At 42.0% G+C, this 215,175-nt stretch overlaps 11 protein-coding genes and 3 long non-coding RNA genes across 21 annotated transcripts; 8 read left to right on the top strand and 6 right to left on the bottom strand.

Moving 5' to 3' along the window:
• The first annotated feature begins 5,841 nt into the window (after nucleotides 1-5,841).
• Nucleotides 5,842-7,549, top strand: LOC119117382 (microsomal glutathione S-transferase 1-like). The gene is made up of 3 exons (XM_037243610.1): nucleotides 5,842-6,110; nucleotides 6,177-6,268; nucleotides 6,553-7,549. Exons 1-3 carry the CDS (start codon nucleotides 5,994-5,996, stop codon nucleotides 6,797-6,799), a joined length of 456 nt encoding a protein of 151 aa, XP_037099505.1. The 5' UTR covers nucleotides 5,842-5,993; the 3' UTR covers nucleotides 6,800-7,549.
• Nucleotides 7,550-21,229: 13,680 nt separating this feature from the next.
• On the bottom strand, nucleotides 21,230-50,533 carry lmo3 (LIM domain only 3). Of its 3 annotated transcripts, none has more exons than XM_037243561.1 (4): nucleotides 50,059-50,533; nucleotides 45,778-45,991; nucleotides 28,575-28,700; nucleotides 21,230-22,852 (listed from the first exon to the last, which is right to left on the bottom strand). In XM_037243561.1, the coding sequence occupies exons 2-4, from the start codon at nucleotides 45,981-45,983 to the stop codon at nucleotides 22,747-22,749; spliced, it is 438 nt and encodes a 145-aa protein (XP_037099456.1). In that variant the 5' UTR covers nucleotides 45,984-45,991; nucleotides 50,059-50,533; the 3' UTR covers nucleotides 21,230-22,746. The 3 variants fall into 3 exon arrangements, with proteins under 3 accessions (XP_037099456.1, XP_037099458.1, XP_037099455.1); XM_037243563.1 differs by lacking the exon at nucleotides 50,059-50,533 and adding an exon at nucleotides 49,034-49,283; XM_037243560.1 differs by lacking the exon at nucleotides 50,059-50,533 and adding an exon at nucleotides 48,553-48,956.
• LOC119117352 lies at nucleotides 39,894-43,101 on the top strand. The gene is made up of 2 exons (XR_005096503.1): nucleotides 39,894-40,552; nucleotides 40,695-43,101. It is a non-coding gene; the product is annotated as an uncharacterized LOC119117352 (long non-coding RNA).
• A 1,684-nt stretch (nucleotides 50,534-52,217) lies between the features above and the next one.
• LOC119117333 lies at nucleotides 52,218-98,921 on the bottom strand. The gene is made up of 3 exons (XR_005096496.1): nucleotides 98,800-98,921; nucleotides 52,792-52,882; nucleotides 52,218-52,275 (listed from the first exon to the last, which is right to left on the bottom strand). It is a non-coding gene; the product is annotated as an uncharacterized LOC119117333 (long non-coding RNA).
• A 1,382-nt stretch (nucleotides 98,922-100,303) lies between these two features.
• LOC119117507 lies at nucleotides 100,304-101,107 on the bottom strand. Its single transcript, XR_005096536.1, has 3 exons — nucleotides 101,020-101,107; nucleotides 100,563-100,642; nucleotides 100,304-100,415 (listed from the first exon to the last, which is right to left on the bottom strand). It is a non-coding gene; the product is annotated as an uncharacterized LOC119117507 (long non-coding RNA).
• A 6,680-nt stretch (nucleotides 101,108-107,787) lies between these two features.
• On the top strand, nucleotides 107,788-127,823 carry arhgef39 (Rho guanine nucleotide exchange factor (GEF) 39). The gene is made up of 12 exons (XM_037243717.1): nucleotides 107,788-107,861; nucleotides 108,432-108,603; nucleotides 109,477-109,571; nucleotides 113,462-113,582; nucleotides 114,262-114,380; nucleotides 118,159-118,229; nucleotides 120,382-120,510; nucleotides 122,846-123,075; nucleotides 125,739-125,827; nucleotides 126,789-126,909; nucleotides 127,080-127,172; nucleotides 127,263-127,823. Exons 2-12 carry the CDS (start codon nucleotides 108,454-108,456, stop codon nucleotides 127,332-127,334), a joined length of 1,290 nt encoding a protein of 429 aa, XP_037099612.1. The 5' UTR covers nucleotides 107,788-107,861; nucleotides 108,432-108,453; the 3' UTR covers nucleotides 127,335-127,823.
• A 97-nt stretch (nucleotides 127,824-127,920) lies between these two features.
• rergla (RERG/RAS-like a) lies at nucleotides 127,921-129,515 on the top strand. Its single transcript, XM_037243718.1, has 5 exons — nucleotides 127,921-128,451; nucleotides 128,593-128,649; nucleotides 128,834-128,907; nucleotides 128,968-129,116; nucleotides 129,179-129,515. Exons 1-5 carry the CDS (start codon nucleotides 128,364-128,366, stop codon nucleotides 129,456-129,458), a joined length of 648 nt encoding a protein of 215 aa, XP_037099613.1. The 5' UTR covers nucleotides 127,921-128,363; the 3' UTR covers nucleotides 129,459-129,515.
• A 1,466-nt stretch (nucleotides 129,516-130,981) lies between these two features.
• On the top strand, nucleotides 130,982-136,441 carry il17ra1a (interleukin 17 receptor A1a). Its single transcript, XM_037243793.1, is given in 18 exon segments — nucleotides 130,982-131,274; nucleotides 131,600-131,624; nucleotides 131,705-131,854; nucleotides 131,977-132,098; nucleotides 132,233-132,260; nucleotides 132,263-132,358; nucleotides 132,482-132,529; nucleotides 132,626-132,765; nucleotides 133,111-133,185; nucleotides 133,268-133,337; nucleotides 134,103-134,173; nucleotides 134,175-134,221; nucleotides 134,289-134,406; nucleotides 134,408-134,447; nucleotides 134,450-134,482; nucleotides 134,485-134,651; nucleotides 134,653-134,751; nucleotides 134,753-136,441. Coding segments are annotated over 18 exon segments (2,382 nt in total). The 5' UTR covers nucleotides 130,982-131,115; the 3' UTR covers nucleotides 135,647-136,441.
• A 332-nt stretch (nucleotides 136,442-136,773) lies between these two features.
• tmem121b (transmembrane protein 121B) lies at nucleotides 136,774-140,186 on the bottom strand. The gene is given in 3 exon segments (XM_037243788.1): nucleotides 136,774-139,145; nucleotides 139,148-139,413; nucleotides 139,415-140,186. Coding segments are annotated over 3 exon segments (1,200 nt in total). The 5' UTR covers nucleotides 140,140-140,186; the 3' UTR covers nucleotides 136,774-138,936.
• Nucleotides 140,187-140,719: 533 nt separating this feature from the next.
• mkrn1 (makorin, ring finger protein, 1) lies at nucleotides 140,720-146,989 on the bottom strand. Of its 3 annotated transcripts, none has more exons than XM_037243784.1 (8): nucleotides 146,862-146,989; nucleotides 146,254-146,388; nucleotides 144,137-144,309; nucleotides 143,410-143,633; nucleotides 143,117-143,331; nucleotides 142,718-142,828; nucleotides 142,263-142,407; nucleotides 140,721-141,941 (listed from the first exon to the last, which is right to left on the bottom strand). In XM_037243784.1, exons 1-8 carry the CDS (start codon nucleotides 146,933-146,935, stop codon nucleotides 141,630-141,632), a joined length of 1,389 nt encoding a protein of 462 aa, XP_037099679.1. In that variant the 5' UTR covers nucleotides 146,936-146,989; the 3' UTR covers nucleotides 140,721-141,629. The 3 variants fall into 3 exon arrangements, with proteins under 3 accessions (XP_037099681.1, XP_037099679.1, XP_037099680.1); XM_037243785.1 differs by lacking the exon at nucleotides 146,862-146,989 and adding an exon at nucleotides 146,549-146,829; XM_037243786.1 differs by lacking the exon at nucleotides 142,263-142,407 and having other exon boundaries at nucleotides 140,720-141,941.
• Nucleotides 146,990-148,444: 1,455 nt separating this feature from the next.
• LOC119117538 (toll-like receptor 6) lies at nucleotides 148,445-151,272 on the top strand. Its single transcript, XM_037243875.1, is given in 8 exon segments — nucleotides 148,445-148,449; nucleotides 148,634-149,873; nucleotides 149,875-150,138; nucleotides 150,140-150,188; nucleotides 150,191-150,307; nucleotides 150,310-150,353; nucleotides 150,355-150,439; nucleotides 150,442-151,272. Coding segments are annotated over 8 exon segments (2,448 nt in total). The 3' UTR covers nucleotides 151,086-151,272.
• A 1,632-nt stretch (nucleotides 151,273-152,904) lies between these two features.
• tmem178b (transmembrane protein 178B) lies at nucleotides 152,905-191,211 on the bottom strand. Of its 2 annotated transcripts, XM_037243789.1 has the most exons (5): nucleotides 191,018-191,211; nucleotides 190,242-190,927; nucleotides 173,108-173,221; nucleotides 155,998-156,135; nucleotides 154,792-155,042 (listed from the first exon to the last, which is right to left on the bottom strand). In XM_037243789.1, exons 2-5 carry the CDS (start codon nucleotides 190,621-190,623, stop codon nucleotides 154,792-154,794), a joined length of 885 nt encoding a protein of 294 aa, XP_037099684.1. In that variant the 5' UTR covers nucleotides 190,624-190,927; nucleotides 191,018-191,211. The 2 variants fall into 2 exon arrangements, with proteins under 2 accessions (XP_037099685.1, XP_037099684.1); XM_037243790.1 differs by lacking the exon at nucleotides 191,018-191,211 and having other exon boundaries at nucleotides 152,905-155,042; nucleotides 190,242-190,623.
• Nucleotides 191,212-192,041: 830 nt separating this feature from the next.
• mrps33 (mitochondrial ribosomal protein S33) lies at nucleotides 192,042-193,109 on the top strand. 2 transcript variants are annotated; one of them, XM_037243791.1, is made up of 3 exons: nucleotides 192,042-192,231; nucleotides 192,473-192,689; nucleotides 192,790-193,109. In XM_037243791.1, exons 2-3 carry the CDS (start codon nucleotides 192,475-192,477, stop codon nucleotides 192,893-192,895), a joined length of 321 nt encoding a protein of 106 aa, XP_037099686.1. In that variant the 5' UTR covers nucleotides 192,042-192,231; nucleotides 192,473-192,474; the 3' UTR covers nucleotides 192,896-193,109. The 2 variants fall into 2 exon arrangements, with proteins under 2 accessions (XP_037099686.1, XP_037099687.1); XM_037243792.1 differs by having other exon boundaries at nucleotides 192,047-192,231; nucleotides 192,470-192,689.
• A 287-nt stretch (nucleotides 193,110-193,396) lies between these two features.
• braf (B-Raf proto-oncogene, serine/threonine kinase) lies at nucleotides 193,397-201,108 on the top strand. 2 transcript variants are annotated; one of them, XM_037243585.1, is made up of 20 exons: nucleotides 193,397-193,581; nucleotides 195,335-195,436; nucleotides 195,503-195,781; nucleotides 196,320-196,423; nucleotides 196,498-196,600; nucleotides 196,671-196,819; nucleotides 196,895-197,014; nucleotides 197,080-197,239; nucleotides 197,333-197,372; nucleotides 197,948-198,067; nucleotides 198,631-198,767; nucleotides 198,837-198,954; nucleotides 199,038-199,122; nucleotides 199,185-199,361; nucleotides 199,432-199,478; nucleotides 199,569-199,687; nucleotides 199,752-199,883; nucleotides 199,962-200,096; nucleotides 200,187-200,340; nucleotides 200,423-201,108. In XM_037243585.1, the coding sequence occupies exons 1-20, from the start codon at nucleotides 193,426-193,428 to the stop codon at nucleotides 200,443-200,445; spliced, it is 2,460 nt and encodes an 819-aa protein (XP_037099480.1). In that variant the 5' UTR covers nucleotides 193,397-193,425; the 3' UTR covers nucleotides 200,446-201,108. The 2 variants fall into 2 exon arrangements, with proteins under 2 accessions (XP_037099480.1, XP_037099481.1); XM_037243586.1 differs by lacking the exon at nucleotides 197,948-198,067.
• Nucleotides 201,109-215,175: the final 14,067 nt, after the last annotated feature.

The following is a 215,175-nucleotide window of genomic DNA, read 5'->3' on the forward strand; positions in this document are numbered from 1 at the left end:
AAGCTTTTATCTCCTCTTATCCACGGGAGGCCTTTACCTTTGCCACATAACAGCAACTCAGAAATAATTGAACTATCCCTTTTTTAAATATATATATATATATAAAATAATAAAAAAACCAAGACAAGTTGGAAGAATTTCAAAACGAGATCAAAGTGTGCAGTTTCCTCAACCCAAGGGCGTCAGCTTTCTCTTCTGCGCCACACGATGATCAAATGCGCTATTTTGTAAAGAGGCCTGTCCTGGATTGCTGAGATGTGCCCGCAAAACTTGTCTACGTATTTACAGGCATGTGTGTGAACAGCAAATTAAATGTCAAGTTGAATGACAGAAGTGCCGACATCAGCATTTTTTTTTATGTTACTGTAGATAATCATAGATTTCAGGGTGGCACATGCCAGGACGGTTTTGCTGTAATTTTTTTAATTTGGATATTGTTCAACAATATTAATACAGGACTGAATAGTAATAATAAATATTTGTGTTGTGTGTCAAACAAAAAAAAAAAAACAGTGGACGGTACGTTTTGAAATCTTACCCGATTTCATTAAATCAAATATTCAGATCCATTTTTGGTCACTTCACTAATCTATATGTATGTACACAGACCATGCAAAAAGGCGGAGCTTATACCGTCTACAAAACAGAGTGAAAAAAATGAATAGTTGACACATTTTGGGGGGAAAAAAAGTCCGTTCAGGATAATGTCAGCACTGATCAATCATTCATCGCAACCTTTATTTCAAATTGAGACGAGCCCTACCTGAAGCCAGGTGGGAAATGTACACTCTCCTCACACAACGGGGATTTATGGAGTTAGCCCATTATACACCTAAAAGTTTCTCAGACTTCACTTAGTCTTTTCTTCTTTCCACCAGCATAAATCTCAGGATAAATCTGGGGCTAGAAACTTCACAGAGAATTTTTTTTTTTTTTTCAATTTCATCACCACCCCTGACTGACAAGTATCATTATGGATAAAATTATCTTGGTAATTATCCTGCCCGGAAAGATTTATATCTCTTTGTGAGGGCTGAAAGGAAAGGCATGGGATATTGAGCGGTGGTTGCATGCAACTCTGCAGAGGCGAGAGAGAAAGTGCTTTGTTAAAATAGCGCCATAATGAGGCGCTGCGGCCCCTCCCGCTGTGCGAGATCCTTGCCTGGCTGGATCACCCAGAGTGCTTTGCTTTTTAGTCTGCCAAACTCAGTTGAGGTAACGAGCATGGCAAAAACCCTTCCACAATTAGGTAATTGCTCCGTTTGCTTCGTACGCCGAAGAAAAATGAGGGCAAAAGTCCTTATATGTGTATATGTGAGGACAATGATAAATCATTTCAAAAGTTTCCCCTATTATAGACTGTGCTCAGAATTAACCAGTTTCATTCAATTAAGTGAATAAAGTTTTTTAATAACCAACTGTTCCGACTTATCTCTACATTGACTAAGGTCAGCGTAGTTTTTGAGCTGAAAGTACTTTTAAAAAAGTAAAATTTTTGTCCAATCAGATTGTGAGATTTAGCGACCGTATTTTCCGCACTATAAGGCGTACTGGATTATAAGGCGCAACTTCAATGAATGGCCCATTTTAAAACTTTGTCCATATATAAGGCGCATCGGATTATTATAGAAATAGAGAAAACAATAATATATCAATAACTTAACGTTGCTCAAATGTTAATATCACACAACACACAAAATAAACACGATATAAAGCTTACTTTAATAAATTAGTCCTCATCCACGAATCCATATTGGTCCATTTATAAAGCGCACCGGATTACAAGGCGCACTGAGAAAATTGGAGGTTTTTTAGGTGCGCCCTATAGTGCGGAAAATACGGTAGTTTAGCTAGCTAGCTAGCAAAGACTTGGTTTGGGTATATGTATGAATGCGCCATATGCTCATATATTTTTGGCAAGATATAGAAGTGCTGTCTCCATGAATAAATATCAAAATGTCATTTCGCTGAGTCGATAAATAGCATCATTGTGTTCACTTTGGTCTTTAATCATGTTCGGACCTTGTGGCTTTTACAACCGTTCTCTATGTTACAACAGCCTTTAACAACCAAATGACAAGGTTTTTATATGCTACCAGATGTGCTAACTAGTTTGATCACCCACCTCAACAATGGCTTACTAAAAAGGTGGACGTAATGAGGGTCCGGGGGCGGGGGGGGGACCACTTTCGCAAAAGACAAAGCCTAAAGGCCTGCATCTAATGAGCAGCTGTGTGACTCTCATTAAGAGCGGAATGCAACTGCTGATCCTTAATGAGCTTCTTCATTAAGATACATTCGGAGGGGAAAGTTGTGTAGGTTTAGTACCCCAAGCACTGGGGCAGCCTACCACCAATAGGGATAAACCATTATAAATATACCCAGCGACTGGATGTGTGTTATAGTACTCATCTTCTGAGATTAAGATACTGTCAATCATAAATGATTGGAGCTGAAGCTTGTAAATGGTTGCAAATGCTGCACGGTTATTTGAAAAAGCATGCCAGGATCTATTAAGACCTCTGGCGAATGACATAATCTGGAATAGCATCGATATTTTCTGATATAATGATGCAATGTTAAAATGGTGGAATGCGGCCGTTGAAAAATAGATCGCCTGGATTTTACAAATAAGATTATTTGTAAATTTAAGTGGGCCTAAAACAGAGCCATGTGGTACACCGTTGTCAGCACTACTAAAAAGCAACATCGGATTTACTTCTGGAGATTTATTCTCAATAAATTACTAGAATCTAAAGTCAAACCAATATAAATATCAGTCATAAAAAAAAATTGAAGATTTAATAACTGAGTGGTTGTTTCTAAAAAATTATTTGAGACTTTTTAAATAATATTGCCTAAGCATAGCATAGAAAGACTAAACAGTCCATACGATGCCAGTATTTTCCATGAACCGTATTTTCCGGACTATAAGGCGCACCTAAAAACCTAAAGTTGAAATAAAAAAGATAAAATGGAGAATGGTTTGATTTGGATTAAAAATCTGACATGATGCATTAATGGTGCGCCTTATAGTCCGGTGTGCCTTATAGTCCGGAAATTACGGTACATGAAACAATCTTCATTCCCGAAATGTACAAACTCTAAGAGAGTAACTGGAACACATTCACATTATTTGCTTGGCAACAGCTTGCTGTCCAACCTTGGAGACAAAAAGAAAATCGCTCTATAATTAAGGCCTTTTGAAGAAAGTAGCTTTTTTAAAGAAGACGTTTGATTACAGCTACCTTAAAGGACTGCGGCGCACAGCCTGTCAATAAAGACATATCGATCATGTTAAGTACAGCCGTGCCAATCCGTGGAGGAGCATACTTAAGTAGACGAGCTGTTGAGGAGTTACAAGTGGAACGAGGAGGCTGACTATTGTAATCTCAATTTACAAGATACATACACAACACCTATTTTTATTGATCACATTTGATCCATCTGATCCATCATAAGGTTCCAACAAAAGAAAAAAAAAACCTGACAGTTGCACAAAATCAACCCTATTGTGGCTTTAACCATTACCAAGCTGTCAGTCCATCCATCCAGTTAATATGATTTCTCTATTTTGTGGTTGAGGTAAAATGACAAAATAAAAAACCCTATCATCAGTTCAGTCTTATCAGAGCCTGCTTGGCTGCTAATCTGATTTCTTATTTTCTTGCCGCCCTTGGGCCACCACTGTGTGAATGGGGTCAAATGAAACCCAATTGGACAAGTTAATCACACAATATTTATGGTTTAACCCACAGGTTGCAGGGAAAACGCTTGCACTTATCAATTCGATCAGTCGGGGGTCACCTTCCAAATCCTGATTATATGCCGCCAAATTTATTGCCCGCCCAACACAGTATGCCGTTGCAGAATTCGCCTTTCATTGATTGGCGGCTGCATGTGACAGTCCTGAAAGTAATGTGGACACCAGTTGTGATCAATAAAAAAATGTATGTGCCTAGAACCTAGGAGGCATTCTGTAATGAAATCAATAACTTTGCTTGGCTTGTGGCATTAAGATCATTGGCCGGGCTGTTATTTAGTCATTGTTGTCCGACACCAGCGGCATAACCTGGCGACCATGAGAAATCAATGGGAACACAGCGCAGCTCGCATCCCAATTACTGGCAGGGCTGGCAAGGAATCAATGCAGCTTTTAGCCATTACCACTCCTTGTGGGAAATCACGGGACATTAGTTTTCTCGACGAATCCGCTGCACAAAAGGAAGGACGACCGCTCCATGCGAAAGCGCCCAAATAAATAAGAAATACAAAAAGAAGAATATTTTGCCGCCAAGTCTTCTTTGGGCCCGGTGATGCGTTGATCAGTCATCTCGGAAGAAAGAAGCCACCCCAAAAAAATAATTCGGGGCAGAAAAAGAATTCTTGTATTTTAAGTGGTTTCTCACTTCAAATAAACCGTACTTTTTTTCCCACTATGTGTCATTATTGCTATTTCATTCAAGGTACTAATAAATTACGACAATATCCGCTTTAGTATGATTATCATTATGATCCATAATTTTAGAATATTGTAACAACTAATAAATTCAAAATGAAATTAAAATATATATTTTTTAAATCAATGTAAACACAGGAAACAAAAAAAAACTGTTACCAGTACCAGAAATATTTATGTACAGTAGGTGCCTAGCTAAAATTTAAGCTAGCTTCTATCAACTGATAAAACGAATAAATTAAACAATACTGTTACCAGTACTAGAAATATTTATGTACGCTAGCTGCCTAGCTAAAATTTAAGCTAGCTTCCGTCGACTGATAAAACTAATAAATCAAAAATTAAATTAAAATATATATTTTTAAATCAATGTAAACATAGAAAAACAACAACAAAAACATTACTATTACCAGTATCAGAAATATTTATGTACAGTAGCTGCCTAGCTAAAATTTAAACTAGCTTCCATCGACTATCTGTAAACCGACTACTTCCTTGTTCATGCTTCACCACAATTTTAAAAACAAAACAAAGCATATACGCTACCTTGTGAGCTAGCATGAATGACGAGCGCTCCCAAAAAAAAAATGGCCGACGCAGCAGGCCTTAATCTGTTTTGCGCAAACACAAGCCCCCCTTCTGTTCAAAGCAAAGAGCACGGGGAAAACGTCAGGCGCCAAATAACTAACATTGATGGCTTGCGTGTCACCTGTTATTAGTCTCACGCTTGCACATGTATCAGCATGTCAAAATCATGGAAAACACGCCTTAGGCCATCTTGACAAACTAGCAACATTGTGTTTCTATTTGGCAGCTGACGCTCGCTCGCTAGTGCCGTCCTACAACACTCGACGGTTCCCCTCCCAAACTGGCTCCGACAAAGTGCTTGCCGGGATGTGACTGGCAGGTGTTTTGCACGCCATTTTCAAAGCGTCTCACGCTGGCAAGGCATGGCTCTTTGTTCAAGCACGGTGGCGTTTCAAGCACCTGGCTCCCAAACGCGGCGTCATGACACTAGTTTGATTAAAGCGAAATGACAAGAGTTTGAGACAAAAGTGATTGTGACTAGCGTGTAGCTCGGGTCTAGCCGTAGTCTGGAGAGCGAGGGTTGACGGAAAGAAAGATGAAGGCGGCACTAAACGCAGACGTGGAAATCAACAAGGAGAAAATAACACTTTTGGTTCATGAGAATTCGATTCCCTGACACTTGGTTTGCTAGCTTGCGATCGTGTCAAGCTAATTCATTACCTGACAAACAATAAAATCTTTAGCATGTGTTTGAAAATTAACAGTGAAGCTACCACAACTCTTTCCCGTTCTTACGCAATCAACAAAAGCCGCAGAATCGTTATTCATCTGGCTCGCATTCATTTTTTTTAATGTTAGCTAGCTCCACCCACAGAGGGACTGGGTTAAGGGTTGACTTGTGTTACGTAACACATTCCAGTCTTATCTCTCTCTCTCATCTCATTTACTTTTTCAAGTCGCCTTTTGCAGTCAGTCGTCTTTCTCTAACGGCTGCAAAGTGGCCACCATGTTGGATCTAATGCAAGATGAGGTGTTCAAGGCTTTCAGTACCTACGCGCTTATCGTCATCCTAAAGATGATGCTTATGGCACCTTTGACTACTTTTTACCGCGTTAGAAGAGGGGTAGGTCAAAACGAGTTCAACTCGACTATCAAAGCATAATTTTAACGCTTATGTTGATGTTTTTAGTCTTTTGCTTCTGAGGAAGATGTGGCCCATAAGTCTGCAGAAGAGAGAAAGAAGCTGCTTAGAACCCACCCAGATGTTGAACGTGTTCGTAGGTGAGTCAAATTCTGCTGAGACTGCAATTTTATTTGGCAAATGTATTTAATAATATTGAGTGAGTCTATCATAAAGACGGTTAGATCTGATAAAATAATTGCGCAATCCATATACAACAACTGCTGGTTAGCTAAACGTGTTTAGAATTAGCACAGCATTGATGCTAATTAAGCTAGCAGACCTTTTTGTATATAATTTGGTTGAACATTGTGGTTTTTCAATTCACCACATCTTGTTCCGATAATCTTGTTCCTCATTTCAATGCGTGTTTTTGGTTAACCAGATGTCACCAGAACGACTTGGAGAATGTCGTTCCCTTTGTACTCATCGGCTTTATCTACACCCTGAGCGGACCGCAACTCTCAGCAGCTATACTTCACTTCCGCATCTTTACCGGTTCTCGGATTTTCCACACTATCTCCTACATCGGGGCTTTCCCTCAACCCTGCAGAGGTCTGTCCTTTCTCATGGGCTTGGCCACCACCGTATCCATGGCTTACAATGTCCTCAGTCAGTTTTCCAATCTCTGAAGATAGATTCCAGTTTCCAAATAAGATTCAGACTTCAAAAAAATGGAAAAGTAAACAAATGCATTATCATGTCTGTTCAACTGGTAGAACAGGTATGAAAACGAGTTTTTAATTTTGTGACATTCAAAAATGCTGCTCAGCCTTGAGAGCATTCAAGATTTTTGGTATTGGTTCAACTAGGGTACCAACTTTTCTGCAAAGATTAATCGTGTAACTCAGGTTGATATTTTCAATACGGTCCGACCTCGAGTCTTACGTAATGTTCTTACAAGACTTTGATCAAAAGCAATGAAAGGACATTCCACAATTGGTGGAAGGCTTCCAGATAATCATGTCGATCTGATCTTTGGACAGGTTTTTGTTTTACATGCCTGTGTGAGGAACCAAAAAAATAAAACACCTTGCATTTAATTTTTTCCTCATGGTTTGTATGGTCAGTGTGGAAGGAATATTAAATTCAGTCACCAAAAAAAACGATTATTGAGTTTTGTAATGCACATTTACCACTGTTGATCGGTATTTACCGCTGTGTCTTAAAAGTAAATTACACTTTATAACTGCAGGAGGGGCCTGGGAGCTATCGATTGTACTTTAATGCTACTTATAAAGCAAAAAAGTCAGTCGGGAGAATATTAAAAGCAGTGGAAGAAATGTTACTCAGGTTTGATTTGTTGACTAGCATGTTAGACCTTTTTCTTTTCTTAAGTTGTTTAAAAACAAATTGGTAAAATTAAACATAATTCTGCCAAACTTGGTGTTGGATGGTCACTTTCGAGTACATTACTCATCCTCTGGAGACGATGATGAACCACTGAGACAGACTCCCATTAGGTTGCTAGAACTATTTTTATATATCGTCATTTATCAATTTAAGGTCTCGAAGGAGTTGGTGACTCACACTAGCACCATGTATACTTACATATACATATATATACGCATATACATATATACTCACACATACGCACACAAAAATGATCTGTTGATTTAAAAGTGTTTTTCCTTGCCACTAGAGGGAAGCATTTTAAAAGTCAACCGGGTTGCTTCCTCATTAGGAATCATTTATGGACCAGGTGCAGCTCATAAAAGTGCCTCCGCTCAAGCAATTAACTTCATTAGCTTTGCTGCGAACATTCCTCTGCATACCCCCACAACGCTGCTTTTCTTTCATTTCAAACACCAGTGAGAAAAAAAACAAAAAAAAAAACACCCTGCTGAATGTCACACATTTAACACTCTGCTTAATTAACATGCAGGAACAGGAACACTGTTTTTAGCTACATTCCCAATTGCAATACAACCAAACAACCCCTTCCCAAAAAAAAATAAAAAAGCATACTTGTTATGATACAGTGTGTCAGCCGCTGATATGATGAATGCTTCTCGCCGCACATGAAGGTGACTGGCGTCAATCCAGAACAGTGAAACCCATGGGTGGGCACTGCAAATAGTGGGATGAAATTACCATGAAGGCTGCTTTGGGCTGCTGCTTGTCTGCATTATGTCCTGTTTCTGTATAAGTAGAGTTAAAAAAAAAATATATATATGTGGGAGCTCATTTGTTCGAGACCCTTGGCCCTTCAGGGTCTCATTCCTCAGAGAAGCCAAGCATTTCACTGCTTGGGAGAGGAGCAAGAGGGGTTGGGTAGTAATAACCCCAACACCATTTTTAACTAACGATTGTGGCCACGCCCACTAATGCGGAGTCCTCCTTCAAATTGTGTATGTATGGCGCCCCAAACATGTCAAAACTATACACAAACTACTAATTTGTGCACCCACACAACTTATTAGCTAATTTATGTGCACCATTTTTTTTTTGTGCACAAAAATACTCATTTATGTGCCAAAAAGCTTTTTTTTTTTTATTTATGCAGCACAAACTAACTAACATGGCGCACAACACAATTAATTAATGCATGTTTACCGTTTTTTTCCGTGTATAATGCGCAAAATTTAACTAATTTATTGTCCTAAAATCTGGGGTGCGCATTATACATGGGTACAATTTTTTTTTAAATTTTTTTCAAACAAAATTTTTTTTTTTTTTTTTTTTTTTTTTTTAAGAAAATCATGGTACAACAAAACTGACCGACAATAGTGTGTTTGTACTGTGCTCTGGTCATTTCGTCAAAGAAGGGATAATAGTCCTCTTCTCTTCTTGACTGACAATGAATGTGATAGTTTAATACAATCAGCAAATAACAAAATGCGTATTACAGGTAATATTTTATTTCACAACACTTTGCCTTGTTCCTTTCGTCTCTGCTGTTCACTTCAAACACGCTCCATACGAACGCAATGCTCTCGTATCAGACGCTTGCTCGATCACCTGCTCGTTTGCTGTCACAATGTACCCTACACAAATCCGAAACATTTGTTGCGGCTCCGAGTCACGAGGGGCAAGTTTTGGTTTCCAAGGGTGTTTTTATTCCTCTTCAACGTCTCTCCCATACAGAGCCGCCTTTTTCACATGTCCGCACGTCACTTTCCTCTCTTTTCATCTGATCGCGGTGGTGCCTTTATGGGCAGTCGGAGAAATCAACACCAACAAAAAAATATACATCCAGCCTAGTTAAGACCATACCAAAGACTATAAAAATGGGACCCATTGCCTCCCTGCGTGTGTGACGATCATTGGGACTTAAAAAAAAAAAAAAAAAAAAAAAAAAAAAAAAAAAATTGGGTGCGTATTATACATGGGTACAGGCTTTTTTCCAGCATCAACATGCCATTTTTAGGGTGCGTATTATACATGGGGGCGCATTATACACGGAAAAAAACGGTAATTCTTTACATTTTAATTGAGTCTCATTTTATGATGTAAAATACTAACAAAGCAACACTATTTTTATTACTATTATTTCCTCTCGAGAAAAAAAAAACATGACTTGAGATTGTGGTAAACCTTTGAGGTTATATAACACATATTTATGTGTTGTTTAACATGCGTGTGGGTCAGGAACTAAAAACTTTGTGTACAGCTTGGGAGGAACATTTACACCAAGACATGAATTCAAAATTAATTAGGCAGACTTTTCCCAGGCACACATCCACTTTTTGATACTATGCGTGTCATAAATTCTATATTTCATGCCTGATTAGACGCCGCGTGCATTCCAAGGCGTCACATCACAATGTCTGTTCTCGTTCTTTTGTGTCTGCGTTTCATGAACTGTCATGCGCGGCGCTCAGGATCTTTTTTGTTTAGCTTTTTTAACCCGCGTCGCTGCTTAATTAGATAGAACTTCAAAGTAACGCTCCACACAGAGATGAAGTAGATATTTATATCTTACAGCCGCACCTTAAGGTTCCGGAAATGCAACGAGAAGATAGCATGGGACGAATTATGGGATTGGGAATCAATCGGTTGCCATCGGGTGGGCATTTTGAGGCCACAAAAAGTTTCACAGAAATAGTCTGGTAGTCAATTATTTACTCTAAAGAATGTATTTTGATTCGTCTCTTAGGTTAGCCTTAAATCCTATTAGCTTAATGCTAACACACAATGAGAAACTCCATAGACAGGCTAATGAATAGCATCTGTGGTGGTTCAAGATAGAGTTTGAGGCAGGCATATATTCTTTATCCTCTGCAAAGAGTGGAATAATAATAATAATAATAATGATGATAATAATAATAATGATATAAATAATAATGATAATAATAATAACAAAAGATAAAAAATAAGTATTTCAACAGGGAAGTCTGAAGTTACAAGAGTATTTTTTTTCATTTATTTATAATGTATTTAAAATTGACCAACCCTGACTGGTTTAAGGGAAAGCATTGTACAGCTTGCATTGTGCCAGACAGCAATTTTATTTTATTTCGCTGCAGTTTTTATTCAAACAGACGACCACATAACCGTTTCCTCCTTATGCATCACCTCCTAACTTTACCCTCGACCCTGCCAGTGAATGCATATGAACGAGTTTGAAAAGCCGCCATTCCATCTCCACTTCTAAATTCTATGAATAGAGGCGTCGTATATTTACAGCTGGAGAACAATTGAGCCCACGAACCTGACACGTTGTCTCCGACCTGCATGTCTGCATTTTGCAACTTTTCTACAGTGGCTATACAACGGAACGACTGTCAGCATTTTACTTCTTGTTGACTTTCCGTCATAAAATTGCTGTACATTGAATCCTGTCAATACACAGTTATCAAAAAAATATTGAAACTTTAACATCCATAGAATAGTTTGAAGTGGCTATTTTGTCGTAAATTGAATACTTGTACAAAAATAGTTGGGAACTCTTGAGTTCCTTTTTCTTCATCCACAAAAGGCCTATTTTGTATTAAATATTGTTTACAAGTCCGTCGAAATCCTTGTTAAATAATTTTACCGAGGTCATACTGACAAATGTAACAAACACAACATAAAGGATTGTTTTTTTTTTTCAAGTGGGGGTTGACTCCAAACTCTTTTTTAACTTTTACCAAGAAATAAAAATCAATCAGTTCTAGTCAAAGTTGCAAAAAAAACAACAACACCTAATCCACTTTAATTGTCTAACCTCCCTTAACCTTAAGCGCTTGACCTCATTGCTGTGTATTTCCAAGCGCCACATCCCAGCCTCTCAAAATTGCTCAGCCCAGCATTTGCATTTTAAAAAGTCCCAACTCTCTTAATAAGAAATATCAAAAGGCCGGGGGTAGGTCACACCAACAAATATACATACACGGTTTAATCTCCGCCGACCGTTGCGGCCAGCTGACTCGTCTTCATATGTTTCAATCAGTGGCTGAGCATGGCTGGGGTCAGCAGATTGCTTATGCTGATCCCAGTGATTGGAGTGCAGGTGATTACCATAAGCAATTTAAATTTTATTGATTTAACCTCTTGAGTGCAATAATTGAAAAGCTAGGTCTTCGGTTTCCACTCCGTTACCGCACCCCCCCCACGCAACTCTCTTTCCAAGTATTTTTCCAGTTCACCGTTTGTGCCGTCTTTTCGTCGTCCTTTTAAGTCCGAGGAAGCGGAAGAAAAGCCGATCCGGTCGGCAGCTCGGCTTGCTAACAATGGCGCTGTTCAATTAACAAGGCGGCGTGGGTAATTTACAGTCTCGCCGTGGTGGTGGTGGTAGCAGAGGTCACGCGGAATGTCCGTGTTTTCTCCCTTTCATGAGAATAATTTTCTGATAATTCTTCCCGTGAATAGACTGTCATTACTAATCACCATCGCTAACACAAAAGCCCAATTTCTTACTTAATTACAATTTTTATTTTAGATAACAAGGACAGCCTAATTGTAAATTACCGAGCGGAATTGACAAAAAATGATATTGCCGTTTGTTCATTAAAATATTCCCGAATGTACGCCATATCTTCTTCATTATAGAGAGCCATAATGGAGGACTAGATTCCGTCGTCAGATCAATTAATAAATGTAGAAAACTCCACCTGGGAGAGACACTTGTGCGTTCTCCATTTTTCATCAAGAGCCCGCCATTCCTCATAGGGGAGGGGGGGGATCACAATTTCTTCTTTTAATATTTTAGTGCTCTAACTTAAGCTTCCGAATTCTCTCCAGGTAGGACCACTAGATCATCTTGACATTTCAAAGTACTGAAACCTTTGGAGTAAAGCGATTTTTATTAAAATCTATTAACATAATTTATGCTTGTCAGGTACCCCCCCCCCGCCCTCTTCAGTGAGGCTCATTCGCCATATTTCACCCTCTGGTCCCCGAAGTGGCTCGGACAAATTGACATGATGGTGATGATTACGGCGGGAGAGTGATTGCGCAATATCCGGGAACGTCAGAGTAGCGGTTACTCGGGTCATGCTAACATTAGATCAACCATTTTTTTTAAAACTGTCCTCAAAAAATCAAGTGAAAAGTCAAACTATAAAAAAAAAAAAAAAAAATCCCAATTATATTTTTTAAATACCTGCAAGAAAACCTTGACCTTTTCTTTAATGGTGTCTTGAATTCCATCCAAACAAAGTAATTGAAGCACCACATGCAATTTATGACCGGCTCAAAAATCCAGTAAAATAAGCATCAATAGGCAGCATTATGTAAACTCCAACCATTCCTTTCAGACACACGTTTCGGAGTTAATGAGTTCTGCGGGAGAATAATCAATAACCTGGAGGGTAGCTAATTAACTGCTAATCATCTGGACCCATTTTAGTTGAGGAACAAATGTGGCCATTATAAGTAGCCATGTTAATAATAGATAAATCTGACAGTTATTTTTTTTTTTTTATTAGCGAAATAAAAGCAAGCTTATCAACTGACAGGTCCAAAATTGCTTCGGGGGGGGAGAAGTGTTTACCCTTCAAAAAGATTCCCCGTTCGAAACCAAAATGGTTTTGTCTAATAGTTGTTTGAAGTCACGACAGTATTTTCGAATATATTATTAAGAATGAGGAGACAACATTCCTTCTACCTTGGTATTCCCTCGGCCCACTTTGCATGGCTTATGCTAACGGCTAGCTAAACCGTCAAGCCGAGTGCTGTTGGAAACTGGCCCGGCTTTTATGTATTAACAAAAGCACGAGGCAGTAGAATGGTGATCCGAGTATTAGAACACTTCAAGCATGAAAACTAAGCTGTGCTTTTGCAGAGCTCACCCTGGATTGTGAGCCGAAACCTATTCAGCGTACTTTGAGCTGTGTCAGAAACATTCTCACTTGTACTATACATCCTTTACAAGGTTATTCCGATGAAAATAATATAGATGATATCATCTTTACTGGGAATTGTGGTGTGAAAAGATGAAGCTGCCGGAAAAGATAGTTGGACATGTTTTGTTAATATGAAGGCAGCTTGCGGAATTTATAACCGTCTCCATCTTTGAAGCAGCAGTGCATGAAATCATTTCGATCGCCAAAAGGGATTTTTGTTTGGCTGGAGTAAGCCGTACGTTGGAAGTTATCTGTCCAACGAGTAAATTTGGCAATTTGTGTTTTGGTAGATTTCGGTTTTATAGATTTAATATCCCTTTTCAAGAAAACTCTGAAGACAACTCTGGCTGAAAACTTGACTTATAGGATTTAACTGATGACATAATGACAGTTCGGGGCGCGTCTCATTGCACCGATGACGTAATATATTATGATAGCAGTTTGTGTGTGATCATTTCAAAATGACTCTAGGCTGAATAGGCTCAGACAAATCTGCTCCCCCGGTGGTGAGCGAAGACCGAGTGCAGAATGATGTCAGTGTGTTAGCGGTGTTGCCAACCCTCTGACATATCAGATTGGGGCGGATGAGGGGAGGAATCCGTCAAGGCAACATCCCTCATGCGCCGTGGAGACGTCAATGATGCCGCTCCGAGGGCGGGACTGCGATTGTGCACCTGGGGAAACCGTCGAACCCGCCGGCAAAATTGTGATGCGAGCGGTTGGTGAAGATACAGAAGAAGTCTGTGACGGCGCAAACACATTTATTTGGCCCGGGCGCCGGCTTTCACCCCCGCGGAACTCACAAAATCAATAATTGAATAGAGCAAGGATAATAGCTACTACACGCGCTGTGCACTCTTTGAGCGTGATGATGGAAACATATTTGCGGGTGAAATAAATTGCGGCAGGTGGTCACTTGTTTGCACCCTGAACGATAAATGACGAGTCAGTGATGTCTGCTAGCATTCAAAGAGAGTCAGGAAAGTTCCAAGAGAAGAAGATTCCGTTTCGTCTTTAAAATGGATCCCCCTCCCTGTTGACCCTGTTAAGTTTTAAAAAGAGGAAAATACACAAAGATTTCTCCAGCACTGCAAAGTTCCTCTCTGGCGGGAACTGTCAGATGCTCAAGACTAATGAAAAGTTAACTGGTCAAGTTTGGACATTCTTCATCCTTCAGCACGTTATCAAATCATATTTTAGCTATTTTCATCATTCCCCATCAGAATTATTAAATTATATATTCAGCCCTGCTGTGTATTTTCACTTGGAAGGTATCGGGTGAATATTTGGGTGAATGGGACAGACAAGAAATGAGGGCAATGAGCCCACCTTTGCCTCTACATTATGATAATCTTTTTTTGTGAGTTTGGGTGCACCTGCATGAAATGCTGATGTGGATGCCTCCTCCTTCCCTGCGGTTTTTCTTCTCCATCTCTTCCCTGTGGCACTATATCCAATTCCCTCAGCAGAAATCATTCTTTGGCATCATTACCATTACTAACTTTTATCTACAGCCTCTTGTTTCTTCTCTCCATTGGAGATTAAATCCAAGGAATAGCTTTTTACGCCGACCCTAATAAGACTCGGACTAGTCTCTTTCATTGGGATATTTTAAGGGTTGCAGTGTGGCTGCTGTCTAAAAGGATAAATCGTTGTAGTAACATAAAACCGTTCCCAACAAGAGCTGGCTTTAATTCTTGGTGAAAACTAGCAGATGTTCCAATTCAAACTTTATTATCATTTGTAATTACCGTATTTTCCGGACTATAAGGCGCACCTAAAAACCTAAAATTTTCTCAAAAGTGCGCCTTATAGTCCGGTGCGCCTTATATATGGACCAAATTCCAAAATTTAAACTGGCCCGAAGCATTGTGTCATGAAATCAATCATAAGTGGCCCGCTGAAGACTATGAATCATGAATCAAAAAGACTATGGATCATTATTTTGTGATTATAAAGTAATTTGTTGTGTCTGAAGTTGAAATAAAAAAGATAAACTGGAGAATGATTTGTTTTGGATTAAAAATCCGACATGATGCATTAATGGTGCGCCTTATAGTCCAGTGCGCCTTATAAAAGGACAAAGTTTTAAAATGGCCCATTCATTGAAGGTGCGCCTTATAGTCCGGTGCGCCTTATAGTCCGGAAAATACAGTAATGTAGTCGGATGCCGACTATGCGAGATATGTTTGCTTTAGCAAAACAGAACTTTTTAAGCTAGGACTGGTCGAAGGCCGAAACATCTGGATAGACAACTACCAGCACTCACGCATCAAATATTTGCATTTACTAAAGTCACTGAGCTGGACAATCTGGAGTTATACCCGGGAAAGTCTTCCCGATTGCATTGAACATGGTGTGGTCAGTAACGCCGACTCTTCCCCGCAGTTCTGTGTAACGTATTAATTAAAGTTGAAACTCTCTCCCTGTAGCATCGGGGTGATTGTTAAGCAGTATCTCCCAGTGCAAAAATGTATTATTCATACTGGCTGTTTTGGTTTCTTTGTTGTCCCTGCAGGCAGGTCCCAGGTAAGTCCCGATGCCTCAGTAGTGCTTCATGCGGCTGGGAGGCCCTGGGGTAGAGCCTCTGGCGATGGCTTTAGCCTAGCTGCTCCCCGGAGACCCTCCCCGCTCAACCGCTCCGTTCCGTCTTCAAAGACAAATACAAACACGGCAGTCTTCCCCATCTCCAGCGTCTCGCTCTCTTGTGCTTGCGAGAACTCATACAGTATATTGTTCCCCTCCCGCTCTGCCCACACTTTCAATCCAGAGTGAGTTACACCACGGCAAAATTTCTACGTGGGCGCCTTCTTTTAAATTGTGCTAGTGCGGTCAAGGGTTCAGCGGCGGAGGCGGCCAAAAGAAAGTCTTTTGTGACTTTACAGATGCAGATATCTCGGCAAACAAACACACAAAATGGTGGCGACATGAAACTTGGCGGGGAGCTAATCAGAAATTCTCAAATGTGGTTTCTGGTGTTGCTACTAAACCCCCACCCCCCCTGCCCCTACATGGTTTTGTTATATTCATGACTTTCAGAAGATACTCCACGGTCAGCCTTGGCCTTTAAGGCTATAGTTTGGCAAAGAATTAGCAGTGTCAGGTTCCGGAACGGGATGGTGAACAGTAATTACAGCGAGGCCGCGGCCCCATCAAGACCCCCCCCGTGTTGTCAGTTGGTCAGTGCCGGGATTGGCAGCAGGCGCTCCTGCCTGAGAGTCTCCAGAGTACCCATTAGGATGGAGGCCCGGCGTCCTTATCAAGCCAACCCCTGTGCTCTTCCAGTTCGCAATTACAGCATGGTCTGCACATTTGTGGAGCTCACTGTTGTTGTTAGCGTCACCTTAGTCTACAGCCTCCTTAATAACCGTAAGTCAGTAGCGAGGGCTTGCAGGGGCCGCAGTTGGCAGGGTGAGACGTGCGCGGCGAGTTAATGACGAGAGTTATGGCTGTTGTGTGATGTTACATGGGAGCTGATTGGGAGAGAGACCGTGACCTTGTGTTCTGCAAGCTTGATAATTGTTCCAGGTTCATACGGATCAGCGGATCGTAGAGGAGCGTTATATTCAGAACGTGTTTCGGCGAGGAGGAATTTTTCCCTATTTTTGGTCACGACGTTTATTTGCTGATACTACTAAAGTTGTCAATATGTGAGATTAAAATTAGAGAGGAAAAGTTTGCCCGATTGCATTTTCTGCAAGTTCTTCAGATCCTCCATCTGCCCTGTTTGATTATACTCATCCTCTCGAGAGATAGGTGGAGCAAAGGGAGAAAAAAAATGCCTTTTGAGTTTCCTCCACCATTTTCCCCCGCAACAAAATAAGACGTTTCATTGCATCTAACCAAACGAGCTGGGTGGGAAAATTGCCTTTTCAATAATCTACACTGAAACCTCCACTGCCTTTTTCATCCTGAAAGGTTTTCTGAAGGTTGTTGTTGAAGAATAAGGCGGCTCCGATACCACCCGCAGATAACAATCATCTTTCCAATTTGTTTGAGATTAGGTCATACGGAAACAGCGCTTCATAAACACGCAGGGTCGCCATCAACAGCCTATGAAGGAAGGCAGGGTGAGATCGACATAGCGTTGGTGGAACCGGGAGGAAAACCAACAAAATTACACAGCTCTTCATTACTAACTGGTGGGGAAAAAAATGACTCCCACCCGTTCTTCATTTCCAAAACAGCATGACCCGGCTAGAAGTTTGATTCAGATCACTAAACCCATTTTTCAATATAATTAATATCGGAATGAACAAGTGAGTCTTTGAAATAAGTCACTTACGACAATGGCGCATAACAAAAGTTCAGTAAAACCACACACAAATTTAGAGAGCCAAATGATGGTGTTGACTCTCTGAAGACAAACAAGGAACTGAAAGGAACATGAATTTTATGGATATGTGAAGCCCTTTGAGACTTGTTTGTGATTTAGGGCTATATAAATAAACTTGACTTGACTTAACCCTTTTATAGCCTCAGCATTGTCATCAAGTGTGTGAGATGAACCCAGGTGCTCAAGATCCCTTGATGAGTTGTGTGAAGCAACCTCAAGTTTATAGTTCTTCGAAACCATCAGATTTTGGGGAACTCAGCAGATTCACGCCGATCCCTTCAGAGCATAACTTTTGTTAGGCTATAAATTTCAAAAAAATACGGGTAATTGAAAGGTTTACAATTCCCTTGAGACAGAACCAGATGACCATTCATCACTGTTCATTTGCAGACCGGGTCAGTCAGTGTCTCCAAAAGGCTCCATAAATCTGTCGATGATGATTCAACAAATGATTCACCAATTTAATTAATTGTATTTGTGACCAGTAAACCACATAAGCAATGGAATCTTTTTAAGACTTTAAATCACTTTTACTGGTCAGGTGACTCGTTGCTGTGATTTTCCTTGCACGGTTGACCTCCTAGACGAAGGTCTTAAACGGGCATCTGGTAGAAGTTATCCAACCACTTCAAAAGAACCGAGTTCACAGACCTAAACGCTGCAATGAATCCCGATGGCCATGCGGCAGATCACTTGACGGGGTCAGATTTGCGACGGGACATTAATGCGATCAATGAGGTGCTAATTGCGTGTCTCGCTGACGTTCTTTCCATCCCGATTGTCAATACTCTGCTGGCTAAGGTTGTGACTCCATATTAAAGGTTTTAATTGCCCTAACCTTCACTAATCCCCAATGTTATTGCATGGGTATTTGCATGATTATGAAAGGTTTAAACAAAAGAACAAATGCAAATATCACAGAGGATTATCTTAAAATGAAAGCAGTGGGTTAATGATGAAAGTGCAACCAGCACGTGGACTAAAATGGCCCCTCGAGATACAAATGGCCCAAGATATTAAGAAATTGTGCATATACAGATATACAGTGATCCCTCGCTACTTTGCGTTTCGTTTATCGCGGCTTCACTACATCGCGGATCTTTTTTCCAAATTAAAAAAAAACATTTAAAAGTCAAAATAAAACTTCTAAATTGAGGAAACATGTGTCTAACTTTTAGGATAATGTAGTATTGCTCCAAATGTTCGTTTACATTCCTTTAGAAGTCCGTTTTCGCGTGTTAGCACGATCGCGAATCAGCATCTTTCCGCTAACTCGTTAGCCTGCCCAGTACTTCTTGTCGGTGACCGTACTTCGCGGATTTCACTTATCGCGGGTGGTTTTTGGAACCAATTATCCGCGATAAACGAGGGATTACTATATATTCTTTATCTTCTGCGGGAAAACTTTGGATTGAATGCCATTTTTCTTTATGTATATAGTTCGAGACGGTTTAATAATCTGGCTAGTTTGAGAAATAAATTATTAGCGATAGCATGAAATCAAAACAAGCTTGTGGTGGACATTTCTATTTTTAGTTCAACTCAGAACAAATCATTATAATACTGTTGTACTCTTCCTGGGAACTGACTAATTGTTCAAAGAGTCAAATTCGCTCGGGTCTTACACTCAAATCAGACCCAAAAATACAAAATCCATTATCACCGCAATAAAGAGCTAATGACCCAACAACTGGAATTTATTTGCCAGGGCGGCCATCTCCTTGAGAGGGCCAAAGGATAAGGAGTCATTAAAGCAGCGTTATCTGGTCCAGATAGCATTGGCATGTCTGTAAAGATCATTATTTTTGCCCCTGGAGCCGTTTGGCAACGGAGAGCAGCGCTAACTCCAGGGTCAGCATTAACACAGGGATGAAGACGCTAACGATACACAGCCTGGCAGCTAATACTTTTTCTAAACGCTCTTAATGACTGTCGATTTGGACGTGGGAGAATTTGGGTTTTTCTTTGTGCTCAAGCAACTCACTTTGGCTGTGAGCGACGTGGCGCGGTTCTTTAAACCTTCTTTACTTTTCTCAAGGTTCTATCTTATTTTGAAATCAATCGGTGAAGCGAAAACAACAGGGTATTCAAAATGCACATCTTGTATTTGCGCTAATAGCCGTCACGTTGCGATGTATCACCGCTGTCACAAAAGACAACACGACGCTAATGACGCTAGGCTATCAGCGCTAGGCCACGAGGAGGAAACTAACATCTGACTCCGGAACAGCCGAGGCAAAATAACACATGACACATGTCTGCCATTAGCACGAATCTTCCCTGCGGTTGCCACACTTTCTTTTAATTTCGCTCGGCTGTAATCTCCCATCGACTCGAGTGTTTTCATCTACTAAAGGACTTTCAACAGCTTGAGCCTAATCAAAGACGTTCTTTCTTTTTTCCTCGTGTCTCTGGATAAGGAAATTCAATTAGCTTAATTGGGCTGGATATTATCCTCGGCAATGTGATGGAAGCATCGCTTTCACCAAAACTACACAGGGCACTTTAGAAGCACCTTGCTAATTGGCGCAATAACTTTAATCCAAATGTTTTACCTCAACATTCCAGATGATTCCAAATTGAAATCCAGGTAATTAGTAGAAATAACCCCCCACGCACGAGGAGATCACTCGATTCCATCTTGAAGGCTGCTGACGGCAAAGTAGAAATGAAGCGTTCTGTTTCATGCTTGACAAAACAATGAGACCAAAATAGAAAATATTTTACTTTGTTTTTTACAACCGCAAATAGTTTTCTTCAGTTTGTGATACTTTAAAAAATAGATACTAATGTGACCTATAACCTGGTCAACACAATTGAAAAAAAAAAATATTTTAAAAGGAATACAAAATAATATGGTTGCAAAAGTGTACACACCCTTTTAGAACTGGAGATGTGACTTTGTGATACTTTAAAAAAATAGATACTGTGACCTATAACCTGGTCAACACAATTGAAAAAATAAATGTTTTAAAAGGGAATACAAAATAATATAGTTGCAAAAGTGTACACACCCTTTTAGAACTGGAGATGTTTATAATTAACCAATCACAAGGCCTCAAATTCACTTTGAGATTTCATTAGGGTTCCTTCCATCTGAGCTAGGCTGAAATGGATATTTTTTTTGCCCCAGAAGCATCAGAGACAACAAACTAAGGAAATTATTGCACTTCAAATCAGTCATATATCATAAGCTGCAACATGCTCCGTTGGTTAGGGTAATAGACAGAGAAAACTGACTTTTTTTTTTCTTCCCCGATGGCTGGTTTGCATCTAATGCTGTGCCCTTGAGCTAGATACTTAACCTTAGCAGCTCCAGCAAACACATGGCCTTCGAAATGGCTTTGAAAATGTAAACCTATCTTCAGATATAAATTTCTCCCGTCAACCGCTTGAACTCATGCTCATTTTGCCCCCTACGAAATGACACGGGGAGAAAAAAACAGACACCAAACTCAGTGTAACACAATAAAACTGTATTACATTTGTGCTTAAAATTATTACAATTACAGTATTTACAAGCGTTGTCCTAAAAATAAACATCTCATGCTGGATGACACATTAAAAAGAAAAAATTGTACAATAGGCAAGCAAAAGGAAATATTCTTTTTGTTTTTTTATGTACACCTTCATTTTATAGAGGACATTTTTGAAGTGAAGAAAAAACACGCTGAGCGGACGGTTAACTCGTGGACGAGGAGGTCAAGATGACGAGGCCGCGATTGGCGAGCGGAGTCGCGCATCCGATGGCGTTCGAAAATCAGCGCGTTGAAGCGAAGCCAAATTCCGGACGAGAACTGCTTAAATAAATAATCGTCTGAACGTTAACCAAACGTTTCAAGGTCACCTGTACAACTGCTACAACAACAACCAGCCTCCATGAGCGTATCGCCAGCTTCCTAATAAAAAGTTCAATAAATACATTTCCAATTGAAATAAAAAAACCCTCAAGACAAATCTGGTCCAGTGATTTTCCAAGTATGAGGCTCGGTAGCGCCAAAGCGCTATTCTAGTCCATAATGGCTCGTCTCATTCATCATCATTATTATTATTGGCTGTTAAATTCAAACTATTGTGCAAAAGTCTCGGGCGATTTGTTGATATGGAATATACCTTGCCTTGAAAATGTAGAATCTCGATTTTCGCTTTTTGTTATTATCAAGTTGCTTTGTGCTATTTCGATTCCGGAAAATGGACTGTTCCATTAATGATCATCCATATTTAACTGTTGTCCGGTTCAACCCAGACATCAAATTTCTGCTATTTATCCAATTTTATAAAAACGATAATTACAACAGCAACGCCAAATCCTTATGCACAAAACTGGAAAAAAAAAAATCAATCGTACCGTCAGTAAAAAGAATAAACATTGAAAAATATGACATCAACCTGTTGTTGACTCCACAGACCAAACTGAGATTGCATGAGAAAAATTCCTTCAAAAATGACAAGCGATTTACACACACACCCCACACACACCCACGCAAGTATTAAATTATTTTTTTTTCTGAAGCTTCTCTGTTTACACTTAACAACATCCAATAAAAAGGTGTTTATCCCAAAGATACACTGATTGACAATACCTCTGCGTGTTTTCAATTCAAGTAGTTGGACCGCGCAGTCCTTGTCATAAAAGTTGACACATGTAAAGATCTGTCCAACAACTTGCTTTGGGTTCTTCTGAGGCAGCACTTGTCAGTCACAAACAAAAATTTTTACTTAAGAGTCCGCTTTTGGGGTCGCTGCCTGACCGCTATGTCGCGGTCTCTATGGCTATTCTGTACAGTCAGGTACCTTCGATTCCGGATGTGGCTTCGTTATGTACACGTGGGGGGGAGGGGGCGAGCAGGAGCCGGACAGGAAGCCATAGTGCTATTTGTTGTATGATTGCAAGCTTTCCATCAGTCTTTTTTCCATTTCCTGTGTCTTCCTCCTGTTTTTGGCCTCGCCCCCCGCCCCGCTCTTACGAGGGTCAGCGGACTTGGGGGGCATAGCCTTCCTTCATCAGGCCTTCTTCGTAGTCCGTCTGGCACAGGATCATGTTGTTCTTCAGGAAGAACTTGTCTCCCACGCAAAACCTGCAAGAGTGGAGAAGAGCGGTGAGAAGGCTGAAAAGTATCGAGCGGTAAGCTAGCGGCGCTAGCTTGTCTTTGGGAGCTAGCGATGTGCCAAACCCCTTTAGCTGAAAAATTTGAGCAACTTGGGGAAAACAGGCGTTTCTTTAGTCCCTTACAATCATTCCCGGAAGCGCAATCCTCACAAGGGGGAGTCCGCGGTTATTTTTTTTACATTTCAACACAGCGCCAAGTGGAGATTACGTCGGACGAGAGGCAACTCTCACTGAATTGTCCTGAGGGTCGCTTATCTCCCTTTAGGTTGGACAAGGTCGGCGAACACCGGTGCCAGTGTTTACCAGAGGGTACGCGGGTTGGGGGGGGGGGGGGGGGGGGGTTGACTGTTTCTCTTGTTTGACTTTCAACGGATACTAAGAATACAAAATTCATAGCTGGAAGCTACGCGCTAGCTTCTGTACCTGACGTGTTCGTTGTGCTTATCCAGCGCCGGAGGGCAGATTGAGAGCATGATTTGTTACATCCGTTTGGGACCAATTAACAGATAAACCGTAAAAAGGTGAGACCAATGTGTTTTGGGGGAAGAAGGCAAAAGGCATGCTCCGAGGAAGGGATTATAATTACTTAGGAAAACATTCGCTGAAGCTTTGTGCTCGGAACACATATCACTTGAAATCATCCTTATAGACCATTAGGGGCAGTCAAGAAGGTAAAATTGGGTTTCAGTGGCAATGACGACACATTTTGTATTTTCATTATTAGCCCAAGTAACAGTTTTAGAGACGCAAGGTAGGACCAAACCATTTAGATTTGAGAACAAACAGAATGATCTGCTCCCTCTTACGTGTTCCAGTTAAGAGGTGAGCGGCAGTATTTTGGACCTCCAAAGTACGTACATCAGCTGACTGAATCTTTAAAAGATTGAGGCTAACTATCATAAATGTTAAACCAAACAAACGTTCACCAAACACGATAAAACCAGTAAGAACAAACGATTTATTTCCCGCTGTAGGTCAAATTTCTACATATTGCTACTTGAAAATAACCGCCTCTAAACTCTATTATTTTTCTGCTTACACTGTGTCCACTCTTATAATGACCTCATGTCAACCTGTTTTTTTTTTTTTGCACTCCTTCTCTCCTCCAGTCAAATTGTTTCTCCCCCTTTTCACCTTCCCGTGCTCGTTTCCTCTCCTCCTATTTCACACAGACAAATTGTTTCTGCTCGGTGAAATGTCAACAGCATATGTGACATCTGTGCGGCAATTTTGATGAGGATATTACACCGGAGCCCATCACAGGCGTGTCTAATAAAGGACGTTTTGTCGCCCCTGACTATTTCCAGTTCCTGGAACAAACAATAGCCGACAGTTTTTTTCTTTCTCTCCTGCGGTTCTATTAGGTCAGGTTTGAAAAGTAGCTTGCTGTTTCTGCAACTTAAAATAATGGCCAATTAGTGTTGCAACTATAGGAACTTTAAAAAATAGTGTTATACTAAGCTGAACAAGATTTATGACTAAGATCAAGTTATTTAAAATCTAATAAAAAAATTATAAAATACTTAAAGCATTGTTTGCGAACCATAATGAGAGTCCCTTGACATCATTAATACAATTGTTGTATTCGTATTATGGTCATACAGCTGCTTACTGTGCATGCAGTCATCGTCGTCTGACTCTTTCTTCATCTCTCCCTTTCTTCCTTTTCTTTACCGAGAGGTGAGTGTGACTAATGAGTCTTTAGAGACCTCTTGTTGTAGGGGGGGGGGGGAGAAGGGAAAAAAAAAATGGCTTCCACAGGCGCACACTTAAAAGATGCATTGCGATGCCAGCTATATGCCCCGGAGGCACGTGTTAACTAGAGTAGTCGCTTTCCACTCAAATGAGGAAACGGGAGAAAAAGTGAGCCGCGCCACATGTAGTTAGTGTTGGCAAATACTCGGCCTTATGAATAGGACCGGGGTTCTACGTTGTCATCCGACAACACAAGGACAATTGGGGGGGGATTTGTTTTTGCAGTGGGTTTAGGGTCATTAGTCATCTATACTGTGTAGCGTGGTTCTATCACTTTCGGAAGGTACGGACATAGAGGTAATCGAGCTGGGTATGTTTTCCCCAAGGCCCAATTGTTGGATGCCTCGGAAATATCTTGACTGATAATCCTGCGGTGCGGGGTGTGGGATTTTTTCCCGACCCGATCTTCTGAGAAAGTGGTCAAGGCAGACAATGGTAAGTATAGAAAAGGTTGTTCGGTGTTTATGCTAGCAGATTATTTGTATGATCAACAGGTCTACGGTTCAATCTAAACTGCAGAATCTAAAAACCAGAGCAGACTTGGGAAAAAGTTAACGATCGAAGAAAATTCAGCAAAAAATCGAAACGTAACTGTAAATGAGTTCGGAATGTCCTTCTTTGTATATTTTCACGTGTCGTGATCATTTTCTAGATCAGGATGTGGAAGCCGGAATGCGCCTACCCCGCAGTCTCCCAGTTCTCGACACCAATCATACACAAAGTGACAACTATGTCCCTTATTGCCTATTAGGCCCCTGTCTAACAAGCCTGACTCATGACATACAAGGCACCCGTGGCTGAGCTTTGCCGCACTGAACCCAATTGGCGTCAGTCTCTCCTTCCAAGGCTCAAGTATGGACCCCCCCCGCACCCCGGCCCCTTATCAGCACTGACCTTCGCCTGCACTGTCACCCATCCTGCTCCTCTCTGCTCTAACCTTCCTCCAGCCTCCCCAGACTGTGGCCTCCAGCTCATCAGGGGGAAATTGGGCCAGCACTGGCTAGATGATGAGGCTGGACGACAGCCTCATCGATTAGCTGTCCCCCACGGCTGATCTGCGGCTAACTGCTTGCTGGATGGAGGCTCATATCTCCTTCCCTATTCCCAACACCTCTTTTTCGGAAGCGGTCGCCCGTTCCTTTCGGCTCCGGCTTCCTGGCTGCCGCTCAGGTAGGGAGAATAACAGGCCCTGGCAATTGGGAAGGTCACCACGGTAGATTTATGTTTGCTTTAAAGGAGTGAGGCCGCATTGGGTGCAGACACCAGGAATCGGGGCTGATGTAGGATCCTATATTTTCACTGACGGACCACGGACAAGGGGGGTAGTTACTCCCCTTTGCTTGATAACATTTCAAAGTCATGCTAGGAGTGGGGGAAAAAAAAAAATCTGGCAGATGCACAAGTAAGATAACCACTGAGGCTTTCCCATTTATCACACTCTTCATTGCTTTGCCCTCATGGCAATACATAGATGGCTGTCAATTTGACAGTGATGGTGACAAAGAACAAAGGTCATGGTCACTCGCTCCCGTGCACTAATTGGCCTATCACTTAACCAAGGCCTTTAATAGCAGAGCATGGCAATGACTATTAGAGTCCTACAGTGATGGAATCAGAATAATCACCGGCTTCCGAGTTCTCTCGGGTAGTTTGAATGCACCCACAAAGGAACGGAAGACACGGGTTGATATATGGGAAACTATGGTGGGAGTGGGCTGGACGTTCATTCGTGATTGTAGCAATTCAACCTTCAAACGCCAATTTACGCGGCGGCTGACCTGGAGGAGCGACGGATAATTACACCGCCTGACCCCTGCCGACCCGCCGATCGCCTGCTCTGTTTATCAGATTTCACATTTTCTGACGACGTTCCACAGAGAAATCTCTGGGCCATTTGCGAGATGGATTAGATTGCTTTATTGAAGGGCCTGTCGGGGGAGCGCGTCAATGGGAGGGGAGGCGAGGAGGGGGGCCGGTCTTTCGTGTTTGTTTGAGGCCGGGAAATGAGAGGGGACAGAGATGGTGCCAGTGAACAAGGCGAGCGGCGGGATCGGTATGCTAGACAAAGCGCAGGAGCCCATTTTCAGACATTCCGAAACAAGGCGGATAAACTATTCAGGAAAAGCGAGATCCCGAGAGAGCTAAGAGCAATTTGCTGAAGGTCAATCTATTAATCACACGATAAATGTTGAGCATTTTACCTTACCGAAACGTGTTACTCGCGACAAAGGCATTCGAAGGCAACGCAAACAACAAAGACAGGAACATGGTAAGATTCAATTTGTGAGATGCAGATTTTTGATCAATTGAATTCAGAAACCTTCAAAAAGTAATCCCATGTCAAGGTCTTAATTATTGTGTGGAATAAACAAAAACAAACAAAGGACATGTTCATATAACTTATTTAAAATAAGCAATTCAAACAAATGGAACTCAAATTCTCAAAGTGCTGTTAAAAAGCCATTATCTCTAAGTGATGGAATATTTTTTTGTCCATTATAGTATAGATCTGCTGCTAGTAACAAACTGGAAAACAAAAAGTCAAAGCTGACGAACAGCTTCAATTAAATCTGGTGCCACACCATAAACCGTGGCCAGACTCCGGCAAAAATTGTGATGGGCATCTAAATGGCGCCTCCAAGGCCGCGCTGGACCGTGCGAAACACACAAACGTCAATTTTATTCAACAGTCCATCAGCCGCCTTAATGTAAAAAGAAAGATTTGCCCGCGCTTAAGTGGGTTTTAATGCGCCAGAGCAGAGTTGGCTTGCCTGGGTCTAGCTGATGAAGATTAGCTGACTTCTTCTATTAGGAAAGGCTGTCTGGTGCAGCCGGCTGAAGTGGCAAGACAATAACCAAGTGCTAATTGTGCGTAACCAGGTCTCTTGTCGTTTAGTATGCACGATGTGTCTGGCTAGCGCGGACGGCGGCGACGTCGAGACTAATGTCCTTTGTGTCTGATTGTGCTTGGTGTAACCTTCGCAAATGCAAACTCACTGGCGGTCACCTACCGCAGAAGAGATAGCTTTACCTTTTGTCGCATTGAATTACAATATGTGGGCAAGGTGTACGGGATAAAATGTAATATATACCCCAAGTCCACAGTATTGGGATCAATCGGGTCTTGCTTTACAAATAAAGCAAGCAGTTTTGGCTGACACTATCAAGAAAATTGACACTGCAAATTATTTCTTTAAATATTTCGACTTCTTTGTGGAGCTGAATCAATTAACCAAAATATACTAGTGTTAGCATTAGAGCTAGGCTATTTCTTCTCATCTAGATTCTCCCAAAAAAAACCTAAACCAAACCAAAACAAAAACACACCCATAAAATTTAGGTCTGTTTTCCCTTCATCTGTTTCACCTGTGGTATGCCCCGCCCCCATATGGCTCCACCAATCAGCTTTCTCATACTGGACATGCCAGGTGGATCTCGTTCATCATGAGGATTTTCCAATTAGACAAATTGTTGGTGTCTAGAATAACTAAAAAATATAAATCCGATCTGTAGAACTTTTTAATTGACATTTTACATTCTCGATGAGATACGTCATTGTTGTTTCCTTGAGTTGCAGTTTTCTAAAAATGAAGTCTGCATTGTTGTCTTTGTAAAGTCACAATTGTGGTACAAGCAGTCACCTCTGACCAGGTTCAGGATTTGAGTAGACTTCCCGTAATGAAAACTGATGGAAGAATAAGTACAGAGGGGCCCCACTAGTTTTGTCTAGCCTGAAACTCCGCAGTCGTAGTACAAGATCATCATCTCTATGTCCGTCTGGGGTATCTCTCTGGTCACTTGTTAGAGTGATAAATCTCTGGATGTTCAACTATCAGCGGGGTTAGTACAACTCAATCGTTCTTCCCCTAGCAGCTATTTGGCCGGATGCAGGTAGCGGCGGCGAGACGCCAGTTCAACGCAGTTCAATCACTCACCTCTGATTGCAGAGCTGGCACGCGAAGCAGTCCAGGTGGTAGACGTTCTCTTTGGCTCTCATGACCATCTCAAAGGCTGGAATTAGCTTGCTGCAGGCTGCGCAGTTCCCCGTCACGCCAAACAACCTGCGCCACATCGAACAGCTAATATTAGCGTCTGTAAAACTGCAACTTTGGGAGTCCTGCACTTTCCAGGCAGACCGGGAATTTTTATAGACTGATCAAAATGTTGAAGACAAAAAAAACACCTTTCGCATTTATAGACTACGCTGTATATATTAAAGTTTTATTATATCCATTTTCTATCTCACTTATTTTGTTCAGGGTCGTCATCCGAGCGGGAACTGAATTTTCCATCAAGTCTACGCAGGGTCACGGTAAAAATGTGGACTTTGAGAATCATTTCGGATAGTTTGTCGTTTCAAGTTAGTTCAAGTTTGTAACATCTTCGATCATTAGAACACCACCACACTGATGCTATTCGTTAGCCTATCTATGACGTTTTCCATTGTCTGCTAGCGTTAAGCTAAACACACCTCTAACAAAGTCGTTGTTTTGAAAGCGTGATTTTCTTTGTAAAGTTTGACTGAGAGTTTAACAACCTGACCTGCTGATATTGACGAGTATAGGTATTGGATAAAAAAAGCTCGATTGGTCTTGGCCAAAGCATAAAAAAAAAAAAATGCAGGGCCACAGCTTGGGCCATTGAAATAGATGGGACATGGCTTCCACCACTGCCCAGGGAGGACCCTATTATTTCTCTGCCTGCTCCAGGGACTTTAATAGGAGTATTCATTAGGGATTCAGGGCTGTTACTACACAGCGACCTAGACCGGGGATACAAGGGAGAAAAGAATCTGATAACGAAATCATATAACAAAATAACCTATTAAGCAGACTTCTTGGGGCACTTTTAGCCATCGTTGTTAAAATGATAAAACGGCATGCCACTCTCTGAGTCTGTAAGAGATCGCAATCTGATAAATGATCTCGGGGCTTGGGATATGCAGGGTTGTTTATTAACCTTCAGAAAGTATGTTTCCCAGAGGCACAGGAAGCAGATAGATTGCGCCCTCATGAATACCTCCAGAATTAAGGGCCACTGTCAACACACCTTGAGACAATGAAGGATATTGCTTCCAACGTGGTAAGCTTGGTGAAAACAAAGAAGGTCTCTTCTGTGGATTATTACTGACTTAATTAAAAAAATTATGCCTTCTCCTTTGAGCCCTCTAAATTTAGATATGTCTCTGTTATCTTTCGTTTTTTTTTTTTTTTCCCCTGCGTATCGCCAAAAGGCGCTGGGATGAAATGGATGAAATGATGACTTCTCTCCTTACAAAGAACGGTAATTGATCTAAAAAAAAAAAACAAGAAAGAGCTAGATATGATAGATTTAGTCGGAGATAATGAGCACGTGTGCTGGAGCCTAACAGCAGCACTCTGTATTACGCCGTACGACAGAATCACAGCGAGACGCCGCTTACTCTGCAGGGGTGAACGTCCTTGTCTTCCACTAACCCGAATCATTTTCAGATAGCATGCTCTCAAGGCTCCCCAGATTATAAATGATGGAAGGTATTCGGGTAAAAAAGTGATGTTATAAGCTTTCTGCCTGTCGGATTGAATCAAAACGGTGTTCTGTTTTACCGTTTCATTTTTGCGGGGCGTCTGTCCTGAAATTCGTCTGGCCCGTTTCTGTTTAAAAAGTCTGTCACAGCGCTTTGCTCTCAAAGATTCTCGATAGACGTCCTTGTGCCCTGTTGCTATTCCCCGTTGTGTCTACCGAGGCAATCAATAACAAAAGACTCCTACTTTCCGCCGGGATCCGTCCTCATTGAAGTTAAATCCTTACAAAACACGGAGGAAACTTTTTCTCGGAGGTCAGATTGGTAGAAAACGATTCGAATATTGCTCAGTGATGATTATTACGTAATATGTTTGAAGTGTCTGAAACGCCAACGCATCTGACCGTTCCTCAATTGACGATGCCTCCAGGTCAAGTGGTCCTTTTTACACCAATTATCACTCGGAAAAATAACAACCAACACAGCTCAAAGTGCAAAAAGAGACTGAAGGTTTTATTCTTAAAAAGTAGATTGAATATTGTGTAACATAACCTGAGGCGATTCGTTTTTTGAGACGATTCAAGGATTATAAAAGTGCCTTATATAAGCCGAAAAATACGGTAAATGTATAAAAACAAATCGTTCCAATAAATAAATATATCGCGCTTCAAAAAGTTGGATTCTTTCTCATAATAGATGAAGTCAATTAAATTTCAGCATATAACGTGTTTATTTCTACACACTAAGAATTTTTTAATATTACTGAAAGTTTTAACGTGGCAACAGTTTGACCCTGAAACTTATTATTTCTATTGCCATATTTCCTTTGGGGAAAAACTCAGACAAAAAAGAGGTATGGATTAAAGTTCTAATTTGTTTCCAAGAGGACACCATTTTTTTTTTTTTTTTTTAAGCCATCGTTCTAAGCTTCGACTCTGCTAGCGGAGAAATTAAATCTTTGATAATGTTTTCCAGCCTGGGAGCAGCATTTTTCTTGCGTCTGTGATGGATGTGCTTCTTGAAAGAAAAAAAAATTATTGAAAAGAAAATGAGAAGCCCAAAGACCCCCCAGGTTCCTAAACAGACCTCCTGGCTGCTTCTCATCCACTTGTTTGCTGCATAATTCATTTGGTACCTATGTGCTACATTAACCACCGCGTTAAATGATTCAACGTCGCCTTCCGGCGTGTATTCGCTTGCGGGGACAACACATACATTTGCTTCTCGAATCAAACCATTTTTTTTTTCCCTCCTTCCTTCCAACAATCTGAGGCGATACGAAATCCTGATGACCATCTTTTGGACGGCGATGGCAGCTCCGGTGTGGCACTTCAAAGCGGCGGGACGTGGGGGGGAGGGAAGGCCCGCCGCGCCCTGTGGGGAGGGGAAGATGGATGGAGCGTACCTGCCACTCGTCTTTGGCCGCTCTGCCAGTTTGATGTCACGGACGCTAATGGCTCTCAGGGGAGAGGGCAAATTAAGCGTGGTTTTGCTTGTAATGAATTCAAAGGCTCACACGCAATCAGACGATGACGGCTTAGAGGCCTTTGCGTACCCCGCGACCCGAAGCCTGCCATTCAATACGTTTAGCTCCGTATTATAATTGGTAATAAATAAATACGGACTTTCTCGTGGCCTTCTCTCTTATTCTAACAGCTGCCTGTTATGTCTCCAGGGCTGCGGGATAACAATGTAAAACAGCAGGCTTGACATACACTTAATATCCACGGCTGACAAGACAGCATGTATATTTAAAGGGGTCGGGAAGATACAGCCTGAAAATTAAAATTCATGCCTTGCGCAAATCTGAATTTGAAAGGGTATTGATGCAGTCAGTGCTCAATACCTTGTATTGTCGGTCAGAAGGCGTTCACTGTGTATTAGAGCCCGGTACGGCTCAGTGGTACCTATTTGATGAGTAGAGAGAGACTGGGAAAAAAAAAATAAAAATAGATACCAATTAAATTATTCCACAAGGCTTTAGCCCAGTGGACCCCAAAACCCGATCGGAGTTTGCGAATGCACAAGTGGTGTCATGCCAAATGGATTGTTTCGGCTTTGGCGAACTAAATGTGTCAAACGTAGAACGGGTTCCCTGCTCATTACCGCGGTTTTGTAAATGACGTACCTTCGAACGGAATATATTTATCCATCGGACTTGACACATAACTAGATGGCAAGACCTCCGCCAAGGTGAAAAGATTGAAGATTTTTATGCAAAGGTATCCCGGACAAACATCGGAGAGGTAGCGAAAAGTATCGTAATTTTTTGGACTATAAGCCGCACCGGACTATAAGGCGACCAGCTAAAACCCGGGTTCAGAATTTGCGAAAAAAGTCGCGGCTTATAGTCCGAAAATTACGGTAACTCAAACTAAAAGAATTCAATTTAAAAATAAATATGATTTTGTAATAAAATAAACCCGACCACTTATTATTATGAGGTAGCCATTTAAAATTCCGGCCACACCGTTCTTCCTGATCTCCATCTTTCCCGTTCCTCCCACCACTTGAATTGCCCCAGCCTCGGCCTGCATTCATCAGCTGCCGGATTAGAATTTGTTTCCTCACAAACCATTGATCATCGGCCTATTACTAGGCAAATGACAGTTAATTACCCACTACATTAACCACTGGGACCCGGGGACCGACTCTCCGTGCCATCAGTCAACATGATGAATGTGGCAAGTTCAGTAATGCATGGCCATTCTCTCGTCCGCCTGCCACGCCGAGAACAACCCCGGGATCTCACTTCCAGGCACCCAAGGAAAATCTATGGTAATCTGCATAATTACAGGCTCAGGGTTAATAACAGACAAATGATTTGTTGCATCTCAACATGGGCTTTTTTTTTTTTTTAATGGGATTGCGCTCAGTCCATTTGCTGATGCCGCCTGTCCGTAACAACGAATTTACTCACGTTGGGTTTGTCGAATGAATTCCAATGACACCACGCAACGCTGCCCCGGTTTTATCATAAAACCGCAAAGTAAAGAAAGTTACAACCGGGCGGGTAGGGAGGGGGGAGGGGGAGACGGTTAAAAGTGGCAGATGTAATCAGGCTCTTGCGTTCTTCAATTTAATACCCCCAGCCTGTGTGATTGTCAGTGATTAAACAACGTTTCGGGGGCAAAATTATTTCAATTACCGTGGCCATGACCTGGGAATTGTCCGCGGGATAAGATTTTCTTCCTCGAGTGCCCCGACTTGCCTGGCTGCCAGCCTCTATCAGTTCTCATCTGCACCTGGACTCTGATATCCTAATGATGAATTATGGCCCGCTTTCCGGGAGTATACAACGCAACGTTCTCCCAGTAACTGTCAGCTCAGCGAGACGCCGCAGAGCGCCACCTAATTAGCTCTCGTATAACCTCTGCCGAGAGGTTTAACAACATCTGCTTTTCTACATTAAGCAACTTTCAGAAGATAAGCCGTACGTGCAAGGTCATGTTCTTTGTTACTTTCAGCAAGTATTCAGAACAGTGAATCGGTCTGGTGGAAATAAACGCCAGATTTGGCACGTCCCGTTTCCGAATATCTTCCTTACGTACGTGGGGAGTGCCCAAACGTGAAAGTAACGTACGAGCTACATTGAGCGGGAATATTTAGCTAGCTAATGCCGTCCTAGCATATCTGTTCGTCCAACAACGGAAATATTTGACTGGCTGACACCTTGGCTGTTAGCTATTTTACGCTATGCTAGCAACACATTAAGAAGAGTTTTTGAACTTGAGAGACAAACTAGCTTACCGCTAGCTAGGATGAGGCTGGTAGCAAAATTAGTCTATTTAAAACAAACCACCCTAGCAACGGAAATATTTGACTGGCTAACACCTTGGCTGTTAGCTATTTTACGCTATGCTAGCAACAAATTAAAGAGAGTTTTTCAACTTGAGACAAATTAGCTTACCGCTAGCTAGGATAAGGCTGGTAGCAACATGAATCTATTTAAAACTAACCACCCTTTGTTCTAGAAGTTAAAGTAAAAAATCGAACCATTCGTGTGTTTAAAGCAAAGTTATGTGATTGTTTTACTTTGAGCTGTACTGTTTTGAAAATCCTCTCTCATCAATAGGGAAACAACTCAAGCTCAAATCAAACGGCAAAGCTGTTTTTTTGGCAGAGCCTCCTCCCAGGTCCATTTTGAGGACGACTAAATGAAAGATTCCAACCAGATGTGTCGTTCGATAGGCACTCTCCCCGGCGCCAGCCCACCTGCTATACCACGCCGGGTGCCAGATAGTGGCACACACAAGCCTCGCAATTATCTGCACCAAACATGCACAGTCCCATGAGTCATTGCTCTTCACAGCTAATTTAACTAATCTCCACTGGAGGGGATGATCCAAAAGAATAATGCATCCAAGGGACTGAACAAGTAAGGATTTTAGTCCAATTGGAAATATCAGCGGCGGGGCCCACACAAACACAAAAGGTGACCACAAGAGTTTTGAAGAGAAAAACAGCATCGATTCATAGAGTTCATGTTATTGATTTGAAATTTTTAGCTGTAAAGCCACGATTGGTTGAGTGAGAAATTGCTAGCAACGAAAAGTTCCCTAAGAGCTTTTCTCTCAAATTAATTACGCCTGCACTTCACACGCACCCTAAATTATATTTCCGTTGAGAGCCTGTCATTTTATTCCATCAGACGCCATTTCTTCCATGCTTTTTGGAATCCAAACAAAAGAGCTATTCTTGACTTCCACGAAACTAAATGTAACCCTCTCTCATCGGGGACAATTAAACCAGGGTGAAAACAGACCCTCCAATGTGTGTGTGTGTGTGACCCTCCTTCAGACACAATCACCGGTGCCCGGTTTGACCCCTTCGGCACTTTCAGATTACACGTGAAAAGCTCGGAGTAATTACAGGAAATTCACATTGGCACATTTGTGAGCTCGGTGCATTATTGGCGAGGTAATTGCTTGGCGTGTGAAGTGAGTGGCGATGTAGGGGGCGGGGTTAATGGTAGCCAAGTTGTAAAGCTACAACATTTAAAGAGTACTTTGCCAGAGTTGAACATTTAGAAAGCATCTCATTAAAAGTATGAGTCAGAAATAGGGGATTAGATTTTCATTTATCTTACGATGAATATAAACAGAATGGAATATTATTTGAGTGGATAAACAAGTCTGTTATGGCGCTTAGAAAAAAAAAATCTCCTCGGCCGAATCTCGGTTGATTGACGCCTTGTTGAAATGTGAACGCGCATCAGAATAAATATTCCCGCTGCTCCCTTCAACTGGATTGTCATAGCTGTCCATAGCAATCTCTTAACGTTCATTCAATTTCGTAATCATCCCATCAGCAACTCTCAAGGGGGAGGTATCCAAGTACGGGCTGTAGAAAAGGTCAGCTTGTTTTTACGATGTTCATGCAATTGTCCCTATTCGAGGTTGTTTTTTCTTTTTGAAGTATTGTCGTAAATAAAGCCCCCCCAAAAAAAATCAGACTAAGTAGAACGTTAAAGTCATCGCAATGGACTTGATGACATTGACAGATATGTTTGAGTGACTCTTAATGTCAAAAAATGAAGTGACCCAAATCACCTTTCCAATCGGCTTATTATTTAGTGTTCCGATAAGGCAACAATGTGTGAAAGCCAGGCAAGGTGCGAAACAAAGGCGATATTGCTAATGAATGGACGCGCTGCAATGCCAATTAAATTAATGAGACCATACAAAGCCTCGAAGGTTTGGCCGGAATATGTGAAACCGTTAAAGGCCGGGAGGGGGGGGGGGGGTCTCTCGAGAGGACTGAGGTAGACGGGCTTTTAATTGTTTGCGTTGGGATAAGTGCTTGTCCTTTCAGAGAAGTGAAGGGCAAATTGTGCTTTTGTGTGAATTGCTTGACAATGACTTGCTTGTGCATTTCTTTTGCTGAGCATATGGAAAAGAATTCGAGAAAAAAAAAATGAAGACCTTGAACAACTTATTCTATTTACATGCAGCATAACAGCTAATTCACAATCTGTTAGCTTCGAGCTAATAGAACGTTAGCCGCGTCAATCTTCTGAGCGGTTTTTCGTGGTTCTACCAAAGAGATTCCAGAAAGGGTTCGCAATTGACTTTGGGGCGAGAGATACCAAACACCAGAAGTGTTGACCCGGTAGGATGGTTTCGAAAGATCTCTGGGAATTACAAGTCCTGTCTGTCCCACCCATTGATCAAGTCTTCTCTGGGGGTGGCAGAGAAATCACAGGACCGACATTTGAACACTGCTGTGCATCCTTCTGATTGCCTATTTACCATTTCGCAGATTAAAAGTACCCGAGGAAACTGACATAGGGTGCAATCAATGCAGCGGTAGCCACTCTGGCGTGTTTTTCCTGCCTCTGAATACAATCCTCATACAAACTGTAGGCATGACCCCCCCCCCTAATAAGAACCCCAATAAACTCTGGACACCAATCAGCCTTTGAATTACTTCCACTTGAGTGATTTCCAGCATCATGTTTGCCCGGGCAAACAATTCCCGATTAAAACCGGATCATGTTGACAGTGTTGTATCAACTCGATAAATATTCGGCAACATCTGGGGTATCAGATAGGTCTTCTATCGAGGGTTGAAGGTGCCAATGTTGTCAGGTGACCTAATGAAGTTGTTAATTCCTTTGTTGAGTGACTTGTTTGTCAATGTGGCCTAGCCAAGGGCAAAGCAGTGTGTAGCATTAGCATTCTTGTCTTTCTTTTTGGCATCCTCATGAATAAATCAGACTGTTCAAATTGCCACATTTACATCTCATTTCACACAAGCGGAGCACGGCAACGGGGACCGGGCTCGACTCGGGTAAGCAAAGCGGACTTCCCCATTGTGGAGTGTGTTATCTACGATATTCAGGGTTTTTACAAAGCCTCACGCGACTCCAATCCGGAGAGTGCCGTTATCGTGAAAGAAAAGGGGGAACATCAAAAAAACATCATATTGCATCCTCAAAGACGCCGCGATGAAAACCAAAACTAGTCCGATAAGGCGGGTCTACCCAACAAGTCTACGTACAATAACTCACCGATCGCTCGATCTGGCAAACATACGGCTTGGAAGGTTGTAGCGGGATGACGGTTAGGCATTGGGGGGGATGCACAATAGTGTCTGGCAGTTCCGCTAGGCCGCCCACTAATTGAGAAGTCGCTCAGGGGTTCAGCACAGGTCTCCCAGCCCTGCCTAAACCATTCAAATAACGCCTGTAAGTGGGGCTGACACCGACCAATCAGCAATTTGCTGTTTTCCACAGCTCTGCGTCCGTCTCCTCGCTTTCACCCCCGCTCTGTTTTAACAGCTGCAACGGGCAACCATCGCCGCGCCTCGGTGTCTTTCTCTACCCACACCCCTACTTCATCTCCATAAAGGCCTCATTAACCGGGGGCGGCACACAAGGCCTTACCACATTCACACACTACTGTGTCGACGCACATTACCACACTAATTGCCGGCAAACCCGAAGTGACTGACTCGCGGATCAGGTTCCACCCAGCTCCCACACTTCCATAATGGGGCTTGACTCCTGCTCGCACACTTCCGCTAACAATACGAGACGACGAGTTCATGTGACCTTCCTAATGTGGAACATCACCTCTGACATCGACACGGCTGTCACAATGGACAGGCCAAAAAAAAAAAGGAACATTTCGGTCATTTGGGTATGAAAGCATATCGTCGTTTTTTTGAAATACCCGATTGATCAATTAGCAACCGATATTAGCGCTATTAAAATCCCGATCCGGGATCTACACTTCCGAAAGTCTATACACAAGGGAGACATCGGGTTTTACCGATGGTTCCAAAATGCACGACCGTGAAACAAAACAAAAACCGGTGTATGCCAAAACTTGCAGGGATGGAGGTGGGAGGGAATGCAGCAGCGCCGTGAGAGGTAAACACAAAGCCTGTTATCATCCTCTCACATGCTAGCAAAACAGATGGAGGAGCCAAATATGTGGTGGCGCCGCGTACACGGAAAAAGCTTGATTGCAGGCGTGAGCCCGATTTCCAACAAACGGTACAGTTCAGTTTGCTTTGGACCTCTAAACAGGGTTCCAAAAAAAATTGCAGTTAAACATCATTTTTCCCTCCTTATCAAATGATTTGCTGTGTAACAAAGTCCAAAAAAAAAAAAAAAAAGGGGGAAATGGACCAGACTTAAAACTCTACTTAATCTGTAAAGCCTTACCCAAGAGGAAACGGGATATTAATATATGCATGGAAATGACCTGCGGCACTGCCAGTAAAGAGGGGTCACTAGAGGTCAAATAGCCGCCAAACTGCACTTGAGTTTAATTAAAAAGACAAAGGGGGGCATAATTTTGGAGTGGACAGCGAAGATTACCGTTCAATGAGAAGGCGAGCTGGTTCTTTCAATGCCCCCCCCCCTTTCCCACAAGTCCCTCCGCCATCTTCTCATCCCTTTGATGTGAATATAGACCATTTATTAGGGCCAGAAAGGTTAATCTGGAAGGAGAGAGGATATCACATGGTCGCGGTCGACACGGGCGTAGAAATCGGCGGCGGGTTGCCGCGGCGGAGGAAAGTTCAAATTCACTTATCAGGTAATCAACTTCTCCCGTGTTTAATGAAAAACCTTGAAAGAGCAAAGTGGGACATGGCGAGCTTTGAGTGTTTAAAAACTTGATTTGCTTGAATGAATTTAACACAATGGGAGTCAATATTCATTACGGGGAGGTCTGCTCGGTCAGAGGGGGTTCGTGATTGGGACGGCCGCATGATTTACTATATTACAAAGTAACACAAGATGATGGATGTGTTCAATTGCACAAAGTAACTGACTCAATGAATTTTTCATTACCCTGGTTGATGTGTTTGGGACAGAGAATTAGATAAGCCCGCTGATGAAACAGAGCTGCGGCTGTGTAGCGAGAAACCCTGAGGGTGCCGTTTTTTTTTTTATTTTTTTTTTTAGATATGTTCATTTGGCACACTTCTGTCCAAATTTAAACAACTACTTCTATATGAGCTGACTTTAATCATCATAATTTGGGGAGAAGGAATAACACAAATATAACTGGGGGTTGTATTTAATCAAAAATATATCGCACTGAAGGGAGCACGGCGGTTAGCTTGCGGATGGTCGAGTTGGATCTTGTGTGGGTTTTCTCTTGATGCTTTGTCTTCCTCCCACGTTTATAGAAATTAATGTAGGGTTAATTGAGGACTATATTTTCCATGATGGCCGTCCTCATTTCCAAAATGGCCGCTCCAATGAAAGCGGTCGTCTTCCATGAAACAGATATAACGGACGCTTGGAATAAACTCAATCAAAACAATCCTTAAATAATGATTACTATTTAAATCCGCCAATATAAAAACTTTAACAGTTTTTATAACTGTTTTATCACCGCCCTGGAGTTGCTCTCACTGGCTTAATTGTTTAATCAGAACCTGACTCATGATACCCATGTCTGCCCTGTTAATTTTAAAAATAATATTCATCAGTTTTGATTGATGTTGAGTCGCTGTCATTGCTGCAAAAAAAAAAAAAAGAAGCCCGCCCAACCTAAAGATGCGAACGGAGAAAAAAAAAACCTTGGAGAATTATATAAGTCTACCAAGAATACGTGACGGTGGGAAATCAATAGAGCAACAATAACAACACATAACGGCGCAGGCGGCACAAGCGGACCATTACAGTAAACACCGTGTTCGGCGAGAGTGAGCCGTCTATTCACCGGTGAGTAATCATCTCACTGTCTAATACGCAACAGGAGGATCGGAAGGGAAAATAGTAGCCAACCAACTTTAATCCACAGGCGAGTTGGTGTTTAGAACATGGATTCATTGCTGTCTGACTAAACTGACCATTTAAGTGAATGTAATTACACTCCGCAACAGTAGGGGGAAACCCTGAGCCATACAGGTGAAAAAATGTCGATATTTATCAGCAGTAAAATGCACATTGTCATTCCTTCACTTTGAAATGAAAATATTTGAAAATGTCAGTAACATTTTTTGGGACAAGAGTCCCAAGCTAAGCTTAAAATAGAGCACTGGTGGTTGACCTTAATGTCATTACTCAATGTTCTGACAAATAAGCGGGTCACCATGCCAGTCAGCAAAGTAGCTACCAAATTAACATTTCTCGCAGCTGGTACAACGTGCAGCTGGTCGCGACTGTCACTCGAATAGTAAAACTGAAGGTCATTGTCTCGCAAATCTATACACTGCTACCTCAATACTTCCTATATATTTAAAAATAGTCAAAAATACCCTCAAGATGGCAAATTTTTATATAATTGTACAGTCAAACCAGAATTGGGAAGAAGAGAATGCTACTTCTTGTTCTTAAAAGGTTTAGTTACGGTAGCATCTATGCTAACTGCCATTAGCCATCTACAGTGTTTCACATTTGACGTTAGCATTACGCTAGTGGGCTCTTGTTCGACAAAACTACTGGTTTGATGAAACATTTGGGTGTTTATGTGCAGAATAGGTTTATAGTTAAGGTAGCACTATGCTAACTGCTATTAGCCATCTACAGTGTTTCACATTTTACGTTAGCATTACGCTAGTGGGCTCTTGTTGGACAAAACTACAGGTTTGGTTAAACATTTTAGTGTTTCCGAACAAAATGTTCGATTCTATTTTGTTTTATGTGTTAGTCTAACGCTAAATTTTGTGTTAGCAGTGTGTAGCAGACACCTCTACTTCCTTCCTTACAACATTTGATTATAAGGTAGGTAAGGTAGGCTTCACTTCACTGCATTATTTCGATAAACGACACACGACTTTTTTTTTTTTTCCCTTCGACAATCTTTCAGATCGCTCCTCTCACTTTAACAGCCCACACTGCCAGATTCTCCTCTCAAGATGTGTGGGAGGAATCACGCAGCAGCATCTCGGGTGCCTTCAAATCCCAAACATAAACAGGGGAGTGCTTTTAGGCCTTTTACACTCAGCCGTTAAGACATCAAGCTAATAGCTGTAATTGCCTTTTTACTGCATTCTGTCCTTAATCTTAACATGCAGATATCGGAAAACCTTGAGTGACCTTACAAAATGCCGCAGGAACTCCAATAAAAAGTTATCATATCGCAACAATGGACGTCTATTCCCGATAATATCTTCGCGTATTTGTGTGCCGTGACCTGAAAATTCTTATTTAATCCAACCGGAAACGAATCGGGGCCGTCAGCGAGGAAGCAGCCATTCTCATTCTCCTATTTACAGTTCGGCCATGCTTTCACAACCTTAATTATTTCCAGTGTAATCTCAAAGAGACGAGCTAATTATGCGGCGCCGCTAAAATGGTTATAAACCCTCATGAATTGCGCTAACAAGAGATATCCCATAATGTGTCTGTGATTAACATTGCTCTCATTTTTATGTGTGCCGCTTCCACTGGCTCTGAACACATTTGAATGTTGCCATCATTGCCATCAATTTTTTTTTTGCTACTTGTCAATCTTTACCAAGGTTATTATAGTGTTACTATAATAATGTTATTATAATACAAAAACTAGCCACTAGTTACAATTAATTAGATTAATTAAATTAATTAGCAACAAGCTACTTCCCAAATATAGTTATTATTATTTCCATTTGAAAGTAACGTAACGTCTGTGTAAGAAGTTACTCATTACTTTTAAGTTACTTTTTAAGTTTGTTGTAATTCCTCATATGATGCAAGGGCGGCGCTCAAAGTTAAAGTATAATGAGGTTTATATCGTTAACATGACATTACACTTTTAATGAGGTCTAAGTAATAATATTATTGGAATATAATGAGAAAAATATCTTTTTTAATGTATATTAAATGAAAGCTTCTGGACTAGATGTTCCCCCGTGTTTAGTAACAACGGAGAAGTGCAACGCAAATAGAAAAAGACTTCCGAAAGTTTGCCGAAAGGTTTGTTTAAAAGCACCAGGTGGTGACATCTTCATTTTTCACAGGCCCAAAAGTGAGGCTGCACAGCTTTCCTGGCGCTCCCCTATGCATTATTCTTACTTTAAGCAGCGCGTCTCCTCAGGGGGACGAGAAAGGGGAGGGGGGGGGGGTGTATTGTTTTACAACACACCCAGCTGCGGCCTAGTTGCCTGGCCCGGGGTTCTTTTTCAAGGAGTTGTCTTCGGTGACCCCTCTCTCTGGCAGTTATTAATAATAACACGTGCCGGGGAATAGTTCACCTTGTAGCGCTGAGGCCGCTGCATGTATGTCTAGCCTCATACGTGAGGAGGGGGGGGGGGGTCTCCAGGGGGGGGTGCGGAGAAAGAACAGGACGAAGTAGGGGGAGGTTCTTGAAAGGTAGCCAAGCTGAGATGCACACAAAAGACATCAAATAAAGTTTCCCCCTCCTTGCATGTAATTAGAATCAGGTATCATGGACGGTCTTGCTAAAGCGACGGAGAGTCTGATTAGCCGCATCAAAGACGGCCAAGAGGGCCGAGACTTCTGATGAAGGACGAGCGTGCCGAACGGGAGGGGTGGAATCAAAAAAAAAAAAAGATGAAGGCTAAAGATGCTGAAGTGCCGAGGCTGACAGACTGAGTGCTGCATTCTCCACCTCCGAGTCGCCCATTAAAAGCTCGAGCAGGCGAAGCCTTTTGTGCATGCTGAGTGCTCCATTGTAATAACAAGCAGCCCAGATAGAATTCAATCTGGAGCCTCAATGAAGCCTCCCTGACAAAAAATTCTACCGCTAACGTGTTCAAAGCGCTCGACAAATTGAAGGCTGCCTTTTCTTTCCGAGTGCAAAGAAAATATTTTAGGTTTCCCAGGAAAGGATGTGTCGCGTCAGTTTTTTTTTTTTTTTCGGGGGCGGGAATTTGCGCAGCTTGACATCCTAATTGATTACGCGGAATGCTGGTTTTATCGAAATATGGCGACGGTGTAAGTAATACCGGTGGCATTCATGGGCACAGCGGGCATCGTGACCTTTCGCAGAGCCACATTCGTCAAGACACAGATGGCTACCTTTGTAAGCCCCGGCTCTAAAAAAAAAAAAGGGTAGAAAGAATATACAAATGACGGAAAAAGTTATTTCACGCAACTTATGACACTTAAGTTCTGCTACGTGGCCAATCAAAAATGCCAGATCGTATCACATGACCTTTCACAACAAATACGCATATGAAGCGATACAAAGCTGCCCACCACCAATACAGTGAATAAAAAGCAAAGTGTGGAGAGTCTCTGTTAATTGGGAAATCATCACCAACAGCCTCTGAAATATCTTTCTTTCATTCTTTCTCTCTTTCACATTTTCTTTTGTGGGGAAATAAAAGTAATAGATTATCAACTGGAATAAATTGGTTCACTTAAAAAGTCAATTTTAATGAATTTAAAATTTGAACGTCAAACCACTTCAGAGATCTTTTCTTTTTCAACGTTAGACTACAAAAAATGAGACGCAGATAAATAATTTCATAATTTCCCCCCATAAATCAGAATAATAAAAATAATAAACAGCTGAAAAAATGTGGTTGCACAAGTGTGCACACCCTTATAACCGAGGCTGTGGCTGTACTCAAAATTAACCAATCACATTCAAACGCATGTAAAATGTGAGTCAGCACCAGCCCGCCGTCATATGTCAGGAAAAGCCTACCAGAACATCTGAACTTTATTCGAGACGAATCAGAGGCACTTTAAACACTCCCATTTAACATGCGTTGTGAGAAAGGGTGTGTCGACTTTTCCTATCCAATCCGCGGCGAGATTTCCCGCTTTGATCCCAAAACGCGGCCTTGGACGCTAATTCAAACGCACACTCGGAAAACGACGTTTGTGAGTAATCACACAACGCAGCCGACAGAATATCCCTTTTCTTATTAAAGCGATGACACATGTTCACGAGCGCGAATGTATCTAAATGAGATTTCCGAGGAGAATAGATGGCTTTGAGACAGGCTAAGCTTTTTTTTTTTCTCTTCACTGCCTGTCACTCGGCGGCGATAAAGGTTGACGTGATGTCACAGTCACGCCTGACGCCGACATACAAATGCGTAATAAGCTTGATGTGAGATATAAAAAAGCTATTTTTTTTGAAGGAGAGGCATAAAAATAATATTCCTCGAAACCATGCTCTACATTTGGTTATCACTCAGCTTTCTAAAAACTTGAATAAATCCAGCTGTGTTGACTGGTGTGCGCATTTGCTTGCAATCTTAGTAAAACCACTGTAGAAGAAAATTGGAAGTCGGGGGAGGAAAGAAAAAAAAAATGAATGAATACATAGATAAATAAATAAAGCCGGTGCTGTTTTTAAAATGGATGCTTGGAATTTACAGTTTTCCATTAAGTGATGCCCGACAGTTTTTTTTTTTTTTTTTTTGCATTCCCTTCCCTGGCCTCTGTGGCACTTTGGATGCTCGCGTTAGCTGTTAGCGCCCTGCCTGGTCGAAAATAGCGCATCAGCATAAACAAAGTGGCGCTATTACCCGGAATCACCGACGGAAAAGCCTGCGAAGGGATCGTTTATGGATACGGCGTTCTCCATATTCATAGGGAGCAAAATACAAATCAAGCTCTAGGAGATAATACCTGTAATTTTCTTTACATTTCTCGCCGTGCAGTTGTATTCAATCGCACCGGGGGAACTGCTGGATCCTTAACTATTATTCCCACTGTTTATTTCTTTTCATTTTACGGGGGGGGATTATTACTTCTCTGCTGGTTTTAGACCCCTGTAGGATTCTATTAACCCTTGTTATGTCAGGCTTAATAACATACCAAGCTGCTAAACAGAACAGGAGCACCCCGTGTCAGAATATAAAAAATGGACAGAGTCTGAAATCATGATTTTTTTTTTTTTCTTCTCCTTGCTTCTAACCCCGGGCTGACACAAGCGAGATAAACACAAGTCCAAATAATATACAGAAAGAGCTTTTTTTTTTTTTTTTTTTTTACGAGAGCGGGCGCACCGTTATGGTGGAGGGGGGGGGGTCATGAATCTGTCGCAAGTCCTGATAACGTAAATCATTCAATTTTAAGGCAAGGTTAGGCCGAGTCAATGTAATGTCCTCGGCAAGTGATGGAAAGTGTAAAATAGCAGAGTTTTTTTTGGTAATATCGTCGCCATTGATTGCCCTGGTGATGGAGTCTGACTTTTGTGTGGTTTCGCAGATCAGATGGCGAGCGCTGCCGTTTGCTAGATGTGCCCGCTCGTTAGCTGCCGGTATCGTGATGGCAAGAACTGAATCAATTCAGTCACCTTGAAGATGAAAGAATAACATGTTGGAGCTTGGGAGATGAAACACGTTTTGGAAAACGCCGGAAATTGGCTGATGAGGAAATATGTTATTATTTTCAATATTTGAGAACTTGATGTCGTTAGCTCGCAAGCTAGCTGGTGGCTAGCACCTCTTGTTGCGTAGATATAAAAACATTAAATTAAATGGTTTAGGGTTATGGTTAAGGTAAGGTGATCAAAGTTTTGGGTTAATTTCACCTCCACAAGGGAAGACTTGACAAATTTTACGCAGAAAACTATTAGCTCCGCCTACAACCATTTATACGTAAGTATTTTTTGAGGTGTGACTCATCCGGCAGATCCAAAGCAAATAAAACCATTTCGGAGCAGTGTTAAAAATGTCTTTGTAATCCGGACACATCCAACCTGACCTCTAAAATGCGAGATTTGAATAGAAAAACGCGGAGGTGTTTGTTTAACGTCTCTTACCGTAGGTAATCTCTCCGGCAGAGGATGAGGTTGGCTTTGGTGTAGAGCGTGGAGCCCACCTCGCCCAGCCTGCAGTCGCAGCAGGCGCACTTGAGACAGTCTTCGTGCCAGTACTTATCGAGGGCCTTCAGGAGGTAGCGGTCCTTGATCTTCCGGTTGCAGCCGGCACAGCCTTTTGGCTTCGTGTCCGGCTGGACGGAAAGCATTTGTATACCTGCGACAAAACCAAAGACAGAAAGATTTAGACGAAAAAATCTAAGTTGGGTTCAGGTTTCAGTTTCGTCAAATGTTTTGGCTTGACGGGTTTGGATGACAAAATAAATAATAAAAATAAATAAAATAGATGTTAAAAACAAATCTTCAGTTTCTGTTGTAAAGTGCGCCAGAGAAAACCAACCAATCAGAGACGAGTTAACCTTTCAGTGTCTGATTGGTTGTTTTTTCTTAGGCGCTGTGGTTTCTTAGATGCAGATGGAATTTATCACACTCTTCAATCAAGTCTTAACAAACGACAAAATTATTTTTTTAAAACTTGAAGTGTTTTTCCTTCCTGGTGAAGGCCAAAGCAAAAATTGTCAACGCTGTTGTGAAGATCATCGTACCGGTAACAATAAACAATTCCATCGCTTTGAAAAGACGTGGAAATTGGAATGTGCATCATCTTTCTAAATTTATATATAAAAAAAAAAGCAACGGAATCACATGGACCAAAAAGTAACTTTTTGTTGCTTGTATGCAAGAGAAATTGCTGAGGCAGCGAAAAAGAAATGTTAAAACCATGTTCATCTGGAAGATGGCGTTTATAAATCCTGCTGTGTCAATATTACGATTTTTATTGGTTTAACTTTAAAATTTGTAACATTTTATCTGTGTTTTCCTGTAAAGTGTGTTGACCATATTTAGCAGTGGGAGGGGGCACGAAGGGGAGGGGGGTGGTGGTCTCAACAAACAGCCCACACAGCCACAAAGAACACTTTTTGGACACTTTTTTTTTCCTCTACTGTTTTTAAATGTGCTGACCTCCTCCGTATTTAAAGGGGCGTGGCTACAGACGAGAAGCTTTGCAACCCGTCTGTATTGTTTGGCCTGAGCTGACTGGGGAGAGCCTTTGTTGGTCCATTGGTGGACTTAAAGAAGAGGTGGGGAAGGGTGAGGGGAGGGGGGGGAGGGCATCAGGCTGGAATTAGTATTCTCCCACTATTCCCTGAGGAGAGGCGTACCCCCGCTCCCCTTTGTCCAACATTCACCACACGCACTAGTGCTCAGTTTAGTTTCAAATCATGCAATTCTTTTTTTTGGGGGGGGGGGGGGGGGCAGTGTTTTTTTTTGGCCAAAATCACAAAATGAGAGTTATTCTTTTGATGATGTTTTCAGTTTACAATTTTTGAAGCCATCATACAGTACGGTTAGATTAAAACTAAATCGGCATTTTATTGGTTTTCAAGTTGACTCGAAATATAGAAGTCATGAAAGATATGAAAATTGATTTCATTGAATGCAACAGCTTAACTAATCAAAAGTATTGCTGCACAAATTACTACTTAAAATATTATGCTCATTGTTTTGATCAATTTGAGTTTAAAGTGCATTTAGAGAAGAAGTTAATAACTTTCCAACATGCACCTAAAGTGTACTGGATTAAGTTTGAACAACATTTATAGTCCAACTTCTGCATTTTTTTTCAGTTCCTTGCACGAAGGTGTATTTGCAGTATCCTCAAAGATTAGGCCGGTTGAATGTAATCCTCTTCCAACTTCTAAATTTCTAATCCCCCCTAGCAACACGCAATTACAAAATATTCCATTAAGAGCAAATTGTGTAAAATGTTTTTTTTTTTTTGCCATAATAAGGAAGACCACTTGATCTATTTCTGCTCAAACTTGCGCCCAAGTTCCACTTTGTTTACATTTCCAACATGTGCGTTCTGTCGCTCTAAATAAAGTGACAGGCAACATGTATGAATTTCTCCTACAGCTTTTCCCTTCAGTACCATGCACAAAGTCCGTTTTTCAAACTCTTGTGGGTGGTTCGCTCTCAAACCGGGCTGCGTTGCGCCGGCGAGCTCAGCTCATTTGTTCCAGCGAGTTGCGGCTGTTGATTTGTTAATTGGCTGGATTTAGAGAGCGCGCGGGCTCGCTCGCCCCCTGGTTCCTCTCGGCCGCTCCTGTTCAGCCGCACTGATCCGTCCCGCAGCCTCGTTAACACTACAAAGTCCCCGCTGCTCATTACCAAAGCCAGAGGAAGAAAAAGGGGGAGCCGGTTTCGAACCCACCCCCCTCCTTCCCCTCCCCGACTCCGCAATCAAGGAGAAGGGGAGAAGCATGGCAGGAATTCGGCCACTTGCCTCTTCCGATTGCCGGTGGAAGAGGAGGGTGAGGGGGTGCCTGAACAAAAGCGTCATTTTCCCATAAAGGGGGGGGGGGGAGGGATGGTGGGGGGGGGGGGGATCACAGCTGCTCGGAGCTTTAATGATATCTGTTTTATTTGCTTGCTGGCTCGTATCCTCCGTATAGCGGGGTTGCGCGTCCCCCGCGGTCACATGCATCATCACCGGATGGAGGACGTCGGAGGAGACTCCCACCCCCCCCCCCCCCCCCCCCCCTTTTACCTAAACCTCCCACTATTTGCTGACATTTCACCCGATCACTTTAATTACCGTTGCCATAGCAGCCGAGCGATAACGAATCTCGCGTTAACGCCTCACGGGGAGGTTATTTCGGAGAAAACGGGGAATATTAGCAAATCAGACACCGAAGCCACAAAAAGCCTTCTTACCGAAACTTTTCTCCCTTTTCTGCATTTGTTGAGCCGCTTCAGCAGCATGCAACCCGGTCCAGTCGAGCAGCTGGCTTTGTTGCATACACACACACACAACACACACGCACGCACGCACGCAGATACGAACGGGAGGCAATCCAGCCGATGAGAAGAGAGGGAAAAACACCCCAAAAAAAAAAAAGCGGTTCCGGCCAGTAAAACGCGGGAGTAAAGCAAAGGTCGTCGAGCGCGGTGTTTGCGCGCAGGTTTTTGCCACCAGAGTGTGGAGCTGTGTGTGTAAGAGAGAGAGAGAGGGAGGAGAGAGAGAGAGAGAGAGGTGGAGAGAGAGAGAAAGGCGAGTGACAGCGCGACAAAGGATGCTTCTCCTCCGCGGCGCAGCCACTGATCCTACTGGCCACGGAGCGTCTTGCGTGCGCAAAAAGCGCGACGACGCACGCGTGGCGGTCCGTGCAATTCCCCCCCCGGCAAAGTCACTCACCTTTTCCCAACAAGTTGATTCCACGCAATTTCACTTAATTCCCCCACATGAGCACCAGAGTCGGGTTACAGGTGCTCGCTGGTCCGCGCAATTTTGCAAAGTGCGTGAGGTTGGTGTGGCCATGTGCATCACTTAACAAAAGCCCCCACCTTTTCTCAACTCCACCCCACGTGTGGTTTCAAAGTTAGGAGAAACTAAATGGATGCAGAAAAACGCAATTTTCATACATTTCGGTATTCGATTGAGCACCCTGCCACGTTCTTTAACGCCCCCCCCCGCCCCCTCCCCATTTAAACGCTCGATTAAGCGTCCTGGCAACTTCACTAAGCTTCAAACGTGTCACAAAAATTGCATTCGCTATCATTGAACATGGTGAGATTTACATCCTGTCGACTTTTGATAAGACATCCAGGCAGTTTTCATTGACACATTTTTTCCCATGATTTTATTTAAAGCCTCACTTTGAAACCACTAGAATAACTTAATACATATTCCAAGTCTTGAAAATGGTGCCAGACGCGGAGACAGAATGGCACTCGGATTTTGAGCCTCAAAACGCGGCGATAATGAGATGGGTCATAAAACGCTCTCCGTGCGCCATTATGAGTGATGAGATGCATTAAAGCTGACAGGGGTATTACCTGGCCGTAATTAGGTTTTGTCATGGATTGAATTATTTCAAGGCGGCCTATCTTGGTAATCATGCAATTTGCCGCGGAGCCGCTGCCCTCCCACCCGCCTTTCACTCAACGCGTTCGGCAAATTATTCCCCATCGGAGGATGGATGAAGGTTTTACTCGGGAAATGCGTGACTATTTAAAAAAATTTAAAACTGGGGAGTTTACGTGCATTTTACGCGCCGCTAAAAACGCGAGTTTCAAAATGAACCAGTCGGGAAAAGACTGCGCGCTTTTGGATATTTCTCTCCGCGCGGTCGTGCGCCTTTTACGCACAGAAACCCCCCCGCCCCCCCTAAAAGGCGTGAGTTCAACTCACAAAACCCACACGAGGACTTAATCGCGTACCTTGAAGTGAAAACAGCGGCGTCCGAAATCAAAACGAATCTCGTCACCGTCCAACTTTGTCACTTCCAATCGGCTGCGCGCGTCCTCGAGTTCTCCGTTGAGCGGGGAGAAGAAGAAGAAAAAAAAAAAACTCCTCACTCCGATCTCTTCCACCGTCTGGTTTCTCTCGAAGTGAAGCCGGCGCTCTCCTATTTAAGCTCCTCCGCCAGGTCCCCAGTCAGCAGCACACTCCAGCTCATGCAAGAAGCTGACAAGCACCGTTAGGGAAGGCAGCGCATGTTGCTCTAATGGACCTCATTAAGCTCTACTTACAGATGTTCTCTTAACATAATTGATCTGCAGCGAGTTGAGAGGACGGCAACCCTATTCCCCAGCCCCCAATTATGGCCCGGTAATTAGATCCCCAACCTCCAGTTCTCCACATTCACCCTCCTTACATTCCGAAATATCAAAGTATCTCTTTCTCTCAAAGCGCGCCCCCCCCTAACTCCTCCACCCCAACCGACCCCCCCCCCCCCCCCATCTCACCTCCAATGTCTCCTCCCACCCACCCACAAGACTTTACTATTGACAGTCAGATGTGCTAACCTTTTGTAGTGAAGCCAGACTAACTCCAGCTGACGGTGCTCACTCACCCCCCCCCCCCCCCCTGCCCGGTGGGAGTCAGTGTGAGTGACACAGGAAGTAAAAAAAAAAAAATCTTCCCTTCCCATAAAGGGTTGTAATGATAATATCTGTCAAGGGAGACTTCCATAATGTCTTTTATCTTAAATAATTCCTCTGATGGCAACTTTGAGAGGACTGGGTGCCGCACGAAAGAGTAAAAAAAAAACTAAAAAGTGATCGCGCAGCTTTTTTTGTAATGCCAATCAGTGCCACTCCTACCGCCCGTCTAATTAGCCGCTACGCTAAGACAAGAAATCACAAGGGAGATGCTCATGTCATCCGGTTGCACTTTTGAAAAAAGAAAGAACGAGGGCACTTTCTATTACGTTGATTTGATGTGATGAAGTTTTTGAGTGATAATGGCAAAGGGATTCCTCACATGTTGGGTGAGTGGTTAAAATGACAGCACTGCACTCAAATGTTGAAAAAAAAAACCTAAAATTGTCCACATAGGGATTCAAACCTGGAACTTTGGGTATGTGAAGCGGACACGAAAAACACTCGACTGCCCAATTCAGACATGCCCTTCGAATAATGTCATGTAATTGTTTCTTGATGGTTATCTTTGTCTATAATGGGAATAAACAAACCGCTTGTGCTTCATGAGCGCCCTCTTGTGGTACACGGAAGAATCACTCAATTAATCTAGTGCAATTTGTATTCAACTTCTAAGTTACGATCAAATACTTCTCATCTTCCTTTCCACAATCATTTTCCACACTCGTGAGTCTTTTTAGGTCATTTAGGATCTTAAGGGTCGGATCCTGGTCCTTCGGACCGGCACACACGCGACCCACAATTCCCTCGGGAGATAAGCCAGGGGACTGTCTTCCGCTAACGACCAGAAAAGAGTCCCCTTAAAGACACGCTAAATAATTGCTACGACCTTGAAGTGAGGGTCAAGGGATCCGTAACTTTAATGACAAGCCCCCCCCGCCCCTCCCCTCGCAGGCCAATTTTGTCTTTAGACAGAAGTTTCAGAGAATCCAGAGAATCACCTTCCTTCAGTAATAGGTCAGGAGGGAACTGCGCAAATCCAAAGAGAGACGCCGGCCAAAGAGTACTGACCCTTCTTATTACTCCTCGGAGAGTTAGTGGAAGATTACTTCATTCAAACGTCTCTTCATTTAGTCGGAATGTAAAACAGGAGAACATCAGCCGGCGCTGGCGTTCTAGGCCGTTTCATTCATCCGTTTGACTCGGAACGGCAAATAAAATCCAGAGGCTGGAAGATGATTGAAACGGCACTTAAAATTCATACGTGAGATGTGTTATTTCAATTAAATCCATCGGCTCAAATCGAATGGAATGTCAAGAGATTTTTACGACGTACAAGATTCATCCAGAGTGTGTTAAAAAAAAAATAAGCAAAGAGCTAATAGTAGCCAAAGTTTTTACTTTATATACTGAACAAAAAATAGAAACAATTTTTAAGCTCCGCCCCTTTAAAATACTTGAACACAAACACAACATAATACTTACAGGAATATATTCTTTATCCTCCGCAAAAAACAACTTATATCACTGCGACTGTCTTTTTCATGCTGCCCCCTGGTGGCCGAGGAACACAAACAACATAGGGAGCAGCACAAAGCGCCATCATTTTTTGATTTGAATTTGAACATTTTCATCAATATTTAGGCTTTTCCCAAGAATAAAAAAAAAAGTATGTTTCAAATAATCTCTGAAATTTTCCTTTGAATATTTTTTCTCTCCAGCCTTTAATGATAATAACCTTGAACAGCGCCGTGCTGGTAACTGCTACATAATATCTATCGATTCCATCCGCTACGATTTCCTTGAGTAGCTCTGGCTGAAATGACTTGTGTGTTTCCTAAAACCGAACATCTCAAACAGACTGCCGTATACCTCAGCAGCAATCAATCAACCTTAATCCGAAACCAATTTACTCCGCCTGAAGAGGAAAATATCTTTTAATCTCTTCGCCGACAATCCCTGATTGCAGTCAGTTGACAGTCAAAGTGTGCCGGCTGGAAACGGGACATTTATATTGGATTTGAGCTTTGCCACCGCGACACACACATGAATGAATAGTCAATTTAATACCTATGAGAACTGTTCTCCTCTGGCTGAAGATGGGATATTGCTTCCCGGATCGTCTTTTCCGTAATCATTTGCCGTTCCATCCTGTAAGACACTGTGACAAAAGAGACAAAGGTCATCACGGAAAACAAACTCAAAGCGTCGATGTGAGGACAAAAGGGTGTTTGGCGTCAATACAAAGAAACGAAATATCGGTACAAAAGAATTTGGAGTGCACTTTGACCTCCCGATACGTCCCGCCCCCGAAAAATAGTTTTTTTCCAAGCTTTCAAGCACAAGCAATGGTTGATTAAGAGGAGCCTTGTGGGTGGCTGTTGTTTTACTCCATATTGATCCTCCAAGCACAACTTTCCATCATGCAGAGAAGGCCAGGGCCAAAGACGACAGCTAATTAAGATGGCTAATCACTTCATTTCACAAGGCTGCAGGCTCTGTCACTCTTCTTTCCGAAAGCACCTGTTGTTTGGTATCTGGCATATGATAAAAAAGTAAGATGGATTTAAAAAATATCTATATATATATCAGTAGAGTTGCGGAGAAACTGATTGGTGGACGAAGTAGACATTAAAATTGGCTTTTAATTCTTTTAATTATACAAAGATTTTTTTTTTTAGAAAAACAACCTAGCTGGGTGTATAATTGGATTTTTTTATGTTTTGCAAATATGTTCACGTCATTCATACATATTTTTTTTAAATGATAAGTGAAGTGTAGGAAGTAATGTATGCTAACAGCGTTAGCTCCTGAGAAGATATCAATGCACTAGAAGGATATTCATGAAATAATCTTTTTGCACTTTTCTGATCTACAACTGTGTTTATATAGTAAGAGATTTTTTTTTTTAAGAATACAGAAGTGAAATAAAACAATTGTGATCGCGTCATGTGGCGACACACACAACTGGGAATTAGCCAATCGGGCATCTGCCCTGTATGCCAGATGGCCAATCCAGCCCTGCCTACCAATTAAAGTGACTCTGGATTAACCCCAAATCAAGTTCTATTTCACTTTTGAATTTTTTTTTGTGTTATCTTGCAAAAAAAATAAATAAAGTGACAAACATCCAAATCTAAAATTACGCAAAGCAGCAGTCACGAAGAAATGCATTATAAAATCGATTTAAGAAGTGTCATTGAGCCCCCAAAACATTTTACGGCTTCTCATGTACAGACGTGAAAGGTTTTTGGATGGGAATCCATTGTGTCGTCAAACTGTAAATTAGAGATTTAGATGAACCTCCTTTGGGGTTCGAAGCCCCTCAGGGATGGGGAGGGGAGGTGGGGGGGGGGGGGGGTGTCAACTCAGACATAACGACGCCTGACGTGGTTGATGTGCAAAAAACTCTTTTTACATCTTTTTCGGTGTTCTTTTTGTTTTTTATTTTTTAACGAGTCCGTCCTGTTTTAATTGACTGCTCTGTCAGAGTTTTTTTGTTTTTTTTTTTGGAAGGTGGCGTTAATCCCCATGTGATCATCAACCTTGCAGGGACCCGGACGAAAAACCCGGATCACGTTCCATTACATTGTGTATGTCGTTTGAGATGCCATCTCGGGCGGGTAACAAGCGCCTCGGAATACATTGCGCGAGGGCGAGCTTGTTATAAAGTGAAAATTCCGCAGCGGGCGAGTCACCTCGCTTCTTTTCACAATCACTCCAAGCTGAGGTATTAGATGCTGCTCTTCATGTCAAGTGGACTTATTCCGGTTGTTATGAGAAAAGGAGGATAAACATTACTCAAGAAAAGCCGCCAGTGGATTTTATGCACGGCCGGGCACAAAATTACATCTTTTTTTTTTTTTTTTTTGGGGCAATCTAATCGTATTGATAACCGCTAACGCCATCTGGGGAAAACCTCAGCCATCATTTATTTTGTTCTCTGACCATTCGGTAAAGTGATTTGTGGGCTGGGATAAACACAGCGGAGCTAAGCCCCGAACGGTACTTATGAAAGGAAACGGTTCAAGAATGATTTCCCTTCTGGATTGAGTCGGAATAAGACACTTTTGACTGCATTATTGAGTGTGTGAGCCGTGTGTGTGTTAGGCCGCTATATTGCATCGCTGCTACGCTCGAGAGAAGACAAAAAAAAAAAAGGGGGCGGTGCGCTTCTTAGCACCCAAAAAGAAAAAAAGTGTGGGAAGTTGAGTTAAACCGTGCCAAGTTGTACAACACACAAACTTAGCGAGAGATTAGAGCTGGAGTCACTTCACATCAGGCAGATCCGCCAGGGAGCTAATGGAGACAGGAGAGAAACAGGAAGAACTCTTATCCATCCAAGGGATTGATATGCTGCCGGAAAAAAAAAAAAAAGGGAATCACAAAGGATCAAGCGTGGAGATCCAGGCTTGGCAACACATTGGCGCTGTCATCTTCTGGAGCCATTTTGAGATCCCACCCCCATCCCTTTCACTTCTCTCTCGTCTTAGACTCCTTTAAGCTAGGCTAAGGGCTGTTTTCAAATAGGTTCTTCTGATCAGTTGTGGGGGGAAGGATGAGCGATGGAAATCCGCCAAGGTTCGGAAATCCAAAATAGCGATGAAAGGAGAAAATGCGCTATTTAATGTCCCTTACATGTCAGGTGGCGCTTGTCAACTCACGACAACGCTTTGTCTTGGGATGAGGATTTATTTTGCCGGTACTACCGGTGATGCGGCTAATTAGCGGCCTTAGCGGGTATGCTAGCGTATTTTTCCAATTATAAGGCACACTTAAAATATGGAATTTTCTCAAACATCGACAATAAATATTGACTAATTTGCTGTCGTTGTTTATTTCCGGCAATGCAGCTAATTAGCGGTTAGCGACCATAGCAGGTAGGCTATCATATTTTTGGGATTATAAAGTGCATTTAAAATCTGGAATTTTCTCAGAAATCGACAAAGTTTGACTCATTTGCTGTTGTCGTTTATTTCCCTTAATATCCAATACTGCCAGCGATGCAGCTAATTAGCGGTTAGCGACCATAGGTAGGTATGCTAGCGTATTTTTCGGATTATAAAGCACACTTAAAATATGGAATTTTCTCAAACATCGACAATAAATATTGACTCATTTGCTGTAATTGTTTATATCTCTTAATGTCCGATACTGCTGGCGATGCAGCTAATTAGCAGTTAGCGACCATAGCAGGTATACTAGCGAAGTTTTTGGATAATAAAGAAGCGCATTTAAAATCTGGAATTTTCTCAGAAATCGACAATAAAGTTGGATTCATTTGCTGTAATTCATTTCTCTTAATGTCCAATACTGCCGGCGATGCAGCTAATTAGCGTTTAGCTTTGTGTGCTAGCGTATTTTTCGGATTATAAAACGCATTTAAAATCTGGCAGACGTGCTAACCACTAACTCACCAAGGTAACGCGGAAGAACCAGCCTTATTTCTAAACCAGACAAATGAGCAAAAGATTTTACCGCCTGGATGTGGGCGGAGCTTCTGATTCATTCACCATCCAACAAACTGCTTATTTCTTTTGCCTTCCTGCATGTGTCCTCACCCTAACTGTGACGGCATCGTGGAGAAGGCTATGAGACACCGGGATAATTGGACTCTAATGGATGTGAAAACAGCAGGATGTGTTGAATCTGAGTGATGAGCCCCATGTCATGATGTCTTAAACCGCCCTAGGTCATCCGTAATGATGCTCTTGTGGCAGACGTGATGATTTTGATGCCATTTTTGGAGGTGGCTTTTATAAAACATTTGATTTCAAACACGGGACACCGAAGGGAATCTTTCTGCTGACTCATTTCTCAACCGCTTGGGTTACTAACCCAATCTACCACCTCTGCATATGCACAATATCAACAGATGGCTTCCCCTAGTCTTTTTCCTTTCTTCATTAGACCTCTTCAAAAGAAATGTCCTGATGCCTTTCAGTCACTCTGTAAGGCACGGTGCAAGTAATCTGCGAGGAAACTTCACTGACAAAGTTGCCTCGGAAATAATTGCTTCAAACAAATGAGCTCGTGCAGGTCCATTAGGCAAGTATAGCGCTCATCAAACAGTGTGTGATACCGCCGCTTGCTCTGGGGGTCTTTGTGGAAACAGATGGGGGGGACAATTTAAAAGAAGAACTCCATCCTTTCCTAGGCTGCTATGACTGTCTCAATTTACACCGACAATATGTTGATACTGAACAACAGCTTCAATATCGACTAGAGATGCACCGATCCGATATCTGGATCGGATATCGGCCCCGATATCAACAAAATTGATGGATCGGGTATCGGAAAATGCAGCCGATCTGTGAGCCGATCCTTTCCTTAATCTATTGGGACGCGGGCTACGTCATACGTCAGCAGCACGTGTGCCGCGGCTACGTCATACGTCAGCAGCACGTGTGCCGCATGCCACGATAGTTTTCTAAACAAACGCAAACATGGAGCGAACGAAAGAGTCAGCTGTGTGGAGGTACTTTAAACTGAACACGCCAACTAGCTCGACGGCAGTTTGTAATGTCCGCAAAGCTAATGTTGCCAGGGGTGGTGGTAGTACTGCCAGTTATAGTACTAGTACTAAGCGGAGCTTGTTTTCAGGGAGCACTTCTCATTGCTGCTTAAATGAGCATTTAGAGCATCAACAGGTCATGAGTGATGTGAAACGGCACCTAATGTTTACATGTTTACTATTTATTTTAATATTTGGTTACTGTGTGCTTGATCACCCTTTCTATATTTGCCCAGTGCAGTTTCAGCTGCAACATTTGTATTTTTTTTTTTAAAGAAGTTTGTATCCTAATTTACTTGAATTTAAATGCTGATACACTTTATTGCTGCTGTTGCACAATTTTTGTTACAAATAAATAGTTCATTGCATGAATCTGCTTTATCTTGTTACATTTTGTCTTAGGAATGAACTGTGTAGTCATGCCTGATGCCATTGCCTTTAGTCTTTTCTGTTCCACATGTAGAGGTATGTAGCTTGTTAAGTCAACCATAATATCGGATCGGTATCGGGTATCGACCGATACGCAAAGCCACAGCATCGGTATCGGTATCGAAACTGAAAAAGTCGGATCGGTGCATCTCTAATATCGACTTGATATAGTCAAGAAAAAAACGACTATACTGTTTTATAATATCACCAAATCGTTCAAAATCCACGATTGCTAATCTGAACGATTACAATATTGTGTCCCATCCCAAAGATTATGACCAAATATCCATCTGCAAATCACCCAACAATAGTTGAAATTGATACGCGAGCGGTTAGCCACGTGTGCTAATCATTTTGAGAATTTCCCGGACTTGTTCAGAAGCTGTGCCAGAATCCCTTGCTTCGATTATGCATCCTCTTTTATTCAATCATCGCATAGCTCTTCGGTTGACATTTGGTCAATATTGCAATTTCCCAGTAATAAGGATATGCCGGACAATCTGCGGCAAAGGATTCCAATAGCGGTGCCTTTCACTTACTGCATTTAATTACACTGTTTGGGTTTCGTTATTGTTTTGCGTCGTTATACACTCCACTAAGTTTGAATCATAGTTCATAGCGTATGAATACATTGTGTTGACTTTTTCGAATCACAGTATTGTGCTTCGTGTCAACAAGCTATTAGCATAAATGCTATCTTGCTAATTCTGTGCTGAAAACTTATAATCAGTCCTGTCATTCAAATGAAAAGTACCAGTAAAGAAAAATAAAGTTTCCCGAGACGGGAAAATACATATTTTGTGTCATACAATATTGTTTATTTTGAGTGAATGGCCCAAATATGTTTATGCAGTCATTGGTAGGTCTACCCGTCCATCATTCCAGCGTGCTGATTTAATTCACTATCTCCGTCCATCTATTCGCATATGTTGCTGATTATTTTTTGACTTATTTAATAATTAACCACTCTAGGTCTGTTTCCTTTGGCAGCGTGTCGCCTCATCTATTCCTCTGGAGACCCGACGCTTGTCTCCGCGGATTACTACATTGTGCATATTTAAAAGCAACACCATGAATTAATCAATGCCCTACAACTAGATGTACTTATCAGCAGCCAGAGCTCGTGACAGACAACTGGATCAAACCCAAACAGCCCCTGGTCGGGTTGAATCACACAAGTTTATGGAAATTCTGGCAAGATCTGTCTTTTTTTTTTGGGGCGGGTTGGAAACTAATAATACAACATTTCATATTTGGTATATTAGCAGTCAATCATCAGTTTTTATAATTAGCATAAATCTGGAGTAGCATAGCAGTTCCAGTTTAATAGCTTCAAGGTACTGGTTTGTTTTTGTCCAGTTGACGTCTTTTCCCGCTTCTTCGGTGTTTATTTTGTATTATTTGTAATTTGCCTTGTCGTCAGAGAAGTCAACCCAGCCTCGAGGTAGTAGAGTTAAGCTGACCGGTGCTAATGAGCAAACAGCGTGCGGTAGCATGTGTGTTGGCAGCCCTAAACTTAACCACGGAGTCTCGATCCAGGGAAACTTTCCAGTCTTGCAACAAGCAATGCAGTATCATTAACAGAAAAATCTCAACCCTGCTAACAAACATCATATGGAGTCTATTACGGGAAATTTGTGACTTGGGTTAGCGCTATTCATTTGCCGTGTGAATGCACAAGGCCAACATTTCCTGATTTTGAACGAGTCTCTCGAAATGTCCAATCATTTAAAATACAGAATATATTCCAAAATACAGCTAAGCACGATCCAACCCGTTTTTTTAGAAATACATAAAAATCAGTTTGCCAAGATTGATTGAGATCTACCGTATTGGCCCGAATATAAGACGGTGTTTTTTGCATTGAAATAAGATTTACATTCGGGGTCTAGACATTATACCCATACACAACGCTAGATGGCGCCAGATATCTTTAAAACTAATGCTGAACTTAACTCCCCAGGCCAAAGCGAACCCCTGTCACAAAGAATAAAAATAAAAATAGCGGTAGGACGAAGAAGAAAAATGAAAAATAGCAGTAAGAAAGAAAAGAGAAGAAAATAAGAGAAGGGATTACAGAAAATGAAGAAACAGTAGGTTTATTTACATTTCAAAAACCAGAAGCCATTCATTTACAAATGTGATTGCACTTTAGTTTACATATTTAAATGTTCCGATATTAAGATGTGATAGACAGTTTTTGCATGATTTGAATGAGGCAAAATAACATGCTTTTTCTCTTGAATATATTGTTATAATCATTTGTTTCAGATGTACTGTAATTATTTTCTGTATAAAAATTAATTTGGTGTTCAAAAAGTTTTTTTTAAAACATAAGTCTTGAAAAAAAGGGGGGCGTCTTATAATCAGGGTCGTCTTATATTCGGGCCAATACGGTATTTCTGGAGCTTTGGTTGTCTTTAGTTTCAGGACTTTGCAGACTTCTGATTTCACAAACATTATGTGTGCCGATCTAATAATGAAGGAACCTTAGCTTCCCGCCAGTATTGCCTCCGTGACAATCCCACTGTATCAATTGAGGCAATCACATCTTATTCCAGAGGCCAGGCTAGGACACCCGGACCTTATTTCCAGATAGAGCCTCAGCATTATCATTCATATTAAACAATAACCCATTGGCACTTTACTCTCGAGGGAACAATATCACGGGTCAATCAATAATGCATCCAAAGTTCAATTTGAAATTGATATTTTGCTCGCAGTTAATATAACGTGGCCGCTTCGCTTTGGCCCAGTGAGTATGAGGAAAATTAGCCTACCTAGGCTAAATAATCAACTGCATAGCAGATATTTACCTCCTGAGAGAATTGCTTAATATTGCAGGAAACATTTATTATAAGAGAAGGCTAAGCAAATCCTCGTGAAGATAAGACGACGGCTATCAAGGAACTAAACGATTTTGGACTATCACATGTCAATAATGGGGAAGTGTATGCGTTAGTTAAAGTTCTGCTTTATTAGCCATTTACATAGAAATTGCCTTATTTTCAACCTGCTAAGGGCTTCTTTGATGTACTTGGCTGGAAAAAAAAAAGAAGTGGTATTGATTTTAAAGAGTTTATGTGATAAGCCTGACACACCATTGTGGCTCTTTTGGGCCTTATCAGAAAGTGGCGAGGTGAAACATACGATTTAAGGGACTTGGTTGAAAGATACCGGTTACCAGATTGTAAAATTGTGCTTTAATGTTTATCAATTTAAAAAAAATAAAAATGAAAAAGCAACCACGAAAAGGTCATTTGGGAGTCTCTGAATTTCATTCGAAATAGCTAAAACTTGCGTATAAAAGACACGCACGATAATTAAATTACTAAAACCCAAATATTTTTTTCCGTCTCAAATTTATTTGGACAAAAACAGGGATACATTTTGAATAGCCGTTACCCATAAGAAAACGGGTTGACGCTGAAGAAAAAAATATATAATTATTAGTCCAACAGGCATTTCATTTTGGGGTTAGGGTTAAGCAGTCTCTGAATTTCATTCGAAATAATTAAAATCCGCGTATAAATGACGCTCACGATAATAGCATTACAAAAAACGAAATCTTTTTTTCCGTCTCAAATTTATTTGGACAAAAACAGGGATACATTTTGAATAGCCGTTACCCATAAAAAACAGGTTGACGCTCAAGAAAAAATATATAATTATCAGTCCAACAAGCAGACTTGATTGATTTGCTTTAGACCGACCCCACCGCCCCCAAAAAAAAACTATAGCACTGAAATATTTTCTAAATCAATACCGACAAGCAGCATCCATTCCCCCGTCAGTATTCTTGAGTCATATATATTTGTAGCTATTTTTAACCAGTGTTAAAAAGAATTCAAATCCCCCCCTGGTGGTCAAAAAAAATAAAACTAAAGGGAATTATTATGTGCTCCATCATAAAGTCAGAAGGTAAATGAGCAACGCTGCTGGAGATGCGTTGGCCGTGTAAACGGTCGGACTGTTGACACGCATGAAATACAGCTGCCTCCACAGACCTCCTCAAACGCTTATTGATGAAAACGTAATGGTGGATTTTGCTCTCCCTCTGTGGTTCAGTGTTGGCACACAAAGACCATAGGAATAATTATTATTTCAGGAGAACAAATATTACCCCTTGGGCTCCAATTATTTTCATGCATTGGCTCTTTCAGTGTCTATGGTTTTAAAAAATGTTTTCCAGTCAATTGTGTTTGCGGGAAAACAGCACATGATGCGTAATGGAACAACTGAGATATGGAAATGCAAGGTTGATGGGTTGGATTTTGGCGTTTTGACGTTTTATTTATCTGCTAGCTGGAAAAATGTTACACTTAAAGTCCAAACACCTTGCTGTTTTTACAACTTAGCCCAAAATTGTTGCTCACTGGTATCCTGAAATAGCCAAGAAGTGCTGCAGAGGCGAGCTAGCTTAGCATGAAATTTTTTTGTGTGTGTGCGCAACTCCATTGCAAATAAAGTTATTACCGTAAATTTCGGACTATAAGCCGCGGCTTTTTTCGTAAATTTTGAACCCGGAATCACGGGTTTTAGCTGATGCGGCTTATAGTCCGAAAATTACGGTAACTCGTTTCAAAACTGCAAGCGGAATTCAAGGCTCCACTGACAATATGACGAATTCAATTTTTTTGGTTGAACCGCAAAATCAAGGAACAAACTGATGCTCATAAATATTTGTACACATTTTTTTTTAAAATCAAAAATAATAATTTGGGGGAAATATTTCAGTTCTGTTGCCTGACAACCAAACAGTGTCCAGTTGGCTCTTTTCAACTAGATAATATGTCATGACAGCTGGAGGCAAATCAGTGATGGAAAATATTAGTGCTGCAAAAAAAAAAACTCAAGCCAATTTATTTATTTTTTGCACTGTGCAAAAAACTGCAATCATCAAAGACAGTGTAAAGTTTATTCCAGCTAATTGGCAGCTACATAAAAGGGGATATTTGGAAAACAGAGAGAGAAAAATAAATCACTTTTTTTTTTGGGTTTATATTCCTAATCTGTTTTCTTTAAACGACAAAAACAAAGCATTTGCTCATTAATGATGAAGCCGCTCCCCAGTTGATTGACGATCACTGAGATGTATGACACCGCTCAACTTGTCATCGAGGAGTTATTTGTACTCTGCCGCAATCCATTCTGTGAGGAAAGACCAGATGTCCCGTCTTAATTAGGCCGGCAGTGATGTTTTTAATGACTTCTAGCCCATTACATGCAAAGCGAGACTTTTCAGATCCTCCTCCCCGTCACTCCTGCTGCCCCGGCGCTCTTTGTCTCGCGGCTCCGATTTTTCTTTTGACACATTTTTGAAATCCTCCGAAGACGCCCGGGAGAGATGCGTGTCGGTAAACGCCAAAGAATCCATTGTCGAAGAATGAGAGTCCCGGTTTCCTCCCGTGTTGCTCGTACGGGTTTCGTTTATCCGAATGTAGGCCCGTGTTGTACAATATATTTAATTCATGGTATATAAAGTTGAAAAAGTAGGCCATCAGAGTTGACGCAGGATCTGCTGTGTGTGCTTCTTAAATAATAGTGCAGGAAAGAGAAGCAAAAACGCCCTCTGAGGAAATCTCGCCGGTTCTCTCTCTAAGGTTTCAAATCAGACAACACCTTGTTTTCCGTCTTTCTTCCCTCAACTCGCATCCCTCTGTTGGTTATTCTACCCTTCCACTCCCTGACATGTTTCCCCCCCCCCCCCTTTTTCTTGGCAGCCAACACGCGATGATATTGTCAGGCAACGTCTCTCATTCATTTTAACGGGATCACGGCTCGCCGGGAAAAAAAACGATTCAAAATGAAATAAGCGTCGCGGAAGGTGGCTAAGGATCAAATTTGAACTGGTTCACTCCCAAAAAAAATAAACAAACACGTGTGTGGCACCTTAAGGTAAAGACAGTTTCTGAACAAATGTTATTGCTCGCTATAATGAGGGTATAAAATGTTATTAATATTTTAGAACAAGCCCTATTTTTCATTTCTGAAACCCACTGTGGGGCTTCTTTTCAAAGGGTTTCAGTCAAAACCCAATGGGAGATTCAATTGACTTTAATCTTGCATTCGTTTGAAAATTTGAGCCCATTAGTTAACTTTGCCTTCTCGGCGCAGTTTTCATTGCATTTCAATGAAGCCGCTTTCCTGTGGTGTTAAAACACTAATAGTTGCTTCAAATAGCAAATGAGAGAGAGAGAGAGAGTCAACGGGAGCGCCGGGGTGGAAAGGAAGCGGGAGACGGAAGGAAGCGAGGCCGTGGTTAAGTCGTTAAAGTGGACACTTCATTAGGGACACCTTCACGATGACTAATGGAATTTAATAGCCTACGGCGATTGGTTAGTTTTGTTTGGGTATTAACTCAATTTTAATTTTGAGGTCTATGTCCGTCAATGGCAATCGTGTAAATTTTATGTGACTCAGTGGATCATATCAGAAGGGAGTGTACCTAATATTGTGACCTGTGGATGTATATAATACATCCACATGATAATTAGAAATGGTGGCACACGATATGCACTCAAACTTCCAAGGAGCGTTGACATAACAAGGCTAATTGCCCAAACACATTATGGCGGGAACCCTGAGAGGTCAGAATGGTAATAATAATCAGATAAAGAATAAAAAAAGCAGGGACCTGAATTATTCTCTCTGATGTCAGGTAGACTTGGGAAATGAGAGTCTCTAATTGCCTCTAATAATCTGCTTCTCTGTTCTATTTCTTTCTGGACCCTATCTCACCTGCTCTACTTGGATTAAAGGAGACGTATGAGGGTTGGGGTTTTTTTTCCCGCCACAAAGTTTCCAGGTACCTTGATGATATGTCTGTGACAAGCTTTTGTCAAGTACGGCACTCGAGATTTGGCACATCTCAAATACGGCTAAAATGGCAGCGGCAATGCACTACTTTTGTCTAAAGGAAGCTCTTCAAATAACTTCAACATACCGTATTTTCCGGACTATAAGGCGCACCTAAAAACCTCAAATTTTCTCAAAAGCCGACAGTGCGCCTTATAGTCCAGTGTGCCTTATATATGGACCAAATTCCATGGACCAAAATGTGTTGTGTGATATTAACATTATTGATATATTGTTATTGTTTTCACTATTTTAAGTTATTATATTATGATTGCATTAATGGTGCGCCTTATAGTCTGGTGCGCCTTATATATGGACAAAGTTTTAAAATGAGCCATTCATTGAAGGTGCACCTTATAGTCCGGTGCGCCTTATAGTCCGGAAAATACGGTAGTCCCTCGGCACAAAAATGCTGCAGAGTGGTGCCAAAGCACTACTTGACATCTAAAAGTAGCTCCTCAAGTCACTTCGACACGGTTCCTTGGCTTTCAGAAGATGGCGTCAAAGCATAAATATTGTCTAAATGAAGCTTGTCAACATAAAAAAAAAAAAAAATCCGCAAAGTAAATCGCGTAAAAAAATTGAAAAAACGAGGCTAGCAGTTTGCTTGTCTGGTACTACTCATCCCTCGCTCAGGGTAATCTTTCAGACACATCCGAGAATCAGGCTTTCGCTGACTTTGATCACGAGGGAAAGTAAACGTTTTTTTTTTTTTAACCCCGCTTCGGAAACTGCACGCTTGTAAGCTTTGAAAGCTTTACCGCTTGTAAACATTTCTCCGAAAGGTGTTTTGCATGCTCTTCTAGCTTATCACAATAAGCGTGATGCCTCATGGGGCTCAATGAATTGGAATTCATCCCTTCTATCTCTTGCCGTTTTTACCAAATGCCATTCTGGTTTCCATTACAGGCTAAACAGCTTTTTGCATCCCAATTAATTAAAAAGTAGGTCAAGTGCCGAGCGCCAAAAGGAATGCCAAAAAACCCGCCCACCGTCCTCCCAACTGCTCGCCCGACCTCATCGGGAAAAAGGTGCAGGCAGGGAAGAACCCATCCAGTGATTTTGTCACGCTTCTCAGCCCCAATTTCTATGTAAGAAAGAAAATGATGAGAATGGCTCTTTACACTATGAGCTTCCTTAAAATGTTTCTCTCGCAAGGTTATGTCAAAGCAAAAAAAAAAAAAATGAGTCAACAGATTATTGAAGGGTCCCATGCATTCGCAGAGCTTTAGTGTCCCAACGGGAGCCTCCATAAATGTTTTTTTTCCCTATGTTTAATCAAGCAGTACCCCCCCCCCCCCCCCCCCCCGCATCACCCAAAACTCCCAAGCAAGCATCATCACAAGCCACTGACACAATACTTGACTAATCCTATGGCCAGCTTTGGGATATGGCACCCACACAGTCAAATGAGCAAACAAAGAAGCTTAAATCCTCTATACTGGATTAAGGAGTTATAGGGAGGAATAATGGCAGGCTATAGATACCCAGTCTTTGAGTATTTTGGGGGAACCCCAGGCACCGGGGTCCCATCAAGCCAAGTGTCTCAGACTGTCTGAGCCCAGTCAAGCTGAGCCCATCTGTCATGACGTTGACCTTTTCGTGGCACACGGCTTGCTATTCGTCGTTTTAAGTACCGTCATCATTCCGAGTATTCTCACAGTTAGAAGTGTGACATCGTTAGGTTTTTCTAAGAAGCGAAAGTGGATTTGGATCGCCAACCTATTAGCTTTCGCTATTTCAAGTAGGGCTATTTGTAGTTGCCAGAAGTGGTCACACGAGTACAGACAGATCTTGTATAAAATATAGTTTTGGAATAATAGAAGTAGTAAATTTAGAAAAGTACATCCAGTTTATCTACTAAAGTCAGTTTCGTAAACCAGCGATTCTCAAAAGTGTCACATGAGTGTCACTGGGGGTACATGAGCTCCCTCTAGTGGTACGTATTACCCAATTAAATGTTCCGACTGTTCATAAAGGTACAGTGGTACAATTTTCTCAATTTAATTTTCTTAATTTCTTAATTTTTCCATATATGAGTACAGTGTTAATTAAACTTTACCCAATCTACAAGTTTTAAATAAAACGATAACCGATTATGGATCCGATCAGAAGTCGACTGCCACTATTCACGGGAAACCCGGCAACCATTTTTTTTGCTGTCTTATTTGTGGATCTCAACTCGGCAGATTCTGACCTTACAAACCGCCGTGCCACAAAACCGATTATTTAAACACACCACCATGTAAACAGCCAAAATAACAAAATGCGGACGAAGCAGCAGGTGGGCTTTAATGTTGACGCGGGAGCGCGTATTCATTCCCGCGTAGGTGCAGGTAATATTTCCGTTTGTATATCCCGTCCATCATTTTACGAGTCTTTAAAGGCTCAGTTGCGGAAGGAGGGGTGAAAAAAAAAATGAAGGCAAAGGAACGGGGCAAAGTTGCGGCGCGGGGGGTCTGTATCGAACCCGGGCCATCTACCCACCATCCCCGCTGCATCCAATTTCAGCACCGACGCTTCCTGTTAAACCCCATCAAACAGACACACGGCAGCACAAAGGAAAACCTCATCTCCACGGGAAACTAATCCGCCGGTGTGCGCTGTAAGCCTGTCAGTTTCCCCCCCCCCTCTTTTTTTTTTATTGAAAGAAGTCATCACTCATTTCGCCAAAGATTAAAAGTATAGCTAAATTGAGAAAATCCGCTTAGGAATTCTGAATTTAAATACCGAGTTGGAGGGGCGGCCAGGAGAGATGCCAACCCTTGTTAGACAGGTATGGGAGGTGAGATAAATTGAAAATATACATATTTGTTTCTGTAGTTGGATTTTTCATAACCATCAGGGTGTTTTTTCTTTTTTGGTGATTGGAGAGGAGCTGGAGGCAGGAGGGCTCCACATATGGCAGTCGTGGGAAGCAAAGAGAGCCTCACCTCACAGGCAGGTTCCTGATTGGAGATTTGGGCTGCAGACACACGCATGTGAAATGACTTCCTGTGACTTTAATTGCCTTGCTGTTGGCAACAAGGTGTTTGAGCAGGGGGGGATGCCAGTGGCTTACCAGCTTGGCCTCGCAGGGCAGGGAAAATGTGCAATCTCTATGATCGGCAGCATACTGCGGCGCAGTTCCGTCCAGGTTCAAGACTCCGTTCTGGAGCAGAATCGTTTTTTTTTTTATTATTATAGATTGAAAGACACAAAGTTGTTTTGTTGTCTTGTTTTTCAGAAGAAGAAACCCTGTTGAGAGCCTTCGATGTGTTTTTGGAGTTAGCCCGAGAAAACTTGAGATTTGAATCTGGAACTAGAAGAAATTTACGAAACGTTACCTGAACCATTGATGGTCGGAACCGCAACGGATAAAAACAACCGGGTTATTTGAACCTTCTTCCGTCCCAAAAACATCTGAAGCTTTTCAAGATGAATGCGGTAGATCAGTCACCAATTCAGCTTCTTTGTAAATGTACCTTTTTGTGTTGCTAGCATGATTGCAACATGCAAACGAGCGATCTGTCTTTTCCCCCCCCTTCGCGCTATCCAAACAGACTGACATCATTCTGTCTGAGATATTTCATGTACTATCCACAGAGCCGGGGCCGGCGTCTTAGGCGATAATTATGTCAGCTCCCAGACCAAATGATGTATTATTTATTTTTCAGTAACTGGCTGCTCTCTCTCCCTCTAACGACTGGCTGAGATGTGTGCCCCTGGAGTGGTCATTAATCTGATATCTGGTCAGCCCGGGTGCAGCCCCTATGATCCTGACCCAATCTCAGATCCTAATCCAAGGAGGAAGAGGGCTGCAGGCCAGGATTTGGAGACCCTGGCTATCTTTCGCTATATAATTGATAGGTTTTAGGCGATTATACCCTTCACATGATTATGATCTATAACGATGTATTGATTGGTGAGTTGCGGTATCCAACCGGGCTGCCTTTCACACCACGGATACGTTTCCTTTTTTGGAACCGGCTATTTCGTATCTCGCTACTGTACATAATGGTTTGGAGCTGGAGCCAGTTGAATCCCCAAAGTCGGGGTTGTTGGTTATATTTCAAAAAACCGCCACAACTACAAAAACAACGGCGAATACATTCACGGCCCTTATTTCAGAGAACGATTTGATGTTGTCGGCTCCGAGAATGATTTGCGTCTGATGCCCAGCCTAGCCATCATTTTAAGAGACTGATGTTGACCTTCTAATCTCCTTGGTATTTGGGTGGGTCAATATTATTAAGGCGCGCTATAATGTAGCGCCTTCTCTGAAGTGTCCTCGAGAAGCAGACATGACATTTCTCAGTGAGTATGACGATTTGCGGGGAGGGTAATATTTATGCTAGCTATTCAGGTAAAACCGAGTGTGACATAACTGTCTGAGTGCATGGACAATGCTTTCAAAGGACATATTTGGAAAAAGTAACTCTGTATCCTTTTCATTTGGTTCATTTTTTCATTCCTCTTACTAACATCCTCACTTTCTCAAGACTGCTGCAATTCATAACCGATCCAACACATATTTTTCCCCCCTTCTCCTTGTCACTTGTTCTTCATCTGCCAACGCAGCTGCTCCTTATCTCCCCCAACAATGCTTCCAGTTTAATGGCCCAATCCATCATAACTTGGACTTCAACAACTCCGAGTTGGTATTTCCAATGGCCAATCCGAACGTGTCCCATTGCATCTGCTTGGGGGAAACAAGGGAAGCGGCGGCCAACTGACTCACGAGTCTCTGAGCATGGATCCGTTCCAGAATGCAGAAAACAAATCAAGATGGATCGAGTTTGGAGTTGGAAGTGTCTGTTTTGAGTCCTATATTTTTTGCCGTGGCAGATCATTTTCGTAATGGATTCTCAAATTGAATCTCTGCTATGGTTGCCTTGCCGGTGGATGTTTACTTGTGTCATGTGACGAGAGTCTCCGTTATGCTTACAGCAAAAAATGGAAATCAGTTCTTTACCTAAATGCCCCATAACCATACAGATTATGCTTACCGCTCTCCAAAACTGTTTGATAGAGGCAATAATAACTCCGGCGATTGAGTTGGCTTGGTTGCAATATTTGTACTCTTATGAAAGGCAGAAATACAGATGCTAAGCTAACTGCTAGCTCTGGTAACTACCCTTATCCTTGTGTTGTGGTGACTGAATATAATCGTGACTATTATTAACCTGAAACTCTACAAGAGTACCAGTTGTTTTTAACGTCTATGCTAATTGCTAATGTCCGCTAGCGCATCAAAGGTGTTTCAAATTAGCTTTAAGCTAGAAATGTTCTGATGTTTGTGTCAGTAATTGTGTGTAATTTTGGGGGGGATTAAAGAAATTCTTTTAACGTGTTTGTGTATTTTAACAGCTGTATTTTAACAACGTGGGAGTGTTACACAAGTTCACTATCATTTCCAGAAAGCATCTGTAGCATCACGTTTTAGATTTCTCCTCCCGAAATGCATCGCTCCGAGCATTGCGAGGCAAAAAAGAGAGAGAGTGAGAATGAAAGAAAAAGCAGACAGAAGCTCTTCGAGTTCATGCCAGCATTATGGCACATTTCCATTTTTTCGCCTCCGTCTTAATCTTCATTGAGTGACTGTCATCACCCTCCGGCAGTAATTAGGCATGGGCTCTGGACAACAACAGACGAACGGGTCTAGCTCTCCTTGAGAAGCAAATTACCTTTAGCTTATGGTAAGCAATATTCCGTGCCAGGCAACTTTTACTGCTGATTAGCAATTAGCCCAAACTAGCGGCAGCCGAAGCGCTAATGTTTAATTTGCTCCTCTAATGATATACGGCGTCAGGGTTGCGGGAGGTGGGGGGGGGTTGGATGGAGGTAGTCTCGGAAACGTATGGATTTCTACTTAATTCCTTTTCATTTATGACCTGACAGGCCCCGCAGGTAGGAAAGGGAGGAAATTTCTTAGCGATTAGTAATGGCTGCTCCTCAAAGGGGAGGCAGCAGGCGAATGCTAAGAAGGTACGCACACACGTACAGAATTACTGTCTCATTTCAGGGCCCTTCCCAGCACATTCACTTGCTCAATTATTCACAGTGAAGTTTGAATAATAACGCCGTTTTCTCTGCAAAAACAGAGTGATTACCGTGCGCATCTCCTCCTTCTGTTCGGGGGGGAGCAGTTGTTGCGAATATGAACGTACCTGGAGAGCTATTACAGAGAGCCCTCTGGTAAATGGATTGCAGCACACTGTCATGATGATAATGTTGTTTCACTTACGAAAGCCTGCGGTCGGGGCCGCGCGTACCGGGATGAAATAAATAAAGTGACATTAATGGGCATCTAAGCGTCTTAATGAAGTGATCCGGTAACACGTGGTAATAAAGGTGATTTGTTATCTGGAGAGGCAGTTATTACCCCTGCAAAACATGCAAGCGCAAAGGCGGCGGGTATTGTTTTCATATCCGTTTGTTAGCTGAATTAGCTAAAAACTACTCGAGTGATTTCCATGCTTCGCTATGAACATACAATTTAGTTTTGGTGCACAGTAATTCCTCGTTTATCGCGGATAATTGGTTCCAAAAACCACCCGCGATGAGTGAAATCCGCAAAGTACGGTCACCGACAAGAAGTACTGGGCAGGCTAACGAGTTAGCGGAAAGATGCTAATTCGCGATCGTGCTAACACGCGGAAACGTACTTCTAAAGGAATGTAAACGAACATTTGGAGCAATACTACATTGTCCTAAAGGTTAGACACATGTTTCCTCAATTTAGAAATTTTATTTTGACTTTGAAATGTTTTTTTAATTCGGGAAAAAATCCGCGATGTAGTGAAGCCGTGATAAACGAAACGCGAAGTAGCGAGGGATCACTGTATGTCAGAATTCATTTTTACTGTCTCTACATTGATCAGAGTGAATATCCAAAGTCTACCAACTGGACCCCAGTCAGGTTTTCCCAAAGAGTCAAGGCGTACTGAAGATGATGAGAGTCAACTAAATTAACCAATATCAAAAATTTATTTCTTTGCCCCCCCTACCTAGATGCAATTGGTACAGTTTTACATTCTACCACCATTTTGACTCTAGATCGAGGACATTTGCATTCCTGGTCTTCCACTCGTGGTCCGTTAACACTGTTATGATTTGTCTTTGGCAGAGCGCCCTTATATTGTTTTTGTCTTATTGAATCCATTTTATGAACAAAGGGATTTGTTCTTTTTGCCAAGAATCCTGCAAACCGCAGTCTCTGTGCTCTTCTGCGTGTTTGTCATAACATTTTGGTTTTAACTAACTGCTGCAAATGTTTGTTGTCTTCTAGCTAGGGACAGCAGTTAAAATCATTTCTTGATTTTGAGCGATGTGTTCCGTAAGAGCCTGCTGCTCTTTACCTCCTAATACCTTGTTTACTGCCGAGACTCTGGCCTTGTTTGCAAACGCAAGTAGTCGGTGTCAGAGGAGGCTCCAGCAGCTCCCACGGGTCCACCATAATCTAGGGCGGGTTCCTCTTTAAACTAAAACGTGCTGGGAGGCTGGACTCGACAAATCAGGTGCACTGGACTAATCTCCGGTGGGCTGTGTCTGGAACGGGGGCTTGTTAAAAAGTGCAATGGTCGCTGTGGGAATAGCCCCACTCCCCTCGGGGTTAGGGACTCCTCCTCTCTAATGAAGGTACGGGATGAGGCTCGTTATGTGCTGTTGCCTGTTATTCTGTTGGCTAGCCCTCGACTTTCTCACTCTAGCTCGACTGGCGGTGGTGCAGCAACAATCAGAGCGCCAGTCTGGGCCCTCTGTTGTGTTTCAGTGTTATAGATGTTTCAGAGGGGAGTGATTTAGAGGGGTTGAGACAAATGGAGGGAGTCGGGACTGCTAGTGAACATCCACTGTTTGGACAGCTGCAGTGTTACATAGGGGCGATAACAATAAGACTAGTCTAGCGGGTCATTAGGGCTCTAACGGTGACAATCACTCACCGACCGCCCCTCAGACCTGTTGGAGGATATTTTGGAACAGTGGACCATGGGAAATCAGTCGAGGCTGTACAGATTCTTTGTTTATGCACTTGACAAATTAGGGATGGGCTTGATCAAATTGCTGTTCGCTATTACTTGGCAGGAACCAGCAGAGGGCACAATAAATTCAGTCCCAACTAGTTTGCTGCCTCAGTAGGCCGCTGCGGAAAATGGAATAGAACGAACCGGGGTCCTTGGTTCAACACATGGTTAATTATTCCAAAATCCAAGATGGCGCCATTCTGAGAAAAGATCTGTGTTAACTTTACACTGCTGTGGACCGAGCTGCCTCTCTATCCCCTTTCAAAGTCAAGAGACACAAACTTTCCCCAACCCGTGCATCGAGTTGGCCCAGACTCAGGGGAAAGACAACATGGAGGAAGCCCTCATCTCACACAGGATAAAAAAGACTGACAGGTAACTGGTTCAAAGCTTTCTACATCTTTCCTCTAGTGCAGAATTTCAATGGTATGTTTTTTTTGTTTTTTTTCTCTTCACCGGCAAAAGCCGTTTTTTTTCCCACCCTTATGATTCTGTGTAAGCTCCTCAAAAGATTCCACTGCCCATTTGTGAATTGAGATAAACATAAAAAACATGGCAGTAGCAACCAGAGAATTTTACTGCAACAGTATTTTTGTTCCATCCTTGGAAAACATACATGGAAAATATTTCTCAATAATAAGGACCAACACTGTTCCTGTGATCCTAAACCTCGCTGTCCTGTCCCAATCATGAAAAAGCCAAAAGGCAATTGGCCTTTTACAAACATTTCATGATCCTGAAGTTGTAGGAAGCACAGAATGACCTTGTATGTGTGTTAATGTATCCTGATGCACTCATCAAATCCACTTTGCTGCCCCAACAGGAGCAAGCATCTCCTCACCTCAGGTTCAATCCACCCAGAGCTGCGTTTGACTTCAGGGGTCAAAGCTGTGGGGGCCCCATCTTTGTTATCAGCTGCTCAATACCCACTGGCTACACCAACAGGAGTTCGGGATAGGGGTACGGAGTGATAAGGAAAGGTCAAGTCTGCTGGAGCCATCTGCATGCCGAGTCAACATGTCTGTCAGGCGATACTCATTCAAGTTGATCATGAACTGATATAGATATTTTACTTTTATACTGAGTTTATTTTAGGACTTTGTGCTGAGTGAAATTTTACCCAAAATTCCAGACAATTTCTTTTACAGAAGGCAATTTACTTGATTTGATTTAAGGAATCTAATAAAGCCAACATATGTTCCGTCTCTAACGATAAGCAAATACACAAGAAAAATGAACTAATTAAAATGGCAGGAAGTCTGCCAAAATGTAGTGTAGATATATTTCAACATGAGATGAATACATCAAATCATAAAAATTATACTACATCCAAACTTTTGCATTTAAATTGATCTAGTTTTCATATTTCATCATAACGCTGTTTGTGTAATGATGTAGATGTTTAACGGCCCAAAACAAAATGCTCACTCCCCCGGGTCTATGAATCGACATTAACACAAGATTTACTCCAGTCTGTTCAAGTCCAGCCACACACACACGTTTCTGGTATCAGTGGTATCACTTCATAGGGATTTTCCTGAATCTGTGTTGTCTGAATTTGCCTTTGGGCGTTAGCATAGATGTTACGGTGATTAGAAACCTTAAAAACTGCTACTTACATACCAATAGATCTCAAAACAACCTAGAAATGAACTCCAATGCAACCATACACTAACAAATGTAGCCTAGCTTAATGCTAACATCATGCAAAACGGGTTGACAAAGATTAGCACACATTAGCATTAGCATAGATGTTTATGTTACACAGCCAACACATTTTACCTTAAACCGACAACCCACCTGTTAGCATATTGCTAACATATAACACAAAACGCTATAGACAAGCTAAAGGGAATTAGCATTAGAATTCATAAAATATCTTAGCAAATTCCTAACGGCTAGATGTCACTACTTTTCCACAAGACCCCGCCCCCCACACACAACCCGATGTACCCCAAGCCCTCCCCCCGCACGTGTTATTCCTGATTAACCGTAAACGAGCAAATATTTTCCCAGTGTTCGCCAGGTTAGATCCCCATTTAATTAAACTGGCTCATTATGTTGCTCTCTGATTAGTGGAAGAGAATCAATTATTCAATTCACAAACACAGGGCTGCGAGGAGCTGGAGGTGCACAACGAGCTGCTCATTTAATTCCAAGGACACTAATTAGCTACAAAGCAAGCAGTAACTTTCCCTCAATCCCCCCCCCCCCCCACCCTCTTCCTTCTTTTCCAATTATCACGCAGGCAGGACACTTAAGCGGAGAATCACAGGCCCAAGCCTGTGGGTGGTGCTTTGTAGGAGGGAAGGGCGATGGGATTCGGGCGTGGCAGGTCAATCCGGTTTTATTTACCGGGATTCTCCTCTAGTTAGAGAGGTCAAGACGGAGAAAGCGGGCAGCGGGGAGCATATTGCCGATATGTAGATCACGGAAGCTTTCAGGGAAGCCCGCCCTTTGGGATTTACGGATGTGTCGAGCCGGGGGCCGGCCGCTTTTACTTTTTGTTCTCGGCAATCAAACGGCGGGCAATTATCCGAATTATTGACAGCAGATTTTCTATTTCAACCTGCAAATTAGGCTATCACATCAAGCTTTCTGATGCAAAAGTGACTAATTAACCAACAGAGTGGAGCCTCTGAAGCCTTGATAGAAATAAATAATAAAATAAATAAAAATCTGCAGTCGGCTGCACGTTGTGGAAAACCAGGGGAACTAATTAGTTTAATTATCAAACAGCTAATTAAAATTACACAGTTGCCTAATTAGTTTGGTGCCTCTTGCTGTCTCCTTCTCTGGCGCCTCTTCTTTTTTTTTTTCTTAGTTGCCCTCTCACTCTTTAATTGACAGGTTGAAGTTAAATATAAAATAAGAGGATATAAGGGAGGTGTGCGAGTGAGAGAGCGAGAGAAGTTTGTCTGTACGGCGGCTACAAACAGCTCCCGCTGAATATCTCCTCCCGTGACAGAATCCCTAACAACCGAATAGATGGCTGCCGTTCCCCTTTCAGGGAGCCCGTCCAAATTCTCCTCCCATTAATCTGTCCCGGATTGAAGATGCACAGGGTGGGTTGAAAAATGAGAGGTCAAAGCCAAACAGCAGGGTCCCCCCAGAAAGTCCCAGTTTACAGCTTTAATGCGACTTTCAAATGACACATAAAAAGACGGATTGACTGGAGACGTCGCGAGTCTGGCTGCTGCGGCGCCAGGTGATATGCGGCGTTTTTTTAATGATTGCCAGCCAAGCTCCAAATACTGTATGGATGCCTGATTTGTATTCATTTGCAGAGCTCAATCAGCCAAACAATAACAAGACTCCTCTTTGTAAACATAGGCAGCAGAGTACAGTGGGGTTTATCTGTGCCGTGACCACGCCCGTTTTTTATCACCTTTCTCCATTGGAAAGAATACGTCGTTATTCTGTTTCAGTTTGTTTTTGTGAGCAAAAAAAGCATGAGAATATTTAGTTGACTTACAACTGTCGATGCCATTCGTTAGCCTGTCATGCAAGCGGAAGGCAAATTTAGTAGTTCTGATTACAAACAACCCAAAGGGGTAAACAATGTTAATTTTGTAACATTGTCTTTTTAAATTTTGAGAAATCCCCCAAAACTGCCAACAATGGAGGATATAACACCCCAACCCCCCCAAAAAATGGAAATACCAAAATTAGCAAATGCTAAACCACAAACCTGCCATTCATTTTCAATCTATAATTACCGTATTTTCTGCACTATCAGGCTCACCGGATTATAAGGCGCACCTTCAATGATTGGCCCATTTTAAAACTTTGTCCATATATAAGGCGCACCGGATTATAAAGCGCACCTTCAATGAATGGCCCATTTTAAAACTTTGTCCATATATCAGATATATACATTTGGCCCATGGGCCGGACTTTGGACATGCCTGCTGCAGTGGTCCATATATCAGGCGCACCTGATTATAAGGCGCACTGTCGGCTTTTGAGAAAATTGGAGGTTTCTAGGTGCGCCTTATAGTGCGGAAAATACGGTAAATATTACAGATTTTGCTTATCCAACATCCGCGTTTGTAAGTTTGCTCTGACGGGTGTGCAAAGATAATATAACTAAATCTTCTGTTTTCCTACCAAATATTGTTTTGACGTGTTTTGAGTCCCATCCATGTTTCATGTACAGGGATAGAAGATCAGCTGAGTCCTGGGCTGCTAAAAAATTTACAGCAGCATCTGCTCATAGCTACATGGGAACAATGTCACAGATGGTAAAAAGGCAGTTTTTCTCAAACAAAAACTCTCCTGAACTATAATTCAGTTAACGGGAAACGGAATAAATATGCGGAATACATAAAACATACTGAGACATATTCCTTCATAAAATCTTGAATCAAGTCACTTCAAGTTCATTTATAGAACCAGAGGAGTCTCAAAACTTGAGTCGTATCGAGGAAAGGGATGTTGCACGTCTTTTTGTTTACCTTTTACCGTCATCCAGCAACGTTGAAAAAGCTAACAGCCCAATTTAGAGTTAGTAAAAACTAGAGATATCTCCCTTTCCAGGATAGGCAGTGTGGAAAATAATTGGATGAATTGTGGCACTTGCAAACCAGAAGAACCAGTTTTTGTTTTTGTATAAACGTGCCCGAAATATACGACCGAACGGCACGCCACATATTTCATTAAGTAGTTCGACTTCATGAACACTGATGAAATCTATCTTGAACTGACTTCAGCTGTTCTTCGTCTCGTATGTGGAGGGGAAACTTCCCAAGATCTTAATTGGATCATGCAATATCTGAAAATGGAAGCATTGTGAATGCCAGCCGGTATCGATGCGCAACATCTTCCCGACTCTTTAAACTCAGACGGCCCTAAATAAGTGCCCAGAGAGGTCTGAGGTGTCAGGATTTTTTTTTTATTTTTACATTCAATCCATCAGCAGATTGAGTCTAGCTCAATGTGTTCATCGCCTCCAGCGATAGAAGGTCCTCATCGGCAGCCTCCCAGCATGTAAATGGTCGGCGAGTACTCAAAAGTCAACCCGGAGCCTTTTTCGGCCAGGGGTATTTTTAAACACACTAATCAGGGAGTTTATTATTTCTCGGGTTCACAGAAAACTTTGAACCGCAGCCTCTCTTGATCTAAAAGATTCATGAAAGAGAGGCTACTGAGGGACCGTCTCGAGGCTGCAGAGGTCAGAAGTTGGTGTTATCCCCGCGGCAATCCCAGAAAAACAAATTACGTGTTAAGGGCGGATTGCTTGTACATTTATTGTATATGTTTAATGTAGCATGCTGTAGGTGAAAGTGATTTATAACTGTCGGGGGTCATATTGACATACAACCAGGCGGGGGATATTGGATTGGTTACCTGCTCCATTCGAAAAAAAAAAAAATCTCTGCAGTGTAAAGTAACCATCTATTAATGTCGCATGGCAAAACATGCCCGGCAGTGTAATTGGTCATACTAATAAGTGATATATTGAAATGAAGTCGGTGAAGGATTAAAACGTTTCCAGTGAATGAGGAAAAACCTACTTTAAAATGAATCTCAAAATGATGTAACTTTATTTAGGGCCGTTTTTTCCAGTCGTTGTTGTAGATGCACTTGTAAATCTCTGCACCTTATTAGATTGGGAGTGAATACATGTCTTATAAGGAAAAGGGCCGCCTTTCGTGTATAAAATGCAATCTAGCCGGGGCCAGCTGGTGAGAGAGGCATGTAGATTACAGGGTGAATTGCCTGCAAAGCGCTGTTCGATTTAAATTGTCAATGCGGCGCCTCCATTTGACTCATACGGAGACCATTTTGGCTCAGATAGAGCAAAGACAGATTCCATCAGGTCCTTATCTGTTACAAGTTGCATTGCTTGCAACCCGATTCAATAGGCACCAATAATGGTGTTATTTTTTAAACATTGGGATACCTGGGTTTTCTGCACTGGTCAGCAGCGGGGGTATACAAGTATGAGAATGCATATAAAACATGCCCGCCTTCCTTCACTTCCCGCTGTCTGACACCGTGAATGGTGTATTATTCCGATCATTTTTCTGACTTCCTGGAGGAAAAAGTAATTTTATCTTGTAAAGGGGTGTATTTTTTTTTTTTCCGGCCCCCCTCCTGTCCCGCGAGTGGTGTATATTGTTCTGGGATGAAGAAGTCTTTTGCGCCGCATCGATACATCATCGCAGCCAAGCGCAATCACTGTCTGCCAATTGTCAGTAGAGACCAATTTGGGCCGCACACACTTTGACCGTGACATTTCAGAAAAATTAATCCCAGTGTAAACCCTCAAAGAGAAATAACTGTGGCCTGAAAAATAATTAAAAATAAAGTATCATCAAACAGAGGAACTGGCGGCGGTACAACGAGACAACTTTTTTTTTGTTGTTAAACGAAGGACAAACAAGCTAGGCTACGTTTCTAATAAGTGTAACAGTTCAATTTCATTTGTTGCAGTAAAACCCTGATTAGTTCGTGAAGTTTCAATCTATCCAAATAATCTGCCGACTATCCCTAATAAACCTGAATCATATTTACAATCACAAATCCTTATGAAAGTGGTTCACATCAAGTTTGTTCTACATGATTGCTATATGAAATGATCGATCCTATCCGATACTATCCTATCCTATCCTATCCTGTTCTATCCTATCCTATCCTATCCTATCCTATCCTATCCTATCCTATCCTATCCCATCCCGTCCCATCCTATCCTATCCTATCCCATCCTATTTTATCCTATCCTATCTTATCTTATCCTGTCCTGTCCTGTCCTATCCTGTCCTATCCTATCCTGTTTTACCCTGTCCTGTCCTGTCCTATCCTATCCTATCCTATCCCGTCCCGTCCCGTCCTATCCTATCATATCATATCCTATTTTATCCTGTCCTATCTTATCCTACCCTAACCCATCGTATCCTATCCTGTCCTGTCCTGTCCTATCCTATCCTATCCTGTCCTGTCCTGTCCTGTCCTGTCCTGTCCTGTCCCTATAATCAATCAAATTGAACTTCCAGTGAAGTAAGACTGGGATTTTACTTTTTTTGTTAAATGGCCATAAAAAAACAATGTCTGAACATTATGTTTGGTAAAAAAAAAAAAAAAAAAAAACTGTAGTGAAAGACAGCCAGGAAATTGCAAGCACGCTGCTGGTCTCTCCGAGTGACCATTTAGAAAGCCGTCAATCTCACCAACGAGATCGCCGATTGCCGCGTTAGCTGACGTGATGATGATCTGACGGGTGTGGCGGAGAACGAGGTGGCCTGTAAAACCACCAAGGAAGTGCTTTCAAAAGAACGAAAGGCTTTTACCAGCCCGGCATTTACCAGCATTTGGGTAATAGCCACTTCTCTACCGTGACAGAGATTGAAAGGATGAAGGCTTTTTTGCCCATTAGGGCAGGAGCAACGCTCACAGATACACCATGCCGAGGTTATTAGTGAGCTGGAGCACTCTGAAAACAACACTCAACAACATGACATTTTACTGAAGCACAGGCATACCAGCTACCCGTGCCCATATGTGTCATGTCAACGCTTGAAAGATAGTCAAGAACGGGGATTAGACGAGACGTGGCTTCAATAAAAGGGAGCGCTTCATAAGTAGTTCTGTTTTAAGTTCCCAACTTGAATTATTTCTGCTGTTATCAGGGCGAATGAATACGCGCACCTGTGAGGAGAGTCTTGGCACAATCAAACTCCCTCCATTGCGACTTCCTTTGATTCCTTAAGACGCCTCGCGAGCTTCGTTTCGCAGCGTCGGAGAAAGAAAAACAGCCGCAGACCGCATCTTATTTACATTCCCTTTTTTGCCTAAACCTGATGTGTTTCGGCGAGAGTGCAGGGAAGGGCAAACACAAACAAAATATGAATATGTTTCAATTCCAAGGTTCCGAGGCCTTGGTAAACGCTCTGACAGGTGGGAAGAAACAACGATAATGAGAGCGAAACTCCTTTCCAAGAAAGCCGCATTGTTTTAATTGTTCAGACCCGGAGAACTGTCTGTTTTTCCAGCAGCCAATGCAATAAAAAAAAAAAAATCCTGGCTTTTTCTCGGCAATGTGTTCGGGCAATTATGTACAAACCCTGTAATTATGCATATCTTTTGGAAACATGTTAAGCTGTATGGAAATGAGACAGGGCCGCTTAAAACATGCGGTGTGGGTACACCCCCCCCCAGCACCTTAGCAGTGCATTGTTTGATAGTTCCAGGCAGTTGTAGAACTAACTGGAGTTTGTGTCTGGTTCTCTAACAGAAGACCCAACCTTCAGAAGAAAAAAAAAAAGATTACAGTATTTTCCGCACTATAGGCGCACCGGATTATAAGGCGCATAGAATGAAAACTCATGCTGCTCAAACGTTAATGCAATCACAATATAGTAACACTCAAATAGTGAAAACAATAACAATATATCAATAACTCAACGTTGGTCAAACGTTAATATCACGCAACGCACAAAATAAACACGTAAAGCTTACTTTAATAAATTAGTCCTCATCCACGAATCCATATTGGTCCATGTATAAGGCGCACCGGATTATAAGGCGCACTGTCGGCTTTTGAGAAAATTGGAGGTTTTTAGGTGCGCCTTATAGTGCGGAAATGATGGTAGTCCGGGTAAACAATGTGCCGCTTGCCCATCGGCAGGAATCGAACTCCCTCGTACTTTCGGGCCTGTGTACGAAAACATCCCCATCTCCGTATTGCTATCTCCGTATTCCCCCCCCCCCCCATCCAATCTTCTCTCCCTTTCTCCTTTTGCTCATCTCTGCATGTGTGAGAAGGTCCCACCCTTAATTAAGTCTGCTGGGGTTTCAAGTGTTGAATCTTGTTTAAAGCCCATCTCAGCACATTTAAAAAGGACCGTACGAGCGTGTATGGTAATCAGGACATGCAGAGCGGCTGGCTGAAGAGATCTTGATTTCAGACTTGATTCCATCACTTGTTTTTTTTTTTTAAACCCTCTCTCTACATCCAACAGTCAGAAAATGTCCAAAGCGTTGTACAGTATGTTTGTTTTGTACCGCGTCGAAACTCCAACCGCTCGCAATTACCACCGGTTAATCTTATCACAATAAAAATTCAATTACTTTTATCGAGGTTATTTCATAGGCTCGGTGGAAGCCTCTTTGTCCATTGTGCGCCTTTGCATGCGTCTCTCGCAGCTAATAATTGAGCGCCGGCGTTTTACCCGCACAACGCCGTGTCACGAGCCGCAACAATGTGGTTCGTAACAGCTCTATGAGGAACCAATAATGGGTTCATTTCCACCGTTCACCTCGGGCTGAGCACCTGTTAGCTACCGTCTCGTCATTCCGACATTGAAAACACGGACGTTTTTCCGTATTGATAACAGGTTAGTGGCGAAGCTACGAGCCAGGAGTCTGATGAAGCCTATTAAAACGCTCGCAAAGTGGCGAGATTCAAAAAAATGTTCTGCTTGACTTATCTGCATTTGTTCCCCCGGACCCTCATCGCAGAGGATTCTGGGTAGCGTCACCCCACCCCACTTCCCTGCCCAACACACCAATTACCACCGAATGGATTTTTTAGGGGAGTGAAGCAGAATAATTGTGCAATTATCCGGGTGAAATGGGAAGTCTAATGTGTTAAAGTAGGATTTTAAAGCAACTGTGAGGTGGTGAAATGGGGAAAGATTTGACCTCTATCCGAGCCATATAGCATCGCCGAGAAAAATAAACAGATCCGAACATAAATATGAATAGCTTGAGGGAGATGTACCTCGAGTTTTGGGACAATGAAAAAGATGATCACAATTATGCTTCAAAGAGATTATCTAGAGTGATTATCTTCTGGTGACTGATGATTTTTATTTTTTGGTCAGGGTATGCATGACCATGATGGGTTCCATGTACCTCAAACGGAGTGTGAGGTTTGGGACAATGAAAAAGATGATCACAATTATTCTTCAAAGAGATTATCTCGAGTGATTATCTTCTGGTGACTGATGATTTTTATTTATTGGTCAGGGTATGCATGACCATGATGGGTTCCGTAACAATAAAGGTTTCTCCGGCCTGCCAAGAGTGACCCTACCAGGAATGGTAACGATTACCGGATCATTGGAAGGTCCCTCGCCACGACAAGGCCAGACCCAGAAGACACAGACTGATTCTCGTAAAAGCTCGAATAGGCTTTCTGAGTTTTTCATACACCAGGGCGTCTAGACCGTGAGATGTTTTATTATTATTTGTGATCTGTGGGCCTGTGAAGCCTCTTGAGACATTTCCCCGATTAAAAGTTATATAAATAAATGTGACTTGTCACTTGCTACAAATGACTCTGGTTATTTGTCATTTGCCAACAGATTTCTGACAGATTTTTTTTCTTCTAATCATGCCTTGTTTTTCTTCAACAACATACATGTTTTTATGTCATGCGGAGAGCCAACCCAAGCTCCCCACTGAGAGTTCTAACAATTCACTGGATGCTGTGATAAGAATCCAATTAGTCATAAAATAAATGGCAGTTTGGTCACATATATGATGGCCAATGACACAAGAGGAGACTGTTGTTATAAACACGCCATTCCAGACAACATTTTGCCCCGTAGTCATTATTGATATGAAAAACGAGGAAAGAAAAATCAGTGGAAAGCCATGAAGGCATTTCCCCCCCCCAAATAACTCATTGCATTGACCCTAATCCAAATCCACTCAGAAACCAAGCAATTTAACACCGCCATTCTCCAGACCCCGCTAACTTGTGAAACACGGGGGAAGGTGAGAAAGGAAGGAGGTGGGAGGGGGGGAGGGGGGGACCACAAAATGAAAATTCAAGGGAAGGGAACATAAGATATGTTGTCTGCTTTCAGCAGTTGTTAGAAAATAAATTGCTTTTGAAACTCGAAATGTTTACCTCAATTGAGAAGCGTTTTATGCCCTTGACAGGAAATTATTTCACAGCTTCTCTGGCAGTTGCTCTTTCCAATGGTAATGTTTCCTTAACCCCAACAAATAACTTGGCCTTCACATTTTGCTCAAGTATAAATAGCCCAGCGCATTCATGTTTGGAGGTCTCTCTCAATAGGTTCCTCAAATAATTTCCCTTCTCATTTAGAGCAACGGGGAGGAACCAAATGGGGCGCAAATGGTACATTGGTGCTCCAATATTCAGTGTGAAATTATAGGGAAGGAAGGAGGCAATCAGATCTGGAATGGAGACAAAATCACAATCATAACAAATAGAAAAGCAAGAGGAGGGGAATGTAATATAGGTTATGGGTTACTAGAACAGGTAAATAACAATTACTAGTCTGGTCTTGTCTGGTCAGTCAACATAAAAGAAACTTGGTCTCAATTGATTGTATACTGATTCATAAAATCGGTAACTAAAGCCATTCAGGATTGAAAGAAATATATTCCCCAAATCAAATTTCTCTCTCCGTGACCTGGAAGATAAGCGGGGCAACTATTTTCTGCCACGTCAGCCAAAAGGTAAGACGAGCTGCATTACTGTATTTTCCGCACTATAAGGTGCACCGGATTATGAGGCGCACCTTCAATGAATGGCCCATTTTAAAACTTTGTCCATATATAAGTCCATATATTTGGACACGCCTGCTGTAGTGGCTCAATATTGGTCCATATATAAGCCGCACCGGATTATAAAGCGCACTGTCGGCTTTTGAGAAAATTGGAGGATTTTACGTGCGCCTTGTAGTGCGGAAAATACAGTAGTCACTTCTATAGGATAGGACCACCCCCTCAAAAAATTCATCAAAGCATCCATGAATAGTTTAACCCTTTTATTTATTTGAACCTTTTCATTTTGTTGACATAAAGATTGCCGGGTGTTCCGAGTACCTCTCCAGTCAACACGCACACAAACCAACAAAACAAACCCATAATGGAGGCCCTCAAAGCATCAAGACGCCGATGCTCCCGGTTGAGAGAAAATAACAATAAACACAAATATGAGGTGAAATAGAGATGTCAGGGCCAATTAGGTTGAATGTTTTCATCGGCGCCACTCGCCTCCAACAAAGAGGCTCCTGTAGCTAAATACGCGAATAGGAGTACCCTCGTATTGTTTGGAATGAGGCCGGTGATCTAAAATGTGCTCCAACAATGCTTCAAATGAGATTTAATTGTGAGCTGGGTGAGTGACTGTGTTGGTATCAAACTATTGTAACTTCAACTAACATTTGCACTATTTAGTATTTTGCCCACACAAGCAAAATGTTGACTACCGTGTTTTCCGGACTATAAGGCGCACCTTCAATGAATGGCCCATTTTAAAACTCTGTCCTTATATAAGGCGCACCAGACTATAAGGCGCACCATTAATGCATCATGTCAGATTTTTAATCCAAATCAAATCATTCTCCATTTCATCTTTTTTATTTCAACTTCAGACGCAACAAATTACTTTATAATCACAAAATGATGATCCATAGTCTTTTCGATTCATAATTCATAGTCTTCAGCGGGCCACTTATGATTGATTTCATGACAATGCTTCGGGCCAGTTTAAATTTAGGAATTTGGTCCATATATAAGGCGCACCGGACTATAAGGCTCACTGTCGGCTTTTGAGAAAATTTTAGGTTTTTAGGTGCGCATTATAGTCCGGAAAACACGGTATACAAAAATCCAAATGTGCATTGCCAAATCCCGATCCAAAGATTCCCATCTGTTGTATTGACTAAGTGACTAAAACTTCTAATTGGGTTGTCATTGACGTCTTTGAAACATGCTTGTCGGTATGCCGCATAATTAGGCCATACATTCCGAATATAACTTCACCGCAAACTTTTGTCATGCACATTATTATCCGGTAATTTCAGCCACCCAGGAAAGCAGCGATAATTATGATTGAATAGTGATGACTACTGTCATAAAGCTATGGTTGTCTGATCAAGTTAGTTCACCACGACTAACGGCGGCAACAATGCTGGGGAACTGGCGATGACTAATTAGCGCACCCATAATGTTTCCCCCCTCTTAAACATCTCCCTGGAGGCTGTTTTGAATCATTATGCAAATGATGTTGTCAAATGTCAATTATCGTGAGCGGAAATCTTGTGATTTATTATTTTGAAGAGTTGTTGTTTGCAGCCACAAAGTTTCTTTGCCAAGTCATTAAAACTGTGTGGGAGACAAAAGGTGTCTGAAGGGGAACTGAACAGCAGACTTACATCACATATAATACAGAATAGAACTTTTTTTTTTAATGGCTCGTGTTAAACTGGAAGTTTTGAGGTTTCCGTGCAATTATCAATTAGGTCAAAAGACCAGAGTGTCTATTTACGGCTGTGATTTAACAATTACTAACCACATCACTCAGCCAATTATTTTCCAAATGCCTGATTTGAAATAAATTAAACACTCATCTACTGCTACTGGTCTATAGCACAGGTGTCAAAGTCAAGGCCTGGGGGCCAGATACGGCCCGTCACATCATTTTAGGTGGCCCACGAAGACAAATTGTGCATCGAATTCATGTGGCAATTCCAAAATTTCTGATTTTCACTTTTAAAAAAATAGAGATAATGTTAGCAATTTTTATTACCATTCAATTTTTTTTTAAATAATTTTTAGTTTTAAATATTTGATTTTACTATTTCATTTTTAAATATTTGAACCGTTTTTATTAGTCTCTATTTTGAAAAGGAATTATTCATCAGTTTGTTGTGTAGCATATACTATATATCATACATTTATTTAGATTCAGCTAAAGTTTAACACTAAACCCAATGGCCACCATGCTAAAAAAAAAAAAGAGAAATATCAATTCTGTTGATGTCCTTTTGAAGTAATCTGTGATTAGATTCGGGGGGAAAAAAAACTAAAGGTGACGTCCACCCTTGGGAGAGGTTTCCAACTGGACAACAGTGCGAGGGGACTCGAGGGACCCCATAGAATCAGAACAGAGACGGCTGTGTTCTAAGTGAAAGGCGATCTTTCAATGTTTAATCAAAGGCCATTTCTGCCACTTTGTTGGATTTCACTCCACTCACACTTATGTCCTTCAAAAGGATCAAAACAGTGGGGTAATAAGAGCCGTTGCCAAGTTTGATCATGAGTGCTTAAATGAGTTTGGCCCATTAAATGTACCTCTGGATAATGAATAAACCATTCATCTTACGGTCATGGTGTGATCTCTAATTAGGTCATGTGAGAGGAAATTCCGCTGCTGCTCCATCTGCGGTACAGACAAGTGCCTCAAAGTTAACAGCGTGTGTTCATAAAGTGGAAATAATAACAAAATGACCAAACTCATGGCGATACAACTTATGTTTGCTTTAGTAATTGTTAGCAGTATCGAAAAGCAGACGCGTCATCTGGTTTTAAAACAGTTTTATTCCTTGGCGTTCCACACAGCGCGAGTTTAGAGCCCCTTATTTTGTGTTTTTAATTGTTTTGATATGTTTGATTTTTTTACAGTTGGGGTTAAAGTGCTCTATAAATAAAACTGAGTTGGTTATTTTATCCTGAATTGTGATTATTTTCTCTATAGGGATCAAAAATACACAAAACTGGAGGTGTTTAATTATTCTTTTGTGATTCCATAGTTGTCACTCACTCTTTTCATCAGTTCAACAGGGTCTGCATTCAATTGAGTGTTATCGTCCATTTTCACTGTATTACTTTTTCTCATAAAAACGGAATTTTACTGAACATAGTAGTGAAGGAAGAAGAGCATATTGAATTTTTTGATACGCTCCCATGTACTTAACCTTAATTCCCCTGGAAACATTTCATGAACCGTCTTGAAAAAAAGAAAAGGGGAAAAAAATCGTGCATAATTAACATTATAAATGTGTTCTGGCAGACGGAGAAGCTCAGTGTGATTCCTTCCAATTTCAGCATTTGGCAGTAGCAGAGTCAGACTTGCCATAGGTGACTACTTAGCCTCTAAATCTCACTCGCTCTGTGTTTGAACCCATCAACTTCTCCATCTCATGAAGCTGCATGCTTTGGATGAGGTTTTTAAAAAATGAACTTGATTTTCCAACGACTCAATATGCTCGGAGGGAAACGGATAAGACAGATAATGTGACCGACCCCAAACGAGTCAAACCTCATTGGGTAAGGCACAAATGATTCTTAATGGCAGATGGTAATAACGTTTGTCTTTCAAAGTTTCTCATTGATTGAAGAAACCTGTTCATTAGTAGCTCAACATCTGGTCGGGCTTTCAAAATGACAAATGCGGAAAGGTAATTTTCGAAAAAAAAACAATCCGGCGTCGCATACTCGGAATTAAACCGACTTGGGAATTAGGCCAACCGCTACTTTATGTTAATATGCTGATACTTGAAGAGCTACGTTTTTTTTTTTTAGATGGTCCTCAGTATAAATAGCTTGAAAAGCACTAAACTAGACAATGAAGCGTTTTTTTAGGGGCTGACTGAGTTCTGCCCATCTCCTTTTAATTCCCCATCAACGTTGGTAAGATCACTCGTTTCCCCCAAATTAAACATCATTCACTGTTAACGCATTCAAGAGATTCCAATTAGCCGAAAAGTGGTTCTTCATGATTGTGTTTTTCCCACCAAACCCTCGTTCCCATTCAAACACTTTAAAGAGAGCCTTCAAGGGGAAAGCCAGCCCTCCCCATCTTTCGACATTAGCGCTTGTGTGCGTGTCGTTGCGAGGGAGCTCTATCAAGTGGTATAAATCTTTAATTTTGGAGATCAGTATTAATGGCCGAAACAGCCTCAGATCTGGGTTCCGCTCGCCGCTTTCATCCTCCCGGCTGGAGGAATTCCGGGGGAGGCGGAGAAAAGAGGGGAGCTCGGAGATCGTTTGCTCCCATAAGTACACAAAATTAGCTTCTTATCGGTTGATCTCTGTACATGATCCTTTGGAAATCTGCTGCACGTCCAAAGCTGGAAAGTTGTGTCCCTCTTGGCTCGTGTGTGTGTTGTGTGAGTGTGTGTAAAGCTCTAATTAAATTACTTTTCAAAGACAATAAGGCCTGAGTCTCCCCCCGTCACCCTTTTCAACATTTTTTCTTTTTAAACGTCGCAGTTTGGTGCCGTGAAGGAAATTACATTTTCGTTCATCCCTTGCGTATTCTCGTGTTGCTTGTCCTGATGTTTTGTCACAGTTGAGTGAGGGAAAATAAACGGCGAAAGGAGAGGCCGGGAAGTAGAGACAGAGAATGGAGCACTGGAAAGTGGCTTTTGCTTTGACATGAGTTTGTCCGCTGAGAGAAAGTGGTTTTCTGTTTATTTGCATTTGTTTGTCGCCAAAAGTCACAGGGGAAAAAAAACAAATATTTTGGCAAAACTCTGAGAATAAATGGACATGCTTAATTCCAATTCATTAATTTGATTCTTTTATGCATTAAAAAATATTTTAGTCTAACTCGTTTCTATTAGTAGTGCTTCCACTGCCAACCACTAGATGGCAGCATACTAGTTTGAGATGATGTAAATTTGAAAGAAGAAAAACAAAAACAGGAAGAACATCTTGGTTTTGTCATCTAATCCTGCGTTTTACGCCCATAGAAAGTGAAAATTCAATTCGTAATGTACATTTTTGGAGATTATTATTGATCCGATTCTTCGTTTGTAAACACAGATGGATCAGTACCATTGCATATTTACTGTTTCTTTCGCGGGGACGTAACCTCAACGATGGAAGAGGGATTACAGTACGTCTAAATTGAAAGTCAAGGTAGTTCTCCACCGAGTGATGCAATCTTGCAGTAGACACGCCGTGTTACTTCCTAATTTGGGCTTGCCCCGGTCCTTCTTCGGGCTATTTCCTAATGTTGCCATTCCCCCTGTATTTCTCCGCTCTAATGAGTCAGAGCTGCCGAATTAGGCCGGGCGCCGCCTGCTAATGGGGCCTGCGAAAGCCGGAGAGTGACTGAACCTCTCGTTAGCCGAGCCGGCTGCTATTGATTGCGGCGGGCCACTGGGGGCTTCCTACCTGTGGTTGACTTTGTACTTTGCGCAAGAGTTGTAAGGGTCTACGGAACAACAGGGACCACGCACATCTCAAACAAGGCCTATGAAAAGCCTATCAATTAGGCTTTGAAGGTCAAGCAAACTCTCCCCCCGCGTCTTGCTGAGACTTGAGCTCGCCCGTATCTCTTCGTCTCTCGCTCTCCAAAATACATCTGAAGACTCCATTCAATTAAATATCTCTCGGCTCCAGCTGCTCCCTAAGTGAAAGGTCAACTAAGTCCAGGAGGCTAAAAGAGAAAGGCACGGCTTCTTCGCTACACACAACAAAGGCTCCCCCGAGCAGGCGCTCTCGTTGTTAATGATACCCACTGGTCAATCGCTAACTAGCAGTGACAGTGAGCCCCACAAGCGCCACGGCAAACCAGAGCCGATCGATCAGGTGAGGGAAAAAAAAAAAAGACCCATAATGATAACCCGCAGACATAATGTCAAGTCCTTGCACTGTCCCAATTGGTTGACATTCAGGTAGATAGCCGGCCAGACATCAAAAGCTAAAGGTGCAGCAGCCGAGCTGTCTTGCTCTCCCGCGCCCACAGAGGTGGGTTAACCCTCTCGCATGAACTCTAATTATCCACACCGTGGCCTCGGGGGAGTCCCTGAGGGACGGCCAAGCGAGACCGACGACACGCACGCTGACTCGTGCACGCTCACACACTCAATAACCATCAACACAAACAGTGCCTAATTGAGTCAAATTGGGACTCATTACCTCAGCTTTAGTGCAGTCATGTTTAAAGTGAGGGCGGATGTGTGAGTGTGTGCAAAAAGGGTGTGACAATAGTCCAGTTTCCGTGGCACCTGCAGAGTTGTGATGGTAATGATTTCAAGCCTGGTTACCACAAATTAATCATTTCTTGTTGACTGGACAGGATTGTTTTGTATAAGAAAAAATATGACTACTATTATTGCATCTTTAGTATTTAACTTCTGTGTTTCATCAAAATCTTTGTCTAGAACATATTTATTATACTGCCTTCCAATACTATAAGATGCTTTTTTTTTATTACTATAATAATTTACAATTTTGAGGAGTGTGCTGGAACGGATCATGGCATTTGCATTGATTTCAATAGGGAAAGATGCTTTGAGATACAGACAGTCACAATCAAGGCTGTACAATATAAATAAAATATAAATATAAATATAAATATAAATATAAATATAAATATAAATATAAATATAAATATAAAAATATAAAAATATAAATGTAAAAATGTAAAAATATAAATATATAATATAAAATAAAAAATATACTGTTTATCAAATAAAAACATTTCAATAAGTACCCTCTACAAAATTAGCTGGTTCGATATTCTCAAGAGACTTGGGGTTGATAACTTCTGTGTCTGACAACGTCTGTACCCGATCCATTTTTGGTTATCGAACCCCTCGTCTTTTTTGGATTAAAAACCCGGACAGACGGCCTGACTCCAGCGCTTGGAGAAGAAGTGCTGGCTCGGCCGCCCTGAACACCCGTCGATAGGCGCTGGAGTGGCAGCCAAAGCGGCAGTAAGACAGGATGGCTGTCGCTGCCTCACCGATTAGAGCGGCAGACTGCTTGGGGGATACAGAGGGGAGACGCTAAGAGATGTCAGGATCCCTTACACAACCCTCTGTATCCCTGTATTGACCCTCCTTCTATTGCCTAAATGAACAGACTAAAGGTGATCATATTCCCCATACTATCAATACGAGCTGCTCTATGAACGTACCCTGATGGCCTTGTGACCTTTAGTCTGTCCTCCAATTGGACTTTTTTTTATGGGTAAACCCTGACTTGAATTCATTCATTGTATAATTCTTATAATTATCTTATTAGTCTTTTTGTATCGTTAGCCTAGCTATTGTGTGTTAGCGTCGTATAGGAGTGGTTCTGCAGAGAGAATAAATAACACAACATCTATGCTAATTTCTGATAAACCAGTCTATTGGGAATTGCACTAGATGTTAGCATCAAGCTAATTGGATTTGATTTAATGTTTATCGCCACAACAGAGCCAATGAATTGCTAAGACCACAGACAATTTGGTTGATTGATCGGGGGATCGTGATCAAATTGTCACTTTTGTTTTGGACTCTTCTGTATCAAATGTTGCAGGAAAAAAAAAAAGCATGCAGGTTAAGTTAATTGAAGACAAATTGTCCATAGGTGCGGATGTGCGAATAGGTCTGAACAAAGACAGTTATTCGACAATGCAATAAATATTTAAACAATTGGAATCCGGTGTGGTCAAAGCTATATCATTAGAGAGTAAAAGTCAATCCTTCGGATTTATTGATTTTAGGATTATGCTGAACTCCGTGTCAAAGACGATAAATGCCTCAGAGCGCTTTGATTTCTCATTATATTCATGTCTCCACAGTTCTTCCGGCAGAGTCAATATCGCATGTTCTCAATGTATAGCACCGGACAATGACTACCTATTGACCACCTCCCCTTGTGGGAATCCTTAAAATGACAAAGGGTCTGCTCATATATTCTAATATCTTGTAAGAGTCTCATTTCAGTAAACACTAAATCCATAGCTGGATTTGGATTTCTGGAGCGCTGGGAAAACTGAGAACGTTTGAACACGGATTGTCTCATATGGCACTTTGATGCTGTGGTCAGATTTTTATGAGAGCTTGAAACAGAAACTCCTTGTGTCATTTGTCTATTTCTTAAGCACTTATCTTCAAATGCTTTGACTTTTTCAAAGTTTTAGAGACTTTCTCTTGAATTTTGAGAGTTACGTATTTTCCGGACTATAAGGCGCACCTAAAAACCTAAAATTTTCTCAGAAGCCGCCTTATAGTCCGGTGCGCCTTATATATGGACCAAATTCCTAAATTTAAACTGTCCCGAAGCATTGTGTCATGAAATCAATCATAAGTGGCCCGTTGAAGACTATGAATCATGAATCAAAAAGACTATGGATCATTATTTTGTGATTATAAAGTAATTTGTTGCGTCTGAAGTTGAAATAAAAAAGATAAAATGGAGAATGATTTGATTTGGATTAAAAATCTGACATGATGCATTAATGGTGCGCCTTATAGTCCGGTGCGCCTTATATAAGGACAAAGTTTTAAAATGGGCCATTCATTGAAGGTGCGCCTTATAGTCCGGAAAATATGGTACTATACCTAAATGTCCGGTATGTTTTTTGTCACTTTAATCTAGAGTCAAACTCTACAAAACCATTTAAAGATACCATATTCTTTACAAGATTCACCCAATTTCCAATTTCTCTGGCCTTCCCGAACTGTTCATTTTTATACAGCCTTGGTTTCATCAGAAAATCTTCACATGTGGGAAAAATATGTTGTGATCTGATGAAGTCAGGGTTGGGGTTTGCTAGCCTTGCCTTTAGCCACCTTGAAACTGGAAGTTCAAAAACAATCCCGGTGCAAAAAGTTTGTTGCATAGCAGCTGCCGGCAATGAGACATGATTTACGGACTGCGCTCCCGTCGAGGTTGTTTTTGCAAACGCCCCAACGTTTCATTTTTGAGACGTGCGAGAAGGTCAGGCAACTGTTGTTGATAATTAACCCCCCAGTGTCAACACAATAAAACATCGGCAACAAAGCCTCACCTCGGAGCGACACTGACACTTAAAACTTGTACTCGTGACCCCGCGGCCAACAATCAACGTCATCAATTCGCACAAATACACACAAACGTACCCACATAACGAGTGGACGGGAAAAGGTCAGACGTAGCGCTTTGCGAAAAACCTTTGGTGTGTTTTGCTTCGCCACTGGGGAGCGGTGCTTTGAGGGACTGTCAGAACCAACAGGCGCCCTGCCAACCGAGAGGTGCGCAACCTTACTGTCCTGGCCTTAAGGAGCGCCAGCACTCTCACCTTAACATTGATTTTTAAAGGCCATGTGTACTATTTACACTTTACATTTACTCTTCAGTTTGCTCCCTGCTCAGTGAAAGATGTGAGCGGCATATTTTTAAAGCAAACAATAATAAACTTCCATCCGAGTATCAGGGCGGAAATGCAACCTTACAGCGGGACATAATCGGTAATTGCCGATCGATTAGTGGTTGGTAATCGATTAATCGAATTTGCGATCCGAATTCCGAGCAATTGCCGGATGTTTCCGAAATATTTTCCTACTATCACTAATAGTTCATTTGTATCCCGCGTGTTTACACTTGAAAATATCTATGCTACGTTATTTATGGTGCGGAAACTCAAACTCCACAAATCCTTCTAATCTACATTTATTTATTGTTTGGTGTTCGCACTTATAATTTATGCCACTTATTTGCATATAATGCGCACGTAGCGAAAAGCAAACGATAACAAAGACAACAAATAGTCTATGTTAATGATTTGATGTTTAATTTGGTGCAAGTGAACTCAGAATTAGATCAAAGCGGCGTCAGTGCTGTTTAAATAACAGCGAGTCAGCTCATTTGCCAAAGATACCGAAATATACCTTATTATATGCCGTATTAAAAATATTTAGTTGTCAAATGGTGGTTTCGACATCAACTCGAGTTGCAAATTGTGTGTAAAAGTTAAAAACAACTGAACCCCCCCACTTGTGCAGTGATTATTTCATTTTCCTCGAGAAGTAGGAATTTGTCTCATCATACTTGGGCAAATTAATTTTGACATTTTCCTGTGACTTTTGAAATGTAAAATATTTGATATTGTCCCGACAGTATTGGAAAGGGCCGCCAAATATTGGACGGCGGGCCACCAATGTCCCCCTTGGCCATAGTTTGGACACCCGCTTGACAACAGTAGTTTTACGCATTTGTTTTTAGTATTTTTATCTTATTTTGATGGCTGCATTTAATCGTTCACTGGAACAAGCTGTAGCCTCCGAAAAAATAACCAAAACGATCCATTGACAACAATAATAAAAGTGACAGAGCGACACTTTGGCATTGAAGTCAAATCATATTCTCTATTATATCAATTACAGGAAAAAGTGGGGGGCACACTAACTGGCCATTACATGAGTTTTATTGAAAGGCCAATATCAGCGCGGTGATAAATGTCTCCCGACAACATTTTAGGTGGCCCGGCAGGCGGCTCATTTGGATGAGGAGCTGCATACAAAGTTCAATCCCATCTGTCTCCGGCACAGTCAATACTGGCGCAGCAAACACTCATGCATGACATTTGCAGTCGGCTCCGAGACACAAATCATCCTGTGGGGAGTCTTATAATTAGGAGTGTTTTGCATGATTTAGTCAATCAACAGCGGGGAGAAAAATAAATAAAAAAATAAGGGGGACGGGCAGGGCGAATATCCACAAGGTATTAATTACTGGTGTGCACTATTTTCCAAAATTCACTCGAGTGGGACACATTTACACTTCACAATGAAACATGAATGAGCATCCGGGGTGGTCTCGCGCCTTGAGCCAACGCCATCGGCGAAGCATTCCTAAGGCTCTTTTTTTTTGTTTGTTTGTTTTATTTTTTACCAGCAGCCCTCCAGCCAAGACGTGGCGCCTTAACACAAAGTGGACGTGTTGAAAAGAAGGAGGAAGGAGCAGTGCACAGAGATCGGAATCAAAAGGCATCAAAATCCGTCGAGACGGGAGCGCACACCTTAATCAAGAAAAGTTTTTTTATTCAGAGCCGAGTTATTGTTGATAATAATTTTTTCAATTTTAGACTTGGTCTCAGTGAAAGTATAGTTCGGGCCAAAATATGGTGCAGGGGCCAATTGTGACCCGCCAGCCATTTTTTGGCGGCCTGAAAAAAATATAACATTTTGCAGTTTTAACACTGATATTTTATGATATGTAATTAAAATGTTTTCATACATAATGGTGTCTTATGACTGTAATCCTTATCGCCATTCTTTACGTACCGTATTCTCCGGACTATAAGGCGCACCTAGAAACCAAAACTTTTCTCAAAAGCCGACAGTGCGCCTTATAGTCCGGTGCGCCTTATATATGGACCAAATTCCTAAATTTAAACTGGCCCGAAGCATTGTGTCATGAAATCAATCATAAGGGGCCCGCTGAAGACTATGAATCATGAATCAAAAAGACTATGGATCATTATTTTGTGATTATAAAGTAATTTGTTGCGTCTGAAGTGGAAATAAAAAAGATAAATGGAGAATGATTTGATTTGGATTAAAAATCTGACATGATGCATTAATGGTGCGCCTTATATAAGGACAAAGTTTCAAAATGGGCCATTCATTGAAGGTGCGCCTTATAGTCCGGAAAATACGGTAAATACATAGAAATTTTAAAGTAGCTTTTCCAGCTTTTATTTTCAATGTTGAAAAATGTCCAAGTGGCCCCTGCATCATTCCCTCTAAAGTGAGATCTTCTTTTTACTCCACCCTCGGGGACTCCATTATTCCATCATCCCTTCCTCCAAGGTGACATCCAGCACTTTCAACCAGTGCGGCTCGGGTAATGTAATTAGCCGTTAAAGTGAGACATCCTAAAGGTGACATGCTACGACAAACTTCATCACACGCCGAGCCTTAAGGCCTCGCCTGGCCCCCGCAATCGAATGGCAGTATGTGGACGTCAAATTACACCGATTACAAGTGTAATCGCGGCTGGTTCGGCGGCTGTCAATCAGCTGGCGGTGGTAAAAGTGTGTCATCAGGTGGTCCGAGCTAAGCTAAGTTGTGAGAGGGCGAATGAAGTGAAGCAGAGACGCTTTAATTAAAACTGTGACATTGTATCATAAAAACCAGAAACCTAATCGTGATGGAATAAGTATAATGTAATTATCAAGCCGGTTATAAATAGCTTTAATTTCATGCTTTGTGGAAATGAAATGGAAATGGCATAGAGGGGAGGTGGCCATATGTGTATGCGTGTGTATGTGAGGAGGTAGTTTACCGAGCTTGTCGCCACCCTTCTGCCAAGTGCCAAGAGACAGGAGCCAAATCCAATTTCTCCTCTCCAGGTCACACGTCTGTCCACTCAGCCATCCTTCAAACTTCTCTCTATTTGTCACCCTGCTCATTATCATCTACCCTGCTACATTATCGGATGTGACTCTGAGAAAAAAATAAATAGACGGGGGGGTTGTAAGGAGACACCTGACAGCCCCCCCCCCCCTTTGAAAAAACAGTCCTGAGAGTTTGTCATCTTCCCCTTCCAGATGCCTGATGATCCTAATGAAATCTAATCTGCACACTCGAACTGCAGCGAACTTGCAATCGGAGTTAGATGCTCGAAGTTTTACCGCCTGGCGCATACTCAAGCTATTGACCCTCACACATGCAGTAGAACCAACTCCTTGGAAGAGAAAACCGGCTGATGTTCAAGAACTAAACTTGAGTATTTCCACGACAGAGACTCTCCACGCTTTGCTTTTTAGCCACAGGTACAAAATACATACACTTCTGACATTTAATTCCCTATTTTTGCTTCAGTTTAATAGGCATTGTGCTGCTGCTTTTGGTGTGCACACCTTGGCCACACGGGGGCAGTGTAACACGAGATGGTCAGTCATTCTTTGCAGAGGATAAAGAATAGGCACGTTTTACTCTACTGTTTGTGTTTGAATATTAGTTTTTTTTATTTTTATTATATTATTTATTTATTTATTTTATTGTTTGTTAGCATAAAGCTAAAGCTATGTGGTTTGTTTTAAACACACATGTAATTCCGTGCGTTATATTTTTAGTTTGACAATAAACTTGGAGTGGCAATAAATATTTTTTGGGGAAGATTTGTTCACCATCTGCCAAACTGCTGATTTGATTTCATCATATTATTTCCTTAATTGCTAAACCACATATTGAATTCATGTTCTTCTATCAGGCTGTCCCAAAATTCACCCAAAAAAAAAAAAAAAAACAAGACTGAGACGAGTCTGTTTCAAACAGCATGACTGATTAGCTTGTTGGAGGGTGCGAGGAAAGAATTTATAAGGAGGGTTCACAGGTGCGAGGGGTGAAAACCCAGCCGCCAGAGAGCCTAATGATCTGAGGGGGGTCCTTGAAGTAATCCGCAGGGAGCCCCAATAAATGCAGGACCACACCAAGAGAAAACACGGCGGGCGCGCTGAGCGGTAAAGATGTTCTTTCCCCCCCCCCTACCACCACCACCCCCCGAAACGTTAAAAGCGCTTGATGAGGTTTGCTCACTGCGAATGAAACCAATAATTATGACTCGCCCCGCAAACAAATGCATTCAGAGTTTTCAATTAGGTCTGATTGAATCTTTCTCACTTTCCCGCGGCGGCTGTGATTACTGCATGGTTTTGATTAGCACAATGATTGCGGCGGGTTTCCAGTTGTAATCCTTCAAGTGGAAGCGCGCCGCTAAATGTCTCAATTGCGTCAGAATGATGTCTGTGACAATAGCAAAAAGCTCAGAATGTGCCAATGTATAATTAGGGGAGTGGAAAACCTTTGTCAGAGCAATTATTAAAAAAAATTTACGGCGGCTTTTAAGGCTGCTTTTTCCGAGAGACGAATCGCTTAAAATGAAGGTTACAGCTTCGTTTATGGCGCTGAATAGAAAAATTGAGAAAGAAAGAAAAGAACTAAAAAGGCTTGAGTGTTATAAACAGCGGCAGTGAATAAAACTGCTTTTTTTTGTTGAAACATTTAAAGGTCAGTCATAATTAAAGGTGGAGTAATGGATTTTAAAGAAAGTGAACGAGTAACATTTAAAATGTGCATTTGGTGCTGATGTTTATTTGATCACAAACTTGTTTGGACTTCAACCAAACATTTGAAGGGAAAATGTTCAAACAAACATCGAGGCTCTTTAGCATACCGATTCAATAGTTCCTTGAAATACGGGTGACTCGATGAAACTTTGAAAATGAACACATAGCAGCTTAAGCTAGCAAGTTTGTTTCGCTTAATGCTAACATAGAATGCAAAACGCCGTATATTGGCTAGCAAATAGTGAGTGTTTGTGTTATAATGATTTAACTCGATGAATATTTGAACCCACATGGTGGAGCAACACATGTAGACAGACACTGGTCAACAACAACAACAACAACAACAAAATTTTAAGTGTCAAAGATATTCAAATGGTTTTGAGTAATTTTGGGCTGCCAAGTCCAAAACACTTGGCTCTTAAAACATTTTTGAAGATAGATAGATAGATAGATAGATAGATAGATAGATAGATAGATAGATAGATAGATAGATAGATAGATAGATAGATAGATAGATAGATAGATAGATAGATAGATAGATAGATAGATAGATAGATAGATAGATAGATAGATAGATAGATAGATAGATAGATAGATAGATCAATGCTTCAAGATATTGCATGAAACAATATACAGATGCTATTGAAAGCTAACATAAATAGCATGATGGCTAATAACTAGCATCAAAATAACATTTTCCAAACAATTATTAATTATTATCTACTTACGTGTGTCTCGATGAACTGCAAAAGACCTCACAAGGACAGATTGGTATTTTCATTTATGGTTGCAGCACTTCATCACAAAACCAATGGATGGAGATACTTTAAATGGTTAGCTTCTTTTTCAGGGTTTGAGCCTGGAAAAAATGGATTCAATTCAAATTATTTGAGATTTCTTTTGTCTTTTAATGACAAGCAGTAACACTGAATGTCTTATGTTCGACTGTGGAGGCTCAGGTTTAATTTCAAACTAATTTTGGAAAAGAGTTTGTTTTTATCGCGTCGTATTAATTTCCCCTGGAGTGACATTGTGATAGGAGCAGAACAGATGGGAAATCCAGGATTGTCCTGGCAAAATTCATCATGAAAAATGCACCCGACACCTGTGTAATTTGCCTAATCATCTTTGGCTAATAAGCTCTACCCCATTAATTATGCACGACTTCCACAATGCAATCAAGATAAAAGTAAATCTGATGACTTAATACCCTTCAAAATAATTAGCCTCTTCTCCTCAAGTCATTCACCAGCCCACAACCATCACATGGACATCTTTCATTTTCATATCTTCCCTTCCATCTCTGCCAGGATTTTAATTGGGAGATTTTTCTGAAAAAAAATCCATGTTAATTTATATATTGTGAGAAAAAAAATTGTATAGCTGTTCATTATTTTGATATATTTTTCAACATAATTTGGGGGAAAAGTATTTTTTTCAAATTGTCAAATGTTAAATTTGAGCCAGAAGATCAACGGAAATACTCAACAACAATGTTGCCGTGGCAACGCTGCAAACAATGGGTAAGCGACCGCGTGAATACGGCACTTAGCGCCACTCCAGGCAATTTGCAGCCTTGAATGCAATAGCCATGCCTATTGGCTGGTGATGCGTTCAAGGACGTATAAACAAAAGGGGGGGGCGGGATCAACACAGAGAGGATGGCGATGTCATATATCAGAATTCATAGCAGTTCAATATTCTACCGTTGGAAAGTTGAAGAGAACACGAAGCCGGAATTTAAATAATTTTCTCCCGGTTAATATATGTTGATTTTTTTTTTTTCCGTACAGAAAAATATCGAAGATATATGGTGAAAAGAAAATCAATGGGAAGTTTTAATGGGTTTTATGTGGGTAATGATAGAGGAGGGTTAAGAGGCTAGGGCACGGGTTAATGGTACTATCAGGACATAGACCAAGTTAAGTGCAGACGAAAGGTCCACCACCAGAGGTTAATTAACCTTTCTAAACCCAAAGGTGTCTAGATGCACATACATATTGAATGGAAGCTGCCACAAAAAGCTGTAGGTCACCGCTAATACATTCTGCAAGTTACAATTAAAACATCATCAGACTCACGTCTGATCTCCATTTAAGAGGCATTTATGAAGTCGCAATTCAGGAGGCAATTTATTACAGTCAAAAGCCGTCTGAATGGAGGGCAGTTAGGTTAGCAGATATGCAATTTCAGTCCATTCAAAAGCAGCAAGTGGGACCGAATTCAGGCGGGTGAGGCATTTACCGTGCTTTCCTTTTGCTGCTCTGTGGAGTGAATGAAGACGTGTCAGATCAACACGAAAGCCATTAGGATCCTTTTAGTATTTTCTTGTACTTGTTTTGCTCTGCAAATAGAAATTATATTGTCAAGGTAAATTCACAGAAAATATATTTTTTGAAATATCACGCTGTCATGCTAATAAGAATCAAAAATAAACATGTAAAGTGATTGAATTGGAAGTGTCAGTGAAAAAGGCAAACAATCATATTACCGCATTGCTCCATTCCGATTGCATGGCAATTGGGTCAAGCAAAGTCTTGTGACCGGATCCACTTCGCTCCTTAAAACATTCTGAAGCCCAAAAATTGCATTGCTGATTTGACGGGATGTCGTAATAGAATTTGTTTCTGAAATTTCAAAAATGTACTTTCACATATGCTAGCTGATGACAATTTTTTGTTAAGGATGATAAGATCAGACCATTTGTTAAATTGCATTGCTGAATAGACTATATGTGTAATATCTGTTGTGAAAATGCTATTTAATAGTAATCGATAATAGTAATGAAGCAAGCTAGCTCCATTTTGGCACCTGTGTGAGTGTAATTTAGAGATATTTGGGTGATTTTTATGGCAATGATTTAACTCCAAACGTTTGTCAAATCCATCAATTTTTCAACAAAGATGATAACTAACATTCATTTAAGCTATCGTGTAGACAGTACTTACAGTTTGCGTCGTCTATTAATCTCTAAACTTCCCTTTCGGCGATGTTTTACTGGAGAAGCAAGTTTTCGGGGGCCCCGCCATCTTGGAAATGGGAGGGGCCAAACGGGTTCAAGGGCGCGGCCATCTTGGAAATGGGCGTTACATTAGTGAATCGGAAAGTACAATAATTGACTGCCCAAAATTGGAACTAAAACTGTTTATCACTTAACAAAAAGTTCTCAATGTCTCAAATATAATTAATTCATGTTTATTGCAGGTGAAGCAGAGTTTCAAGGGCGCCGCCATCTTTGAGATGGGAGGGGCCAAATGGGTTAAAGGGCGCGGCCGTCTTGGAAATGGGCGTTACATTAGTGAATCAGAAAGTACAATAATAGACTGCCCAAAATTGGAACTAAAACTTTTTATCACTTAACTAAAAGTTCTCAATGTCTCAAATGTGATTAATTCATGTTTATTGCAGGTGAAGCAGAGTTTCAAGGGCGCCGCCATCTTGGAAATGGGAGGGGCCAAATGGGTTCACCGGCGCGGCCATTTTGGAAATGGGCGTTACATTAGTGAATCAGAAAGTACAATAATAGACTGCCCAAAATTGGAACTAAAACTTATATCCACTTAACTAAAAGTTCTCAATGTCTCAAATGTGATTAATTCATGTTTATTGCAGGTGAAACAGAGCTTCACGGGCGCCGCCATCTTAGAAATGGGAGGGGCCAAATGGGTTCACGGGCGCGGCCATCTTGGAAATGGGCGTTACACTAGTGAATCAGAAAGTACAATAATAGACTGCCCACAATTGGAACTAAAACTTTTTATCACTTAACTAAAAGTTCTCAATGTCTCAAATGGATTAATTCATGTTTTTATAAAAATGAAAAAATAAAAAAGTGATGTTTTAGTGTCACCATGAGATTCACACACACACCGAAAGCAACATTATCAAAACTGCGCCCTTCCCTTTTAACCATCTAGTACAACAGGTTCTGTCAATCCCTCAGCGACCGGTATCCCGGTTGTCGACTCCATGTTGGTGACGCTTCCTCTGAAGCCGAGGCGCATCGGGATCTACATTTGCACATCTGGATCGTCGGAGACCTCCTTGAAAATAGGTGGCATGCTGCATATATGGTATTTTTCACTTTTTCACTCCAAACAAAGGCAACAAAGGAATTCCCACAGGATAGCGACCCATTCTGCCTACCTGGATACGCTCGCTCAATATTTCAAGCATATACACACGCAACTTCCATGATGTAACAAACCCGCAAGGCTTTCCACCCCCTTCCATTTCGAGTATTATCTCCCCCCTGCACTTTTGATTCACTTTAACAGAGGAAGTGCATCCCGCCCTTTTCTTGTAACATGTCAAGCGCATCCTTTCCTCGAACCGCCCCTGGAGTATCTCCCACCCCAAACTTTTGGACGCACCCCTCCTTCTCCAGATTTTATTCCCCTACCTTGCGCTTTCCAAGTAATTGCCCAGTTTCTGGGTTTGCTGGGCTATGCTGGTTCACGGATTTAATTTGCGGGTAAATAGATTTTCTGCTGAGTTTAAAAGGCACCGTGCCCGTTCGTGGAGGGGGGGGGTTAGGTTTGGGGAAATGTATTTGGGCTCTTTGAGAAATCATTAGGAGAAGGAAGAGCAAGTTCATGATGCAAAACAAGTAGTCAGTGCTGACCTGACAACTTCTCACACTTTGGATTTCTTCGTACTTGATGTGGCGAGTTTCTTGCTCGACAAAATGTGGTTAAAGGTTAGAAAAGGGAAGCTAGAAAGAAAACTGATTTCCCAGTAGATATAATAATAATAATAATAATAATAATAACAATAATAAATATTTTGTTACTGATTTTTGAGTTTTGTAATTTTGGTTAAAATAAATAATAGACTCCAAAATATTTACATTTTAGACCCATAGACAAAACCTGTATTACTTGTCTAACGTGTCGTAAAATTGTTTTCTTTTTAATTCGAGCAACATTCAACTTTAGCGGTTTAAAAAAAAGTGAAAGAAACAGAAATGTACAACATGAAATGAGGAACTTAGATTAATTAACCTAAGTGCTCAGATATCAAATCATAACACACTTGTTAGCTGATAAAGTCATTCATGTTTGACATATATAGCTCAATCAGACTGGCCTCATCTAATCTACACCTCGTGTTTGGCAAACTCTTTAAATATTCATTATTAGCTGTCTTGTGTAATTATTAAAACCGAGATAGAGCCAGGGTCAGATGACCTGCGGGCTTCCAGCTGTTTGTAGGCATGCAGGATAAATCCCGAAGGCCTTCGCATGGCCGTTCTGAATATCATAAAACTAAAATAAATAAATAAATCCTCCCCTGAAGCATCAAATAGCCCGTTGTTAGATTCATCTGATGAGAGCCGAATGGCCGAGAACTATAATAGGTACACTATATCAAGAGCGGCGCTAACAATGTGTTTGGGAGGAAATAAGATAGAACAAGCCTTTGTAAAAAAAGAAAAAAAAAGTAAAATAAAAGGGATTGTCTTTGAAAATCATAATAAAAGAAGAAATACCTCTGGAGAATAAGCCAATTATAATGAGATAAAAAGAGCACTAAAAATAAGGTGGCGATGAAGACGGGGACTTGTGTTCATTCCTCTTCAGCAATCAAACCTCAAGGTCAGTGTAATTTCAATGTAAAAAAAAAAAATATATATATATACAGAGGAGGTTGACATTTAGGTGAGAAGACCAAAATATTTACACTCCCAAGTCATTAAACACACATACTTGGTCATTAGTAAATAACACTCCGCTGTTGGTAACACTTTCAAAATTAAATCCATCTGTGCCAGACGTTAAAAGTGATGATGTGTAAGGTCTGGTTTGGTGTTACGAAGAATTACTACTATGATTACGTTTAGGGAAAATATTTATGCTACATGAAAGGCTCACTGCTTAAATACAGTTCAGATGTATTTAACTTGGAAGTTTAAAACTTGGCATTTAATGTGCGGTTTTAAAGACTTGTTTTGCTAGTTAGAATCACACACATATTTAAAAAAAAAAAAAAAAGCCCTAACTTGTAAGATCGTTGTCCAGCATGCTAACTGCCCGGTAATTTAACTCAGGCTCATTTTTGGAGTTTGATGCCTTAGCGACAGCTAAGTGTCCCTGGCCATCAATTAGATGCAGACCTCATCGACACACATAAAATAAATAAATATATAAATAAATCAAATAAAAAAAAAAAAAACACGTCACCGTCCAGTGCTTTCGGTAATTGCGGCCGTGACAGTTGAATGAAAATCCATGAAAAGCGTGGTGTTCTGCAAACACGTGGCCCTTTGATGGTCCTTCACCACTCGAGTGTCACTCAATTCTCTGCAGCTGTTTGTTTCCATTTGCTTATTTTCTTCCCTCCCAAGGCCAAATGGTCATTTCACTTTAATGAGTTCACCTCTATAAAACGCAATGCGGCAGAAGGGGTGCGGAGGGCCCGATTGGAAAGGCTAACTGAGAGTTTTAAGCAAGTCTGGAGGCCTAAAGGACAATAGGCAATTATACCAAACTGCTTTAGAGCAATTAGAACAACAAGTGTGTCTTAAAACTTAAAAGACTTGACCGCAATCCGTTACAGGATGTTGGATGAGATATAATATTACGACAACAACAACATCAAAAAGTTTTAATCACATAATCATAAAGTTGGCTAATTATTATGCATTAAAATCCAAAGTAAAAGGATTATGAAAGAAAGTGAAATGAAACAAAATTGTAATCTTACATAAGAAAAGTTATAATATTACAAAAATAAAATCACAATTGTATGATGTTGTAAATTTACCTGTGTAATTTTTAGAAGTTGAAATCTCATGAGGGTAAAAAAAATATATATTTTTTTTTCAAAATGAACAAATGTGAATAAATATAAAAAATATTAAAAGACAAAAGTTGTAATTTTACTAAAATATTGCTTGCATTGAAATATTTACGAATAAACTCTAAATATTATTTGCAATATTAGGGAAAATTCAAAAATATTCAGCATTTTCAGAAAAAAAAAAGTGATTACATTTTTTCATGTGACAATTTTTTGGCGTCATACTTGTATAAAAAAAATCGTAAACGTACAGAAGTACAGTCGCAATATTACAAGAAAAAAAAACGATTTTTCTGCTAAATTCTGAATTACACGATTAATTGATTTCACTTTTTTCAAGACTTTCTTTAGTGCATCTGCACTTTACTTTTTCCTCTGAAGACTTTTCATACAGGTGGGCAGATATTTTTACCAATTTCATGACATTCACAATTCTTTCCACTTCAACTTAACTGATACAATTATGTCCTTCTGCGCTTGCCCGGAGAGCTCGCTTCAAGTATCAACACTCGACGCCACAATTATCATTTGACAAAAACATTTTTAATTACAACATTAAGTGATGTGCTCGAGCTGAAGCACTCAAACGTACACAAAACGTTCGGCGGAAGGTAGATAATGGGGATTTCGTGTCAATAAACACTTGAGAGTTTTTATTCACTACAAGTGCCGTCATTCAGGGGTAAATTCAAGAGTTGTATTCACTTATTTATTTTAATGTGACTTTTTTTCTCTCTCTTTTAGAAGCAACTCATTTGATTGCTTTCACTCTGGCAACCTTTTTTCATATAACATCTTCTAATGCTAAGGTAGCCTCACCCCCCCCCTTACCTTGAATAATTCATGACCCAGAATCCAATAGTATCGGATTGGCTGAGGGTCGGTGTGGGGGGGCTCAAAAAGTTGAATTACAAAACATCTTATTCTTTCATCTCCTGAAGTTTTTATGTGTGTGTGTGTGTTGTTTCGCAAAGTGCAGAGGTCAATTATCATCCCTCTGGCATGAATAAAACACCGAAGGGCTCCAAAACCTTAGGAGATTTCTTCCACTTGTGTAGATTATTGACACTTACTCCATCCGTGTAAGAAAAAGGACCCTTTGTCTGTGGTCTCCTGCGCTGTTAGTGTCTCGATCGCCTTAGGGTAAAAAAAGAAAAAAAAAAGAGAGGCCTAATTTGCACTGGTCTGTTTTGGGGCCAATTATTATAATACCGCATGTGCTGGAAAGCACAATAAAATTGAAAACAATAAAGCAAAAGAGTGCTATCATGCATTATGATTTTCCGCTTGTTAAAGATCCATTTTATGTCTATTTGTAAGTTGTAGTTTCGCTTTTTCCTCTTTAGATATTTGCCATAAGGAGAAATTACAAATATAAAAAGTCTACACACCCCTGTACAAATGCCAGATCTTTGTATATTTAAAAACGCTTTCTTCATGAATGTGACTCATAACCCGGACAGCTCAATTTAAAAAAAAATCTATTCAAAAGGGAGTGGGAGGTGGTTGCATAAGTGTGCACACCCTCTTGTAGTGGTTGTAGTGTGTTCAGAATGAATAAATAACATTCAAACTCAAGTCAGCACACGGCTGCTATTTATTTCTAATATATCTTGAGAAATTAATAAAAAAAAGTACAGAGACACACACTGGTGATAGTTGATTAAATCTTATGGATATTTGCCATCATAACTGTTTGATTGAAATTCATTACAATGGATACCTGGTTAAATATGATCAACACAAGTCACACTAGCACGTTCCGGCCTTGGTTTCTACCAACACTAGATGTCAGTGTTTTCGCTGCACTGTGAACCTGCAGGTGATGTGAAGAACAAGCAGCCTGGGAAAGGCGCCTGCAATTGCATCCAATTTTTTTTTCTCCACTCCACACTTGAAAGTACTCCGTCTTGCACGGATTTCACACTTTAGCCTTCTGCGTCACGACCTGATTACGGAGGGCATCACTTTTATCTCGTAATGAGCCGCAAACTGCTGAGCACTGTTTTCTTTCTCGAGCAGCAGTGCTGTGGACTGTATATCTTGTAACTTGTTGCCGGATAATTGGCATATTACAAAAAATATACTGTACATTGCAGAGGATGTCTGCAAAGCATACAAAGACCAATTCAATCCTTGCATAATGTTCATTTTCCAGAATTAATTTTTAAAATGTGTTTATTGTTGTGTATTTATGTATGAATGCTGTGCTCAAGTGAATCAGTGAGTCACTCTCAAGCTTTTCAAAAACATTTTTTTTTTTTCATTCATATTTTATTGGCTGAACTTGTTTTTATATTCCCACCCAGCCCAACAGTGTTTAAACTTCAGGACAAATTTCTTGTGTCTGAGTAACAAGATCTGTGTTCATCGGGTTGCTGGGATTGTGGGAAAAAGGTGAATCATACAATAATCAGTATTGTATGTCACGGAACATTTGAGCAACAAGTTTTTTAAGCTTTTATGGACATTATTTTGTTATATTTTGGCCCATATTCAGATGGACATTCATAAGCTAATTTTTTTTTTTTATTATACATGAATGGTTTGATTTTTTTTTAAACAGCTTTTTTTTTAACAAAAGTTTTCATTTTAATTTAATCACTTTGCTCTATAGTCGCTGCACTCGAGTTACGACATTCAGCAGGACGCTGTTACTATGGCAACAAAGAATGTGTACATAAGTATAAACGTGCTTATGTTATTAACCTTTGCTAAAGAACGTGTAAAAGTCATAACTATAGTCAATATTAAAATGAATAACACGATCAAGGTACGTATTTATGTTATGTACGCCGTTCGTAACTTGGAAACGTGTCGTAAAACGAGGACCATCTGTAACGAGGCGGGGCTACAGATTTTGAAAGGGTGGTGGCAAGACGCGAATCATCCCTGAACCAATCAGATTGCGCTACGTCATCGAAACCGGAACAGGGAATCTCAAACCCGAAAAGAGCGCCTGGATTTAAAGTAGAGACGTTAACCCGAGGTAAAATAACTTATAATACAAATTAATAATAATTTTATGCATATGTTATAACACTCGGAAGGCATGATAAATCTCCTAATCTTAAACTATACCCGCAATCTACAAAAAACGCTTTCTATTTTGTGCTGTCATGCTTTGTTTGTTTTGATCTACTCATACAAAATGCAAACTGTAATATTGGAGAAATCGGGCCCAAATTAATACATTTTACACAAAAATGATTCCTCAAGCATTTTAGCAAAGTGTGTCCAGTAAAAGTAGCTCTGTTTACATGTTTGAAAACTATCGGTCAACTGTCATGAAAGAGATAAAAGTGGTATTGATACTCGTGTGGAAAATGAGCATTGAAGAAACGATGTCAATATTCACTATTGATTATTGGGGTTTTTTTTCCTGACAACAGAGATGCTGTGATTATACATTGTGTTTCTGTGCAGATAAGCATGTCATTAAATCAGCACATTACACGGCCATTTAAAAAATGTGTATTGTTCATTCGTCTTCATATATTTACCAAAATGTGTGTAAGCATATGCAGCAGTATATAAATCTCCTCTTGTACGTGCCCAGGATAATCCTTGACGCCACGACCATGAGTTTCTGTCCAAGTCCACCTGATGCCCTCATTGGCAACATCATCCAGCAGCAGAGGGACCGCTGGGAGAGGAAACGGAGCCGGGTAGCCAGAGAATTGGTGCTGTCGGAGCAGCGGTACTGCCAACAGCTGGAACTAGTCACCACTGTATGTTAAATATTTTAAAAAAGAAGAAAAAAAATACAGCACTGCCTCAACTCACAAAAGATTATTCAACTTTTTTTTCAAGATCTTTATTTTCAATCCAGTTTGAGTTGTAAATATAACTTTCGAAAGCCCTGCTAGCATAATGCTAACACACAAAGCAAAACTAGCATCAATGTTGCTTTGATTTGAACAAAAAAAACACAATATTACCACAGCAATTTTAGTCCATTAGTTGTGAAACTCTTCTTTGTTCATTTTACGTGACTGTACTACACTGCCCCCTGTTGGCCAAGATGCACACACTTGAAGAAACTTAATATCAATGGGCATTGAAGCATGAAATCATTTTATTATTCACTTTATTTTTTTTCTATTCTCGAGTCAGTTCTTAAGAGGTGTCTTCACCTTAGCAAATTCAAGATTTTATTTATTTTCCACAAACAATGTAAAACCTTGGTAGTCATTTTCATTCAGCATCATAAAGGTTACTGCATAGTGAAAAGCAACCTGCTGAAGGTAGCAGTCATTGTACCCTTCACTTCCTGCGGGGACAACAGACTTTACCACCCACCAGTGTTGCCTAATTTCTACTCAATTACTCTCCCTCCGCCCGTATACTCCAATTAGGAGTCATTTTAAGCCTTGTGCTCGTTCAATTTGCTAATCCCATTTCCACCGCAAATGACTTGAGACCGACGCAGCTGCCACTTTAGTCGGACGGCATTTTTCTATACTCGGAACAACCTTCATTCATATCCGCCTACTGACTATAATGCCTCTTACTTTTTTTTTGTCGTTTCGCTAACGTAAACAAAACAACTCGTGAAAAGTTTCACCAATCACTGCTGAGTTGTCTTCCTTATTTTTTTCCAGTACTTTGTGGAGATTTTGAAGGCCAAAGGAACCCTGAGGCAGGACATTAGAGAAAGCATCTTCAGTTCAATTAAAGCCATTCACTCAGTAAACCAGTAAGTATCCCTTTGCATAATTTACGAATATCAGCGCTTTAAGGGCAAGGAGAGACTGTGTAAAGTGATTGGGAAAGCAGTTGCTCCCCTGTGTGGGAATGCACTCATGATAAACTCCAGGTTTATTAAAGTATCGGCCTTATCTTCACCATTAGTCGTAGTCGATACTCTGTAAGGGTAGAAATGTTCAAGCCGACACCCCCTTGAGGACATTGTTATAATTTGAGAAGATAAAGCGTAAAATGGAAATGATCGATATAATGGGAAAATATGAGTTGTAATTGAAGCTTTGAACAAATTCTAAAAAAAATTATTCATATATTTTAAAGCGCAATAAAAATATGGCGTAATTTTCTTTAATTAGGAAAAAATAAATACATTTCAATTTATATTACATTCAATTTTATATATTTTTTAAAATTGATTCATTTATTTCTCTTCATTTTTAAATCACATTATCCTCCTGCACAATGCAATCTAGTTGAAAATGAATCAACAGTGCCTCTGCTGTCTTCAGCCAAATAATGCACGCCACATTCCCTCAATTCCTTTAAGACGCCATTCACCAACAATCAATTCCACACAATCGAACCAATTTTCCATTAATTAATTCTAGTGCTCATCTATTTGTCTGCCAGGTCGAAATGGGGAGGGAAAAAAAAAATAGGGTAGCGTAAGGCATGTGCTACAATGAAGACTGAAGTATGAATTACACACTGTGACGTACGGGATAAATGGTTCTGCACTTCCCATACATCTTCATTATGGGCCCCGCTTATTGAATTAGTGGTTTAAAAGCAACGGCAAGTAGTAAGTACTCCATTTAAAAACATTCCATTGAGAGACAGTGCATTAGACAGATTTATCAGCGCTAAGTGATAGATTAGATTTTCCCATATTCTCTTCCACCACTCTGACTTTTTGCGACGCAATAATTGTCCGGTAAAGTCATTTGGATTCATACGTGATATTCCAAGTGCGTGATATGCAATATGTTTGTTTTATTTGGTGAAACGGTAACAAGTGTCTGGATTATTAAAGGCTATCGAACGATGTCAAACTTTTCATAACCGCACAATAGAATTAACGTTCCATGCGTCATTAAAAAAAAAGCATTAAAAACCATTAAATAAATTTTGTGAAATTAAATTTCACAATAAAAGCATTAAATACGATACCTGGAGGTATTAATTAAATTAAAACATTAGTACGCTACCGTTTGCAATGCTAGCTTGTGTCAGATCTCAAAGTGGCATCAGTATAAAATTTAAGTAAATAAAGGTCACTATAATATAATTTAGCAAGAATAAATATGATAAATATTTGTGGGCACTTATTGTAAATTACAAAAAATAAAAAAAATTGTTCCTTCACTCATGTTCCTGTCACCAACATTCAACACGAAATGCAAATGCCACAAATCTGACCCAAAGTTTTACTCCCCCTTTAACTGCATAGCAGATCTTTAGAACTAATCCAGTCCACCCCAGTCCGGCACAGTTCAAGTGTCCAAGCGTGCAAACGCCCTGAGGCTTGTTGCTAAACATGATTATGCCCTCACACACACACACACACACACGCTCCCACGGAGTAGTCATTGTTAGATTTGAATTCCACCCAAGTGCAAAGTGTATATGTATATTCATCTGATGTCCCTGTGTTTGTTTACTTGCCCGCAGAGTGCAGTGGATAGAGTTAATAAATTCCACCATTTTTTTTTTTTTTTTAAAAGCTACATTAAAAAAGGGAGACATGTGAATATATATTGATATGCCGTGCCATTCATTTCTGCCGCAGACTGTTTATTGAGAAGCGGCAGCAAAGGCAGCCATCCAATTATCCCTAGCTTCGAACATGCCAAAACAGGAATAAGACTTGAAAGGCCTGTCAGCGGATCAGGTATGAAGAATAGCCACAGTGGATTTAAAAATGGGAGGCTGGTGGGTGGGGTGGGGGGGGGGGGGGGTGTCATGATGATAATAATAGGTAGAACATGAAAGGTAGATAAGACAAGACCCGTGCTGTGATCAACAAAATTCCACGCTATTGTTTGTGCTATAACAGCGAATTGACTTAATGTTTATTTATTAGTCATGTTAATGGCGCCCTAACAATTGATATTCATGCCACCCCCAGATGAAGGCGACTCGCTGGGAATTGCAGTTGAGGTCATATCCAGCCCAGATGTCGCAACTGCTTGGAATTAATGCAGATTAACTCGACATGCGCCGAATACTAATCCCGCCCTGGCCGGATAATTTAATTGCTGTAAAAAAAAAAAAAAAAGTAAAAGAAAAGGTAATCTTTAATTTCATATTTATCATAATAGCCTATGGCAGTAAGCAGGATGATGGGGGGGGAATCGGAAACACTACATTTCCCGCCCTTTGCCCTCGTTAGAACTCTCTCGGCTTCTCCTGCATCTCCTGATTATGAACAGAGGCTACCTAGGCGTGCAACTTCATTAAAATCTATTTAAATCAACTTCAACTGCCTCCTTCCAGCGTGTGCGAACAGAAGTCTCTGGGAACATCATTAGAGAGTGGGAATGTGTGTATGGATGTGTGTGTGTGTGTGTGGTACTTCCTCTAACTTTGGATAACAAGCTCCTTCACCAGTGTCAACACCCCCAACCAATTGCGTCCGTGTTGCTATAATGTGCCTGACAGGCTGACGACTGTTTTCCCTTGATTCACTTGTTTTGCTCCAGAGTTCAGTAGGCATGTTCTCACTACAAAGCGGCCCAGGGTGCCCCGAAGGTAAGACCTACCTGGTCCTGGTAAATACACCGAGGCCTACAAAACGACACTACAGAGCGTGAGGAACAGTCCTAAACTTTGCTCAACCTCCGCTGTTTCTCTAAACGTTTTTGCCATGAAACGATACTTCAGATGCCATCGCGCCTCATTTGAGATCACACCGATACGGAACGGCGGTGTATTCCCAGGCGCTAACTCAAAGTCCAAAGCGATCTGACTGCAGGCTAAATGTGCGCTGGAGGAAGCGCTTGAAAATTAATGTGTCAGAGGTGTCTGACACACCAAATGTATGCGGCGTAAATTTTGGTAGGGTTGCAAAGATATTCCGATTGATTGTTAATTAAAATCTCGAAAAGTCAGCTGGGTGAGGTTCCAGCTCACCCAAGAACCTCAAGGCCCGCTGAATACCGAGCGACGCGACTGGACAATTGTGAACGGTCTATGCCACAGGTATCAAACTCAAGGCCCGGGGGCCAGATAGGGCCCACCACATCATTTTATGTGGCCCGCAAAGACAAATTGTGCATCAAATTCGTGTGTCATTACTAGAATTGCAAATTGTCTTCACTTTTATTATTACCGTAATTTTCGGACTATAAGTCGCGGTTTTTTTCATAGTTTGGGTGGGGGGGCGACTTATACTCAGGAGCGACTTATATACATATATATGTTTTTTTTCACTTTTTTGAGCATTTTATGGCTGGTGCGACTTATACTCCGGTGCGACTTATAGTCCGAAAATTGCGGTATTATTTTTTTTTAATATTTGACCAGTTTTTACTTGATTTGAAAACGAGTTATTTGTCATTTTGTTTTGTAGCTTTTACTGTACATAATATGAGGTGCTCATACATTTATTTGGGTTGACAGTCATAATGGCCCTCCGAAAGAAGCTATGCGGCCCGTGAAAAAAATTTGTTTGACACCCCTCGTCTATGCTAATTCCTTGTTAGCGCGTCAATTGGATTTTACATTGATTTTACATTAGCGCCGGAGATGTTTTTGAAGCAAGATTTAAAAATACACGACAATATGTGTTTGGCAATTTGTTTGCGGCAAAATGGGCCGATTAAATTTTGATATTGTATATTTAGGAGCTAACGCTAACCCTTCGATATTTGTGTTTTGCAGATCTTTGCTAGTCCACCTGGAAAACGGCAACTTTGCAAGGGGCTTTGAAGAGTTTTGCACTCAACTGCATCACTACAACATCTTCGTGGACAACATTTACGATGCCCAAAAAGTGCTTTGGGTAAGTTAGGCTGCTTATTCTGAAGCTATTGCTAGCAAACGCCAACTTCCCATCACAGCTTTAGCTACACTCACCAAGGCAGGTTTATTGTCATGACTGACATGAGTGACAAGTTTAGGGCATCATGTCACCCAAATGTTGACACATACTCATGCTGACATGATGTGCAGATGCATATTTAATGACATCACCGGCACCCCACAACCCAACACCTTGTCCAAGCCAGACATAATGAGTAACAAGAATGGGGGGATTCTCCAGTTTGTTAGCGGGACTATGACATGAGTTTTCAGGGGTCGTCATTGTTATGTCCATCATCGGGTGTGCAAGCTGAATGTAAATACGACTTTGTGGGAAGAAAATGGGATATGTACTAGCTCGATCTGTTTCTTTGCGTATTGTCATAAGCGATATGTGGTGCATGTTTCTTTCAGTCATCTTGTCAAAGGATGGTTTGTACGACAGATTTGACGTGTCATGTATTGTTTGGAGGATTTTTTTATTTTTATGAAAAGATGATGTGCTACCGTGTCCCTAGTTTGGTTCAAGGAAAGCCGAATAAAAACTTATGCAATATCAAATAGTGAGCAGCCTTGGAAGCAATGGGTCCACTTTGTTGCAGCTGTGTCTAATTGATTTTTATTTTTTTATGATAAATTGTGTCCCTTTGTCGATCCAGATGCAGCTGAAGAAAAACAAGGCCTTCAGACGGTTTAAGAAACTTCAGGAAGGCCGACCGGAGTTCAACAACCGCAAGCTGGAGGACTTGCTTCAACTTCCTATCGAGCGGATTGATCAGTGAGTTTTTCCGACCGCTGAGTAAATTCTTAGTGTTTTTGGTCATTCATTCAGTCACAGTACTGAATTTCTTTCTTTCTTTCTTTTTTTTTCTTTCTTTCTTTCTTTCTTTCTTTCTTTCTTTCTTTCTTTCTTTCTTTCTTTCTTTCTTTCTTTCTTTCTTTCTTTATTCATTTATTTATTCATTTATTTATTTAATAATCAAATTACTATATTAATCATTTTATATTTTTATACTTTATATAATGTATTTATTTATATTATCCGTATTTATTTATATTATCCGTTTTTGGTCATTCAGTCGCAGTACCATATTTTTTACTTTATTTATTTATCTATTTTATAATTAAATCACTATATCAATTATTTTGTATTTTTTATACTTTATATAATGTATTTATTTATATGCATTTATTATTTATTTATTTATTTTTACTTTTATTTTTACCGAACTATAAGGCACTCTTAAAATCCTTTTAATTTTTGCAAAAACTTTTAACTAAATCCCTTTAACAAAATGTTTTATTCTATAAATCTCTTCGAATGATGCCGTTCTGTTAACCCCCAACAATAAGCAAGATCCACAAAGGAAAAAAAAGCCGATAGTGTCAAAAAATATCCTGAAATGATACTTGCATAATAAGCAGTAATTGTAACTATTATTATAAATCGGAACAACAGCCCCTCCCTATTTCCCCTCTCTGCTTACACTCGCAAAAAAAAAAAATTTTTTACATTATTTAAAATACATCAGTGCTTTCTCAAAGGTATTCATTCCCCAATACACCGGGAATAAACACTACATCCCTAACATATTATTTTTACAGCAAACATTGCAAAATGCTTCCAAACATCACAGTCTTAGTTTATTTTTATTTCTTTTTTTATAAATCTGTTCCCTACCAACTAATGAAATGTGTTCAGGTCGCATTCCACCGCTTCCTTAACATGTCACCGATTTCACGCACGAGTTGCCGTTTGATTGTTTTCCTTTCACGAGTCTTTTGCCGCGTTCATTAAACAATCTATCGTCTGGCTGACAGATATAATTATTATTATTTGATGTAGTGCCCACGTCTCACGCGCTATCCGTCCGGAAACTGTCAAAATCCGGTTTGTTAAGTACCGCTTTTGTGTTCGCTGTAATTTCACGCGGTCCTGATCTCACTTGTTAATTAGCGGAACAAGAAAAGAAATCATCTGAAACGTGCTTTCCAACGCGTCGCGTTTCGTGACACTGGTTGATCAAGCCGCTTGTTTGCATCCTAATTACGTATCTTCCACGCTCGTCGTCATTACCGACGTACGATCAAACCTTTGACATGTTACATCCAACTAACTTGCCGGTGAGTTTGACATGAGCGTTTGTTTTCCTGGGTTAGGTTGGTTATTTGAATCTCCTTACGGTGTTTGTGTTTTATGAAATACTGGGGGGAAAAAAAATCTGGATGTCATTGGTCCTTATGACATACAATTATCCATGACTCTGACATCTAATCAGTCTCCAGTGCAACCTCGTGTTGCCCGGGGTTTCCTTGTCCACTTCCCGTCATTACCATCGATTCATCTGTCACTCTCCGCAAAACCCTTGAGACTTGAGGGATGTGTCTAATTTTGTGATGATTTTAAGCGGGGTAGAGATAATCATCGACTAGCAACTTACCTCGGTTGGGAACGGCAAGAAAATTGTTGTCCCGTATCGCCCTTTTAAGAATGATGGATGGTGAGCGAAGCCCCGGGATGCGGATACTTATGTTGCTGCGAGGGGGACGACTAAAATAATTGCCTTTATTAAGTGGCGCTTCACAAGAGCCCGACTTGGTGTAGTCATCTGTCTCTTCTACCGCTGAGTTCACCATTATGACAGCGGTGGGGTCTCGAATTGATTGCGACAACCCCTCTCCGCCCGTACCCGGCTATGTCAATAATGGAGTTTTAGCTCTTATAAAGATGGCAGCAGGCCTTGGATTATGTGTGCTCTAAACCAAGCGTAATTTAGCGTAACAAGGCTTTGACCCAGCTTGCTTCAGAGGATCTTCTGTGTAAAAAGGCATACAAAACCCAAAGGTCTTTCGGGTCATTGTCATTCCTGCTCACCATTGTGAAGCACCGAGTTGGGCGTTGTACATGGCTGCCGTACTTGAATTCATCTTTCATTTGACAAGGTGGGCTTTCAAATTAGCTGCTTTTGTGTGCTCGGGCATTTATTCTGTCATCCGCTACAGCCTGGCTAAGGCTACTCCAGACAAGGACGAACTTTTGATTAATTTCTTTTGAAATGTTTTCTGAAAGACGTGGTCTGCAGGTACATCGCTGTTAATTTTTTCACTCCCCTCTTAGTAATTTGTTATATGTTGTCCGTCTGACCCTGTGCTTCATTGTCAGTATTGAAGCAAGATTGGCAATGAAACCAATTGCTTTATTGAGGTAGATCCATTTATTACCAATAAAAAAAAAATATGCCAGGAAAAGTTCAAGATGATTGTACGATCAGATAATTAGGCAGACATTTGCTATCAACACAAAGCGTCATGGATGGGGATTGTCTCAAGTTGAATTTTATCGTCCAGCTCCTTTCAGCTGCCATTGACGCCCGGGAACTGAAAATTAACATATTTTATGTTACCGTATTTTTCAGACGATAAGGCGCACCGGATTATAATGTGCAGTCTCAGAAAATAGGCCCATTTTTGGAAATGATCGTATATAGGGATCAAATCTATTTTTTGAAATATATATACATATATTATAATATAGGCGAGCCGGGTTAAAAGACGTATTACTGCACATTAAGGTAAACAAATCAGTTCAGCAAATGAGTCAAACGATTCAATTTAAATCCGACATCCGTATTTAAGCCTCTCTGTCTATTTTTGAGAAAAAGTGCGCCTTATACTGTAAAAAATACGGTACACGATCCAGATCAGGTATGCGTTGTTGGGATGCTCTTGTTTACAAATTGGAACATCTCGGAAATTAATTGTAACGTGTTTTCCTGGCGGTAGGTGCGTCAAACCACCAGCTCTTACGTTCCATAGAAAATATACAAGCTGTTGGGAATATTTTATTGTCTCATTATCTTTCTTTGCTGCGGTGCTAATGAGTGGGACAGGGCAGCTTAATAAGTGAGTGTCATTTACATTATTTGAAATCAGCTATAATAATGCTCATTAGAGTGGTTCTTTTGTTACGCTGCCGCTGTAATTAGAATTTCATCTCAACTCCTTGGAAGAGAAGAGAAAAAAAAAAAAAACGAGGGCACCCATTGCTAATAATGTCTGTAATGCATTTGTTACTACAAGGCGATACAAGGAGAGAAGGAACTGGGTATTTTTTTTTCCTTCTTTTTAAGTGTCCCTTAATTGATGTCGGCTTAATTAGAGCTTGTTAGGCATTCATTTCATTTTTAATCAGTAACTGAGTACATGCACAATGCGCTCCTCCACCCACAGCGTGATAGCTCGCCGCTAAGACCCAAGAAAATGAAATATTTTTTTTTTTGCTCACGATCGACTTATTGCAACAAATTGGCGGTGTGTTAAGCAGGTGGCTTTTTTGACCTCACCCAGTGGCACCAACATGTCTCGGCAGCCAGACTACACAAAGACGGCACAACAACAAAAAATCAATCAGTGTCTTCCAAGGTTAAATCGTTTCAACGGGGAAATAAAAGAATATAAATAATTGTTCAATTTTATACGGATATTTTTGATTTTTTTTTTCATTACCACATAACAGATTATCTCTATATTTATTTAAAGAATATCTGTTTTCTTAGGTATAAACGTTTACTGCAAGAGATGACTGCAAATACGATTCCAGATAACCCTGAGTTCCAACAGCTTTCACGTAAGTGCCTTTCGCAATTGTGCTCCCGTCTCAGTAATCCTTTTTTTCCCCCCCTACCTGCGTGTCAAGGTCAATATATATATTTTTTTATATTGTTAAGCGATGAATACCGCACTCTCCATCTTGTCCCTCAAGTGGTTGATGCGCCCACATGTTTTCATGTCATTTCAGGATTCAGTCGATGTTTGTGTTGATCCAGGTCGTCAAAACCGATGGACAGAATGAGTCAGTCAGTCACGATGCAACTTACATCAAAAAGTTCGCCTGGTAGTTTTTTCATTTTAGTAAAAAAAAAACTTTATTTATATTTTTTGTTGAATTTGAAATGATCCAACCTCTACTTTGGTTCCAGCGTCAGTCAAACCAAGAAAAACTCAGTGGAAACTTTTCATTGTAAAAAGTCCGTCACCAGACAGTCATTCCAAAAGAAAGCCCTCATTAGTTTAATTTGGCGAACAAAGACCGCGTTAGCATTCCCTTTCATTCCCCATTTGCCGTTATTGTCGCAGCGGCGCTTCGGCCAGCGGAGAAATGAAAGCCAAGTAAAAGCTCAACGCGAGTGCAAGTTCTGGTTTGATGTGGATTTTGACATAATTAATTGGGAGTGGATCAGAGGCTATTAAGCTAGCGCGATATTAATAAATAAAGTCCTCCGACATCAACACAAATCCCGATAATGACTCATTGCGGTCGTCAAATAAACAGCGAAGTCGACTGAAGTGCGAATATACACAAGGAATTATTTATGGCTATCAATTAAAATCTCATTGCTGATGTGCTGCCTTTGCTTACAAATTAAAACAGCCCGTGACTCTAAGATGAAGGTACATATCTGAAAGTGCTCCACCATCGTCTCTTCCTCTTCTCATTAGCGATCTGTTTTTAAACTTGTTTTTTTTTTAATGGGGGTTGGGTGTTTTTTCGCGTTTTCCGTCGTCAGCCCCAATTGTATTGCAAAGGGAATTATTTTTAAAAGATATTTCTGACAAATCACGTATCTGATTAAGGAAACGAGCTCATGCGGGGTTGTTGTTGTTGTTTTCTCTCGTGTTGCTCCGTGTCGTTTTCCCCCTGAAGCTTCTGTTTTCTGCCTTGCTTTGCATTCTCGCTCGATTTAATTGTTATAATTGCGTCACTTTGGGAATTTTTTTTTTGCCCGCTTACAGTACGACACAACCCAAGCACGAAAACAATGTACGACCCGATAAATGATGCTGAGACTTTGTCGTAAAAGTTCTTCCGGCTTTTGTTTCATTGTCAAACAGTCTAAATAGCAAATAAGTGGAATAAAGTGTCCAAGAATTGCAAGAGTTCTTCAGCATGTCTAATAGGCGAGATGTATTATTAATGCCTCGGCCAGATCTCATGTCAAGAAGGCGGTAATTAGAAGTTGTTGTTTTTCCGAGGCAGTAAAAATATTCCGAGCACGCATAACAAAGGGGGAAAAGTCTACACGGATGCCTTGTTTGGTTTACATTGTAATTGTTGTGGAGTTAAGCGAGCTAATTAGGCGGCGATTATTTTAGTAGAGACACGTCGCCGAGAGGCTCGTGTTCATCTCGATTTTCCTTCCTCGGAAACCAAAGTTGAAAAGTTGCGCTTGAAATTCAGCCACGCGTCGTGACATCGAACGTGTTAATGATGTAGCTGGAAATGTTTACAGCTATTATCGGGGATGCGTTGCAGTAATCGTCATGGCTTTGTCCTTTTTTCATGTATTTTTTTTTTCCGGTGCTAAGGTTTTGTTGCAAAAAGTTTCTTGCAATAATTGATACATGGAGGAATTCAATTTAAGGGAATTGAATTTGTAGAAATCAAACCGGTAAAGGAGTGTAAACACATACTAACAATTGGGCCCAATTAGCAAAACCCTGATTATCAGTCTCAGATTCTCAGATCTGCCTGATCTTCAGTCAACACTCTAAAATGGAGCACTGGGTTATACGGAGAACCGGGTTATATGGAAAACCGGGTTATACGGAGCATTACTCCACATTAAGGGAAACAAGCCAGTCCAGTAAATAAGTCAAACTTTATCCAACTTCAATTAGACATCCTAATATTTGACATAAAGGATTTTAAGTGCCCCTTATAGTCCGAAAAATACGGTAAAGTCATCCACCGGTATAATGTGTTTTTTTTTTTGCCACAGGGGTGGTGTCTGCGGTGGATGAGCTGCACCAACGTATCCAGAACAATACCCGGCGCCACGAGAACCACCTGCAGCTGTGCCGAGTGCGGAAACTGCTGAAGGGGCGAAAGACGAAGGTGTTGGCTGCAGGTTAGGGAGCCTCTGATCACTTATTCTTTTCATCTGGTTGGAGCGGCACCTCAAACCACCCCTCTCCGCGTCTATTGCCGTGTCCTGCGGGACTTAAGAGTAGATGCAAGTGGAGATATGGAAAAAAAAGGGAAATTCACTAAATAAAGATGAATTGTGTACAGTAGGTAGATCTTTTTATAGCCGATAATCAGGGCAACTTTCTCCAATGTGGTTTGAGTGTTTTTCCTTTTTCGCTTAATTATTTCCTCTTTTCCGTTGTGGTTCCTTCTCTACTTGTGGAGCGGTGGCTTTTTCTTTTCCCGCCTCCTGTTGTTGGTCCCCGGGGGGGGACTCCGGCCTCCTTGTTGCGTTCGCTCGGCCTGCCAATATCCCCCGGGACCAATTAGAGCCCAGTCTCATCTTGTGGACTCGCTGATAAAAAAGGCAGCCAAAGTGTGTTTTCTCGATATGGGTAATGCATGTATGCGCCGAGCCACGTGTGTGTGCGGGTGAGTTTGTTTTCTTGGATATTGCCGGAGTGTTTTTTTTTTTTTGCGCAAGCGTGCAACAGAAGCGGCATTTCTCTAATGCCGATGTGGGAAGTTTCAAAAGCTCCTTTCATTCAAGTTCTCAGACCCCTCGCAATAAACCCACCCAGTCCCACCAGGCCGACTTCAGAGCAGACGCGGCCTCACCCCGACCCATTTTGCTTCCCATCGCACCAGCATCGCCATCTCAGGCCCCTCAAACATATTAAGTAGGGATGTGATTTGCGGTAGGGGCGGGGCTAGCCACTGTGAGATACAAAACCCCGAATCAATGGGACATCGTTACAGCAGAAAAACGGCCCGTTTCCCGCGGTGACTCCCGATTTATGTCTGCCTCCAGGTCCCTTCAATTTAAGATATTTCACATTTTTATCTCTGGTGACCTTTGACCTGGTCTTGCAACTGGATTTGGTTGTATTAAAATTCACTGTCAAAATTCAGTTTGAAATCGTATTCTGATAATTTAATCAAAGTAACCGCATGGAAAAATAAGCATAGTGTCATTTTCTTCAAAAGTAGTAGGGAACTTTTTTTTTTTAAGAACATGTTAACCCTACTTAGGTAAATATATGCCCTGTTAAGGCCAAATCTGACCTGTCCTCATTCTGTCACATCTCTACAGTACAGAGGAACAGGACCCCTTTGTAGATCCAACCTTTTATTTCCTGACCCACCTTCTCTCAGCCCCCCCACCACGGCCTTGCCCAAAAGACTTTGTAGTGGGAGCCGAGGTGCTCTTTGACAAGGAACATTGAAAAAAAAAAACCTTTACGTGGAGAGGAGTGCTCGGCACCTCCTGCTTTTTGAACCTGCTGCCTCAAAGCCCCCGCGGATGGTCAGATGCTGGCAGGGAGTCTGAGAAGTACCTGGATTTTTCTTCTTGGCAGTGTTGCTAACTTCTCAGAACCTTGTCAACATTTTCTGTCAAGGTAAAGCTGATTTAGAAAAAAAAAACAGTTTGTTCCGGCGTTGATTTGAATACACGGAATTTAACTTGACGTCTTTGAAGTGCATCCGTTTCAGTACGCTGGACAGCGGCGGCTTTCCGACGCTTGAGCAAACATACTTTGCCGCTCGAGCGTGAATTAGAAGCGAAGGCATGTTCCGCTATTACATTACGACGCCTCCACTTGATTTATTACAAAAACTTTACGGAAGAAACGGCACCTGCCGACAGTCATTTACAAATCGCTGATGTGGAACTTTGCATTTATACCATTATGGTCATAAATTAAGTTTAATACTTTGTTTTAATTCATTCAAGCTTTTTTTTTTTTCTTCAATCATTTGTAACATTTAGTTGGATAGTTTGAAACAGTTCAGGCAACGGAGAATCCGCTATCTCCAGACTATTTTTCCATGTGACACCCATGGCATTTTAAAAGCAATTTGACCCCTTGCACTTCATCTCAACAAACTCATCCGAAGCGGAAAATGTCTACGGTGAGCCCGAAAGGCACGTCTCGGGCCTAGTCGTAATCACAGGCGGGGTAATTACAAAAAAAAAATACCCCGGACCTATGTTTGAATGTTCATCTTTATCTATCCAAATGTCAGGCTGTTGCTTATTAGCGGCGGTCACGGCGCTGCCAATCAAAGAGCCGAGCAGGAGCTATACATTTATCGGCTTGTACCTCCCACTGTGGCCGTCTTTACATTTCACGTCAGCCTCTTTTGTTTTTTTCATGTCAGCTTGACCTACATGACTAATTAATTTAGTTGTCCTTTCATGCAGAACACACCAATTACAGCATCTCTCCATCACAGTTTAAAAAAAATAAAATAATTTGTTTCTTCTTCTACAGGAAGGTGGTACATCCGTGAAGGCTGGCTGAAGGTGGTCCCGTCCAAAGGATCGGGGGTCAAACCCAGGATGTTTTTCCTGTTTTCCGACATTCTTCTGCAGGCTAAGCGCTGTAGCTACCTGCATCCCACTGACAGCGAGAAGTTTGCCGGGCAGCAAGCGTATCCGCTGGAAGAGTGCGTCGTGAAAAAGATTTTCGGCGACACCACGGGGAAAGGAGGCCTGCTAAGCGTGAGTTTCGATGTCAAAATGATTCCGACACATGAGGCAAATGACCCTTACACATATAACCACCCAATTAATTCATTTACTGAACTTTACAGAGACTCTCCACACTTCGCTTTTTATTCACCAGTCTGTATGGAATCGTACATATATGGTTTCTAATGAATGCAAGCATGTTGCAGCAGGTGTCGAGACATCTGCTTATTGACGTGAGGCGTTATTCCCTTTTCGACGCACGTCGCATGTTTGATTCTTACCTCAAGTCCTTGACAGTCGCGGCGTGACGTGAAGTTCGCCAGACGTTTTGAGTGTCACTTACTTCCTCCTCATTTAGCCCCCCCCCCCCAAAAAAAGTTCAACTTTTAATGTTCCTCCCGCTTTGGTCTGATCCGTCTCGCAGGTCTCAGTGCAGCTGCCGGCTGACAAATTACGTCTAAATGATGTAGTCGCTGTCATGAAACATTCAACGGAACGAGTCGCGCGTCATTGAGCAAGCAACCAAAGCGTTTATGCGGCAAGTGTTTACTGCCAATGCTGCCGCCGTATCAATATTCATTTCGGCTGATACGCTGTCTCGGGAAGCACTTTATGTTCTGCTGCTAATGTGCGGCGCTCTGATACATAAGCAGCCTGGCCGTGCTTTGATTGCGCAACTTGTGGTATTCAATTCTTTTTCATGTGGATTCGCAGTGGAGCTAAGTATGCAGTAGGGCAAAAAAGTCAAGTGGAGAGTAATTTAAACAAAAATAAAAACTAAAATTAAAGTTGAGTTCTTTATTCTGGGGAGAAAAAATATTTTTGAAGTGGAAAAAGATTTAAATTGAATATTTTCAAGAAAATAATAACCAAAAAAAAAAGATTTAAATGGAATATTTTCAAGAAATTATTTTAAAATTCTTTATTTTGGGGAGAAAAAATATTTTTGAAGTAGAAAAGATTTAAATGAATATTTTCAAGAAAATAATTTCAAAAAGAAGATTTAAATTGAATATTTTCAAGAAAATAATTTAAAATTCTTTATTTTGGGAAGAAAAAATATTTTTGAAGTAGAAAAATATTTAAATTGACTATTTTCAAGAAAATAATTTCCCCCCCAAAAATTGAAATTGAATATTTTCAAGAAAATAATTTTTTTTTAAAATTCAGGTTAAAGGTTTCTGTTTTGAGAATTAATCATATTTTAGTGGAGACAAACATTTTCATTTGCACAAAAAAATGGCTAACTTGAAAACAACTTTTTTATTGATCAGGACTTATCCAGTCAGGTGAAACATTTTAATTTTGAAAAAAACACAAATTCATTTCGCCTTCCAAACTGTTAAATAAAAAAAAATCAGCGCGTGCATTCGTCGGCGTGCGTCAACAGCTAAGCAATGCAGTGATGCCAGTCGCCTTGCGAGATAATCTCTCAGTTGTTGGATCAGATTAGGGGCCAGATCCATCTCTTCCGGGCCCTCCAGTAAATACATCTTCCTCAAGCCTTGTCGCCGCCTTCCGCCAGCCGGCCCGCGCGTTATCTAATGGCAGAAATGGCATTTCATTAGCCTCTTATCCCACCGAGGCCCGAATGCATACTCAATAGCATTACCCGTAATTTCTCATAAGGACACATTATTGATCCCTAGCTACTACCTGAGCTGAAGAAAAAAAAAAAAAAAAAGGTCTGTCAGCACTCCGGGGCCTTCCTCATCCTGTGCCATGAAGAATTAAAGCTAAATTAAATTTGACAGCTGTAAATGCCATGGCAATCTATATGCAAAGTTTGTGAGCCCCCCTAAAAAAAACAAAAAAAAAAAAACACTTTTATTAAAATTTATTGTATTTTTTTTCTCCATCAGGGTTGTTTGTTTTGGCTCACCCTTACCTCCCCCCCCGCTCTCATTCAACTTCCTTTTTCTCTCCGCGCCGCTGGAATATTTTCCCACATCCCCGACAGATTCTCTTTGATGTATAAATAATCAAGCGAAATTATGTGCGCCCGGGCTCTGTCGTCCTTATTATACAAAGTAATTTCTACCTAAGAGGGTCAGATTTCCTGACAAATCCCTAATTACGCCACAGCGAAAAGAAACGCAAGCTACTTATGCGTGAATCGAGTGCCTCATCTCACGTACCACTCAATTCAGCCTCTTTAATTAGATAATACGTTTGACGAATGGAGCTATTTTTTTTTATCTATTTAATGTATAATAAGAGAGGGAGAAAAAAATGTCGTCTGAGCTTCTAAGTTCCTTCCCGATCAATATCTCACTACCAAACAAACTAGTTCCTACGTCTGAAAATTCCACAGCTTAAATGTAAAAGGTCATTTAATATAGCAAAGGGCTAATTCTGAAGCCTTTCGAAAAAGGTTTGCGCTTAAAGTCTTGAAGGTCTGTTTGGCTCTCGTGCCTGTTTTTAGCAATACATTGATCAACTCAATATTAAATAATGATAAATAATTGAACTTGGATGGAGTTTTACTATATGGTCAGCATACAAGGGGAGATATTTACTGGGATGGCCTGCCTTCTACTGTTTGAATACGGGTATTACAGTTCTAAAGAGATTTCAGGAAAAGTGCGTGAAGCGATGAAAAAATCATGACCGTTGACTATACATCAGTTTTTGTTATTTATGGTATACGATGGAGTAAAAATTAACATTTGTTGTTCCGTTTTCTCCTCCAGCTGACTTTTCCTAAAGCCAAACTCCTGCTCATGTCAAACAACGTGGAGGATTTTAATGATTGGTACCAAAGCTTGTCCTCAGCAGTTAGGTAAGTAAACTTGTGTTTATGTTTGAGTTTCATTCAGAAGTCCAAAAAAAAAAAAGACTAAAAATATTTAAAATTTTGATTATCGCACTTGCAAGGCCTATTTTTAGCTTGGATAAATCAAAATAGTATTTTTTTATTGCAGTATGACATATTTTCAAATTGAAAATAAATTAATTGAATTACTTTTATGTTCAAACAATTTTAAAAAATGGTTTTAAAGATGTTTCAAGCATGTAGGAGGTGTATCACCCAGAACTTGTCAAATCTCAGACTAGGACTGACCTGGCCCGTCGTCACCGGTGGAAGGTCCCCGAAACAAGCAAAGGCCAGATATACTATAAGAAGGGGGTCCCCGCCCCCCCAACCCTACCGGCTAATTAGTTTATCCCGTTGTCAGGGATGCTGTCAAGGGGAGGCTGTCAAAGCAATCGGACCACCCGGTGGACGAGCCGGTCTACAGGTTCTAAACTCCGGGGAGCGTAATTAGCCGTAGCGTAGGACCATGTAAGAGGACAGGCTGAGAGGAGCAGAGGTCAGCGGCGCTCACACCAGGTCCGTCGGGTATGTGTGCGTGTCCACACATGGCTAAATTATTGATTTCCGGAAAGACTTCACAATGCTTGACTGAGGTTTTTTTTCCCCGTACTCTATTATTTTTAATGACAAAATTACCCATTCACAGTCATCTTTATTTTTTTTTTAATAAATACACACTTTTCACACCGCAACTAGTAGACAGGGGACTTAATTAGTGACTAAATCAATGCCGGTGGCACTAAATGAAGGATGAGCTCTGTTAAGGCCCGACCGCCGGGGATGTGCTGGATGCTAAACACCATTGAAACCCTTACTTACCTTTTCATTTGCAGCTATAAGCCCTTTCCCGCTTATCGGGTCGCTCTCCTGTGTGTGTTCCATATTTTGTTTGCATTAAAAAAAAATCAACAAACTGTGTTTGCAGGAAGCTGCAGTCCAAGTCGACGGTTGTCCTTCAGCGAGAGGATTTGAACCAGGAACCTCTCGGCTCGGCCGCTGAGGGACGCAATTTACAAAGCGGCAATGCCAATAGGAAGAGGAATGTGGTAAATAAACAGTTAGAAAAAATAAATAGTAGCACCCTCCAGTTTTGTGTTAACGCAGTTTTGTGCAACTAGCTTGTACACAACAATGAATCTATGCAATATAAATTATTGTATTGTGAAATTATTCAGTACAAAGGAACCGGTTCTGAGATTTCTACCCGTTTATGCAGGTGAGCAACGAGCCTGGTGAGCTTGCTCAAAAAGCGTCCGTGAGTGGGAGAGCAGCGCCCCCAACGGATGAAACAGTCCACTACAGAGCAAAGGTCCTTTCATTCTTTCATAGTTTCAACCAAGCAAGCCATCAAGCCTTTTTTTGTTGCTCCATTTAAGTTTTGTTTTTTTGCATCCAACAGCTCAGTGTCCACGTCAAGCTGCGTTCTCCTCTGAGAGATTTCTTTCCTAAATGCAGAAAATATTCGACGTGACAACACCGGTGACGGTCTGAGAGTTTCACTTCAGACTTCTCCACTCACTCCAAGGACTCTTCATTATTTGACTCATTACGACTTTTCCTTTTCTTGTGCAATACAGACTATTTTATTACTGCCTATATACCAAAAATGTGATATTAACGTTGCTGCTTTTGTCACTCGCTTGATTTTAAAAGGAAGCAATTGGGTCAATTGCATTCCATTGTGTGTGTGTGTGTGATATTGGCACATTTACACCCAAAGCCAGTTTTGTTTATCTATATTATCCTTTTATGATTTTATATATAAGTGTGCATTCTATTCTATCCTTTTATTAGCAAATATGCACTTCTGTTTGATTCGGAAAATGACTGATATAATTTGGGAGATTTTAAGATGAATCGATTCATATCGTAGCGATCCTAATACTATTACGATTGTAATGACGATCACAAATCACATCTCGCAATGGAAATCATTTGCCAATAAAACTCCAATAACAGACGTGTTGCCCTTTTGACACGCAGTAATCAAATATGTCCGCCAGAGGGAGACAAACCCACGGATATGGATCTAGTTTAATATGTAGAGATAAATAGAAGCTGCCTGCAAAAATAAAATAACAAATTAATTTGTTAGGTGGGTACACTGAAAGTTAATTTGTTAATAGTAAATTTCCTGACTACATTTGTTCTATTATAAAAAAATAGCGTGTGATTTAAAAAATTCTAATCCTGCCTAGCAACAGGTGATCGGGGTAGGAAAATAAATAACAGTGCAGGAAGCAGGGATGAATTGAACCATGGTCTGCACTGTAGGTTTCAAATTATTTATATCGGCATTGATTTCTGTTGTTTTTAAAAAATGAACGACCACAAATGACCCCGCCCCTCCATTAGCAACTCAGCTGAATCCCCCCCTTTGCCCCCCTCTCTTTCTCCTCCACCCATCCGACCGTCTCCCCCGGTGCTCCCCTTGTCCAGTCCACTCATCTCTCGAGCGGGCTTCAACTCCTCTTGTTTTTCACCCCTCATTTCCTCATGCATGCTTTTCATTCCTGGAGCTTTATTTGAGGAGAACATGAGCGACATCAAGATTGCAGTGCTTGGGAGTGAAGGAGTTGGAAAATCAGGTAAGAGGATTTCAATTCAAGCATGTCATAATTCATATGAAAAAAAACTCTTAGGATCCTAATGTGAGGAAAATAGTTGACATTTATGAGCATAAAAATGGACTGACAACCCCTAAAAATTAAGTAACCTTTGTTTTTCAGCCCTCATCGTCCGCTTCTTCACTAAACGATTCATTGGAGAATATGCATCATCTTCAGGTAATTAAAAAAATGATTTCTGGACCACATCTTTCTAAATTAATTTGGATTGAAATGTCCACTAATTTTATTTTTTTTTAAAGTTAAATATAACTGAACTGTAATCGACCTGTGATTCTTTTGTATACCACTAGAGGGAGTCGGAATACAACCACAGTGTGCTAACTTTGTTTTCTTTGGACAGAATGCAGATACCGAAAGCGTCTGACTCTGGATGGAAGGCAGATGAATCTGGAGCTGTACGAGCCATCCTCCCAGGTCAGAACATTGTTATAAAAAAATTATTTCTGCAAAGACTAAATTGTGTGTATTTTTCAGTCCTTTCAGGGTAAATTAAGTCTTAGCGACCAGATTCACTGGGCCGACGGTTTCATCGTGGTCTACGACATTAGCGAACGCTCGTCCTTTCTTGCCGCCAGAAGCGTAGTGAAGTTCATCAGAGAGCATCGCTCCAAATCCAACAAAAGGTATATCTCCTAAAAATATTCTGGAAAACTAATTAACGGACATATTTATTGTATCCTATCAGGGATGGCGAAATCGCTCGTATTTTGGTGGGCAACAAACACGACCTCTGCCACATGCGAGAAGTACGCTACGAAGAAGGCCAACGCCTGGCGACCGAATTCCGCTGTCAGTTCCACGAGCTATCGGCGGCCGAGCACTACCAGGAAGTGGCGCTCATATTCTCCAAGGCGGTGCAGGGCGCTGGCGGCAAAGCCAAGGAGCGCAGAAGACGCCCGAGCGGTTCCAAATCCGTCGCCAGACTCATCAACAACGTTTTCGGCAAGAGGAGGAAATCGGTGTGAGGCGGAAAATACTTTGATGTATAAAATATGAACACCTATAAAATCTACTGAACAATTTTTTTTCTACTTTCTTACTTCCCTCCTGATATTTGACATCTGTGTTACTGTAAACAACAAGTGGACCCTCTGCCATCCATTCAGAACATATCTCCATTAGAATCTACATTCCTCTCATGCCTTCCCTGCACAGGTGTCTCCACGCCGCCATACAAAGTAATAAGATGGGAAAGAGAAAGAAACACTGTTCGGGGGCCTCTCGGGACACCTAGCCTATGAAAGGCGCTGTTATCTCAATGTGATCGGCGGGCCCAGCTGTTTGTGGCAGCCATCGCATGTGGTCCTCAGGTGGGATGAATCCCTCACATATTATTTTTAGCCATTATTACAGTCTGCCTTGTTTTCATACAAATGATCGGCTGGAGCATCGTCATATTTGTCGTTTCTAGTCAGGCTCAAGCTGCAGCAAGATCTACTTAGCCTTTATCTTAAAATTTCATTGGTTCATGCCCCAAGGGGATTTTCCGGGAAGCAGCTTGATTGAGTTAACTTGTTTGACCTTGAACATGAACCCATGCAACTGGTGTTTTGCTTTGCTGAAGGTAATAATAATGAAAAAAAAAAAGTCTATTCTTAAATTAAGAATAGAAAAATGTTCTGCACAATGTAAGCAAGATGTTCTGTACAGTGCATTATCATCTAAGGTTTTTGGATCTGAACCTGAACCAACCAGGAAGCAAGTTTATTTATACAGGAGCCTACTCAAACAATCCGATAACATGTCTCCCGTGCCTTGTATTAAATGTTATTTCAATTGAAAAACATGTTAAGATAACAGTTATGTAACCGTCCTAGGCTTCAATCCTTAAAATAGCAGCGCCTTGCAGACCAAATACTTTCCCTGCATCTTGGTCCATTTGCACAAAAGAGGAGAAACATTTATTTATTATATGGATTATTTCTAAAAACTCATTCTTCTATATATCATGGGATGGAAGACAGAAAGAGTTTTTTTTAGGGTAAACTTTGATGCATGGAAGCAGAATTTATTGATACTCCATGTGATGTTAAAGTCTGGTCCTACACAAAAAAAAATGAAGAGAAAACACAGACATGACTGAGAATAATGTTAAAGCGCCCTCTGCTGCATAATCCGTTATCATGCACCATCGGTCTTCATCATGTCGTAATAATTTTATTACAAACTATTAAAATTATTTTAAAAGTATTAGTGAGTCAAATTAAGAAAATAATTGGGAGTCGTGAAACAAACGAACTGACCATGCCATAAATATTATTTTATGGAAAATGTGTCCCACAATAATTATGCCTAATTGTCAATTATTAATATCAGAGTAGCTATGAATATTTTTTGTTCATAAATTTAAATGGACCACCACTGTGAGAATATGTTTGCCCTTTTATATACCATGTATCAACAGAAAGGTTATCATTATTGAATTCTTAAAACCATCAAACTATTATATTACACGGGAACGTCTCCCTTATTCTATGCCTGTAAATTCCCAGGTTACGTGAAGGCATCATAATCAACAGCAAGCCGGTTACATTTTAACACCAAGCCGGAAGTTTTTTTTCATTAATCAATAGTTACTTTCGCTTGATAAACGCTTGTTTTGTGAGGCTAACATTTCCTCTAATGGCAAAGTTTAGATATATCCTTAGGCGACGACAATGTAGTTACGGTAATATTATTTGGAAAATGAGGCTTTATGGGGGTGTCTTGGCGTTACTGTGCGTGTCGCTGTCGTCCGCGTTGAGGACTTTGAAGTCCGCGCAATTGAACTGCTCTCAGCAGGTAAGTTTTGTACAAAAGTACTTTTTGTTCCCTTCTAGTTTCATGTTCATACGTATTTTATGGATATAACGCTGAAATTCAGCAAAATATGACAAAAGTACTGGCAAGTAATATCGACACCAGGGGCGTAGCTTGTTATTTTGAGTCCAGTAACGGCCCCCCCCCCCCCCCCCCCTCATGTTAATGTATTGCACTGACAAAAGTTTTCTTTTAAAGTCTTTCAAAACTAGCTGAAAGGTTGCCTATCGGGAATAAAATGTCAAATAAATAGTCACTCTTGCCACAACACATATGTAACAGTTTCTTGTTTTCTTTTTTAACCTAGGGCCTGAAGTGCGCAGTCAGTTTCAGTGAGTAAAAAAAAATAGTGTGAAAATTACTTTGAATGCAGTTTCACAATGAAAACATTAAAGGTTACATGTTTGCGCAGGTAACTGCCTCATCGATAGCGGATCTCTGAAAGTGAGAAACTACACTCCAAGTGGTCCACAGGGGTTGCGGGTGTCTATAACAATAATTCAGGATGAGGCAGGACATCTTCAGCCTGTCCTGCTCGCTAACTGGACCATAAAGGATGACGGTAAGTCCGGATCAATGCTTTTATTCATTTTCCGAATTCTCTTCACTAAAAAACTCTACAGATATAACGATCCAAATTTAATCGAATGTGGTGAAAAGGTCGACTGCTGTGTTTTTCTACAGGCAGCATCAGTTATTTGAAAGCCACTGAGCTTCACGTCATGGTGATGGAAACCAATCAGCACCTCTGTGTGAGATATTCATTTGAAGGCAAACTCCCAATGAGGAATCTACATGACGACATGGTGGGCTTTTCAAATAATTAAAAAAATAATAATGTAACTGTTATCAATAGCTATATCTGGTTAAATAAATAAATAGTCTGGAGTGATTACAAGTCTACAATTTGTTATTTGCTGAACACAATGTTTTTTGTTAGTGGTCCTTCTCGGCAAATATGCTGGTGTTGGACCGGGACACGAGTATCGAGTTTCTGTCTTCAACATCCCCAAACCAGAATTGGGCCACAGCGACTATGACATCAGCAAGAATATTGTCGTCCCAGGTGAGTTCAAACCGGAGGACATAATGGAAAACATATTTTATAATAACTGTAAGCTGTCTCTAACATTTTTGACATAACATGTTCTGTCCCTTTTGAATTGACTCTGATTCTGTTTTGAATCAGATTGTCAAGACTCAGGGATGATTATGACCCAGTTTTGCATCGAGAGAGGTTTGTGACTCACTGCTGTTTTGTGAAATAGTGGGTGTACCCTTAGCTAATAAGATGTTTATTTCATTTTTATTTTATTTTTTTACTGTATTATAGGAAGTCTTTGGCAGTCCAACATCAGCCTGGCTCTGACAGCCAAACAAAGACAGGCACTGACGGTCAGCTTCAGTCCTGACCCGCTGTGCCAAGACTACATGATCATTGTGAACTGTGCCTCCGTCCAACATATTGACCATGTACCACAAGGTAAGCTCAGTGCTGTTTTTTTTTTTTTTTTTTTTTGTGACAGCATTTCTTGCAGCACTCTCTCTCTGACACATTCCTTCTGAGAAAATTGACCTAGAATATTCAGGTGGGTGCTCATTACAGCATCCTGTGCCGTGTAGCCTAGATTTCTAACTCAGATTTTCAAACAGTAAACTCGTATGTCCTATTTCTAGAGTATGATTTTTGCCGCTAATGATTGCTTAAGCCGATCAGATAAAAGGCACAAACCATTTTCAAGTCTTTTGGTTTTCGTTCCTCCTTGCTTACTGGATTGCTTTGTGATGCCCAATGTTATGTGCATAACTTTTCTTCAGGTCAACCACACACGTCTGAACGTGACCTTCGGCCTCAGTAAGTGGCCAAGATCCTGCTGCCAATTTGACATCTCGGTAAACATAACATCTCCGTTGTCCTTATTTGACGACATAGTGACTAAGTATACGAGTCAATGATTTCTTATCTTCTTTTCAGATAAAACCAATGTTCCAAAAATGCGGTGGAGACTGCACCCGTCATAAGAAAACACTGCACATTTGTTCAGGTAAGGCAGATTCTATTCAATTTTTCCAATCGAATCCATAACACAACCCATTGCCGTCAAATGCTGTCGAGAGATATTTAAAAGGATCACAAAGCACTGCAGCAATACTTAGAACTTGTTTTGACAACAAATAGTTTTTGGATTCTTGATCAAGAATCACATTTTTTCTGTCTGTCTAATTGTGTAGAAAAAACTCCCAAAATGTCTGACGGATTATGATGGCTTGTATTATTAGATTTATTTCATACACAAAATCAGCACTGAAAATCCACTGTTATTGGTCACAAGGAACGAATGACCCCAAAGTGTTTTTTTTGGGTGGCCTTAACATCTTAAATGTGGTTTCCTTGAAATCTGCAGTGTGAGTTTCAAAAATTCTTAACTGCCATGTAAATGTAAAAAGAAGTCCCTGTGAACAGTAAAGCCCTATCCTGACAGGGGGCGAACATTTGCAACTCTTGCGAATGCGCGTCGTGTTTTTTTCCAAGTCTTCAAACGTTCACCAGACATTCGACAAATTTTTCATGTCTCAAGGAAATTTGGGAGAAATCATTTCCGACGAATTTTCTTCTCATCGGTTCTTCTCACGTTTGTGGAGTATGACCAAAATAAAAGGAAAAAAATCAAACGTTGTGCATAGGTGATCCTCACTAAACTCCGTCCTACTTCAATCGTAAAATACCAAGATAGGTTCAATTCATTTATTTAATTCCCTAATCAACAGAAGGGCTGCTAATAAATGAATTGTAATTTGACTCTTAACAGCCAAGCCCACTGATCCTCCAGACGCTCCTCAGTACACACCTGTCATTGTGAGCGTGGTTCTCCTATGTGCGGGGATTTTTGCACATTTTTATGTTCATCCTGTGCAGGAAGCCAGGTTAGTCCCACAAACCCCATTCCCCCCCCCCCTTGCGTCCGTTCAAAAGTCACGTCGTTTTATACCTTCAGGCAAACCCGCGATGGCTCGGTTGCGGTCGGGGACGAGAACCAAAAAACCAGCGGCAGCAATTCAACAACCCCCCAAAGTTTGGTGATCTACTCCCAAGACCACCGCCTCTACAGGGAACATAGTGTTGAAGCTCTGTGCCTTTCTGCGGATAAAATGTGGCGCGAGGTGTTGATAGACATGCTCGACACTACGTCAGGGGGATGGTCGGACGTGTCTGCTGGCTGGAGTGGCAACGGCGACAGCTGACGAGTCCCACCGACAAGGTCTTGGTGCTCTGCTCGCGAGGGGTTCAGGCCAAGTGGCGAGCCATGTGCGGTCACCGCCGCGTAATACTGAAGGAAGACCTCCTGTCGCCGACGGAATGACATGCTCACCCCCTTTCTCAACCTCTTCCTGCCCGACATGCAGCAAGCGCGCAAGCACGGCAAGTACATGGTGGCTTACTTCAGCGACGTTAGCAGCGGAGCGGGACGTGCCGTCGGTTTTTGACATTGCCGTGAAGTACACGCTGATGAAGCACTTTGAGGAGCTTTACTTCGGCCTGCTGGACATTGAGAAGTACCAACCAGGTCTGGTCAAACATATCGAGGGCATCGGTAAGGATGAATACTTCAACTGTCCCTCAGGTCAAGCTCTGAAGAACGCCATCGAAACCTTTCAGGCTTACCAGATAGAAAATCCGGACTGGTTCGAGAAGGAGTGCGTGTATAGTGAGGAAGATCTTCTAATTGAGTCGGGTCCTTTTGTTGACCCCCAGGTGGGTTCGCCGGTTCTAGAGTGTCTTCCTCTCATCAAAGACGGACTTCCCGTCTATTCGTGTGAAGCGGACATAAGAGAGAACGGAAGCAGCGTTCAAGTCTTAACCCCTGAGCTGAACCCCGAGAGCCAGTGCTCATCAGTGGCAGAACTTGTGCCACTCGTGAACCCCGTCTACAGTCCCCGGCAACAGTCAGTCCCGTCTCAACTCTGCCCTCCAAACAGTCCTGTCCGATCTGTTTTTGTCAGTGATCCAGTTTCATCTGGAATGCACGGTTCATCTGCTGAGGGGAGGCACATAAGTCAGATTCCAGAGGAGGATGAGGAAGAATGGCTCAGCGGCACCTCAGTCCTGAACTCCCGGGGATCAAACTCGCAAGGCTTACCTCTTCCAAGCATGAATAACCCGCCTCAGAACCAAATCAGCCAACCTGTGGAGCCCAGTGGGAAGGGTTCCAACAGTGGATCTGATCAAGGCTATATCTCGAAAATGCCTTCCCCGCTAGGAACTCCCTACAGGGAGGATGCACTGGTGGCTCTGGCAAGGCTCCAGGAGGAACTCTTTCTACAAACTCTTGATAGCTCAGAGTTTGGGGTGTAGAGAAATGTGGATGATTCCCACCTGGTCTGACAAGGGTTTCTCTTTACCTCCTGGTTCTGTTTCAAGAGGGTGTATGAAAAGTGGCTTCATTTCCAAAATGTCCTCCCCACTTTGACCTCTCTTTATGGAGCAACCATTTTGCAAGGCTACAGGAGGGACGGTGTCTGCAACCTCTGGATAGCTCAGTTTCATCTGGAGAAAAATTGAAAGCTACCTCCAGCCGATCCATCTTGCTTCTTGTTGGGTTTCTGGAGAGAGTAGAAAAAGTGACTCCACCTGCAAATTCAGGATACTTTGGACCTGAGAGGCTTTGAGAAGTGGTGTCACAGGGTTTTTTTTTTTTTGGTCCAATGAATTTGTAGCCTTCTTTTCCTGGAGAAGGTTCAACAGTGGATACCAACGTGTATTTCAGGGCGGATCCACTGGCAACTCTGGCAAGGCTACAAGAGGAAGTGTTTTAGCAAAACCTGAAAAGGCTACAAGAGGAAGTGTCTTAGCAAAATCGGGATAGCTCTGACTTTAGTCCGTAAACAAATTCCACACCTATACATCACTTCCCCAATGACCTGTAGACAAAATTCAACGAGAAATTTTACATTTTGGACAAATTCCATGGATCTTACTTTGATAAAAACCTACTTGGTAATTTGCCAGAGTGCCATTTGGAACCGGGATTTCTTGTCAAATGGTTAAAGCTATATTGTAAAACAATTATTGTCTTTTCGACTGTTCTAATCTGTAATCATGATCTTCAAAGAAGTCAATGGTTGTTTTCCAGTAAAAGATGATTTATTTGATCTTGACCACACAACACTCTTGTTTTTAACACCTACGGTACATCCAGTAGATTGGGGATATAGTGGTACAGATATACAGCACATGACTTAACCACGTGTAGGTAGTACTAGTATCTGTAAACAACAGCAAAGATTCCCTGTAAACGTGTTGGAAGAAAGAGGAAAAAAGTCAATAAAATATCAAATGAGTCGGCTTCCGATGTTTGGAATTGTTCAATTTGAGTCCGTGAGCAAGACTGAAGTCCATTTCAGTGTCCTTTGGTAGTTTGAATGGAAGCCAGCTGGCTCATGCAGGATACATTAAATTACAATGTGCTATTTTTTTTTTTTTTTTTTTTTTTTTTTAGCATGACAAAAATCGTGGAAAGCCATCTGAAATATACAGTTAGAAACACTTTGGTGTGATATGATATGCGACCAATGGGAAGCCGTTGTAGAGCGAATATGTTACGCAAGAGTAATAAAGCTCGATTCGCCTTTTCCACAGTTTGAAATGAATCTCATGAGTCAGGTCTTGTGACCTACTTAGGGGGGATAAATTAGGTGATAAACAGGAAGTCTGCGGTTCACGACATCATCAAGCTAGACAACAATTGTCAGTCACACATTTGCCAACGCAATATCAAATAGCTGAAGGGGTCTGGCAGCACTGGTTCCCATGGCAACAGCTATCTGCCTCCATCTGTGAGCTCACATAGACAACCCCGCCGTCCATGATATTTTTTTTTTGAACTCAAACTAATTCATGTTGCTTCACGGCCAGTCCAGGATCAACCCAAACCAACTCACCGCCGCCCCCTAATGAGTTTAAGCACTATCGGGGGGAAAACGATAGCAGGACCTTGCACATAAACTAAGGCACAAGTCAGTTTAAGCGCTGACCAGCCTGCTTGGGGAGCAAATCAATTGTGCAGAATGCAAAGCTAAGAGGCACTAAATGCGGACTTCTGCGCATTATGTACTGTAGATCACAAACTATAATACCTCAATCCGAAGCCAAGGTACCATTGTGTGAATACTCTATATATTTTGACCTCATGAAGGAAAGGCCGTGCAATGGAGCGAGACTAAAAAAATAGTGTTTGTGCCATTCAATAAAGTGACTCAAGCGTAATAATGCACAAGTAAAAAAAAAAAAGATTGTCTACAACAATGCGACATGAATTTTGCGCATGTTAGCCTAGCTTAGCAAAGTAAAAATTGGCTGATTAGTCCCACACCGATTTAACCACTTTGTTACCAATATACATTCTGGACAAATCTTCAAACTTCAACCCACCATATTTTTGGAAAAGTGCAGGCACTTGCATGGAGATCAGCTTTAACCATTTTCGGCCTCGACTGTTTTCCGAGCAGGTTGGGGAGGAACAAAAAATCTATTTTAACCCACCTAAAATCCCAACCCACGAAATTGCCACAACCCGAACATTCTGTTTTTCACATTCTAAATCCTTCGTTATTTGTTGCCCAGTTCTGATAACTCGTGTCGTTGAATAGACTCGACTTGTGACATCCAGCTACTGCTAGCTAAACTGTCTTTAGCTACATGTACATCAAACTAGCTAACATCGACGGTTACAATGGTTGACGTGAAATGGCTAAAAGTGGCGGACTGTATAGCGAACTAACTAGGACACATTTTTGATGACTTTTCATTGAGCAAATTCTGTCCGACATCATAGAAGACACCAAATGTGCATGGGACGGGGTGGACGGACTTCAAATTGCACTTTACAACCCACAAAGACATGTTGTTATTCGATTGTAATATACAATTCTTACACGGAACATTAACAAAAAAAAAGAAAGCCCGACCTTATTTAAGATACAGACATACTTGCCATTGAGGATATCCAGTTACATACATTATAAAGTCATACAATTAAATATTGTGTTATTTTCCATTAATTCTGACCACCAAAAAAAAATGTGATTGAGCTGGTTGTGAACTCATTCTAAACGTTGGTCCGGTACTACGGAAAAAAGTAATAAGCACTGTTGTTAGCTAAAGGCCATGAGGGTCTTGTTTGGTGATAAAGCACATGTGTGTGTGTGTCTCACTGTAGAAATTACAAAGGCTTGTGTAAATCTTGTTTTGAAAGGAACAAAAGTAGCCCAGGATCTATTTTAAATGTTGATTGTTGTTATCCTCATGTGCTATTCATTGCATGAAATTGTCCCCCCCTCACTTCTTATTATAGTGGCAGCATTTTTTTTATTTTTTTTTCGGTGATAGTTTTCTTACAGTCAGTTAAATTGATCGTTAAAATGTGGAATAATGTGAAAATATATTTGAAAAGTCCATTTCATGGGCCATTCATTAACCGAATTGTGACCTATTTAATCCTTTATCGAATAAATACTCAATGATTGATTTCATAATATTTGGGAGGATTTCATAAATTAATGGACAATTTAAATACATGTCCATAAATGTCTGGACTTAATTGGCTTCGTAGTTATTACATTTGGGAAGTTTGTACATCCAGGTGACTAGGACTGTGCGACTGCCAGCGTGTTGACGTATCCGTGCGGACACATGTCGTTCTCGGACACGCCGTGCGAAGAAGTGGGCCTGGTGGTGGCTCCCCCCGGACAGCCTCGGCGGATGCCGCGCACGGCCACGCACTGCTCGGCCAGCTCGAGCACCTTGCACGCCAGGAAAAAGACGTTCTTCAACATAAATATCGATACGGGCCCCCGTAGACGTACACCTGGAAGCAGCGGACCACAAGCAGCGGCGCGTTGACCAGCAGGCCCGCCGAGAAGAAGCGAGCCCACAACCACCGGAACCGGAGCTCCGACGCGGTCAGCTCGCACAACCATAAGACGGGAGCGGACAGCGCCACAAAGTATGCCGAAATGACTGTATACTTGAGGTACGGTGTGGGGATCTCGCTCCGGAGCAGCGCCTCCACCAGGGAGAAGCTGTCGATGAGATCCAAGAGGTGGAGGTGAAGCAGCTCTGGGAGTGGTGCCGGGTGGCCCGTTAAGATCCTCGATGATGGCGTTGATGAGGCAGAAGAGCAGCGGTGCTGAGAGCAGGGTGACGATCTTGAATCCCGTGAGCCCGCACGGCACCTTAGTGGCGACTAGATCGAGGATGGAGGTCTCCAGGATCAGCGTCACCTTGGGGGTACATGCAATGACGTGCACGAGCCACGCTAAGTAGGCGTAGGTGAACTCGCCCAGGTTGCAGCCGCCGTGCGCGGAGCCCTTCTGGTGGAAGCCGCAGGCTCGCTCCCGCTTGCCGCGCGCGTTCTTCACAAAGAAAATCGCCCAGCCGGAGACCACCACCAGGTCCGTGGCAATCCACGAGCACCAGTACAGATCGGTGAATGCGATGAGGTAGAAGTCCAGCACCCCACCCTGCAGGATGAGGAGGAGGAAGCAGAGGATTTTGTAGAGGAGGCTCCGCGTAGAACGGGAGGCCAGCAGAGGAGCGCCGGCGTGAGCGAAGTCCGCCGACGTCATGATGCGGCCGCCGGACACCAGCGGCCGGATGCTGCCACCGCTCTCCTCCGGATGGATGCAGCCGCCGCCGCTGCCGCCGCCGGTCGTGCGCGTGTCCCGCCTCCTGCTCAGCAGCCGGCCGGCTTCCGGGGAGGGCGAAGAGGAGACGGGGGAATCTGAGCCCAAAGTCGCGACGGATTGGAGGAATGCCTTGGAATTGTCTTTGGGAATTTCTGCGATCATTGTATGACAGAGGTCGCATCAGCTTTCCCCCGTTTTCTTCCTCCTTGATGTTTTTTTTTTTGTTTTGGTTTTTTTAAGGTGGAGGCAAGAGTTGCTTAGAAAGAAAGGCATGGATTTTGCGGAATGGACTACAGCTAACAATATACAGTTTTTATGGGGTTGCATTATTAAATCATAATTTGTAATATCTTAAAACATGTAGTATATAGAGATGAAAGAAATTAAATCTTAGAATATCTGAAAAGGAATACCCCAAAAAATTACATTTGTTAATATATGTTAAAAATACCTTTGAAAATAATAGACAACTGTTAATATATTTCAGCAATGTAAAAATAGTAAATTTAAAATTTAAAAATGAATTCAATTAGAAACCATATCAATATGCACATTTTAAAATAAAATAAAAATATTCCATGTAAAAGATTATGGTTATAAATCCCCAAACTGTTCAATATGCAAAACTATAACTTGAAATAATTAAGTATACAACTTACTCAAGAGTGACTACCAGCCAATTGCAATGCACATATTAGCAACCATCCACATTCTATCCGAACAAAAACGAGACTCCCACAGCACGTATTGATAAACTTTTAATTTCAAGTTAAGATGGATGGCCGTGGAACATAGAAAACACACATTTCAGTATAAACATCTGCATTCCAACAGAGTTGGACAGGTTGAAACCAGTTTTCGTGGGGGGGGGGGGGGGGAGCGGAGAAACATTTCACGAGTACAGTTCAAACGTGTAGAATAAAAATACGGCCAATAAAGCCGACGTGTGGCCCCTATTCCCATCCCTCCCCAATCCCATCCCCCCCGATGTACTTTGTAGCCTGGATTTTTTTTCCCAAACATTTAAAGTCAGTAGATAGTAGAATATTGCACTTAATGAAATGAAAGGGTCTGGTGGGGTTGGGGGATTTGAAAGTTCATATCGCTTGTGAGCTGCTCAGTGACTTAAGGTGCAAATGAATCGGGAAGGGCTTTTAAGCATTGTGATCGGACACGCCTATTGATCGTTGATGGAACAAAACAAAGTCATGGTGGGCCAGTAAAATACTGAATGCACCAGGAACGTGGCTATGATTAATAGTTAGCACAATATTTAAGCTATTAACAGCTTCAATAAAGGTGAAAGGGCCTTCGAAAAGGCGTCAAATCTAACATAGCCGTCGCAATCGGAATACAAGTCCATCGAGTGGCAGACTATGTACAAACACGGGTAGGCGATCGTGTGAAACCAGCGGCCACAAATGAAACTTGAGATTCCGATAATTTTAGTTCATTTTTGCTTAGACAACGAGGGGCAAGTCTCAGGGACTTGGATTTTTTTTTTTTTTTTTTAATAGCACAAATGCACTTTTCTTTCTTTTTAAGTTCATTTATTAATGGCCTGCTTAAAGGCACTGCCACAATACAAGAAGTTTGGGAGAAAGGGGGCGGAGCTACAGTCCATCACTCGCACGAGACAGTTCATTCTAGGGTTAAATATATATATATTTGTGTGTGTTTGTGTATATATATATATTTGGGAGTGGGCGATATGCGAGTATGTAGGGGAAGGCGGGGGATCGGGGTGTGCAGCTATAGGTAAATTTCGTAAAATCATCCAATTCCTCGTGAAACAAGTCCCACTCGTCCTCGGAGTCGGTCACTTCGTCGTCGGTGCCGGCGGCGAGCAACATGAGGAGCATCTCGCTCAGCTCGAACGTGACCATCTCTTCGTCGTCGTTGTCGAACAAGTCGCTACTTTCTCGCTCGTCCAGGATGTCCCAGAGGCGCGTGTGTCGTGAAGTCTGACGAGACAAAGGCGGCTCAGTTATGTAATATACCACATACAATATTTCTTGCGCTTGCCGTTTCTAATTGGACTCTTTTGACAAAACAAAATATTTCAATATACCGTGCCTATGGTAATTTGCTTTTATGCCGGTAGCGTCGCAAACCCAGAATCCTTTATATTTTATCACGTCTGGGTCCCAATTAGGGAGTTCTCCACTGGGATTTCTTTTTTTTGTAAACCTGACCAGCAGATGGTGCTACAGGCTAGGTGAATTATTACCGCCCATGTCCTCTACCGCAGTACCGTTTTTGACCAATATGATAAGACATTGTACCCGGTTTCTGCTGTTGGACCCGGTCTGCCGCCGCGGAGGCTGAGCCTCCTCCAGACGCCCGTCAGGAAAAGCGTGTTTGTAGAAGCAGTTGGAGCCGAAAGGACACGTTCCGCGGCCCTCGTCGAAGTATCGACACGGTTTACCCCTGGGGAGCACAATGAAGAGACGGAAGGATTCATATTTAAATCGCTCAAAGGGGGGGGATATTATGGATTTTTTTTTTTTTTTTTTAGTTGGTAGTATACAAATACACGATTCACAAAAGGGATCTTCCGCTTTGGCATTTAGAAAAAAATAAAAAATGCGATCCAGCCCTCGGAGTCGCCTTGACGGTGAGGAGCGGACGACGGAGCCCTCGGTCCCACGCCCAGTCCTCGTTCCGATTTGGTTTCATATGCAGCCACGCTTGTCGTAATTTTTTTGATCTCCTGTAAAGAGAGTAGCTATCCACGTACCCCATGCCTTCCTTGTACGTTTGGATGAGTTTCTTCTTTTCCTCCTTATCCTCTACCCAGAATTCGCTTGGGATGACAAAGTTGGATGTGATTCGACATTCCGGGCAAGATCTGTAGAGGAAAGGAAATTAGGGACACTAGAAACACAACATTCAACCATTGACGTGAAATTATCGTGTCAAACCGATTATCAAATTCGTCTCCTCTTAAAATGTAATGCACTATAACAAATAAAATGGTATCAGATTATCGATAATCACTTCTAATAGAAATGACAGAAATTATTTCGAATCCATGGAATATTTTTTCCATCTAGTTTAAAATGTATTAGTCTTTCACATCTCCGTCCACAAAGCTGAAATGCAACAGCTTGTCCTTCGCTGCCTGAGCATGACTCACTTGATGATTCTGCTCTCGAACTGCCGGGCGCTTCGCCACCTACGGATGCACTTTAGACAGTAGCAGTGGCTGCAGTTGGAGAGAATGCCGAAGCGGCGCTCGCTCGGGTTGGTTTTCTCAAACACCACCTCCATGCACACGCCGCACATCATGTCCTTGCTGCGTTGGATGGCGAACGAGATCTCCATGTCTTTCTCGTGGGCCTCGATGCACGCCTTCGAGAAGAGAAACAAAACAAAAAAAATGACGCGCTGTCGGCCAGGCCCTAGATTTCACGGTTAATTATTTGTTACCTTGATGTGGTCCGAGCGCTGGTTGTTGTCGGTGGGGTGGAGCACCTGCAGGCCGCACATGTCGCAGACGTCGCCGTGGAGGTAGACGCAGTTGAGGCCGTAACGGCACTCGCCGACGGCGGCGTACGGGCACAGCTGCTTCCTCAGCTCTTTGTTGTCGCCCGCCGCGTCGCTGTCGAACTCCTCGATGAGGGGGACAGAGCTCTGCGTGTTGGCCGACTCGGCTGGAAGGGAAAACGCCCACTTAAAATTTTCATATATATATATATTTTTTAACATAACCAGTAACTACTATTCACCGACACCCACGTCACTCACCGGACTTTTTAACTCATTCACTGCCATTGACAACTATAGATTAATTTTAACAGAGCTGGAACGTGCATATTTTGTTGCTCAATGATGCAAAATCAATTTGTATTCAATTACCTAATTCAATCAAAATATTTAATAGCTGCCCTTGTTGAAATCGATTCTATCACTACAATACTGGGAGACAGACTTAAACTGCCGTTCTGTATTCTGGTAAGACAGCACTATCCAGCCGGCTGGTCTCCAACATTTCATTGGTTGGCCCGACATACCATCTGTTGTTTTAAACGAGATAAACGCCGTTCCCAACATGACGAGAATAGCAACGGCATCTTATCAGCCAAGCCGAGAACGGCCTTCTCCTTGAATCTAAAGTCAAAGGAGGTCAACGTCACACAATGAATCAATCGCTCACCACGTCCACAATATGGCTGCCCTGGTACAAACTCGGCCGCGTTGACCCAATCTTGTGCCCCTAGGCCGGGTGTCGGCCCACTGAGCTCCAAATCGGGCGGGCTGGCTCGGGAGGTGGAAGGCAACGGCTCAGGCGTCGACAGCTCGTCTTGTGATGGACTGAGATGTTCAAACCTAGTCAAGCAGATTGATATTAGACACTGGAGGGCTTTTTTATACATTGGAATTAAACCATGCAGAGTGATTGTCACTACATTCTACAGCCCCCCCGAACGGACAGGCTTTTAACATTCTAAGCTTGGTAAACAGATGGACACAGAAAAAAAAAAAAAGAAAGTTTGTAATCGCATTCAGCTTCCAAACATTGTCCAAGCCTGATATTAAATTGTAGCAATTTTCCATCTCTAATTGCAACATTAAAAAGTAGCAATGACAAAATATTTTTACCATCAATACTCATGCACAGGGTTAAGTTTTTGGAAATTAAAAAAAAAACGTTCCCAGACTCATTTCGTGTATGTCTGGCTCCGCAAATCTGTCCTTGTAGATAAAGCTTGAACAAAACACCTCTTTAGTTTCAGCTGCTCAGATGTGGATAACCTTGATAGATAAAACGGACATTGCCCATCACTGTTTTCCAAAACAAAGAAGCAATCGTTAACATAATTGTTGCTTTTTGTTTTTTAAGCCTCACGGCAGGCAGAGTACTCCACAAAAGCTTCTCTATGGTTTAATGTTGATACAATTGGGGGATGGGTTAGGGATTAGGGGGTGAACATGGCAAAGAATCCCAAACTGCAGATACCAGTTATGCCGCACAAATATAATAACTTGCGGCAAAGCAATACAAATATTTATTTTGAAAAAATGGACAGCAGTGTTGCCCGACAGGTCGTTTTAGTTTACCGTCAAGCCTCAACGTGAAAGGGCTCCCTTTCCAGAAGCAAGTTTGTGCTGCTAATATTTACAAAACAATGTGCTATTACTCCAGAAAAAAAAAAAACGAACAGACTCGTCCTTGAACAATAATTGACTGTGCGTTCGGGGCAACTTGTAAGAACAGGTAAGCGGAGAGCCTGCATTTTTTGACTTCCGTCATTGCATAACACACATTTTCATAAATAGAACCACTTGGCTGTGGACGGCTGCAACAATTTTCTGTTCCGTCCCATTTTTAATACACAAGAAGCTCTGACACTGACACCCCGTGTCAATGTCAACATGACATAGCAGCCAACACGTTGGGCAATTTGGGAAAAAAAAAGGGCCCCTGGTCCACTCAGTGTTAACCAGTCTGTTCCCAGAAAGCCACTCCAGTGTGATATGAGGACCCGACGGTGGGGGCTGGGAAGGAGGAGGAAGGGGGGGGGGGGGGTGTCTGCATAAGTAAGGAGGCCGCTGCAGATGAGTGAACCTGGGGAACCCAGCAACAGCAGAAAGAGAGCGTTATGCAATTGCTATGCAGGATGCAGTGCACTCTGTCTGCCCCCCTTCAAAAAATAGGGTTGGGGGGGGGGTCATTGAGTCTATCACAATGGGGAAACGAGCCATAAGCAACCCCCATGTTGGCCGCCTTTTCTTAACCAATGGAATCCCCCCACATCGCAAGGATGGAGGAATGTGATTTAAATGCATCATAATCTTGAGGAGGGGGGGTCTTTTGCCAGAAGCTGCCTCTGTAACTATGGGGATGCTCCCCCTTGGAGCCAGACACCGTCTGGGGCACACTCAAAAGCGAGAGCGTAATCTGCCTCTCAAAAGCAGACAGCCCACATTTCAAGTCCACGCGTGTTATCGAGCGGCGCTATGTACGATCTTTTTCAAACAAAAAAAGGGAAAGTGGTGGAATTAACACCAAGCCAAACAGTTTGACACTTGAGGCTACTCTCCAATTTAAACTTCAAAGCATATTATTATATCATATGCAGGAAGACAGCTGCACTGCCATGGAGTGGACATACTGAAGGTGTCAAGTGTCCTTGAAACTCCTCGCCAGCACCGTCACTTTCAGGGAGTGGGGGGGTAGTCGCCTCGGATCGACTGACGGCAGAACCCGACTCACCCCGAGGCTCTGATGTTTTTGCAAGAACATCCATTATATAAGAGCCAAGCACTCACCTGCACCGGTCCCCAAATGCACAGTTTCCCTTCTGGTAGAACTTGCAAAGCATGGCGCCGGCCGGCTTGCTGTTGGTCAGATCGTGCGAATATCGGCAGTTGTCGCCTTCTTTGCATAAGCCGTGCAAAAAATACCTGCAAATAGAAAGTGCCATTAATAGTTCATCGCTAGTCGTTGCATTAGAAAGCTTGGCCGCCCTGCCACTATGCATTTACTCCAATCCAACCATTATTCAAGGTGACAAACCACCACTTGCTTTTTCGGCGTTGATTAAATCAAAATGATCGCACTTACAAATCGGTACATATGCATCAGTTCGACTCAAAACAAGGCCGTTATCCGTGACGCCACCGCGTCTCGGGGCTTTGTGTCGTCAGAGCCGTGTCTTTAAAACGACGTCGTCGCCAGGAGGACCAAGACAAATCGAACAAAAACAGCCGTTGTCAAGCTCAGTGAACGCGTAGCAAGGCAACAACAGCAGCGCGCTCGCGTCGTTAAACCGCCTTTGACAACCGGTCGGCACTCGGCGGAATGCTCCGATTTTCAGGCGGAAAGTCCCGCAATGGCTCCCTCGTCGATATTCAAAGAGTAGTACTTCAGATCTTACCTGCAGGTTACGTGTTTGGTCCAACCTCCTGGTATCGCTGGGGCCGCTGTGGACGATGCAGCTGCTTCCGCCATTGCTGTTTATGTTTAAGCTGCCGGATGTTCCGGACAGCGCCGCTTCTCGTTCGGCCTTCTTCGGCAATCTTCGGCTCGTGTCGGAGTTTGCCGAAAGTCGAAAGTCTCGCGCCGCGTGTCGGACAGTTTGAGTCATTGCAGCAAGGAAAGAAATGAAAAGAAATATTCTAAAATTATACTTTGATGTCATCATAATGCACAACAAACATTTTTATAATGAAAACAACACAACTGTGATTTTCTTTTGTCTGTTTATAGTTGATTGAGGAATGACAAGTTTGCTCAAATTAAATCATTTCAAACAAATTAAGCATACATGTTGATATTTGACATTTGACACATTGATTCGGTTTTAAAATGTCTTCTGACTTCCTGCTGATACATTAACAGCTTTGTTGTAAAATAATACAAATAACTTCAACAACAATAGAAACGGTTAGGGAGGCATAGTTGGTCTGCAATGAACAAAAAAATTCCTCTTTTTTATGCTTCAGTGAACTGCCTCATAAACAAATCAAATTTCACTTCTCTTTGTAACAGCTCATGTCTTTCAAAGTTGAGATTTCTGCGAAATATAACTATGTGACCTTACTTCCACTTTCATCTTGGTTCCGTTTTAAGTCAACAGTGACCAAATTGAACAGTCGCAAATATGACATTGTGGTCGTATCAGTTTGAGAAAATTTTCAGTATGTCAAATACTGACAATAAAAAAAGTTTTAGTACACAATATCAGAGTGCCCGTAACTTTGCTGTTCCTTAGGTTACGTTTGGTTTTTTTTTGTGTACATGTGGTTTTTGTTTAGCTTCTCTTCCTCAGCGTGACCAAAACATTGCCGAAATGAAACCACTCCAAAACGTTAATATTATGACATTATGACATGACAAAAAGGGCGGCTCGGTGGCGCACTGGCTAGCACGTCCGCCTCACAGTACGGAGGGTGCGGGTTCGATTCCACCTCCGGCCCTCCCTGATGTGGAGTTTGCATGTTCTCCCGTGTCCGCGTGGGTTTTCTCCGGGCCCTCCGGTTTCCTCCCACATCCCCAAAAACATTGCTTGGTAGGCTGTTTGAGCGCTCCAAATTGCCCCTAGGTGTGAGTGCGTGTGCGGATGGTTGTCGTCTCTGTGTGCCCTGCGATTGGCTGGCAACCGGTTCAGGGTGTCCCCCGCCTACTGCCCGATGACGACTGGGATAGGCTCCAGCAAGCCCGCGACCCCGTGGGGATACAGCGGTACAGAAAATGGATGGACATGACAAAACATCTTAGCCATTCAGTTTGTGCAAGCAAACTGTTAGCACCGATGCTAAAGCTAAAGAGGGGTACCCACATATGGATTTTAAACCTCTTTACTGAATGTGACGAGGGCAAATGCTATGCTAACCTACGCTAGGCCGACTGCCCCTGCGTTATCCATAATTACAAACCCTTCTTAGCGCTGTTGCGGAGTGAAACAAAAAAGCAGAAATAAAAAAAAATGCCATTATACTAACGAAAGAGGAAGAAAGAATGCGGTGAAGTGCCAGCATGAGCAGAGATTGAAACACATCGACGTGACTCGTTGACCGTTACCGTTCTCCCGAAGCGATGTTCGTCCCAAGGGTAAGACGATTTCATTCTTTCAGGCATCTTTCCCTGATATTTTGCGGCTGATACAAAAAAAATAAAACCCTCGAAAAATGATTTGTGGTTTTTCAGGACTGTGGTTGTGGTGCTGTTGGTTACTTCCCTGGTCTGCGTGGCAGCAGGGACAGATGACGACCCGTTCAAAACGTGCGTTACTTCGAGAAAAAGAGTGGCGGACCTCTCCGATAAAAATCTGACATCCTTCCCTCCATTTCTACCCAACACCACGGAATACTTGGACATTTCTCACAACCCTCTCCAAAGTATCACCACCGAGTCTTTCCCTCAACTGCCTCTGCTGTGTTTCCTGAAGGCAACTTTTTGCGGCCTCCGGGATATTTCTCCCGGTGTGTTTCAACGCATTCCTGCGCTCCAAATTCTCAATCTATCCTTCAATGAATTCAAAGTCATTCCCGCCATTTCACTACCCCGCCTGACATTTTTGGATTTGACGGATAATCTCTACGAAAGCTACCAACTGCCGGAGTGTTTCCAGAACTTAACAAATCTGCAAGAGCTGTTATTAGGAAGCAAATCTGCTGTGTCAGTGCATTTAAATGACTTCAAACCTGTGACTAACATCTCCTTGCAACATTTGGTTTTGGGTGAGGGAGTACCCTGGCAAATTTACGAATCAGGCGCCCTCGCGATGTTATCTCTGAAGAAATTATCCCTATATGTTAACTTCTGCGAGCACTTCAACATAGTCAACAACCTTCTGGTGGATTTGAATGCATCACGGGTGAGCGCCTTGAGATTCGTCACCGTGTTTTCCGACGACTGCAACGTCACCAGCGACCCCTTCCTGAACCTGCGGGCCATGCCGTACGTACGGAACGTCAGCGTGGAAAACACTTGGATCAACAGCTCGTTTCTGGAGATCTTCTTAAAGACACTTTTGCTGTCTTCTATCGAGAACTTCTCCTTTATCAACTTGACGTACAGTGAAGATAAACCAGATGGGTTCCAGTTTCACTTTCACCCCGTCAATCATACCATTAGTCTCCGTGCTGTTACTTTTGATACGGTGATACATTATCAATACAGATATCCCGTATTTAACATGAGTTTTGAGGATGCGTTAAATTTGCAATACCTCAGGTTTTCCGGGAGCGGTATGAACATTTTACCCTGTAAAATCATCTCCACCCTGCCTACGCTGGAGACCCTGGACGTGTCCGACAACCTCCTGTCAGATTTGGGCTTCTGGTGGCCTTCGTGTTCTTACACTTCGGTCTTCCCAAGCCTCAAGCATCTGTTGATGAGCAAAAACCGGTTTGCCAGTTTGTCCTTTATCTCGACACAGACGCACCCAAATGAAACAGCTGGAGTCCCTGGATTTGAGTTTCAACTCCATCGACTTGGACCAAAGTTGCAACTGGCCCGCTCACTTGATTGAAATCAATCTTGGAAATAACAATCTGGGCAATAGTGTTTTTGAGAACTTGTCACCAAATTTTGAGCGGATTTACCTGTCCAAAACGGGAATCACCGCCAATCACGCAAGACGTCCTGTCTCAGTTCCAAAGCTGACACACCTCCAGCTCAGTTCCAACAGCATTCAAGTCCTCCCGGAACGAACTCTACGCCCCGAATCTCATCAGTCTCTACGTGGACCAGAACGCAATCACACTCTTTCCCAGCAAGTCTTAGAGGGACTTCCCAAACTTCAGATCCTCAAAGCTGGCAACAATCCCTTCATTTGCTCCTGTGACCTACACTGGTTCCTCACAGGTCTAAACAAGTCTTCCTCTTGGACTGGCCTTTGGATTACCTATGCAGCACGCCGGTTTAAAATCAAAAGGACTTCCTCTTCCGAATACAAAACCAGCGCGATCGCCTGCGAAACGTGGCTCCAAATGACAGTTGCTTTCTCCGTCTTATTTTTGTAGCAACAACTTTGGGCCTGCTTTTCTATAAACTTGATGGGGTTTGGTACACGAAAATGTTATGGGTGTGGATTCGGGTGAAGAGAAGAGGCAAGAAACAATCGCACTTGTTGAAAAAGGTGTCATTCGCTTACCACGCCTTCATCTCCTACAGTCACCGGGATGGCGATTTTGTGAACGGTGACCTGGTACCGTCCTTGGAGAACGCCGGGTTTTCGTTGTGCATTCACGAACGTGATTTCGTACCGGGTGATTGGATCATCGACAACATCATCAACTGCGTCGAGTACAGCTACAAAACACTCTTCGTCCTCTCGAAACATTTCGTCCAGAGCGAATGGTGCAACTACGAGCTCTTCTTTGCCCAACACCGAGCTATCAACATCCAAGAGGATTCTTTGGTTTTTATCTTGTTAGAACCCATTCCCACAGATTGTCTGCCGAAAAAGTTCTTGAGACTGAGAAGTTTGCTACGGCAGCAGACGTATCTCGAGTGGCCTAAGGATGAGAGGAAGCAGCAAGTGTTTTGGGCGAGTCTTAAATCCATGCTGCAGACGGCAGACAAATCTGTAATTTTGAAACATGTGGCTCAGGATCTTGCTGATACAGCAACATTACTCACTAACGAGTCCTAACATGGGTTCGTTTAATAAATGACCACCATTGTGTAAAAATCTTAACGTCTGCTCACAATATTTTGATGAGACCTGTTTTTAATTTTGCAAAATAAATCCACTTTACAATTGATGATTTGTAAATGATTGTTAACCTTGTCCAATGACTGAATCTTTCTTTATTCGATTAAAATCTTTATTAAATGTTCTCACTGACATGATTTCACTGGACATTTTTACCGAGCTAAACAAAGTCTCTCTCTCTCGCTCTCTCTCTCTCTCTCTCTCTCTCTCTCTCTCTCTCTCTCTCTCTCTCTCTCTCTCTCTCTCTCTCTCTCGTCTATTAACCACATGGTGGCAGCAAATATTCACTCCAGCTTTCCTCCAAAAGGTTCATGGCAATTCCGTTGGGTTGTAATTTAGGGAATTATGCCAATAAATACAACAACAAACTGTATATTTGGAAAAAAAATCGTCCAGAATTCAGCAGAATCACTTTCAACCCAAAAGAATTTCAAATATCCAACTTAGCTCAGACCATTCTAAGACTTAGCTTGTATACCATTAATATCAATGAGGAGCGGTTGGAATGCAATTTATAGTTCTGCATTTTCTCTCCGACTCAGCACAACTTGCTGCTAATTTAATCTAGCTCAGTCTAGCGGCCACTCCATCTTGATACGAGCCCCCACTCACCCTTCCCAGGCAGCCCACCTCCATCTTATCATCCGGAGAACGTGACAATGATCCGCCGGGGTTGACGTGGAGATGGACAAATGAACAAAAGATAATATTTTTAGTGATAGGAATCCAATAGATGATGTAATAATCCTAAAGTTCTGGTCAAGTTTAATTTGCCACTTCAGAAGCTCACTTATATTCCCAGCGGCAATCTAGCGAGGCCTGCTCTCTGATTCCAATCATGACATTTCAAAACAGTCCTCGCAATTTTTCCTTCGCCCTTTTATAGGAAACCGACGACCGTGGAGATTAGTGAGTCAACCAGCCATCATGCTGTCAATTGGTATTTATTATTCATAGAGCCATGGTAACAGGAAAAGCTGTGGTCCTCGTGAGGCCCGGCTTCTCGCCGGAACCTCATTAGGCCCGACGCATAATGATTACAGCTAGACAACCGATTCATTTGGTGGCGTGGGTCTTCGAGTCCGTCTCGCCATTGGTCAACAACCATTGTATTTTTTATTTGTCCTATTAAAACTGAATCCTAGCTGAAACTCTTTCCAAACTGTGTCTTGCGTAACACCAGAAGCATATGTGCTTGCAAAAATGTAATTTTAGCAGTTCGGAATCGGATATTGTTCAATCGTATTCTTCATATGTAGTCGGTGGTTGGAAGGAAGTGTGGGATGACTTCCTCCGCGATGTCTTGAAACTTGTGGGTGTAGCATAACGCCTTGATTTCACTTCTCCCGCTCCAAATATGAAGAACTCAATCATATCAATACCGAAATAAACATTTTGTTTAGTTTGTGTGCTCACTGACGTGGCTGTTTTTGAGCCAAATGGCCGAACAAGCTCACAGGAGATTCATATTTCCTGTTCTGTTACTTCCTCCGAATGCATTTGAAAGGACGGTCCCCAAATGGTTTCGGCGTGAGCCAATTAACTTGTCGAGATCTTCCAGCGGAGGCTGCAGACGGCGTCAGGAGAGAGAATTAAGTTCCTCCTCCTGTGGCCCCGGCATGCTATGCTTGCTAATGACTTTGAATCAAATCAGGATGTGAAATTACATTTGGCAGATTGATCTTTCATCAAAATGGATGACAGACGACAGTATTAGTAAACACACCGATGAGATTTATTCTGTTGTGATTTTACATTCCACAGTTGAACATTTTCTCTCTTTTTTTCTCTTTTTTTTTTTTTTTTTTGCCCAAATCTTATTTTTATGTTCACTCAACAGACACGTTACTGATGTTAAAGATTGATAGATCATGTTTGATTCAGTCCAGAATGGGAGTTGCAGTATCACTGTCCAAAAAAATAAAATTCAGGGCCTTCTATTGCGTAACAAACTGACTATGTGCTTCTCAAAAATGACTCAATCACTTCGAAATGTGTGTGAAGATTTTATCTTTGGCAAGGTCTGCATTTGACCCGTTTTGATTTACGTACGATTTGCCGGCACAAGTGACATAAATGTAAATTACGATGCATTCGTAAGGCCCTTAAATTTGTGCTTTATTGTATTTTTTCTTGTACCATTATTTATGTATGTATTTATTTTTTTATCTATTGACATTGACTGCCATCCCCTTTTCACCGTCGATGAAAATTTGAAACGGCCTGAGCCCTTGATGTCCGACTCGGGGTTAAAGTAATTTCATGCTCAGTTGCCTCAGGCGCAGATCCAAGAAATCACCCCCCCCATCCCGAATGAAAGTTGAGAATATTCCAACATAGCGATTTATATGAAATTCCATCGTAACTGAACCATATTGACTTGTTTTAATCGGTGTGGCCAAATATGATCAATATTGACAATAAGGAAGTTCATGTCTTGGCTAATGCGATCATTTTCTCACCGGTTTTTCGTGGCACACTAATCAGGGTTGCTTTTGTCGGTAAAATTTTTACGACTGATTGTAATGACGTTGAAAGAGAACAGCAAGAAAAAAACATTTTTGCCCTTTTAAAACGTGCTAAATAATGCTAACCGCTAAACAGGGCTTCGTGAAAATGTGACCCTTGTTATCCGATGAAGTTGAAAGGGGAATGTGTGTTTTTGTTTTTTTTAACAGTCTCAAAAATACCTCAAAAATGGACAGGCACACCTTTTGTACAATGTCCTTGTGTGTTATACCAAATGACTTCACCAAAATGCTAATGTTAAAATGCTAACCGCGTACGCATGGTTCCAAATATTTTCGAGGGCCTTTGTGTTTTTTAATTGCTTTTTTTTTGTGCTTTTCATATTCCCACTTTTCCCACCAGGTTTTAAAATTAAATTTCCCCACCATTCCACTCAACATTTTAGTCGTGGCGTGAATCAGTTAAACAGGATACTGCATCTCTCCATCATCCAAACACCATTTTGTCTTTATGATCATTTTGACACCACTCCCTCCCCAATCACACACACACAAACACACTTCATACGTACATTTACTTCTAATGACTAGAATGGGAACAAAACTCACATTTTCTCAGTTTGTTCACGGCTTTGTTAAAAAGGAAATCGATGTAAAAAATGGTAGCTATCGTCGTATGCACCTAAAGGGGGATGATGGAATGACACGTCCTGGTTGTCACCTGGCATATTCTGTACAGTATGATACAACGGCGTAGGTCCATAAATCCCAAGGTAACTTCGGCAGTTTGAGTACCACTCGTTTGTTTATTCCATCAGGTCCCAAAAGATCCCAAAAGGCCAAACCCAGAAGAAACGTCCAAGTCATCGCTTTGTTTGAATTTTGGGGAATTGGATTCCCTCCATAGTCACAGTTCAGGGAACTTCTTCTTTAAGTCCTTTTCAGACGCGGTAGCAGCTCCACAACAATTAAACACGCACAACTTGGTATTTTGTGATAATATTTCTGTCATTTTTTTTCATCTCGATTTTTTTTCAGTATGGCAGATCTTCAAACACCCATTTTTTAAACACAGAAATAAAAAACCCAAAACAAACAGTAACCAGGAGAGAGCGGCGATCAGTCGATGGATGGACAAATGGTTATTTTTTCTGCGTCGGGGGGGGGGGAAGCGTTTAGCACACGGTGCCGTTCTCCTGTCGGGATTTAGGGCAGGTGGATCTCGGTATCGGCTGCACGGAGGGCGCCAGCGTGCAGAAGAATCCGGCGATGAGGGTGAGGCCCAGACCTCCCCACGCGCAGAACATGGACCAGCCGTAGCCGTGGCCGATGTCGTCGGGCAGGCCGTACAGGTAGCGCGGGTAGCGCGAGAGCTCAAAGTTGATACCGGCGACGCAGGTGCACAGGGAGATGATGCAGAAGGTACCTGCCAAAAATAAAAAAAACAAATGGGGCATGATGTGAACAGCCAAGCCTGCCACTAGCAAACCTGACTCATACTGTGCCAAGTCACCAACCGTGCAGCTTTTTAAAAAAAAAAAAAAAGAAAAATCCCCAGGGCCACAAACAGAAAAATCGAAGAATGCAAAGGTCGCTTTGAAACCTTTTAACAAAATGAGTATTTTGTTTATATATATTACAGTTAATTTGAAAAAATGTTCTATCATAAAATGTGATACGGCAAATGGATTTTCAAAATACTGGGGTGGCCAGGCCCTGTATCCAATTCGAATAGAGCCGCCCCTGGACTAAGCATCAGCCATCTTTATATCACGAAATTTAAAATGACATAAAATGAATGGTAAATTCCTATTCTTCTACTTCCTAATTGTAAAACGGCCACAAGAGGGCGGCCATTGCAAATACCGATCCCCTGAAATAAGGCTGGTCAACATCGGTATTCACTCATTCCTAATTAAATCGTATCTAGAAAAGCTCTAAAATGTGATGAAGCAAATCTTTCTCAAAACACTCCATCATCTTCTGTCATTTGTTACGCGCAGCCTAATTACTAAGACACCACAACAGCGTTTTATTTTGGCCTTTTTATTCAAGGCAGCCGCTTCTAAATTGGGCCTCATTTGGAACGCTACATTACCTTACGGCTGGGCCGCCTCTTTGGGATTCTGCCTCTGCGGTCTGGCCTAGCCTTGTCTTGTGCCTTCTAATTGCCTGTTCAATATACGACCGTCGGGCAGCGCATTAATCCTCGCCGGGCTCTCCGGCACTTCTAAGTGTGTTCTCGTTCATTGACCTAAATCACAATTAATAAAGCCCGTTTGCTCCCTGGTGGTAAACTGTTGGATGTATACATGATGAGCCATTATTTGTTTGTTTTTTTATACATCACGGCTATTAAAAATGCTTTTTTTTTGACTTACCTCCCATCAGGAACAGCAGGCCGGCCACATACTGCATGAGTCCTCGGTCCCAGCAGCAACCCAGCACGCCGATGATCCAGCCGAACAAGATGATGGCCACCGCCATTCCCATGAACCCTGCCGTCATTCGACGTAAATCTAAGCACACACACGGACGGAGAGTCCGGTTAAAGCCAGGTACGTTTGTAATTTCAACATTTTACATTTGGGTTGGAAATGTGTTGGTGAAAGTAACGCGGGATCGAAGATTATCAACCGTCGAACAAATCAAGATGAGAAAGATGCTTGAGGCTGAAGTTTAGGGATTAAGAGCTCAGAGTTTGGAGAATCTAGTCGGGAAATCGGCTTAAACTGCGCAGGCAGGCACGACCCACCGACTTTTTGATGTGTCAAATTATTCTAATTGTCGATTCGACAACAGAAAATACTTTCTTCATCTACTCGTCGGGTAAATAAAAATAGGTAACTGTAAGGACGCGATTTAAACTCATTTGTCAAGTCTTTTGCTAACCAAAACAGCAGCAGTGATCCATGTATTGAGTCCCTGGTAAATTAATTTGAAGACCAAACAACTTCTTGCGTGAATGTGATCTTAATTTGACCTCCCACCCCCTGGCAATTTATTTACAGATTGAGGTCAGGGGTCGTCAGTTTACGACTTCGATATTCATTCCGCCAGCACGTTTATAAAAGTAGTCCATATTGCGGCGATGACACGGCGAGGGCAAAAAAAAAAAAGAACAAGGACAGCAGCGTGCGCACCAGGGGGGTAATAACAGGGCTTGAACTACGAAGTCGAAGAAGAGGGAAAAAAATGCTCGGAGCTTCCTACCCCCTCCTTCTTCGAGTAGATTAGAATGTTACGGGTGAGCAAGTCTGCCAGGAGGTGTGTGTGGGTGGGGAAGGGTTGTTGTTATCGGAGGAAAGGCTGAAAAAGGTCAAAACATTTGCCCTGAGAGCATAAATGAAGAACACGGGAAGACACGCCTCCACTGGGTGTACTACACCATGTTCATGACCCCGCAGCCTCCGTGCACTTTATGTACCCTTGCACTCCAACGACCAATATTACGTCTCAGCTGCCGTAAATATAAAAAAAAAAAGGATATTTGGCAACCTTAACTGTCCCCATACGGCAGACATTTATCAAATGAAAAGTTCTGTATTGTGGCCGGTAAAGGGAAGAATTATACAAAGCAGCGAAGGGCAAACGTATAGCAATTGAAGAAGAAGAACCGAAGCTGACAATAATTGCGTAAGCAGCCTCTTGGGAAAGAGTGTAAAAGAAGCGTGATGTGTTAAATGATGGCACCCTGCAGTGAGCATGAAAAGAGGAAAATCTGCCTTCCCACCAGCGATGGATTAGCCGCGTGAGACCGACTTGAAGTTGCGTATTGACATGGTGCTGTGAAAAGTAATGGGAAAGGAAAAGCGGCAGCAGATAACAGTCCATATATCTATTTCCTCTCGCCGTGGTGCTCATTAGCGAGAGATGCAGCATATCTGTCTTGACACTGGGCGAGAAAGCACGGCTCATAATTCCCTGTGTATGACATGTGGGATCCCTCAAGGGTCAACCCTCGAGCCCTTTTTGTTCAGCTTGAATATGCTACCACTGGGTCAAATTCTTATAAAATAAAATAAAATAAAATAAAATAAAATAAAATAAAATAAAATAAAATAAAATAAAATAAAATAAAATAAAATAAAATAGCAGCGCCATAAAGGTCATATTGCAATTCATGTATTTGTTTACATCTATTTCACATTGTGCTTTCTGTGAGGTTTGCAAATCTGTCGGCACAAAAGCTTCAAAAAACAAACCACGAGCTGCGTGATTGTTCATTTTCAAAATGTCAATAAAGCTGCCAGTTTGGAAAGAAACGCCGGCCCCCCCAAAAAGTAGTTCAGAGATGAGAACAATACATCATACTCAGCATGTTCGCTGACAAGCGGCGGCAAAAGGAAAAGCCTTGTGTTCTTTGTCAGGTCGGAACAAAAGCGCCGATACAGCACATCAATTGTCGTTTGCTGTTTCTTCGATGCGAGTCGGGACAAAGAGTTTGTTGTGCCAACGATGTTTCAGTGCTATGCAAAATGAAAGTGCTGTTGAGTAAAGTTCAATACATTAGCATTTAAGCACTTTTGGAGAACCACTGCATTAGGTCAAGAGATGCTGTCACTCATATCCTGTAACCATGGTGACCTCTGAACCTGCAGATAAGCATGGCAGAAGCTGTCTGACAACGTGCTGACTAAGCAATCTCTTCCCGAATCACATTTACACACAATTCCGAGCGACCTTGACTTCTGGGTGGCGAAAAACTCCGATCGGACCGCTTGTGATCAAAACCTTACATGTCGTTTGACCGAAGGCAGGGGCAAGTGAGAAAACTTTGACGGCAACATTATGCGGCAACGAACGTGATGTACATGGCAAATCTTCCCGTGAGTGGCTGCAGGTATAAACAGAGCCGATGAAACGCCGGGGGATTAAAAAGGGATACAAGTCTCCTGGCGCCCGTGTCAGCGCTTTTGCTGACGTGACGAGTCGCCGAATTGCAAATCGGGGAAAAGGACAGAACGACAGGACCACCGGCTGAGTTGTCAGTCACCGAGAGAGAAATCCCGTAGTGGACGCAACGTGTGGGTAAACACGATTAGTGCCAGCTTAATTTTCGCTGAGGTGGAGCACTTCTGATTGGACGGGAAAGCAATATATTAGAATTTCCTACGCTTGCAGGAGTAAAACCCCGAGTTATATATATTGTTGTGAAATTGCACACTTTAAGCTTTTCAGAACATGGTGTGACGGCAATCAGGTCGATTGTTACCGCTCGCAATCAATGCCACCCACTTGTCTCGGGACCAAGCGCTCGGAAAGTAATTAAGACCTTTGAGAGCGTTTTCGACGTCTCCCGGCGAGAATGAAATTCTGAAAATATGCGGTATTTTACCGACCCTTGAGCTAGCGAGCACAAATATGTTGCATTCTACTTTCTCGTTCCCCTTGGGTTGTCCATTTCGCAGACTCGAGAGCAGCTCAGGAATTCGAAGGAGGCCTGAAGTAAGGCATTTCTGCAATATTATATTCTGTGTTGAAGGGAAGACCAGACGGAAAACAAAGCAAAAGCAGAATGGTGCGAGAGTTGCGAGGTAGACCCGCAGCACAATGCGAAGATCAGGTGAGTCACGCTGAATAATCGTTTCGTTTCCAGTTCACCGTTCCCCGCTGAGATGGTGTTCACGCTCGCTGCTTTCATTTATTTAACTTTTTTTGCTCGAAACGCGTCAGATGCTTGCACGGTTTCTCGTTGATTCACAAAACGAATACAGAAATTGTTGGAACGTATTTACTGAGCAGTGGCAAACTAGAACGAAATACAAGGCCGTATTTGAAGATGGCGACTATTTAGAACTGATTAGAATTAGGCCCTTAAGATAATGCAAATAACCTGAAAGTCACAGAATCAGGAAATATGACAACCGGATATGACGTTGTTTTGATTTCTAAATGGTCGCCCCCAAATAATACGCGCTTTGATCGTGATTAATGACGGTTGGATTCCTTGGATCCATCCATCCATCCATCCATCCATCCATCCATCTTCTTCCGCTTATCCGGGGTCGGGTTGCGGGGGCAGCAGCTTTAGGAGGGACTCCCAGACTTCCCTCTCCCCAGCCACTTCCTCCAGCTCATCCCGGGGGATCCCAAGGCGTTCCCAGGCCAGCTGAGAGACATAGTCTCTCCAGCGCGTCCGGGGTCGTCCCCGGGGTCTCCTACCGGTGGGACATGCCCGGAACACCTCCCCAGGGAGGCGTCCAGGAGGCATCCTGATGAGATTACCTCATCTGGCTCCTCTCAACATGGAGGAGTAGCGACTCTACTCCGAGTCTCTCCCGGATGACCGAGCTTCTCATCCTATCTCTAAGGGAGAGCCCGGACATCCTGCGGAGAAAACTCATTTCGGCCGCTTGTATTGGGATCTCGTTCTTTCGGTCACGACCCATAGCTCGTGACCATAGGTGAGGGTAGGAGCGTAAGACTTGGATTCAATTGGTTCTAATTTGCATGGATATATTTGTCCGCCACAAAAACTCAAAACTAGAAGTAAACTTCAAATCTATCAGATGAAAGGGTAATTGTAGCATGAACTCTTCAGCAAACATCCTAACGCGCCGCATACTGTGACTCGGAGCCCCGTGACTTCGCCACTGTCAGTCTGACAAATGAGCACACGGGATGACTCATTTATTCGCGCTACATTAGGCCTTGCCTTTTTTTTGGAGGACATACACAAAAATCAAAAAGAAAAATCTAATCTCTTTCCCCAACCGCCATCTCACATCTGCTCTGACGCGCCGTTGCAGTCAGGTTCAATTCGGTAGATAACCATGGAAACAATGTTATATATAGTAAAAGCCGAGTTTCCTCGAACGAGTGCAAAAGATGTGAAGAAGTCTTCTTAGACTGGAACGGAAGGTCGTCTCACATTTTAAAATCCGATAAACATTCGCTATATGAATTGTTTACGATATCAGCGTACAACAGACCGCCGTCATTTTTTCCGCTGCGTAATAGCTTCCATTGTTCAACCCGCCGCTGCTGCTTTTCCATTTAATTACAGATTACAAAATATTATTCTTAAAAAAAAATGAATCTGTGCTGTGCCGGTATTATTTTCTTAATTAGATATAAAAAAAAGGAAAACGTCCGACTGTTGTAGATGACTGACTGAGCAAGCCATCTGTTAAAACAAAAGGAGTACTGGCTAAAACTGCCAAAATTCTACAATAAGCCGCTGAGTTGTAGAGCTGCTCTCATTCACTCGTGCGAGAATCCATTATTTCATTTTGGTCCCTATTAGGGGAAAAAAAAAAGAAATGTGTTGAGAGGAATTTATTTTCTCTCATTGCAGCGTGAATATTTTTAGCTTATCCATAACTCCTCTCAAAACCTGCCACTTGGCTTTTACATCACTTCTGTTAATTAATACACTTTTATACTTGTAACAATGTGAGTATTTATTCCAAACTGCCGAGTTTGTGTTGTTATGCAGACCGCGATGTTTTTATACCTTGGCAGAGGTCTGCGCTCGTTTTCGTTCCCGTGCGTATCATAGAAGCCAATGACTCGTCGATTGAGGCAACAACTGGCGCCCTCTTAAAAAGTGACAAAATAACTGTTATGGAAGCACAATTCACGTTCGTTAACTTCCCCCGGTGGCCAAATCCTCCACAAAGCTCTAACAAGAGTACTTGGTGGAGCATGAGACCGCCTCCAAGGAACATTATCCTGAAGATATAGATGACATCCACTCCAGGAAAAAAATTCTTTTGGGATTCTAGTCTTGGAACTTTTCTGGCACACCTTAAAAATGTCTGGTCCCCACTGTTATGGTCCTGGATCTGTTATGATCGTCCTGTTTTTTTTCATTAGTTCTATTGAGCCCAAAGGATAGTCTCGCTTCTCAACGCTCGACGTACAAGTCGGTCGGTCGAGAGCGTTAGCCAGCAAAGGTGTCGAAGGGGGAAACTAATCGGTATTGTTTGCGGATGCCTTGTCACAGCATCCGCAACTCCTCGGAGGTGGGGGGGGGATAGAGCTTAATTTCATTACCCATGTCGACTGCCACCGGGGACAAAACAATAGAGTGGGAAAATCAAATTACAGAAGATAGCAGGGGGGCGAGGGAGATGGCGGGCGTGATGGCGGATGAGTCGATGCCGTCGACATCCGCAAACAGTCGCGTTATTTGCCCATTCGCAAATTAGCCCTTGGGTCGAAACGACCATACGGATGATTGCCTGTCAGCATGAACCCGCCCCAAAGGTTGAATCGAGGACTTGGCCTAGCTGACCAATCCCCGTCGGAGTTTTCCAAGAATGACACGGGAAGGCTGTTATCGGAAATCCCGCAGATCTGTCAGTCAGTGTTGATGCTTAGACGAGAGGCGAGGTGACACCCGGGTTCTCCGGGCCCAACCGGAGGTCTAGGTTTGATCTAGCTGTTGTCAGTCCTCACTATCTAGGAGGGATGTACTCAACATTGATGGAAACTGGATGGCTTGTAAATGAAGTCATTCTGCTTCATTGATTTCGAGACAGGAACGTTGTGTAACCAAGGCTACACGTTCAAACGTCCAGTCTTGTTAAATAGCACATAAAGCAGTCCATAAAAAGGCTTTTAGATCATTAAATGGCATTAATCACGTGTCATGTGGTACTTAGTAATGTCATATGTTCGGTGACATAATATATGCTGCTGCAGTCATTTCGAGCCAACTTAGTTAAGTGTTACACAAGGACTTGTTCAATTCCATTTTTTGCCCATGTGCTAGAATAGTCGGTAATTTACAGACACAATCTGGAGGAATGTTTGAATTCCAAACATTTGCTCAAATCTAAGCATTCTTGACAATCCCCCCCCCCCCCGTCCATTTAGATCCTGGAAACCGTTGCTACACCAGATGGACCAACACCATCGCCCTCCACAGCAAACACTGCATATGATGAATATTCTTCGCAACATTACGGGATCTTATCATCATGAAGTTCTAAAAAAAAAAAAATCATTTCACCCTCTGTAAAGAAATTGCATTAGCAAGGGAATGAATATGATGAATGAAGGTTAATGACTACAATCAAAGAGGATAAAAATCAGCCGTCTCGGCAAGATTAATTCATGTCCCTGCTTGCAAATGCAAAAGAAAAATTGCCCAATATGGAGCCTCTGGAAGTTTCTCTTCCCTGCCAAGCAGGATGACATATTTCTCTGCTAACACACAGTTTACTGCTCTTTGGAAATTGCTGTACGGCTTAGTGAGGACATGCAAACTGCAGAAGCTCTGACAGCCAGTCACTGCACAGCATTATTACAACATTGCTTAGCATTGGGCTCTGTCTTAATGGTGGCATTTATTTATTTATTTTTCTGGAGGGGGGGGGGGGAGAGAGAGAGAGAGAGGATTTTCTTAATCTTTCCAGGGCTGACGCCAAGTTGCTGAGCGAGCGACACTGGTGCATGCCAGCCACCCAAACCCACCTCCCCTCCCCTCCCAAAAGCTGTTTGACTGATTCAAAAGCAGAACAGGAAGCATTAGCTAAGGGAAGGCCGTGAAAGGGAGTGCTGGAGCTGAGAGATACTCAAAGCTCTTAGCCACTAATAACTGCAGCTCGAGATGCTTTATGCATGGGATATGAAGTGCCCGTGTTCCAGACTCCCAAGTATTTCCAAGCTAATGTTACCGACCTTGGTCACACCAAGGTAGCGCTAATAGAGCTAATAGTTTGAATTAGCGTGTAGCCTTATGTTATAGCAGCTGGATGGCTCCCTTTGGAGTATCCATTCCCACTGGAAGTAGCCCTCAGAGTCGTACCAGAGATTTTAGTCTAGACCCCATCTGTGCTGCATGTGTTTTTTGCCCAAAGTGCCGTTGTCCCTACACACGGAACAACTGCTTCTGAGTTTTAGTTTACCGTAGTTTCCGGACTATAAGGCGCACCAAATTCCTAAATTTAAACTGGCCCGAAGAATTGTGTCATGAAATCAATCATAAGTGGCCCGCTGAAGACTATGAATCATGAATCAAAAAAGACTATGGATCATTATTTTGTGATTATAAAGTAATTTGTTGCATCTGAAGTTGAAATAAAAAAGATAAAATGGAGAATGATTTGATTTGCATTAAAAATCTGACATGATGCATTAATGGTGCGCCTTATAGTCCGGTGCGCCTTATATAATATGCCAAATGGTGTCTACAAAACATCTCGAACCCCTACCTTAGTATCTTCAACCAGTCTCTGTTTGATTTACGTGCAGCAGTTACACCCCAAAAAAAAAAAGTCATCTTTCCAACCATCTGTTGTTTCTTCACAGTCTGTTGAGCCAGCATGTTGCTGCTCACGTCGTTTGAAAAGTACTCTCGCATGGTCAAGTAGCTCATCTTCTCTTAGTTCAGAACTCCCCTCACTTCACCAAAGCCGAGTGCCGCGCAGCTTTATATAATTCCGTTATAATCCCCGCCTCGACATGTTCAAACTCTCACTTGTCATCTTTAGCTTGGGTGTGATATTCACTACTTGGAGTAGGTATGCTCGTTTTTGCGATTCGAAAAGCTTCTGATCTTTGAGGAAGGTTTCGGATGTCTACCCGTGAAAGCATTTTTGATCGTAAAAGAGCTTTCGGAAGATTTGTAAAACACCGAATGATAAATTGGTCTTGGCATTCTCGGGAGAAAATAAACCAAATGGTCTTGAACCTTAAATGAAGTCTGCAAACCGAAGAACTACTCAGAATAGAAGGGATGCCGGTCCATTCGGGGCTTAAGTGCTTCCATCTCTGCTGCACTTGGCCATCCGCTCGCTGAAAGACGACAGGAATATTTCCGTGATCTTATCACGGCGCTAACAGGAGTGAGACAAGAAACGGCAGCTGGACGCATGAGGGATAAAAGTCAAAGTAATAAATTATGAGTTTTGAATTGAAGAGACACAGGGCCCAAAAAAAAAAAAATGGAGTCCATTCCGAATGTTAACCGCTGTCATACCTGCGACGCTTTGAACACGATTTATTCACTTTTCGTTATCTCCGTTTAACGTCGCAAATACGGCTAAATAAGCACTTAGCCAAATCGCTTCTACACACGAGGTAATTTGGAATGCATAGAAGACGGGGGTCGGTGGGGGCTCGGTCGAATGCTAATTCTCACTAATATATTCATATTCTACCTCAAAAAGAAATTTACATAAAGCCTATTTCATTGGTGTGTAACAGTATGCACGCTAAACACGCATTACAGAGCGCAATCTCACCTATTTGCAAGTCTGGCTGATATCATCTGCTCCCCCCCCTCCCATTTATGCTTCCAACCTCCCACAGTCACGGCGTTTTATTCGAGACTCTGTGTCAGGAGGATTTAAGCTCAAAGTCAAGCCGCAACTGCTTCTGAAATCTACCAAGTCGTCTTTTCAGAAAGCCGAGGGAGGGAGAGTCGCGGTAAAAAGAAGAGAAGTGATTGACATTCATCGGATGGTTTCCATTTGAAAATGATTCAACAGACTTCCTGAGAATATTTTTTTTTAAAATCATTTTGGTGGGTGTCTGCGGGACGTCTTGTAAGTGGAGACAGTAACTTGTCATTTTTTGTTATGAGCCAGGTGATGGAGCTGATTGTTAGCGTTGTTGCTAGCAGGTGATATAGCTAAAATATGTTTTTTGGAGAAAGTTCACAATCCTCTGGCAAATATACACCAATTGAACCCAGTTGAGGTATAAAAATAATTTTCATGCTTTCAGTCGAACGACCGTCTGGAACTGCTTTGCTCTTTCAGGACCTGGACGATGAATTCTGCTGTCTGTCAAATCTGTCTATAAATTGTTGCCCTAAAACTCAAACTTCCTTGGGTTATTCAACAACCCCAAAAACATTCCGATTGAGATGTGGTCGGCAATAACAGTGTGAAGGAGCCTATAGACAAACATGGACATGAATATAAATAGGAAGCCTTCTAAGTTGGCGACATCAAAATAAAAAAAAAAAGCTTGTTGTCTGCAGACACATGCCTGGGCGTCTGAGGATTATTCTCATGGGGCGAACATCGAGAGTGAAGCAAGTTGGAGGCGGGAGGGTTGGCTTTGACCTTGGCGTCTGAAGGCTGCAGAGTGGCGCTGCCGCACGAATGCGGGGAGAAGATAAGAGACGGGGAGTTGACTTGACAAAGCCTGACTCCACGCGTCGCCACAGCCGGACACATTGTCTCTCCAGCGTCGAGATTATGTATCCGCTGGGGACCGGCTCGTGTGACGCGTCCATCTGTGCACCCACGCACACACCGCCGTCCGTCTCTTATCAGCCCCGGTGTAGACTCATTTTAATCATCCTTAATTACAGCGGCAAAATAATGGAGCTTAAAATAGAAATGTGACAGCGGAGGTATTGGAACATCTTGTGCCCACCTGTCAATCTAGAGAATTGTGGTACCTTGAGTTTAATTGGTTCCTGGACTATGTTCTTAACGGAAATCACTCCAAAACAAATTTCAGATTTAATTGAAGAGCAAGCGACGAGTTCTCAGTAAGGTTGAGGTCATGAGGGTTCCTCGGGTAAAATAATCACAGTAAGCATGAGGAATCTTAGTCCACTGTGAAATCCTGTGTGGCAGTTGATCGAAGTCAACTTAAGCTCTCTGTCTCCCCCTTTTTCCCCCTCAGTCAGCCCTAAATAACTGGAGGATTTCTCAGCTGGTGGACACAGAAGCTCTGTGATGTTACTAACCGGATTAACAGTTTGACAGAAACACCCAGTGCAGAATAAAATCCCTACGATATAATCATGCAATAACAGTAAATGTCTTTATTGCTCAAAAAATAAGTCGCGAAAAATCTTCCAAAGGTGCAACTGGGCATATTTTGTGCAACGAAATATCTTTTGGAAAGGAACAGACTTACTCCATAAAAGTGTCTCCTTTTGCTATGACTCAGACAGATATGAATATGAATCATAGACAAATGTCACTTCAAGGCTGCGATGTTTCCCTGCAGCTTTTTTATCTTCATGTTGCTCGCCTTTTCCTCAAAAAATCCGGCAGCTATTTGCTACTGCCACAGTAGAGTCGCTCCCACTAATTCAGTCTAGGCTACTTCTAACGCTGACATGATCGACAATGATTTCATAATCATAATACGAAGAACTGAAGTACTAATGAGTAAAACATAATGCTAGTTTTGAAGAATATTACAAGATAGATTTTAATCTTACAGACTGGAGATAAATCTATCTCGTTAGCTATTATAGCTACTTTAGCTAACTAGCTAGGTTTGTATCTACTTTATCACATCCATCGCTAGCTAGCTAACGACTGTATCTACTTTATCACATGTATCGCGAGCTCGCTAGCTACTCTATCTATCGTGTCTTTGAGAATAAGTTGAGGTGTTTCAATATGAGCCAGGTCTCAATAACGTATACAAGTAACTTTTTACATTCCTCCATTGTAGCCTTCGCAGTCACTACCGCTCCAAGGTCTTCCAAGTCTTTCTCCCCCTCTTCTTGGCGACCGTGAAACAGAAAAGGCGGCAATTACGTTACGCATTTCCAGATAGCGATGCTATCAATAAATCTGTCTTCAGTGTATTAGCGAGTGACGCATAGTGACAAACAGCCACGGAGGCCAAACTGCAGATTGAAATGAAGTCTCTGTGTATGCACTAGAGCTCAGAGAGGATAGATTGATCGCAATGATCGACTTTCCAAATGTAAATGAACTGTTAATCTTTGCAAGGGTAATTGGACAGGGCGCTATTTGCGTAATCAGTTGTCAAGCGGTGTTAGTTTTGAAAGCTTAGAAGTCGCGGGATGTTTTGTTTGCTGTTGGTCCTATCAGAAGACGGTTCAGAACCAGTTGCGATGTTTAGATGGCGGGTGGTCGTGCTTCAGGTGAAATTTTGAAAAATGTTGTCGCTGGCCCTGCAAAAAGACGTAGGTACAATATGCAATGCATTATTTATAGAACATACATACGAATTCCCTTTGTCTGTTTCAGTGCAATAATTAACCAATGTTTATCGCGCTAAGCCTCGAATTGCGCAACCTCGTTTCCGCCGTCTGACTAACATGCTGCTGCGGGGACTTTCTCGAGTGACGCATCATGGAGAGGCTCAAAGAGGAAGTGATGTCAGTCATTTCCATACTGCATAATAGAATCAGAAAGTCGAATCAATCATTTCACGCTTGAATTCAATAGGCCTTCTGATATGCACGTCTTGGCCACTAGGGGGCAAATGAATAGACATGCTGTAGATACAAGATACTTTAGTCCTGACGAAAAAAATTGACTTCGGTGCCGATGTGCAGCACAAAAGTGACTTCACCATTTTAGATCTTCCCACCTTTTCAAGCACGTGAGCTCGAGTAAGATTGGCTTTTGCCGACAAATCCCGCTAAACCCGAAGCTGGATCCAGGGGCTACTGTGACTCACAGACTCTCAACTGAGCGCGCATGAGACATGGCACAATTTCTTTTCCGGCTCTCCCACGAAGAATGGAAATGGGGATTGGAATGGGGGGGGTGAAGCCCTATTTTCAGTAAGCTCATATGCAAAAAAAAAAGGATTATCGACATGGATAAATATACACAAGATTAGGAGAACAGTTTGATTTGAAACGTGCCACTTCAAATACAGCATTTTTTTAAAATGTTTTTTTTTTATCCCATCACACCTCAAATGGACTTCCTCAACTAGGTTATTAAAATGATCGCCTGTAGGTAGTGTTAAATTAAAAAAAAAAATCTTCAAAATTCATGATGTCGATAAAATGGCAAGAACACGAGTTGCTAGGAGCCAAACTTTTAGGTGTGTATTAATTGTCCCACTTTTTGGGATGTTCCATAAAATCATGCACTTCCAAATTTGCTGTTCTATGCAACTATAAAATTATAAACGGTTTGGTAGTTTATGTTCGGAGCCAAACTTTTGGGTATAACGTTAAAATGTAGTGTCCCATTTTGGGGGTTGTAAACAAATCAAGTCTAAATAATAAATCAATTTTATTTTTAAAAATGTTACACTTATTTTCCATTTCTGATTTTCCGGACCATTCACAATACCGCCACGTACCACTAGAGTGCCGCGATCCACCTGCTTTAAGCCACAGGAGCACTATATACACACACATCGGTGCACATTTTCTCAACTGTGATTTTTGTCGCCATGAATATGAATTCTCCCAACTCCCCATCTAGCTTTTTAACGACGTCGTAATCTCCGATTGCCGCCAGCGACAAGGAAACTTTGCATACTACCCACCGCCAACTAAATTTTTCTATCCACTGATCTGAGCCAGATTTTGTTGACTAAATCATCAGGAAAATTAAAAACAAATACACTATGTGCTCGACTCTCCATGTCGGTCTGAGAGTATCACTGGAGAGTAGCCTGACCTGGCAGTGTCGCGTTTTCAGCCAAGGGCGTCCCGATGCTCACGCTCAAGCGCATCTCATCACGCGACATGAGCCGGCACAATGAGTCAGGTTGGCACGATAGTGAACACGGTGAGCTAACCTGGCAAGTCTCATCACGGCTGAGCTGTTAACGGAACATACGCTACCGTCCTGGTTCGGCATCAATTTGCTTTAAGGAGATGGTTATTTTGGATGGAATCAATTGAATACGAAGCTACTCAACCGTAGGGTAAATTTGACTCGTCCCATCTGCGATGAGGCGGAAGGGAACAGGGAAGCAATTGCACAGCAGGGATCTAATTTTACACATGCAAATGATCCGTAGATCTTACAGGAAATCAATGTGTGTTGATGTGACCCACTCTTGACCCTTGTCACATTTTTGGATTTGACATAAAATATATTGAAAATTCGGATTCTGCATTTATGTGAGTGACTAAGCTCAATCAAAAAAAAAAATCCTTCCTCCATGTCTAATTACGGAAACAGTTTTCATATTTGCCTGCTGGTTAGCGTAATTGCTTTGATGGCAGATCTGGTGTCAGATGCTAAACTTAGATGGATATCAGATATTATTAAGTGGTAAGATTCCAAAACTGCGCGGGTAAGTGCATGTGCATGTGTGTTGCACTATCTTTCATCATGTCTAAAAATAATATTCCACTGTTGGCATTGCACACTATGAGCTGATAAGCTAATGGTGATTTGGCTTGTTTCAATTAATATTTTAGTGAAAAAAAACAGCAATATATACAAACATAACTGGCAAATTTCCCTCTATGGCCTTATTATGGTTCTAGACAGGAGTTTAGCAAGAGCATAATATGCCCAATATCACATTTAATATGCTTTCAGGGCACCTAAGCACACATCTCTAATTATCTCTCCAGTCTTAAAGAGGACATATTGTCGAATATGTACTTTCTAATTGTTTGTATACAACCACCAAATGAATTTTTAGTCTGCCACGGCGTAATTTGAACCTCAGTGTGCCGCGCTGCCAATGTGCAAAAAAATAAAATAAAAACATCGACTTTAATATATATTAAAGATATACTGCAAGTACTTCCAAGCAATATGTAGCTTTTAGGTCGTAAAACCGACGGAGCAGTCATTGAAAATATATCAAGATATGTAGGATGGAGTGGTATCATGCCACGGATATGCGTAGGAAAACCCACAGTCGGCGGCCTTTGCTGACTCAGTGAGTCATTAGTGAAGTTGAGACGTAAGTCAAGCTGTTATATGGTTATGTAAATACTCTCGAGTCGGTGGGTACTCCTTTGGGTAGAACGATATCTTCGTTGGAGCCTGTTAGATTTCAAAAGTAGCTTCGCAAAATGGCTAAATGTTTAAAATCCTCCAATGCTAATGGATAGCTACTAGCAATGTCACTTTGAAGTCTCCTTTGGGTAGAACGCTATTTTTGCTGGAGCCTGTTAGATGTCAAAACTAGCTTGACTAAATGTTTAAAATCCTCCAATGCTAATGGCTAGCTACCAGCAATGTCACTTTGAAGTCTCCTGTGGGTAGAACGATATTTTCGTTGGAGCCTGTTAGATTTCAAAAGTAGTTTCACACAATGACTAAATGTTTAAAATCCTTGAATGCTAATGGCTAGCTACTAGCAATGTCGCTTTTACGTCTTTGGGTAGAACAATATTTTCTTTGGAGCCTGTTAGATTTCAAAAGTAGCTTCACAAAATGACAAAATGTTTAAAATCCTTGAATGCTAATGCTAGCTACTAGCAATTGAAGTGGTTTCGCCGGTGAAAGAGCACGTAAAGCCTTCGCAAAGCAGACACTAAGCATCCGCGATCAATGAAAAGCTTCGGGTTTTATCAGCTTGACGGCATGAAAGCCGAGAACCTGGGCTACAAAGAATCGATGCCGTTCAATGAGTTAAACCCCTGTCAGCTTCACACCAGGGAAATCCAGTGGGTGTGGCCACAGCCTATTCCGTCGCAACCTTTTTTGGATTATACGTCGTCGCTTCCGGAGTGAGCTTTAACGTTTCTTTTGAAGTCACCAAATCCCTAAGATGCGGCGTTGGGAAAATGCATATGCGACAGACAATCGTGTCTGTTTCTCTGATGTTCTGCGGTAATCGAAAAAAAAACGAGTATTTTAGTTCCTGATTTAGCGCCGCGTCCAAACTCTTTATTTATTTCTTTGTTGACTGACAGAAGCAAATGAGTATCATGTTCATCTCCTAGCGACGCCGGCGGCCTCGTCGTCACCCCCCCCCCCCCCACTGTTTCTGTAAATGTGTGTCGGGCGTGCCCGAGTTCAATTTCACACACTTCATGAAAAGCCCGAGCAGGTTGTCATTCTTACTTAATCCATACAAGGCTGGGTGGTGTGGGCGGATTTGATCCACGCCGTCTCTGGAGTTCAATAACAAAACTATTTATCTGCTGACCAAAGAGGGCTTCAAAGTCTGCCTCGGTTTAACCGTAATTTACGAAAATTCTAAGAATCAATGACATTTTACAAAACGTGGCTAATGACTGACCAGAATTTGACACAGATTTTATTGACATTCGACTTGAATAAATACGGGTGACCGTGACTCGTATTTGCCCCGGCGTCGACTCCAAACCGATTCAACGATAAATCTCAACGGGTCATTCGAGTCACGAGCGCAACCGCTTCGTCATCGGACGGAGATTTGTTTACTCGGCCTTTTGCTATTTACATTTGTGGCTTTCACGCCGGAGAGACGGACCATCGGTTCAAAAGCGGGAGAGTTATCTCGCCTTGATATCCTGCGTGGGTAGACGCAGTAATAAGGACATTAAACATCTCCAGACTGCACAGAGGTGACCTTCTTGTCGCAAATATGAGTTATCTGTTTTTGGGAGCCGGCCAAGATATAGCAGAGATGAAAAGATCGCGCGTGGATAAAAAGCCACATCATAAAATAAAAAAATATATGAAGTAAGGTGAGTGCTTCCTTTTAAATCGGCAGCTGAACTTCAATCCAGGAGACTCTTTGTGTCCTTCACTGGAGATGAAAAGATGGTTTGTTCAAAACCGAGGACCAACCGTTGAGACTTTATCCATTTATCATACTTCCAAAACATCAAATCTGTATTGTGTTAGCGTTATAAATTTCATTTGTGGAATTAGTAAACATTCAAAACGTTTTGATCCTTCATGATCCCCAATCACATTACTTTGATTCCATCAGCCCGTAAAGCAGCAGGGGGCGGAGCTTGTTGGATTATATCAACACTGGGTCAGAGGGATATACTGTACAAGTCCAGTTTTCTGAGGACACCTGACATGCTCAGCTGATTCCTTCAGGGGCCTTTTGTGTATCTCGCCGGTCGACAGGCCAAGTGGAAACACGCGTTGACCTCATACTGTCACTGTTGCCGTCTGACTAGTCACTTGCTGTCAGGTGCCGGGGCATGAGAATAGCAACTTCTCTTTGTTGCCATCCTCGGCGGACCCAGCTGTCTGTCTTTCATTTTTCGCACCAATTTAAAGCACGGTTTGTATTTTTTATATTTTATATTACATATCATTGGGAAATACATAAAAAAGGCTCCACGGTTGTGGACGCCATCTTTTTTAGCATCTATGAAATAGTTCAACTGCCATTATACAGTTTTTCGATAGTTGCCATTAGTGTCACGAGTACCGTATTTTCCGCACTATAAGGCGCACCGGATTATAAGGCGCACCTTCAATGAATAAAACTTTGTCCATATATAAGGCGCACCGGATTATAAGGCGCATAGAATAAATAACTCAACGTTGCTCAAACATGAATGCAATCACAATATAGTAACACTCGAAATAGTGAAAACAATAACAATAGATCAATAACTTAATGTTGCTCAAACGTTAATGTCACACAACACACAAAATAAACACGATATAAAGCTTACTTTAATAAATTAGTCCTCATCCACGAATCCATATTGGTCCATATATAAGGCGCACTGTCGGCTTTTGAGAAAACTGGAGGTTTTTAGGTGCGCCTTATAGTGCGGAAAATACGGTATTAAAGCTAAAAGAACCGAGTTCCCTCAAGACCAGCTGGACCCAAAATATCACCAATATCAATTTTATGCAATGGGACTCTCCAGACCCGATTCCAAAATTTTAGAACAAAATACAGGAAGATACTTACGGAGGGAGTGCCACTCATCCTGCCTTATTGTCTTGGTGATGTTATACGAGAGGTTTTTGGGTATTGTGCCCGAGGAGTAGTGGTACTTGATGAAGGAGCATCTCCCAACAGAACCTGCAAAGGAAAAACATTGAGTTGAAATATAGGCCCAATTCCCAATGCGAAAACCGGGAAGACGGACGGATTCGCGTATAGGCGCCTTCGCTGACTCATCGGTTGCATAAGCTCCATTGATGACACGCAGCAGAAGCAGCCACTTGCAAGAGTCCATTTTCAACTTGGACACCATTAACTTTCTCATCCAAAATAAATGTTTATTCCCAGATTTTAATTTAATGGCTGCTACTTTTCTGTGGACACCATTACAGCATGTCCACTCTAATTATCTCTGGTCCAAGTCGCCAAGCTTACTGAACGCTATATTATCTGAGTCGGGGGAGATTTGAACTGCGCAAATGGAGATCATGAGGATATCAGTCGGCCCGCACCCCCCCCCCAACTTTGCCCCCCTCCCCACCCTGCAGTCATGCATACACCAAGAAGATCGCAATATCTGATAATGATAATTAGCCTTTCATGGCTGTCAACACCACAGTCAGCTCCCATTCTCCCATAAAATAAACAAATAAATAAGATACAATAAAATAAAATACTATAAATTAAATTAATATGCATCTAAATCTGCTACAGGAACAAAAGGTGAGCAAAATCAAAACCGGTCCACAGTGTAAAAAAAACAAAACCACGTTCGTCATCAATTAATCAACTTCAACTCCGCGTCATCCGCTATCTCAGAACCGTGTCTTCTCTACCTAGTGTTTGAACCATTTTTTTTCTCTTACTCCGTGTGATCCAGGCAGCTTTGGACGACCGGGCTGATGTCACGGTGCGAAAAGGGAAAAAAAAAAAAAAAGACAGACGAGCTTAGGAAGTCAGAGGCCTGCAGTGTTAGGGAGCTCAAATGGATTTTGCTCTGGAAACCACAAAGTGCTGGAGGGATTTGAAATGGGCCAATAATGCCCAACCGTTTGCAGCTCTCCAATAACCAATGAACCCGTTTGTAGATACATACATGAAGGATCCCATTAGAAGTGATAATGCAGTAGAATAAAACCGACATCAACGTTGCTTGGGCAACACTGAATCCAAGATGGCAGACACAATCCCGAAATATATTCAGCCTCTCCGTTCCACTATGATGGATGACTAAGCATAAAACTGAAAGATGGACTGGAGATTTCTCTATCACTTGGGTATTCTCCGTGACATTCATCTCAAGACGCCAAACGGAGCGCTGAGTAAATCTTTTTGCTATCCCACCCGCACGGCATAAAAAGCACGGTAATTAACCGAGCATCTTCGGTTCCTCATGGACAAGCCGTGACAAACTTCTTTTTCCCATGACGGTTTCCACTTTTTAAATAAAACACTCCAGTCCAACCATGTGTGACATCACGGTTTTCTCTCCCTCGAGGGACAACAAAACCCTCCGCCCCTCCCCTCAACGAGTGTCAAGTAACACGTACGACTTGACAAGAGGTTTTATCAATGCAATATGTGACCAGCAAATTACTGGGGAGTAGAAATCAGATAAGTAATTTTCATATTGATCAGGCAATTTGCAGGGACATCCAGTCCTTAGTGATAAAGTGAGGGGCTCATATCTTGAAACATTTGAATTCTACCAAAATGGACGAGAAACGGCAACGATGTAATCCCGATTCGTTCAATATCCTGCCGCGTCAATCACCGCCTTTACCGTTCACGTTTTCATTTCCGTCTCTCCCTGGGAGTGCGACATTCACCTCCATTGCTACTGGACACGGCACAAGCTTAATCTTTTTTTAGCTTATTTGGTCTTTTTTTTATTTGGGCATTTTGTAGCCAGTAGACACGTTACATTACACAAGATTACACCCCTTCACGGAGAAGCACTGTCACGACAGCGGCTGCATATTGCTTCCGCTCTCCCGAAATGGATTTCCAACTCAGTCATTTTAGCTAAATTGCCCTTCAGCCCTTCTGCAAACATCTCGGAGACAGACACAATTTCCATTCTCGTAAGTGGAGAGACTGACTGTTCTGGAGGAGTGGAAAAGGTGCAGAGGGGAACAATCTGCACCGGCCTCCACTGCTATTTCAAAAAAAAAATTCCCTATGAAATCAATTTTTGGTTCTGGAATTAACATTGACCATAACAGCCAAAACCGATAACTGCAAATATAATCCCTATTCAATACGGATCTTTTTCAAAATGTCTGACATTTCACTCGTGCAGGGGTGTCAAACTCGTTTTTTTCACGGGCCGCATAGCTTCTTTCGGAGGGCCATTCTGACTGTCAACCCAAATAACTGTATGAGCACCTCATATTATATACAATAAAAGCTACAAAACAAACTGACAAATAACTCATTTTCAAATCAGACGAGTATAAACTGGTCAAATATTAAAAAAAAAGATATATTATTAAAAGTGAAGACAATTTGCAATTCTAGTAATGACACACGAATTTGATGCACAATTTGTCTTCGCGGGCCACATAAAATGATGTGGCGGGCCGGATCTGGCCCCCGGGCCTTGAGTTTGACATCAGTGCACTCGTGTGTCTCCGAGGTGTCATTTTTCCTTGCTAAATTTGGTGGAGCAGGTGTCGGAACACCTTTGACAGCTGGGTAGCGCTCAAAAAAAAAGTCAAGAAACGCAGATCCAGTAACACTTAGTTAGGTTGTTGAACATCTATTCAAATTTTATGAGCATTCCAAAAGAAGCATATTAATGGATTCGAGGGCTAGCGCCTCGCCCAACGGCAACACGAGGCCAGCTCCGTTTGTCATCGCCGCTCGTGGCAGATGGGAGCTCGCCGCCGCTGCCGCCTCTGCCGCTGCTACAGTTCAAGCTCGGCATGGCCTCATTTTGGTGTGACCCACTTCAATGCTCACTCGCCCCGCCCACCCCGTAGCCAGGCCCGCGGGATTAGCATGGAAAAGCTCGGGCCGGGGATGCTGTCCGTCCTGCTCGAAGGATGGGCAGATGTGGGGGGGGGGGTGCTTGGCGTCGCCGGGGCTTAGCCGGTTGAAGGGAGGAGAAAAGTGGTGGGGGTGAAAGTGGACCACCCTGGAGTCGCTAATAGCAGCTGCCTTTTAATGTAGCCTTACAAACAACCTAACACATTTTGTCTGTGTGTTTATGTGTGTGTGTGTACTGTGACTCGAGTGAGCATCCAGGGAATAGCGCAAATCCAGTTGGCCAAGCAATTTTTAGAAGCATATGTCTTTTGGAGGCCCTGAACCTGATTAAATATGACTCCAGATATCTGAAGTAAGATATTACTGCCATATTTTTTCCAACTACTGTCATCTCCCATGCGGCAAGGACTTGGCCCCTCTCCCACATGAATAGTGGAAAATCACGAGTGATCCATGACTTAAAATATTCCACTCACTATAATCCCAAAGCACAAACATTGGCCTCCATAAATAAATGCTCGGAGATGATAGCGGGATATTCGAACACAAACGGTTCGCAACACATGTAGATGGACAATATAACAATAATATAACTTTGACAGAAACTCGAACTTCAATTAACTGAGTCAGTTGTGAAACTCTTCTTTGTGTGTTCCGATGTCTTTTTTAGACTGTCCCCTAGTGGCCGAGTTGTTCACAACAGAAGGAGCAGTGCAATGTCGCTTTGTTTTGAAGCAAAAAAAAATCGGCAAAAATTATTTCCACTGTTTAATTATATCAATAATTAATGGTTGTGTTTGCTTAAAAAATATTCTTAACTCGGAACCGTGTTGGCAGTTGGCAAGTGTTAAAATGATCTTATTTGAAGGTAGACATATCCATCACAGCGTGGTGTCGTGACTATTCTGCCGGGTTAATTCTATTTCACACTGTGATGTCAGACCTGCTTCTTTGGTATCCACCAATTAAAAGCGTTTCCACTTCATCTCTGTTTAAACCCCTGGAAGGCAAATTTATCTTCGAAGCGTGTTCATCTACCAAATAAGCGAGTAATGCCTTGAGCACACAATCATTTGAGAGGCAACTTAAAAAAAAAGAAAATAATGGCACCGTAATGCTGGCAATCTTTTCTTCATATTTTTTTAAACAAGCCATTTGGGAGCTCCCGAAACAGCAGAATTTAGTCATAAAAAAAACATAAATATTGCTGACATCAGCTTTTTTACTTCAGTCTATGATTATGTCACTTGCTTTTGATTCCAGCTTTTTTTTTTAGGCTTTATGCAATAATCTTCCTCTTAAAACAAGTTCCTTTCAATTTTTTTTTTTTCTGTCCACTATTTTGTTCTCATCCAAACTCCTTTATTATTATTCTTAGCATGTAATCACTACAAACTGACAGCAAGTCTCCTGCTTTCGGGGAGGCAAATTACTCATTAAACACAGCATGTTTCATTAAATTTGGAGGAGTAGAGATGCTGGCGACTTTGCAGAAGGCCATGTGTCCGGCAGAAATAATTAGCAGGAATCTGACAGATCGGACACATGATATGAATTTCTTCCGAACAGAATTTCACGAAAAATAAAGATAATTTATGGAGACGAATCCAGCCAGGTGCTGTGTCCAACTGGATTTTTTTTTTATTGGAATATCAGAAGCTTTGGAGAGGAAATGTCAACACTAGCCCTCAGGTAGGGCTAACCTTTACGGTTTGGGCAACCATGAAACAGATATAAATGTCCACACTGTGCAAAGTCTATTAAAGGCATTTTTGTTGTTGTAATAGCATCTCAAAATATTTTGTGTGCATTATTTATGATTGCATTTTTATGACATTTATATATTTATATATATATTATCCATCATATATATTATATTTTACATTATATATATATTATATTTTTTAAATGTAAGATTTGAAAAAAAAGTTGCAAAATTACTTCAGCTTGCAGTAGTTGGTGTAACTCTTCTTCGTTTGCGTCTGCATGTTTGCGTTGTACTATCCCCCTGGTGGTCAAGTCACACACGCCAGTCTCATAACTTGCTTAACCTAAGTCGTGGCTTGATTCATAATTAGGGATAGAAGCACAACCCACAGCACAGTCGAAAAACGAGGCAGCAGATGGTTTTTTGATCATTTTTGCAATCAAATAAATTGCGTGAGACCAGCTTCCACGTGTCCCCCAGACTTGAATTTTGTATGTCGACAGCTGGCGTGAGCTAACATCATACGACATGTTGGCCTACATGCAAGACTGCCTCGGGTTCCTTTTGGACCCTCGCTGGGCGTGTTACCTCCACGCGAGGCTGTGGATGACAGAGTGGGTCAAGGCCAGTTTAATCTGTCTCCTTAATCGGATCCCGTTCTCTTTGAATGAGTCTTAGCGTACCGGACAATTAAATGGGAGCATCTGGAGGGGCTGTAACCCTGCACACCAGCGCTAATGCCGACATGGCTTCCTTCCACCTGCCACTTCTTAATTATGTGAATGCCGTGTTTTTGTTTTTGGTATACAGTACAGTCAAACTCATAATTAGAATTGTTTGTTAGTAAAAGGTAAGCAGAGCTGCATCATTAGCATTAGCTTCGGATATGCTAACTCGTGAGATTTACGGTTAGTGATGTCATTTTGAATTTCATGAATCTGTGAGTGTAACGTATTTTCCGGACTATAAGGCGCACCCAAAGACCTAAAATTTTCTCAAAAGCCGACAGTGCGCCTTATATATGGACCAAATTCCTAAATTTAAACTGGCCCGAAGCATTGTGTCATGAAATCAATCATAAGTGGCCCGCTGAAGACTATGAATCATGAATCAAAAAGACTATGGATCATTATTGTGTGATTATAAAGTAATTTGTTGCGTCTGAAGTTGAAATAAAAAAGATAAAATGGAGAATGATTTGATTTGCATTAAAAATCTGACATGATGCATTAATGGTGCGCCTTATAGTCCAGTGCGCCTTATATAAGGACAAAGTTTTAAAATGGGCCATTCGTTGAAGGTGCGCCTTATAGTCCGGTGCGCCTTATAGTCCGGAAAATACGGTAGCTCTTCTTTGTTTTTAACTTTAGTGAAGCTGAATGATAATAAAATTTTTAGCTCACAATACAAAGCAGAAAAAAACAAACTTCTCCAAACTTGAAACACTTTAGGAGTTTTATAATGATGACAGTTTGACTTCAGGGGAAATAATGGAAAGAATCCATTCCAAATTGCCAGAACGCATTGTCTGAATTTTAATTCCAGTCTACTATTATCATTATTGCGGCATATTATGCGCATTTCTAAACTTCCTTGAAAGGCTATAATTGAGCTTGTTGTATGGGCTTCCATTAAGACGGCATAATAGCGAGCAGTAACGACAGGACGGTCGGTGGATATTCTCCACCTCAGCGAAATGACGGGAGGGCTATTTCACATATTGATGGAATTGATTTTCAAGCCTCAATGGCCAAGTCCAATTATTGTGCCCTTCGGCACGTTGGGGGGGGGGATCAGCATTCAGTGAGGGAAGCAAAGGGAAAAAGACAATTCATCAGCCCAAATGTTGTCCCCGAGAAGACCCAATCTGTGTTGTTATCACTCTTTGCATTAGATCCGGACGCCTTTTGCTTACTTCCAGAACTCGTCGTCCTTCGTCTCATCTGATTCTGCATTTCGAGCGTACCGCCGAATCAGATGGACGTATAAAATTAGCATGATATTAGAATAATGATGGCAGCGTTCCCCCTTGCGTGTCGCTGCCGGCTGCGCTCGGCACTTTTCCCCCCCCCCGTCCTTGTGCGTCGTGTTCCATTAATTCCTCTCTTGTCTGCACATTTCCCCGTTTAACTTGTGAACACAGTTTGATGCGTATGGAAGAGGATTTGAAAGAAGACGATATAGTTCCCTGGTGTCTTAATATATTCAGTGACTTTGCTTTGGTCGAAATTCCTCAAGGATTGAGAATTACACCAGAAAAGGAGCCTAAAGTGTGGAAGAATGAATAAAAGCATTTTTTTGAAAGTAACAAAAGTGTGTAGTGCAGATTTACATACCTTGTTCAAAACCACCATTGTAAAATTGAATAATGGACAAAATTGCTTCCATGCCAAATCACCTAACAGATTTCGATTTTCACGAAACTCGGTGGAATTGTTGATAGTGAAGGGACGACAGTAAATCCCAAATTTTAGGCCAAGCGGAGAAATGGTCTTGGCGCTACGGCCCAACAATTTTCAACCATATTCAACAATAGTTAATGAGGGTATGACTCAACATTCTAAACAATAAATAAATAAATAACAAAATAACAATAAATAAATAAATAAACGTGAAACTTAAATAAACTTAAATAAAAAAATAATATATAAATAAATAATATATGAAAAATAAGCAAATAAATACATAAATAGTTTTGGTCACGTGATCCATAAGTTCACACAATGGAAAAGCTGGGCATATAGTCAGTAACCTTTATAAATGCACTGCGTCTGGTCGAGATCAGCCCATTTCTAACAAGTGCTGTCATGTCTTTTCATTGAATTTCTTGACAAATAAGCCGGCGTGTCATCTCAAAGCTCCAGACAGTCTCTCGTTCCCCACGGCCACCCAGACCGACGGACGCTATTCAATTAGCCACATCACTCTGGCGGCTAAAGAGCAACTCCTCCGGATCACTGCCATGGATTGCAATCACCTGGCACATGTCCTCAGATGACTTGAAATGCATTCTGACTGTGTATGTTTGCATCTGCACCAGCAGTTGTGCGTGATAATGCTGATGTTACGCTTTGGTAAGGTTGGCAGCTGTTGCCATGGCAATGACGGTGCCTTTCACACAGAATATATGGAAATATACTCGTCAAGGAAGGGGCAGTTGAGGATAAATTCAGGGGCTTCCATCACAATCCTGACAATGCATCAAATTTTTTTGACTCATTCACACTTCTATCACTTAACTTTTTTTTTCCCCAAGGTTTGGGCTCAAAACACACACACACACTGAGTGCATTTAATTAACAGCGGCAATAACCTAGTTACCATGCCTCCATCTGTACAATTCCTCCGGGGCGTGCGATGAAAGAGAGAGAGAGATTGTGATATATAGTCTCTTGCTCCTTTGCTGGATCTTGCAATTTTCATTTATCACCTTGTTTGTTCCCAAAAAAAAATTTATGTGGATCTTGTTGCGAAATAGATTGGTGGTAAAGTGCAGTTAGGGTCACAACAGGAACTCCTTGGAGGCGGGGCCTTAATGTGAGTGAAGGATGCTATTAATTTTCTTTTTTTGTCAATAAATAACATTCAGATTGAGGTCATGACATCCTAGATGCTATTTTTTTTTTTAAATGTAGACGATATGGTAATTTGGCAAGTATGAGTGTAGACACAGAATTCAATTCGAAATGATTTCCATAAGAATTACCGTCCATCTCCAACACAATAACAGACTGAAATCGAACAACATCCGCCAGCATCAATACGCAATACCAGGAAGTAGCCATCGTCAAACTCCGCCCCCAGGGCCTCATGCCAGACAAGCCTGAGTTATCGATCCCCATTTGTGATACCGAAGCCCAAACGGAGCCACCTGGCTACACTCGGGCGCGTGACGTCAAAGAGCTGCAGCTGCTCTTTTGTGCTTCCCTCCACGCCTGCCGTTTGAAATTCCCATCCACGCACGTAGCGTGCAGGGAACTGCCGACAAAAAAAAAAAAAGTTGAGGTAGAGAATGGCTGTGAATGTCAGCCGCTCTAATTACCGACGTGACGAGCAAATCAGGTAATACCAAGTGACTAATCACTTGAGAAAAAAGCTGATACAAGCCTGCGTGTGCTCAAAAACACTAAAAAGAAAATTTACGACAAGCCTAGATGTATTTTAAGCCCCCCCGCACACTGATTGAGAAAACGTTCTCATGCGTGCATCAGGGAACAACCTCGAGCCCCCAATTCTTTGATTTTCCAGCAAATTAAGGTCTAGAAATTGTGATTAAACTGTGCGACTTGGGCTCCATCTCGAAAACTGGCCAGTGGCCACTCCATCTCCAGTGGTGCATTTTTGTGTCGCACAAGAATTAACCGGGGTCTAGCTAAGCCTTCTGGGGCGGATTAAATCGGCAGTGGAGTGTGCAGTCTATCTATAGCGCGGGTGAATTCAGGAACAAGATTTACGGAACATTATAGAAAGAAAAAAAAATCTCTCCACTATTTATGACATAAGTCCGAAATTCAAAATAATATTTTCATTTCGAGCGGAGTTGAATTTGGGTGCGATAATTCACCCTGATTATTTTCGTCTGGCCAGATCCTGTTTCGGAATTCAATTAGTGGAGCGGAAAGGCAGAACGGAGCTGACCAAATGGCAGCGCAGGTTAGTCGAGGTAATGAGGGGAAGCAGGCCTTTCGGAAATGAAATCCTCAACACTTTTCAAAACCCAAAGGAGAATTAAATCAGGTCTGGAACTTTCAATCGAACTTCAGGCAGTCAGTCAATTTATGAAATATTGTGAAGCGGGACACAGCAGCGGGAGGAAGCCGCCGCCACCGCGATGGCCGCGGGGCATTGAGGTGTTTGTAACAAGACCCTCGAGCCAACCTGACGCCGAGACACCGACACCACTTGGCGCAAGACCAACCCCCACTGGAACACACGTGGGATGAGAAATATTCTCTGCGCATTCATAGTGGCGGATTGTTAGTTTACGACGGAAATAGGCTACGATCGGCTGGAGCTGAGGTGTCTCTACAGAGCCCGATAGTAAAAGTTATTTGCAGAGTTGTGAGGCCGCATTTCATTTTGCGAGTGCATCAGTAGACCTGTGAATAAAGAAATCTCAGAGTGCACATTAAGATCCCAGCATAATTTCACACACCCTTTTACGGCGTATCCAGGACACCGTTCGCCTTTGTTTTTCCCGGGGATGGAATGGATTTTTTCCGATAATCAGCCGATTAATCGGTTAGCGTAATTCCAACATGGGGGAAAAAGTCACCGTGTTTTCTGACTTGGTCTAATCTTGGAAGTCAAGGTAGCGTCGTGCAAACCATCCCAAGTACGTTTTATGATAACCGATGCCGATCAACGGTTGCGAAAGTTCACGGGCGGGTCACGGTCTTCCGTCAGCAGCCTGTCTCAGAGTTAAGATGAGGACACAGTCGAGGACGCTCCCGTGAGTCTGCCATCAAAAGGTCGACGATACGAGGTTGTGACAGACAGCCTGTCAGCGGCACCGCCAAGTAAATAAACACCGCGAATACACTTAACGATAAAATGCAGTTGCGCAATAGTCACTTGGTGTTGATCTCGAGGTCGTCGCCGGGTCACTTTTGCGACAAAGACGAACAGAAAAAACTCAATTCTATTTTCTGTTCTTCGGTGTTCGGGTTTCCTTAAATCATCAGACAGCGCCAACTGTGAACATAATTCTTTAAACACCTCCAAATCCCTTAAACTCGTGTATCAGCACTTCAAACAAAATGTCAGTAACCCACATCAGTGCGAGAGGATCTCAAATTTGGGGATGAAGGACTTTAACGACATTTTTGTCATCAATTAACTCTTTTTGCGCTTTGTCAAAACGGCACCTTTTTGACCACCGTACTCAGCGGGAAATAATTCTTCCCCGGGCGTCGTGCACCTGCTTTTATCCGACACACCTCACCCCTGCAAGGCAACGGGCATCTGCAACCATCAAAAGATCGTAAAGCCGAATCTCCCCGGAAAACTTTATGATCCAACTTCCTTAATAAATTGTCACATAAATCGTGACAGTAAAGAGGCCACAAAAAAAAAAGTCCTGATTTTGGAAAGACAGAAAGGCAGCAGCAAACGATGTGAAGATGCTTCTCAGTTCCCAGGCGTCTTGGTAACATGTTTGCGTCATGCTATCATCAAATTACTTATGATTAAAAATTATAGCCCAATTAGTGCGCCGTTTTCCTCCGGTTGAGCGCACTCTCGTTATAGACAAAAATAGAACATGGTGAAGAGGTGAATTAAGCTCACGAAGGGACTGTGAGCCAATGAGCCGACGTAATGGGCATATTTTGGGTGAAATTTCAAAGTCACTACCCCTTGAAATTGAATTACCTCCAGCGTAAAAACAGGACTCGTACGTAAGGCTATTTATAGGAACGTTAAGCTTAGCGAAAAAATATTTTTCTTGTGTAATTGTGGAAAAAAAAAATCCTGAATTTGATTCCTCAATTTATAAGTTTGACGTTTTTTTACGATTTGCTTTATATGAATATAAATAAGAAATCACCAGTTTACTAAAATGTAACACATGATAAAAATATTATTTTTTTTTTTTTTAAATTGGCTAATCCTAAAAATGTACAAAAATATTTGAACACTTTTTTGCTCTAGAGGTACTTCAAAAAATGTGCTTTAACAAAAAGTTAAAAGTTATTCACTTTCGGTTTGACCAGTGTGCTTTGCCAGAGGTCATTTTGCTCTTGCTTGCATTTATTTCCCGCAGGAAAGGAACGATGTGTTATTCCGTGAAGTTTACCTTTTAACCCGGCCGACTCAATGTTCTCCTACGAACCGATAATTGTCATAAAACTGCCAAAGCTAATGCGTATTAATATATTTGCTGCTCGTACAGCTAAATAGTGAAAGCGTTTCTTGACCTCAGGTGTCCTCAATGCCGTTCATCAAAACGATATCATTAGAGCGCAACGTCGTTTCAATTGCGCAACTCATTGCCTGCGTTTGATGGAATTCGAGCAATTCCGACACCTCAGCAATCTGCAGCCTTCCTTTGTAGTCGCTCCTGTTAAATTAGATCCTACGCACTCATCATCCCACCTCGGTCTCCTATCATTCGGCGTCCTGTAATTATGAAGTTAAGAATTTAAACGGAAATGAGGGAGGTACGGCCGAGACGATCCATTTTGTCGAAAGAACATGTCACCTAATCACAGAAGGTTGCCATGGCAACAGAGACAAGGCCATGAAGGCTTATCTTCCTGCTCGCAATTAGTACCCGTGCTCCAGAAAGTTCTGCGGCATCTCGGCGGTCTGCTCTGCACACAAATAAGCATTGCTTTTTTTTTTTTTTTCCCTCTTCTCCCAACTGGACAGAATTCCTGCATTGTCCCGCAGTCCTGAGCCATTAAAAAGGCCTTTCTTGTGACGAAGGGGGGAGGCAGCTGGAGCCACAGAGCGACCCCTTCATCTGCTCTCCTTCCTCTCCAAGTCTTTGGACAGGCAGAATAAGGATCTGATTGATGCGGGCTCTTGTAGGAGGCCCACGGAGCTCTCTTGACTTGATAAGCCTTTGATTAAACGGGGCCAGAGGAAAGACGTGCAGCCAGAAAGAGAAAGAGAGAATGGAAATGTCCACTGATGTAAAATCAAACATGTTTTTCCATCCAGCAGGCAAGCCTCCGCAGTTTGTTTTGGACCTGACCGGCCCGTATTGTGTGCGCTCGTATTGGGGAACGTTTCATCAAGCCCCCCTCCCACATGAGCTGTACTATTATTATTGCATGTAAGCAGCTTTTTTTTTTTATTCATGACCTGAACTACAATAAGCTTCGAGCACAGAATTGAAGGTGGCTAAATGTGAGCTTTGCTGGCAGCATCCAGTCTAATTGGATCCCAAATTGTATTTCAAATCGTTCAGGTGTCAAACTTATTTTTGTCACGGGCCGCATCGTGGCTTCCCTCGATGGGCCATAATGGCTGTCAACCCAAATAAATACCTCATGCAGTAGAGGCTGCATAACAAACGTTTTAAAATCACAGATTAGTAAAAACTGCTCAAATATTTTAAAAAGATAAATGGCAATATTTCTATATTTTAAAAGTGAAGACATTTTGTAATTCCACCCAAAGTTAGAATCAACGCTCTGGTTAAGGTTCAGTCCACAAAGCCCGTCCGACCTTGTACACATCAGCCCGACTCCATTTATTCATTATCGACATCATATATATTCCGCAGGGTCACATTTGGCCGGCGCCAATCCCAGCTGACATTGAGCGAGAGGCGGGACGTTCGCCGGACGTGTTGCAAGTCAATCAAGTAAGTAAGAGGCCAGCGGCACCCTTGGGAAGACGCCGTCGCCACTTGAGTCACATGCTAAGTCCCGCTTAATGTCCGGATGAGAGTCTTAATGAAAAAGAGGGTCCTGGCGCCAATTGGCAGTTGATGACACTTCAGTCGCCATGGAGACGTCATGAAAAAAAAAAACAATCTTTGGACTTTACTTTTTTCCATCCCTCCTCAAAGGAGAAACCGCAACGAATCATCAGCATCAATCTGCGCCTCATCTAAAAAGCACTTTGTTTTGTCAAGAGAGAGAACATCATTCATTATTAACGACGGACAAATCGTTGTTTTTTTCTGCGGGTCCGCGCCGTGCGACGAATGGAAAACAAAGTGCTCGCTTTTTCCATAGACTATCTATGATGTCATCCGATGTTGACGGAGGAAAATTCTATTAAAACCCAACAACAAAATTTTGTTATTTTGAATTTGCCAATTTGCTAAAAATCAGCTAAACATTCCCCAGATTTTTTTTTCCCACTTTATGTGTGTTATCTAACAGACCCTGAGAAATATGAACACACCTTTGATTGACAAGCCGTTATAATGAGCGCGAACATTTCCAGTGTTGCAATCAACACTGTAAGAAAATCCAGACAAGTGACTAATTTATCCTCGAGACAAGTACATATAATTATTAGAGTCTATAGATGGAATCCAGGGTTGCCATGGTAACGGATCAATGTCATAAAAGTATCTCCCCTGTAAACCATGTTTGATAACATTACTTTGATGTCATAAATGCAAAGAATAACGGCCAAAGTACGCATATACGTTGCTCTCTGCGTGACTCTTAGCGTTTCATTCATCCGACGACACGTCGCTCGGAAGCAGCCGGCAGGCGGCCTGGCCCGGGCTCGGCGTGTCGCCGGCGCGCAGCGGGACCGCTAACGAGCGCGGGGGTGTTCGCGCATGTACCTAAATTATTGAAGACGAGAGAACTCCTGGTGGCAACAAACCGTCTGCCGTGTAAATAAACGTCTGACGTCAGAAGAGCCGAGCGACGTTTTGCATCCAGATCATGCGTCAATGATTTGAATACGGCTTTTGGGAATACATTTTGTGGTGTGGTGAATTCTGGCATAATGCAGCATGGGAGTTTATTCATAAGGTTTTATTGTGTAGTGCAGGGGTGTCAAACTCTTTTTTTTTTTGCAGGCCGCATTGTAGTCATAGCTTCTTTCGGAATGCCATTGTGACTGTCAACCCAAATAAACGTATGAGCACCTCATATTATATCCAGTAAAAGCTACAAAACAAATTTTCATTTCATTTTCAAATCAGACGAGTAAAAACTGGTCAAATATTAAAAAAAAGATATTAAAAGTAAAGACAATTTGCAATTCGAATAATGACACACGATAAAATGATATGGCGGGCCGTATCTGGCCCCCGGCCGGGCCTTGAGTTTGACACCTGTGGTGTAGTGGGACAAAAGTGGTATCTGGTTAGCGAATATTTCTGAATGTTTGATTTTTTTAAAGGCCTCAGTCATTCCCTGGATATCCGACAGGAGCCAGAACAAACGTCGATGTTTTCATTTCTGAAGTGGCAGCTTTCCATGACTAGCAACAGTTTGTGTGTGCAGCAAGAACGTTGTCACTTCGTCTCGCCGTAATGGCCTCAATTCATCATTCTTTGGGATCAGCCCATGTTTGGTCGTTGACGGGAAAAACGCGGCGGTCATCCGCTTTGGAAATATGTCGGCTAACCCTCCATCCATCCATTCCAGCACACGCCATTACGTTCTTAATGCGACCTGCGAAAACTCTTGTTAAAAAAAAAGAAAGGCGAGGTTTTAGTGTTTTATGTTGACCCATTACCGTCCGCCTCTCGCCGCCGCTTCCATAAATCTACATAACGACGCATCCGGAAGGTTCGGGCCTAGACGCCGCAGACGCGCGGAGACAAATGGATGCCGTCGATCCGGCCCGGAGACAAACAGATGAGGCGTCACGGCAAATGGATGGGCGCGCCAATCGTCAACATAGTTAAAGAATGAGGCGAATCGGAATTGATTGGCACGCAGCGATGTGATCAGCACAACCGGGTTATGATTCATACCTGACAGATAACGGATGGAAGTGTGTAAAATGTGACGATATCAACTAAATAGGGCGTGACTCATTAGCGTGGGACGAGAAATTGAAATTGAATACAAGTGTCTGGAAGGTAACCGTATTTTTCGGACCATAAAGCACACTTTAATTTTCTTCAAAATTAACAGTGTGCCTCATAAAATCCAATCATTTCAGGCTTAAAAAAGAAACGAAAGTGCAAATGACAACATACCACATCAGCAAGGTATGAATGTTAGCTAATTAAAATTAGCCTACCACTGCTAGCGATAGCTAGCTAGCCCTGCATCATCACTGCACATAAGGTGTTCAGGCCCGTTGACCCTTCCGAATAAAGTTATTGTCACAAATTATCCCAATGTTTTTCCGAAGCTGATGTCGCCGGTGTATAGAAGCATTCATGTGATCTCTGCGTTTACACTCTGACTGGCCATTACTGCAGATGGCGGGCGGCGGAGGCCAGCCAGGCGTGCTGGCATAAAGGCACAGCTGCAGCGCAATTCAGACTCTCCGCGCTCTTTTCACGCTTGGATTTATTCCAGCAACATCTAGCAGGAAAAAAAACCCACAGAGCTGCTTCCTGTCCTCTTAACAACACACACAGGCTGCCTCTGTAGCATTAGCAACCGCAGGGAGATTTCGACATTTGCTTTGGCTCGGCTTTAGGAAAGGGTCCAAAAAAAATCCAACATCTTCACCGACAGGAATCGTAAATGAATAATCAATGCGACTCATCGTGATTCACTAGCATTCCTTCAAACACAGACTGCACTAGATTCATTCGGAATAGCACGGACCTCTGCCAAGGTCTTGATTTGGAGTGGTATCAAAAGGTTGTTATTAAAATTCAAGCATTGCTCACTGTAAAGTTAAGAAAAAATGCTGAGAAAAAAACATCTAAATATTGCAAAAGTTTCCAAAAAATTGTGTATGTATATTCAACATATTTGACAATTATTACTACTGCTTCCTAAATCAGATGTGAAACACTTTTTCGTGTGTTTTTTTTCGGAAAATGGTTTAACTCTTAACATTCAAGGTGATGATGTCATTGCTGTATGTACGATCTAACATCATTTCATGGACCCTCGGTGGTCCACACGCCCTATTTTGAGAACCACTGCTGGAAACTCTATAATTCTTAATGCTTGGACTTTTATGACAGTGGCATAATACTGTTTTGAGAAATTTGTAATATATCTCCTTGGGGAAGTTAAGTAGCATTCAAGTCATGGATGTCCTAATGGTGGACTTGTCTGCACCAGAAAACAGCAATTGAGACCCATTAAGAAAAGTGCTGCCATTTCCACGCTTTTGTACAGCAACGCTGAGTGGTGGAGCTGGCAGGCACCCTGACGTGATTATGTCATTATTTGCAGTTGAAAGGTCGGGCGAGCAGCATTTAAACTACAACTTGAGCTGTGGAGGACAGCTGGGGGGCAAAAAAAAATAATAAAAAATAGCATGCCAACAAACAGGCTGTATAATGGCGAGACAATAAATGTACCCTTTGGTTGAATTAACCGGTGATTATCAACTAAGCTGTTCAACTATCTATGCCAGTAATGTATAGTGATAGTGTTAGCCTGTCTATGGTGTTTTACACTTTGTTAGCATTGGGCTAACTTTATAACAATCCGATGTGGTTGTTTTGGACACATAACATTATAATTCTGTTTTTGCTTATTATGGCTGTAAACTTCAGAGGGAGTGACAGTAAACAATTGCATTCATAGCCTCTACATATATTTATTGATCTTTATTATTTTTTGCTGTGGCTGAATTTATCATTTTTACAGTAATGAAAATAACATGTCTATGCCGGTGTTTTTCATTTGAGGGTTTATTTGGGGGTGAAAGTCGAGGGCGCCTTTTAAGTTCGTACCGCCACTGCTTCACTCAATAAAGATTGGGAAAGAGCGAAATAAACAATCAGGCACGCATGCAGGGGTAATTGATTCGCCCCTTCATTAATTAATGTCAGCACGTTGCCACAGGGCCACACAGCCCGGCATTAGTGCAACTTTCAATTCGGATTTCTACCTTTCCGGATGAGATCTTCGATTCCCTGGTCGAACCCCAGCCGGTGGCATTTCCTCCACAGCCCCATGTTGGTGGAGTTGTACTGCCTGTTGCACTCGTCCGCGGCGCTCATGGCGAACAGCTGCCGCCGGTTACGGGCCAGGAGCAGCTTCTCCTCCCAGCGGGTCGCGGCGCTCCGACCGGCCCGCAGAGGCAGGCTGTTGTTGGGGATGTAGATGAAGCCCGGGTCCTTGCGGCGGCTCGAGAAACTCTGGCAGCGCTCCTTGTAGCGCCTTGCGTCGGTCTCGTACCAGTGGTCGGAGCACATCGCCACTGCCAGCATGCCCAGGGCGCATAGAGACAGAGCGAGCCCGGCGTAGAGCAGCAACTTCCCGGCAGCCATGCTCGCCTCACAGCCGCATCAGCACCACGACCGTTGGACAGCTCCTCTGCGGATTCCACCCTCGTCTCGCTTGGGTCCGGCTCACATCACCTCTGCAGATCGGAATCCACGATTTATTTATTTTTTAATTTAAGTGGGGAGGCGGGGGGTGCAGCAGCCAAAAAAAAAAAAAAAAATCAAAAATTAATAATCCTTTAAATCCGGTGTCTTCTCCAACCCTCCGCTCTTGCGTCCTTTTTCTCCTGCAGCACGAAGAAGACGCTTATCTCATCTGAGCAGCAGCAGCAGGATCTGCAGCATGCATCTGTCTCGGCAACATACCATTCACACCATTAGAAAACGTCATTAACACCCATTAAGGACAAAGGGTGCAGAAGAATGCAAATGCTCAGACCTGATGTGGCCGAGTAGCGGCGGGGGGAGGGGGGGCATAGGTCCGTGGAAATGTGGAGGGATCAGCCCGTTGAGTCAGCAAAGCGTCCTCCCCCCCAAGCACGTCTGATGACGGGATGACGGCAGATGCTCCAGAGCGGACCCGTACGCCCGCCTGGCCGACCAATCAACGCCCATCTGTCTACACGAGCATGTTGGCTAACTACTGCACAGGGCTCGGACCGACCATTTAAAAATACCACAGACCACTAAATACTTTATTAGCCCTTACATGCTGTTTATTTACTTTGAACGAAAAAGAAATAGTAATAGTTGTATCAAATTATGAGTTGCAGATCTTTTCAGATCCGTCTTAAACATTAATAAAGTGATTATCATTCCTGAATATATAAGTAATGGATAGACAAATATATTTTTTAATGCACACAGAAACTTATGTCACCTGATGTTGTGCTGCACTCTGGTGGCCGAAAACAACACTGCAGTAAACCTTTGATTATTAGAAAAATGCAATGGGTACAACAAACGCTTATTACCATATTGAAAAAAATGTCCACTCAATTATGATAGCACTAAATATTTTGTATGAGTGGTAGTTTTTCGGCTCCGGGTTCGCTAAATGTTACCTGAAGATGTTTTCTGCTTGTCTTTTAGTGACCTCTAGCGGTCAAAATGAGATTCACATTTCAGGTACGCTTTAGAGCGGACTCAAAATCCATACGCTTTAAAAATGAAAAATACCACTTTGAGGCCAGCAAAACATTTTATACGCTTAAACTTAAACAGACTTTGTATATTTTTGTCCGCCCATATTATGTATGCAGTGTAAAGTTTAGCGACGGACTTCCTTTTGACACAAAATACAATAAAATGTTCTTTACCATATTAATATATGCACTTTTACTTATAACGTATGATTCTGTCTTTTTTGTATTAAATAAGGTATCAATGTAAATTAAAACAAACATTAGAGGAGGCATAAATGCAAAAAAACTATGTATTATGTACCCGGAAGTAAAAGCTACCATCCAATCACTGCTCAGAACCAGACGGAATACGGAAGTGTCGCTCGTCTGGTGAAGGTTACACACAATTGCAGCATATTTTTGGCCTGTTTGCTGCATAAAATGACATTTCTAGGTTTCTTATGATGCTTTATTTGCGGCTACAAGCCTAAATCGCTGTTGTTTTTTTCAACACAGCCTTGAGATTAAGGTAAGAATGACGATAAACTTCATTTTGCGTGTGCATATGACCATCTCGCCATTGTTTTCATCCAGGACGTATCAAATGAAAAAAATAAATTAAGATAATAGTATCGGCACATTGCATAATAATTTTATTAAATGCGCAATGCAATTAAAATGTATTGTCATTATTATTGTTATTTTATTATCATCTTTTATGAATCTCATAAAATACATAACATTTCCTTTTCCTCCTCCTTACTAAGCAGCTATGGCCACCATGTCCAACTATGCACTGCGCATGGCCAGACTGAGCGCTCAAATCTTCGGGAATGTCGTACGTACGACGGACTCCAAGTCCATGAAGGTGGTGCGCCTTTTCCAGGAACCTCCCATGGCCAAGCAGAAGGAGGTGTCCGACTGGTACCCGCAGCACAAGATCTACTATTCCATGACCCAGAAGCTCAGGTTCATGGGACTTTTCAGGTAACCTTTGACACGTGCCAGGAGCTAAGTTTTTTTTAATGAGTTTGTACACCCTGGACTGTCTTTAATTGTTTAATTGTTCTTTAATATTTGTTCACAGGGATGAGCATGAGGATTTCAAGGAGGAGATGCGTCGCTTGAGGAAGCTGAGAGGAAAAGGCCCGCCAAAGAAAGGAGAAGGGAAGAGAGCAACCAAGAAGAAGTGAGCTGTATCACTTCAAAACTGGGACAATTGAGAGACTTTAACGATCAAAACATTCTTTACAATGTTCACAACGTGAACGATGCTTACAGGATGTGTTAAAAATTCAGGATTATGTTTGTGTCATTTAAATTTGATGTATGAAAAGATTTTTGTTGACTGCAGATGCAATGTTGCTCACTGTTGAAAGTATTAAAGAGAGACAAAAAAAAATACTATTCCATCCGTCCATTTTTTTCAGTCCTTATTCTCTGTATTGGTAATGTGTGTCTTGTTTGTGTGTACGCTTGTGTTAAAAGTGTATGTACAGTTTATCGTATTTTTTTTTGTAAAAAAGAAATGACCGGAGGGGAAAAAAATCAGTAAACAATAATAAACAGATATTGCATTTCTTTGTGGATGTTGCGCGTGTGTGCCTGTTTCGTGCGTAATGCTTTGCAGCCTGCTCAAGTTTGTTTTTGTCGCCCCCTAGATCCGCAGCGACGCCACTGCGCTTGTCTCTCTTATTTTCCACTCACTTTCTCACACTTTAAAATGGCGGCGTTGAGCAGCGCCGAGTCCCTACCGCCCGTCTTTAACGGAGACACCTCAGAGCGGCAGCCGGGCGGGGAGCAGGGCCTCGAGGAGCTTGGCGCCGCGCTGGAGCCCTCAAGCCCGGCGGGGATCCCCGAAGGTCCGCAAGACGAGGAGGTAGGCGCTTTACGGCAGCGGTGCGATGGTGGCGGCGGAGGGGGTGGGAGGGAGCAAAGTGGGCACGGGGAACGGGGCTCCGTGCGGGGCTAATTGGATGGAAATGTTCAGGAGACACCGGCTGCTCCGGGGACGGCGGGGGATGCGGCACAACGGGCAACGACTAGAACCGTATAACGGGGGGGTCCTCGGTTCGCGCTAGGCGGGAACGTGCAGCAGCTGGACGGGGAGCTTTTATTCGAGGGGTCGGTGTTTACTCGGGGCCTTGCTCGCTTTATTCCGTCGGCTCTCACTGCAGCGCCGCCACGGCACGCAACGCAATGCACGCCGCTGTTGACACAACAAAGACGGGCAATTAGCGGCGCTTTTGCCAGTGGGGTGCACCGCTGCGTGGACGCGGTGGAGAGACCCACTCGGGGTAGATGGTGGATGCTAGCTGGAGTCGTGTTGACGTATTATGCAGCTGCACAGGTTACTTTTGTACGAAAACAAAAAAAAACATGCACACACTTGACCACGCAGGCCTCTGCACATCAATCCGCCTAGTTTTCATTCATTCACAGCTAAATATATTTTATTTCCAGTAGTTATCAGCACACCCAATGAAGCTCAGTGCAGCTCTGCTTACCTGTTCCCTTTAATGACATTTATTCAGGTATTCATTTTTCAGATTTGCTATTCATATTGAAATTTGAGCGACATCCATGCGGACCTGCATAATTTAAACTACTGAAAGTAGTAAAATCCTATATTGGAGAATAAAAGCCAAGCTAAATGTCTACATAACCAGAATTAGCAAAGTTTGACACACATTTTAACAATATTTGTTTTTTTTCCTCTGATGATTACTTTAAGTTTGTTCATCTTTGAGGTTTCCTTTAAACGGACGGCCTAGCGATGGAAATAGCCATCGTCTGATACAGTTCCTGAAAGTCGGGAGGATAAGAGCAATATCAGGAAATAGCCGTCTTTTCAACATCCCATTGAGTCATCGTTCACCCTTCAGCCCTTTTTAAGTGTGAAACATTGTCATGTGCTAACTCTGCAAGTGATACACTTGCTGTCTCTATTTCGATTTGTATGTGCAGTATTGAATTACATAAATTTTGGCCCCGTTTCTTAAAGGAGACTTAAGGCTTTGTGTTGGTTGAAGTTACTTTTCCTGAGACAAACTGTTTAGCTATTTGAACATAAATAAATATATATTAAAAAAAAAAATTGTCCAACACAGCTCAAGCCAAAATAATTGCTTAGGCTGCTGGTGCCAAGCAACTTTGTTGAAGTAATAAGAGGAGCTTCATTTAATTAGGCCTGAAAGTGAAAAGTGCTTTACTGCCGCCTTGTGGCAACTTTAGGCAATTACAAATCTTTCAATTACTCGCTGAGTTTTTGCTTTTTTGCGTTCTGTGCAAACTTGTAGAAGGGGAATGGAGTGAAGTTCCCGAAGCTGGAAAAATGTGCGCTGCTGCTTCAGTCTTATGAATAGGTCTAATTCATTCAGGCAAAAGGGAAGCCTGAAAACTGATGAGCTTGCATGATGTCATATTCTCTCGAGTGAATGACTGGAGAGATGGGTTGCGGGTGATGTCATTCTCATGAATGGATATCGGTTTTGATATCTGATTACCGTCGGTCAGTGAGAAGCTTTTTATTCACAAAAGTGACGCACGCCAGACAGATGATCTAATTTCAAAGTCAGCAAAACTGAATAGAATTTAATGAATCACAAAAAAAATGTCTTTCTCGAAAACAGATCTGGAACATCAAACAGATGATCAAGTTGACACAAGAACACTTAGAGGCTCTTCTGGACAAGTTTGGAGGAGAACATAATCCTCCCTCCATATATCTTGAGGTGAGAGTGGTTTGCTTTCACGGCATGGAAGCTCGATCATTTAAGACTCCGCCTCCAACTCAACAGGCCTATGAGGAGTACACCAGCAAGCTGGACGCCCTGCAGCAGAGGGAGCAGCAGCTGCTGGAGGCCACCGGCAACGGCACCGACTTCTGCTCGCCGAGTCCCGTGCCGGCGCTTGTGGAGGTCAAGACGGGATGCGGCGGGGGAGGCGCTCAGGCTTTCCCCTCGGCGCCCAACACCCTGGCCGTCCTCCAGAAACCCACCGATGCCAGCCGCAGCAACCCGCGCTCGCCGCAGAAGCCCATCGTCCGGGTCTTCCTGCCCAATAAACAGAGAACAGTGGTACGTTCTCAAAATAATGACTGAGGTCCTGTCACTCATTAGGCCACGCCCCCTACAGAGGCCTACATTATTTATAGCCATTATGTTCCATTTATTTATTTCGAATGGAGCCATCACAGTACCGTATTTTCCGGACTATGAGGCGCACCTTCAATGAATGGCCTATTTTAAAAGTTTGTCTTTATATAAGGCGCACCATGAATGCATCATGTCAGATTTTTAATCCAAATCAAATCATTCTCCATTTTATCTTTTTTATTTCAACTTCAGACGCAACAAATTAGCTTATAATCACAAAATAATGATCCATAGCCTTTTTGATTCATGATTCATAGTCTTCAGCGGGCCACTTATGATTGATTTCATGACACAATGCTTCGGGCCAGTTTAAATTTAGGAATTTGGTCCAGATATAAGGCGCACCGGACTATAAGGCGCACTGTCGGCTTTTGAGAAAATTTTAGGTTTTTAGGTGCGCCTTATAGTCTGGAAAATACGGTACATGTAAGGAAACAAAACTAACGGTGAGATGTTTCAGGTCCCCGCCCGCTGTGGGATGACCGTGCGAGACTCGCTCAAGAAGGCCCTCATGATGCGAGGACTCATCCCCGAGTGCTGCGGCGTCTACAGGGTACAAGACGGGTGAGTGCGATGCAAACGCACTAAAATTAGGAAAGAAAAACATTGTGCTGATTTTGTATTTTATTTTCAATCAGAGAGAAGAAGCCTATCGGTTGGGATACGGATATTTCCTGGCTCACGGGGGAAGAGTTGCACGTGGAAGTCTTGGAGAATGTGCCACTCACCACGCACAACTTTGTGAGTATATGTTAAAAGTCATATCAAAAATGTAAAATGTGGTTTATTGGAACGGGTTTGTCGATTCCAGGTGAGGAAGACCTTCTTCACGCTGGCCTTCTGCGACTTCTGCCGGAAGCTTCTTTTCCAGGGCTTCCGCTGTCAGACGTGCGGCTATAAGTTCCACCAGCGCTGCAGCACCGAGGTCCCCCTCATGTGCGTCAACTACGACCAGCTCGAGTAAGTGCCACGTGAGAAGTAGCCCGTCACGTTCAAGCCTGCGTGCTGATGATGACGCAATTCTGTGCCGCGCAGTTTGCTGCTGGTGTCCAAGTTCTTCGAGCATCACCCTTTCACCCAAGAGGAGGTCTCCTCCGAGGGGACCACCCCCGTCTCTGAAGTCTGTCCGTCGCTCCCGCCGTCCGACTCCACCGGGTAAGCCTCCTTTGCACTCTGACCTTTCCGATAAGCCTGCTGACAGGCCCACGCGGTCTCGACAGGTCCATGTGCCACGCCGCCTTGTCCCCGTCCAAGTCCATCCCCATCCCACCGAGTTTCCGGCCCAGCGAGGAGGAACACCGCAACCAATTCGGCCAGCGGGATCGCTCTTCCTCAGCTCCCAACGTTCATATCAACACCATCGAGGCCGTCAACATTGATGTGAGGGATGAATTCGGTTTCATGCTTTGCACTTTTTATAGTTGCGTAAGAGTCCAGCATAATAATAGTAATTTTTCTTTTTTCTTTTTTCAGGACCTGATCCGAGATCAGGGACTAGTGAGGTCTGATGGAGGTAAGGATCCTGCCTCCATTTTTTTTTCTTTTTCCCACCATCCCGCGTGTCTGCGTGCACTCAGGTCTTCTGTGTGAGTGTGTGTGTGTGTGTTTGTATATACATGCATGTGAAGACCCTAGAAACTTTAGACTCGGTGCTCGTTTTCCTACAACCTGACCAGTGTAATTCATGTTAGTCGTCATTTGCTTTTTTTTTTTTTTCCCTCGTTGCTGGAACTAACGTTTTCAATTCATTTAAAAATTAAAAACCTTTTTGTTGATGTTTATAAACAAGATGAGATGTGATGTGTTTTTACGTAAAATTATTTATTATCGATAAAACAAGAAGTCATTTTAAAACAATATTGAGTTATTTGTGTTACAGGAGCCCCTTAATATAATACACAATATTTTTAAAGTTGAATTTATTTCTTTTAAAAAAAAAAAACACGCGCGTGAATAAATGTTAATCAAGGCCCAACCGAAGCTTGATGTGATATGCTTTGGAGTTCGGTGGGCACGCTTAGCTTGAGCGGCGACGGGCAGGGTGAGTGAATAGCAGTGATGGTCTGTCTGTCTCTCTTTGCCCTGCAGCCCCCCCGACCCACCCTGCCCGCTGCTTGAGGAAGCACCGAACACGGACCTCAAGCCCCCTCCTATACTCCTACCCCAATGACATAGTGTTTGATTTTGAGCCCGAGCCCGTGTTCCGAGGTAGTCAGGCCCTTCTGTGTGTTCTCGTGCCCCCCCTTCCCCTTCATCCTGCTTTCACCACCACCGCCTCCCCGCATTCGCAAACACCAGGTCCGTCTCATTCGCTGTGTGACCCCCGCCCCACCATCTTTCACCACCACTGTCAGTAGTTAACCGAGCCAGATTTATTAAAACTGAATTGTCATTTCAAATAGCTTTTTGTCATGTTGACTCTTCCTCCATTATTGAGCAATTTATTTAAAACCATCTTATGGTCCCCGGCGTTATTAAGTTAAGCACTCCGAAAGTGTGGAGGTTAAGTTGCCGCGTCACAACATGGCGGGAAATACTGAAATGAAACTCCTCATCTCACCTCAACATACCTCCTTGACACCAAGGTGCCACCAGATGGCGCCAAAAGGGGGGCTTGACTCTAACGCCATCCAATCAAGCGCCCCCCCTCACCTTTCCCCTGCATGTCGACAAATACTAGATTCCAACTCCCCGTCGTTCGGAATTAGTTACCTTTCCACCTACCTGTCTTTCCCTCTTTTCTCCCCCCCCTCCCCCTTCCCACCCTTCAGGGTCAACCACCGGATTGTCGGCCACACCCCCCGCCTCGCTCCCCGGCTCCCTGACCAACGTCAAGGTGCCCCAGAAGTCGCCGTGCCCGCAGAGGGAGCGCAAGTCGTCGTCCTCGTCCGAGGACCGCAACAAGATGGTGGGTCCCGTCGGTAACGGGGACGTCCCGTCTCCATCGAAAGAATCTCACGGGTGTCGTGTGCGACAGAAAACGCTGGGGAGGCGGGACTCCAGTGATGACTGGGAAATCCCCGAGGGGCAGATTACGCTCGGGCAGAGGATAGGCTCCGGCTCCTTTGGAACTGTCTTCAAAGGAAAGTGGCATGGTAGGACGATTGCAGCTCTGCTTATCTTGCTCACCAACTATTGAAAAAAAAAATCGATTAATTAAAAAAATGACTCCTTTAAGGTGATGTGGCGGTGAAGATGTTGAACGTGACCGCTCCGACACCTCAGCAGCTTCAGGCCTTCAAGAACGAAGTGGGCGTCCTCAGGTAACCTCAAACACGACAGCGTCCCCCGCTTAGAACATGGCCGACATTCTTCAACGTTCCAGGAAAACACGTCACGTCAACATCCTGCTGTTCATGGGCTACACCACCAAGCCTCAGCTGGCCATCGTGACGCAGTGGTGCGAAGGCTCCAGCCTCTACCACCACCTGCACATCATCGAGACCAAGTTTGAAATGATCAAGCTCATCGACATCGCCAGGCAGACCGCTCAGGGGATGGAGTGAGCACACCCCAAAATTCAACAATTGACTGCATCAATAGACTTGTAATTTTTTCTTTTGCTTCCTTAGTTACCTGCACGCCAAGTCCATCATCCACCGCGATCTGAAGAGCAACAGTATCTTGGATTTAAAGCGGCAATAAAACAGGCGTCTAAATCTAATGACAGGTGCAGCGTGGCGGTTTTCCTTAACCGCATCTTGCTCAGATATTTTCCTCCATGAGGATCTGACGGTGAAGATAGGTGACTTTGGCCTGGCCACAGTCAAGTCCCGCTGGAGCGGCTCCCACCAGTTTGAACAGCTGTCCGGCTCCATTCTGTGGATGGTGAGTGCTTTCAAACGGACAGCCGCGTCATTTGAAGTAACCCCCTTATGTCCCCTCCCCAAAGGCTCCGGAAGTGATCCGACTGCAGGACAAGAATCCTTACAGCTTCCAGTCTGACGTCTACGCTTTTGGCATTGTGCTGTACGAACTCATGTCAGGAGCGCTGCCCTACTCCAACATCAACAACAGAGATCAGGTAAGATGATGTCATTCGAAAGACTTTCAAAAAAAAAAAAGCTGTCATAACTATATATGTTCCGCTAATCATGCGCAGATCATATTCATGGTTGGCCGAGGTTACCTGTCCCCCGACCTCAGCAAGGTGCGGAGCAACTGCCCGAAGGCTATGAAGAGGCTAATGGCCGACTGTTTGAAGAAGAAGAGAGAGGAGCGACCCCTCTTCCCTCAGGTTACTACTCATATTATTATTTTATATTATTATTATTATGAGTTAAGAACCACTTATTCGTGACGGGACAACAATTGGGAATATTTTCAGATCTTGGCGTCCATCGAGCTGCTGGCTCGCTCGTTACCCAAAATCCACCGCAGCGCCTCGGAGCCTTCGTTAAACCGCGCCGGCTTTCAGACGGAGGACTTCAGCTTATACGCCTGCGCCTCGCCCAAAACTCCCATCCAAGCGGGCGGCTATGGTAGGTCCCATAGGTCTTGGATTTCTCTTCCATTTCAGCATTTATGTATTTATTTATTTATATTTATTTATTTTCCCACCAGGGGAGTTTTCAGCATTCAAGTAAGTGCTGTGCATCTCACCAGCCCTTCCCTCGTCACTGCTCCAAAGTCCTTCCGTCCTTGCCGTGGATTAATTCATCACTGGAAAAAAAACAAAACTGAAATGTAGTCTTAAACGAATGTGCCGTTTTCTTCCTCTACAAATGATGAGATTCCTTCCAGCTTCAAAGCTGTCCGTTGGGCAACCAGCCAAAGCGACAGCAAATTGAATAGGGGGGCAAAAAAAAAAAAATCCAATTTAAGAAAAATACACCACAAAAAATCACAAATGGAAAAGAAAACCAAGCACGAATATATCCGTACCAAAACCATTTGGAGGCGGGGCAAACTTCCCAGGTGGACTAGCCCGCCTAAGAAAATGGCGACGGGATGCGACACGGCGAGGAAAAGGCCGAGCGGCTCCGGCTGCACTTTGGAAGGCGGCCTGCAGGGGGCGGCCCTCTGCCGGGCTCGCTGAGATGAGCTGAGAAGCGGGAGGACTTCTTCCCCAACCGTGACTTGAAAGCAACTTTTTCTATATATAGCTCAAAGTTTGTCATGCTACGACTTTAACTAGCGCTAGCTAGAGGTTTGGGTTTTTTGGAGAAAACTTTCCGTCTAGCAGCAAGCTTGTTGCTTTTTGCCTTCGCCCTATTCCTGACCTTACCCTTGTCCAAAAAAAAAAAAAATGAAGACTGTTTTGGCAGGTACAAAGGCACCGTTTAATGAGACGTTAGCAACCAAAATTAGCTTTTTTTTTGCCGAGTTTTTGTGGGTGATAGAAGCTCTTTATTTTGCCATATGGATTTTTTGGGACGATAGAAACGATAATACATCTATTGACAATAGAAACAACAAGACGTATTTGACAGTTGACATGACCAAAAAAAATTAAATAAAAGCAACAAATTTTGGCGATAGAAGCATGAATTTCAATATTTTTATTCGTAAAAAGATTTTGGACAACAACATTTTTTTTTTGCGATAGGACAGTAGAAGACTTTTTTTGCCTTAGAAACAACAAAACTTTTTTGGTCCAACAAAAGCGACGTTTTGGGTGAGGCAATGAAAGCTACACAACCTTTCTTGGCCATAAAAGCAACACCTCTTTTTGGTGATAGAAGCAACAAAAAAAAATTGGTGCCCATGGAATGACTACTTTTTTTGTGGGTGGGGCAGGTGATAGAAGTGGGATCTACATTCCATTTTTAAAGCACTGAACAGTTTACGTGGAAGTTGTGTGAGTATCTTAAGATTTTGGGAAGAGGTTTTTTTTTGGGTGGGGGGGTACTGAAGTCGAGGAGCACATTTTGTGCATGTCATTGTTTCTGTTCCCTTTTTTTGGTGCGTTACGTGGCTTTAATATTGCACTCTGGTCCGGATCCCATTTCTTAAAGCAGCCTGACTAAACGGGTTGCGGTGTCACTCAATGAAACGCTCAGATGAATCGAATGAGTTCATTCCAGAATGTGCAGTTTTGTTGATTTTATTTTTTCTGTACAGACCAGCAGTATTTATTTGTTGTTTATGTTTTACAAGCTATTTTTTGGAATTATTTTTGACGCTTTCTTGCCAAGTCTGTGACTTCTAGACGTTTGCACTTTGTAGAAATGATTTGAAGCAAATGAGCGACTTGCCTTTTTTTGTGTTATTATTGACATTATTATTATTTTTGTCCCAATTTGGCAAAGCACACGGTATCCGAAGTCGGTGGCCTCACGAGTTTGGCATCTGCAGGACCCGATGCTAAGATTTTGCCGTCAGCCTGCTTTTTTTTTTGTTCGTAATATGTATCCACTCCCAAAATGAAGAGAGCTGAGCTCACCATTTTAGTTGTTTTGGGATTTGAAGCATAGAGTTGCCACTGGCAGCTCCTTTTACAATAGTTATTTATGTCTGATATAGTCGTCCATGTTTTACGTTAACTTTGGAAGTGACGGAGGGGTGACAAACCAAACTGCACAGCTCTGTTGAAAAGTGTTATTGCCAAACGTTTCAATTATTCTGATTATTTGTATTTGTAACGTTTCAATTATGATCTTTGTGCTGGTTTTGGGGATTTGTTAAAACGGAAATACACGCTATAAATTTTAAGTGCAAGAAACGAAAATGATTTTACATTTATTAAAGAGGAAAAAATGGAACCATTTGACTTGGCTTCAAATGAAAAGCATGTATTACTAAATTCTGTATTATTATTGTTTCTTTTTAAATGCACAAAACAACAAAATCAGAAGGTACATGCTTTTTATTTTGACGCTTTGTCACTTGTTACCAATCTCTTTAAGCATTATAAAAGTGTCAACTACATTTCCATTATTGTTTCATGACTGCAATTCTACTATGATGGCTTGACTTTTGTATTATTTTTCTTTTAATCCCATTTCAAAAGCATTGACTGAAAAGTGGGCTTCTGTGTCATCTTTTTCTGTCATTCCCTCCCGTCCCCATCACTTAAATCTACTCCATAAAGTCACACTATAATGTTAATTTAGGGATAAGAGCGCCTATAAATTGCCTAAAAGTGACCTCCATTGTCTAAGTTGGTGTACTTTTTTTTTAATGTTCCTCTTTTGTCTTTGCTGCCTGCACCTTTAAAAAAACACCGCCTAATTCTGTCCAGCAGAACTATCATGTCTTTAAAACTGTTTGCTTGTTTTGTTCATTCCCCTCTTCTCCATCTGTAAATAATGTACAAAGAAAATCTTGTCAATTTGCTAGGAAAGCATGGAGAGATCTACACATGTAACAAACTTTAAAATGTCCAAAGACATTTTCAAAAATGGTTGCGTGTACAAGAAAAAAAACAACTATTTAAGGCTGTATCATAAGGAGAAAGAGCTTAATGTATTTGTTGTGAATATGAGAAACTGATATATTAAAGAAGTGCATGAAAATCAAGTGGCGTGGTTGTTGTGCTGCTTTTTGTCCACACGAGGGCAGCATTGGACTTACCAGCTACAACAGTAAAGTGACAAACAGCAGACGGACAGCAGCAAGTCGTCCAAAATTTCTTAATAAGCAAAGGAAAGGAGTCTGATAAGTATTGAAAAGTCTTTATTTGCAAAGTGACTGGCTGCTCTTTGCACTTTTTACACCAACGTGTCATTTTGGCGTCTGTGCTGATTGGCGTCAGTCTAAGACGACTGCAGAATTTGCTTTTTTTTTTCTTTCTTACTTGCATGGTGAGGAATAAATGCGGGCGGAAAGTATTTGGTCTCTCATGAATCTCCCCCCCCCACCCCCCAATTATTCTAATTTTCATAATTATTATTCCATCCAGTAACTGGACTGCAGCGCCATTTTGGAGGTGATCCTTTGTGTGTACGTATTTTCTCAATTAAACTTTAGCAATTAAGCAAATTTCTTTGCATGTTAATAATCAAATTTATTTTTGCAGGTTTGCACTTTAAAAATGTATAGTCTAGTGACCGACTTTGTGTGTTGCGATACAAATTCATAATTAAACCGTATGAGTCGAGTACACAGTACAGTATTAGGTTTTGGGCATCTTGAATCACGTGACCCAGCAACCGAGATTATGGACAAAACTGAAGTAGGGTAAAGACGTTTGAAATTCCCTTTCAGCAGTGTCTAGTGCTGAATTTTGCCGAAGTACTTCATCTTATCTATGTGCAGAAAATGCTCACATGTTCTTCCTGCTCTTATCCACCAGGGGGCGCTGAGGGACCTCCGTGCAACGTTGGCCCGACTCCTGACATCCTATCATCACAATTAGGTTTGTGACAATCAGCCTTGTTGTCGCGTGACGTTATCTGTGCCTTCCGGCAGTCTTTCCGCTGTGCCTGAAATATGATAATGGACAACTACTGAACATATTTATTGCTGGCTGTAAAAATCCCTCATCACCTTGTCTCCCTTTTATCACCATAATGTAGATATCTGTGTTTTGGTAATAGCTCTAAGGTAATCCTCCCACACATGGTCAGAAGCAACTGTCAGGAGAGGAAAAAACAAAGAATAGCGTTTTTTGCTCAGGCAGCTTACTTGGACGCCCAACCAGTCGGCGGGCCTGTTTTTCGCTCCAAGTGTGAAGGACAGCAGGGAGCAACAACTCACTCACTGGAGAGATAAAACGGTTTTGTGCAGTTTAGAATTCTTGTGGCTGCTTTATTTGCGACTTGCATCGGTTGACCTTTGTTGAAATTATGTTTGTAAATGCAGTCGCACAATAAGTGCAGTTCTTAGGAAGAGTTACCATGGTAACCAAGTTAAGATATTGCATAGATACGAATTGTATGATGAAATTGGATTTTTTTCCATTTATGGTCATATTTATTTGTAATTTGTTTTTAAAATATGATTTGGTACTAGGGCAGTGTCTGCTGTAAGTTCAATGAACACGTTGCTTCTATTTCTATTTCATCCGCCGATGTCGCCAATTATCCGTCACATCAGTCCTTCGGTGTCAGATTCTCGCCTGCCCAGCATCTCGGGGCTGTCTCATCTTTATGAGATGTTTGTCACTAGCTCTGAGTCTATTTAGGTCCTCCGCTTCTGTTCCATCTCCTTGTAGTTGACATTTGTTCTTTGCCTGTCAATTTCAACTTTCTCTTATTTAAAATCAAAAGAAATGTCAGTACTCTGCTTGCAGTTTTCATTTGTTTGGAGGTGTCAACGCCCCATAACATGACCGAATATTTGAAACAGTCTCAAAAATACTGTTTGGATGTTATTGAAGATAAAGTAAACTTTTCAAAACTCATCATTTTGCATTTCCACTTGTGATTACCCGCCTACTCTTCATGCACCAGCCAGATCATCTGTCGTGTCCTCATCAAATATTCCACTCACCATGTGCGCTTTGCAACCCCTGGCCCTGCGGTGGTTGCCTCTCCTGAGTGATTAATTGTCTTCCCGGGCTTCTCCCAAAGCGCTCCAACTCTTCCATCTAACGATACTTGCCCGCCCCTACTGACAATGTGATGAGAGGTGAGTTCCGCAGTGACTTTGGAAATCAGATTTCATATAATGAATTGGTAGAGGCGGCATACTCATTTTGTACTTGAGTAGAAAGACTCCTGTAAAAGTTTTTAAAAAAAGCTCCACTTGTGGTATATTTGCCGCAAGGAACTTTATTGACCTTCATTTAGTCTCATAGAATTAATTTGCTGCCCTCTTGTGGCATTTACAGGCATTTACATTTTTTTCGTGGCCACTAACTAACTACTTTTGAAGCAGTGTTCAGTCTACTATATTTCATGATTACGGTCAATTAATTTTTGCATTTCCACGTCGCTGATGCTGGATTTGAACCAAAAGAGGTGTTATTTATTACAGGCCCGTCAAGGCGGTATGTGCAGTTTATTTCTCATTCACCCCCCCCCCCTAAAAAAAAAGTGAGTGAAAAATAACCCGTCATACAGCCGAGACGGGAAATCCCCAGCTGAGTCATTTGCAACTATGGCTGAAGGGTCCACAGTTACAGCATTTGACCCAAGGTGGGACTAATGGTGCGTTTGGCAAGAAGAAAAAAAAAGATGAAGTTTGGATACATTTGTGCTGCTCGCACAGCATTTAAATCAGTTTGTAATAGGAAGGGGGAAAAAAATCCCAGGCTGTCAGAAAGTAATTTTAAAAGTTTCTAAATTGCTTTTACAGACTACAATATTGCTTTGATGTAAAAATGAACGCCTAAGATTTTTTTCTTACTTAAAAGCAACAATCCAGAGAATAAAAACGGACCCCCAACTCCTTTTCGGGGAATGCGACATAGCTGGAGACCAAAGTGAAGAAACGCGAGCGCAGCCAGCACTTAGCTTAATGGCTGTGCTGCAAGCTAAATAACGATCCATTTTGTTCAATTATCTTTTCTGTTGGAGTGACGCTGTGAAAACAAAACACAGACAAGATTGCTGCCTTAATTGAGGGAAGGAAATGGAGCTGGGAAAGAAAACCTTTGAGGGGGAAAAGGCATTGGTGGATATAACATAGGTGCGGTTTAGATGTTTCTTTTATGAACCATTTTTCTGTCTCCATGTTTTCTATTTCTCCACTAGATTTATACGCAGAAAAATAAAGATTGTGAGTCAGGGTTTAATGCACACATCAACCCAAACTAAACGTTTTGCTAAGCTTCACTTCACCCAAATCCCAAAGTAAATCCTTGTTTTCATGTTCCGCAAAGCCCATGTCAGTCCTCCCATCGCTTGTCACAACAAACAGAGCGTTAAATGACAACCAAACACCATTTCAATGTGTTCGGATCTTCTTTGTAGCAGTAAATCAAATAGTTCCCGGCCTCCGAGGGTATTCCATGCTTTGTCCACGTTGGTTCTTGGCAGCCGACGCTCTAATTCGTAATCACGGTGTCCACGAATGGCACCGGCAGACAGAAAACGCACTCATAGTAGAACTGATGTGGCTATTTATCTCTGTTATCTCATTCAAACAACACATCCACACCATTAGGAGAGAATGTTAAAGCAGTGGCAATTTGTTTTTGCCTCTTTGAAGCTTTCATTCCGTTAGGCTTCACACACTGAGTTTCAGTGTGTTTGCATCGATCATAGCATGAAAACATTAGATTTTTGTGATTACTCCTGACAAAATTGATAATTTTATTCTCAAATAGTACCAGAATGTGCAACAAAGATGCTTTATTCACTGAGTGTATTTGCTGGGGAAGACAATACAGGACACAATCTGTCTTCTAATGCTATCATCATGGCGTTGCTTCACACAATTAGCTTCAAACATAAACAGCTTCCATTACTATTAAAGGACAAATTAAATAAATTGTTGTCCAAAATAAATAATAAAAATAAATAAATAAATTGTAATAAGTTGTCCAAAAAACTATTTTTATATTAGGTTTTAAACATCTTAAGAAGAGGAAACAACCCCATCTAGTGGCCAAAGTGAGACAGTTCACTGGGTGGCGTAGACATATCAAGAAAAATAATGCAAATAAAGACAAACCTGCAAGGTACAAAATATTTATATTTATAATATGGTATGTTGAAACCAGCGACAGCCCTTAGCAATCAACATTCCATGTGACTAGGAAATATTAAATTTGCTACCGAATCCCGACAGGCATGAAGGAAGCAGTACGGACATGACACCGGAAATGACGTATTTCTTCTACATACCGCATTGTATTTTTATTCATGACTAAGTAAGTTATTTTGGCATCTAGTATTTTATTTGACGATTTTATTTTATTTCATCGTGTTTGTTTTATTCATATAATTACTTTTAATCCGCAATTAGCAGTGAATGCTACGTTGGTTCGCTCGTGCTGCGCAGGTGTGTGTAATCAATTACCCGGCTGTCGCCATTGTTAACAGCGTTAAAACGCAAGAGGTAAGAACGATGTGTAATAAGTTAGTGACTACCAACAGTCGTAATAATACGGTGAATGTAATGATACACAACTTTATTAAATGATACTATAAAGTATTGTAGTACTAATATTGGTAGTATTGTAGTAATTGTACTCGTTAGCGCTTAGCTCAGCGCTAATTTAGCATTCGGGCCAACACGACGTAGCTTTAGCCTAGCCTACCATACTTCACGATTTTTTTTATAAACCGCTTTACAAATGTATGGAAATGGTTTGTACTGTTAGAACTGTTTATTGACTTGCCCCTAAATATAGAAAACTCAAAAGGAATGTCTCGTGAAAAAATGTGTTTATCTCGTCTATTTGAAAATATGATGTGCAATGTTGCCTCATTTTCAATTGGTTGATTTTCACACCGTATTTTGGTGTCTTTGACCGCCCAAAAGTGTTGGAATATTTATATTGCCATATTGTGGCCGAGTTTGAGAGGTTTAGAGAAGGAATATTAATCCTAATATCACATTATTATGTTGTTGTATCCTTGTTGTTTTATGTTTTAATTACAGCAATATACTTTCATAAAGTCCTTTCTTTTTTACTTCCTTCATCGGATTGTGCATCAGTAATGAAAATTTGCTTGTGAAAACATTCTCGATTGTTAGTTAAGAGACCTTGAGGTACATTTGGGCCCTATTTTATCTCTGTGTTGATGCCACTGCAGTGGGGGACATCAGCACTGGCATTGATATATCGTTTGGTCCTCTTCCATTAAAGCAACCCTGACAGGTAAATTCCCAGGAGGAGGTGTTCAATTAAGAAGCCAAGGGGAGAGGGACTGTCTCTTGACGTTCTCAATAGTTTCGACTGTTTTCCGGTGGCACATCGTCGTACTCGCAGGCACTATTGCTGCTCATTGATGTATGTTAAGGTGACATTTCAAATCTAAATTCTTTCTGTGAATTTGTCTTATTTATTCCCTAGTCTATTGGAGTGGCTGCCTATTGAAGATGCAATGGGGATGACCTACACTCACGACACATTGAAACGGTCCAATATACTCACTACATTTATTTCATAACTTATTCCCCAAAAATTATAGTTTAAAATGTTTTTCTTTGCAAGTAAATGTTTTCTCTCTTTCTAGGGGTTCATTTCTGGATCGTTCCTCCTTTGTTGCACCTCCATCTATGGACCCCACCGGTATGTTATCATGAGTGATTCATAACAGCAAAAAGTCACATCATGTTATCGTTTTATCCACTACAGGTGAGTTCTTTTTGATTATGGGGGGATTTTTATGTTAAAATTGATTTGGGCTTTTAGTTACTGTTCACATACAACTGTCTCCCTTTGTTCCCAGTTTATTTGAGTAACTAATTTAATGAAACTAAACATTTTTGCCAAACATTATTTAATTTATTCTCATATAAATTCTCCATCATTTCAAACTTAACCATTTGAGGGCTCAAGGTCTCAAATAAACACAGAGGGCCGTCACATTGTTAAAGTACTAGTTTGGATTCCTGACCACGTTTTCCACCAACCAATCTATCTGAGGGCTCAGTACTGTATATTATCAAACTCATTCGGGGGTGCTTCAAAGTTCATCCGCTAACGATAGACAAAATGAATGCTGCGTTCACGTCCATGCAAATTTCCTCGACCGAGCCGTCTCTTCCCCTTTAGAAATCAATATAGCCATTTGTTCTCAGATGTCTTCATCGTGACGCGTCTTTGCATACTTAATGAACTTGCACTGTTCACTGTCCAAAGCTGTATTGATCTTTAAAAATGGCTCGTATTCAGCAGAGATTTCCACTCTGTCTAAGCAGAGCTGAGGCAGATACTTCCATACATCAAGCAGACAGACAGGGCACTTTATTCTCCCCCTTTTTTTTTTTCTTTCTAGCTTTCCCCAAGCCCAATTCGCCCAGTCACTTTTTTTAGCCGTTGGCAATTTATCCACAGTCCTTTGGAGACAGCTGGTTAAGAGAGGTGTAAAGGGGAAACGTTGTGAATCTTAATCTAATTAAATGCGGGAATGTTGCCGGAGATGCGTCCCATCGGTTGATCTCGCTCCCAAGGACAGCAGTCACATGACGACACCCAGATTCAGTGCACTGACTTTGCTACTCTTGTAACATCCAAACTGTGTTGCGTTACAGCAATGCATGTAAATACCACAGTTGCGGTAGTCACATTTCTAAATAAAATTATTATGGAGCTCTTATTCCACGGTTAAGTGAGCATAATGGGAATTTTTTTTTCTTTTTTTTCCCTCCAATTCATTTTACCCAAGCAATTCTCATATTTAATTGAATTTTTTTACTCTAAGTGAATAAGTAAATGGCATTTTTTAAAATTAAATTTTAATGTACCCATTGATACTCCCACTGGATGTTTTAAAAGGCAAACTTCCTAAATGGGTGTATTTGACTATTTAAACATTCAGGCCCTAATGAAAGTGGAAAAAGCAAAGTCTTTGCGGGTGTTGAATTAAGCAAAGCCGGATTGGCGGTGTGAAATTAGTTTGACCTGTAATTATACTGCGCGGGTACTCACTCGGCGACGTCTGTATTTCTTCGGTGCCGTCATATGCGTTAATTGCATAGTCAACAATGGGACGGCGGTAGTCACCGTAGAGCGCGATGCATATAATCAATTTACTTGCTGCTCTCAGACCTTCATTTTGGGAGTCCATCTGTAATTGTTTTTCCAAGCTCTCGGTCCGATAACGAGCCCAGACAGCCATGAGGAGTGACTCAGTCTCACGATAATGAGCCTCTTCAATGCAAACGCCGTCCAAGACGGCGCACTCGGCCGGCGTGCGGCGCAAACGCTCTGGACGACAGCCAGCGCCGGACGGATGAGGGTCATCGGGCCGTGTCATTGAATAGAGAGATAGCTGTCACTCTGTTGGAGGGACAGCCAATTTCCTCCCCCCCCCCGAAAATACATCCAGACAGAACTGGCACGTCTCAAACTCATACGTTACGAGCGACTTATCATTTTTTTGCAGCTTGCTTCCGAAGGAGCTTCATCCAGAACAGGTTGAGCTTGTTGATAAAGGATGTTGCGCTTGTGCTGCAGTCACTCAAGCAGGTGCGCATGGCAAACAGTAAACCAGCCCAAGTTGATTCTGTTTGTTGGTGGTGCCCATGCTGCCTGCGATGCTAACGCTAGTTAGCATACCGGTAATTGAATCGATGCAAATTTACCAGAATTGGCGGACATGCGGGGCTTGGTGAAGCAGCAAACGATCAACATAATCAACATTCTCTTCTTTCGGATAGACCAGTTCACATTTTAGTGCCTTTCGAGACTTTACCCTCTGAGATATTTTGAACCACCATTAATCTCCTTTATTCGCTTCCCAATTGACTGACAGCTTCCATTACAGTAAAATATTTACAGCACAACTGTGGTCAATACTGAGATGAAATATGAAATAGCTATTTATTTATGGACTCGTCTAACAGTGTCAGGAGGGAAAAAAAAAAAAAAATGGTGTTGCGTGCGGGTACCGATGATTAGTGCACGTCTCGAAATGTAGCTTAATTGCAATGTGTGTCCTGTTCTGTCGAGGACCAGCAGTGCGCCAAAAGCAATCATGTAAATGATGGGAGTTGAGTTTAAATAATGGATTCGGCAAAAGGAAAGTAGAAGGAGTCGTTTGTTTGCGGCCGCCGCGTTCGACCCCAACTGTCTTCTGTCTCGTCATCAGTCTGCGGCTTGTTTGGACAGATATAGGACAGGCTTGACGTGACAAATGAAGCTCGGCGGGCTTCGGCTTCCTGTGGGCCAACAAAGCGCTGGTGGATCACAAACGAGCGGGGTTATTTTGCCAAAAAGGTTACCGCTGTTGGGTTGACAGCTGAGCTTTGCGAGGACATAATCGATTTGGCAAATGATCCAGTTTTGTTAATATTTTTAAAGTTCATCAGGCAGCAGATGTCAACATGATTTTACTAATGACGGCTGTGAGTTAACATGGCATCCATTTAGCGGCTAATATCATAAGCGAGTGAGCCGCGCTGATGAATAAGTTGTGAATCATGCTACAGATGTGGAACAGATTTTAGACCTCCTTCAAGGCTCCCGCAAATTTAAAATAGTGCCTTGGCAACACGGGGCAGCATTAGTTAGCGTCAGGCTAGCGCACTTTTGTAAGGCAAATTTATGTGGTTTGCTAAAATTAAGTGGCTGTCGTTTTCGGCTTCACAAATGTAATTGGCTGTGTTGATTGTTTATTTAATCTCCCCTGAGTCATTCACCTTACTGAACTGCCCATTATGTCATTAAATGCCTTTTCTGTGGGGAGGTAAGTGGTGTGACTGCAAAAAAAAAAAAAAAATGAAGAGCCAAGTAGTAAAATAGTCATTTTATTTCATTTCTACTGTGCACCGGGGACACCATTTGTCACTCCATTCTCCCAAATTCTGCCCACATTTCAATTCTGGCCGCATCCTGTAGGTGGGCCTCGATATTTGACAGTGTCAATTTAAAACCCCGGCTCACTTGGAAATATATCAAGTTGGCTATTCCCCTCTTGTTGGTTTTGTTCTACCCTCATCCATTTTGGCGTTTTTCTCCAGGCCATCTAAGATGAATTACTGTCCGACTAAATGACGCGGTGTGTGCATACATTTTGCTGGGTTTTATAAAAAACTTCTTACCTGTTCTTTTCTTGTTTGACTACTTCCAAATAACCAACCAAATGTATAGTTACGATCTTGTCTACTGCATTGGACCTCCTGGGGTTTCATGTTTGTGACAATATTGCAGAAAATACTGCAACAAAAACAAGATTTTTATGACCAGCAGCTTTTTTTATGTGGTGCAGGAAAAAGGCATCCGTGGCACAAATGAGTTTATTACACGGGTGCACTCGGTTGGCATGTGACCTTTTTAATATAAATGGGTTGAGAAAAGTCATCATTATGCTGATAAATGGCTAAATGACAGTTTGCATGGCTCTGTCTGGCACGGGCGTCCAAGCAGAAGCTCTCCTCCGTCTGGTTAAATATTTAATGTGCATAATCTAAAAGTCACACTTATATTTGTCAAAGCCTAACGTTGGCTGACATCTTCTCCCTGCAAGAAGTTCAAACACTGAAATGGTATATTTAAAGTCACTGACTCAAAGCCACAATATTTAATAATTTGAATTAATTTCTGTGGTGGACTGGTTTGGCATCTCAGTGGTCGTCATGGTAACAGATGCTTCACCCTCGATTGGAATGGTAAGAAATCAATGTTAGGCGCGCAATCAGTATTTACTATAATATTTAATAAGAATACACACTCGTTGGGGGGATGTCAGATGGTTGGGGGTTGTCATAATTGCTGGCGCAAAAACAATCTGTTTTTAATTTTACAGGCATATTGGCTCTGCTGAATGAATTTAGCTTAATTTGCCAGAGGGTATTTATTTTACAACTATTATCGTCGTCCTTTTTATTAGCTTCAAATCGTAAAGGTACATAAAAATAGAATATATATATATATATATATATATATATTTTTGCATTTTCAAATTATATATAGGATGTGAAATCCTGTGTAAACTCTTCTAATTAATGCTTGGAAAAGAAATTCTTATGCGTTATTCAAAGCTCAATTAAATGTCAGTAAAACGTCTCCAGCCCACTCCTGGGGAAAGTGAGATAATTCTTTTAAAGGCAGCAATGACAAGGTGACTTTGCTTGGGTCCAAACCATATCAGGCACCTCAATGTGGATAAGAGTTGAAAGGCACAACTTCTGATCACATCGGCCGCGGCGTAATTTGCACAGAGTGCGAGCGCGAGTCCCTCCGTTGTTCTCCTCGTCTTTGGTCATTCGCTGAAATGAAAATCCAAAGAGATTCTCGGGAGACTTAATGTCACTTGCAATCGCATTTTCTCAACCTGACGTGGTCACAGTTGCGTATTTCACACGCACGCAGCTAATCGGCGTGTAATTGCTGCCAACCTGCTTGGAACAAGCGGTATTTTTCACTTAATTCTGTACCAGATGGCATAAAATGATGAGGAATAAAGCATCATTATAAATGAGACCACCTTTCTTTCCAGTCTGTTTTGCGATATTCAACACCATAATACCATTTACATAAATGCGTATAAAGCAGTTGTTACGTTACCTTTATTATGATTGCATACATAATGACCAGAGAGTGAATAATTCTTCAAAAAGTATTTGTTTATTGACATGTTATTATGAACTAAAATATCTTGAGGTGAACAGCAACCAGGTAAGTTATTGTCACTCGTTTACAAAGGTCACACTTTACGGCAAGTATTTTAGCATCTCCCGGATGTTTTAGTTTTGTTTACACTCCACCAGGAACCCCATGCTAACTATTCACCAAATGAGCACCCCGATTGCGCCGTATTCATGAGCCGTTAAATTGCCTTGCATGAAAAGTGAAATTGTCTGTGTAATGCGATCAATTTAAGAGATGCGCTTTAGTCTGCACCCTCGACGGGGTCCTCGAGGGTACATGGAGGTTCGCCCAACAGGTCGCAAACAAACATACAAACAGATGACGACATATTCGACGAAGGCGGAGGAAATGTAACTTCTCCCAAGGCTTCTTAGCGGCCTCCTCAAAGCGAATCTTCCTCGCAAGGTGACACCTTGTCACAGTCACTCGTGACAGTTCCACCCACGTTCCTACCTAACCTGATTAAAAGCCTCTCCGCCGCTGTTGAATATCAGCTTCAGAGAGAGTGGGCGGGGGGCGGTCGGGACTCCGGGGCGGCCGTGAGCAGATGGCGGGCTGATTGAAAGGATTAGTTCAAATTAGCGAGAGGGCCGTTTCCTACAAATGCGTGAGGATTCATCAAGCACAGAGGTCGCGGGTGAAAGTCGCAGGTAATGTGGAAGCTGCGAGTGTAAACGTTAATGCGGGTCGCCAGAGAGCAGATGACTCATTGGTTAAAATGGGCTTTTTTTTTTTTCTTTCTTGTTGTTGCCCCCACTGGCCACAAACGCACTTTGGAAGATGTGAAAACACCATATGACTGGCTCATGTCTTAGCCCCTCAATTTATTTTGGTGGCTGCGAACCACCCAATACAGATTTGACAGTATGTACAGAAAATGTGATGAATGTGAAGGTTGGTTAGCTTGATGCTAACGCATTATGGAAAACACCATCGACAGACTAGCACAACTAGCATCAGTCTTTTGTTCGTGGCTATGTCATGTGCCTGCACCTGGTTGAAACTGCCTACCTGCCTGCCCTGCCCTGCGCTTGGATGAAGCTATTATGCCTGCCTGCCTGCCTGCCTGCTTGCCTGCCTTGCTTGCCTGCCTTGCTTGCCTGCCTTGCCTTGCCTTGCCTTGCCTTGCCTTGCCTTGCCTTGCCTTGCCTTGCCTTGCCTTGCCTTGCCTTGCCTTGCCTTGCCTTGCCTTGCCTTGCCTTGCCTTGCCTTGCCTTGCCTT

The sequence above is a fragment of the Syngnathus acus genome, chromosome 23, assembly GCF_901709675.1.
Source record: "Syngnathus acus chromosome 23, fSynAcu1.2, whole genome shotgun sequence".
Classification (NCBI taxonomy): domain Eukaryota; kingdom Metazoa; phylum Chordata; class Actinopteri; order Syngnathiformes; family Syngnathidae; genus Syngnathus; species Syngnathus acus.

What these genes read in the sequence shown, in the direction of transcription:
- lmo3 (XM_037243560.1), bottom strand. Translation starts at nt 48,637, where the DNA reads ATGCAACAAAGCCAGCTGCTCGACTGGACCGGGTTGCATGCTGCTGAA. An exon ending in GAAAAGGGAGAAAAGTTTCG is followed by an intron (nt 45,992 to 48,552) that starts GTAAGAAGGCTT and finishes GTTTTGTCGCAG; the next exon opens with GTATACAAATGCTTTCCGTC. An exon ending in TGCCGGAGAGATTACCTACG is followed by an intron (nt 28,701 to 45,777) that starts GTAAGAGACGTT and finishes GATGTGGCGCAG; the next exon opens with GTTGTTTGGCGTGACGGGGA.
- mrps33 (XM_037243791.1), top strand. Translation starts at nt 192,475, where the DNA reads ATGGCCACCATGTCCAACTATGCACTGCGCATGGCCAGACTGAGCGCT. An exon ending in AGGTTCATGGGACTTTTCAG is followed by an intron (nt 192,690 to 192,789) that starts GTAACCTTTGAC and finishes ATTTGTTCACAG; the next exon opens with GGATGAGCATGAGGATTTCA.
- LOC119117382 (XM_037243610.1), top strand. Translation starts at nt 5,994, where the DNA reads ATGTTGGATCTAATGCAAGATGAGGTGTTCAAGGCTTTCAGTACCTAC. An exon ending in TTTACCGCGTTAGAAGAGGG is followed by an intron (nt 6,111 to 6,176) that starts GTAGGTCAAAAC and finishes TGATGTTTTTAG; the next exon opens with TCTTTTGCTTCTGAGGAAGA. An exon ending in GATGTTGAACGTGTTCGTAG is followed by an intron (nt 6,269 to 6,552) that starts GTGAGTCAAATT and finishes TTGGTTAACCAG; the next exon opens with ATGTCACCAGAACGACTTGG.
- rergla (XM_037243718.1), top strand. Translation starts at nt 128,364, where the DNA reads ATGCTTTTCATTCCTGGAGCTTTATTTGAGGAGAACATGAGCGACATC. An exon ending in AGAATATGCATCATCTTCAG is followed by an intron (nt 128,650 to 128,833) that starts GTAATTAAAAAA and finishes TTCTTTGGACAG; the next exon opens with AATGCAGATACCGAAAGCGT. An exon ending in TGTACGAGCCATCCTCCCAG is followed by an intron (nt 128,908 to 128,967) that starts GTCAGAACATTG and finishes TGTATTTTTCAG; the next exon opens with TCCTTTCAGGGTAAATTAAG.
- mkrn1 (XM_037243784.1), bottom strand. Translation starts at nt 146,935, where the DNA reads ATGGCGGAAGCAGCTGCATCGTCCACAGCGGCCCCAGCGATACCAGGA. An exon ending in ACCAAACACGTAACCTGCAG is followed by an intron (nt 146,389 to 146,861) that starts GTAAGATCTGAA and finishes TTCTATTTGCAG; the next exon opens with GTATTTTTTGCACGGCTTAT. An exon ending in GGTCCAACAGCAGAAACCGG is followed by an intron (nt 141,942 to 142,262) that starts GTACAATGTCTT and finishes TTGTCTCGTCAG; the next exon opens with ACTTCACGACACACGCGCCT.
- arhgef39 (XM_037243717.1), top strand. Translation starts at nt 108,454, where the DNA reads ATGAGTTTCTGTCCAAGTCCACCTGATGCCCTCATTGGCAACATCATC. An exon ending in AGCTTGTCCTCAGCAGTTAG is followed by an intron (nt 125,828 to 126,788) that starts GTAAGTAAACTT and finishes CTGTGTTTGCAG; the next exon opens with GAAGCTGCAGTCCAAGTCGA. An exon ending in CAGTCCACTACAGAGCAAAG is followed by an intron (nt 127,173 to 127,262) that starts GTCCTTTCATTC and finishes TGCATCCAACAG; the next exon opens with CTCAGTGTCCACGTCAAGCT.
- braf (XM_037243585.1), top strand. Translation starts at nt 193,426, where the DNA reads ATGGCGGCGTTGAGCAGCGCCGAGTCCCTACCGCCCGTCTTTAACGGA. An exon ending in TCGAGGCCGTCAACATTGAT is followed by an intron (nt 197,240 to 197,332) that starts GTGAGGGATGAA and finishes TTCTTTTTTCAG; the next exon opens with GACCTGATCCGAGATCAGGG. An exon ending in CTTCAAAGGAAAGTGGCATG is followed by an intron (nt 198,955 to 199,037) that starts GTAGGACGATTG and finishes GACTCCTTTAAG; the next exon opens with GTGATGTGGCGGTGAAGATG.
- tmem178b (XM_037243790.1), bottom strand. Translation starts at nt 190,623, where the DNA reads ATGGCTGCCGGGAAGTTGCTGCTCTACGCCGGGCTCGCTCTGTCTCTA. An exon ending in CGAAGATCTCATCCGGAAAG is followed by an intron (nt 173,222 to 190,241) that starts GTAGAAATCCGA and finishes TTTCCTTTGCAG; the next exon opens with GTTCTGTTGGGAGATGCTCC. An exon ending in GGATGAGTGGCACTCCCTCC is followed by an intron (nt 156,136 to 173,107) that starts GTAAGTATCTTC and finishes GTGTGTGCTTAG; the next exon opens with ATTTACGTCGAATGACGGCA.